Below are 283,014 nucleotides of genomic sequence, written 5' to 3'. Positions count from 1 at the left end.
TATTTACGCACTAAGGTACCAATGCATATTATTATTATATATGTACTTTTATACATATTCTTCACAAATCTTTTCAGAGCTTTATCGTTGTCCTCTTGAGGTGCAGTTCGCAACAGTGTCCACAAGGCGGCATCGTTTCACCGTATACTGTGTTGTTTTGTCGGCTGAAATACTGTGATATTAATTAAAGTTAAAATTTTGAGCAGCTTCCAACTTATTATAGATGCTGTGTTATAAACGTACGAATCTACTTATCCATATTATAGTACTTTTGTTTATACATGATCTGAACAAACAAAGCAACAAATCATTGTCGCATTACGTTGCAGTTCACAGGAGTGTACACAAGGCGGCATCGTTTCCCTGTATACTGTGTTGTACTGTAGACAGCAACGCTTAAAACAATTAAAGTCCCAACGTTTTGAACAGGTTTCAACCCATACAGCTGCTTAATGTAGTACAAATGACCAACGCATAGTGTGTATTAGTACAATCGTACTTTAAACACATAATCTGCAAAAAAAGAAAAGCATTAAAAACCATTGTCGCCTTACGTTGTAGTTTGCAGCAGTGTCCACAAGGTGGCATTGTTTCACCGTATACTGTTGTATTGTAGACTGGAATACACTGAAATCAACTTCCCAAAGAAATCGAGCAGGCTTCAAAGTGCGGGTTTATACTATGTATCAGAACATTCATATTTACTACACGAATTTCTAAAATAAAATAAATTAAAACAAAATTGTCAGAGCTTGACATCATTGTCCTCATGCGTTGCAGTTCACAACAGTCTCCAGCAGGTGGCAGCACTTTCTGGTTTCCTCGTGATGTGGGCCGCATTATAAAATATTAAATGAATTAATTTTTAAATTCTCGAGTTTACAACCATTGCAGTCGCTACATTATGCAAGTACATTCATGATTAAATATATACAGCGTAATAATGATTGTTTTGTAATTGTTAAAATTCTGGAAAGCGCTTTCTTGAAATATCCTCATGTTGCAGTTTCTAGAATTGTCCGCTTGGTGGGAGTATTTCCCGTGCATTTTGAGGTTGTATTGGAGTTTTCAATTATTTATTAAATCGATTGGGCAAATATTACGAGATTATTAAATGGTTAAACATATCGAAAATGTCACAACTGATAAGTATCTCAAGGTTAATTAAAATATAATTAGGTTAATTAAAAAAGATTTAAAATAAAAGGTAAATTATTTAAAAATCATGTCAAATTGCAGTCAAGATGGATTTCTGCTTTTAGTTTCATCAGTTATTAATTTTAATTTCATTAAAGAAATTGGATCTTTACTAGAGGATGATTTTAGCTCTACCCATGTCTGATCATTTTTGTGCAGCAGTGTGCAGCAATGTATTGTGCATTGCAAGTTCATGCACACATGGTTTCTTAAAGGGTTCTTTAATAAATGGATCTATACAGAACCATGTTCAACAGTCCTTTGCCTGATAAAAAGGTTCTTCTCTTCTCATTGGTGGTAAAATAGATGGTTCTATATACCTAAGGGTTCTAGCAGTTGGTGCAACTACACTGAAACAACACAGGCCTCCCCCTCCCAAACCTGGGTTAAATTCCTCAGCCAGGCAGGGGCACCATGCTACAGTAACAGAGTCCTAACTCTATACTCTGGGTAAAAGTCAGTCAAATGCCATACATGTAAATGTATATTGCATCAAAAAGGGTTCCACTATCTTTATGAGTCAAATAGACAGTCAAATTAGAGGGTACCACCAGAATAGTGTTGGCAGACAGTCTACAGTAATACAGTCTTTATTATAACAGGAGGCCACTTCGTCTGAGATCACTTATCCCGTCAGGTTTGGATCTGCATCATAAGGATTAGCCTGAGGAAGACAATCTTTGGTCATTTCCACCAGATCCTGCGAGGCCCACCTCTCTTACCCCACCCGAGTCACTGCAGTACTGAGTGTAAAACACTGAGATCCAGTTGAAGATTGTTTTTATTATTTCACAAATGAAATGGGAGAAGGTTGCTATTCGGAGTGCAGAAAAGAAAAACTGTAACAACCATTAGAAAAGGCATAGTTGGTGCCGAGTGAGGACACAGACACATCCACAAGCATTCAGACACTCACACTCATACACACACTGTGTCTGTCATTGTCACGGTGGCTGATTGGGGAAGTTTAGGATTACGCATGGAAAAAAATTGACCGCAGCGAACACGAGACCAACGCGCGAACAGCTTTACAAGAGACAAACACGCGTGAATAACGATGCATATATTTCAGATTGTCTCCAGAATTTCATTCTTGTTGTCAGTGAATCATACCCTCTTTAATCAGGGAGCAGTGCTTAAGGCACGTTTTAGCATTGAATACTTTAATTAGGCTTAACCAAGGTTTATACTGTTGGTGTCACACAAAAACCTTGTATCTCCAAAATGGAAATTTTACAGGAGAAGGAAAAACCTTCATAACTTTTAATGGAAGTCAATGTAAAAGGATTTTATACCAGGTCATTTTGGAGCATTTCTATTGGCCCAGTCATTATAAAATTCTGAACCAGCTGTCAGATTCACATAATGCCAGAAAGTGAAAAACTGATAAAAGAAGATACAAGGTTTCTGTATGACAGTGACTTTACAACAGTGACTTTATAACTTGGGTCCTAAAAAGTACCCAAGCATAGCGTTAGATCTGAGATTGTTACAAAGCTGAAACAGTGATTTATAGAGGTAAACATTACATTTCGTCACTGCCTGTAGTGGCTGAACCCAGACACCTACTGATCAAGCAGGCTGATCCTCCACCAATAGCTTACTCAGATTCAATAGCATGCGGATTAAAACCTTAACATAAAAAAAAGGACAACAAAAGCAAACGCTGGGAAATACCAGAACAAATGGACGAGCAGGTATCTCTACGTTTGCCATACAGTGTACAACCTGCACATAACCTATCCAGCTGTTCATAGACTGACCTGCTGTAAATGACATCATCTAAGCTGCCGTTTGCAGTTCAACTGACTAGATGTCATCACTCCAAAAATACTGTGCTGAAGTACCACAGAAATGGCCTGTATTTACAGAGGTAGTAATGTAGTGCTAAAGGCCAGGCTGCTGTTTGGGTCAATTTAACCACTGAGGAGTACATTCTTTTTACCACCTTAAGATCATCTTTGCACCAGGACTCTTTCAGAAGCAAGGGCGGAAATGTCAGTAGGGCAAAGACCCTCAGCACAAAGACACAGCTCCAGAGAATAGAGCCTACTATGAAAAGTAATATCCTTGCACAGCCCATCCAGCCTGCCTGACAAAACTGAAAAGGACGTTTGTGGCCTTGTTAGCTCATTTATATCAAAACTTCTTATGTAAACAAACATTTCTGTCTATACAGGATCTAAGATATCACTAAAGACAGCAGATACAATCGTATAACAAAGTAATTAGTAATGAGCAATGCTTTTATCATTTATTTAATTTATACCATTTGTGAGAATCCTGCTCAATCACAGACATTACATTTGATTCTTTGGATAAATTTTTAAGATATATATAATAATAATAATAATAATAATAATAATAATGCAGACCCATCTTAAATTGTTGGCTGGGCCGAATAAGTACTTAAGTATTAGTTTATGTTCTTATTAATTTTTCTACATAGTATTTAGCTGCTTCAACAATACAACCATAGCCTTAACTAAATAGCTAGAGCAATTATTGTTGAATATATGAATAAAATGCTTACAAATAAACGATCACTTCATGCCATTCATTTGAGCCATCACCAATGTACACTCGCGTCCACTAGACACTATCTATACTGCAGTGACTATAATTATGGTCAGTTATAAAATGTAAATGTAAAGGCTTTTTTGAGAGCAAATAATCAGGCACAAATTCGGAAACATTAACCAGTATATAATGCCTGTTAAATTCTGTACGGCCCAGATCATCGTGCCATAAGTGCGCCCCAATGCGCTGTAATATGTTGCATATGGCACATAGCTAACGTGTTGAAACGTGACCTCTCACAATAGGATAGTTTTGTCCATATCATGTAGCCCTATGATGATGATGGAATATCTATAGACACACTTTCCAGATCACAGAGCTGAACCAATGAGCCAGCTTAGACAGACGATGGACATTGTTAATTCAGAAGAACAAGAGTAGCTGCCCAATCAGGAACTTTGGTCAAGATTGCACATCAAGATTCTAGACAAATTAAAGGGCCCATATGCATATCCATTTCCCTAAGGTCCCCTCATGAGGTTTGTGTGAGACCATGTATCAGAAACAACTGTAATTCTTTTTTATATGACCATTTGAATTAAAAGACAGTTTTTGTTCCTGTGCCCATAAACTTAACAGGCGAATATTTATGTATTGCCTTGGCTTCGGTGTATGGGCTGGCCAGTGAACAGTTGCAATGCATTTAGGAAGTTCCCACTTTTTGTTTCAGACTTCTCTTAAAAGGGATTAAATTTTTTTCTCATTAATCTACACACAATGCTCCACAAAAACAGGTTTTATCGTTTTTAAATAAATGTATTCAAAATAACAGACAGAAATATCCTACATATTAGTTCATAGTTTTCCCAAAGCCACTCCTATGTTTTCCTGGCGGTATGCTTTAGGTTGGTGTTGTTCACCCCAGTTTAAGACCGTGAGCATGCTGAAAGATACTCACTGATTTGCTCTATATTTTTCTGCATCCATTTTACTTCTCACGGTCTGAGAGTTGTTTAGGTGCCTTCTGGCCTACTCCCAGCAGACGGCCATGTGCCTTTTAGTCAGAAATGGCTTCTGTCTGGCCACTTAACCACATTGAGGAGAACTTACAGAAGGACAACTGGCAGCACCACACCAAAGAAACTCTGAATCCCTTTCATAGTGACCGTTAACCCTTGATCAGGGATCTGGGCAGCCAGATCTATGAAGACTGTCGGTGGGTGCTCTTGGGCACTTTCAATGTGTAATCCTATCTTGTAGGTCAACAGACAGCTCTTTCAACCTCATGGCTTGTCATGTACACCATAAACAGAGAGTCTTTATGGAGTCAGTTAGACTTGAATAAAGTTAAAAGGGTCTGAATACTTATGTAAATAGGATGTTTCAGTCTTTTATTTGAATAAACTTTCCAAAAAAATAAGAAAAAATGTTTCTGCGTGTGTAGATTGATGAATAAAATGTATTGAAGTAATTCTAAGAGTCTGAAACATAAAATGTAGCATTTATACATTTTATTCAGTATATGGGCCCTTTAATTACTGTTTAAGCGCCGCCACCACCACAGTACACACTCTGAGACACGGCACACACGCTTGCGGACAGACAAGGAGTGTTAGAAGTATGAATGTAAATTATACCATAAAACACTGTATGTGTGCATGTTGACATGTTTTGTAGGGTTTTGAGTCTCTGTGTGCTAACCTGTACCTGAGGGAAACTGGGAGAAAAGAGTGACTGATGAAAATACGGTGTGACGGTGTGAACAAGCAGACAGACACATGCGTTCACACACACACACACACACACACACACACACACACACACACACACACACACACACACACACACACACACACACACACACACACAGAGAGACAGACAGAGACAGACAGAGACAGAGAGAGGCGCAAACAAAGAACATAGAAAACTCATTCACACACCAGCCACCTCCATTAATGCCTGTGTCCTGAACTCAAGCTCAATAAATAAACCTACAGTAGATGGGAATAAATAACCTCTATGTGGTAAAACAGTTCGGAGACCGTAGTCCTTCAGTTCTGCTCCTTCGGCCGTGATGTCACTTTCTTCAGTTGTGAGGTCACCTCTTCCTCTTCTTCTCTCTCCTCCTCCTCCTCCTTATCTACCTCATCCTCTTCCGAGTCACCGTAGGTGCTTTCCTGTAGCTGTGTAAAGGTGTGAGAGCGAGCAGCTACCTGGGCAGCGAGGGCGGAGCCAAAACTAAGTGCTTCTGAGCCATGCAGTTCCGTCAGCCTGTCTATCACTGAGAGGGTGGGGACTTTGGGAGAAAGGGTGTGAATCCCATCTAGCCCTGCCCCCTCCTCATCAATCAGTCCATCTGACTGGAAGAGCTGCGTTTCCTCCGTCACACTCTGCCCACCTCCTTTGTCTTCCGCTTCCCTGGTGACGTCAGCGATGCCACAGGAAAATTCCGTCGTCACGTCTTTCTCTCGGTCCTCTGTGTTATCTTTCTCAGTCTCTCCTTCTTCCCTTCTCTCCTCTTCCTCTCCTCCCGGGGGCTGCTGGGAGACATGGTTTCCCGTAGCCACCAAGAGCTGTACACAGTCAGGAACTGCTTCTGGTTCCAAGATACCGGGATGCTCGGAGGCCTCTGCGGTGGCCTGGGCTAATGCGGCTAGAATGTGGGAACAGAAAGAAAGAATTAGTGATGCTGAAGAAGTGCACTAGTACAGTCAAGAGTCAAGAACTGATGCTTATTGACGTGTGAAAGAAGTGATTTTGCCCATCAATAGCGCCCAATGGGGTAAATTTGACAATGCTCAATGCTTCTGGATAAGAACACTGTCAGTAGCTGTTTGATTTGTAATGAGAAAACACAGGAGAGGCAGTTCACAGTTCACAGTCCCAGTTCACAGTCTGTGCACAGTCAATTATATAGTTTGAAATATATTGACTAGGATGTTATCACTCTCTGCTGCAGTAATATGAATCAATGGGAACTCCAGATAACAGCATCAGCAGAGAGTGTAGATGCAGCCTACCAATAGCTTCTCACACACATAATAAATTAAGTCCAATGAATAATTTAGTGGAACAAAACTGTATTTTATTAATGCAAAAGAAATACTCAATACAAAACCAATTTCAGATTCTTGTGTCCTGCCACTTTTCATGCAATACCACCTGAATTAGGGCACAAGGCACTGCACAATCTCAGCCTGAAATCATGCTCAATGTGTTCTAAGCCATTTTTCAATGCTGTATTTATTCCTGAAAGAATTTTCTGATTTCCCCTGGGCCCCCTGCTGTGCCGTTCGTTTATAAAAAAAAAAAAAAAAAAAATCCTGGAATCGCCCCTGCATATTGCAGTTACGTAACACATGAAAGCCTGACCAGATTTATTCAGAGGAAAATAATATCCTGTGTAAATATTTGTGGCAGTATTAGTAAGAGTGCTACATTTGGGACTAATTCCAAAGACCAGACATTTTATCCCCCTGCTGTGATGTCAGCACTCAAATCTTTCATTTAACCAACTCAGTGGCAAGAGAGATTCAATATGTGCATGTGAAACATGCAAGAAAACCATAAAATTGTTTGTAAAATGATAGGACAGACAGCACAGATAGGAAAATCAGCCAACAATCGTAGTATGTAGTTCTAAATGCGCTGCCACTTCGAATACTGAGTTGTGCCCCTATGCCATCAGCAGCAGTAGTTCATGCGCTCTCCGGGTGGGTAGATGGCGCTCTCTCCTCTCATCTCTCTTAAGCTGTGAACTCTTAAGATGTTGGCCGGCACAGCCGTTTATATGCTGATGTGGTGGAGCTGAGGGACCCGGCGCTTTCCTTCACATGTATCTGGGAGATATAAGGAGATATGTTCTTACCCTCCTAGTGTCTGGAGCATTGCTAGTGCTAGGAGGAGCAATGAACGGGTGGGTTAATTGGCAGTACCAAAAAGGGAAAAAAAGGGAAAATTTGACTAGCAAAAGACTTTTGAAGTTCAACATAATAGCACCTTTAATATGGAAGCAAGGCTAAAAAGGTTAAAAGCTAATGCTAAGCTGATCAGGTTTAGAGACATTATAAATAAACAGACTTGTCACTGGTTGAAACATGAATAAGGTGTTGTCAAAATGTTCAACATGGCTTTTGTTTATGGACAAAGTCCCGTCCTTAAATATAAAGAACCAATCAGCATACGGATTACGGATAAAGTCCCGTCCTTCAACAAAAAGAAGCAGGTGAAGTACGGTTGCTGGGTTAAAAGATAACCCTACCAGACCCAACAACTCTACTATCTCTTAAGCTAGATAACCACAGAGCATGCAGAGAGGACAGCAACAATACCCAGTAAGACTCATGAATAATTACAAAAAGTATAATTACAAAAGGCTCTTGTTACGGGGTTGACAGTTAGGCTATGCTAGGCTGGGCTATGCAATGCAGCTGTGGGCCAGCACAGTGAACCAGCCAATGAAAGCAGAGTTTATATATTTTCTCCCCCTGAGCCCACCAAAAAAGCTAAATTGTTTTTATTATCATTAATGTATTATTATCACAACAAAATAACAGGGTGGTAAATAGGCCAATAAAACTGCATCTAAGTATTTTTCACCCCAAACCAAGTCAAATACTATTTATATACAAAATAATAAATATGCAATAAATGCATTCTATGGTACCTTAGATAATAAACGGTCCAAAACCAGATCAGGGAATACAGTTTCATTAACATGAAGCTCAGCTAAAGATGTCCAAATGTATGGGTTTTCATGTATGTGTGTGTATGTGTGTATAGTACCTTGGTCACTAAACAGAAGCAGTTTGCGTTTGTCTCTTTCTCCATCGGATGTCCGGATGCCCAGGACAGATTTGAGCTCCAGTAAAACTCTCCGCGATTCATCCCTCTCAGACTTCTGACGCTCACGTTCCCATGGCGACAGCATGTCCCCAACCCCACCCCACCCAGTGTCCGAGTCAGAGTCTGAGACATACGCCTCCAGCTCCTGCTCAACAACACACACACACACACACACACACACACACAAATCTTGTTTATCTCAACTAAAATTACCAGCATCATAAAATGCACTTTCTGTTGCCTCAGCACGGCACCCAAGTTTAGCATAACCTTATTCAGCAAGAATGAACTTCGCTGAATTATGGAATTCTCTCTTATGTTTAGCAGTTGAAGTTGGTTTGCTGAGTCGGAATAGGACTGCTGCGCTCTGTTCTGCATGCTATTAAATGCTATTTAAAAGTTTGAAATTACTTGTCATATTTGTCATTACAAATTACACTATATGTCAAAATGTTTGTGGCAAACACAGCTTGTCCAGCTAATTCCAGTACAGAGATATTGCCAATAGAATAGGACACTATACATGTGAACCTACTGGCACCACCCCTCAATGACAGGCCTGGGATAGAGTGATACAGTGGTACACTGAAAGGATGCTCCAATACTTTTGCGATAGGTTGGGGAGTTGGGGATAAGGTGGGGTGGTGATCATCCAACATACTGACCTCACTAATGCTCTTGTCGCTGAAAGTAAACAATTTTTTTACAACAATGCTCCAAAATCAAGTAGAAAGCCTTCTTCTCTGGACCATAGAGACAGTTACTCCAACAAAAGCAAAACAAACTTTAACATTTCTTAAATTCTAAGTTTCCTTGATTTCAGGATAAACAATGAATGAGGTGTCACAATATAGTGTATCGAAAGTGCTCCAAGAAAGGACAACTGCTAACCAGTTGACAGGGTTCATTGATGTGATTCACAGAGGACCCCATCTCACAACTTACAGGACTTAAAGGACCTGCTGCTAATGTCTTGGGGCCATAGAAGTCATGTGTAGTTCTTGCCAGCAGGAGGGCCTACACAATATTAATGTTATGGCTGATCAGTGTAAATTGCCCATTTGTTGGGTTTTGTCAAATCTAAAGGTCACAGAGAGGCTAGAAGGAGAGACGAGGACAGTGTCAGTGCTTGAAGTTAGTCTGTACATAAAAGTTCAGTTTTTATGTCTTAAGGAAGTCGTTTGTATTCTTTCTCCCTCACTCGTTTCCACCCACGTACACAGACGCACTCATTACCTGTTCCTCTGGGACGGGGTCTCTGTCCTGTATGTGTTTGATGGGGGCAGGAGGAGGTGGGGCAGGACCAGCTGCTTCCTCTGGACTTTCTTCATTTCCTGAGGAACACACACAAACACCATCACATATCCAGCGAGTTTCAGGTCAGAGAATATGTGTGGTAGGCAATTTTACACTTCAACCATGAACTATTTCCAGGTGATCCAATCAGAGGACTGCACACAACACTCAAGTTAACTTAACTTGCACTCTGCTGAACTGGTGTTCCTACTTGCCATATGTTACCATTTGCTGGATGTTGGTAACATTTGTACAGCTCATGCTGTATTAGTAATCTACAGGTAAAGTACTGTGCAGATAATCCCCCACACTGGAATTTTATACAGAAATTGCAAATTAATTCCATAATATTTCCTGCAGGCAGGGTCTAAACAAAAGACTGTACACTGGCCAATATATTTTCCTTATCCAAAGGTCCAAATTAAATGTATCAATCAGCTAAAAGGCAGATAATCATTTACACACAAATCTACAACTGACCTATGAGCTGTATCAAAGTACGTACTTGTATCAAAGTTACACACTTGATTCCCGTTAGATGACTTCATCTGTCCTTGATGAAAGTAGGACACATCCCACAGTATGAAGACATAAACACAAAGACGTGTACACACACACACACAAACCCCCTTTTCCTCTATGCATCTTAGAATAACTACTGGGTGGGAACTAGGCCGAATAAGGAACTCTAAAAATACTCCCACCAAACAGCCTGTTACTATAGAAACCCACAGAAAGACATTCCTGAGGCACCTCTGTGTACGCCGTGGGAATGCGCTAAGAAGCAAGCACACACACAGAGATTCTCCAAAATCATATGACAATATGAGGTCACTTTTGTCATTTTGTTCTTAAAAAAAGAATTGCTGATACCACATGGAATGACTATTAAACTGAGTCAGTGAAAATTAGACAGAACAAGCAGCGCTGAATTAATATAGTAACAAAAAGGAAGTCCAATATTGAGTCATGTCTTAATTTAACCCTTAGAAGTTTAAATATGTAGTTATATTATAAATAGTCATGCAAAATGTTTGTTTCATGCAAAACAAGAGTGCAAATACCATCATAAAATTTAAAATCACTGAGCTACTACATAGAAATAATTAATGTAATTAATTTAGAGCAAATACAATTAACTTTAATTAACTGGTGTGATCTGCCTAAAATCAAAGATTCCTGTGACTCATTGAGATTCCTGGAGCAAAACGTCTTCTACAGTAGACTGGAAACAACTTATAGTCACTGACTACCTTGTAATAAACTTCCTTAATGCTGAATTCATTCATACACTGCTCTGCTCTGCCTCATATGTGGCTTCTAAATGCTCTCAAATTCAGCTTACATCATGATATGTAGATAAATAAATAGAATTATAACAAATGTAGTTCGTCTGGATGAGTGTTTGGCCTCTGACCTGGACAGCTGGTGACCCTGCGCAGCATGCGCTCCACCTGTGCGGTCATGTCATCCCAGCAGCAGGAGCTGGCCTGCATGTGGGGCTGCAGAAGGTGCAGTCGCTCCCGTAGCTCCTGATACCCTGCACACGTCACCTCCTCCGTTTCCTTAGCAACCATCAGCTTCTCCAACTCATCTTCCAAGATGATCACCCTGGATTAAGGGAGGGAAAGGGCAAGAGAGGGAAACAATTTTTTTTGCTGTAATAGAATGATCGTAGATTATAATCATAATATATTGTCTGTTTTCTAAGCAACATCTCATATACGAGCATTACTTACAATAACTCTACACTTATTTTTCAGAGCAGGAGTCACTAATGTTAATCACAAGCTGATCTGGCTGCAGGTTTTCATTGTAACCTATGAGGAGCACACCTCTTATAGGTAAATCACTAAAAAATGTTTTAAAAGGTCAAAAGCACAAAAGCACTTAATTGTAACATCTTTGAGTCCTGACATCAAAACAAGATGACAGATAAAGACCTAAATATGGTAAAGGTGCCCTAGAATATCTGGTCATTGTTGGGTAATGGGAGTTCAGCACATGGAAGTGATATATGAACCTCAAACACGATTGTCCCAGCTAAACCAAAACAGAGCTGTAAAACAGGCCAATTCCAGACACCCAGCGCACTAGCAAAAGCATTTCAAGGCTAAACACAACGGCTACTTTGGGAGAATATAGAAGCAATGTTAAAAAGGCTAAAAGCTACAGCTAGGCTGACTGGAGAAAGAAGAAGGGATCGGCCTGAAGGAAGTGCTGAGGCGATTATCCTGTGGAAGCCTTGGAAATACTTCAAGACTGGGAATGCATTGAGGCACACTGCATGCAGAAGCCGGGAGAGTGTCAAAAAAGACTAAAAGGCTAGGAGCTAAGCCCTTGCCGTCTGGAGAAGGCAGAAGGGCCAACAAGAGGAAGCAGGGGAAGCATGCAGGTGCTAGACTAAACACCATCTACAAAACTAAAAGCTGCAATCTCTTCAGTTAGCTAACTACACACCATACCAAGAGTTCACTGAGAGGGCAGCAGCACTATCAGGGAAAGACTTGGAACCCAGACTAGGCTAGTTCAGGCTCCTGTGGGTTGTTGTGTCGATGTAGATCAGCCAATAAAAGCAGAACCTGTTATCTACGTTTCATGAGCCCACAATAAAAGGAAAACAGCATGTTTTCTTCTGACATAAACCAATAGGGTTGTAAATAGGGTTGTAAAAAACATAACTGGGCATTTTTTTCTGCCTTATCAAAGTCACATGCATACTATTTATCTTCAAATGTACAGACCAAATACTGATTAATTGCATTCTATGGCACCTTTAAGTGTAAATGCACTACAGCTTAGATGTACCACTACATCATACATAGAATTTATGGACAAAAGTATTAGGACACACCTCCTAATCACTGAATTCAGGCGTTTCATTCAGTTCCTTTGCCACAGGTGTACAAAACCAAGCCCCTAGCCATGTAGCCTTTCTCACAGAGCTCACTGATTTCCAGCATGGTGCTCAGACCATGTGGCAGGCCATGCAAAGTTGAGTTCAGCTCATGAAGCATTAGATCCCCAAGAGGGACCGACTCCATATTAATGTCTATGGATTTAGACTGGAATGTCATAAAAGCTCCTGTAGATGTCCCATTACTTTTGTCCATATAGCATACATACTTGTTAAAACAATGAATTTTCAGATTATCAGTGGGGAATAAACAGCAGCAAAGCCATGTGATGATATTCATACTCGCTGAGCAGGGCTTTGAGGTGCAGCTGCAGGCTCCGGACGGACGTGTGCAGCGAGTTGAGCTCTCTGCATTTCTGCCTGGCACGTCCTGTCCGACTTGAGGCCTGTGCCTGGTGCTGTGTCTCAAAGTAACGATGGAAGTCGTAGCTGCGCTGCAGGTCGCCTAAGCAGCCAGCCAGGGTGGGATGGAGGGAGCTGGTAATGGCAGCCACACTGTGGTATGCTAGCGGAAAGGACTTGGGCTCTGGGTCCTCCCTACCCGAGGACAGAAGCAGAGCCAGTCGGCGGAAAAACTCGGAACTCTGGCCCACCCACAACTGAAACAACAGCTGGACAAGAAAAAGTGCACAATCATTGGGTTTGCATTAGCTGTCAGGGTTGCATGTGTGTACATGTGTTGCTAGACTATCTGTGACAGAAGATTTCTGACGGTTTGCTGGTCAGTCCTGCGCACCTCCATGTTTCACCCTTTAAAGCATAAAGGCCCGTATTTAAATTCCTCGCCCTCAAATTGCTTTGTTTCATGGCAGCTAATCTTTCATAGCAGTAGTAATTAGTAGTTATGGAATAAAAGGTCTTAGCTTTTAAGGGGTTAAATAAAGTAGATTTTCTGCAACAATATGTTACTTTAGATTTTCAGCAAGGAGCTTTGTTGCTAATGTAGATAAAATCACCTTAGACATTGCTCATGTTGTCCAATTATTTTAGATAACAGTTGTCATTCAGTGTTTGAAATGACAAATAAGGTTATTAGAGATAGCAACTCAACACTGATATAAAACAACTGTTAATTTTACACTGTTAATTAGTGTATATATGTCCATGAGCTACATTAGCCTCATAGCTCCAGTGCAAAACTACAGACTCAAATCTAAAACATGTGTTGGCTGATAGAGTACAATTGGTGCAGGGGGAATCTGTGTACATTTAATGTCACAAAGTGTTTTGCTGACCTTCAGAGCAGGCAGACTGTAGTCATTTGTTAGCTCCTGCGCCTGTTCGTCAGAGAGATGCTCTGCCCCCAGGCCGAGGCCCAGCTCTCGGATTGGCACGGTGGAGACGTAGTTAGTCACGTTGTCGATCTCTGAGTTCAGTGGAAAAGTGCAGCTACTGTTAAGGACCCAACAGCTTCAGCACAACGATTAAACCATACACTACAGGCACAAACCTCTATTCGTTCAGAAGTTTGCAATCAGTGTTTTCTTTAGTATTGCTGCAAATATTGTACATACTGTAAATTCGGTTATGATACTGACTGAAGCTAAAAATTAGCTAATAAAAAAATAAAATGATGAACAAAGCATTGGGTGATACTGATATTGGGTGAAATGACTAAATAAGTTAATTCTCAGTTCCACACAGCATTTTCAAAGGGCACATATTATAAAAAACTAACTTTTTTAGTGCTTGTGCACAGGTATCTGGAGTGTCAACCAACCCACAAACTATAAAATAATACAACCCTGTCAGGTTTTTGTGGTCTGTCTAGAAAAGAAAAACGGTGTATTTATCATGCCGTTTAGATTTGGTTCGACTTCTTATGTGACAACCCATCTTATATCGGGAACTGTCTTTGCAATGGGAGATTTTCAGCTCTGAGAAAGAACGTGTGAGGCAGAGGCAAGCAAGGAAAAGAGAGAGAAAGAGAAAAAGAGATGAACTCAAGGTGAAGTAAATGTTAGTGAAAACAGTGAGAAATAAGACTAAACTAATGAGTAAAAGTCTGGACCAAAGTTTGTACCAAGGTTTGTGATTTTGTTGCATTGTATACATTTGATCTGGTTAGTTGTGATTACACACTGCAGTTTAGTAAGTGCAATAGAGAACTTTCCTACGTTCTGTGATCATTGCCTACATGGGCAAGCAAAGGAAAGAGAAATTTGGGCACAAAGCCGGTTTCTTTTTCTTGTTCTATTGTTTAATGAGTGATGATAACCTGTCTCAACTTTCTGTAATTGTTTCTGTAACAAAAAAACAAACAAACTGAGACCTCTTTTGTTGATTCGCAGCACTCTCCACACCTGCTTTTTTTGTTTCAGACTGAACTAAATGTTTTGAAGGTCCAGACCAAACAAGGTAGGTATGAAAGCACCCTTAGAATCATATATACAACATTTGATCAGTACTGTGTATAAAGTACAGAAAAATATAAATTCAATTCAATTCAAATTCAAAATGTATTTATAAAGCGCCTTTCACTACAAAGGTTGTGCTTTACAGAGATACAGGTCCACGCCTCTTATGAGCAAGCACCACAATGGAGGTGGTAGCGACAGTGGCAAAGAAAAACTCCCTCATACTAAGAGGAAGAAACCTTGGGAGAAACAGAGTCCGAGGAACCCATCTGCCTTAAGTCGACCCGCACAGCACAAACAAACAAATAGTAATGAATGTTATCCCAAACTTCCCATATATTACCACAAGAAATAAGACAAGAGATATATAATGTAAGCGAAGGATATGATTTAAGCATAATGCAGGTGGCGAGGCGCGAGGCTCTGAAGGCGCAGCGTAGACTCTGATAGGCCGCTTTCCTCAGACCAATCAGCTGCTGACTGCGCAGTTGCCCCGCCCTGTTGAAGGGACAGGCCGCACTCACCCTGTCGAGTAAACTTGACAAGTGAAACGTGATCCAACTGTGCAGACGTCCGAGAACCATCAGGGCAGACACATTACACACTACACATTTAACACGCCATACACACGCAACAGTTAAATGCACACTGATCATACACGCAAACATTCATTCACAAACATACTATGATTTATACACACAGCAATCACACACACACAAAATGACAAACAAACATGTAATGTGTCTACTTCATTCAGTTCACCAACATACAACAAATTACACACACACACACACACACACACACACACACACACACACACACACACACACACACACAAGAAATCACACTTAACTCACACACACTTACAACACATACAACAAACATACATACTTACAAAATGTAAACACTGTGCAAAAGTTAAATAGCTCTTTATCTGGGCAGTAAGTGCTGATTTCCTCAATAAAACACTAATATTAGAATAAACACTAAGTCATGGTTTTACAGCACTGTGTTCATTAGAACATCTCCAAAGTTCTCCTTATGGCAGGCTAGTATTATTTAGAGTTCTCCTCCAACACCTGGTTTGGTTAGTCAGTGCTTAATAATGGTACATCAAGTGAGCTGCTGATGGAATTTATTAAAAACTAGACATTTCTTTCCTTTTCACTGTTTTTTCTTTACCTGCATCTGTTTCTAATGTATTTAGGTGCCTAAAACCTCTGAATAGTACACTACATTCTAGACACAAATAATATGCTGTCAATTTATAAATCCAACACGCAACAGTTATTGACTCAAACATTAATCAGAACACACCATAAACACAGAAAAACACAACAAATACACTGACCAACATGCACTGCAAGAGTAAATGAACAACACACAGCATGCAAACATATGGACAACACATGCCACAAATGACACCACAGGACAAAGCAACAGTTACATTAGCCTGCTGTCTTGAGTGTGAGAGTCTGTGTGTGTATACATAAGATTGGCTTGGAGAGAAGTTGATTAGCCACATCTGTATTCAGTTAATAATAACATGAGCCATTGAACATGAGATTGAAAAAAAAAGCCAGGATGTATTAAGTGGTTTAAGCTGCTTGTTTACGTCAACTTTCCGGTATACAGCTGCCCCTGAGGCAGATTTCACAACCCTTATGGTAATAAATTGATATGTAGGTTGCACATAGTCAAATCACACGCACACAAGTGAGGCTGCCGCCACATTACGACAAACAATCCTCTAACATCAACAGCGGGAAAGAAACTAGCCACCAGCAACAAACAGTGAATTATGAGACTAAAGCATACAAATGTCCAGTAACAGAGCTGCACAATACAGACAGAATATAACTGCAGCATATTAAATCACTAATTTATACAATATAACATATACACTATATGGTCAAAAGTATTAGGACACCTGCTTTACATTAATTGTTTCTTCTGAAACCAAGGGAATTACAAATGTGTTTATTCTGTAACTCTCTACTGTCCAGGGATGAAGGCTTTCTATTCGATTTTGGAGGAACATTGCTGTGAGGATTTGACTAAATTCAGTGACAACATCATTAGTAAAGTCAGGATGTTGGATGGTCCCCACATCTAATTTTCATCACAAAATTCAGCAATTTTTTAATAATCTGCAAGTCATTACACATATTTCTGCCATACTAACTAGTTAGCCAAACTAACTTCCCATTTTTAAAGAAGGTAGTGAGAACAGTCTCATTTAAAAATTGTTAGTGAAGTCAAGGTATTGTTATTGGTTTTATTACGAAACATCTAAACATTATTGGTATTGTTACTAATGATTGAAAAGTCTTGTAATTATATAAATCAAATAAGTGATTTCCACTTTTAAAAAGCCTTGATATTTAAAGCCAATTAAAAGATCCTTAGTGTTTAAATGGCAAAACACAAACAGCAAACTCAGACAACAGACAGGCCTTTTTTAAGAGAACCGGTTCTAAAACAGCATACACTTACAGGGTGAATCCACGGGAGATGACCTCAGTCTCCTGGATGAGTCGTAGTGATTTACGGGCTAGGCTGGTCAGCGCTCGACTGTTCATCACCAGACTCTCCAACTGGACGGCCTGAGACTGAACACACTGCTGCAGCCCGGCCTTACGCCACAAAGACACACCACGACACACACACAGCACGCACACCACGGACAAACTCAGCCACAGCAGGACTTGACTGTCCTCAGGACAGGAACACCAGACTCCAAGCAGGACGGCCACCAGTCCGACCAATACAGAAATGTCCCTGTGAACAAACATGGTATGGTGAATTTAAATTAAACAATATATACAAAATATATTACAGAGTCAGAAACTACACTTGGTCACTGTTGCACAAAAAACACCTCCATTTGGAAATCCAATTAGCTAATCCCTGTTCATGTGAACTCCCCTGATCACTAGCAATGCCCCCAACACTAAGAGGGTGGAAAGTAGCACATGGCTACTCAGACACATGTAAAGCCAGCCAGTGCATCTCTTCGAACTGCCGTTGATGTAGCATCGCAAGGTAGCCAGCGCACTCAGTGAAAAGCACGGCTCCAGTAGCTCACCAGCTCTGATTCAACAGCTAAAAGATGTGGGAGTGAAGTCTCATGGACTCTGGATGAGACAGGATTCAAACCAGCGTTCCTTAGATCCTAGTGGCAGCATTAGTCCCCTGGATGTATCTCCATTTTTGCCGGTTCTTACCTTTTGGTCTAATTTGAATTAGCATCAGCAGTTCTTTACATTGTGTCAACATTTCATGACGAAAAGACCAATAGAAATCACTTGAAATAAAATCCTTCTACACTGACGTCCATTATTTGTTTGTTTTTATTTTCCTGTAAACTTGCCATTTTGGAGATACAAGGTTTTGAGCAGATACCAAAGATATGCATATCTAAGGCATGCACGTATGTAGTGTGTTCAAGTGTGTATATACCATATAGATGGTGGCGAGAGGTAGCGAGGTGCAGGCAGAGCTGTGGTGGCCCTGGGGCAGACAGTACTGTTTGATCCCAGAGACAAAGCACTGGGGTCTAAAAGCTCGATTAGCTCCACATCTTCCTGCAACATCACATCCTGAGACAACACACAGCGCAGAGTGTACTGACGAAATGCAGCATCCTATCGGAAAAACACACACACCATTAGAACACATCAATTTTCTCAAAATTTGTCCGAGCCTGCAAATCAATACTTTAATTATCTATCCAACCATTACAGTCTGCTAGAGCCCAGTTTTTTTGGAATGGAAGCGCACCACAAACTAAAGCACTGCTCAAAGCAAGGTTATTTTTAGACATTTCTGTTTGGTGTTATTTTAGAAAATCACTTGTAAATTGTTAATTGTCAATTCAATTCATTGACAATTACCAGATGCTGTAATATAATGGAAATGACAGTCAGAAATTATAGCAATCAATGGTCTCATGTCTCATTTGCTCATTTTGTTCAGAACATTGTTACATATTAGTAAGAAAGATGCAGATCATTGTTTTCTTGTTGTTTCAATAGCTAATAAAACGTTTTAATAACAGTAGCAATAATAATGACGACTGTCAGAAAAAAGCTGTGTGTGTGTGTATTTGCACATCTGTGTCAGGAATAGATGAAATTTCAAGTATCTGAATGCATTCATTAGAAGGGGTGTCCCCAAACATTTGGACATATAGTGTCTAGTGTATCACTGAGCAAAAACATAACGCATCAGCTCCTGACTACACATAAAAACTGTATGTTGTAATTCCTGGTGTGAATGTGTCCCGTCCTCCAGTGCAGGAGTGCCAGAGATGTTGCAGAAAGCGAGTAGAGCACCCATGGTTGACTTCCTGCTCATTTCCGAACAACCCCTTTTCACAATCCAATTAAATCCCAATCAGTAAAATCTTGTTACATCCACATCCACCCAAATACCCCATTTTACACAGTAAGAAAAGTATATCCATACTGAGTATCTGGTTACTTGTATTTACTGTAATGTTTGTGTTTTTTTAACATAGGCGTACTGTCTATTTTTTTTCAGATGCCCAACACATCTGCACAGTACTGTATATGAAAAGCAGACTTCACACATTAATACAGGGTCAGAAGGACTGCTCAAGTGTTACAGCAGGAAACAACTAAAGAACCTTTTTCATCCAGATGGTAATGGGTGCGCATTTGTTGCAGAGTACTTTATTCAGGTTTTCTTACCAGCTGATGTTCCTGCCGCAGGGGGGCACTGCCCTGATGGAAGGGACTTAGACTGCACAGAGCCTCAGCCAACCTCCAAATACCACCCTTCTGCAAAGAACACACACACAAGGAAAAACTGCACTCAATAAATACAATTTAAAATGACAGAAAAGCAACAGAGTGGAAGCAATTTCAACCAGAGAAAAATGCAAACGAAACATAAAACATGTTAAAGAAAAGGAGCAGCGACATTAAGCAGGACAGGATGGCTTTCATCAGATAGCGAAGAGCAGACAGCTCATCAAATACATCAAATGGGCCAAATGGTCTTTATTCCAACATTAACTGAAATGTGCAGTAGTGCTGCCAAAGGAGCACATAAGAGTAAAGTCATTTCAACATTACATGAGGAAAAAAAAATATAATTAGGGGAAAATGGGGAATACGTCTCCTCGGAACTACGTCAATATGGCATGTGAAGTCTTTTCTTTTTTTCTTTCTCAATGCCACTTCTGATCTCTAAACCAAGCTGAATACTAATTCAATATCAGAGCTCTGTTTAAGATCACATTACCAAAGAAACCTACATAAACATAAATATACAGCTATACAGATTACAGTACCACAGTGGGGATTATACAACAACCGTTGTACAACAGTGTACTTTTAGTACAGTGCATAATTCAAAGATATTTTTCTTCAAATGTTATAAGTTACAACAGTACTGAATGTGGATATGACTGTTTGGAAAAACAAGCAACAGCATTTAATGAAAAGAACCGATCATGCTTTGGGGTTGTGTTGCAGCCAGTGGCACTGGCAATATTTCACTGATGGAATTAAGCTTTGTAGATTCCACATAATCAGCAAATCCTGGATGCACATATCAAACCACCTGTTAAAGGCTGAAACGATGTTGGCTGGAACGGCATATGTTTGTAAATTATATTTTCTTGAAGGCTTATAAAATTGCAGTATTACGACAGTATTGAAGATGGATCATACAAGTCTACATTGATTTTAGATCTGTATAATAAGGGTAGTATTGGTGCTAATATCAACCCCATATATTGGATTGGTGACTCAAAGATATATAAAAGTTGCTCACTGTAGTTACATAGAGTAGCTAGCATTATTGTACATTATTGTACATTATACACTGATCAACGGTATGGAGACACACACACACAGATACACACACACCTGAATTAGTTTTGAATTAGTCCCACAGCTAGGCATAATCATAGTCTTAATATGATCGGTCATATGCATTAATTTACATTTAGCAATTAAGTGTTGCATGTTATTACTTTGTTTATATTATTTAGGGCTGACATGATTCTTTTAATTTAATCTAATTAGTTAGTTAGTTAAACAATAATTTAATTTACCAAATTAATCAATAATCAGTAATTAGCAGGCAGGGCCAGAAAATGCTTTCTCTTACAGTAAGAAACAGATTCACACCTATTTGTATGCATTTATGTCACATACTGTATTTGTGTGTTAAAACGAGGTCACTTAACCTCCACATTTTCTGTTATTTAGGAAAATCTAGCCAATTTGCATTTTACTCAATGACATTGCTGTATAATAAGCCTTATGGACTAATAAATCTGGGATTGTTCAGGAGTTAAAGTTTATTGTCTTTTTGGTTTATCTGTTCTTTGAAAGGTATTGCTTGGTCCTGTCCTTTTCAATCATTTTGTACATTCTGACTGCTCAATCAATCCTCAAAATAAACCTGATAACTCCGTCACTAATACAATCAGCACTATCTTAAATGTTGAAACTGACAACCTAGTGAGGCGCAATGACCCATGACTGCTTGAACAAGAGCAAAATTGGCTGAGGTTCCCATCCATTTCCCCACCGTGTGTGCTGGGTTAATCATCATCCTGTACATGTTTGACTCGTACGCAGATACTTTCAATTTGACAGTAAATGGACATTGTTCCCAAGTGGGAGGGGCATCTTCTCCTACATATGAGTAACTACGGTAGGGAAGAATACATCCTGTATCATAGCACACACACACATACACACACATACACACACACACATACACACATACACACACATACACACACATACACACACATACACACACATACACACACATACACACACATACACACACATACACACACATACACACACAAACAAAATACAGTTCAAGGCCAGATTAGATTATAACAGCAGGGGTAAATCCGGGTAGACCCTGAGGCAGGTTACACACACAGAATGATCATTGATTCCAGTCTGGGCAACAACGTCCACCGAATTATTAAACACCACACCGTCCACAGGACTGGGTTACTGTATTGGTTAGCTTTAAACTGCCCAGTTTCAGAGCTTAGTGTTCCTGCAAGTCTGAAAAAGCAACTTTCAAAAGCAAATTCAAACTAACTCACATCTACGTTGCCTGTTGCCCACATTCTTCATACGTTTGTGTTGTAATCCGTGAGCTTTGCTCACTTTTCATCTGTGTGAATGCGAAAGACTGAATAAAGGGAGTGAACTCTTTTTTTTTTGTTCTACAAACTTTTGAGGTAAAGCCAGAGTGTGTTCAGTATTCTGCTAGCGTTGCTCTGGGACATTCAGCGTGCTTTGTGTGGTCAAGACAGCAAGTAAAGAATAAAGAGATGGGATGTGTGTGTGTGTGTGTGTGTGTGTGTGTGTGTGTGTGTGTGTGTGTGTGTGTGTGTGTGTATGTTTGTATATGTGTGCGTGTGTGTGTGTATGTATATAAAAAGCACACCATATACACTGGCTTAGCGCAGGAGAAACCCGGAACAGTATGGTATACAGGTCTATGCAAAAACAGATGTATAAAGTAAAACAGGAAACAACAAAACTGACCTAGTTGGCTCTGAACTACTGTAACTGTGAGACTACACACTTTTCAAAACAGACCTTTACACTTTGTTGTGTAAAACAGGCAACATAAATGTCATAATAATATGTGTATTATAAATATAGTCACTGTCATGTAAAAAAAACTTTTATCTCAAAATGGCAACTTCACAGGAGAAGAAAAAAAACCTTCTTAACCTTTTGGAGTATATCTATTGGTCCATTCATCAAGACATTCTGGCAATGTAAATAACAACAGCCTCATTCAAATTAGGTAAAAGGTGAGTTTTTAAATAATTTGACCTTTCTGTAATATACATTTAAGGAGAACTATAATAATATGTGCCCATCTTGACAGATGAAGTAAATAACACTGATTATCTTATTAAAATAGCACAGTTCAAGGGGTCAAGCTGTCAATGGATGCTGAGCATACACTATTTTTTGGAAAAAAGTATTGGGACGCCTGCTCATTTATTTTTTTTCTTCTGAAATCAAGGATATTAGAAGTTGAGTTTATTTTACTTTGGTTGCAGTAACTGTCTCTACTGTCCAGGGAGTTTGGAGCATTGTTGAGCGGATCTGATTGCATTCAGCACCAAAAGCTAGGGAGCTTTATACATCCCTCTAGTCCACGCCTGGCATTAGGCATGGTGCCAATAGGTTCATGCATATCAGTTCCAGAGTGTCTTATTATATTGGCAATGCTTCTGTTAATGTCCTACTTTAAAGCAGCTGAATGCGTTCATTAGAAAGGGTGTCCACAAACATTTGGACATGGCGTGTGTGTGTGAATATAAAACATATAAAACATTCACGGCAACCATACACACGTGTGCACATACACAATAACATACACACTAACATATAGATCAGAACATAAGCAATGTTTCCCAACTGGGGAATCTTTTCAACATTCATCACTTCCTGTCACACCAATGACCAATAGTCCAGCACCAGCTCCAAGTGCGTCACTTTGAACCACATGCCTGACTGCATTTGGAAATATCAGATTAGGCTGAGGCAACAACATCTATCTGCTTATGCTTTAAAACAATAGGGACCCGTAACTGCATTAGTACACATGGATCTGTTCATGTGTGTACTTTAAGAGCCTTAAAGCTGCTTAAGTTCAACATACAAAGCTGCAGTACAGACATTCCTTACTCAAAGCAGCTTCTGGCTAATTAACATAGCACTCCCAGTCCTCCACAATGGCGTCTTACAAAGGCTCTACAAGTTCTTACACTACATTTCTATTATATTTCATCACAACTGTACAAATATTTTATGTAAACACAAAACTTTTTATATACAGAAAAAAGGTTTTACTCAACATTACCTTAACCCTATAAACCCATGGTGTATTGTTCACTTATTAACATTAATCAAGATTATTCTATTATTCAGTAACTACAGTGCATCATTCTGGGACTACTATGAATGTAATAATTATGGAGGATGCATGGAAGACAAGCTTCCAGACATTTTTCTGTCCTGGCACCTAAGTGGTGGAGTAAACTTCCCCTGGTTGCTTGTTGTCTTCAAACACTCACTGAAAAGCCAAGTCTTTCAAGAGTACCTAAATCAGATTTTTAATAAACAAACCTTGCATTTATTAAGGCTTACGATTGGCTTACTTAATCTGTTTCACATCAGGTGAAGTGTAGTATGTTGAGTATTGTGTGTCTAGGTATCCATACTGACTTTTGTATTTGGCTGAATCTAGAGTAAACAGTAAACAGTTAACACCTAAAATGTGAATGTAAGTCATCTAGTTGTGAGAGGAACTGAAGTATAATGTCTATAAAAGGACAATATGTGTGGAAATTGTCTATTGGTTCAAAAATCTTCAAACAATTGTAGGTAACGTTTTTGGAGTTACACATACCTTGTTGTACATAGACATGTGCATGCTGTGACATTGCTTAAATAAAAAAAATCTGTTTAGACCATATAGTCCTATTGGTTGAAAAGCATTACAGCACTGTGTGGTCTAAACTGATTTTTTTATATAAGCAATGTCACAGCACACACGTCTATGTACAACAAGGTATGTGTAAAAACTTTTACCTATATACTTTTTATAATAATAATAATAATAATAATAATAATAATAATATTGGTAACAATCCACTGTATCCTTAAATACTTGGGGTTACTCTGATTTACATTTTTTTCTTTCGTTTGCAAAACAAGTATTGGGACACCTGCTTATACATAGTTTCTTCTTCAAGGGTATTAAAAAGGCACAACTGTCTCTGGTTTAATACCCCTACAGGTCTACTCATGGTGCCGATACGTTCATGTTTATCTGCTCCAGAGAGTTCAATTCTATTGGCAGTACTTCTCTACAGGGACGAGACAAACTGTGTGTGTGTGTGTGTTTGTGTGTGTGTGTGTGTGTGTGTGTGTGTGTGTGTGTGTAAACCTTCTGCACATCTGTATCAGCAATGGGTGCAACTTAAAGTAGCTGAATGCATTCATTTGGACAGGTAGTGTCTCATTGCAAATAATATCATGATTGTTTATTTACAAGCCGTGAGAACACCCTCCCTCTCATGTGCTACTGGTTATAGGGATGAACGATGGGACCAGGATGAGATTACTTCTTAAGGCAGACAACTTAGCAAAAGAATAAATGTATTAATTATTCATTAGTATGTTAATTTATATGCTATTATTTTTAAGTAATTACATAAATAAATGTAATTACACTTGAATGTATTATAAACTAAACTTTATATTATATATTATTATATATAATATATATATAATATATAATATAATATATAATATATATTATATATATATATATATATTAAATTTATATTTAAGGTTATTGTATTAATATTTATTATATATGAAAATATATATATTTTTTAACTTTTTTCACAATTTATACAGACACTGGCATCAACAGATGTGTAAAAAAAAACATCCCATAGCTCCCATATCAGTGCATCCCTCATTTTTAACACATATCAGTGGATGTGCAGGTTGGTGATGGTATAATAATAAATGGAGAATGGCTACATCATTATAAACAAATGCTGTCACTCACTCTGGAAGGGGGCAGGATGTCCTGGGGAAGAAGCCTCTCCTGGGGATTCAGCTCCTCCTCCTGAGCCTGAGAGATGGGTGCACATGCCTCAAAGTCTGTGTGTCCTAGATCCTGCAAATACTGGAACAGCGGAGAGTTCTGTATAAAGGGGAAGGGAGGGAGAAAGAGAGAGAGAAAGATGTCAAGTTGAGCAAGCACAAGAGAGTGAATGAAAAAGAGAGTGCGCAAGAGAGAGTGTGAGAGAGAGGGGTCATGATTCAGATGTTCCTCTCAGGAAGCTGGAGTCTATGCGCTTGGCAAAAGGAAAAGCCCCAGCATCCCTTCCTCTCTTCCTCTTCCTCCACCGCCGCCTCCCTTACCTCTCCATCATCCCTCACTTCTCTTCCAGCCCTTCCACACGTCTCCATCATTCCGCACAGGATATCAGTCACAGCTTCTAGTCTGCGGCCGGAGAGCCAGGATTCAGGCCCGTTATCGGCGTTCAGGCTCCAAACGCTCCGACCCACATTTCCATTCCAGCTGGATTTGAGTGGCTAAAGAAGCTTTATCGCTTTTATACCCCAGCGCCAATCAAATCAATCATACTAATCTCACCCAGTAAAAGCCCTTTTTTCTGAGGCTACGAGCCTCAAGCTATGAACTTTGAAACTCTCATTGTGCAGCTAATTTCCACAGCAGGGAAAGAGACTCAGTTAGCTTTTGTATCTGAACGAGGCAGAGCAGCTGAAGCGGCCTGCGGGTAAAGACCTCATTTTCGCCGCACGGTTTATTAGAATGAGAGCGGACAGAATTTGACAGAGGTGGTCTGTGCCGACATCTGGGTCGGCCGTACATAAATTCACATAAGACGCAGGCTGAAAACACAAAGGACCTGTACAATACACCTACCACATACAGTATGTACACAAACATATGTACATCTAACTGGGGTCCACGGAAGGTGGATGTGCTTCTGTGACCAAAAACTATGATTTTCTGGATTTATTAAAAAACACTTTTGAAACCACCAACATTTATTAAAGAAATTCTCTGAATCTCCTTATTTATTAAAGAATAACAGTTCTTTAATTCTCAATCACTCTAAAAGTTAAACAGACAGATTTCTTACTGCCCAATTATTTAAACAAGACCAACTTTATTCTTTACTCATATAACAATCCAATACTATATCAAACTACAAACAGATTCACGAACAGATTAAAAATAAATAAAGCCTCTTTCCAAAAGTCAAAGATTCTTCATTTTATTTTTTCGCATTTCATTAATTTATCTCACTCCTAAATTAAGCTTCTAATCACTCAAATAAATATTAATAATATTAATAATAAATATTTATTTATTCTTCAGAACATACAACATTTTAAGCCACTACTATGCCGTGTAACTGACATGTTAACATGGGTTGGCATTAAGTCTATTTTTTCTGCTATATATAGTGTGATATTTAAAAATACAGATTTCACAATAATTATCAAAATGATATGCTATTAATAACAGTAAAATAAAGGATACAGGTAGATATGTAATGCAATTTTCCTTTTGCTGCAAAAAAAAAGTTGCAGCATGATCTTGCGATGTGACTATTGCACATACACACATTGTAATGACATCCCTTTTATTAAAAAAGTTTAGAACCTCTAAGTGAACGTAAATGGAAAAAAAAATCCATAGGCTTCCGCTGGATGTTAATAGTGTTTCGTGCTCTCTGTGCAACATTTAGTTATCATTCTGAATTACAGAGTATTATTAGAAGCTAAATTGGTCATTACAGTGTAATTATATTACCATCAGGGACAAAAAGGTAGCTATAGTGTAAATCACTGTGCTGTGATAGAGGAGAGCAGAGCACAACTTAGGCCTGAAGTAAGCTGAGCTCTGTAACAGATAAAGGGGCTAGTTTATTTTATACATATACAAATATTTAGAATATCTATATAATATTTTTATATAGATTAAAAAATGTCACCCTATTCCAACCATTTCTGAGTTTATATGGAGAGATCTGGACTTCACTCATTGATTCTCTGGGGAGGCCCAGTTGTAACAGTTAGCTAAACTAACCCCCCCGTGTGGAGGCTGCACTTTAACCTGGTCAGCGGAGTTTTTAGGTACATTTGGTCAAGTGTAAAAACTTTTAATACGGACTGTTGTTCATGAAAACAATCACTGGTCTTCCTGAAATTGATGATCTTAAGTTTGCTTCCAGTGAACTCTGCTGTGGTCCACTACGAGTGTGGAAGCTAACCTTTCCATTCATGAATGGCTCCTTATTCACAGGTGCTCCTGCACTGCGACATGCCATGTAAACAAAAAGTGCTGTTCTTCCATGTTTGAGTTTTCCAATTCAAAGAAAAAAGCAGCAAATGGATGAAGGTAGCGTAGCCATTTTGCAATCCTGCGAGCATGAACGTGTAGTATGGTGGTGTAGCGTAGTGGGTAACACCACCTCCTTCCTACATGGCAGACCAGGCTGCCCAGCTGGACATGCAAACCACACTACACTAATAAAGGCCTGTAGAATTGACCCCGAACACTACACTCATGTACCTGTGTAACATGATCCAAATTTAAGTCCCTATTCAAATCATTCTGGAGAAGAGCATGAGACAAATCATCAGTAATACATGGAGTACTCTAGGCAAAGGTAAAGGTGCACGTATTTGTCACTGTACAGTGTACACCGTACAGCGAAATGTGTCCTCCGCATTTAACCCATCTGGTAGTGAACACACACTCACATACACACGTGTTAGGGGCAGTGAGTACACACACACACACCCAGAGCGGTGGGCAGCCAACTCCAGCGCCCGGGGAGCAGAGAGGGCCCAACAGTGGCACCTTGCCGAGCCCGGGAATCGAACCCACAACCCTGTTATCAATATCCCGGCGCTCTTACCGCTGAGCCACCACTGCCCAGGCAGTGGTGGGCTCGCTGTAGTTAAGTGAGAAAGTTTAGTGTAATGGTGTAATAATCAACACCGGATGATTTTCAGAGTTTACAGGTGAGAACATTCAGCTGTTGAAAGCTCATTAGCCTGGGTCTGTATACAGAGACCACCCCAACAGGAGGCGTGCTTCTGATCCAGAATCAGTTTCTAACACCCTGACCATCACCAGCTACCTCAGAGGAATCTGGTCTGAGATCTGTCCTGTAGTGACTAGTGAGAGCCTTGTGCATACCAGCCCTGGTCTCTTAGCATATTTATGACCGTCATACGTCATTTCGCAGCAAGTGTTGCAGCACTTCAACTGGGGCTAATCTGATCTGGCTGCACTGAGAAGAAAGGGCTAAGCACATGTTGCCACTGAGGACGACTTGGACGTAGCTAGCTACGTAATCGACAGCTATCATAGAGAAAACTACGTAAACAGGCACCTGAATGCAGATGCAACATACCCCACATACGAACACCCATCCCCTCCCCTCCTATCCTTCACACACGCCTGCTGTCACTAACTAATGACCCATGCGCAATGAATGTATGCTATCTAGCACTAGTGGTCATTACACCAAATGTAATGAGATTTCGCTGCTTTTTGGAGACGTGGCTGCTCAGTTAGCAGTCAGCTATCGTTTGCTCCCAGTATATTGATCAGCAGTTGTTGGCCGAAAGGGAGCACCGCCCGATTCAGATCGCCTTCAATGTGAGTGCCTCCCCAAAAAACTACCGAAACCCAAACACTCACCTCGAACACAACCTCTTCATCCAAGTCCTCAGTCATAGCTCTCCGCCATATGCGCCCAAACAATCGCGCATGCCGGGATTGTAGTCGATACGCTTTAACAACTGCGGCTGCATGAGCCCTTCGTTTGCGCAAAGCAAGCCGGCGTCCGAAACTACACTTCCCATGATGCGTCGGTCGAGTGTGACGTGGCGAGCCAAGCAACCCGACAGCGCCCCTAGCGACGGGTCGAGAAACCTGGGATGCGAAACCCCAAGTGGCGAAACCGAGAACGAAATGCTGGAGAAAGACTGAATGAAAGCGACGTGACTGTTTTGTTTTTTTGTTTTTGTCTGATCACTTGTTGGTTAAAACTATAGCTAACGTCCGAATGGCTTTTATTGGAGATGGTTGGCGTTTTCCGTGTTTTTGGACTTATTATGGGATATCCCGGAGCTGAACTGCTGCATCTGAAGGAATTCCCCTGAAAGCGGCTCATTCATGGAGTAAAGAGGACTGGAAGAAGGGAGACGTTTGGGGATCATGAGTACAGGTTAGTTTCCTGTAGGAATAACACGAGCAAGCAAAGCGTTATAACGCAGGTATGTTTTGATTTGTTCGATTTTAAGACACATTTCGGGTTTAATTAGCTAACTAACTTTCCTTTAGAGCAAGATACTCATATTAACTCACTTTAAACAGTAAGCCAAACAAAGCCATGATGTTTCTCAAGCTAGTTAGTTAGTTAGTTAGTTAAGTTATTTTAGACAAACAGCTCAGCTCAGCTCAGCTCAGCCCGGGTTCGTGGTTTGTGTTGTCCTTAAGGAATGACCTGTCGGGCTTATTCTTTGTCTCAGTTTTGGAGTGGATCATCTCGCCTTTTCACTGCACACTAACCAAGCACATGCGTTCAAACCCACCCTTTGGAAAGGTTTACATGCTGAACGTGCATCAGTAACAGTTATGACTGCTGGAGTGCTAAATAAGCCGATCAGAGGCAGTAAGTAAGTAAGCAAGCAAGAAGTCTCATGATTTTTTTTTTCCATGGCCCACAGCAGCGAGCTGGGAACTTGGCTATCTCAGCACATCCGCTCGATGACTCGGTCTTTAGTATGCACTCAAAAGTGTGAACATGAGTTTCCCCCCTTCGAGCTCGTTTGGGCCATGTTTAACACTCTTTGCCATTCACAGAAAGGGCACATGCACTGTATGCCCAAATGTTTGTGGACACCCCTTCTAAGGAATGCGTTCAGCTACTTTAAATTGCACCCATTGCTGATACAGATGTGCAAATTCGCACACACACACACACACACACACACACACACATAGCTTGTCTAGTGGATAAACATGAACCCATTGGCACCATGCTGCCCAATGCCAGCTGTGGGCTAGTAGGGTATAAAGCCCCCCTCAATGCTGGAGCTGAGGAGCAGTGGAACTGTGCTCTCTGGAGTGATGGTGGTGCTACATCCAATACTTTGGGGATGAGGTAGGGTGGTGACTTAAGCTCTTGTTGCTGAATGCAATCAAATCCTTACAGTAATGGTCCAAACTCTAGAAGGAAGCCTCCCCTGGCCGGTAGTGATAGTTCCTTTAACGACAGTTGGATAAACGTTTTTAATACCCTTGATTTCATTGTTTTGTCTCTTATTTTTCTTACTATTTTCTTAGGAAGTCCAGTTGAAATGTTGTGTGTTTAGATACTAAAGATAGCTTTTTATTAGACAATACTTGTGTTATTGTATGTTTTGAATGGCTGTACTGTGTTTGCCTTTAAACTAGCCAGATATACAGTATGTAAATGTGTTGTTGTTTTGTGACAAATTCAAAACGGGCTATTTTTGCCATTCACATCCCAAATGTGGCCCATGTGGGTTGGGGAAAAAGTTTTGAAACTTTTAACTATGTTCAAACACCACCACAAACTCTCTGGTTTGTTTAATGATATGGGCTCTTTAATGTTTTTGTTCATGCTCAGTCAGTCTTGAGAATCCCTTTCAGAGAGAAAGGGCAATCATGTTTTTTTTCTAAACCAACGAGAGAGGCATCCTAGGCCGAGTTGCTCTCCCTCATTTGTCTTGGACCGCTTCCCTCATAGCATAAACAAGCGAGGCAGAGTAAACTGGAGAAATGAACCAAGCATATGTATTTCAAATGCCGTCGTCACTCTGGCTCCTGCTCAGGAACACACAGTGTTTCTTCATGCATGTTCAGGTTATTGTCTGCCCTTTGTGGCAATCCTAACAGCCTCTGTTATGCCATCTGCCATGTACAGCCATCCCCAAATGCTCCTCATTCTACAGTGGACACCAGTGCTCTTCCTGGAGATTAGCCATGCTAGATCCAGTTCTGAAAGACATTTAACACCCTTAAGCACATCAGGCTTTTCTAAAGATGGTGATTAGTTAGATCAGCGATGTTAGAGCTCGTAAGCACTGGAGGGAAGTCTTGATCTACTGGAGGAGGTTGGAGGAATTGGAGTTAGGAATGGCTTGCTGTGACATTAAGGATGGGTAGGTCAGTACAAAATATTGTTTCCCACAGTGTGGAAATAACCACAGGCAAAAGTTGGAGTGAGACAGAGTGTGCTTTTCTTGGTGTACAAAGGTCTTAGAAATCTGGGCAGTAAAAGCATTCCCGTTTCCCGTCCAACACCTAGTTGATCATTCAAGTAAATCAGGTGAGCTACTGGTGAAATTGAAAACATACAAACAGTGTCTGAAATACAGAGAGGAGATCAGCACCCAACATCTCAGTAGCTTTATTGACCAGCAGAACAGTCTGACCATTGACCACTGACGTTATGTTTATTTGGGTTTATTCTAATGTTATATAAAGTTATACAGGTAGACACACTCACGTGCTACTGACTTTTGCACAGTACTGTACATGCATATACTTTATGTCTCAGGGAAAAACCTGATAATATTCAGTTGGGCCCTTGAGCAAGGCCCTTTACCCTCTCTGCTCCCCGGGCGCTGGAGTTGGCTGCCCACCGCTCTGGGTGTGTGTGTACTCACTGCCCCTAGTTCACTAGTGTGTGTTCACTACCACAGATGGGTTAAATGTGGAGGACACATTTCGCTGTACACTGTACAGTGACAAATACGTGCACCTTTACCTTTTGATGATAGCAGTTTACATTGTTGAAATTAGCGTTGGTATCACAATACTGGATTTAGTACTACCTGGTGTCAGATTAAAAGAAACTCTTAGGTATTATCCATTCCTATTTGGCATGTTTACGACAGTAACTCCACTTGGACAAAATATTTGAGTTCTGTTGCATGGATATTATAATAAAAATAGATAAGAATATATATAAGTATGTCTTAAGGAATGTAATCTGTTGGTGTAGCATGATGGATAACAGCACTATGCTAGGGGTTGGAAATTGTAATGTAAAAATTAATTATGTCATAAGAGAGATCTCAGAGGAATAAATAAAACACAGTAATGTGCCACCACTGTTTTGCTGGTGCATGGTGTCCGTTCCATCTAATCAAATTCCAGAAAAACGAAATACCATTTAAATACTGCATCAGTTATCAGAGAGGGAAGACATGAACAAATCTGATCCAGTCATGTAAGAAATCTCTCCTGAAAGAGCACGCACTCACTCAAGTGTTTCCTCCTGTAAGGTAGGAGAGTGTTTGAGTAGTTTAGGCATGGTGGCCTATGTTTAGATGCTCATCTTAAAAGGTGTACTTCATTGAACAACAGCTCATTTTAAAGATATTTTGAGAAGTGCAGACCATGCTTGACTGAGGCAAGAAATTTGTGCTGGAGTTCTGGGGGGCTTCGAGTTGATGGGACCCGAAGCCAGACCCCCCTTGCCAGGCAGAGGATGGATAAAATTGGACCATCAGGAGGAGCAGGGGCGGCGGACGGGTGCGAATCTGCTTCACGAGAAGGAGAGGGGAGAAGAGCAGCTATATAGTGCGTAGTAATGAAGAGGAGGAGTTGGGGAGTGGTCCTTCTCCCAGACTTTTAGTTATTACAGAACTCCATTTTAAATTATGTTGTTACCACATCAGCCGATACTTCCACATTGCTGTCACTTTATTATGGCCCTAGAGTTTTGTCAATCTTGTGAATGTGTGTGTTTGTGTTAAGTTTGAAATGTTCCCTTTCCTGTGTGTGTGTGTATAGGTATGAAGAAGCCACCGGTTGCTCCCAAACCCAGGCTGCTTCCTGCTCAAAAGCCATCTCCTCCTCCAATTGCGCCTAAACCTGAAATCACACTACCTGCTCCATCTCCTTCTGCAGGAAAACGAGGCAAACCTGCTGTAGCCCCTAAACCATGTTTGCTAAAGGTAAGCCCCAAAGCACCTCAGAAACCTCCACCGTGCATATCTCAAAGCCCAAGCCAGGCCAGACAAAACAAAACACAATGCCCTGTCTCAAAAAATGGGGGTCCTTCCATACCTTCTTCACGGCTCTCGCGTTACATCATACCACCCTGCTCTGAAAGTCATCATATAGGCAATGGCAAATCAGGTTGTCCTGAGGAAAGAAAAGAGCCAGAAGAAAACAATACACTGAAAGATGAAGAAAGCCCACCAGAGGAGGTCCGCTGCAACAGCACAAAGGACCAAGTATCATCCCAACATCAAGAAGTACAAACACACTCCACCAACACGCCTCCAGATGTACATGAGGAGACACACACACCCATTCTCATTAAGGATCACACACAAGAGCAACCACACTTTCCCATTTCAGCTTGTGTTCAGTTAAGCCCTCCAGCAGAAGAATCCCACCAGAAACAAGACCAACCTGTTGAGCAGAGTCAGTCTGTGGCTTCACACTTGCAGAGCTCCAGCACTAACAATATGCATGGTGAGGTTAGTGTACCTGCAGCCCCAAGTAAGCCCCTTCCTGTTCCCCAGCCACGGCGATCTCGAAGAGCCCTGCTTTTCCGTCAGAACGTGGTGGAGAGTTCTCCACCAGAAACACCAACACAAACACTCCAAGACTTCCAGCTCAACACGATACGCAGGAGTCCTGAAGATACATCGCCAGAAATACCCAAGTGTACCCTTTCAGACACTACTCCAAACTCATCACACAGCAAGGAAAACGAGGAAAACCCATCCCAATGCAAAGGCCTTGTCCACTACACTGGCCCCACCCACAGCACAGACTCCACCCACAGCACAGACTCCACTTGCAGCATACATAATGGAAACAATGTTCCCTACCGAGAACCCACCCACCCTTCTGATCCCATTGTTACAGAAGCCTCAGTTTCCATTAGTGCAACAGCAGAAGAGGGGGAGGAGGAGGAGGAGCTACAACCACCAGCCCCGCCCCCTCGCCAAAAGTCCCTCCCTCAAAAAGGTCATTTCACTTCATGTTCCCTGGATAATCTTATTCTGTCCGATCATGCTGACCCTTCTGCTGCTGAAGATAAGCTCAGCAATGACCAGGAAGATGATGATGATGATGATGATGATGATGATGATGATGATGAAAGGGATGGTGCTTATGGCAATTTTGCTCGATACCCAATCACCAGGAGTTTACCCAAACAAATCCGACTTGGTTGTGGAGCTCGGGTCACTGCAATAACAAAGGCGTCCTCAGAAGAGGAAAAGTCCCCAAAGGTTGTTCCTAAAAAGCCCCAGAGACACAGTCTGCCTGCATCTGCACTGTTGAGGAAACAAAACACACCTCCTCAAACACAAACACATCCGCAAACTCCCACCCCTCCTCCTGAGCCTGGTCCAGCCGTTTTCGGAGAGTTACCTGCAGCTCCTAACGAGAAACCGTCACTGTGGCGCATCACCCTTCCCGGAATACCTCTTTTCAGCAAACCACAGCCAAGTCGCAGTAGTAGCCAGCCACAGGCCACTGGGACCAGGCCATTCTTGGTCAAGCAGAGAGCAAAATCTTTTTCCTCTGCTGACCTTCTGCGAGTGGGCTCCGCTGCAAGTCCTGAAGCTTCTGAGCAACTGGTGCGCTCAGAGCAAAAGCGACGCAGTCTGAGGAAGCTTCTAGAGCTGCGGGCTTGCGTGCGGCTGCTTCCAAAGCTTCTGCGGAGCGGCCAGTCTCTGGACTGCACCAGCGTTGAGTCTGACGATTGCACGAACTCTTCAGCCATCAGCAGCAAGTTTACCTCAGCTGATGATGGGGTTTCACAGGATGATGGTGAAGGTGACTGTGGGGTAGAGTATGAGAACGTTCCGCTCTATGAGGAGATCCCGGAATATATGAACCTGCCCTGGGTCTACTCCAACCAGAATGAAGACACTGGGGTATACGAAGTGCAGGAACCGTATGAATCACACAGGTAAGTGTCATGTTTTGTAGATGCATGTATGTATGTACATACAGAACAAGTCAAAAGATTGGACACATGGTTAAATGTGTGCTGGTCATAATCTTAAAACATTTGATCCAAATGCTAGGGTGACCGTTTTGTTCTCTTCAAAAAAAAAAAAAAAGGAGTACACTGGGAAGACACAGGTATTCACCCATGGTTGTGGCTGGAGGGGTTTCAAGTAGACCTAAGTTGTAGGACCTTGGAAATGTGTATGTGTGAAGGTGAAAATACCTCTCAAACCATGCAGCTACAGTATGTTAATGTACATGAATACATACACTTTCACTCATTTAGCAAGGCCAATAAATAGAACACCCTCTATGCATCATTGTGTTTGTTTTACCATTTCCAAACCTCTCGTTAGGGAAACCCAGTATTATTTGATTAAGTTCAGAAGTGCTGCTGGTGAACTAAGTAGGGCCTAAAAATCTGTTCAGTGGCCAAGACGTGGAGCGTTTTTACCTTGGTTTGGTTTATTTCCACACAAGAAAATCAGACACACACCAGAATGCGTCACAACAACCATGTGAGAACGCTCCAGCCACTTATTGGTCAGACATACAGAAAGTAAATACAGGAAAAAGGTCCTGTTTTCTGGATTAGTGCATATTTCTGTGTTGTTTAACATGGAGCAACAGCAGAGATGGCATCTGTTCATAGCTGTAGTAATTATCTGGGCATCATACCAGGTTATACTGGCTTTGGGTTATACTGGCTATTTAGCTCAAACTTGTGGAATACACCTGATAGGTGTGTAGAATCGAGGTCAGATCATGTTCTCAGCACTAATGAACCGCTCCAGAGTTTGTTAGGGACCGGCCACTCAAAGTCAGGGGTTGTTTTGTTCCACATCCAAGTGTGATTTTTGTGTTCACACCTGCCCAAAGTAATCGCAAACCAGGATCCGATTTGACTGTACCTAAAATGCAGGTGTGAAAACACCTTTACTGCCTGTCTAATTAGTTTTGTTCAGGTGCTGAAGACTTTTTCACAGTACTGTATACTTCAATACTCAGCTTTATGCTCATCAAAATATCTTTCTTCGTACTAAGAACATGTTAATGCCCAAATAATGTCTAAATAATAATATGACGGTTCTCTTTTTCAAACTTTTGTTACAAACACATATTGAAACAATTTTAAAGATCTGAAAGGTCAGAGTGCTGATTAGTGCTGACGTCAGATCCAGAAGATAAAATGTGTGTTTTGATATTATTCCCAGGATAGCACTAACACACTAATACTGAAACAAATATTTGTTTGTTCTAGTTTTTCTTGAAATAATCAAATATTGGTGTGAACACACATTTTATCTTCTAGATTCTGATTCTGATTGTATAGAAGAGCAGAAGAGTTGGGTGATGTTAGATTGCTGCGCTAAAATATCTGCATTTTGTTTAAATGAGCTATTTTAACCCTTTACAAAAAAGCCTATATTGCTTACCATAATGCTAATTCAGGTAGACCTAAGCCCAGTGGGTATTGACTTGGGCCAACATTTAAATTTTAGATATCATTTTTAGTAAGTTATTGTCCTGGTCTTTTAAAGCACCTCTGACTAAAATATCAGCTTCGCTTCTCTATAAAATCAAAGCTTCACAAGATTACATTAAAGACTGTGGGATTGTTATTAGAAGCAGCACAGTTAATCAGCTGATAAGAAAGTGTTGCTCTCTGAAGTTCAGCATGTTTTAAGGTTGATTCATCGCCATGTATTATAGTGCTTCCTTAGGTGAGTGGCAGATGCAGCACAGTAAGCTGTGAGTCAGCATTACACATTGCAGAAATCACAACGTTTTATAAAAGAACACACTACAGTGCTTCTCTGCAGGAAGGGTGGTCTAAAACCCAACTAGTTATTACTGTGCTTTTACAGTAATCCTGGGAAGATTTATGAATAGAGGTTTTATAGAATTTAGTTAAGCTTTTCTCATCATAGCCCTGTCTAGTACACCCTTATGCTTTATATACTTTACATTACATACATGTACATTATCACAAATGTTCAGTTCAAAGAACATAGTGGAATTCTTTTCACCCCTTATTTGAGTATCAAGGTTAAAGATATTTCTTTGTAGAAGTTAATCTGGCTCCTCAGGGCCCCCAGTGTAAACGTACAAAGTGTGCCTTTAGTGTCTTAAGTGTATTCCAAAGTAGTTTAATAAATGATGTGTTTGACCAGTGTTGCTCCCCTTTCGATGTGGAATGGGCGGTCCTAAAAGTGGGTCATGTTTACATCCACATACCCCTGACCAATCACAAAGCAAACATGGCTCTGCCCTCTCTTCGAGTTTGAGCAACCTGGAGAGCTAAAGCTAAATCTGGCTCAAGTTCTTCACTTGACAGCGGAATTTAGCGGCTGGCTGTTTTTAAGGAGTGTTTCATCATGTTTCTGCTTTGTGTTTTCTAGTTAAACTTCACTGAACACCCAAGTTTAGTATTATACAAAATTGATTGGACAAAAAAAGACATAATTACATATCAAAACATCTTAAAATGTGTTCCCAGGGGCTTTAATAGCATGGGGACGCTTGAGCCTTTCTAATAACACTGCATGTCGCACCTAATACGCATGTCTACCTGTAGGAGCATTTGTAGTATGTCAGTGAAGCTGCATTTGAGTAAATTGTGTGGCTTTCTAATATTTGCAGAGCTCCTAAAACAACAAACACCAGAAGGAACCTTTGATTTGCTTTAATGAACAAGAGAGCAAATCGAAACAGTGACTGTAATGGTCCACTCTTTAAGTCCAGGCCGGTTTGCTTTCCTGTGGGTTATTTTCAGTGACCAGAGCAGGAAATGTCTGGAGAGGACAGAGGGCCGAGCCTCTGGAAAATAACCTCTCTCTCTCTCTCACTCTCTCTCGCTCTCTCTAACTCACTCTGTTACTTTATCTATTTATCTCGCTCTCTCTCACTCGCTATTTTTTTCTTTCACCCACACACTTTCTTTATCTTATACCCAAGAGACTATTGTCAAAACAATAATAGTCGAGTCATGACTTGAAGATCATGTGATTTCATTCTGATTTTAGTAGCGTTGACTGGAGTTTTTTCCTGCATTAACTCTCCTGCTGTGCAGCGTATTATTTGTTAATAGTTATTACAATGTTGGCTTTGCAATTTTGTTCTTGACCTTTATTGATCCTTGACCTTGACTTAGTATCTAGGAAATAATATACTTTTCCAACGCCAAGAGTTAGTATCTCTCAGTATATCAGACTTTTGAGAAAATAAAAGTCTAGTAACAATAGTAACAATCCAACAAGTAAGTAACAATCCAAGTCAAAAATTGGTCATACTGGCCCCAAAACAGAAAAGCAAGGGGAAATGTATAGTGGGTACACACATGGTGTTACATCAGAATATTCCAAATTAGTTTTTGATAAATGATATATTTTTTATTCTATTAATGTGATTAATTTGCATCATATCACACAAGTGTGCACTTTACATTGACATTATGATGAAAAATGATGATGCTTTGAACAAAGTCATCCACAACCAAAATCAAAATCATTCTTAGCACATTAATATCTTGCTATTAGCAGATGTACCACTGTTTTCCTTTCATCTCTCTCTCTCTCTCTCTCTCTCTCTCTCTCCCCCTCTTTCCCTCTCTTTCTCTTTTCCTCTCTTTCTCTCTCTCTCTCTCTCTCTCTTTCTCTCACTCTCTCACTCTCACACACACACACACACACATTATTTCATTAGCTGGTCACTCTGTTCTGGTTAATGCAAGTCAGGCATGAATATTTTTAGTGTAATTTCATTTACTGTCAGGTGTGTGTGTGTGTGTGTGTCTGTGTGTGTGTCTGTGTGTGTGTCTGTGTGTGTGTCTGTGTGTGTGTCTGTGTGTGTCTGTGTGTGTCTGTGTGTGTCTGTGTGTGTCTGTGTGTGTGTGTGTGTGTGTGTGTGTGTGTGTGAAAGCCCAGAGAAAAACAAGACTAACCTCCAGGACCACCAAATTATCATGTCTTTATAAGGTCATTTTGTTGTTTATTGTTGTGGTTTGGGGGGGCCTTGAGGTTTAAGGTGTTATTACATAAACATTTATCGATTATAATACATATTACGTAGTCCCTACATATAGATAACAAATATATCTATATCGATGCCGCCACCCAACTTTTAACTTTTTGGTATACTTTTACACCTGCAGGTATTCTTTACATTGTTCATTAAAATAGAAATAGTTTTTACATTGACTTCCATTGAAGGTTAAGAAGGTATTTTCCTTCTTCTGTAAATTTGCCATTTTTGGAGATACAAGGTCTTTGGGTGATATTGATGATGTGTAATAAGTGAAAAATAATATTACATATTGGGATTTACTAGGGGTGTTAAAATACACACAACACTTGATTTTGGTTTCACAATTTAATAGCCTCAAAATATGTTAACCAAATTGTAAATAGAAATTTATGACTGTATCTTGTTATTGCATAATCTAATAATGACACCAGACCTAGGTGACCGGGAAGGGGGGGGGGTGTGTGGGTAATGACAGTGTTTGAGTGGGTTGTCATATCTGTATGTATTGGCACTTTATAAAATATTGACAGGATTTCTGTGCCATGCAGCATCTTTTGGCCTTTTCCATGGCATGTTTTAATTGTGTTACATTTACAACTTTAACATTGACTATTTCAGATCATTAAAGTAAGTTTGTGTGGGTGTTCTCTCTGTCTCTCTGGCATCCCTTTACAGAGTGAGTTTATATAAGCTGCCTGAGGCAGTAAACAAGAGGTCCTCTGTCTGCCTGCAGGAGAGAGAGAGAGAGAGAGAGCGTGAGAGAGTGAGAGAGTGAGAGAGAGAGTGACTGGAAGAAAGGGAGCAAAAAGGAGTAAAAAGAGAGCAAGGAATGGTGTGTGTGTGTGTGTGTGTATGAGAAAGTTGAGATTTTGTGTGAGTGTGAGAAATTAGTGCTTCATACTTTTCAATTGACTAATCCAATAACAGTCACACACACAGGGATGTTTCTCACACACAGGTAATGGTAGAATTTTATATGTACGCGTCTCTTACAGCATCCAAGGACACTGTACAGTAAAAGACTAAATAAAATAAAACATTTAACAGGATGTTAAAATGACATCCTCAAATCAAATCAAAAGCTACATGCCTGAAATGTTGAAGCATTTCTGTTTACTCTAGGAGACGGGAGGGGAAGCATAATCATTTCAGCATAATCATTGTAATGTGAGCAGGCACAATAGTCATATTGCAGGACATGCAGTGTTACGTAGGGCAAATGATATCCAACACGCCAAGCTTTGTTTTGCTGTTATATAGAAAATTCCTACTGTTCTCCTGTTCTCATCCACCAGCGGCAGATTATCTGCCCAATATAATTTAGTTTTCTCCAATCGTGGATACAGAGCGTGCATTATCAAGATCATTACATGTTAAATCTTAATAATCTGGCAAACAATCCTGTATTTTTTTATATTGCAATTTATTATTGTGTGTGTGTGTGTGTGTGTGTTTAGATAGATAGATAGATAGATAGATAGATAGATAGATAGATACATGCACACATTTCATGTTTCCTTACCCTCAGGAGTCAGTGGAATTGGCAGTACCAATTTGGAAGGCAGACAACATTTAGAAGAAAATATATATATTTGTCAGTGCTACAACAAATTCAGAAACAGATGAAACTTTCAATGAAATAAATGTAACAAAATTTAATTCAGGTCCTTTTTTCTGTATGATTGTCATGAATTTGTAAAACTCTAAAAAAGGTATTTCTTCCAAAAAATAACTTATAAATACAAAGTTTTGTTTGGACAGTGATGATCTACATTATGGTATGTCATGCAAAAAGTCTCAATTTTTTGCCATTTGTTTTCACAAAAAAGTTAATATATGGCAGTTATTTACATTATATTAAAATTTCATGATGATTGGACAAATATAAATGCTCCAAAATTACCTGGAATAAAATCTTTACATTGAAAGTTGCCATTGTGGAGATATAAGGTTTTTGCATGACATTATATACTGTATATATACACACCAAATTATTATACAAAAAGTGACTGAAGCTTTGACCCTGACTACTGTTAGTTCCACTGCTCTAATTCTATATGTGAACTGTTTTTGCAGGGAGCCTGTGCAGTGATTTGTGAGCTGTGTGCATGTGTGTATGAGTATGTCTGTGCATGTGAGATCCATCTGGTTTCCGTAGGGATGTCATAGGCTCAATGTGACTTCCTGCTTTACTGACAGGGCTCAGATGGGTGGCGACCTGTCCGAGGAAGAGCAGGGCCTGAGCTCGAATGAGGAGGATGATAACAGCTCCACCTCCAGCAAGGAAGAGATGGACCAGGCCAGAAACAAAGAGGTAACAACAGTGGAATAGGGTGTAAGGGTGTAAAAACACATTCTGATTCATTTACAGTACTGGGTTTAAAGTCTAGTGTGATATTTTTAACAATATGTGAATGTTTTAGTGTGTAAACAACATCGTTGCACACTAAGTTAGTTAATTTGCACAGTGCATTTCTACTGTACCTGTTCTCCATGATTCATATAGTCATATATTTGCATTGAGAGATCATTATTACACTTGTAAAAACCCTCTTGCCTGGTAAAATCACTGTTACAATGAGTGTCTTGCTGCCTGTATACAGCTCTGACAAAATAATAATCATAATACACAATTCTTATGCCACATTATACAGGTTGATTGCTAGGCATCAAGTTATATTTATAGTCATAGTTTTAATATGTACAGTCATACATATATGGGTATATTGAACAATTTACAAAGGTTTTCAGATTTTCATATCATGTTTTCAGACATCAGATTTTAGAACTGGAACAAGTGTTTTCAAAGTGAATTCATAGACATTACAGTTGCCAGTTACTTTTTATAATATGTGAAAATGTCAATCAATGACTTGAAATTAAATCTTGCTTACAACTACTAGAGCAACTACTTGAAACAGCATATCAACTGCTTAATCACCCCAGACACTGACACCTAGCAAAACCCTTTTTCTAGTTCTTTATGTTTATCATAGATTTAATGACTATTTTCCAGTAATTTAGAGAAACAGTACATACGCTGTAAAAACCCTTCATAAGCATAAGCTCTAAAAGTTACTGTAGTATATTTTGCAGGGCAGTGATTGAGTTAGCAAGAGGGAGCGTTTCTGTACTTTGACTAATCCCTCTAAGGCAGTGGTTCTCTGTCCTGAGAGCTCTGTTTACTTCTTGCACAACTTTGTCTTTTCCTTGCCTGAACACACCTGGTCCATGAAGCACTTGATAATTAGCGGATCAGTTCAGTCAGATTTTTACGAAGCAGGAGAATTACAAAAAGGTGCAGGATGGTGACTGGTACTCAGTAGTGTATGAGTTTACTAGTAGTGGAAAAAAAACTCACTAATTGTAGCCTTATCTTTTACATGCTTTAATTTGAACTATAATGGTGTTTTATGTTCAACTCTTTATGGTCAGTTTGGCCTATGCTGCTATGATGTTCTGTTGAATTAAAATTGGGGTTGTTCCGATTTAGTGGCTGGGGGTCGGGGCAGATTCAGGCATATTTCAGTGGATCATGTATCGACTATTTTAATTCCAAACAGTTTGAATTCTTTGTTTTAACCACGATTTTCAGAACATTATCTGGTTGTACATTATTCTCAGCCGGCTGCAGCAGTGCGGACGTTCTCAGAAGGTAAATAAAGAGTTTAGAGTGGAGTAGTGTGGAGCTATTTTACAGTGGAACATGAAAACAGACCATAATATCTGACCATGATATCACTGAAACAATCTGTTTTACCAGCCGGAGAACCGGAGAACCACCTGCCTTTCTCTGTTTTGAAACCAGCACTGTAGAACCCATTCAGAACCGAGTGGAGGCTAACACACACACACACACACACACACACACACACACACACACACACACACACATACACACACACACTATAGAAAGCCACATCACACATAGCACATTCACCCACTATAAACCAGTTATTACACACCAGTAGTCCCACAACCACAGATCAGTCCAGAGTGTGTATCATTACACACACACACACACACACACACACACACACACACACACACACACACACAGTGATTAGATTAAAGTGATTAGACTGCAGTATGTAAAGGAGCTGGGAGCTGATTGGTCAGGGAGGAGATCAGACTGGATTATAAGATAATAAACACTATAAAACATAATTTTAAGAAAAGTCTCGACTAAACTAAATCAGTCAGTTCAGAAAGTCTGATTATAGAAACTGAGACTGAAAATAAAGGGATTGAATAGACTAATCAGCAGCTCATCTGATCTTAACTGTGGGGCTGGATCATTTATACAAAGATGGTTAATGTGAAAATTTTGAAGATGAGTGACCGCATTGGTGCTTCTTCACCTTGATTGTTGCTAATAGAATCAGCTGATTTTATTGGCCTACCGGTAAACACTATATGTCTATCTAACTGTTTGTGGACATCCCTTTTAATGAATGCATTCAGCATACTTTAAGTTGCACCCATTGCTGACACAGATATGCAAATGAACACACACACACAGCTTGTCTAGTCCCTGTAGAAAGGTATTGACAATAGAATAGGACTGTCTGGAGCAGATATACATGAACTTATTGGCAGACTATATAATTTATGGGCTAAAGGGGTAAAATGTGTTAAATGCCATTAAATCCTCACAGCAATGCTCCACCAAAATCTAGTAGAAAGTCTTTCCTGGACAGCAGAGACTATCATTACAATGAATGAGCAGGTGTCTCAATACTTTTGTCCATATGGTGTATACTCTATATACAACCCATAGAATAGCAGGAGGTCCTCTCAGTCAAACCACACCCTTTAGTTGATCCAAATAAAGACTGAAAGACTCTGCCCAAAACTACTCCCCCTCACCACAGTCACACACACACACACACATGCACACAGCACATACACACAGAGGGAGCAAGAAGTCAGTGAGCTTGTACTGATATGAAGCCGTGTGTTTGCACTTGCCAGAAATGGTTGGATGCAATGAGTGTGTAAGTTTGATGTACTCTTAGGTCTTTGTATCTGCTGAGAACTGTTAGTACACTGCTCAGTTTCTGTGTCCGTTTCTTTGACTAGGAGGTAGAGAAGGCGAAAAGGAATAAGGTGGTTCATATCGCCATGGAGATCATGAGCTCAGAGAAAGTGTAAGTATAAAGAAAATATCAGCATTATCATATTAAAACCTTGTAACCTATATATAAATATGTTAATATAATATGCCAATATATCGACTGGATGTAATGCCTATAAATTCTTGTGTTTCACAGATTTGTGGATGTTCTGAAGTTGCTGCACATCGTAAGTCCTTATAAATGTTATATATATGTTCATATACAGTACTGTGCAAACGGTTCAGTCCCCTGTGAATATTAGAATAAAAAAAGCTGCTTATCTGGGCAGTAAGTGTTGATTTGCTTAGTAAAACACTAATAACACTCCTACAGAAAGTTGTGGTTTCTATGTTCATTAAAACATCTCCAAAGTTCTCCTCTTGGAGTCTAGTATTATTTAGAGTTTTCCTCTAACATCTTAATAAATGGTAAATCAGGTGAGCTGGGGATGAAATTGGCTGGGGGCGTCCAGGAGACACCTGAAACCAAGCTTTGTTCTTCAGACTAGCTCACAAGATCTCAGCTACTGTCTTCAGAATGAGAAGCTCTTGTTTCTGTTTACTGTATTTATGTTCTGCATCTGTTCTCACCGGATCTGGTGTTTCTAAAGTGGAAGCTCTCTTATTGCTGAGAGACATGCTTTTAAATAATGTGATTAGGTGCCTAAAACATCTGCACAGTACTGTATAAACAGCCTTATGAAAAATGCACTTACTTAGAAAAGAACACATATTTTCATACATATTTAACAAATATTTATTTATGTTTATATTGCAAGAGTTCTGAGTTTGTAGGAGTTTTTGCTTTGGATGACATTTTTCCCTGTCTGATCACTTTCAGTCACCTGAAAGGCTCAAGCATTGTGTAAACACTGAAACACATACTTGTGCACATGCATACACACACACACCTGTCTCTATATTTCAGTCTGGAGTGTAATGAGTTAGGACGAGTGGAGCCGGCACAAGGCTTAAAGAGGATCAGAGACAGAAGGATGGGGGGATGAATGAAAGGAGAGAAGGAGAGAGAGATATGCAGAATGAAAGAGCGTGTGTAGCGCAGTGAGAAAGCCGAGACCAAAATAGAGAGAAAGGAACAGGAGGCAAGACGTAGCGAGACAAAGGAAGAGAGAGAGAGATTTTTAGGAAAGAGGTCACACCCACCCTTTCTGCTGCCCACGCAGTTGGCTGTGACCCCTAACAGCTGCCCATAAGTGTGTGTGTGTGTGTGTGTGTGTGTGTGTGTGTGTGTGTGTGTGTGTGTGTGTGTGTGTGTGTGTGTGTGAATGAGTGAGAGATTATCCTCATACCAGAACTCTTAAATAGATTCTCCTGGGCTCTTCATATGAAAACTGATCTAAATAATAACTTGGGGAATGAAGAACTTGTGGTTGTATAAACTGTGTACTGCTATGCAGGTTTCTGTAGTTGTTTAGCTTGTTCAGTAATCTGGTTGTGTGTTTGGTTGATTTAGTGTGTTGAACTGTGCTTTTTAGGACATCCTATTAGAACACCCCATGAAAGCCGTGTCTTTTTGGACAGATAAATTAAGCATATAGAGAGCTTCATGTAATCAATACTGGGAGATGGAGGTAATCTAACTAAACACATACAACTGGAGAAATACTATTAGAAATGCAATTTTATTTTCTTGTAAAGTTAGGACACCCCCACATTAATTACTCCTTCAAATGTGTCAAATTAGAATCAGGTGCTGCAAATGATCAGGACATGGTTAAAGAGCATTTTGGTGGAGCCTTGGAGTCTTGTTTAAACCTCAGATATTTAGTTTGGTTTGCTCCTGATTGTTGAAGTGAGTGGCAATGATCACTGTGGCCAAATCCAAAAAGTTCTCTGAGGCCTTCAGAAAGAGTCTAGGAAGGGTTTTTAAAAATCTCAGCTGTTCCACTGTCCGCTAAATCATTTACAAGCGAAGAACATTTAAAACAACTGCCAACAGGGCCAGGTCAGGACGTCCTAGCACGTTCAGCCCAAGAGCAGACCTCAAGATGTGTAAAGAAGTCTCCAATGTCATAACCTACAAGAAGCTCCTATTATAGTTGATGTCAAAGTACAACATCCAACATCAGAAAGAAGAAAAACTGCACAAATTTGACTTTCATGGGAGTTGTGCAAAAGGGGAAACCCTTGCTGATAAAACAGCAGCAGCACATGCTCTCAATGTTCTTCTAGAGGCATGTGACATCAAATTTTACTGGGTTGGAATACTATTCTGAATGTTTTCACTGACTTCTGCATTCCTGTGTGGATGGAGAGACTTTTGAAAACACTGTTGGTGTGTAATTCTGCACTTCTCTGTACCACAGTCTAAGCTGCTGACACTATGACCTGAGGATCGCAAGTTTCTCTGCTTCAGCATCAGTAGCCAGAGCCTGAGAGGGAACAATAGGCCATGCTCGCTCTGGGTGGGTAGATGGCTGTCTCTCCCTTCATCACTCCCATTGTGATGCTGGGCGACACAGACGTCTGTTGGCCGATATCAGAGCTAGGGATTCAGAACTTCCCTTCAAGTGTGTTGGCCGACTAGTGATGTTGCATTGGCAGCAGTTTGATAAGAGACAGTGGCATGTACTTGTCCTCACCCTCCTAGTTCACTCTTCAGTCAGGCTCTTTAAAATCTTTCATTATAGATTACAAAACTTTGATCATTCCTAGTGTAGATACCTTGGCTGTAGCATCTCTGTATTTGCCCTAGGACTTTCGGGATGCGGTTGCCAAGGCGACACGCACCAGCGTTAAGCCAGTGGTGGAGGAACGGGTGCTGAATCAGATACTGTACTACCTGCCCCAGCTCTACGAGCTCAACAAAGACCTACTCAGAGAACTGGAGGAGAGAGTGGCACACTGGTAAACACATCCTCTCTTATACACATGCATATTAATTCCTACTTAGCACATTAAGACATAATCTTTCATCACAACTTTATTTAAATGGTAAATACAGTACCAACCCTGCGGACGTCACATGAAAACAACGTTAACATTAACATTTCTTAGTAATCAAACTCTGTGTCCTCTCTAACAAACAGGTCAGATCACCAGAGGCTAGCTGACATCTTCGTACAGAAGGGGCCATATCTGAAGATGTATTCCACCTATATTCGAGAGTTTGACCGCAATGTGGCTCTCTTGGATGAGCAGTGTCGCAAAAACCCCTCATTCGCTTCAGTGGTGCGGCAGTTTGAGGTAAGGCTATATGTGTAAAAGTGTGTCTGTTTTTGCTTATGTGTATCTGACAGTTTGTGGATATTCGTTTTTTCACACCTATAAGTTTTATAAGTTTGCTTTAGTCCGAATCGGTTTGTGAACCTAGGCATTTTTTCCCTTGGTTTGGTTTGTTTTCACACAGAGAACAAATTACAAGTGCACCAAAATACGTCAACAACAAACCACATGAGACCATTTTCTCCATTTATTGATCAGATCCTGTCTGGGGCGGGATCAAGAAAGTAAATACAGGAAGAAGGTCCTGTGTTCTGGACTAGTTCATATTTCTGTGCAATTGAACATAGAGCAATGGTAGAGATAGCATCTGTTTATAGCTGTAGTAATTATCTGGGCATTAAACTAAGGTAAACTAGCTACAGGAGCCGTTGAGCTTAAACTTGTGGTCCGCATCCGACTTACTCCGACTACTGTATTTACACCTGCCCCTCACAACTAATCGCACCTAGGATGAATACGAAGCAGAGTCCAATTTAATCTGACTAATAGGTGCCAGTGAAACATTTCCTTTGTGTGTAAATCTCATTTAGAGTTGTTATTATTGCCACTGTTTATAATAAAAAGTTATATGATTCCGTGAATGAGCAGGTGTCCCAATACATTTGTCCATTACTATAGCTTATATATACACATTTTTGTTTCCACAAATAATGACTACAATTTCTGAATTTACGTAATTTATTTATTTATCCAGAGCAACTCACAATTTAGTCATGCTAAAGAGATGTAGCCTGTTATTTGTATATAATTATTTCTATAGAACGCAGTTCACTACATGGAAGACAGTGTTTTTATGCACTATGCGAAGCTTCTTAGGGTTATTTATAGCCATGAATTCATTAATTAGTTTATTTATTATTTAGCCTTATGCCATAGACTGTAGCTCATCAATGTGCAGTCAGTATTTTAGGTTGTATTTCAGGTATATTTAGGTTAAAAAATCAAATGTTTCTCTAATGCAGTACCAGCTTCTAAACTTCCCAAATGAGTGTCCACTAAATGTGTCCACTGGACTGGATTTAACTGTCACTGACCCAATAAAAGACATTTATGAGCTCATACTGTGTGTGTTTCTCTTTTTCTCTGTGCGGTGGCAGACGAGTCCTCGGTGCGCCAGTCTGGCTCTGAAGCATTACCTACTGAAACCAGTGCAGCGCATTCCACAGTATCAGCTCCTCCTGACAGGTAGAGGGCACCATTCTGCTCCCAGTCAGAAAAAGAATATAGTTGCTGTCATAAGAAAACTCTGTATTTCAGAAATGCTAACTTAATATGAGCAAGCAGAAATGTTATTCAGCAGTCAGTTACCCTAAATGTGTAAAACATTTTTGAACACTTGTTTTCTTTCCTTTGTGAATTTCTGAAACGCTGCTTTTTATAAAGGATTAAACAGGGGTATTGCCTCTGGCAACTTCATTATATTGATCATCAATTAATAATATCATAAAATCAATGTTTCTTAAAAATAATAGTTTATAAAACATTGAATGGTTTGCTTTTCAAAATTTCTGTTAGTCTTTTGGATACCAGCCAGACTGTGTTCAGACTCCAATATGATTTAAGGCTTTCACAAATTAAAGTTCCCAGACTCTTCCTCAACAAAGTGTGAAGGGCAAGTGTGGGGCAGCATGTGATGCCGGGTTGTGTTTTCACCTGGAACACAGCCAGTGTTCACCCTTATTTTGCCTCAAAGATCCACTTCCATTGTTTTGCATGTTGTAATTTGCATCATGCAGGTTACATGCTTATTTGATATGATATATGACCTATAGTTAGGTTGACCTGATTTGTTAAAAATTACAAATATGAATATAAATAAATAAATACATTGTAATATTTTCCCACCATCTTTTTCAGATTATTTGAAAAACCTTCCTGAAGACTCCTCAGACTACAAAGATACACAAAGTAATGACCCAGCATACACACAAGCTCACGCATTATCATTGCCATTGGTTGCTGTTAGAATAAGTCATGTTAGCGATTTGATTTTTGAGTTTTAAAAACCTTTTTATGTTTTTGAATAGTATCTCTATACTCAATACTGTAGAAGTTCTGTTACATGTTAGAGTAGTTTAACATGCCTGATCCAGCCCATAATGGTCTTCAGAAACATCGAAGGAGCCATATTTGGTTTGGAAGTAAAGGCCAACAGATTTTTAGGGACAAAATCAGGCACCTGGTTTTATAAGCAGCACAGATTCAATAGATTACAACTTTCATGAGGTGTAGGGGCTGGATTTGAAGCGTAATGTGAGGACATGGTTTGGCAGTAGATCATTTGAGGTGAAATATTAACAAAGTTAATAAAGATCAGCGTGGCTCTGCAGCTGCGTCCCTAGACTGTCAGAGCACTGTAATAATATATAGGTAAAAAAAAATCTGATTTTGATTAAATCTGAAATTTGAATAAATTTAGGTCATTGATTTGCTGTATTGTCCTTGTAAACTCAATCCAATTTCAGAATGTTTAAATTCTATTTGAACTGTGGTGTCCAGACCAGTGCAAACCCCTTTCAGTTTAGTACGTTTTAGTACTGGGGGGGCTCAGAGTGGGGCGTAGATGAATATACTGATACATGGCATATATGGGACTATCCCCTCATCATTAAGTGCCGCATCTGCAGTGACTGGCTTCACATGTATTGGCAGAGACGTATTAAGTATTAATAAGTGGTGGGTTATTGGGCAGTCTCAAATTGGTAGAAAAAGGGAAAAATTCAACAAATAAAATTTTAAATCATACACCATTAAAACTGGCATAATTTATTTGGTTTAACCTTTTAGTATGTAGGTTATTTAAAGCAGATCAGAACTTCTTTTTCTTTTCCTTATGTTTATCCAGCTGCCCTTGGTGTGGTGAAGGAAGTTGCAAACCATGCCAATGACATAATGAAACAAGGGGTATGACATAAAACACAACGACATACACATTGCGACAGCACTGTATACAAACTGCAAACTGATTTAGTGTAATTTAGTGTAATTGCTCTGTGGAAGTCTCATAAAGTCAGATTTGCCTTATATCTGAGATAATGAGCTTAAACTGAGATTTATTGTCCATGAGTGTGTGTGTGTGTAGGGGGGGTGGATGCAATCTGTCTGATCTTAAATCCCATCCCTCTCATTTCCAGTGTTTTCCTCAATATTTCCTTTAACAGCCTTTTAACATATTACTGTTTTTAATGCTTAAGGCTTTTACAATTAAAATAAATTCTAGTCACACAACTGGTCCTTCATGTTTAGTATTATTCATTTTTAGGCCAGTAAAACATCAGACTTCTTTTACTTTTCTCCTTTTTAACATTCCTGTTAACTATGCTTTTTTCAATCTTCTTTCAGGATAACTTTCAGAAGTTAATGCAGGTTCAGTACAGTTTGAATGGCCACCATGAAATTGTACAGCCCGGAAGGGTAAGTGTTGAAAACTACTGCGCCTATAAAAAAAAAAAAATTCACCCCCTTGGATGTTTTCCTATTTTGTTGTATTCATAAATGGAATCATGGTCAGTGTACTTTGGCTTTTTTTTTTTACAGGAATTAAAAAAAAACTTTAAAAAAAACTAATTTAATTGTTAAAACAGATTTCTACAAAGTAACATCTATTAAGTAAAAAAAATCTAATATAAAATAAGCAATTGCATATATATTTATCCCCTTTAAAGTGACTGACCTAATTCAACAAAGGTCCAGCAGACAATCAGTGCTTGTAGTCTCACAGTTAGTGAAATGTATCACCTGAGTGCAGTGAATGTGTTTCAAGTGATTGTAGTATAAAGACGAAATGTCTAGAAGGTCCAGTCACTGGTTAATCAGTATTCCTGGCTACAAAAACACCATAAAGACAAAAGGACACTCCACACAACTCAGAGAAAAGGTTATTGAAGAGTATAAGTCAGTATATGAATACAAAAAAATCCCAGTCATGAGCATCCCCTGAATATGGATGGAATAGAGCAGACCATGTTTCTCACAGACTGAGTAACCATGCAAGAAACTAATGAGGGAGGCCGCCAAGACACCCATGACTACTGGACCTCTGTTGGTCTGTTAGGTCAGCCAAATGGGGTGAATAATTTTGCAATCAATTATTTTAGGTTAGATATTTTTATTTAATTTAATTTAATTTACTTTACTTCATAGAATAAAAGCCCAGTTACATTCAATATGATTCGATGTATAAAAGCAATAAAAGGGAAACACCTGAGGTGGTGAAAGTGTTTTATAAACACTGTACTCTATCCACACCCTACCCACCCTCTGTCTTTCACAGTAAAGAAAAGTCATAGTAGATTTTGTTGCATCTTTTTGTGTAGGTGTTCCTTAAGGAGGGTACTCTTATGAAACTGTCCAGGAAGGTCATGCAGCCTAGAATGTTCTTTCTGGTAAGAGGAAAACAAATGTGTGTTTATACATGTGTGTGTTTGTGTGCAGTAATTTGGGCATACATGTGCATCTGTACAAATCAAGCTTATGTGTTTTTGTCACACAGATGTCCCTGACTTTGAGGGATCTATGGTTTCTTTGTTGTAGACATATGGACTGTGTGGCACACAGCTGCTAGTGATTTGTACTGCAACTTTAGCCGTAAAGCGTGACTGTACAGCAAATCTAGAAGCATATAAGAGTCTAGACAAATATATGTTGGAGTTATTTATAATAAAACAAATTACTGATGTGATTTATCTCTCTTTTGCTTTCTATGTCTGTCTCTCTCTTGCTTTCTCTCCTCTGTTGTGCATGCTTTCTCGTTCTCTCCACAGTTTAATGACATTCTGTTGTACACCACTCCAGTCCAGTCTGGCCAGTATAAAGTCAACAGCATGCTCTCCCTGGCTGGAATGAAGGTCAGTTATCACACATTATATGCTTGTGTACAAAACCTTGCATCTCCAAAATAGCAACATTTTGAGGACAAAAAAAATCATTTAGTCCTAAATGTAAGTTTAAATAAGAATGTAAATAGTGTAACATCAGAGCAAGAACCACCTGATCCAAGAACAGTTTTTCCTGTGTGTTGTTAAACTGGTCTCACCTGCAACACCAACCACAACCTAAACACACGCATACAGATTGCTACCAATCACTCCGCTCCACTCCACCAGCTCAGGGAACTCCCTCTGCTGTACCTAAGCTGTGTACTGTGTCTCATCTGAACATTAGCTGCTGTACTCATTACTGCTATTTGTGATGCTGTTTACATCCCCAGATTGGTCTGCCTCAGCATGCACACCTGAACTTCCTGTACTCTCCCATTTACACACACAAAACATCACTGCTCTACATAATTATTCATATTTTACTATGATTATAGTAACTCAGTCTGGACCTTAATGACTTCCTGTGCTGTGTTTTGTCTATTGCCCTTGCACTATTAAACTACATCCTTACCTATTACTGCACTGGAGACTTAGCTTTACAGTGTAACGGTCCCTGTATTGGTATAATGACAATAAAGTTGAATAGAAATGAATGGAATTTGTGTTGATTTGACTTCAATGATATATAAAATGTGCCTTTTTTCCAGGTCAGCAAGCCCAGCCTGGAGGCATATCAAAATGAACTGAACATTGAGAGTGTGGAACGCTCTTTCATTCTGTCAGCCAGGTGAGATACACACACACACACACACACACAAACACATATATACAGTGTGTATATAAGCTCATTTCCAAGCTGGTTTCAACTTGTAAAATGTGTGTGCAGCTCGGCCACAGAGAGAGATGAATGGCTAGAAGCCATCGCCACAGCAATAGAAGATTACACCAGGAAGAAGATCTCTTTCATCTCCAGCCGAAGCCAAGAGGTGTGTTTGTGTGGGTGTGTAGTGGCTGCTGTATGTGTGTACAGTCGATTGCAAAAAGAATTGTGCAGCTGCTCATCTGATGTTGTTGATGTCCTCAGTGTAATTAACATTAATAATTTTGTCTGTTGCTTGAAGTCTGAAGGTTTGTCTGTTGATGGTCCTCCACTGGGTTCTAAAGCTCCTATCTGGATTCCAGACCTTCGTACCACAATGTGTATGATCTGCACATGTGAATTCACACTCACCTGGAGACGGCATCACTGCCGCGCCTGTGGCAAGGTCAGTCATACTGACACAGAAATATTCCTTAAGCTCTTTGTTGTTGCATTTGAGCGATGGTTTGGCCTCAATCCAGATTGACACACTTTTCTTTCTTACCCAACCGTGCTTTCTTTGTTGTCTGAAGTTTGCTTTTGTAGTTTTAGAACTGCACTGTAACTACAAGGCTAATGTAGCTAACAAGTAATTGAAACTGATACCCTACCAATTAGTGGGGGCCAAATCATAACACACCCACCTTCAACTGTTTTAAGAATTTTGTCCATGTTTATGTGGTCAACGGTTTGACATTAAACATGTCTGTGTTACATAAATTAACAACACAATACTGTTAGAGGCAAACCTTTGGTGACTTGCATTATATGTCCAAACGTTTGTGTACACCCCTTCTAATGAATGCAAATGCACACCCACAGCTTGTCTAGTCCCTGTAGAGAAGTACTGCTAATAGAATTGGACTGGAGCAGTTTAAAATTAACCTATTGGCACCATGCTGCTACCTAATGCCAGATGTGGGGCCTAGAATGATATAAAGGTGTAAATACCCCCAGCATTGAGCTATGGAACAGTGGAACTGTGTTCTCTGGAATGATGAATGATGGATGGGATGAGTTGGGGAATTGGGGATTAGGTAGGGTGGTAAGCATCCAAAATCCTGACCTCGCTAATGCTCCTGTTGCTGAATGCAATCAAATCCTCACAGCAGTGCTGCAAAATCTAGTATAAAGCATTTCCTGGACAGTAGAGACACTTACTGCAGTGCATTTACTACATTGACTAAATTGATTTTACATGAAAATGTATTTGTGTTTTTCACAGGTTGTGTGCCAGGCGTGTTCATCAAATAAATATTACCTGGAGTACCTGAAGAATCAGCTGGCAAGAGTGTGTGACCAGTGCTATGCCAAACTCCAGCAGAAAGATAAAGGTTTCACCATTATCACCTTTTCCCCACTGACAGATTGTCAGCTCTTACTGTAAATTCTTATCCTGTTTCTCACACCCTCTCCTCAGGGGACCAGTCTGGAGTGTGTGTTTCACCCAGTGGGCGAAGCTCAAGCTCAGCGTTCTCCTTCTCTAGGAAACAGAAGAAGATTCCTTCAGCACTGAAAGAGGTAACTTGTAACACTGTTTTTACAACATTATGGCAACACTGTTCTAACATTTAGAAGTCAGTGTTCTGGAATTGTGAAATTTTATAGCTTTTAAGTACTTTCTAGAAGCTGTAAGAGAGTAAAAAGATTAGATGTGTTCTATATGATGCCATGGTCGGTCCTGTGGAAGTAGTATAACATCAAAACAATATACAATAGTAATAATAATAATAATAAATATAATATTTAGAACTTATAAATATTTAACTAATTTGAAAAGTCACGATCAAATCTAAATTTATAACAAAATATAAATAAAGTGTAAATACAGTGGCATGCAAATATTTGGGCACCCCTGGGTAATAGTTTTATTAGTGATGTCAACCTCAAAACTCAGATTTTGAAACTGAATTGATTCATTTCAAGCCGTTTAAAGTGTTTCGACACGTTGTTTCAAGGTCTGTCTCAGAATGGAAAAACTCTTGGTAAGTATGAGGTAAGTGCAAATCTCTTTCCCAAGAACTGTGATTGTCAACATGACCCAAGACAGCATTGCCACACCCTCACAAACTTTAAAGAGATGCAAAGCAATGTACAAGGTTGCTCATTATTTTGCAAATCATAAATATAATGTAATGCCATGAAATAAATATGAAAAAAAACATCCTGCTCTTTGCGCAATTATGTCTGTTTTACATGACTGTATTTATTTAAATGAGACCTAAAAAGTAAATTGTACTTCAAATTTGCTGTTTGTCAAACTTTTTCTTGATTATCTGTCAAGAATGCCCACTATCTTAAGGGGGGATGTTTCATACCACTATCATGAAAAAAATCTTTTCGTTGTCTATAAAACAGAGGTTGTTGTTTTGACCACTGACTGGCCACCAGATGTCTCAGTGGTGTAGGGCCGCACAATACTGTATATTGCTTCAGCATTAGGGATGTCACTATCAAGGTTTTTTACCACCCGATCTGATCCACTTAATGCCAACTATTGGCCGATACAGCCCCACAATTCATGTAAGCTGTGCTAATCCACCCTAACGAACAGCAGTAACAATTTTAGTAGCAGTTTCTGTAATCAGACTAAATTCTAATCTGATCTATTTTGTTTGAAGCAAGTTTTTAAACGACTGTTTTAAACTCTATAGTGTTTAATATCTTACAGTCCAGTCTGACTGACCCAGTCATTTCCCCCATATAATATAGTCCCACTTATGCCATCACTGATTTCTGTTACTGTGAATAGTACAGTGAGTAGAAGATGAACCAAACTCCAAAGTTTACATCAACATTTTAGTATTTTTATGTTGTACAATTTTAGAGTGGAGTAAAAAAAAAAAAAAGTTCAAAAATATTTGAGCTCACAAATGACCTTAGCCAAGGTCTAATTTAATCGGCTTTTTAGGGATTTTACTGCCCAAAGTTTTGCATGCTACTGTAGATCTTATATTAACTACCACACTGCAGCTTTAGTGTAAATCCTAGGGCTCTCAAATATCACAATACTGCCTGAATCCACTACACATTTACTGTGTGGATGTTTAGTGGAATGAAATTGGGTCTGACTAGCAGTGAAAACTGAAAGTATCTTCAGTTCAACAGTTTAAACATATTCATCATCCTCTTAGAAGATTAGAAGACATGTTATTAAAATATTTCAAACATGTTTTGAGAGATTCCAGATCTCTTGGTCATGCTGAGTTATAAAAGTCATTTGTATTTGTACCTGAAACCTGTTGTGTTCTCTCTTCTTCTAGGTTTCTGCTAACACTGAGAATTCCTCCATGAGTGGCTACCTGCAGAGATCTAAAGGAAACAAGAAACCATGGAAGAGGCTGTGGTTTGTCATCAAGAATAAAGTCCTCTACACGTACGCTGCTAGTGAGGTATGCTACTCAAGCTTTGAAATCACTGTATTGTGTCAGTTGTTCGTTCACGTGAACATGGGATGGATGCGATGGATGTTGTTGATGACAAGGCCAGATGTTATCTGATGTGGATGTGACTGTGTGTGTTGCGTGTGTTGTAGGATGTTGCGGCTTTGGAGAGCCAGCCATTACTGGGATTTTTCTTGCGAGAAGAGAAATCTGGGCCGGCACAGAAGCTGCAGTTTAAACTGTATCACAAAAACACACTCTACTATATCTTCAGAGCAGATGATATCCCTACAGCTCAGAGGTACAGAAATACACATGCCCACATGCACAAACACAGGTTACAAAATACACTACCATTCAGAAGCTTGAAATCACCATATTCAGTCATATTTCTAGTAATATTGTTGTGGATAAATGTATAAAATGGTCCTAATCGAGTTGTAGATGCTTACTGAGAAAATTGTAGAACACCAGGAATGGTGTTAATAAATAATAATAATAATATTCCAATAATATTCAGAATAAATTTGTGTTATAAAAGTGGCAGTTGAGGTAGACAAGGTAGACATTTTTTTTTGTCAGCCAACATCATAGCAACTACCTATTATCCTCATATCAACCACCTGGTATTCTACAGTGACTACCTAACCAAAACCCTAGGTAGTTTGAAAGTGGTAACCAGGAAATGCACATTTCTAAATACTGTATCATTTATATATGTTTTATATAATATTTTGATAAGTTGGATTGAACTTAACCTCTGCTGTAACTTACAGTGAAGAAACCTGCATTTGTTTTTCAGATGGATTGAGGCGTTTCAGGAGGCCATGATTCTTTGACCTATCTGGACCAAGTTCAAAATAGCATTCATTTTACTAGATCCTTTTTTTCTGGCCTGCTACAGTGGAAGAGCGAATGGTGACTGGCGAATGAGCTCAGAAGACACCGAATAAAGAGAAGATGCTGGTGGATACAGTTTCCATCCTAATGTGAAAACTCAGTGTCCCCTCTTGAATGTCAAGTTTCGTCAAACTGAATTACAAATGAACCAGCAGTGTTAATGTTACTGTAGCCTCTTCCACCTTCCTGTCCTCCTTTGTGATACTCTCCTCCCCTCCAAACAATTGTCTTTCATTTGAGACTAATCTTCTTTTCTTCTTGGATCGGGATTCCAAGTGATTTGAATGGGATTCAAAGGGGATTTCTCATTAGAAGTCTGAAATCCTAAGCACAAAAAAGCCTCCAGAACGCTGGATGTTCTTGAGCTTACCAGTAACATCCAGTGTGATGTTCTTGATATGTGAGGATGGGTGTAAGTAGTAAGGAGCAAGTGACAGGAGAGGTCCAGTTAAAGCTGTTTTAGGTTGCCTGGTAACCTAAGCTTATATGAACAGGTCACAGGTGTGATCAAGGGTCAGGTGTGGACGTGCACGAGCAAGTGTGAGAGGAGGAATGTTTGGTGCCTCTATATGCTGTCTGTGGCAGAACTGGTGTAAGCGACGCCTGCTGCGGTCATTGTGGGAGATGTGGGATGCTGCTGTGAAAGCCAGTAGTTTTTCGTTTAAAAGGACTAGTTTAGCCAAAAATGCTAATGTTGCTAACAATGAATGAAAGCGAATAGTAAAAGCTAATGGAGTCGTGCTAATTAAGGTCAACTAGCTTCCATGCGTTGTTGGCCATGTTGGCATGTTTGGTCGCTCTAAGCCTTTAAACTGAAAGATGCCACGTTTTTATAGTACGTTTAGTATTTTAAAACATCTTTTTTTATCTTCTCTTTTGTACAAAGTAGGACTCACAGTAAAAAAAAAAATATTGATCTATTTTACTGGGAATAACTGGATATAAGTGTAAATATGCTGTACATGGTAATATAATGCAGGTGTATTTAAAAACGATGTTTAGTCTCCTGGAATGAATTGAATGATTTTATAATTTAACAAAGTATTACAGTTTTCAGCTGACTAAGCACTATATAATGTAATACACATCATAGCATTCTAAGCTGTGAATAAACACCCAGCTCAGTGAAAACTGTTAGCTCTGTTATCAGGGAAATTAACACATTAGTTTCTTTACAGGTTAAATTGACTTGTGCACCTTGTTTTTTGGGATTACAGTAAAACCATGTTGTGTTTTTGAGTTAAACAAATTGTGTCCAACTAAATTTCAGACGTTTTGTTCATACTTCCACAGTATTACCCATTCATAGTTTCATATGTTCAGGTTTGTGTTTGTGTGTGTACTCCATACTGCACTCATTGTAATGTAGGATAATGTGCTGTGTCATGGCGTTACGTTGGGAAGATTATGTTTGGTTTAATGGGACAAAATGCCCAAGTGCACTGCACACTGAATTGCCACAAAGACTTGGGGATTTTATCTGCTGTTTAGTCACTTGTCATATTTCCAACTGGTTGGGGTCATAAGTCAAAAACACTCCAATGTATTTCCCTTTGTATGACAGATGTAGATGTAAAGTGCCAGCTGTAATAAATAATTTTAAGTACATTTGCTGTTCCTGCCTGTTTATGTATTTATGTTTCTACAGACGTAAAAACACCAAATCACACTTTGTTACATGATTAATTACACAATGTGGACAAAAGTATTGGGACGCCTGCCCATTCTGCCGTTTTCTTTCAAAACCAAGGGTATTAAAAAAGAGTTTATCCTGCTTTTGTATGACTACTGGTTTTCTGTTTTGGAGCATTGCTGTGAGGATTTGATTACAAATATTGGATGTTGGATGATGACCACATCATCCCTAAAAGTATTGGATGGCGCACCATCATTCCAGAGAACATGGTACCACTGCTCCACATCAGCCCCTATATTAGTGCCTATGGTAGCAGTTTGGATTTCATTATCATTGATTCTCTTATTTCCAATGATTGTAGTTCAATTAATAAAACTTTACCTTGTAAGATCCCTGCTCTGCTCTGGGAAGCTCAAATGTGCATTGGGTTCACTGTCACAGATGTTAACACTACTCTGCACTGGCTGATTAGACCAGCTCTTGTTTCAAAAAAGAACAATTCGGTGAGAACAAAAAAAGTGAAAAGAACCAAGAAAATTAGTTATAGACATGGCTAAATTGTTATTTGTATTGTATATTATTAATTTACCATTATATTTGTTTTATCCATCAGCTTTTCCTGTTTTTATATTTTTACTATTATTTGAAGTGTCTGTGATTTATTTTGTGATCTTTTGTGGCAGAGATGTCTCAATAATTAGGTCACTACATTATTTATCACATGGTTGTGGGTTCGATACCCAGGCCTGCTAAGCTGGCAGGATTGGGCCCTTGAAGGCGACCCTTAACGCTATCTGCTTCAGGGGTGCCATAGCTTGGCTAAACCTGTGCTTTGACCTCAGCTTTCCAAGCTGGCATACATACAATACAAGATTTCCACTGTACTGTGCAAGTGTAGAAGAATAGTGACAATAAAAGCACTTGAAATCTGCTCTAAAAAATAAAGCTGACTTCAGTTCTGCAATTGTTACCATCGTGGTGTACTTGGAAGATATCAGGAAGCTCATTTTGACCACCAGCACTACCTGCCTACGGACAGAGAAGTAAAAAAATTATATTCTGTCGTGTCATTTCATCACAACTCTTATACTACCCCATTCCTCCAAGCTGCTTCTGCGCATGATCGCTCCCCAGCGTGTTGGGCAGATCCAGGTCGCGAACTCTGACCTGAGCCGAACTGAAATCAGTTTTATAAAACACTAAAAACACTTCTGTTAAGGGGATAAACCATCGTGACACGGTAAGGATTTATTTTTACTATGCACTGCCTATTCACTGGCGGACGTGGCGTTTCCAGCGGCTCACAATTTACAGCTGAACGCACTGAAAACAGCCGGCCTCTTATAGGTACCTTCCAGGGTTGGCTAAGCTAACGATAGCACGTACTGGGGTTTACTGGTTAGTTACTGGGTTAGACCGTGCTGATTACGCGATCAGCCAGCATTGAGTTACAGTTTTTAATATTTTAATAAGTTCCAGATATAGTGGTCAGCTATTAAAGATAAATGACACAGTCGCGATAGGCTGCCTAAGCTAACGGGAGTTAGCTAGCTAATAGCTAGTGCTAACGTCGCTGTCAGTTGTCTTGTTACCTGGTAGCTAGGATAGCTAGGTAGCTCAGCTCAGTTATATTAGAAAGACAACTTAATTTTAATAGTTTATAAGTCAGACATTGCATTAGCTACATTAAATCTTGGTTAGCAGCATTAGTTTTGTACCTGCGACCTCAAATACACCCATAGCGCGTTAGTGTGGGCTATCTTAGCTAGCTTAGCTGACAGTTAGCCAGATCGCTAGCTAGCTAGCTAGCTACCACATTTTTGTCAGTTGTGCTGAGTAAATGATCCAAGCTAAGCCTGCAGATTTGTGGACGGCTCGTTTATAAGAAATTCCGCTACTGTTTTAAAGTGCAACCATACCGATGAGCTTTATATAGCTAATATTAAACGCATGGTGCATCTCCGCTAAGCTAGCACTACTAGCTAACCAGCTAACTGCTGGCTAATGGATCCTTGCTGATCTTCGCGTCCCAGCGGTAACCGCAGCGTTATGGTACTTTTGTCTTATAAAACAAAAACTAGGCACCTAAAACAGCTTCGTGTCGTGTAGGTAAGTATCTTAGGTAGCTGTTCGAGTAAGTCAGTAGGAGGAAATCTGCGAATTATTTGTGTGGTTGTTGATTGGGAGCTTGCTATGTTTAATCCCGTGTGGAAGCGCTGCTTTAACCCTTCAATGTTGACCTTTCACCCAACCCTGGGTGAAGACAAGCTCGGTCTATTTTCCGTATCAAAGTAATCATTTCCACAGGCTTTTATTTCTCTGTGTGCCATATTGTATTCTGTTTGGATAAACAGGAGAAAATGCTGAGAGTTATTTAGCTAAATTAAATCGTCAGCCAAGTGCTAGGCTAGCTAGCCAGCCAGCGTATGCTAAGCTAACCCAGCCTGAAACAGAGACCGGGAGTGGAGCTTGGCTGTCAGCTGTCTTGTGTCTGTTTTACTCAGATCTGTATTGTTACACACATTGACAGCATGTAATATACACTGATCAGCCACTTCATTAAAACCACCTCTCTTTGTTTCTACACTCACTGTCTATTTTATCAGCTCTTTTTGCCATATAGGAGCACAGTGTAGTTCTACAACTCCAGACTGTGTCCATCTGCTTCACTGCGTACTTTGTTTTTAGCCTCCTTTCACCCTGTTCTTCAATGCTCAGGACTCCACAGGACCTTCTTTTTGGGTGGTGGGTCATTCCCAGCTCTGCAGTGACACTGACATGGTGGTGGTGTGTTAGTAGTGTGTGTATTGCTGGTACGAGTGGATCAGACACAGCAGTGCTGCTGGAGTTTTTTAACACCACAGCTTCGCTGCTGGACTGAGAATAGTCCACCAACCAGACATTTCTAGCCAACATCGTCCTGTGAGCACTGATGACGGGCTAGAGGATGACCTACACAAACTGTGCAGCAACATAAGAGCTGCTGTCTCTGACTTTACATCTGGACCAACTAGGTAGGCGTGCCTAATAGAGTGGACAGTGAGTGGACTGAATCTCCAGCAGCGCTGCACAGCTGATCCACTCATAACAGCACAACACACACTAACATTAACACCAACATGGTCAGTGTCACTGCAGTGCTGAGAATGATCCACCACCCAAATAATACCTGCTGTAGGAGGTCCTGACCTATATACTGTATCTAAACTTGGATGCACCAATATGGGAATTGAGGCTTATACACACTGTTTTGTATATATGCTTTTTCATATGTGGATAATCTTTCAGATATTTCGAAAATGCATTACAGCACATTTAAGGGAAGATAATAGAAATTTCATTTATTTATATAAAGTTACAAATGCAGTAAAATCTGAAAAAATCAGGAATTCCAGTAGCCATGCATAACCATAGAATTATGTCTGTTAGGAGTGCAACCAATGTCAGCAAATATAGGGTTAAAATATCAGTCAGAACTAAACATCTGTCCAGTGTAGATTTGCAAATTATCCCTGAGGTAAGGTAATTTCAAGTGCTAGGGGGGTACAAACTCACCGTAGCATCATCCAACATCAGTACCTGACCTCGCTGATGCTCTCATGGCTGAATATAATCATATCCTGTATCCAGAAGAGTACAGGCTGTTGCTACAGCAAAAGGGGCCAACACCCTATTAATACTCTTGATTGCAGAAGAAATGTTTGTGGAGCAGGTGTCTACAAATGTTGGATATATAGTTGTTGGGTCTGGGCAACAGGCCTATGATGTGTATATATAAATATTTAGTTCTGTAATGGTATATGCATTGTATGTCCATATGTTTGTGGACACCCCTTCTAATGAATTCATTCAACCGCCTCAAGTTGCACCCTTTCCTGGCACAGATGTGCAAATGCACACAGACAGCTTGTCTAGTCCCTGTAGAGTTGTATTGCAGATAGAATAGCACTAAACATGAACCTATTGGCACCATGCCTAATGCCAGGTGGGGGCTGGAGGGATATAAAGCCCCCCAGCTTTGAGCTGCAGAGCTGTGGAATGAAGGTGCTCCATCCAGTACTGTTGGGGTGTTGTGGATGAGGTGGGGTGGGGATCATCCAGCATCCTTGTCTCACTAATGCTCTTGTCACTAAATGCGGTGCTCCAGAATCTAATAGAAAGGCCCCTGTCCAGTAGAGACAGTTACTCCAACAAAAGCAGGATAAATTTTTTTAATAATACCCATGATTTAGAAAGAAACAATGAACATAGATCGATTTTTCCTGAAGCATAACATAGTAGTACACTATAGGAACAGGTACTGACAGGGCACTGCCTGCTCAATAAGTGGCAGGTGACCCAATACTTTTGTCCATATGGTGTATGCTATAATGGTATGCAGCAATATAATAATAATGTTTATGGACGTAGATCCAGTGTTACAGTCATTGTGAATCTGATGTCTGTATTTGTGTTGTCTGTGTTAGGCGTGTGGACGTGTGTACATGCATGTATCTCATGGGGAGTGGTATTTGAGCCAAAAAAGGTACCATGGCGGGAGAAAGTCCCAGAATTCAGTTGGTGTCAGCAGATGGAGGCCTACAGGTAATATTTAATAATATGATATTTAACTTATTCATTATTTCTTCAGCAATTGTGATTCCTTAAGTACTAATGTGAATATGTGTGTATGTGTGTGTGTATGTTAGATTGTGACAGATCAGCAGTTGGGCCAAAAGGTACAGATAGTAACAGCATATGACCAGGCGGGCACCGGCAAGCAGCAGTTTATATTAGCCAACGTAGATTACCCCAGCCAAGATAAACTGCTCCTGAAGCACGAGTCCTCACCAGGAAAAGTCATTCTCACATCTGCTGATGGCTCAGCTGTCAATCAACTGCTTTTCACATCACCAGAACTGGCTGGTCAGCAGATACAGGTAAGATACGTTCACCAGTACACTTCATGTGTGAAAGGGCAACTTTATATATATGAAAAACGGCTGAGGAATACAACAATATTTTTATTTTTTAACAATAATTTTTATTAATGAAATGTACATTCATTATAGCATTTGTTATGGCAGCCGTGTTTTGCACCCAAACTGGTATTTCAGACTGATATTTAAAGATGTATTTATTGAGCAGAATAGTAAGGTGATGCTGCGCTGTTGAGCTAAAATATAGTATTTATCCCATTATCAAAGGGACATTATCTAAAGCCAAATACTTTAAATATTATTATGTGTAGGCTATATAAGAAATATCAGATACTTCTTAACTTAAATATGAAATAAACTGATATTTACATTTTTAATATTCCTTTTTTAATATATATATATATATATATATATATATATATATATATATATATATATATATATATATATATATATATATATATATATAATTTGTGTGTGTATAAATGAGTGTTTTTTAGTTGTTTTTGTTTTTTAATTTTGTGTGACTGTATGGGTTCTGAGTAGTGCAGTAGTATAATTATGATTGTCCCAGTGCTAAACTGTAGCCATTGTCATCAATATTCTTATTCTAATAATCTCATAAAACCAATACCAATGTTGATATTTTTGTCCTCATTGATGTGTGCACTACAAAATGCTGATTCCGTTGGAAAACGAATCCTCTTAAGGCAAATCCAGTAGAACATATGTTTGGGAGATTTGTTTTGGTGACCACCTGGCACAGCCTTTATTGTAGTAAGTAGAGAACCACATGAAGAGTTGCGTAGATAAATTACCATGTATAACCTATAATTTAATATCTCTACTTTTGTGTTTATTCCCCCCAGTTTGTCACAGAGAGCCCAGAACAAAGTCCCCTTAAACCTATTGTAGAGTATTGTGTTGTGTGCGGAGACAAGGCCTCTGGTAAGCGAGTATTACACACACCTTGACTAGTTGACATTAATAAGTATGTTTGTCCCCTGTGTGTATATCTGAAGCCATATTCAAAGGGGAAAAGGGAACAGAAGCAGAGACGCAGGTTGTCTTTTCTAAAAAGTTTTTATGTAACTGTTTTTTCAAAGCAATTTAAAGTACTCCGAAAAAGATCTGCACTGTAGGATATCAGTCAGTCCACTATCTACCAATACTGCTAAAAGGAAAAATCACTATTGCTGTGCGACACAAATACCGGTTACATAAACAGGTACATATACACATGCTGTATTACCAAGCAATTATTTAAGCTAAAAAAAAACAACAACTCCTAGCTGGTTCAGTTCAGGCCCACACAATGTGGATACATATGATTCTCATTGCAGTTAATAATATAATATAATGAGTTGTTCATTTATTTCTCTCTCTCTCTCTCTCTATCTCTTGCAGGTCGTCACTATGGGGCAGTTAGCTGCGAGGGATGTAAAGGCTTCTTCAAGAGGAGTATTCGGAAGAATCTTGTGTACACGTGCCGTGGCTCAGGAGAGTGTGTGATCAATAAGCATCATCGTAACCGCTGCCAGTACTGCAGACTGCAGCGCTGCATGGCCCTCGGCATGAAACAGGACTGTAAGTCTATCACATATCCACCCTTTTGGGAGGTATCACATCAGTTAATACATCAACGGCTGTTTAATGAATCAGCTAATCAAGCCATCATGGCTTCAACATTTTTTCTCACTTTGGGCCTATCACAGTGCTACCATGATTAATAAGCCTGTCCATAGTTGCAGTTTGTACTTGTCCATACAAAAATACACAAAGCTTGTTAAGATCGGTATCCATTTTTGGGACAGGTAGTTGCTGGCATTCCTGCAATTTATAGCACTGATCCAAGTGTTGGATATGCAGTACTGTTCAAATATCTGCCACTTATATTTATATATATATATATATATATATATATATATATATATATATATATATATATATATATATATATATATATATATGGACAGTACTACATACTAAAACAATAAAGCTTTTGATGCAGTATTTGGCAAAGGATTAATTTTGTGACTCTTACCGGAAAATCACAAGTGTACACACACGCACACACACATCACATTCATTTTCTATGGGCAAAAAAAACAATTAAACAATAAAAGCCATACAATCTTAGTGCTTCTTCTTGTATATATCAATATTTTAATAATATAATAATACATTATAATGTAACATGAACCTTTCCCCCCCCAATATGAGCATCATCAATGTCTATAAATGTATACAGACCCTTTCTGCACTTTTTCTCTCTCGCTCTTGGGTTTCCAGCTCAGCAGATCATTTACTCAAACACACACTCCAATCTCTACTACTTTGATACAATCACGTCTCACTCCTTTTATATGTTTAGAAGTGTGCTGCACGTTTATTGTTTATTCTTATAATCCTGTTTTGAAGGCTTAGCATGTCTGTGTATCTTTTAGCTGTGCAGTGTGAGAGGAAGCCAGTGGAGGTGTCCAGGGAGAAGCCAGCTAACTGTGCCCCCTCCATTGAGAAAATCTACATCCGGAAAAACCTCTGCAGCCCTCTAGCAGCCATGCCTACCTTTGTCAATGACAAAGAGACAGCCAGGTGTGTGTGCAGGTGAAGATCTGTTCACATGTGTTTGAAGAAATGCTTCAGGTATCTTAATGTTTTCCTGCTGTTGTCCACAGGTCTGCCAGTCTGCTAGACACCAACATGCTCCTGAACATTCAGCAATCTCTCTCCAAACTAGACAACACAATCTTCATCCCTTCCTCACCAGACCAGGTAAAACCGACCCTTGTTTGGTGCTAAAATGAACATTACAAAGTGTGTGATATATGGTCAAGTGTATAATAGGTGTAGTGACATTAGACACAGTAAACAGACAGGACAGTGCCATGCCGACACAGTACCTAATGTGTGTGGTGGGAATACGGTGCATAGGTATGTAATGTGCTATGACATAGCTATACACAGTCAGCTTATAACATATGTGAACACAACAGCTTCTGAGACAGAAGAGAACAGCTCTTTTGAATACAGTATTTAGCAGCAAGTATCCAGATAGGTGTGCAAGTAGGCATCAATAGAGATGTGTGTGTACGGGCATAAGAAGAAGGATGTGTGTGTGCGAGTGTGCATGAGGTGAGCAGGGATCTCAGCTCAGTCCTTTAGTGTTTAGAAGTCTGATGGCTTGGGGATAGAAGCTGTAAATTAGGTTTATGAATTTATAATGTTTGGCCTGATGCTATACAACCTTATAGGAAGACTGATGTTAAGGTTCCACAGCATAATAGCAAACTTACTAGAACTGATAATTTTATGTTTATTATATATTTTAAGTATTTTAATGTTTATATATGTTTGTACATGTTTCTGCTGTATACATGTGCAGAAGAAATGTGGTGGTGAGAACTGGAAAATGTTTTACAGCTGACACTCATATCAGTCAATCAAACAATGGACCCCAGGAAGAATAGTGGCTTTTGAGATGGCAGCTAATGGGAATCCTACTAATAAACACTGTTTATCTACAATGACTGGAGTCTGTTTCAGTTTTTGACCAGAATATATTATAATGGATAAAATGGTCTGTTGTCAATTTTTAGAATAAAAATAGTATCATAATTTTCATATTCTCCAGTGTTCTTCTTTGCAGCATAAGTAACGTTATCTGTGTCCTTTGCCAGAATGATGCCTGTCAGGGTGATCTGAGCACTCTGGCCAATGTGGTCACGTCTCTTGCCCAAATAAACAAGAACCGTGAGGTGACAGACAGCAGCACTGACCTATCAGGAATGGACACCATGAGCAATGAAGACAGCTCCATGACCGATGTCCAACCAGACGAGCAGAATTCCAGTGAGATCACTCAGTAAGTGCAGAGATGGGCCCTGCTCTAATATTATTATTGTTACTATAACAACATACATTTTCAATAATAAACAGTTGAAAGTGCTTTACCATGTTGTCAAATGAAACTGTGTATGTTAAAGAGTAAAATGAACCTTTTAATAGAAGTAAAAAAAGGTAGTGAGGATTGTCTCTAAAACGGGTAAATAAAATGTCATTGCCGATCTGTCCATGCAGGGCTTTTGATACACTAACCAAGGTTCTGCAGCCAGAGGAGGCTGGTGGAGAGACTGTGGAGGGCAATGTTGCTGAGGAGCAGAGTGCTGCTCTTCTGGAGCTGGATGGGCCACTGCTGTCTGAGATGCATGTTCCCTTTAAGGTCAGCGGTCGCATGTTTTGTGAATCCTCCACACATAAACAAAGCAAACGCTATGTATACCGATCAGCCATAACATTAACACTACTTTGTAGTTCTATAATTACACACTGTAGTCCATTTGTTTCTATGCATACTTCAGAGAAACAGATGGACAATGGTTTTTAAACATGTTGCTGCAAAGTTTGTTGGTCATCCCCTAGTCCTGCATCAGTGCTCACAGGACACTGCGCACAGGACACTGTATCCACTGAGGGGTTTAAAAACTCCTGCAGCACTGCTGTGTCTGATCCACTTGTACCAGCGTAACACAGGCTACTAACACACCACCACCATGTCAGTGTCACTGCAGTGCTGAGAATGACCCAACACCCAAATAGTACCTGCTTTGTGGTGGTCCTGTGGGGTCCTGACCATTGAAGAACAAGGTGAAAGGAGGCTCACAAAAGAGACAGCTGGACCTTAACATATGGTCATATAGCTGTGAAGTGTGTTTAATGGAATCTGTGCACGTGCTTGTATTTGTAGCTGATGATGCCCTTGCCCATGCCGGAGTTTCTGAATCTGAACTACATCTGTGAGTCAGCTTCTCGTCTGCTGTTTCTCTCCATGCACTGGGCACGCTCCATACCTGCCTTCCAGGCCCTTGGGTGAGCTTACTGGAGTGTTTTTGGGTACTTGTACATATTTTTCCATTTCCTGGTCTTCTGCTCCATCTACTGAAATTTCCCCTCCTTGCCACCTGACTTTCTCTAGGCCAGACAATGGGATCACATTAATAAAGGCTTGCTGGAATGAGCTGTTTGCTTTAGGCCTGGCTCAGTGTGCTCAAATCATGAACGTGGAGACCATCCTCACAGCCATCGTCAGCCACCTCCAGAGCAGTTTGGAGGAAGGTAGGAATGTTTCAGTGCAATACACTTTTCCAGCTCACACTGCAATATGGGATTTTCAAGTGTGTGTGTGTGTGTGTGTGTGTGTGTGTGTGTGTGTGTGTGTGTGTGTGTGTGTGTGTGTGTGTGTGTGTGTGTGTGTGTGTGTTAGAAAAACTCTCTGCAGAGCGAGTAAAACAAGTGATGGAGCACATTTGGCGAATGCAGGAGTTTTGCAACAGCATGAGTCGTGTGAGCCCTGATGCCTATGAGTATGCCTACCTCAAAGCCACTGTCCTCTTTAGCCCAGGTAAATGGCAATATTATATATATATATATATATATAAAAATCAAGGAGAAGACAAAAGGTGGATGCAGTTCTGTGATATTGTGTTTGTGTTAGATTATGCTGGGGTGGACAGTAGTCTTCAGATTGAGCGGTTTCAAGAGAAAGCTTACATGGAACTACAGGACTATGTCAGCAGGGTGTATCCAGAGGACACTTATCGGTAAGATACTACAGCCGATCCTATTCATGTGATTTTTCTACCACTTCTTTCTGCAAAAATAAAACCTATCCTAAAATCAGAGATGTGTTCAAACCTGGTGTAAAATACACAATATACGCATACCTGTGACAACCTCACAGCATCTGAATTCCATATTAAAGCGTCACTGTTTGAGGTAAACGGTATTGAACTGTATTTCCTGTTAGCCTGCTTAGCTTGCAGAGTTTACACTGACTGGTGTAGGAACAGTTATAGTGAATATTATTCACATATGTAATTTTAGTTGAATACTGAAGTCTCACATTTTTGGCACTGTTTAATTCAGTTCTCCCTGAACAGCTTGATATCAGGAGAAATGCTACTCAGTCAGCTTCTTGAGCCTAAGGAAGGTTAATAGATTAATTTTTACTCAACTAAAAAAGCTTCAATACACACACATATTTTGTTTTGAGGAGAAGCTATGCCACATTATTGTAGCTAAAATTAAACTTGAGGTAGCTGAATGTGTTTATTGGATGGAGTGTCTGCAAACATTTGGACATTAAAAAGCCTCAGTAAAAATCAGTATTCCTCTCTCTCTCTGTCTCTCTCTCAGTCTGTCAAAGCTGCTGCTACGCTTGCCTGCGCTGCGTCTGATGAGCGCAGCCATAACTGAGGAGCTGTTCTTCGCTGGGTTGATTGGGAACGTCCAAATCGACAGCATTATTCCCTACATCCTAAAAATGGACTCCACCGACTACAACAGCCAATCTGTCAGCGTCACAGAGTGACCCTAGCCCCAGCCTCAGTCACACACTCCATCAGCAGCAGCAGTGCCCAAGCTACAGGACAAGACATCATTGCCCTAAATGTGACAGATTGACCCTCAGAGTCAAAAAACAAGCAGCAGCCCGTGGGGACTTGGCTGTTTGAGTAAGCATGCTGTAAAGGGCAAAGGAACATTGTAGTTAGGACTGCTTTTTATTTTTGCATTGATCTTGGTCACGACTGCTCTTCCTGTTGGATGATGGATATTGTGAACCACAGTGTGCTCTTGACTTGGACTCTTTCCGTTTTTTCAGCATTCCGCTGCTCATGGGTTTAAGAAAAGAATCTGTAAAGGCACGAGTGTGAAAGGACTTCTTTGATGACTTCTTTGAAGAGCAATGGCATGAGTGCTGACTCCTTGATGTATGTACAGGAATTGTGTATATAAGTATAATAAATGTCAACTCTCCTAGAGAGAAGCTTTAGGATGTTTGTTACTTTCTTTCTTGTACTAATTGGATTATCTTAACCCACCCTTTTTATAATGTAGCAAACATAATTTACAAAAAAAGTAAACAAATCACTGCTCGTTTCAGCAGCATTTCACATACGTAGTCATACGCTATATTGACAAAAGTATTGGGACACCTGTCATTCATTGTTTCTTCTGAAATCAAGGGTATTTAAAAAAAGAGAGGATCCTGTTTTTGTTGGAGTAACAGTGTCTACTGTCCAGGGAAGAAGACTTCTACTAGAGTTTAGGAGGAGCATTGCTGTGAGAATTAGATGGCATTCATCTTATCCTAAAAGTATTAACTGGCCATCATTGCAGAGAATACAGTTGCACTGCTCCACAGCTCAAGCCCACATGCCTAGCTTCTCTCTAGGCATGGTGGCAGTAGGTTCATGGTTCATGCTTCAGCTTGTCCTATTACATTAGCAGTACTTCTCTACAGGGACTGGAGAAGCTATATGTGCGTGCATTTGCACATCTGTGTTAGAAATGTTCTTACATATTATGGTAGCAATAAAATGCTTCAATAACTGTCTGGTCAAATGCAGTAATAAGAATAGAATGTATATAATATAAAGATTAAAAGACATATATAAATAAAATATATACAAAGATAATAAACTATATTTTGCTTATTTCAGAAAGTTTCACTGATCCTGAATAAAATCAATAGGCCCCATATTTTCTTTTTATTAAACCGTTTAACATGACAAAACACTCAATATAAAACTGTCAACGTAGTGTAAAAATATATCTGTTCAGTAGTGAAACCCTGGTGTTAACCTGAATGCTGTTCTGTGATTTTCTAATAACCGCTTTGGCACTGTTACTGTACATCCTGTACAATTTTGGCAAACCTTCATTCTGCAGCAGGTACAGATGTAAGCCAGTTGTGTATGCTAATAGGGAAAAGCCCTTTTCCTCTGCAGAACCACGCTACATCACTCATCCTTGGAGAAAGAGGATAAAATATGTATCGCTGTTAGAAAAAAAAAAACTGTCCTTGACATATTTGGTGTCTAAAGTTTGACTTTTTTTCTCACTGGAGCTACAAGTCTAACACTGCTAACAAGTAATAGAAATTATGTAGCATATCTTAGCACTCCATGTTAAGAGTAAGAGGTTAAAAAAATGCCACAGTGACTGTGAGCACATGTGCCTGGAGCGGTGGCCAGCCATTACTGTGGCACCCGGGGAAAGAGGGTAGCAGCCTGCCAAGCCAGGGTATCGAACCCACAACCATCAATAGCCTGGAGCTCTGAACACTGAGCCACCACATAATGCCATCGACTTGCCCGGGTCACAGAACATTCATTAATTTATTAATTCATTAATTTATTTGCACACTCACATTTCAGCAACTGAAATGGTCTATTATACACACAGATCAAACCGTACATCAGTAGACTATCAACAAAGTAAAAAGGAGATAAAATAGATTTAAAAAAAGAAAAATCAGCAAATTACAGCACTGCCTTTGTATTGCAGCAAGTATTGAAAAACAAACATAATCTTTGATTTAAAAAAAGGCTAAATAGCAGTCTGCACTATAGAAAAGTACACTCACCAGATGTGCAGTACTCTTCCTTCCTTAATCCCCAGAGGGAAACTAGTGTTCCAGCATGCCTAATGGCTGGCATTAGACAAGGAGCCAACAGGTTTGTGAGTATCTGCTTTAAGGAGGCCTATAATACTATTGGCAGTACTTCTCTACAGAGACTAGACAATCTGTAAGTCAGCACTGGGTGCAACTTCAAGTAGGTGAATGCATTTATCAGAAGGGGTGTCATTGCATTTGGACAAAAATAATAATAATAATAATAATAATAATAATAATAAAACATTAATAAAGTGCTCAGTGCAGATGATCACTTCTTTTTTTTTATGAAAGATATCTGTTTTCCATTACCTGACCTGGCTCTCCACTACCCTGCTGCCCACTGTCCTGCTCTGAGGCCTTGCATTGACTCATCCTCCCCTCACTGCAGGACCATGCCTCTGACTGTTGACCTGCATGGACTTTATCATCTCACTCACGTTTTCATCTTGAATGGCTTGACGCCTCATTTACCATAATTCTCTTAATTCAGGCTCTGGTTTCTGTAAAGCTGCTTTGTGACAACGTTTGTTGTAAAAAGAGCCATATAAATAAAACTGAACTGAACTGTCTTCTGGTGACGGAACTAAACACAGCCTTAAATTGAGCCCAGCCGGAATTCTATTTCTGCGCGACGGTCCGTCCTCGTTTACAGTCCGTCTGCGATGGGGGAGTATTTGAACGTAGTCCGAAGGGCTTTTGGTCAGATCACCGGTCACGGTGGAGTCCGAGGCCTTTTCTTTCAGTTCTTCAGGTGGTTATTGTCAAAAGCTTGTGGAAACTCAGAAGCAGAGGAAATTGTGTGATTTCAGTGTGAGACAAATCGACAATAGCGCAGCTCTGTGTAATGACCTCTCCGTGTTAGCTTAGCATGGCTGCTAATGAGGGTCTGGAAACGGGGGAACTTGCTAAGGAGGGTGTTTCTGGAGTTAAATATGAAACAGTCTGATTAAAAATCTCCCTAACACTTTAACAGGGTGAATGATGTGAAGACAGGAGCGCTGATCGGGGTCGATAAATACGGCAACAAGTATTTTGAGGACAACCGGTATTTCTTTGGTAAGTAATTCATTAAAATTAAAATAATTCGGAGTAATCGAGGCCTTAAGGTGTCAGTGGACGCCTGCAGAGGTGATAGCTACAAAAACTAAGATTTCTATACAGGGCTCTGTAAATACAACCAGGTGGTCACAATGTTTACAACTGAAATAGCTATAGCCATTTTAATTTCTATGCAAGTCCAGCAGTAAACTTGCATGTCTGTTTAGCACACTAAACATATATCTCTCCTCAAAATAACAGCTTTGAAGTCATGTTGATGATTCACTGACTGTATCATGAAGAATGGCGTCTCTGTCATTGCCACTCCAGGCCAGGACGCTGCTGCTGCTGCTGCTGCTGCTGCACTGTATAACTTTGGTGGAGCTGCTCGTGCTCTCTTGCAATTATTCTGTAATGCTGTAATATGTGCATGCATTTGCACATCTGTGTTAGAAATGTTATTACATATTATGATAGCAATACAATGCTTCAATAACTGTCTGATCAAATGCAATAATAAGATAATAAGTATAGAAAAGGTAAAGGTGCACGTATTTGTCACTGTACACTGTACAGCGAAATGTGTCCTCTGCATTTAACCCATCTGGTAGTGAACACACACTCACACACACACATGTGTTAGGGGTAGTGAGTACACACACACACCCAGAGCGGTGGGCAGCCAACTTCAGCGCCCGGGGAGCAGAGAGGGTAAAGGGCCTTGCTCAAGGGCCAAACAGTGGCAGCTTGCCGAGCCCGGGAATCGAACCCACAACCCTGTTATCGATATCCCGGCACTCTAACCGCTGAGCCACCACTGCCCCTGTTTTGGATGTATAAAATAAAGTAAAAAAAATAGAAATAAAATATATACAAAGATGATAAACTATATTTTGCTTATTTCAGAAAGTTTCACTGATCCTGAATAAAATCAATACCCCATATTTTCTTTTTATTAAACCGTTTAACATGACAAATCACTCAATATAAAACTGTCAACGTAGTGTAAAAATATATCTGTTCAGTAGTGAAACCCTGGTGTTAACCTGAATGCTGTTCTGTGATTTTCTAATAACCGCTTTGGCACTGTTACTGTACATCCTGTACAATTTTGGCAAACCTTCATTCTGCAGCAGGTACAGATGTAAGCCAGCTGTGTATACTAATAGGGAAAAGCCCTTTTCCTCTGCATAATCACGCTACGTCACTCATCCTTGGAGGAAGAGGATAAAATATGTATCGCTGTTAGAAAAAAAAAAAACAACTGTCCTAGACATATTTGGTGCATATTTTTTTTCCTACACTGATACTTAATCTATATTGTCTTTCTACCACTTACCAATTATCACTACCAATAATTATGGATGTGAAGCACCTCTACACTTGGCCCTTCAGTCATAACCGTTTTCACATATGAACTCCTGTTGTTTCACTTGGTTTAAGAAAGGGGCAGCACCCATGTAGTCATGGCCCACTGTGAATTTCCAGGTAATGTCGTATATAAATTATGTATGTTTACACATACAGCTCCTTCAGGTAATGTCCAGAAAAGTCAGGTTACTGTGCAGTGGACACATATACTCACATTTAGCATGCGTCTCCAGAGGGGGGTGCTATTAGCATTCAAATAGTACTATGTTGCATCAATGTTACTGTGTGTACGCAAAGCACTGTGACCTGGCCTGTAACTTACTCACTCTTTCAGGTTTAGCAGGATGAAGATTCTTCCGTGCTGTCTGCTTTCGGTGCTTAACATTGATTACCCTTTGTTCTTGATGCAATTATAAACCTCCAAGTTTTAAGATGAGCGTCTGGCTGTCATGCCCAGCCTCATACTGCTGCTAATACTACACAAAGAAATGCACAGCTTACACCACCACATCACAGTTTGAGTAAGTGAGCAAAGGCTAGACTTAAAGCAGTATTTTCTTCTTCCTATATTTCCTATTCCGTATCTTAACTACACCAATATCTATTGGTAACAATATACTGTTAATATAATACAATTGATATGAATTATTAAATTTTATCTTAATAGCGTGCTGTGATGTAGCAAATCTGTGTCAAAAATAGGTGCAACTTAAAGTAACTGAAATCAATCATTAAAAGCAGTGTCCACAAACATTTGGACATGTAGTGTATTTACTGATGTGGTTTGTATAACAAGTGATCCAGGCCTTTTCTGAAAGAGTTTTCTGCCTGTAGTGTGGCTGTTTTTATCAGCGTCAGGAAACTGAAAACATTTCCCTTTATCTGCATCACACATTTCTGACCAGGTTAGGTAGGATGTAGAAACAGGTGGAATGATTATTCCTGTAATAATATCATAGTAGAATCTGCCCAGAGGGTGAATGTCTCAGATTGTCCTGTGATTTTCGATGTGAGATGTTTTAGTACAACATTAATTTGAGAGAGCAGTAAATAGGTGTCTTGGTTCTGCTTGGTTGTCCCCTTCAGGTCGTCATCGATGGGTCGTCTACACCACAGAGATGAATGGCAAAAGGACCTTGTGGGACGTTGATGGCAGCATGGTGCCTGCTGAATGGTAAAATACTGCCAGTCATCTTACACCTTAGTCTTACATCTTAGTGCCTGTGTGTATGTTCTTCTATCATTCTGCAATGAAGCATGTCCCACCTAACCTTTTTGGGGGGTTTTTTTGTGGGGTTTTTGCAGCTCATTAACTAAACCAAATCCTTTACAAAGTAATAAGGTTTTATGTGCACTTGGTGTCACCATCCTTGCTTGTGCCTTAAGGTCGACTGCACTATATCTTTTAACCCAGCCAAATAACTTGTTTATTGAGTATTTTAAGCTTTTAGTTATTTGATGTATAAGTATTGAGAATGTGGCCTTGGTTGGGGTGAAAAAAGGCCCAGATGTGATTTAACTGGCCTATTTACAACTCTCTAATTTTGCTTTAGAATATAACACACTGATTTCCGTTTAACAGAGGACTTGGATGGATTATGGCACCGGCTGTGGCTCTAATTAATAAAACCACTGTCCATTTTCCTAGTTATAGTGTTAGGATCCATGTTTGCTTCTTCAGCACCATATTCTACATCTAGCTTTCTTTAGTGTGTGTGGTTTATCCATCTAACCGACTAACTATGTGTCTATCTACCTACTTACCTACCTGTCTAGCAGGTTCTAATGGTGATGAGTTTCAACAACACCATAATCTCCTTAAGGCACTGTCATGTTTTTGCCAGATTTGACAATGGCTTTCTCTAGCGGGTGGGGTTTGTTTAAATTTGTGGGTGTAGTATTTGTGATGTTTATGTAAATATGTGGGTATAATAGTCTGACTGTTGTGTAATATTTTGGGGGGTTGGATTTTGATTTTTCCCAGCTTTTGAGTCTGATGGCTATTCTTTCAATGAAGACAACAGTGTTTGAGGGGTTCAGGGTTTATCATAGGGTTTATCGTAACTCTTATTATTCAACTATGTCAAGATAAATACAGTTTCACATTGTGGAGTATTTCTGGTCCAATTCAGCCACTTTATAATTATTTTCCTTTAAACCTGCATTGTTTCAGGCATCGCTGGCTGCACTGCATGACTGATGACCCTCCCACCACACATCCTCCTGAGCCCAAGAAGTTCCTGGCGAAGGTTCATCAGATCAATGTGAGCGGAACCCCTGAGTGTTACGTCCCATATTCCACCACACCCAAGAAGATTCACGAGTGGGTTCCTCCGAAGGTTGGGCAGCAGTGATCCTCTTCCCCTCTCGCCCTAGGAAGCTCGAAACCTGATCCGTGTTCAGTCTGGCTGAGAATTCTGTACATTATAGCTGTAAATGAATTAAACTTTAAAACTTAACTGTGTGCCTGTCTGTTTATGTTGTCAGGGGGAACTTTGTCTTGTGTAGAGCCTTCTCTAGAACGATTTCTGGTTCTACACTGGAAGCTGTCATAGAATGTCTAAGGAGGTCTTAATAGCTTTTGAGGCGTAGCTTTTTTACAAGACTCGAGTTGGCCTTGGCTACAAAAAAATGTAGGTTTGAGATGCTAGGGAACTCTCTTTTATGTGAGGTCGGGGTCATACTTTATGTCCAAATGTTTGTGGACACCACTTGTAATCAGTGCATTCAGCTCCTTGACGTTGCACCCATTGCTGACACAGGTGTGCAAGCTTGTCTAGTCCCTGTAGAGAAGTACCTACAATAGAATAGGTGAAGTAGATAAATGTGAACCTATTGGCAGGTGTGGACTAGAGGGGTATAAAGCCCCCCAGCATCGAGCTGTGGAACAGTGGAGGAACTGTTTTCTCTGGAATGATGGTGCTCCTTTCAATATTTTTGGGATGAGGTGGGGTGGTGATCATCCATCATCCTGACCTCACTAACTACCTTTGTTACTAAATACAATCAAATCCTCACATCCTCCAAAGTCTAGTAGAAAGCTTTCTTTTCTGGACAGTAGAGGCAGTTACTCCAGCAGAAGCAGGACTATTTGAACACCCTTGATTCCAGAGGAACAATGAATGAGCAGATCCCCCAATACTTTTGTCCATATAGTGCATGTAGAGTAGATTAGTTAGACAAGATTTGCAGAATTTCACAAGAAGGTGGGCGGTGCAAGTTATGTGGGTGACGGTGTGTCAGCTGACTGTGTGTGTGTGTGTGTGTGTGTGTGTGTGTGTCAGTAAGGCCAGTGAGGATATCCTGGTGTATCATTTCTTCTGAAACAATAGTCAGCCAGCTAAGCTTCTATCATGATTGGGGAGGTTCTGCCTCCACAACCCTGATCTGGTAAGTCACTGTTGGAGATGCATGCATATATGGCATACTTTTACCACAAGCTTGTGAGACCACCCTTTGCCTAGGATATAGTTTTGTAGTACTTACTGAACCAGTCACTCATGTAGGTCAGTGGATGGAGCTGAATGTACTTGCTAAGATAACAACCGTAGCAAATATGTCAGTGTGTCAAACTCATGCTAGTCTAGTCCTACTGTTATTTTAGGGGGCAATGGCTTTGTCCGAAGGTTCCCTAGCAGCTTGTTTTCTCCCAGAGAAGGGGTGAGTGCGAAAGCCAGTAGGCGGCAGTGGTCACTAGGCATTTCCTTTATGGAGGAAACACATGCATATACAGTATATACTGGCAGGTGGTAATGATCTAACATGCATCAAACAGTCTAATGGAAAAAGATGCCTAAGAGTGACTGTTATTAGTATTATTTTTTATTAATTGATATTTTATATGTCCCCTTGTGGGATGCTTTCTCATGTCAGAATATTATGACCACCTACCTAATAGTGGGGATAATCACCCATGGCTCGGCTGGCACTAGCAGGACGTTGTGGCATGAACTGTATTGGGTGACTGAAGGTGTTGCTGATTGCTCTGTGCCACTTGCAGGAGTTGTTGTTCCCCTCTGGCATCAGTGGCCTGTGGGGCACCACTGTTTTGCTGTTGGGAGGCACTCAACATGCGAGAAGTTCATTCTCTGTACACCTTCACTAAGGCAGATCTAGCACACAAAGTTAGTGCTCTCAGAGATGCTACCACCCTTCACCCACTATGAATAAGATACCGGGTAAAGGGTGGTAGCATCTCGGAGACCTCTAACTTGTATGAGTATCTCCCTACATTCATCTATATTTGCTAATATAAATACAAAATTTTAAGACAATTAAGAAATGAATCAAGAATTCGAATGGATAAATATCATACATATCTCTCATTGCATAAGAGGGTGGTGTAAGGATAACCTATGGCAGAATAAAATGTCCTCATGGGCCAATTTTGTCCAGCCTTGGTCTAAATTCACAGCTGTCCACGCACATACATTCTCACCTGAATGACCTGAACTTCCACAGTCCATCACTACATAAGCGGAGTGGAGATATTTCCATCTAAGCCTTCCATATGTACAAGATATGTTACATACATGTATTACATATCTTCATTCCAAATATGATATGGAAGAAAAACATTTTCTCATATGGACAAAAGTATTGGGACCCTTGCTTGTTCATTGTTTCTTCTAGGATCAGGGGAGTTGATCCTGCTTTTGTTGAAGGGACTGCCTCTGCTGTCCAGGGAAGAAGGCTTTCTACTAGATTTTGGAGGTTTACATCAATAGCATTAGTGAGGTCAGGATGTTGGATGACCACCACCTCACCTCATTCACAACTCCCAACTCTTCCCAAAGGTGTTGGATGAAGCACCATCCATCATTCCAGAGAACAGTTCCCCTGCTCCACAGTTTAATGCTGGGGTGGGGGGTAATTCCTCTAACTCACACCTGGTCAATAGGTTCATGTTTATCTGCTCCAGAGAGTCCTAATGTATTGCCAATAGCTCTCTACAACTAGACAGTGTGTCAACTAGCTGTGTGTCAGCAATGGGTGCAAGTTCAAGTAGCTGAATGCAGTCATTAAAATAGATGTCCAAAACATTTGGACATGTGTTTAATAAATAGTACATGTCAATAAATGAGATCCCATTATCCCATATGGATGAAATTCTATGCACATATAGTATTATATGATATTTTATATTTGAAAAAGTGATGTCTTCTCTTGTCTTTTCTGACTCAGATCTTGAAGTTAAGGTGGCCTGTTTATAATAGATAAGCCAGGTGAAAAAAAGGATAAGCAGTTTCCCCAGAAATGTACTGTATATTCCAAATGAAGGATTTATAGTAGAGACCAGAATAGCTGAAAACTGCCAGCAGCCTTATGGTCTATTCGGGTGAACGGACCAAAGCTTATCTAATATCCTGAGTGGAGATTTGGCTTCATTCTCTTTGGCTCCGTCTTAATTTGATTAGTAGGTTTGTGTATGTGTGTGTGTGTGTGTCTGTCTGTCTCGCTCTGTCTCTCTCCTCCTCTCACACACTGTGTGAAATGGCCGTCTGAGGCCATTAATAATGGATAGACGCCACAGTGTGGTAGTCACACACAGAGAAGGGGGTTTAAAATTTGATGCCCCTTCAACAAACACCTGTTTGCCACTGGGCCAGCTCACCATACTTTGGTCAGTGGAACTGAACTGTCTGTGCTCTGCCACAATATGGATATGGTCACTTTTCAGTTGGGTTTGCAGGCGTCTTTTCAGTGCTAGAAGATAACTGATAGAATTCTTGCTTGTGTAACACCTGGGTCACAGTTTGATGATGCAGTTGGGTAAGCCGAAGCTCATTACCGCCATTACTGAGCTGAGATGCTGATTTTATAGTAACATTAATCTGGTTAATAGTGCGGTGGTGCAGAAGAGTCATATGTCCTCATTTCCAGGCACCTAATGGAGTATATATAGCAATGTCCCAGTTAGGTCTCTCTCTCTCTCTTTCAGTCTGTCTTCCTGTCTGCCTGTCTGTCTCTCACACAGACACAAATACAGAGTCAGCTATCAGGTCACACAGCACTTTTTGCTGTGGCTGAACACTGGTAAGGCAGTGTGTGTGGTCTTTGCTGTTGTGCTAGGCTAAGAAAAATAATTTCCCACCTCAAAAATAAAATCCATATTCATTTTATCCTATTTACTCAGACATGGGAGCCAAATTTACAATACAGCAGTATGTGACGAGGTGGTCAAGCTCATGCATAAGTTGCCTTACTTTTACCTGTACACATGCACCAATTAATTTGGCATATTTTCATTTTTCATTGCATTCATGAAAAACCTCTTTCCATATCTATTTTGTGTGACGGGGTGGTTGGGTTGAGCTTGACGGACCACATCTAAAATGTAAAAGCAACAAATAAACCATGTGAAAGAACTGCCTTTTTTGTTCCTTGCTGCTTCAGAGGCTCAAATGATATCACTTCCTCTTTGCAGAGGTACATTATGGGTGCATCCCAATTGCATATCAATTACTGCACTACACTAAATAATACTAACTAGTATGAAATATGTATTATAGATAAAAGTTTCCCAAGTTGAGGATACTTAAATACCCATGAAGCGGTCAGTGTGGTTTGGATGGACTCTATTATACAATTATTGACATGTTGTCATGGCAACGCTTCATCATGTCCTGTTATTACAAACCGGGTTAGTACATAAATATTTTGGGTACTAATTTGCCTAACTCTTAAGATTAGCATACCCCTGAAAGCAAGAGTATAGTGGACCACTGTTGGCCCAATAAGCTGGTGATCTACTGGCATTTTGCCCAGTGTTTTCTGGGTGGCCAGCAGGGTGTAAATTAGTTTCATAAATCATTTTCAGTTTCAGCAAAGTTTTTAGTTTTCTAACTAAATTATTTTATATCAGTTGTAGTCATAATTATTCTCTCTGTTTTTTCTAATATGTCTTTTGTCTCTATGTTTATTTTCTAAAATAAAAGTCTCTGTGCTTTAAAACTCTGTTTGAGAAGATTAAAAACTAATTAGATGTTGTTCACAGAACAGTTATCTGGGAGGTCCAAGTGTGGACCACCAGTGGCAAGCAATCAGTGGTGTGTTGACCTTATCCAGCCAGCGGACCAATATACGCTGGACAGTGTGTACAGTGTGTAGTGCGCAATTGGGACTCAGACTATTTATTGTCAAAACAGGTTAGTGTGACGGGGTGTCAAACTGAGGGATGCACACAAGTCACTTTTATGTTTTTTATGATGTAAACAGGGACACACATTTAATCCTGAGAATAATAAATGTTTGGTAAATAAATAAATTAATTAATTAATTGTAGTACATGACCGTGCTCTTTTTGTAATAGTATTTTGTCATATATCCCGTTAATAAGAACACTTGATTTAATAGCTTTGAGCTTTGGAAACACACTTAATGAATCTTATCAAACGACGCAGACATGGTTCAGAGGTCCTTTGGTTTAATTAGTGGGTAATTGCAATGAAACAAGGGAGGCCTTTGCTTCTGTATCTGTGTTTTATTGTATTAATAAATTAGCTCATTATAGACACTATATGACATTGTTTGCCACACTATACAATGGCTGAATGGCTATTGCATTGCTATGAAGCATCTATCTTATAGCCTTAATCCTGTCATTACTGTGTCATACAGTGTCAGAAATCACAGAAAGTCTATTAGAGATTACTGATCAACACCACACAGTCTGAGGCGAGTGTGTGAATTAGGCAACTTTAATGCTAACTGCCAGTTTCACACAACAAACATCTTCGCGGATCAACTACATTTCGGGAAAGTGTGTGTATTGTAAAATCTTTTTTTTTGTCATTTTGAATATAGAATTAAAGTAGACCTACAGTACAAGTGTGTGTGTGTGTGTGTGTGTGTGTGTGTTTGTGTGTATGCTAAACCTTTAAATGAGCACACACATGCATACACTCTTGTTCTGATTTTGAGGATAAAGTTGTTCCAGCCTTGCAGGGAATTTCCTGTTGGGGCTTTGGCATTGGCAGTGATGTCATCAGAGAGTAATGATAGGAATGCTTGGTGTGAGTTAAGACATTTTACCAACCTGGCAGGTCTGACTTCATGTGAAAATCCATATGCACACACAGGCACACACAGACACCCCCCCCCCCCCCCCACACACACACACACACACTGCGTGTTCATCCATAATTTATCCGAGTGTCAGCGACAGGAACCTGAATCATTAATAAAGTAGCAGCATGACACCAAATCAAATCATCACGTGTGTTTGTGGGTGTGAGTGTCTTTATTGTTTTGCATTTTCAAGAAAACAATTGTTGTTACTTTGTAGTAAAATTATAGAAAATAAGGACTAACCTACAACAAAACAAAATGCTCCTTTTTGACAATTCTTTTCAAGGCCTTTTTTGTTTATTTTATTTAAAAACAAAAAAGAAAACACATTTAAGCCCCTCATCACATCATTTAAACCCATCTCTCTCAGCAGTGAGAGAGCTTTTACTGTAGAAGCTCCAGATCTCATCAGAACTGATAAAGCAGGAGAACATAAATCCAGTAAAGAGGAGAAACAAGAGCTTCTCATTCTGAAGAAAGAAAGTAGTGAGATCTTGTCTGTGAGCTAGTCTGAAGAACAGAGCTCGGCTCCTCCAGGTTTCTCCTGGACGCCCCCCAGTCCAGCCAGCACAGCGTGGACGATGTGTTCAACTCCATCAGCAGCAGCAGCAGCAGCTCACCTGATTTACCATCATTAAGCCCTGATTTACCACCAAACCAGGTGTTGATATGAGGAGAACTCTAAATAATACTAGACTCCATGAGGAGAACTTTGGAGATGTTCTAATGAAAGGAGAACCATGACTTCCTGAAGGAATGTTATTAGTGTTTATGCTAGTATTAGTGTTTTACTGAGGAAATAAAGACTTACTACCCAGATAAGCAGCTTTTTGTATATCCAGAATGGCATCTTTAAAGAGGAAGGAAAAAAAACTGCTTAACTTTCAGTGTGAGTTAATGTTAAATGTTTTATTCCAAGTCATTTAGGAGCATTTCTATTGGTCGATTCATCATAAGGAGATTCAAATTAGGTGAAAGGTTAAAACAACAAAAATAGAGATACAAGTACGATCAGTCATCAGTCCAGATCTGTGTGTGTGCATGTCTGTGTGTGTGTGTGTGTGTGCTTGTGTACATGTTCAACTCTTTTATCCCTTTCATCTGAAGTTCTAAACACTGACATCACATTCTGCAGGAGGGCTTCAGTTGGCCACAGGGCAAAGGTCATGCCGCCTGAATTCTCCTTTTATCCTTTCTCTGTCTCTCTCTCTTTCTCTCTTGTGTCACTCTCACTCACTCCCTCATTCACTCATTCTCTCCTTTGTTGTGTTTCTATTGCTCTGGGTTTGGTGCCACTAGCTCACTGAATAACCCCCACAGGGAAAGCGATAAAAGGAAGAAGTCCGTAAGGGTGCAGGCTTCTGTGTGCGCAGCATTGTGGGCTATTCCAGCAGAATGAATGTAAGTAATAAAGTGAAGGAGAAAAAAAAAGAGTGTGAGTAAAAGTGCTGGAAATGCTTACACAATATGTCCAAATGTATGTGGACACCCCTTCTAATGAATGCACAGATGCACATACACACAGCTTGTCTAGTCCCTGTGGAGAAGTAATTCAGGATACAATAGAAAAGTCACCGTGCTGCCCAGTGCCAGTCGCGGGCTGGAGGGGTGTAAAGCCACCCATCAATGAGCTGTGGAGAAGAGTAACTGTTTTGTCTCATTTTGTATCAAAAATGTACGCAAATAAAAACTGCCTCGTTTTATATAACTCTACATGCTCTTTACATAACACCACTGTCTCTGTAATCCAGAGTGTAGGACCTTTTCACCTTAAGCCTTAAAGCCAGCAAACTCTGTGTTTATAATGTGTTTGGAAAGTTTCGCTGTTTGGTCTGCCCGGGATTTTGTGTCAGACACATTTTTCTGCGTGAATAGTTCATTAGGGGGCGTTTGGGCTGTTTAAAGGTTGATGGGCTTTAAATGGCAGTGGAAATGTCCTCTAATGGTGACAAACAGCCGGGAGGCCTTCTCTCACATTAGAGTTGTACTAATTGGCCAAAAGAGCATGTTATAGCCCTTGAAACACCACTGAACCATGTGTTTGTGTGTGTGTGCGTGTGTGTGGACATAAAAAAATGTGGTCAGAAATATTTTTCAGCAGTTTGCATCTTGGGTTCCCTAACAAGACCATGTGACCAAGGAACAGAGGCTGGAAGTGTGTCAGGAAATATGAGGGAACAGAACATTCAGAAATACTGTGTGTGTGTGTGTGTGTGTGTGGACTGTCTTGTATCTCTGAAACATCTTGTATCTCTGATGACAGTAACTCTCAGTACTGTTGTACAGTAATTTGCACTGGTACTAATGGTGGGGGTTTTATGACGTTGTACTGTGTACTGCTTTTTTGATCAGCTGGTTTCACTCTACAGGAGGTACACTGCGAGTCCACCGCGGTTTACATGTGGGTGTTCTTTTATTGGTCATTAGTCATATTGGTTATTAATTTGATTGGGAGGCTGGGGCCCTATTACTTTCCTGTTCGCCTCCATTAATGCCAACAAAACAACAATTAAACTGTCAAGAAAAGACTGACAGACATTTTTGGTCTCGCGGCAGCAGCAGCAATGTGATTGGTTAAATTCCAATGAACAAGCCAATCAGTTATAAAGAAGTAGAGATCAATTAAGGTCAGTTGCAGTCTTCTCTATTTCCATGCAACTCAAAAAGTAGGTTTTATACTAACAACACAAAGGGTCTTATTAGGGGTTTTATTTGCCACCACAAGCTGCCAGAACAGCTTCACTACGTCTTGGCTTCGTGGCTTTGTTTGTCCAGTTTTATACCTTAATAAAATGTATATATCTGGATGGGTGTGGTCTTTTTCAGATTGACAGTGTCTCCATCCACAGAGCAGGATGTAAGTATTCTTACTGTAAACTAAAATTCAGTAACTTATGTATACTTAGTAAACATTAGTATACTTAAGTGTACATGACTTGGACTGTCAAGTATAAAGAAACATGTAAACATATTTAGCCTATACTTGAACTTGTATAGCTCTTATTTTACACTGACTTCTAATCAAAGTTAGGAGCATTTTGCCTTCCTGTAAAGTTACAGTTTTGTGACTAAATACATGTTTTTCATTGGACAGTGACGATATACAAATTGTGGCGTGAGGAAGATGGAGTCACAGATGCGCCGAGCAGGTCCCCAGCTCTGCCGCACCAGCTAACAGATGCTTGTGCCAGCCAACATAGTTTCAAGAGTGATCCACCCTCCCGGAGAGAGCCTGGCTCTTTCAGACCCGTATTTGTGCTCTCTCAGACTGCAGCTGTTAATGGCAAAGCGACATGGCTCAGGATTTGAGCTTGCAAGCCCTGGACAGGGATAGTCGTCTTAAGCAAAACATAAACCATTGGCTACAGAACTGGACTTGTGATCTGACTCATGACTGCTCTTTTAGTCCTGTTCATATTGATTTGGAAAAGGTGTAGTGTGCACTTTGCCCGCTGTTTCAACAGCAACACACTATTACCATAACTGGCCAGGTAGCAATGATACTTCCAACGTAAAATCTAAGTGGTATAAGTGGTAACTATAAGCATGATATCAGGTTTACTTAAAGAAAAGTGGTATACTTGCAGAATTAAGACTTAAATTAGTAGGATATAATGGGTTTACTTATGTATTCTTAAAAGCATAGTAAGCTAAAATGGCATACAGTGTTTAGTATAGTTGCAGGACAAACTCAAACTTAATGTAAACTAGCACACTTAAAAAGTATACTTAAATATACTTTAGTATACAAAATATACTTAAACTTTACTCAAGTTTACTTAATTGAATGAGATTTAGGTATATTCAAACACAACTGAACACCTGTGGGAGATTTTACTCTGTTAAACTATTGGACAGTCCTCAAAACACCAGTTGAGGGATTATGAGGCTGACCAGTTAAAAGAAAAACCAGCACAAAGTATGTTAGTAAATCAATTTTACAGTAGTACAGATTCTACAAGCCTCTATAACTGTACTGGAGGAAAGGACCACAGTTTTGAGGGTTGTGTTAAAGAGCACCATCTCACACGTCCTTCTAAACTCTCCCAAATGAATTAAGTTCTGTTGCTTGGGAAGGCCATAGCATTTCATTTACATCACTTTTACACTCATCCAGCCATTCATTGACCCCTCATGCTCTGTGGATGAGGACAGTCTTATCCTGGAAGAGATCACTCCCAGTCAAAAATATCTCATCCAAGGGTAATAACTTTGTATGGATTTGCTGACAGCTTGTGGTGTTGAAACACCTTATTAAGACACTTTATGTTGTTCTTTCCTTTAGTTTATCAGTATATAACCTGTATATAACAGTATCTAAGTCTGTATATAACCTACCACTATATGGCCAATAGTATTGGGATACCTACATATTACACTTACCTTTATGACATCCAATTCTAAACTCAATAGCATTACTATTGAGTTGAGTCAGCAGAGCGTTGGAGACTTTTCTGCACTATGCTCTGAGCTCAGCACTCTGCCCTGACCCTGTGGCTTGGTTCCTAATCGCTTCCACTCACAGTTAATGGTGGAAGATCTAGGAGGAAATGGAAAACTGACTGACTGTTGTTGCAGCGGTGGCTGGTATCACAGAACCACGCTGGAATTCATTGAGAGCTCTTTAGAACCATCCATTCTTTCAGTAGGGTTTGTATAGCTAAGTGCTTGATCTTATACACATGTAGTAATGACACTCAATGAAACACCTGATTTCAGTGACTAAGAGGTGTGTCCCAATACTTTTGTCCATATATTATATGTTTTCTGTTCTTAATAAAGGCAATGTTTCCATGTTTCAGTGTTTTGATACGCAGTTAAATAATTAGCTTTGCGTTTTCCGCCTGGACACCCACATGTATTCTTTCCTAGCGAAGGCCTGCTCTAATTACATTCTAGAAAACATGCAAATTAGTTTCACTTTTAAGCGACTGGTGTTTTCCACATTAGAACAGTGGAAAATGCTGCAGACGTTAAGAGAGCGTTGCCTGTAGGCTGCTATTAGGGACAAACGGCATGCCCATGCCCCTGCAACAGACACACAGAATCAGATTTATCAGCTGTGTGTGCAGTGTGATGGAGTAAGAAGTTCTGCAGTGTAGAAAGGACTGTGTTACTGGCAAAGGGTGGAGCATGCTGAGATGCTCATCAGTGCATTAATAAAGAAGACGTGAAGGCTGTCCCACTTTCAAACACAGAAATAATTCATACAGCTGATCAAGCAGAAAGTGGAACCATCAGATACTCGGTTCTAAAATGTCCTTTGGGCAGTGTGTGTGTGTGTGTGTGTGTGTCAGTGTTTTGTAGCCAGCATATTTGGTAGGGTGCTTTAAATGGTTCTTTGAGAAGAACCACTTTACATCATAGAGATGTTCTTTAGAAATTTAGGAGGTTCTCCACACTCACACATCTCTATTACAAACACACACACTACCCAACACACACACACACACATACACCAGTGAAACAGTGACCACATATGCCCAGAGCATGCCATTACTGGGGAAAGGGGCCCAACAGTGCCAGCTTGCCAAAACCAGGTCCTGTCATCAATAGCCCGGAGCTCTAACCGCTGAGCCAACTATTTGAAGCACCTGAGGTGTTGTTGGGTGTATGTGTGTGTGTGTGTGTCAGTGTGTTTGGTAGTGTAGTTGTGTTTGTGTATTTGTAAGTGGCCCTGTCCCAACTCTAAACCCTAAGACCCTCATTTTCATGATGCTGTTGAAGGGTAAACAAATGAGCTGTAAGCTTTCAAGGATGTCGGAGGGTTGATAGCAGAATTGGGACACTTGTCTCTTCGACTGTATACATCACTGTTGCTGGAATGTGATTTACTGTGTTTTGCCACCATGTTGGGTTCAACAGTCGCTGTTTTCATGAAAATAGGCCAGAAACACCAGTCAGCAGGGTGTCATCTATTTACATTAAACAAAGCTGTGAACGGTGTTACCTAGGTGAGATAGTCAATAACGTTTGGGTGTTTTTGTAGGGATGTAGTGTTGATATACTATTGAGGATGCATTTTCTTATGCTTCGAGCACTGACTCACTTTACCTGAAAAAAAATCATGTAAAACGTTATGTAATTGTGTTCCAGACGCTATAATGTCCATATATAACCTATTATAACTCGTTTACATTATAGAGGTTTGTAGCGACTCAAAATATCTCAAAATATATAAATATGTAGCCTTTATGAAGGTCTCCTCGGGCATTTATCTGCCCAGCTCTGTGTATCTGCCCAGCTCTGCCCAGCTCTGTGTATCTGCCCAGCTCTACCCAACTCTGCTCATCTGCCCAGCTCTGCCCAGCTCTGCTTATCGGTTCAGCTCTGAGTATCTGCCCAGCTCTGCCCAGCTCTGCCCAACTCTACCCAACTCTGCTCATCTGCCCAGCTCTGCCCAGCTCTGCCCAGCTCTGCTCATCTGCCCAGCTCTGCGTATCGGTTCAGCTCTGAGTATCTGCCCAGCTCTGCCCAGCTCTGTGTATCTGCCCAGCTCTGACTATCTGCCCAGCTCTGCCCAGCTCTGTGTATCTGCCCAGCTCTGCCCAGCTCTGTGTATCTGCCCAGCTCTGCACAGCTCTGTGTATCTGCCCAGCTCTGCCCAGCTCTGTGTATCTGCCCAGCTCTGCCCAGCTCTGTGTATCTGCCCAGCTCTTCCCAGCTCTGTGTATCTGCCCAGCTCTGTGTATCTGCCCAGCTCTGCCTAGCTCTGCTTATCGGTTCAGCTCTGAGTATCTGCCCAGCTCTGCCCAGCTCTACCCAGCTCTGCGTATCTGCCCAGCTCTGCCCAGCTCTACCTAGCTCTGCGTATCTGCCCAGCTCTGCCCAGCTCTGCCCAGCTCTACCCAACTCTGCTCATCTGCCCAGCTCTGCCCAGCTCTGCATATCGGTTCAGCTCTGAGTATCTGCCCAGCTCTGCATATCGGCCCAGCTCTGACTATCTGCCCAGCTCTGCCCAGCTCTGTCCAGCTCTGCCCAGCTCTGTGTATCCCCCCAGCTCTGGTGGAGTAGTGTTGGGTAATGGGTCTGTGCAGGTTTTAGGATCTCATTAAGAGCGGAGACACAGTAGTGAACTCTCTTTACACCGTTTGCTTTTCAATCAGCTCCAATTTGTGAGACGCTTGATCTCATACATTGAGATAAGATGTCTGGGATGTCTTTCTCGGCTCAGTGATAGCAGTGAGTAAGGATTCAGTGTGTGTGTGTATTTGTGTGTGTATGAGCTGTGTGTGGGGTGAGTGGGCTGAGTAAGCAGTGCAGGCACCTGATTGGATAATGAAATCTGGTCTGCTGTCAAACATCTGATTAAAATGTCCACCTGTCAGCCTGTCGGTACACACACAATCTGTCTCCTCAGACTGGCTTAACAAGTTGTGTGTGTGTGTGTGTGGGGGGGGGGGGGCAGGGGTTTAAATCAGATTGAGTCAGAATGCAAGCTCATTACTCATTTCCCTATCCTGTTCAGAGCTCACTGCCATTCTGCTTATTCTTATTCCTATGAATAAGTGTTGCCATCTCATTCTATTACAACCTGAGGAGAGAATAAAATAAACAGCACATTAACAGAACTAAGAATATACTGCTACTAGAAAAGAGTGTTTCCTGAAGGAAACTCAGAATAGTCATGCTGATTAAGTGGTTCACACTTCCAGGCAGTTGGTCTGTGATCAAGAGGTGGAACACTTGCCACTTACAAACACAACTACACTACCAAACACACTGACACACACTCAACCAACTACACTCGTACAAGTTCCTTCAAATGGTTCTTTGAGTGATGCCATAGAAGAACCACCTTTGGTCCCATGTTTGGCTTCTTTGGCTTGGCAGTGGTGGCTCAGCGGTTAGAGCACCAGGCTATTAATAACAGGGTTGTGGGTTCGATTCCTGGGCTCAGCAAGTTGCCACTGTTGGGCCCTTGAGCAAGACCCTTTACCCTTTCTGCTCCCTGGGCGCTGGAGTTGGCTGCCCACCGCTCTGGGTGTGTGTGTACTCACTGCCCCCTAGTTCACTAGTGTATGTGTGCGTGTGTGTGTTCACTACCACAGATGGGTTAAATGCGGAGGACACATTTCGCTGTACAGTGACAAATACGTGGACATTTACCTTTTTTTGTAAGGTTGTTAGGTGGCTGCTATGGTATCTCTGGGGTCATTTCCAGGTGGTTAGTATGATATTGCATCTTGCAAGTGGATGATATGGTACCTTAGGTAGGTATGGTGTTGCTAAGTGGTGGCCAGGTGGTTTCTATGGGGTTGCTAGGTGCTTGCTATAGTATCCCAGGTGGTTGCTCTAGTGTTGCTAGGTGATTTTTATGAGGTTGATAGGTGATTGCCAAAGCTGGGGACTGCTATGGTGCTGCTAGTTGGTGCTAAGGAGTTGCTACAGTATCCCAGCTGGTTGCTATGATGTTGCTTGATAACATTTAGCTACTAAAACCTTGTTCATGAGTTTATTTAGCAGTTTACTGTGTTCTTACACACTTATGTTGATAAATTATGGAGGTTTCATGTTTGTAGGTGGCAATTATTTATGTCTACTGAAGTTGTTTATCTGAAACATACATTCTGATTTATTAGATGCATTATTTGCTCAAAGTTACTCTGCTTTGCTTGAGTAATAGTTTAGGTCTCATATTTTATTCCTGATGAGTGTTATTAGGCCGTGTCCTGGGACGGTTTGATTTCTTGTCCTTTCCTCACCTCTCCCCCCAGAGACCTGCTCTCAGATGGGATTAATACTGCAGCCGTTCAGGTTGAAGGATTTGTGCATTGAGATTAGACTGCCGGCCCAAAGGGGGCACAGTAACAAGCACAGCAAAATCCCCATCTGAACCAGTTCACATGCAAGAGATGAGTATTCACCAAAAGAATAGGGAACATTAAAAATTAATATTACTGACCATGACTTTTTTGTTTGATTTATGATCTTTGACCCAATTCCTGATCAGAGACCAGCAGTACTGCACTCATAAATGTAAAGAATTCTACAGAATTAGGGAATCTACATTATTGCAGCTGAAAAATGTAAATAATGTATGCCTGAATACAAGATGAATACAAACAAGATTTTATTAATAATTAATTTAAAAAAGTTTTTGTTAATGGTCTTTTGGACATTATGCATTCTGCGTTATAAGCATAATTCAGCACTGGACAGAGGAGCTTGGCGCATTTGTAAACCCCTTCAGTTCTTAAGCCTGTTAAAAATTCACCAGCATCATGAGCGACTTTCCACTAAAACATTCATGCACGGAACCATTGTGGCCTGTTTGTGGCGTGAAGGGAACTATCCGATTACTACTTCTTCTTCCTACTGGTCTGACACACAGGAGCTACTGTACACAGAAGCTGTTGAGCAGACAGAGAGACAGCGCATGGTTTAAGAGGTTTAGGGTAAACAGTGTGAGCTCACTGATAGAAGACTACTAGCAGGCTGATTTTAGGCTGTCCGTCAGTTGGTTCAGGGTTTTAGGTGGTTGGTGCGTTGGTTCTGTTTTTTTTCCTTCATGTGGATTGGACTGCAGATGTGCGCTCCAGCTGTGGATAATAACTGTGGGTTGTACTGTAGTTGTAGGACTATATCAGTGGGTTGTAATTGAGGATTGGACTTCAGATGTGGATTGAACTATAGCTGTGCATTAGACTGAGACTGTAGATTTGGATTGGACTGTAACTAGACTGTTGCAGTGGAATGTACTGTAGCTGTATCGTTGGGACTGTAGCTGTGGATTGGACTGTAACAGCGGATTGGACTGTTGATGTGGATTGAAATGTAACTACATTGGACTGTGACAGTGGACTGTAGCTGTAGTTGTGTACTGGACTGTAGCTGTGAATTGGACTGTAGACTTGGATTGGACTGTAGTGTACTGGACTGTAGCTGTGAATTGGACTGTAAATGTGAATTGGACTGTAACTGTGAATTGGACTGTAAATGTGGATTGGACTGTAACTGTGAATTGGACTGTAAATGTGGATTGGACTGTAACTGTGAATTGGACTGTAGTGTACTGGACTGTAGCTGTGAATTGGACTGTAACTGTGAATTGGACTGTAGTGTACTGGACTGTAGCTGTGAATTGGACTGTAGTGTACTGGACTGTAGCTGTGAATTGGACTGTAACTGTGAATTGGACTGTAAATGTGGATTGGACTGTAAATGTGGATTGCAGAAGTTGTCGGCCCCATTATAAAAGTCAACCATAAGCAAGAATCCAGCAGCATGCCCACTGGCTACCTCAAGCACCTACACTGACAGGTAAGAGCTGTAAGAGGGTAGTGGTGTGTGTGTATGTGTGTGTGTGTGTGTGTGTGCGCATGTGTGTGCATGTGCTTAGGGGGTGGAGTGTGTGTCGCGTGTTCTGGATTATCACACGGAGCCAGCCTCCCTAAATAATCCAGAGTAGTAAAGGTATCCGATTCTTTTGGACTCTCAATTGCAATGAACTGAATTCAATGATTCGTCGATTCACAAGTGATATCAAGTTTTTTTTAATGCTTCCCTTCATTAAAACCAATTCAAGCAAATATAAAGTCATTTATACGCACAAATAAATATTATACTGCAGACGTTTCGTATAAACATATAATATTAATATAATAATAATTCGTTTAAAAGTTGTATCATATGTATAAATATCATATGTCAAATATAATAGAATATATATTTAATGATAATTAATGAACAATTGTTTAATGCGTTTGGGAAGGTTATAATTTGAACTGTATTTGTTTTTTATTAGTTTTATCAAATTATCATTTTTATTTTATGATATATTATTAATTGTTTTTTTTTATGTTTTTATGTACAATTATTTAAGATTACGTTTCGATTAGAACGATATTAATAATAATTATTCGGGTATTATTATTATTATATTATTATAGTTGTAATGTGATAATAATAATAATAATAATAATAATAATAATAATAATAACGCAAACAGTGTTTAGACGATACAAATAAATTTGATTACCGTGAATCGGAACGTGAATCGGCTCTGATTCGGGGAGGAGGATTGATTCACTGAAAAGAACCGATTCATTCAAATTCATTCAAAAGAAGGGCTGGCTCACGAGACGGGGTTGGTCGCTCGACAAACAGATCGCGAGAAGAAGGAAGAAAGGAGGACAGACAGCAGCTGCTGCTTCACTGGGACAGCGGCGATGCCCTGCGCCACAGCGCCGGACAAAACTTTCCCCGAAGTGGTCAGAAACTCGTGCGGAGAAACGGTAACACACCGAGCCGGTGTCTGTGCTTCGCTTTGCTAACGCAGCTGTTAGTGGAGAACACGGTGCCTGCACGCGCTTTCTGTGCTCACCGCCGTGTCTCGCGCTGTGTTTGTACACACTGGGGGCTAGTAGCAGACTGCTTGCAGTTCAGGCGTTAGTAACAGTAATCTAAACACTGAGAATTAGCTTGTGTGTGTGTGTGTGTGTGTGTGTGTGTGTGTGTGTGTGTGTGTGTGTGTGTGTGTGTGTGTTCTTGTATTGAGTCCTCATAATGACAGGAAAGCATGCACAGTGTGTACAGGAGCTTGTGAGCTGGACATCACAATAATGATGCTGTTTTCACCACAACGCTTTTATGAAGACCCCAGATAGCCAGCAAATTGCATTTTATTGCTAAGGTAAACGTGTGTGTGTGTGTGTGTGTGTGTGTGTGTGTGTGTGTGTGTGTGTTCAGCTGTAGGCTGTTTGGCTTTTTGTGGGGACCAGATGTTCCAAGGAAGATGAGGACAGGACTATTTTGACGTTGTGGGGACATTTGGCTACAATGAACTATTGCATTAAATGCATTAATACATTTTGGAAACAAGCTTTTAATAGAAAAAATAAACAAGCCTAATAATGATCTGTTTCTGGAGCTTTGACAGTGGTTGAATTGTCAACATGTAAAAAAATATAGGATATGCACTGCAGTAGCAATGCTAGAAGAACCACTTTGGTGCTATAAAGGGCCGATTTTGTAAAAGACTTGGACTCATAACTCTCATCAAAAGTGACTCTGCTGTAGCATCGTCCAAAGGACCCTTCATTGCTCCTTAATTCTAGATTGAATGGAATATCCAGCCTTAGTGTGGGTGGGTATCGGTCGGGAGGAATAAATGCCAAAAAAAACCAGGATAGTTGATTTATTAAAAGAAGTAGAAGAGGCTAGAGGTTCGACTTTTTGTTGTTTGTTTTGTTTTTTGAGGTTGGGGTTAGGTTAGGTTAGGTGGAACACAGCAGCATTCACATATGCTAATGCAGAAGCGCCTATCAGCAACCCACAAAGTCAGAAATAAAATGTGTGTGTGTGTGTGTGTGAGCTTTAACATGTGAGCCAGGCTGCAAGTGAGAATATCTAAAAACATTCACCAGAAGTTTGACACAATAGCTTTCATAGCATATTTGGTGTTTTGTAGTTTTGCACTGGAGCTATGAGCAGTGGTTGAGTAATAATAATTTATAATAATAAAAATAGAAAAAAAGAAATATTTGTAAAATATTTTTTTTTAGTTTTTTTTTAGTGTTTTTAGGAATATTTTAGTATCTTCTTCAAATTATGCCCAAATGCAAAGCTACTGTAAACCTTTTTAATGTAAAAAGACCTTTTTAATTGACTAACAAAAGAAGCGACACCACTCTTAACACTATTATCATCATTGGTTCTATGAAAATTAACCCAAAAAAGGACCAGTTTAAGCCTTTAAATGGTTATTTGACTTCTCGTGGTTATATATAGAACCATTAAATAGAACCCGTAGAAAAAAATATTATTTGACTCAGTACAACAATGAAACAGGCCCCAAGCCACATCCTGAGGTGGTCAGAGACGCATCTGACCACATTAATCTAGTAGTGTGAACACCAACACTTCTTGATGCATTCCTGACAGCAAAGCCCCGCCCACGTCAACCGTGTCACTGTCCCAGCCGGAAAATACGCAAAAACTGCGAAACCACGCCGTCCCCCATCTGCACAACTAACGAACTAATGGATAAGGGCGACACTCGTGGCTGGTGCACAAGCGAAAACAGGTTATTAATGTGCACCATGCCCCTCCTTTAGGGGAAATGATGCACAATATCCAATCACAAGTGCTCACAGGAGATGCATTTAAATGCTGTGTGTGTATCGGCAGTCATTTGTGATCGGATCACCTGAGATGCACTCCAAGGCTTATTACACTCTAAGGTGTATTACTCAGTAACTACAGGGACGTCTGTACTAGAGGCTTGTAATAACACTTTTGGCCGCCGGCGGACCCTAGGCTGTTTAGGGGATGAAGCCAGGTGTGAACGGGGCCTTAGTAGTGGGCTCGTAAAAGTAGTGGAAGCCTTTTTTATTATAATGTAATGTTAGTGGTTGTGTATAAGCTAGGGTTGGACGATATGTTAACAGCATTATATCACAGTATTTGAAGAGATTTTCACAATACACAATATTTATTGCAGTATTTTGATTAATCTCATATAAATGCACCAGTAGCAGCAGATTTTACAAACTGCTATCCGAATACAGTCGTATACTTGCACTATACAGTGATTTTCCTTTTCAAAATTTGCTGCATTACAACCAGTTGGTCAGTGATATCTAAGATTTATTATAGGTGCCCTCAAATATTGTCATATTGCTAATCTCTAATATAAGCTTCTATTACTTGTTGGCTATATTAGCCTCACAGTTCCAGTAGAGCTAGAGGATATGGAAAAAATGGATATCAAGATATTTAAAGAAATTTTTTACGATATACAATATGTAGCACAATATTTTGTCATGTAGACAAAATGAACCAACAGCGTAAGATTTTTTAATTGCTATCCATATACTCTCCTATACTGAGGACCGTGATTTTGCACTCTATTGAATGAATGAAGACTGATTACACTCTTTGTAATTAAACATGCAGTTAATCAGTGTCCTTTAAGCACTGACGATATTCACAATACTCTCATAAAAGCATATTGGTACTTTATCACAACAACAGTGATAAAATATTGTCATATTGCCCAGCTCTAAGTTCCAGGGTTAAAATAACGAAGCAAGCTTCATACCTTCAGACCGCACCCATGTCTTGGTGGATGAAGTGTGTTTGGACTGATGTGGAAACGCGTGTGTGATTTTCAGATTTTCCAGTGAACTATTGCTTTAACTTGCTGCTAATTAAAACAGCAGCCGCCCCACACAGAACGATGCCTTCAGGCTCGTGTGTGTACAGTTCAACGGCGCTCTTTCTTTCAAGCATTGGGCAGCGGGCCATGCAGTCCGAGTTTAGCAAGCCAAACAGGTTTTTTTCCCTAACACTTGATCCGTCTCTGATGGCGAAACCAAGCAAAATCCTTTTTCTTTCTTGCCCCACGTGCGGGTCGTTCCGGCCTGCCTTGACAGCAGGACATTACACACACAAATTCATAAGATAACTGTAAGCCAGGGTGCAGCAGGGTTGCTAGACCAAGTGCATGTGTGTGTGTGTGTTTGTGTGTGTGTGTGTGTGTGGACAGGAACAACATTGTCCATTCTAGGAATGTCTGCTAAGGAGGCTTTTGGTACTAGAAGCGTGCCAGGCATGGTAGGCTGGAATTCTTATGCTAATAGTCTTCTTGATAGTGTGATTCCCAGTCATGTGGGAGATATTTGGTGGAGCGTGAAATAGCGTCCTTCTTACAAGTGTGTGTGTGTGTGTTTTAAAAGTTTCTCTTTATGCTTGCTTTTTATATTTACACTGTCAATCGTAACATAGTAAGAAATGGCATATGGGGCAATGGTGGAAAAGGTTGTACTGGTTTTAAGAGGGAGAAAGAAGGAGATGTTCAATTCAGTCTTGTAACAAAGCTATCCTGAAACATCAGACTTTTACCTTTTACACTGTGTGATGTGATGTTGCTAGCGGGGTGTTTATTCCTGTGAGGCAGACGAGCGTTTGAGCTGTCTGAGCAGCCTTCTTTTATAGCCTTGCTTTTATCTTACAGTTGTTCTTTTCATTGTGTCAGAATTTCAGTATGAAATGACTCAAATCTTTCTTCATGGACTTTCATTGATAGTTACAATATTATTCCTTCTCCTTTAAAGTTACCTTTTGGAGATATGAGGTTTTTGCATGACTGTGACGATATGCATTCATGTAGTCAAGTGCTTCAGTTAAACACAGCCAGTTTTAAAGCTCAGTAGTTTTTAAAGAAAAAAATGTATCAACTGATACTCAAGATTTTAACATCATATAAAAAAAGGTATTGTGGCCACCATTTAATTTTCCTAGTATGATAACGGTCTCAGAAAATATCACGGTTTTACAGTGTCATGGTATACAGCATTTAACAATTGTTAAATTATTTACATTTACATTTACATTTATGGCATTCAGCAGACGCTCTTATCCAGAGCGACTTACAAAGTGCTTTGCTATTTACCCAAGAAAACCTCAAGAAAAATTATTATTATCAGTGACCCTTAAAAGGATTAAAAGGACCCTTAAAAGGATTAAAAGCAGGATTGTTTTGGTTGAACAAAAGCTTTTTTTTAGTTAAAACATGAACATTTTAATGGAAGTATGTGTAAAAGGTCTCTCTCTTGAAAATAAAATAAATAAATAAAAAGCTGTTCATAAGGTGGAGCTGTTTTGAATGATTTTGTATCCAGTTAATTATTTTTTATTATTGATCATTCTGCTGATTATTTTCTCTGTTTGTTTAAAACTATGAAAGCAAGTAAGAAATTAAGATTCTTTGTTTGGTTGCATTATACCTGTATTAAGCAAATGTATATGGTATGATGAGCACCAGTTTTATATTTCATACTGTTAAAAATACTAAATAGAATAAACTTTTTACTGCAGCTGAACTCATTTACTAAGAGTGGCTGATATGGCTTAAATATAATATCATGACGCTTTTCAAAGCACGCGATAGAGCTGGATAATATGAATAGTTCATTTGAACGTTATTGTGAGATTTTGTTGTGATGAGGGTATGCTTTTCTAAGTGCGGATTGTGAATATAAAAAACAGTGACCAACTCTATGTTTAATAACATAAAATGTCTTTTAAGTATTGTGAAATAATAATGTTATATCGCCCGTCCTTGCTATTATATGAATAGCATTGAGCTGTGGAGCAGTGGAAGAATTGTGTTCTCTGGAATGATGGATGGTGCTTTAGGACCTTAGTACTTTTGGGATGAGTTGGGGAGTTGGGGATGAGGTGGGGTGGTGATCATCCAATATCCAAAACCTCACAGCAATAAAGAATGGGCCTTACTTATGTCAATATAGTGTATATATAAATAGTATTTTCAGTGCTATATTGAACCATTTGCATGATGTTTTCCTTAACATGTAAATGAAGAACATTTTAAACAAATGGATAAGAACCATTTAAGCGCTCAAAGAGTTCTTTTACTTGTCATGGTTCTAGGTATTATCATTGTATTTACTGAAGAACCCTTGAAGAACCACTTCAGGAGTTTCTGTTTTGTAATTTAATGTTAAAACATTTAATTGAAAATGACTTTGGCAACAAACTTCTGTATTGGAAAAGTCTCCTGTCGCGTTGGAGTGTTTGGCTCATTACAAGCAGATGTTCTGAAATGCGAGTCTTATGCGTTCATGGTTCACTTAGTTGCGCAGTAATGAGCTGAAGATAGGGAAGCTCTTCCTATTAGACACTTGGTAATTGAATCGCTTTACAATCACAGCTTGACGTGCACTAATGAAATGTCAGGGATGAACAGAATGGAGACGTAAAGTGTGTGTTTTTTATTCTGACTGGTCGACACGAATTACCTCTAACATTTGCTTAGCAACGAGTCGCTCAGATCACACGGTGAAGGACCTTTCCGTTTGGACTGACAGAGCTATGAGTGTGCAGTCTTGCCCAGCTCCTGTTCTTGTAGGGACACTGTGGTAGACATAGGTTTTCTTTATTGTAGCCGACTGCATTCCCAGTGTTGCCAGGGCAACCCAATGATTTCCCCAGCCTTTGAAATCTTCTGTGCTATTGGCCAGAATGAACTCTGATGGTCAGTCTGTTGCCCTACCGGATCAGAGCTGATCTGTTTTACAAAGCATGCTGTCTGTCAAACTTTAGAGCTGACTAGATTTAATATTTTTGTTCATTAGTTTCCTTTTTATATTTTAATTCAAATTAGATTTTTTGTTTGTATTTTTGTATTTGTTTAGATTTGAAAAAAGTCTAGTATAATTTTGTTTTTCTCAAAGTTAGTATAGAGAAACTTAATGACTTACTGAGGTGATTACCAGGACTTACCAGGGATTGCAATATCTACTATGCAAATGTTTTAAATGTAATGTTAATAAAGGTAAAATACTGGCAATTCTGAGTGAGATCATTTTAGGTACTGTTTTTTCCTGCATGGACAAATGAATGGATTTTAAGCTCTCAAATCATTAAACAGCTTTTTTTCACCAGTATTAGTGACCTCGTTGGCTTGGGAGTAATTTTCTCCCCTTGTAGTGATCCGAGTGCTTATGGTTAAACCAGCTTTGGGCCAGAAGCTCTTGTGCACAGCGAATAAGCAAACTGAGATGCCCTGAGGAGGCCAGTTTTGCTCTTGGTCTGAACTCTGGTGTGGTTTCTTTAAAGTAAGAGTGTAATATGGACCAAAAGCGTTGTGGCTGACCAATCCGAATGAATGCTGTGCTCTCTCTGCAGCAGTGCTTTTTTACCCGACAATAGACAAGCTTGCTTGGATGCGTTTAATCACATTAAAATTACTGTTCAAAAAACTGTCAAACCTCTCGCACACTGTCAAACCTCTCGCACACTGTCAAACCTCTCGCACACTGTCAAACCTCTCGCACACTGTCAAACCTCTCACACACTGTCAAACCTCTCGCACACTGTCAAACCTCTCGCACACTGTCAAACCTCTCACACACTGTCAAACCTCTCACACACTGTCAAACCTTTCACTCACTATCAAACCTTTCACTCACTATCAAACCTTTCACTCACTATCAAACCTTTCACTCACTATCAAACCTCTCACACACTGTCAAACCTCTCACACACTGTCAAACCTCTCGCACACTGTCAAACCTCACGCACACTGTCAAACCTCTCGCACACTGTCAAACCTCTCGCACACTGTCAAACCTCTCATGCTTACTGTAAAACCTCTCACACACTGTCAAACCTCTCGCACACTGTCAAACCTCACGCACACTGTCAAACCTCACGCACACTGTCAAACCTCTCGCACACTGTCAAACCTCTCGCACACTGTCAAACCTCTCATGCTTACTGTAAAACCTCGCGCACACTGTCAAACCTCTCATGCTTACTGTAAAACCTCTCGCACACTGTCAAACCTTTCGCACACTGTCAAACCTCTCATGCTTACTGTAAAACCTTGCGCACACACACCATCAAAACTCTTACACAGACTGTTAAACGTCACACATCAAACTTCTCACTCACTGTCAAACCACTCACTGTCAAACCTCTCACTCACTGTCAAACCTCTCATGCTCACCTCACACACACACACCATCAAACCTCTTACACAGACTGTTAAACATCACACATCAAACTTCTCGCTCACTGTCAAACCTTTCATGCTCACTGTCAGACCTTTTTCCTCACTGTCAAACCTCCCACACTGTCAAACCTCCCACACGGTCAGACCTCTCACTCACCGTCAAATGTCCCGCTCAGTCAGACCGAACACACTATACAAACCTCTCCTTTACTGTCAAACCTCACTGCCAGACTCTCACACATAATAAAATCTCTCATGCTCACTGTTAAACCTCTTACACTCACTGTAAGACCTCTCACACACTGTCAAACCTCTCTCACACACTGTCAAACCTCTCTCTCACTCACTGTCAAACCTCTCTCTCACTCACTGTCAAACCTCTCTCTCACTCACTGTCAAACCTCTCTCTCACTCACTGTCAAACCTCTCTCTCACTCACTGTCAAACCTCTCTCTCTCTCACTGTCAAACCTCTCTCTCACTGTCAAACCTCTCACACAATGAAACCCCTCACACACTATGAAACCTTTCACACACTGTCAAACTCCTCACTGACTGTCAAATCTTTGTTACAGTGAAACCTCTTTCACACTTTCTCACAGCTCAGACTTCACACACACACACACACACACACACACACACACACACAAACATTATTAAACCTCAGAAAGACAAATAATTTGATAAGGGTTTGATAGTGTTTGTGTATGTGTGAGGTTTTGACAGTATGTGTGTATACAGCTTCACAGTGTGTATGGGGGTCTAGTTTGAATATTGGCCTGCAGGGTCTGTCATAATGAAGCACAGTGTATGATGTTGTATGAGCTTTGTAATTATTATAGAATAACTCAGTAATTAGTTAGCCAACTTTGAACATGGCCCATGAGATCTGAAGGCATGAATGCTATATATGTCATAAATATGAAATATGAATATAAAAATGGATAGAAATTGTGGACGTTATGGTCACATTATTGCTTTTGCACAAACAAGAGATATGAGTTATATTTTTTTATGTTATGAGCTGCAGTACTGTGTCTGTTCGTCCCTGTTCTGAGGTTGACTCTTAGCTCATGGGTATAATGACTGTTTTCATTATTGTACCCTCACCACCCATCAGAGTGAAAAACAAGTTTCAGTCTTTGGCAAATTAAACACACATTAAACCTAAATTTCACAACATGTCCAAATGTTTGTGGACACCGCTTATAATTAATGCATTCAGCTACTTTAAGTACTTTAAGTGCATTTAAGTACTTTAATTGCTGACACAGATGTGCAAATGCATACACACACACAGCTACTCTGGTCCCTGTAGAGGAGTACTGTCAATAGAATAGGACTGCCTAGTGTTGGGTGTGGTCTAGAGAGGTATAAAGCTCCCAGCATTGAGCTGTGGAGCAGTGGAAGAACTGTGTTCTCTGGAATGATGGTGGGTGGTCCATCCAATAATTTTGGGATGAGTTTGGGAGTTGGGGGATGAGGTGGGGAGGTGATCATCCAACATCTGGTACAGAGGTTATGATTCAATATACTGTAATATTTTAAGCAAGACGATATTTAGCGATTTAGCTATTGGAGTATAAAAAGGCACCATCATTGGATATAATAAGATAAAAGGTAACTTTTTATGCAGTCAGATCAGTGGGGTCTGCAAACAGGTTACAACAGTGCCCCCTAGTGTTTGGGGGTTTAGACGCAGCACTAAATAAACCACTGTCTGACTCCAGTGTTTACATTTAAACTATTTATTAAGAATCAGTACTGTGTTTTTTAGGAAACAATACAGTCATGCACAACATAATAGCACGATAATTCACTATATCAGTATTTTCATACAGCACCCAGTGACTTAGATCTCACACTCAGCTGCGGATGTGCACAGAATGCTGCCTCTTCAAATGCTGCTGTCTGTCTCGCTGTCTCTCTCTCTCTCTCTCTCGCTCTCTCTCTCTTGCTCTCGATCTCTCTTTTTCTCTCTCTCTCTCTCTCTCTCTCTGAATTATTACTGCTTATGTCCTTGCAGTGACTGTGCTCTTCTCTGAGGCCATAACTTACAGCTTTTCTTATATATTGTGTGTGTGTGTGTGTGTGTGTGTGTGTGTGTGTGTGTGTGTGTGTGTGTGTGTTGTCAGATGAAGCACTGGTACTGGCAGTACCCCAGAGTCATCTCTGTGAAGTTAGATTTGTGGGTGTCTGGGGGAAGAGGGTACATTGTGATCTGTGGTCAACTCATCTATTCTCTTCCTGTTCACTTGCTCTTGCCCAGTCTTTCTCTCTCTCTCTCTCTCTCTCTCTCTCTCTCTCTCTCTCTGCCTTGTTTTCTCTGTGCAGTAGGTTTAATTTATATTTAATAAATAACAACTCGAGCACAAACTCGCACTGAGGACTCGTGGCGCCACAGACTGACCCAGAAGTTTACATTCACATTGATGACATTTGATTGACTCTCTTATCCAGAGTGCCTTGCTTTCTCCTATAGAGCTGCAGTTTTGAACATACAAGTAAATTGTAACTTATTGCGTAGCCTTAATTAACACACACAGCACAGAGTATGGAAGTAGAAACGGTTTAAAGTCCAAACCTTTGCAGTGTAATTTAGTAATACAAAAATGAATAAAATGTATCAGATCACAACAGTTACTGCCCAAAGCGAGCAAACTGAAAGACCGAGCCGTTCTGAATGGATTCCCTTCATATAAGAGGGATGCAGACATTTCAGTCAGTTTATATTTAGTGCATCTGATTTTTTTTCAGAGTGTGATTGGATGGAAAATTTGCGTGGTTTCGATTGTCATTATTGCTTTGTTGCCCAAACCAGCTGCCACTCCTTTAGAGGTTTCCTGTTTCAGTGGACTCAGCTCTATCTGCAGCCTTGAGTCTCTGTGTCTCTTTGATGTCTGTGCAGTAGAACTGGTTTTGTGTGTGTGTGTGTGTGTGTGTGTGTGTGTGTGTGTGTGTGTGTGTGTGTGTGTGTGTGTGTGTGTCTGAATGTGTGTCAGTGTGAGAGCGGAAGGATTACGGTAAGATGCAGTACAGTTCTGACAGAAGATTTGCCTAAACCCCTCAAACGTGTTCTCTCTCACACACACACACACACACACACACACACACACACACACACACACATTCACACACCTAAATGCACGGCCACAGACAAGCAAACACCAAGAAAACGAGCAAACCACTCTTCCTTTCACCATAATTTGGGGTTTTGTGCAAATGTAGTCACCCCATTTTGTGTGTGTGTGTGTGTGCGCGTGTGTGTGAGGCAAAGAGATAACTGTGTTTGTTCTGCTGCTTGCTGACCGGCCCCAGAAGATGAAAGTGTGTGTCTTGTGTCTGTGTGTGACCTTCATAAATTTCAAAGCAGATATATCAAAAATGTGTTGAAAGGGGCTTTCAAGTGGTGCAGCTGTCTAAGCGCTAGCACTATCACCAGGACATCACTGTCACTCTCCCTGGGTAGGTAGGATGGCCTCCTCCCTCTCCCCAATCACTCCTTCTCCTCTAAGTGTGTTTAGGAGCATAAAGACATGGTGGAGACTCATGTGGATAGAGGGAGTCATACACTATATAGCCAAAAGTATTGGGACACCTGCTCATTCATTGATTGTTCCGAAATCAATGATATTGAAATCAGTTAAGTTTATTTTGCTTTTGAGTAACTGTCTCTACTGTCCAGGAAAGAAGAAAGCTTTCTACTGGATTTTGGAGAAGAATTGCTGTGTGGATTTGACTGAATTCAGCGCCAAAAGCATTAGTAAGGTCAAGACTATGGGGGATGATCACTGAGAATTGCTGTGTGGAGTTGACTAAATTCAGCAGCAAAAGTGTTAGTAAGGTCATGACTCATCCTGAAAGTATTGGATAAAGCACCATCCATCTTTCCAGGAAATGCAGTTCTTCCACAGATTTATACCCCTCTAGCCCACATCTGTCATTAGGCAGCATGCTGCCAACAGGTTCAGGTTCATCCAGAGAGTCTTATTCTATTAGCAGGACTTCTCTACAGGGACTAGACAAGCTGTATGTGTGTGCATTTGCACATCGGTGTCATCAGTGGGTGCAGCTTAAAGTAGCTGAATGCATTCATTAAAAAGGGTGTCTACAAACATTTGGACATGGTGTTTCTGCCATTTATTGTAATCTTTTCCATTTCTGTGTACAAAATTGCTACACCTTCTATTATTATTCTAATTATGCCAGTAATTAATCCTAACAACCGCTTACGGATGTCATGACTCACCCACCTGAATGTGTGTGTGTGTTTGTTTATGTTGGGACATTTCTGCCCTTTTTATACAAAAATCTTGTGCATTTAAAAATGGCAACTTTACGGGAGAAGGTAAAAAAAAAAAGATTCTTAACTTTCAGTGAAAATCAGTGTAAAAAGATTAAATTCCAAGTCATTTTGGAGCATTTCTATTGGCCCATTCATCATGAAATTTTGACACAGTGTAAAGCTGGCAGATTCACGTTATGTCAAACAGTGAAAGTGATTTTGTACGATATGTAGACATATTGCTTATTACATAAATAACAACCGTGCCTCCTTCAGATGAACACCTGCTTAAAGCTTTCTTTAAATCTTTCAGAGGAAGAACTAACCAAAGCTCCACACTCGCTTCAGATCAGAGAACATCTACAGGTGTTGGTATCCACCCTTCCACTGTGAGAAGACACCTCAATGCTGTGGGTCTGAAAGGATAGGGAGCTCATGATGGAGCTAATACTGACAACGGTTCTTGCAGAGAAATCAAAGAAAAGAATATGCTGACATTCAGCTGATTTCTGCAGAAACACTGAAAGTGAGTCTCCTGAAAAGAATGGAAGCTGTTGGGAAAAGGTGGAGCTCTAAACACGGACACTTGTCATTTTCTGTGGGCTATTACTTCCTCCAAACACTGGGAAATCAGCTGTTTTGACAGAAAATTACATGCAAGTAGGGTGGTCTGGGCCTTTTCCCTGTGCACTCTATGACCTCACGTCCTGACACAGTATAATAACAAACATTTGTGTGTGTTTGTTTAACCTGAGGGCAGCCCTTGATTTGCCCTCGTTTCTGAAACATAGGTTTACTGTTTAACCTCAGTTCTGCCTGTAATGGCTTAGCAGCTCTGAGTCACCCCTGACCCTCTCCAATTAACACAGCAGTTCACCATCATTATCTTCAGGCAGTAAGAGTGTGTGTGGCGAGGAGTTTCAGCAGAACTCAGCAGCATTTAGGCCCATTTAATGTGTATAGTTTCTTATTTTGGTTGATTTTGGTTTACAGCCTGGTTTGTGGCCTTTGGACATTGTGTTGCAGTGTGGTTTCCATACAGTTGACATGTCTCATATTTGTGATGTGCAGGACTTCCTCAGTGTTTCCTGAAGACGGTTCCAGGCCATTAGATATAGAAGGTCTTAGAAGTTTTAGTCTCACTCATCCACTGATATAGATGGTAAACATACAAAACGAGTATTCCAAGATTCCAGATTCAAGAGTTTATTGTCATATGCACAGCAGAAACAAGCAGTTACACTGTGCAGTGAAATTCTCACTTTGCAGTTCCTCCATTTACTGACATAATCTTATAAATATCAATATAAAATGAGAGAAACCGAATATACAATATATATATTGTATATATATATATATATGTATATGTGTGTGTGTGTGAAGTGCATTGTGCAAGCACAAAAGTAAACAGTATGGATATATGTAGTGGGCTTATATTAATGGGTGCATGTCAGAGTTCAGCCAGTTCAGAGTGAAAGGGGGGAGGAGGTGTTCACAAGCCTGATGACTCGTGGATAGAAACTGTTCGTCAGCATCGTATAATATGCTCAGGTCGAGGGTGTCACAATAGAGGGTGTGCATTGATGCCACGTTCCCGCTGGAACACACCCCCGTTGTTGGACTGACTGGCAAAACATTACGCAGCAGGGCTGTGGCATTTATTAGGCCAAACAGTTAAACCAGCAATGAAATAAGTGATTATCTGCTCAAGTTAAAGGCAGTTGGACTACAGCGATCCATCTAAATTACCAAATAACTGATGGTCCATGTGTATAGGACGTGTAGCCAGGAACGTCCAGGTAACTGAGGCTCAAATCACACACATTTAGAGACTCATTTCTGAAAGCACAAGGTCGAAGAATGGTCTTAGGAGTGTTTTCCACTGACCTTTGGGCTTTTCATCAAACTCCACTAGTCGTTTAGCTTACAACTGCGGTGAGCATGAGTTTATTTCCACCTGTTTTCAGACTGTGACGTAACTCCATCCACCCAAACCTCCATTCATCTGCTCTTACCTCTTACATCAGAGCATCCTTACACAAAAAAATGGCTCGGTCATGATGCTCCAGTGAAGCGGACATGTCGAGTTCCTGTGAAGCTCATAGGTAGGTTAGTGCTTAGGCTAACGTCTTACCTAATGGCCTCACCCAATGTCTGTTTGTACTTTAATAATAAAAGGTGGTCTCTGACTTTTCCTTAGTATTGTATGTGTATATAACCGTAAAGGCCTCATACTCTCATGATTTACCCTAGTTTAATAGTAGTTAATAATTCATCCATTTATTGTAACGGCTGAAAAAGAAGCCTTATAATGAATGATTTAATAAGACAGGGGCTTCAATGGGTTGACACATGCTGTAGTGTTTCTCTTTGTGCAGTCATGACGTAGGTCCCTACTTCAAAACAATCATGGCGTAGTTAACATATTACACAAAGGCCAACGAAACCCATTGAACTGTCCGCTTCTTGACAATCAGACAATCCATGGAAGTAATAAAGCAATAAGTCAAGAGTCATGTAGGTACTTGTATCTTCTTCCAAGGAGGAAAATTGCCAGGTTCAGATCTGCTGCAGGATGGCTAAATCAAGGGTGTTTTGTTCTCCTCTGCCTTTCCACCGCTTTTCCATTCAAGCACTGTTTAGCATTTTCCCTGAATCCGACACTTCAGCACATTAAATTAAAGCCATTAGTTAATCATCAGACCATTTTCATGAGCTGAAGTGGCTGCATTAAGCTATAACAGCCTAATTTGAAGCTGACCTTCATAGATGCTCTGAAATCTGACTGTATGGATGAAAGCTGTGAGTGGTAAACCCTCAAACTCTAGGCTTAACCAATAGGTATTAGTTTTAACAGTTATCATGTCATTGCTGTCAAAAATGGTATTTCCAGAATGTAATTTTGGAGCATTTCTATTGGTCCAGTCATCATGAAATGGAAAGAACTTCATTCAAATTCTGTCAAAAAGTGAAGAACGGTAAAAATGTAGATACAAGGTTTTTGCTTGACAGCAACAACAACCATATAAGAGCTATTATTATTGATACAGTTAGTACTGTTAAACGTAAGTGTAACTTATGTAGTTTAGCTGTAATCTATGCATCACAATAGTTTCCATTAATGTATCTGCATGTGTTGAGTCATTGGCCTTCACGCTAAACCCATTCCTGATTAACAGCAGATTCCAGGGTAAAAGTATATGCAAATGATTTAGTCACTGCTGTTCTGTGATGACTAATAAAATATTAGGTAATCATAACCAGTCCTATAATCCACTTATAGTAATAATGAAATTTGCAACATATCTGTATGCTAAATTCTACATTACATAGAAGCATTGTGCCTCTGAGGAGCCCTTTGGCTCATCTTCTAGATTTGAGTGCTGTATGTCGACCAGCATCTAAGGTTTGCCATAGACTTGAGAAACTCTGATAATAAGTACATTACCCCACCTTCCCATGTAAAAACAATCCCATCCAAATAGGACATTAAATATCTGTCCGATATTCTACCTTTTTTGTGACCATTTCCCAACTTCTCATTATTCCTTAGGGTGCCTCCCTGGAAAAGCAGTCCAGGCTGTTGCACTCCTTACTACTCCTACTTTGGCATGAATAGGTAGGGCTGAACTGCAGTGGGCCTCAACAAAACGGTGAAAGTGTCTTAGTGCTCGATTTAAGCCTGCTCTCCATGAATACAGCTGCCCAGCGGGGTGTCTTTAGGCATGATGGTGACTCTCTTGGTGTGGATGATGCACAAGTTAGTGTCTTCCAACAGACCCACCAAGCATGCCTCGCTAGCCTCCTGCAGGGCCATGATGGTGGAACTTTGGAAGTGGTCTTAAAGTGGTCTTAAAGTCCTGAGTTGTCTCGCACATTAGGTGCGGGAAGAGGGCTTACAGATCAGCAGCTTAGTGGATTTATCGTAGTGGCGGACCTCCTTTAGAGACACAGTGCCAGACCTGTAACAGTGAGGCTTCTTCATGCTGCCGGGGTGTTCATGTGGCTGGGGTGCTCTTACGAACAGCCTTGGTGGTCAGCTGCTTCCTTGGGGCCTTGCCATGGGTGGACTTATGGGCTGCTTGGTTCTTGCCATGGCCTCGAAGTCTCTGGAAAAGACTTGGTCAGAAGGGTCTTGCAGTTGTTCAGTGTTTGCAGATGTACTGACAACGCGTATCGTCTACTCAGAAAATCAATTAATGATATGATTTATCAGGATGATGATGACATATTGGCCGTGTCCGACAGTGTGTTACTTTTACTAATGCAATGCCACTTTAGCTGTGTGTGAGTGTACTAAATACAGGCTGACTGCTCATATCGGTTTCATCACATTACCCCTAAAGCAGGACTTCTCTGACAGGATTACAGTGCACACACACTCACACAGACCTACTACGCTACAAACCCAGCTTGTGTCTACTTCATCCCTCCCCCTCCCCCCTGCTCTTCCCAGCTGGGCTGTGGAGGGGAGACTGTTAATCTGTGTTCTAGAAAGAAGGGATTAATAATGAGAGAGAGAGAGAGAGAGAGATGAGTGAAAGGGTGAGGAAGAATATGTCTATATACATTGCAACATTGGTCCCTTTGAAGAACCCTACCACCTGGTCTGAAAAAGACTAAGAATTCTAGGGGACACACTCTGTCCACTGCGTGTAGACTAAATTTACAGGGTATTTCGTGCAGATATGCCAATATGCAAAGTGAGGCAAGTTCATTTGCATACACTATCAGGCTCACTGTTCTGGCCCAGCATTGCATTATACACTAACCAAGCACTTGTACACCTACACATTTATGCAATTATCTAAATAATCCCTTCAGCCAATCATGTGGCAGACGTGCAGAACATAAACCCATGCAGATACAGACCAGTATCTTCAGGTAAGGTTCACATCAACCATTAGAATTAGTGATTTTTAGGATGGCCTGATTTTTGGAGTGTTTCTATGACTGTGGATTTTCTGGAATCTTCAGCGCAGCAGTCTCTAGAGTTACTCAGAATGGTGTAATAAGGAAAGCATGTCCAGTGAGCAGGTTGAGGAGGGAGGAGAGAGGTCAGCAGAGAATGGTCAAACTGGTTGGATAGGCTACAACAACAGAGTACCGTGTTAGGTTCCACCTCTGTCTGGCAAGAATAAGAGCTGAGGCTGCAGTGGTTCAGCACAGGCTCACCTAAACTGGACAGTTGAAGGCTAGGAAAAAAGTAGCCTGGTCCAATGAATCTGGATTTCTGCTGAGGCTTACAGATGGTAGCCTGTCAGGTGGGTCCAGGTGGTGTAATGGTGTGGGGAATGTTTTCTTTGCACACTTTGGGCTCATTAATACCAGTTCTAATCATCTTTTGAAGGCCATAGTCTGTTTGAGTATTGTTGCTGGCTATGTGCATCCAATTATGACCATAGTTTACCATCTCCTAATGGCTACTTCCAGCGTGATGATGCACCAGGTCACAAAGCAAACTGGTTTCTTGAACATGACGATGTGTCCAGCCTGCTTCAGGGGCCTTCTCAGTCATTGGAACTTAAAATCTGGTAGATCTGGAACATTCAGAACATGGAAGTGCTCCTAAAAAAGATCTGCACAAACTGCATCATGCAGTCACATCAAAATGGACCAGAATCTCAATCTTCTGGAATCTATACCATGAAGAACTGGAGTTGAGAGCAAAAGGAGGACCCACCCAGTATTAATATTGTGTTCTTATTAAGGTACTTGGTGAGTGCATGCCATTATATGAGTTCCACAGTTGTCTGGTTGCCATTGTGTTTTGTGACTGATTGTATCAGGTGGGATGAGCTGTGAGTAAAACGCTGCTGGATTGCACAGTGTTTTCATTATAGACTGAAGCCTGGGCCTTATCTAACCCTCAACGCAGATGTGTGCCAGTGTGTGAGTGAGATAGTGAATGGTGTGTGGAGAGAATACCTCAGAGACATTTAAAATGCTGCTGCTGTTGCACATTCTGTTGCAGAACGTTGAATCATTCATCAAGGATTTTGTACGCTGCTCTGGATAAGATCGCCTTTCAAATGTTTAAAAGTGAATGGAAATATATATGTGTGTGTGTGTGTGTTGTTCAGCAGAGGTCAAGCCTTGTACTTTGACCATGTCATAGTCAGTGTAATGTGAGACCAAACATTTTTGAAAAACCTCATAGATAAGAACATTCAGTTGAAATCTGGCTGTGTGTACTCTAAATCGGGCCATAACATTAGCACCACCTGCCTAATACTGAGTAGGTTCCTAACGGATCTGACCCAGCAAGGCGTGGACTCCACAAGACCTCAGAAGGTGTCCGGTGGTATTTGGCACCAAGAGATGCTTTTAAGTCCTGTAAGTTGGGAGGTGGGGCCTCCATGGATCTCCATGGACCACTGGTTGTCCTTTCTTGGACCACTTTTGATAGGTACCAACCACTGTATACCAAAAAACAACAACTCCACAAGACCTGTCTGATGTTTTGGGGATGTTCTGACCCAGTCATCAGTTTGGTTCTTGATTCTTATGTTTGCCCATTTTTCCCGCTTCCAGCACATCACCTTCAAGACTGACTGTTCCCATGCTGCCTAATACAAACACCCCTTGACAGATGCCACTGCAGATGTAGGTGATTAGTGTTTTTCCCTTAATGTTGTGGCTGTTCACTGTAAATGTGGTACGGATTAAAGATTGAGAAGCTTTTGGACAGAATTGATCCTCTGGTTTTAATGAGTTACAAGTAGCAGATGTGAAAACGGAGCCCCAGAGGAGAATAATTATTAAAAAGACATAAAGTGGAGAAGCTTTAACGGTCAGTAACATCAAGAAACACAGCTGCAGTAGCTGACCAGTGGCAGTAATGATGAATGGACCATGCCAAGGCCATATTAGTATTGATGTCTGCTCTTACAAATTCTGCTGGTATTTCTATTTATACTTTGTTCAACAGACAGCTGGTGCTAATAACATACTTGTAAACTACATTACAGAGCAAATGTGCTAATTAGCACCTGATTCTGGTAAAACTGACTCCTGAAATTTGGGTTTGAATTACATAATTCTTTCCACTTCGAGGTAATGACGTAATTTGGCATGTTAAGTTCTTACTAGACTAAGGCCAATGTGTTTAACTGAATGATGATGAATCAGGGATGTTTCAGTCATATTTTACTGGAAAAGTGAAAATGTCCCTCACAAGTTTGTTGTTAAGGTGTCACAGAATGCATTTATTGAGTATTTAAGATGTTATTTGATGTATAAATAATAAGTATGTGCCTTACGACCCTGTTATTGTACCTTCCCTAGCTACTTCTGCGATGCTGCTACCTCCCTCAGTAAGCTACATCACACAGTGCTGCCCAGGTGTTTAGGCCTGGTCCTTACAACAAGCCATGGGACTCTTTAGCTCTTATGCTAAAGAGCTATTCGTTACAGTCTTATGCTAAAGTTACAGTTACAGTATTATGCTGAAGTTTGTAAAGTTTTGGTAGCAGACTCACGCTGAAGTTACAGTTACAGTCTTGCTAGTACAGTTGCTAAAATGTTGGTTACAGTCTTATGCAAAAGTTAAAAAAACTTACATTTAATAAATGCACATTTAAAAATGCACAATAATTCCTATATATCATTAATATTTATTAAATATACATTATATATATATACATATTACATAGTAACAGAATAAAAAGTCTTAAGACTAGTAATTAAATAATAATCCTGCAGTTTAGGGGTTGAACCACAAACTACAATACTTTAAAGGGTTTTAAGTATTTACCTCATCACCTCAGTAATATGATTAACTTTAGTCAATTGTCACTTCAGTCCATAGAAGTCAGAACAAGGTCATTCTCCTCTTTAAACACAGTGTAATTCAGAAGAAGCTATGAAGAACTGATCATTGTTAGACATTTTGTTTGCGTGGATTTAATTATTAGTATTATTAAAGTACAGCTGTGACATCCAGCAGTGGTTCTCTCTTAAAGGACATGTACTTCAGAGAAGCATGGCTTTAAGTCTTTAAGCCAGGAGAGTTGGCCTATTCTGTGCCAGCAGGTTTGTGTGTGTGTGAAGCTAACAGAAATAGAAGAGGAACTCGAGTGAAACCAAATCCCGTTATGTGTATTAATGTGTGTACACCTGTTGATGGATTTTTTTCTCTGTCTCCCTGCCGTCTGTTGAATTATGTATTATGCAATCTGTGTGTAAAAATGAGATCAGATATCCGACCCTGCCCTCATTCACTCACTCTTTTTTCCCTGCAGGCCGTGACAGTGCAAGTTCAGAATGTTCATATAGTTACAGGGGTGGTTGTGACGCAGCCAGTGGTCTAACTCAAATGTGGTCAAACATGAGCGTGCTTGATCTCTGTACAGATTATGCCAGACAAGTATGGCTACGCTGTTAATTGACCATTTCTTTGTTTTATTTACATTTACATTTACATTTAAGGCATTTAGCAGACGCTCTTCTCCAGAGCGACTTACAAAAGTGCTTTGCTATTTATCCAAAGAAAAACCTCAGCTAGTTTAAATAGAGTAATAGTTTAGACTCTACTAAACACAAGTCAGTAAGGTGACCATAGTACTCTGATATTCGTCCAAGTACTCTCAGAAGAGGAGGGTCTTCAGTCTGGGTTTGAAGACAGCGAGCGACTCGGCCGTTCAGACACCCAGGGGAAGTTCGTTCCACCACTTCGGTGCAGGACAGAAAAAAGCCTGGACGCTCGTCTTCCGTGGATTTTGAGGAACAGCGTGTCGAGCCGAGCCATACTTGAAGCTCGAAGGGCTCTTGGTGCAGATCGGCTTTTGTCCATTGCCATTTACATTTAAGGCATTTAGCAGATGCTCTTCTCCAGAGCGAGAAAAGTTTACTCAGATAATATCCTTAGCTAGTTTGTATAGACTAGGATCCAAAAGAGACCTCTGAGCTTGAATATTAGTAAATACAGTCAGTATGGAGACCACCATACTCGGCACTGCACTACATTCTGCCTAAGTACTCTTTAAAGAGCTGGGCCTTCAGTCTGTGTTTGATGACAGTGAGCGACTTTGCTGTTTAGACACTTATGAGGGGGAAGCTCATTCCTGGATCTAAAAGGATGGTGGGTCCAGCTGAGCTCTAATGACTAATGAGAATAGGCTGCATATTTTATACATATGGCATCTTTCACCCACTGTGAACTGGCTGTTTTCGAGCTGAAAGACATGAGTGGTACAGGGCTAGGATAGTGACATAGGTCAGTATATATTGTCTATATAGGCCTATGGAATTAATGTTTTGTATGTATGTATAAACCTGTAAAATTAATAAATACATATTAATTGACACACACACACACACATCAATCAGCCATAATATTAATACCAACTGCCTAAAATTGAGGGTTGGGGATGAGGTGGGGTGGTAATCATCCAATATCCAGTCATCCAATGCTCTCAGTCAATGAATGCAATCCAATCCTCACAGCAATGTTCCAAAATGTAGTAGAACGCCTTCTTCCCTGGACAGTAGAGACAGTTACTCCAACAAAAGCAACAAAAAAAACTTTAATACCCTTGATTACAGATAAAACCGCGAATGAGCAGATGTCCCAATACTTTTGCCCATTCAGTGTAGTTGAGCATCCTCAGCTGCACTTTGCGCTTTGTTGCTCACTGTTCCTCCTGCACACTCATGAACACACACCTCTGAAGCACATTTTTTCCCAGTGGGGTGAACCCTAAGCCTCAGGAGAGCCACCATGTTCTCTGAATTAACACACGCACACTGAGCATTACTGCAGAAACTCTGCTGTCCTCCTCTGACCTGTGCTCTGTCTCAGATGTTCTGAGGCCTGTAAGCTGAGATGGTCCTTTTAGAGACTGCAGGAGATCCTCACAGGTGTCTATTAGATGGTCCTTTTAGAGACTGCAGGAGTTCCTCACAGGTGTTCACAAAAGCTCTCTTAGGTTCTATAAGTGGAGTTAGGAAATTAATATGTTTTTGGAGGCGGAGCATGCCTGAATCCTTCTATTTTATAATCTCTACCTCATTCCTGTGTCTACAACAAGTCTACACACCCCTCCGCCGCCCCATCACCCTTAACCCTGTCATCTATCATTCCTGGCTCCAGTTTTCAGAAGGGGGACTGGCTTCTTACCACCCAAAGCTACCCAACCCCCAGGAACCCTTTTTAGGAACCGTTGCAACTATTCAGTTATTATGTAATGTTTGCTGTCTGATCAAGTAGCACAGCTAAACTATTCATAAATACACTGTATGGACAAAAGTATTGGGACACCTGCTCTTTCATTGTAATCAAGGGTATTAGAATGAAGTAACTGTCTCTCTACTGTCCAAGGAAAAAGGCTTTTTACTAGATTTTGGAGGATCATTGCTATGAGGACTTTAGCGCTTTAGTGAGGCCAGGATGTTGGATAATCACCAGCTCTCTTCATCCCCAACTCACACCTCATCCCAAAAGTATTGGATGGAGCACCATCCATCATTCCAGAGAACACAGTTCTTTCACTGCTCCACAGCCTGTTGCTGGGGGGCTTTTAAGGAGTGAGAAATAATTCATATGAAATGATAACATGCTTATTATTAGCACTTGTGAAAATCCAGCATTAGCATGTAGATTACGTGCCAGTCAGGCTTGTGGAGTGTCAGTATTAACGAGATCTCCTCCTCTGTCCTCATGTCTTCCCTTTCTTTATTCCAATCTCTCCCTCTGTTAGCCTGTTTGACTGCCAGAACACATACACTTCACACACACTCTCGTGCTCCCCTGCCTGCTGTCTCTTGCTCTCTCTTGCCCAAGAAGGAGATGCATGTGTGTGAGCAAAATAGCAAGTTATTGCATATGTGGTGACAGTGACCTACTTCTCTAAAGTGAGCTTTTTCCCTGACGACATTGAGATCCATCTGCTTGGAGTCCAAAGATGTGTTTTTTTACACACTCACTCACACACACACACACACACACACACACACACACACACACACACTCCATCAGTCCATTAACAAAAGGCTACATCCCTGTTCTGTGGGATCAGATTGATGTATTTTGTTGCTTGCTGCCATGGCAACTTAAACTTGATTTCAGAGTAAAAATCTGAAGGTCTCTCTCAGTGCAGCATTTTATAATCGTCCACAGATAATACAAGTCCAGCCAAGGGGAATAAGCTGTGCACTGTGTCACAAAGAGCTTTGCTAAAGCCTTGGGAATGGTTGAGCACTTACACAGATGGAATAATGGTGTGTGTGTGTGTTTGTGTGTGTGTGGCTTTACTGAAGCTGCCTTTTCTACCAGATCTATTGTGTGCAAAAGTGCCTCTACATGGTACTACTTTATGTGTGTGTTCGCCTGTATTGTACATACTAGCTTAGTATTTTCAGTCAAAGATGGGTGGAGTGGTGGGAGCACCACCCATAGGTGCATGGTGACCTCATCAAACGCCATAAAAAGGCAAAAGTCATGGCATTTTAATGTACACTTGTATGACACAGGAATGATGTCTTTTAAATGGTATGTCACACTGTATGTCCAAATGTTTGTGGACAGCCCTTCTAATGAATGCATTCATCTATTTGAAGTTGCACCCACTGCTGACACACACACTGCTTGTCCAGTCCCTGCACTGCCAATAGAGTAGGACTGTCTAGAGCATGACCCTTTTGGCTTGAGGGTTATAAAGCCCTCCAGCATTGAGCTGTGGAGCAGTGGAAGAACTGTGGAATGATGAATTCTCTCTGGAATGATGGATGGTGCTCCATCCAGTACTTTGGGAGTGTTGTTGCTGATTGCAATCAAATCCTCACAACAATTCTCCAGGCTTTCCACTACACAACTGTAGTGGAAAGCCTCCTTTCTTTCGTGGACAGTAGAAACAGTTACACCAACAAAAGCAGGATAAACTCTCTTAAATACCCTTGATTTTAGAAGAAACAATGCATGAATGAACAGGTGTCCAAATACTTTTGTCCAAAGTGACAAGATGACTATGAAGTCTATGAGGGCTGTCATAGTGTGTGGATAGAACGCTCTGTCTGTGCTCCATTGTGTTGTATATTTGGAGGCAGTGTTGGCGCTCTGAGAGCAGTGTGTCCTGAAGAAGAAGTGAATGAGTATGTTGGCCGTGGCGCTGAGGATGCCCTGACACTCAGGGCTAATTTATGACCCGATGTATTTAATACACACTCTCCCTGGCTCACACTGCAGAGCCTCAGGCTTGTTCTCCAACCTGCCATATCTAGTGTGTGTATCTGCCTTACACACAGGTACAGCTGCCCTCTGCGCATAAACTACAATTTGGTTTTCTGGTTTTGTAACGTTTTCCAAGCTGTGGTCACACTTGCCCTCTGGTTATCTACTGAAATGTGCACCACTAAGTGGGTCACTCTGTGTCCAATTGCTGGAGCTGGAGATGACAAGTCGCACTGCTTGGAGCTGCTGCAGAATAAGTGATGACTGGAGTTTAAAGAAAACATCTGGATTTAAGGAGCTATACATTTCAGGCAGCAGTCGGATTTCAGGCTGACTAACCGGAGATGCAAAAAGTCACATTGTACATACTGTCCTTCTATACTCTATCTAGAACACCATGGGTTCTACCATTTAGTCATAAAAAGAAAACAGGGAAAGACTTAAGACATGGTGCTCATTAGAATTTCCATAACTTATTCAATAACTGCGCCAAAGCTAATCTCTTCTTTTTGGTTATTTTCTCTCCAGGCGGCTGACGGGAGCAGTCTGGCTGTCCCCGGCACTATGCAGCGGGGCGGCTCTGAGACGTGTCTGGAGGTGGATGGTGAGGGGTCCGTTCGGGACGGGAGCCGCGGCCGCCTGGGGCTGGACGGGCTGCAGCAGAAGGTGCTGAAGGTGACTGAGCAGTTGCGGATCGAGCAGGCCCTGCGGGACGAGAACGTGGCCGAGTACCTCAAGCTAATCAACAGCGCCGACAAGCAGCAGAGCGGACGCATCAAGCAGGTCTTTGAGAAGAAGAACCAGAAATCGGCTCAGACCATCGCCCAGCTGCAGCGCAAGCTTGAGCAGTACCACCGCAAGATGAAAGAGTGTGATGTCACTTCCTCCTCCAATGGGTCCAAACACACACACGCTCACAGCAAAGATTCAAAGGAGGCGTCCAAGGACAGCTTGAAAGAGAGCAAGGAAGCCATGGTCAAGGGCAGCGGACGACACCCACAGCTAGACAAGGTAAGTTATGTTCACCAGTCGCAAACCATAATATTAACGTTCTGCTCCCAGTGGCTCCTGGTAAGCAGCAGGTACTTGACGTTGATGTGTTGGAAGCAGGAGAAATGGACAAGCCACTGGTCAGAAAGTCTCCAAAACATCAGGTCAGCACGTCTTATAGGGTGTTCCTGGTATGCAGGGGTCAGTACATACCAATAGAGCTAAAATGAAGATCATGTGATCATTCCACAGAAGAACTACTCTAGTGCTAAAAAGTGCTGAATTGTGGTGGCTGTGTTGTGGAATCCATGCTTTGAAGGGTTAGAGCTGTTTGGGTGGCATGAGGGGGTCCTGAATATTAAATTTTTCTTTACAGTGAAAACATAATTAAACAATATCATAAGTGCAATAAAGGAAAAACAACAAGCTTTATAAACTAGTGGACCTGCTCACAGAAAAGAAATGGTAGGCTCTGAGAATTCCCCTTTGATATTCATATTCATATTTACAATGTCTTACATTACAATAAACAAACAGCATATTTAACATCTAAAATATCATCTAACATGGGGGCGGGAAAAAGAAGCCATTAATAAGCAGGCATGGTAGAAGGCATGCGACAACAGTGGAACAACAAAGGCAAGATCTGAATTTAGCAATGTTACAAAGGTGAACGTCAGATGTTTTTGGACCCGAGTTAACCTGAAAGAGGCAAGGTTACAAACACTGCAAGAGGAGGAAATGCCTGAGGCATTTATGGGAGCAGGTTTTTTGAGCTGGGTTTTAGCCAAGGAAAGTAACAGGTTATCCACAGTTAAACACATAGGCAATACCCAAAGCGCTTAAATATGTAACATGTCATATTTGTCTTCAGTCTTACATAGAAAAAATATATATTTGCATATACATTGCATATATTTGTGTATAAAAATACATCCTTAAGTGCATATTTCTGCTTGGATCTAGCATTTAGAGCATTAGTAAGGTCAAGAACTTGAATAATCACCACCCCACCTCACCTTATCTCCCTAACTACTCCCAAAAGTACTAGATGGAGCTCCGTCCATCATGCCAAAGGAAACAGTATTTCCACTGCTCCACAGCTCAATGCTGGGGGGCTTTATACCCCTCTAGCCCACGCCTGACATTAAGCAGCATGGTGCCAGTAGGTTGATTTTTATCTGCTCCAGAGAGTCTTCTCTATTCTATTGCAGTACTTCTCTATAGAGACTAGACAAGCTGTATGTCTGTGTGCATTTGCACATTTGTGTCAGCAATGGGTGCAGCTTACAGTAGCTGAATGCATTCATTAGAAGGGGTGTCCACAAATGTAATCTTCCATTTATATCTACAAAATTGCAACACCATCATGACTCACCTTCTAGATGTGTGTGTACATCACATCCAATAATAAAGGCAGCATGCCTTTACATGGTATTAGAACACACAGTAGAACACAAAGCTATGATCAGTGTGGACATGCACACACCTATTACTCTGGGGCCAGATTTGATTCTTTGGTTTAATTAGTCTAAATCTGTAGACACCCTGTAATAAGTCCTGTCTTCTCACCTGTCCAGGTGAAGACCATTGGCCCGGGCGTCTCTCTCTCGCCACCTTTCTTCTTCAACAAGTCCCGTGGCTTCGCCAGCCTCATCCGCAACAAGTTCGGTAGTGCTGACAACATTGCCCACCTGAAGAGCTCTATGGAGACAGGAGGCGGGCTCCAGGCAGAGGGGGCGGGGCGAGCGCTGAGCGGCAGCGCCACGCTGACCAGCAAACCCAAATACCCAAGTGACGACGAGTGTTCCACTGGCACGTCAGTGTCTGTGGACAGCAATGGACACACATCAGCCCTGGGGGCTGTTCAGAATGAGGCGGGACCGGGGGAAAGCTCCAGCAGGCTGGTGTTCGCTCTGGAGGAGGTGAGGGAGGTGAAGGAGGCACAGATTCACCTGGCAGACGACATTGAGATCCTGAGAGCCCAGTTGAAACGCAACTACGGATTCATTGCACAGATGCTGCAGGAGGAAAAATACAGGTACAGTTGAACACAGTCATACATGTACAAGATCTCACTGTCCTGCAGAAATCTTGTATTTCGACTTTGGCTGTTTTTTTACTTTTTGACATCCACTATTTTGACAAAAGTATTGGGACTCACCTCATCTCAATCATTGAATTTAAATGTCCACACATTAGTGAAAGAATGGGGGTTTCTATAAAGCTCACTGAACTCCAGCGTGGTTCTGTATGTAATAGGAGCCACTGCTGCAACAACAACAACAAGTCAGCTGGTGAAATTTCCACCCTCCTAGATCTTTCACCATCAGCTGTGAGTGGTGTTATTATTGAAGCGTTTAGAGGAACCACAGAGAGCAGCTCAGCCACAGAGTGTCTGTCAGACCACGTAAAGTTACAGAGCGGGGTCAGGGCCAAGTGCTGAGCTCAGAGCAGAGTGCCGAAAAGTCTCCAACTGACTCAATAACTGCAGAGCTCCAAACCTACAGCTGTTAGAGCTGCAAAGCAAAGGGGGGCGACTACATATTAATGCCTATGGAGTTAGAAAGGGACTTTTTTGGGTGAGATTATTTTAATTTAAGACTAGGTACAGTGATGTTACTACAATAGTAGTAGCAGACTATTATTACTACAACAGTAGTAGTAGTAGTAGTAGTAGCAAATTATTATTATTAATATTAATAATAGTAATAGTAGTAGTACTATCATTTGACAACTACACATTTACATATACAAGCTTTACATATGAATCTGTACTGTCATACACAAGTACACACACACACACACACACGCTAACATACCAACACATGTTCACTGTGTGCTTGTCTCTGGCAGGTGTGAGCGTCTGGAGGATCAGCTGAATGACCTGACCGAGTTGCATCAGAATGAGACAGCCAACCTAAAACAGGAGCTGGCCAGCATTGAGGAGAAAGTAGCTTACCAGGCCTATGAACGAGCCCGGGACATACAGGTACACACACACACACACACGTAGTGGTTTGTCGAAATATTTAACTGTATTTAGATGTGTTAACTTAGTAACGCTGTAATGGGTTTAAAGTGTGTGTGTGTGTGTGTGTGTGTGTGTGTGTGTGTTAGGAGTACAAGCGGCTTAAAATTCTTCTCGTGCTGTAAGTCGTTAGTTGTGAAACGTGTTTTAGGTCATGCAGATGTTCCAGCTTGTACTGTTTCAGTTTGAGCAGCAGCTCACCTCACTGCTCACTGAGACTGTGGCTATGTTGACGTTACCAGGTTGAAGTGCCACCAATCTGATTACTTTTTTGGAGCAATGTGAATGGGGATGAGGTGGGGTGGCAATCACCCAACATCCTGACCTAATTGCTGAATGCAATCAAATCTCACAGCAGTGCTTCAACATCTAGTAGAAAGCCTTCCATAGACAGTAGAGACAGTTACTCCAACAAAAACAGGATAACCTTTTTTTTAATGCCTTTGAAACGATGAATAAGCAGGTGTCCCAATACTTTTGTCCATACAGAGGTCATATCAGAATTCATGTGTTTTATTTTCAGCTGTGCTGCTCCATCATTCAGTGTTGCCGTGGCAGCAGGGCCTAACTTGGGAGCAAATGCCAGTAATTGCTGCAAAAGCAACACGTGTGACCTTTCTTCTCTTTCGCCTCAAATAATGAACAGCTTAGAGCAAATTATCTTGTGCTGCTGGTTCGTTCTTTTGATGCTGTTCACGATGGCACATGGACAATCCACGTGGTATTACTGGGCAAATTGATCTTGTAATGTGAACTCATTTACTAATGGCTTTTCGAATACGCCTGACTGTGCGGCAGAGAAATGCAGAAAAAGTCAAGACACAAGCATCTGTGTGCGGTCTCCCATTAGCGGTGGCATTGATTGCATTTGTTAAGTACTTCAAGTTGCTTTTTGATGGATAAATACTAAGTATATGAATTTATTTGGTGCATAAAAACTCATATATTGCTTAACTTTTTATTTTCACAATAAAACGCAAAAAAAAAAAACATTAACAAAAACCCTTTCCTGAGCCTTACTGGAGAGTGTTGCTGTCCTCTCCTGGTGTCCTCAGCGACAGCGATGTGCTGTCAGTAAGCTGAAGAGATTGTAGCCAGTTAGCTCTTAGACTTGTCCCTACTTGCTACCCCAGGTTTGGCTTTCTCAGTTAAAACACTAACCCAGTTCTGTTTAAGTCAAGTCAAGTTTGGTTCAACTGTGGTCGTCCAGTTTGTTTTCGAGGGAGCAGATGATGGAGAGAAGAGATGGTGAAAGGCTAGTGTCTTTCAGCTTTAAGCAGCACAGATCCCTGTTTGCTCCCCATGACATCACTTTTTTGCATGCCAAGTTTGAGCTTTCCTTCTGTGCACATCTATGATCTCAACACCCCCATGTTTTCTTACAAAGTCAGCATCACGTTTTATGTGTCATCAGCTTTCACTAGAGCTTTCTCTAGTAGGTTATGTACATTTTGGGGGGTGAAAATAGAGCGAGCCAAGATTGTAATGTAACAGTTTTGAGGTTTTTGAATTGGCCTGTTTTTAGCTTTGTTTTGGTTCTGCTGGATTTTCCTTTGATGTTCTCGGTTGTGTCACTTCCATGTACCAAACTCTCATATTAGTATGCCAAGATAAATACACTGACATTCTAGGCCTCCTCAAATTATGTTGGATGTGTTGGATGATAACTATAAATAATACTAGACTCCTGTGAGGAGAGCTGTGGAGATGTTTTAGTGAGCACAGTGGTGTAAAACCACGACTTTCTGTAGGAATGTTATTTTTATTTTTTTACAGGTGTCATTTGCACAGTACTGAATGTTAATACTCATATATGTTAACTATTATAATTATTAATATAATAATCTAATTATTATTATGTATATAAAAATTTAGTCAATTAAAACTAAATATTTTCAGCAAAAATGAGTAAAACTTCATCCGGAATTTGAACCTTGTCCTCCTCTCCTGTAGGAGGCGCTGGAGGTGTGTCAGACACGGATCAGTAAGCTGGAGTTGCAGCAGCAGCAGCAGCAGTTGGTGCAGCTGGAAAGCGCCGATGCCAAAGTGCTGCTGGGAAAGTGCATCAACATCATGCTGGCCATAGCCACGGTGATCCTGGTGTGCGTCTCCACGGCAGCCAAGTTCACAGCCCCGTTGTTGCGGAGCCGACTGCACGTGCTTGGGACCTTTGTGTGCGTTTGTGTGCTTGCGCTGGGCTGGAGCCACTGGGAACACGTACAGTGTGCAGCTGAAAGGATGTTCCTGCCCAGCTGAGGGACAAGACAAGTGTGTATGTGTGCGTTCACACCAGAGAAGTTTCATTCCGGAAAGAACAAACACTGAATTTACTTGATTCAGATGTGCACAGCAATTCCAGTAGAATTTGGAGCAGTTTGGGGCTGCAGGTGAATCCAGTTAATGGAAGAGTGGCTTAAATGAAGGCAGGTATTATCCTTACCTTTCAGATTAAGGTACACAAGAGTCACAGTTCTGGTTTGGACTTTACGATTTGGTATGCGTTCGGCCCCACAAATGTCTAAGTATCGTAAAGTGCCCCCCTGAGCTTGGTAAAACAGCCTGTTGTGTGTAAACATTATCATGTTCTATGTGATTTCACACCCATATCCTATGGGTCCAAGAGCGCCGACACCCCATCCCCATCCTATCCACCATGATTTCTTGATTTAAAATAAGATAGAAAAGGCCAGAATATTGGAAACGCTTGCTTATTGTCAGTTGTTTCACTGTAAACAGAACAGTGAGAGATAATAAATAAAGGAAGCAGGGATGTTAGCCCTTCTCTCGACCTCATTGCAGCAACAGCACAGAGAGCGACAGAAGGAGGAGGGCCAGGGAAGAGCCAACAAAACTACAGTTACTATAGAAATCTTTCTAAATTCACTACAGTTCCCACATTTCCAAACTGTACTTGCTAACCGCTCTGTGGCTCCTAAATTTACAAAACATGCGGAAAAGAGCAAACCGACTTTTACCTGCCGTGTCAACGTAGCCTACGTTCGCGTACATTTAGCAGTTTTGATATATGGAGTTATCTAATAGCTGAAAGTTTAGGAGAAGGACCACACCCAAACACCTCCCCTTCATTTCTACACACTATAAAATCGTTCCTCTCCCTTCTCGTTCTCGTGACGAAAACTTGCACCCCACCACTGCCCCTGCTCCTCCTGATGATCCAGTTATACTCAACCTCTACCTGGAAAGGGGGGGTCTGGCTTTGGGTCCCATCCCATCAAAACCACCCAGAACTCCAGCCCAAATTTCTCGAGTTTTCCTTTCTTGCCTCAGCTACCGTGGTCTGCACTTCACAGATGATATTGTATTCATGTGGACGTGCTGAACACATTTGTACGAAGTAAATTCAGTGCTGCACTTTTTTTTCAGTGTATTACAAAAACTGGAACTCCCCATCTGTCCTGGGCTCATCACTACAGTCGGGCATTTGCAACAATGAACTGTTCTCCGAACAACAGCTTTAAAGAAACTCTTTTATGTGTGTGTATGTGTGTGTGTGTGTGTGTGTGTGTGTGTGTGTGTGTGTGTGTGTGTGTGTGTGTGTGTGTGTGTGTGTGCTCAGACCATTAACGGCTATACTACTGACACTTTCAACCTTTCAGTTGGTCATCACGGGAGTCATCACTACAGTGGGACATTTGCTGCAATGAACTGTTCTCTGAACTACGGCTTTAAAGGAAATTCATTTCTGTGTGTTTGAGTGTTGATCTGCTTCTCTACTCCAGCAGTAACGGGTCCATTCCTCTTTACGTACTGTATTAGTTGTCTTCACCTGATCCGCTTTACTGGATTTACTAGGGATGCACCAAATATTGAGTGAAAAATTTATTTACCGTAGGTCTGATATTGGAATTACATGTTGAGCTTGTACAGATGCACTGATCCACATATAGATTTATATTCACAGCCTTCTTACAAGGTTACTTAAATTGCAGAGGTGGGTCAATGTAGTGTTATGAGTCTTGCCCAAGGACACTCATCCAGACTGAGAATGCTGAAAAGATTTTACAAATGGAAAACTGTGAGTTCAGTTCCTCGTCTAATGCCATTGCAGTAGCAAAAAGATAGATAGGATTAACACTCCTGTTTTGCAGATTGTGTTACGCCACAATATTTTTACCCTGATATGAGCCCTGAGTCTCAGTCTGAGCAGATTGGCTCTAGTCTGCAGATTTTTCCTCAGTTTTAGTTGACAGTTGGAGAGAGAATCAAGAAGTGTGTAAAAGGGTAAAAACCAGTCCGAGTAAATCAATTATGTTTGATCTGTTTGAGACGACTAATCTAGTAGTGTATGCTGCTTAGCAACTCAATCTGGACGGGTCAATAGCCAGTGAAAATCGAGCACGTAAACAGGAAACGCAGGAAGTAGATAAAGATAAACAGCCATGTCTTCATGTGTGCAATGCACCTGTACAAAAGGGCACAAGCAGTTTCTTATTCCAGTTTTACGTCCCACCTTAAATGATGCAGCAGCTACATTCTGGCACTAGTACATGTGCTATACTGCAGCACCGTTTAAGGTGGAACTGAAGCCAACTGCTGCCTGGTACGGCACAAGTGCTGGCGTGAATCTGCAAGTCCTAGGTGGTGCAAGGCACTCATGTTTTGGGGCGTGGTCGGTTCATTTCAGTAGCAGGTTGTAGTCATGTAGTCATGTATGAGTTAGAGCACGATCAGCAAAAATATGGGAAAGTGTGAGTCTGTTTCTAACCTGCCACAGCTTTAAGTCCTGTAGTGTACCCACGGCTTCAGCTGTATCAATGATTAATCCTCAGAATTTCAGCATGTCTCAAGGTTTTTAGGCCATTGAACATCAAATGTTGCGTAAATGCACGACATAAAAATATCAAATATTCCAAAAAGACATGGTGACATTGGATAGGTAGGCTACAGTGGTTTTGGAAAGCTCCTCATTTAGAAGCTTAAGCCCCCCAGCTGTGCTGAACATCTCTTGGAAGCTGGTGGTAAACAAAGTTCTCAGCCATGGGGAAGGTTTTCGTGCCAGCATTTCATTTAAAAGATAAAATGTCCCGCAAACACTTTGCCATGTTACTTTAAGGGCTTTTGCTAGATGTTCTGACTGAAAGGGCAGGGTCCTCTAAGTGTTTAGATCACAGTGCGTCTCTGAGACCAATATAACACTGATTACACTTGTACTGTGGTGCTGACCAGAGGTGGCAAATCCAGGTCCAGAAAGTCCAAAATAATGGATTGTTACTTTCTGGGCCTGGATTTGCCATAATTGGTGCTGAGCACTTGTAACTGAGGCCTTTTAGGGCGTTTTTAGGGTGCTTTAGGGCATTTTTAGGGCGCATATAGCTGAGATGTCTAAAACTCCACAAGTTGGGAGTTGAAGCAACATACATAACAAACCAGAGGTTTTCACCATGCCAGATATCTAGTAAACATTTATTTATGCCTGAGAAAATGACTTCTTTATATGGGAAATGGCATTAACTATCAGAAATCCTGTACTGGTGCATCCCTAGTATCTCCAGAGTGTAACCAAAATATGTACTTACCTTGTGCTGTGTGTGGCTGGGCAGAGTAAACGCAACATTTGGCTGTTCCACGCTGACTCGAGGCATGCCAGAAATGTTTGTGTTATTATGGCCTACTTTTCCTCTCGAGTGGGAGTGGTGTGAAGCTCAACACACACAGCTTAACATATGCGCACACTGAAGCAGTGTTTGTGGAGTCAACGCCTCTGAAACATGAAATTGTTATATTGTTATATATTAGCAGTATATTCCAGAATACAAAAAAGTGATATGTTGTAATGTACACTATATGGTCAAAAGTTTGTGGACACCTCTTTAAATGAATGCATTCAGCTACTTTAAGTTGCACCCGTTGCTGACACAGATGTGCAAATGCACACATACAACTTGTCTAGCCCCTGTAGAGAAATACTGCCAATAGAATAAGATAAACATGAACCTATTGGCACCATGCCTAATGGCAGGCTTGGGTGGAACTGTGCTCTCTGGAACTGTGCTTCTTAGAAAGCCTTCCCTGGACAGTAGACAGTTACTCCAACTAAAGGATAAAGTTTTTTTAATACTCTTGATTTTGGAAGAAACAATCACTGGTTAGGTGTCCCAATACTTTTGACGATATAGTGTGATTTCAGTATATTCATTTGTTTTGGATATGGAGGTTTTGAGTGAAGTGATGCACAGAAAAAAGCACACCTGCTTTTCGTTATTGTTTGTTATAGTTTGTGACGGGGTTGCCTTTCTTTAATAACATGTGAAGTAAGCTAAGCTAAGCTCTGTAATGAACTTTTAAATGAAGGCTGAAAGTTATTTTTGTACCTTTTTAAATCTCCTCTATTCAGAAACTCTGTTTTAAGGATTCAATGCAAATACAGTGATCTCTACTGACTTACGTGGTGCTTTTCTTATTTTTTTTTCACCATAAATGAATCTTTGCCTGGTAAAATGTGTCTATATTTCTGCATTAATTTGACCCTGAGCTTCATCTGATTTTCACACGTCCTAAATGTATGAAAGGAGAACCAAATCAACGAGACACAAATATTAGACTCTGTTGTCTATTATCCAATATTAGAGATCTGTGAGTAGCAAAAGTATCTGAACCTTTAGGATTAGCAGATCATTTGAAGGTGAGATCAGAGTCAGGTGTTCATTCCATTTAATTAATGGTATGACAATGGGGTCTGAGCAGACGCCCTGTAACAGGGATCCATCAAAATCTGATCTTCTCAACACATGTTAATGGAAGTGTATTATGGCACAAGTGAAACAGTTATTTGAGGACCTCAGAAGAAAAGTTGTTGATGCTCATGATGCTAGAAAAATCTAAAGGGTTCACAAACCTTTAAGCACCGTAAGCCGCACTGCTGTCTTTTCAGCATTTGAAGGTGGTTGTTATTAGGCAGAGATGAGAGAATGCTGTTACCTTGGTAATATTTTACTCTATATTTGGGGCTTTTCTTTCTTTTTCCAAAAACAGAATATCTGAATGTCACACACATAAAGAATGACCCCTGATTGAATCAAACTAAACCTGCAACAAACTTGTACTTGAACTGCTTCTGGTGTATTTAATTATATTATATTAGCGATGCACTAATCTCCTCACATATCTCTGTAAATATCCAGACACCCCATCTAATTAGTTAATTAGGCTACTTTAATGTGCCCCCTTTTGCTGAAGGGTGTTTGATCTCAATTGAAAAGCATTGCCAATATAATGCAATGCTCTCTGGGGCAGTCACACATGAGCCTGGGGTCACCAGGCCCAATGGCAGGCTTTGTTGAGGAACACACATCCCTACAGTGATGATGCTGTGGAGCAGTGGAACTGTGTTCTCTGGAGTGGTGGAGCTCCATAATGTTAGAAGAAGCTACGGATGAGCCTGAGATCATCATGCCCTATGCCAAACATTGTAGGAGGGTATAACTCTCCACAGAGTTGGTGCTGTGGAGCAGTGGAACTGTCTTGTCTGAAGTAATGGAGCTCCAGGAAGCCTTGGATTAGCCTGGTCACCATGCCCAATGCCAAGCGTTGTAGACGGGTCTAAATTCTTAAAGGTTGGTGCTGTGGTGCAGTGGAACTATAATGCCATGGGTAAAGATTAAGCCAGCATTACTTTTCAGCAAAATTATTTTGTGTTTGGTGGATCATGTCAAGTACTGGACCACTCCTTTCAGAGTATTTCTGTCGACCACAAGGAGACTCACCCCCCCTCTCTCACACATGTAATCAGAGCTCATTCTTTCTTCAGGCTTTCAGACATGAGCGTTTCTAGTTACTCATTCATTTGTGCTCCAGTGGTTCATTGTGTGTTGAGTCTCAAACAGAATTTCATGGTTTCTAAGGTAGATGCTTTTCCTCACTCCCTCTGAAGACCCCTGTTACTGGTCCAGAGTGTGTTTCATCTGTGAAATCTGGAGTGGCAGCTGTAGGAAACTTTATCAGTAGTCAGGATTTATCAGGAGTTGTTTTGGAGGGGGCGAGTGGTCGTTTAAAATGGGTGAGAAGTGGCAAGTGTAGCGTGAAACTGGAGCCAACTGCGGACGCCTCATGGTCAGTGAAGTCCTGCTTTAAACAATTGGTGTGTGTGATGATATGAGAAACACTCTGCTGCCATCTTGTGTCTGTTGAAGGAAATGTGTCCACTAACAATAAGAAACACTTTACCCCTTGAACCCTAGGTTTTTTACTCCTTAATTAATCCTTACACAAAACTATTTACAATTATTTGGTTTAGCATACCTAAATGGTTCTATTTTAGGGCCTATTAAATGTATGTTAATTACAACTAATGTAGTTATGAGAGTGAAGAACTGAGGTGTGTGCTTACAATACAGGGTCTACAGACTTAGATCATCTTTACACATCAAAACAAGAGTGTAAATTGAAGGGAAAAGGCTGGAAGAGAAGGGATGCGTTCAGGGTTTCAGTTTGTAAAACAGGATCATCTTTCTTTTTGTCTTGCACAAATCTACTAAATGCACAAATCTACTAAATCTAATTGTTTACAGTACTGACAACTGATGAAAACATTACTTTATGATTAATTTTGAGGTTGTTAGTGGTCCACATTTTCACATTGGTCATATGTGAGTGAGCAGCCAATGGTGACAGTGGCAAAGAAGAACTCTCTCAGAGCTGGAGGAAGAAACCTTAGGAGGAACCAAGACTCATATGGGGGACCCGACCCGTCCTCCTCTGATCAGAACTATTTAGAAATGATTGATAAAAGTCACGAAACCACCTAAACTGTAATCATAATATAATAATCAGGGTGTAGTGGAACTTAATATAGTCATGGTAGAGGAACATTGGATGAACTAGTTTGGGACACATAGTAAATATTGGTGTGGTTGACCGTTCACCCCACCTTAATTTGTGGGGAAGTGGAGTGGTTATTGCTGTCTATAGGCTATACTTAAGACATATTTCACATGCAGGACCATGTCTATGTATCTATACTTTAAGAAATCTCTATGCTTTATGTTTGCACTGGCAACCCACCACCACCAGAGGGCAGGCAGTCACTGCTCAACCAGTTTCACCCACATGGTCAAAGTCAAAGACTTTTGCACACTCCCATATATATATATATATATATATATATATATATATATATATATATATATATATATATATATATAGTTGGGACCACTCCAATTATTTCAAAAAGCTACTTTAAATTGAAGCATTTTGTTTATCAATTGTTTCTAATGTCTCAGTATGAGAAAAAAACACCAAGGGTGCATCCCAGCTGTGTACCACATGGTCAAGATCATTAAGTAAATTATATGACTATAGCCCAGGATGGACCATAAATACAGTAAATGAGAGTGATTCCAACTCACTGTATTATAGGCCTCAATCTGAAGCCTACAGGAAATTTAATATTTCAACTGAAATCTCATCTACCACAATGTCTTATTTAATGTAACAGATCTTAATGCAGAATATGTTAATGACTGTGTTCGGAATTGACTGTATGTTACAGGTGGGGTAATACGGTAACCATTTCTCTAAATGAAGTTCTTTGTAGTCTAAAATGCTTTGAATAGTATTATGGGGTATCTAAAGCTGTGTCTGAAAGCTGCCCTATTCACCATCCCCTACATGGGAAAATCCAGAGCATTATACAGAGCACTGTTATAGGAAACTATATAGAATTCCACAATATAGTGACTGTGGGACAACAGATAACACCACTGTGAGCAACCACACCGTGTAGGAGACTGGGGTTCGATTCCTGGTCTGGGTGTCTTTGCTGCACTACACCAATAAGAGTCCTTGGGCAAGACTCTTGGGCCCACCTTGAGTAACCTGGTAAGTCGGCTAAATGCTGTGGCTGTGTTCTGTATTCCATGTCCGCTAGTGTATTTTGTGGTTTGTAGGCTACTTGTTGTGGTGCATTGTGGGATTGTATAGTGCACTGAATTTTCAGACATCACTGCAATATGGCAGAACCCAAATATATATGTTATTGATTCCTATTCTTAATTCCTTTTATAAAATTCTCTTCAAATATAATTGACGTGAACTCAGGCGCTGCCACTATGACCCAAGGATCGCTGGTTCGAATCCTGGGTCATGCCGCTTGCCATCACCAGGCAGAGTCAGAGAGAGCACAACAGACTTGTCTCTCAGGGGTGGGTTGATGCCACTTCCTCCCCACATCACTCTTTGTGTGATGTTGGTCAGCACAGGTGTCTGTTAGTAGTTTTATCGGAGCCAAGAATCCGGCACTTACTTCCAAGCACGCTGGCTGCCTAGCGATGATGGCGGCGGTTGGAAAAGAGGTTGTGGACAGATATGGACAGAATTGGGTAACTGTATGAACTGTATGACAATATGAATTGGGTAGAAATTGGGGTAAAATCAGAAAAAAATATTAAAAATGTGATTTACAAATGCAGTGTTTGTAGTTGAACTAAAACGCATTAAAGCATTTTGACAGAAAAACACAGGCGAGCCATTTTGCAATAAAAAAATACATTGAACGAATTATTCATTTCGCTATTACATTTTGCGGATAACCTAACTTTGGAGGAATGGGTACAATGTAAAGGGTTATGAAATAAAACTCTTAATATGTCCAAATGTTTGTGGACACCCCTTCTAATTAATGCATTCAGCTACATTCAACTCATTGTTGACACAGATGTTCCAATACACACACACACACACACACACAGAATTAGTGTGTAGAATAGGACTCTGGAGCAGATAAACATACTTCTATTGGCACCATGTCTAATGCCAGGCGTGGGCTAGAGGAATGTAAAGCCCCTCCCCAGCACTGAGCTGTGGAGCAGTGGACCTCTGTGTTGTCTGGAATGATGGTACTCCTGGACAGTAGAGACAGTTACTCTGACAAAAGCAGGATAAACTCTTCCTTTAATACTCATGATTTCAGAAGAAACAATAAATGAGCAGGTGTCCCAATATTTTTGTCCATAAAGTGTATACTGTTTTATGCATTTCTTTAGTACATAAAACCTTTGGCTTCAGAGTTGATTAACAAGTTAAAGGGTGGGCAGTTGGTGGCTTGACAAAATCCCAGCATATGGTCAGGAATGGCCCATACACACTGAGTGTATCTTGTTTGTAAGAGTCTGTTTGCTTTGGTAAATTAAGTCTTAAGCTGGCTTGTAAATCTACAAATTAAAAAATACATCATTCAAAAAATTATGTTTTGATGATGTATTTTACTCTTTAATGCTGCCTAGTTTTTATTAATATATATTATAAGTAATAGTCTAAATACTTAGTAGTTATTACTTGCCTAATCAAGAGTACTAATGCACTAAAAGGCCTGTAGTCTGAGGTGTTAATGTAATAACGCTCCTGTTAGTATGTTGATAGGTCTTAGTAGGATGACTCTGAGAGCTGGGAAATCACTAAGGCGTGCAGAGCAGCTGCACAGAAAAAAACAGGGCTGGAAAACAAGTGCAAATAGCTTGGAAACTGTTACTAATGCACTTTCTGGCCCATTGGCTTTATGTCAGGGGAGGCTTCATCCAGAATCTTAGTTAAACTGGAGAGAAAAACAGAGCTTGTCATGGTGCAGTTAAAGGCAGGTGCTGTAGACTGTGACCCTCTGACTGAGCTCCTGCAGGACTTCCTCAGCTGCCTTCTCCAAACCCTCCAGGTCCTCTGCTCGCTCTGCCAGAGTCTGCTGGTTTTCTGAGAACTCTCTCTCCAGCTCTGAGAGAATGAATGAAAGAAAGTTCAGCAATTTTATGCAACTCAGTAGGCCAGAGGTTCCTAACCCTGGTCCTGAATCCCAATCCCTGCCCTACACACCTACTGTAACACACTCCCTTAAACTCAGAAAGAGCTTTTGTAATTAGAAGATTATCTGGATCGGGTGTGTTGGGAGAAGGGGAAACACTAACATGTAGAGCCGGGTTGGGAACCAGCAGGCAGTAGGCAGTGCAAACATCTAACCATTGCATGACCAGTAGACCAGTTAAAGGTCTTTAGTTTTCTGATGAAAAGTGTGTGTGTGTGTGTGTGTGTGTGTGTGTGAGAGAGAGAGAGAGTTTGGGTTTTGTCTTCACCTCCTAATCTCTGTAATTTGTTGGTGGCATCATCCAGAAGGATCTTCGCCTCCTGGCGCAGTTGCTCTACCCTCTCAATTGCATTGGACACGCCCACAGCTTTTTGTCCCATCAGTCCGCTGACTAACTGGAACTGAGGCTCCACCTCCAGTTCTAACATCTGAATAATTATACACACATGCACACAGAGCTCTGAGTTTAGACCTTCTTAGGATGTGGGCTTATATATTATTATGACCACCCCTGGTTAGGAATGAACTCTGCCCATTATATCAGCTCCACTTCCTACAGAGGAGCACTGTGTAGTTCAACAACTCCAGACTGTATCCATCTGCTTCTCTGCATTCTTTATTATTAGCCTCCTTTCACCCTGTTCTTCAATGCTCAGGACCCCACAGGACTGACCACCACAGAGCAGGTAGGTGTTATTTGGGTGGTGGGTCATTCTCAGCACTGCAGTGACACACACTGACATGGTGGTGGTGTGTTAGTAGTGTGTGTATTGCTGGTACGAGTGGATCAGACACAGCAGTGCTGCTGGAGTGTTTAAACCCCTCAGCTTCTCTGCTGGACTAAAAATAGCCCCCCAACCAGAAATATCCAGCCAATAGCAGCGTCCTGTACTAATAATGTGGACATTGAGTGGACACAGCAGCACTACTGTGTCTGATCCACTCGTACCAGCAGGACAATACATCACTGTGCCACCACCATCTCAGTCTCACTGCAGTGCTGAGAATGACCCACCACCCAAATGAAACCTACCTGCTCTGTGGTGGACAGTCCTATGGGGTCCTGCCCATTGATGAACAGGGTGAAAGGAGGCTACTAACAAAGTCTGCAGATAAATAAATGGACACAGTCTGGAATTATAGAACTACACAGTGCTCCTATATGGGAGGGGTGGTCATAATATCCTGATGACTGTGTATATAGATGACATTGTTTTGGATGATATACATGCATATATCCATTTGGAACATTCTCCTTAGGTGTGCTGCCTTTTTTTTTACCCGTTTGGTTTGTTGGGTGTCCTCAGAGATGTAGTCCGTCTTTCTCTGAGTGACATCTGCACTGTTAAAAGTTTCCAGAGTTTTCTCTCTGACCGCACGGACCTCACTGTCCAGATCCAGCAGGCGCTGAGTGCTATTACTTAACTTAAACTCAGATGCAGCTGTCTCTGACTCCACCTGTAACACACACACACACACACACACACACACACAAAATGTTCTACATCTAATTGCATAAGGACTGTGTAGAATCGTGGCAATAATAACACATGCACTTAAACATGCAAGATATGGTCTCGCATATACATAGGCAATCCCTCACAGAGGTCATTTGCTGTTTAGTGAAGTCGAGGTCACTGTTGGCCAGTTCCAGACTCTTATTTGCTGCAGTCTGAGCATTCTCAGCTTCATTTAATGCTGCCTTCACTTCTTCAGCTTCCTCCTTAAGCTGGACAGCCTTTCCACTACAAGACATGTGAGACACACCAGACACACATACACACATAAAACCTTTTACTATGTACATTACTGTTCAAAAGCTGGGAAGTTCTTGACACAAATAAATAAATAAATAAATAAATAAATAAATAAAAACTTCAGGCTCCTGCATATGGCGTTGCACAAGGATGTTTGGGCTAAAAATACCTGCATGACCAGATGCATTTCTCGTGTAAGCTGTTAATGATTAGATAAAAGTAGTGACTGCATTTAGGTTGTGCCAAAGGCCACAGTGTAAGAAGTCAACGCAGGCCCTTCACCACCAATTCCTGAAAGAACCCTCCGCAGGGAACTGTGTACCATGTATATCAACTTGTCGTATGACCGTACGCTTCCATACACCTGCAGATTCAGCTACTTCCTTCACTCTGTGGTCTTTGATACACCCGAATACAGTCCCTCCTTTTAGCCAATCATTACCTGTATCTGCTTTACGACCCATTTTCCAGCTACCTAACAAGTCCCTCACTGTACTGTACCACCTCTCAATTCAATTGAGAAAAGAATGTGTCAATTCTTCACACATTGTCACATAATCCTCTCAGACATTTCTGTAGTGCCATACAGTAAAAAAAAAGAGAGTACCGTTAGAGTATAAAGCCTTTCCTGGACAGTAGAGACAGTTACTCCAACAAAAGCAGGATAAAGTCTTTTTTAACAGTGCATTAGCAGGTGTCCCAATACTTTTTTTCTGAAGTAAAAGGTTTGATTCCAGATTTCACACCAGATGTTGAACTAGATACCAGAATCATGTTATACAGTATATGTCTGTTTATATGTACAGTATATAAATGTTTGTGGACACCCCTTCTAATAAACCCTTTCAGCCACTGACACAAATGTGCGCACACAGCTTATCTAGTCCCTGTAGAGAGGTACTGCCAATAGAACAGGACTCTCTGGAGCAGAAGATAACAAAGAATGAGCAGGTGTCCCAATACTTTAGTCCATTAAGCATATGTGCCTCTAACACTAAACTGGTTATATATTCGAAAACAGACACTGTAAATGTTTGGCCTATAGTGTGTATGGTATATCTAGTGTCTGTCCAGAGAATTTTTACTACTAACTACTGTGGTAATGGTGTGTTCACACCTTATTGTGCGTGCCTCATGCAGTAAACTCTCAGCAATGTGAGCCTGCTCAGCGCTTTCAGCAAGAATGACGTCCACGTTTGTTAGACTGGCCACATGCTGCCGAATCTCCATGGTTATGTTCTTCAGCTCTCCGGCTGCCATCGGCATCTTCAAGTTCAACACCTCATCAGACAGAGTCTCAATACGCTCTAGATCTGCTCCATCTATACACACAAACACACACACACACACACACACACACATACAGTCAGACAGTCGTGTTCCCTGCCCTAAGAACCCGAAGTTTCTGGAGCATCGTATGCTCAGCTTATGATTATATGAATGAATTTACATGTTGTATAGGTTGTGCTTACTTGTGAGAAAGTCTCGGATTTCCTGAATTAGCTCTCGTAGCTCCTGATTGGTCTGCTCAACTCTAGCTTTGCTCTGATTGGTCTTCAGCAAGACATCCTGTGCACTGAGTTTAGCCTCGTCCGCACGGCCACGAGCATCAGACACCTGCATCACACACACATCATACTAGGCAGTGCGTAAACAGAAAGATGTGCACAGATACTGTGACCAACACTAGCTGATAGGCTTATACTTCAGTACTTTACAGCAACCCATATGAGTATAAATAAGCACCATTACTGCAAAAGCTGGTATTACGATAACAAGTGAAGTGATAGACTGTGCAGGCACCACCGAACACGCACCATCCGGTGAAGCTTTTCCACTTCCTTCAGTGCGTTCAGGATGTCCCGGTCCAGGTCTTTGGCTTTGTTCTCTACTTCCCTGCTTTGAGTCAGCAGACCTTTACAATTCTCTCCACCACAGTGAGGCACTCCGTCATCACTTACACACCCCAGACCTCCACAGTCTCCACAGCCATCCGGGCCGGACGCCCCACCACACACCTACGAGGGAGACAGAGATTTACAGATATAGTTACAGATTAGTAATCCTTAGGGTGTAATAAAAGTCACGTAGCATAAAGGGTTAAACATAGGCCTTACCTGATGACTGATTTTTGACAGGTCATCCTGCCCCAGTTCCTTGTTCAGTTTGTCCAGTCTCTCGCCCTGCAGCCGCTGCTTTAGCTCAAACTCCTCCTGGATGGCATTCAGTGTGGTCTCTGTGACCTGGCGTAGGTCTGCAGACTTCTTCACTGGGCTGAGGGGGTCAGTGGTGGCCCGATTAGCTCGGCCTTCTGCATCCAGTGACTGCTGGTAATAATCTCTAATGCTGTCGGCTGCACCTGTTGGTTGGATGCAAATGTTACAGATGAGCGGGAGATATTAGAGATGTGTGGTAGAGAGAGAGAGAGAGAGAGAGAGTATGTGCATAATAGTGGTTATTGCATAATTAGTACTTGCTACGCCATTAAAAAGGGTTCTTCAAGAATTGAGTTGGTTAGGTAGTATTACCATATAAACCATGACTTAAAAGAACTGACAGCATGTTGTTTTTAAATGGATAAATAGTTCCTCATATTAGGGGTACGACAACAATTTACAGTCACGCAGGTTTCTCATGCGAACTAGAAACCATTCTGGACGTACGTGAACCGTGGATTAATCGCCAAGTTTAACCATAACAGTGTGGAATACAGTTTTACTGCCGCTGTTATTTACAAAAAATAAATAATAATAATAATAATAATAATAATAATGATAATAAAAATAATTCCCTCAATCTGGACACTGCAGTGTCTGGACTGCTGCAGTGAAAACACACAGACTGAGCTGCTGTCAGTCTTGTGAACGGAGCCTATGGATGAAACCGATACAGAGCCATAAGGAAACAGTCATACATCTGCAGCTCCCTCACTTTGGTGTGTGAGAGGAGAGCAGAGTTCTATTAGTGTGAGGAGTGGGAGTCCCATATAGACTTGAGTGTAAAAAGGAGAAGTCCTCAAGTAAGTCAATCCAGAGACGTTATAAATGACAAGACGGTCACTGCTTAAATTATGAACTGGAGTTCTCACAACGTTCAACGTAGCGTCTGTTGACAGATAAGGTCCCATACTTTAAAAATAGTAGCCAATCAGCTTGCTAGTTACAAGCAGGCTCAGGCCAGGCCGTGTCAAAGTAAAAGTTACTTATACAAAGCACGAAGCAAAAAGCACAAAATACTTTTTGAATACTTTTTGTCCCCCTTTTTTTCTTTCTGGCTGATCCAAATAAATTATGGGAAAACTGATTACATTTTGTTCAATTTTATTGCTGCTATTTTATTCACCTTTAATGAACTTTCCTACTAATATAAAACAGTAAATTTCTTTATCTTTTTTTTTTTTTATCTTTATTGTTACCAATGTTAGCAAATGCATAAAACAAGCACAAGCCTAACTGAAAAGCTAATTAAGAGTCACTTAAGAGTCATCTGGTAATTTAGCGATTTATAATCCAAATTATCGAGGATTCATTGCAATAACTGACAAATTATTATTGTTAAAATAGTTGTCTGTTGCAGCCCAGAACTGTAAAAAACTGTAACACTGGCGAAACCGTAAAATTTTCTATATAGCACCCAAAAGGACCCATTTTAAATTTTATAAAACAATAAATAGACAGTACCGTGGAGATTGGAGTGTTTGATGCGCAGCACCTGTGCCTGCTTGTCCTCTGTGCTGTCCTGTAGTTCCTGGGCCTCTTGACTAAGAGTGTTCAGGTCGTCCACAGCTCGGGTGTGATCTGCAGAAACCTGCCCCACCGTCACAGCTGAACGGTTCAGAGAGCGGCCTAAAACCAACTTCAGCTCTCTGTAGATAAAACAAGAATATTTATTATTTACTGGTGGGAAATGTTGCTCATTGGGATGGATTAGGCAGCATGTGAACAGTCAGTTCTTGAAGGTGGACGCAGGTAAAATGGGCAAGCAGAGGACATCTCCAAACCGACAGGCAGGTCTTGTGGGGTGTTTCCGGTGTGCAGTGGTCAGTACCTACCAAATGTGCTCCAAGAAAAGGCAACCAGTGAACCAGTGAAAGGGTCATGGGCAGATAAGGCTTACTGATGCGATCCATGGAGGCCCCACCTCACAATTTACAGGACTTAAGGGACCTGTTGCTAATGTCTTGGTGCTACAGGACACCTTCCTCAGTCATTGTAATGGAAGTCAATGTAAAGATATTTTATTAAAGTCATACTGGAGCATTTCTATTGGTCCATTCATCATGAAATTCCGAAAGGATGTAAAGGCTAACTGCCAGATTCACATTATGCCAAAAAGTGAAAACCGTACCTGGCTTGCTGCAGCAGGTTCTCTGAGTATGTGAGGGTCTGTTGAGCTTTGTTATCCTCTATTATCTGCGTAAGCTGCTTGACTCCACTCTCCAGACTGGATACTGTGTCCTGATAGGCTGTGACCACTCCAGACACTTTCAGCTCCTCCACATTGTCCACCAAGCGCTGTGTCTGATTGGTCAGCTCACCCACCGTCACATCCCAGTCACTGAAGCACTGATGACATTGCTGGCAGTCTGGGAATGTCCCAACGTAGCCACGCCCACAGGAGTCACAGCGCTGGCCAGCCACGCCCTCCACACACACACACTTGCCCGTCATCTTGTTACACTGTGGAGTAGCGATGCCCCGAGGGTCGCAGTCACATGCTGGAACACAGATCCACACAGGTATAAAGATGGACACATCTCGTCAAAGACCTTGAACTCCACCTCCATCTCATGAATGGCCTATGACTCCACCCCATCACCTCAACACCCCATTACTTCACCTCTATCTCAACGTCTCAATACTCCACCTACATTTCCTCAACATACATCTCCTCAACAGACTATTACTCCACCTTATCTCAACACCCCACCCCATCTCCTCGACGCCCCATTACTTCACCTCCATCTCCACATCTCATTGCTCCACCTACATCTCCTCAACACCAAATTACTCCACCTCATCTCCTCAACGCCCCAACACTCCACCCCATCTCCTCAACACCCCATTACTTCACCTCCATTTACACATCTCATTACTCCACCTACATCTCCTCAACACTAAATTACTCCACCTCATCTCCTCAACGCCTCAACACTCCACCCCATCTCCTCAACGCCCCATTACTTCACCTCCATCTCAATGTCTCATTACTCCCCCTACATCTCCTCAACAGACTATTACTCCACTTCATCTTCTCAATGCCCCAACACTCAACCCCATCTCCTCAACGCCCCATTACTTCACCTCCATCTCCATATCTCATTACTCCACCTACATCTCCTCAACACTAAATTACTCCACCTCATCTCCTCAACGCCCCATTACTTCACCTCCATCTCAACGTCTCATTACTCCCCCTACATCTCCTCAACAGACTATTACTCCACTTCACCTTCTCAACGCCCCAACACTCAACCCCATCTCCTCAACGGCCCATTACTTCATCTCCATCTCAACGTCTCATTACTTCCTCTACATTTCCTTAACACCAAATTACTCCACCTCATGTCCTTAACGCCCCAACACTCCACCCCATCTCTCTCAACGTCTCCTTATTCCACCTAAATTTCCTCAACAGACTATTACTACACCACATCTCCTCAGCACTCCACAAACATTTCGCTGTACAGTGTACAGTGACAAATACAAATACATGCACATCTCCTCAACACCAAATTACTCCATCTCATCTCCTCAACACCCCAACACTCCACCCCATCTTCTCAATGCCCCATTATTTCACCTACATCATAAAATCTCATTACTCCACCTACATGTCCTCAACAAACTATTCCTCCACCTCATCTTCTCAACGGCCCAACACTCCACCCCATCTCCTCAACGCCCCATTACTTCACCTCCATCTCAACGTCTCATTATTCCCTTACATTTCCTCAACAGACTATTACTCCACCTTATCTCCTCATTACTCTACATACATCTCCTTAACACCAAATTACTCCACCTCCATTTCTTTAACAGCTCCAAGTCATCTCTTCAATGCCCACTTAATCCACCACATCTTCTTAAAGCCCTATTGCTCCGTCCCATCTCCTCAACACCCCATTTCTCCACCCATTCTCCTCAATGTCCCATTACTTTGTGTCATCTCCTTTACACCCCATTTCTCCACCCAATCTCCTCAATGACCCATTACTTTGCCTCATCTCTTTAACACTCCATTACTCCACCCTATCTCCTCAACATCCCATTACTCCACCTCATCTCCTCAAAACACCTGTTTCCTCGACATCCTATTACTTCACCTTCGTCTCTTAAACACCCCATTACTCCACCCTATCTTACCAACCCATTATTTCATCCCATCTCAACACCTCATTATTCTACCCTATCTCAACACCCCATTACTCCACCTCATCTCCTCAAAACACACCATTACTTCACCCTATCTTAACAACCTATTATTCCATCCCATCTCAACACCTCATTATTCCACCCTATCTCCTCAACATCCCATTACTCCACCTCATCTCCTCAAAACACCTGTTTCCTCGACATCCTATTACTTCACCTTCGTCTCTTAAACACCCCGTTATTCCATCCTATCTCTTTAACACCCCATTACTCCACCTTATCTCCTCAAAACACACCATTACTTCACCCTATCTTACCAACACATTATTACATCCCATCTCAACATCTCATTACTCCACCCATCTCCTTAACATCACATTACTTCACCCTCATCTGCTCAACACCCCTTTACTCCTCCCCTTCTTTTCAACACCCTATTGTTCCACACCACCGCTATAGCCAGAAAAGATTGTAAAGTTAGTGTGTATTAGAGATCTCAGAGGTGGATCACAAGGGGGGAAATGGTTCCTGTGTATTTTTGTTCACCCATTTAACCACTAGAGGGCACTGTTTCTTGAATCCTGACTAATTCCCTTTTAAGTACAGTACAGGGAACTTTCTCCTGACCTGCCAAATTCAAGCAGAGGTAGTATGAAATAACCCACACGCAATATCACAGACACTGTAAGTGGACTGGCCAGACCATGAGATGAGGGTGTGTGTTTGTGTGGGTGGGTGTGCTATAAAACACACTGAGTCAGTCTAGAAGGATCCAGGAAAGACAACTTCAGCTTCTGCTTATATCACAACATGATGTACGAGGTAAGACAGCAGAAATGTGTGTGTGTGTGTGTGTGTTTGTTCAGATGCAGCTGTGTTAAGGGAATTCCTCAGCATTTATGGTGGGAACATGTGAGCTGAGTTTGAATTCTTATGGTTTTCAGCTGGAGCATGACCAGATCTTGTATATCTCTCCACTCTGGAATGTTTTCTCCTGACTGTGTGTGTGTATGTGTGTGTGTTTATGTGTGTAAAGAAAGACAGAAACAAGCACATTTGATGAGAGAGTAGCAGTGGGAAAGTTACTGCTTTACATAAACTCTCCCATGAATGAAGTCCTATTTTACTTCGGTCTGTGAAAGAGAAGTGGACACAGAATGGACAAACACTAACTGGCATCAACAGTTAGGCCTGACCGCTAACAATTACACTGTATATATGCTTGTGTTTATGTACACACTGACTAGCCATAACATTAGCACCATCTGCCTAACCACCAGGTATAGACTCTGAAGACCTCTGGCAGCAGGACGTTACCAGCAGATCCTTTAAGTCCTGTAAGTTGTGGGTCCTGTAAGTCAATGAGCCTTAGGTGTCCATTACCCTGTTGCTGATTCACGGGTTGTCCCTTCTTTTGGTAGTTTTGGTAGGTACTGACTGCATACCAGAAAAAAACCCCAAAAGACCTGTCTGATGTTCTGATGCTCTGATGGTCTAGCCATCACTACTTGGTCCTTGTCAGTGTCTCAGACTCTTACGCTCTGCCATTTTTCCTTCATTACCACATCACCATCAAGAACCTACTGTTCACTTGCTGCTTATTATATCCACCCTTTGAGAGATGCTAGTGTAGAGGTGGTGCTATCACATGTCAATATGTTCTAATATTGTGGCAGATCAGTGTATATGTGTGTGAGAAATCACAATTTTAACTTAATTTAGTCTAAGGTTCTCCTACCTGGCATTTCTAACTTCTGCATTTCAGTTTGATCAACAGTTGAAACAACTTAAATATTGTCTAAGATGTTTAGTCTGTGGCTCCGCCCTCTTCATTTGTTTACTGTTTATTTCCATCTGCATGTTACAACTCCTCCCCCATCACGTTATGTCCTCAGACCAGAAGGCTTTTGAGAATGTCCTTGCTAGAATTTCTACTTAATGAGCAGCAGTTAGACCGTATGGCCGGTCTAACTACTGTGAAATTACACTAGATAAAAATTCAGTTCTGAGTAAATTCTTGGACACAGAAATGCACATAGCATCAAAGCTCTAGGGTGGTGCAACTGCCTAACTGCCTGCATTGTTAGTTTGAATTCTGACAACACCACAGCCCTGCTGTGTCAAGAGCCAGAACAGGAAAGGCCGGAATTGAAAAGATCTTTCAAAGTGATAGGGGAAGTTCTAACCTGCAAAAAATTGAGGGGGAGGAGCCACAGACTACACATCTTACACAATATTTAATCAGTTTCAGCTGCAGCTCATTTACTGAATTAATAAAAAAAATAGGCAAAAGTGTGAAATATGGTTGTGGTCATTTCTGATGCTGGTGTGTGCTTTTTTGTGATGACTCACCATAACACCTGACTTCTGGATCCCCCCAGAACAGTTCTCTACACTCCTCACACGTCCTGCCACCAAAACCAGGCTTACAGGAGCACTGACCGGACAACTGAAGAACACATGCATGTAATCGGTTAACCGCAACAGATGGACCTCAGTCTACTGTAGGTACTTTACCTACTGGACCTACAGCATATGGTAGGTTTAGCTCATAAAGTGGCAACTAAGTGGACACAAGTTAGGTGTTTCTAATAAAGTGGACAGTGGACGGAAGTAAGGATGTGGGCTCACCAGGTCGCACGAGAGGCCGTAGGAGTGCTTGGGGTGGCACCTGCATGGCTGGCAGCCTTCTCTGCTGTTGATGTTCCAGGTGTTGGGGGCACAGCGGTCACAATGTAGTCCCTCCACCCTGGGCAGACATGCGCACTGGCCACTCACACGGTCACAGTCACACTCACCATCGTTACAGCTCTGAGGAGCAGTGCCCAATGGCAGGCACATACACTCTAAACACACATGCGCACACACACACACAGATGCCATTAGTTTCTATAAGCTTATAGTTTCCTGTCTTCTATTGTTTTATACTATTGGAAAATGCCAGCTGTCCTTAACAGTGTGTGCCCATTTTCAAAGCTACAGTTTTTTATAAACATTCAAATATGCAAATTTCTTATAAATACTGATATTTCTTTCATCTTCTTTCATCCTGTTTACTTTCCCCACACTTTTCTCCCAGTTTAAATCCAGCCTCTACCACAGGGCACCCCCACACTTTTCCCACGATTTCTCTGCTAGTTTGGGAGGTCAAAGGCCAGTATGTGCCTCATTATATGTGTAGGAAGCCACATCCTTCTACACACACTCTCTCAGACTGTAGGCATCATGTTTTACATCTCTGTTATTTTTCCCATCCAGAGAAGTATTTTGGTCCTTGGTAGGCACATGTGGCACAGATGGAGCACAGAACAGCTGGTACTGAATTAATAAGCTCAGAGAGTGGACTCCTTCTGAGTGAACAAAAGTATTGGGATCTTCAATTCCTTCATTCAGGTGTTTTATTCAGTCCTATTGCCACTGCCTGCAACAACAGCAACAAGTCAGCTGGTGAAACTTCCTCCCTCCTAGATCTTCCTCCATCAGCTGTGAGTGGTGTTATTATTGAACAGTGGAAGCGTTTAGAGGAACCACAGAGAGCAACTCAGCCACCGAGTGTCTGTCAGACCACGTAAAGTTACAGAGCGGGGTCAGGGCCGAGTGCTGAGCTCAGAGCAGAGTGCAGAAAAGCCTCCAACTGACTCAATAACTGCAGAGCTCCAAACCTACAGCTGTTAGAGCCGTACGATAGGGGTGGTAAGGGGGCAGAGGGGCAACTCTGTATTAATGCCTAGGGGTTTAGAATGGGATGTCATAAAAGCTCCTGTAGGTGTAATGTGTAAGTGTCCCATTACTTTTGTCCATATAGTGCATATGACAGCACATTTGTATACACTGTCTAATCTTTAAATGTCTAAAACCAAACACACTTACTCTGGCAGCTCTGAGTGTTGGCGTCTCCGTGGTAACCACGGCTGCAGTGCTGACACCTGTGGCCCTCAGTGTGGAAGAGGCACCTGAGGCAGACGCCCGTGTGGGAGTCGCAGGCCCCCGGGTCGTGCATGTCAATGTTTCCGTTACACTGACAGGGATGGCAGCGCCCACCCACCACTTGAGGGTTGCCATAATAACCAGGTGTGCATTCATCACACCTGGGCCCTTCAGAGAAAAAAGAAGATGATGTTTGGTATTGATCCAAAGATTCATTGTAGTATGAGCAACGTGGACATGCAGCTAATTAAAAAAAAGGCCAATTGTGTTCTCCCAGGGCCTCGGCTGTCCATGGCTAACAGCATGACCAGGATTCGAACCATCAATCCTCTGATCATAGTGACAGTGCCTTAGTCCAACATTGCGCCCACATGTGGGCATCGTGTCACACAGTAGGCAGGTGTTCCTTTACCTTTATATCCTGGGCTGCAAACACAGACCAACTGGCGTGAGTTGGGGTTCTGGTAGCAGGTGTCAGCAAACTGCCTGCCGCTCCCCGGGCCATCAGGACACATACATGGCCGACACTGCTCCCCGCTACCTAGCAACGCATTTCCGTGGTAACCGCTTTCACACCTAGGGAGGTTGTGATTAAGGGACTTTAATAAGGTAAAGTGCAGCAAAGTGATTGTTGGTGTCACAATAGCTAAGCTGCAGTCACTTACAGTCACTTATTGCTATTTCACCTGTTAAAGCAATATGACCACAATCAGCAGATGTGAGCAATAAAGATTGCAGTTCAGTAACTAAATATACCCCACATTTAATTTTAGTTTTGCACTGGAGCTGCAATCATGTGAAACAAGTAAGACACCCCATGAAAACCTCTGTCTTACATAACATACAGTATATATACACACATTTTAACAGTAATAAGAGCTGAAGCAGAGGTGGACCATGCAACAGGACAATGATCCAAATGAATGATCCTTATTATGCATGAAATGTGTGGAATGGTGCTGTAGCTTCCAGTTCTGATTTGTCACTGCGTTGTCTAAAAAAAGGAGTACAAAAATTAGGTAGGAAAAAGCTAAATTATCTAAAGACTCAGCCTGCACCTTTTCGCTTTGTATTTTTTTGTGCCACACCTATTAATTTAATTATGACTTAATATTGTGTATTGTGTTTTATTTACTAAAGTTCTTTCCTACATGTGTATACATTTAGCAAAACCAAAATACGTTTCACTTTTTAAAATACAAATCTACATCATTAGTGTCTTACAAAAATCTTGTATCTCCATTTTTGCCACTGTGATGTGAATCTAGCAGTTGTTCTTTGTATATAGTATCTAAACTTAAGGATGAATGGACCAACAGAAATGCTCTATAAAGACTTGGACCAAAAATCGACTTCCACTGAAAGTTAAGAAGTTTGTTTTTCTGCTTCTGTAAAGTTGCAATTTTGGAGATATGAGGTTTTTGTGTGACAGTGGTGATATAAACATTTAGTGTGACAAAGCTCTTCTTTTAATGCATACAGATCAGATTAGAATTCTGAGGTCAGAGCACAAGGCTAGCCATGCTACAGCGACCCTAGAGCAGAGAGGGTTAAGGGCCTTGCTCAAAAACCACCAACAGCAGCTTAGACTTAGGTATCAAACCCACAACCCTGTGATCAACACCATGGAGCAACTGGGCATTGGTTCAATATGCTGATTAATATGAATAATATACCATAATTCAAGGAGTTACATTACATAGAATGACATAAACTTTGAAACCAACTCATCACTACTATTACCCTTTACAGATGCTTGGCTTGGAAGATTGGAAGATCAACTAAACAGAGACACGTCAATTCTCTGCATGTCTAGCACAGCCTAATGCCCCTCTTCTGGTTCTTTAATACTCGTACCTCTCACAATGGTGTCCGGCGGTGTGATCTCTACACTCCAGACACTGTCCTGTCTGTGGGTGGCAGTGCTGGCTGTGGCCATTGCAGAAGCATTCCTGGCAGTGAGGAAAGCCCCAGTGGTTGTGCAGGCAGTGTGCACACTGACGTCCATACACACCTGGCAGGCATGAGCACTGGCCCGTGGTGGTGTGGCAGAAGGCGTTCCGTGAGCCCAGTGGGTCACACTCACAAGCTGAAGGAGAGCACACAGCTGTTTCATTTACAGTACAATAACTTATATATGTGTGTGCTGGCTGTATATGCATATACTCACGTCTGCAACCAGAGGGTCCAAGCTGGAAGGTTCCAGGGGAGCAGGTGTCACACTTCTTACCCACCACGTTTAGACGGCATGGACACTGGCCACCGATAGAGTCACACGTTAAACTCAGGGAGCCTCGTGGGTCACAGTGACACTCTGTGTGTATGAAAAACAGAGACAGAGAGAGAGATATTTAGAGAGAGGTGTTCTGCATATGACTTGTAAACATCAATACTATAAAGAGAATAAGCAATATTAAACCATATAAACATAAACATACTATTAAACCACAAACATGATGTTTCTGACCATGCAAGTCCAACTCTGAGGTGCCTCATCTTGCCTCACACTGTGTATTCATCTTGCTCATCTTGCCTCACACTGTGTATTCGACCATGGGCTGTGTTTACTTCCTGTCTAAGTTTCCTTGGTTGGCTTAGACATTGACTCCTCTCCACTTACACCTCTCTCTTGAGCTACATTATACCTTCTAAATATTTACTACAGCAGTCTAAACACAGTCTTGACAGTATTTACTGTCGTAATGTCAGGGTAATGAAGACAAAAGATAGAAAGGACAAAGTAGAGAGAAAAAAGAAAGATGGTGGTGAATTCAGGGAAAAGGGTTTAACCCCTTCAACCCTGTACGTGGGCCCACACTTCACTTCTCAGCTCTTATTACTGCATTACTGACAATATTTACATCCATTTCATACAACCATTTTAACAGAACCCTGTGGGACTCCTCGGGTTTAAGGTTAAATAGGAGGGGGGGGGGGTCTTTGTGGATATACACTTTGAAACAAATACCATGAAAACCTCTGTCTTACATAACACACAGTATATAAACACACATTTTAACAGTAATAAGAGCTGAAGGTGGACCATGCAACATGACAATGACTCAAAAAAGTAAGATGGTGGTGAATTCAGGGAAGAGGGTTTACCCCTTCAACCCTGTACATGGGCCCACACTTCACTTCTCAGCTCTTATTACTGCATTACTGACATTATTTACATCCATTTCATAGGCCATTTCCATAGAACCCTCTGGGACTCCTCGTGTTTAAGGTTAAATAGGATGGTGGGTCTTTGTGGATATACACTTTCTTTCTATGTGATTTTCAGTGTACAAACCTTGTACTTTGTACTGTAATCCATCCAAGTGCACTTACTCCATTAATTCCAATCTTTTGATTTAATTATTCAATTTATTAAACCTGCAATTATGAAATACTAATATAATGAAGATATAGATATTTATTATCTGGGAAAATGAATGTAATGTATCTTTTAAACCACTAAGTATGCACAACTGGACCTATAGGACCATGCTGTACATCTGACTGGTGTTATGAAATAAAAAAATATTCCTCCCATTCTAAAATTCTAAAAATACAGTCTCTACCTTGTTCCCATGTCCATGACAAGTTTTCGGCAACCCTCAAACACCTCGTCACCTCTCTTTAACTAATGTCTAATCTCTTATTCCTGGCTCCACTTATCAGAGAAGGGGAACTGAGCTCCAGCCCAAAGTTCTCAAAGTTCTCTCCCCTCTCGTCAGTCTCCTCCCAAATCATCATATGCTGACGGCATAGTCGGAACTAGCAAAGCATGCACCACAGCTAGTTACAATGCAGGGCAAAATGACCAGCTGAGAGGTATTCTATGAGTGGGGGTTTTGGGAGGTTTGGGAGGTATATTGACAATACAATGAGGACGATATTTAAAGATGAAGATGTGTCTGATGTGTCCGATTTCTGTTTTGTGTCTATCTAGCACATGGCCAAATAAACTCATTCCTCCATGTGCATTTAAGAGAGCTACAGGGTGGGGGTACTGTGAATGCTCACTGATTGGTGATGTCACCCTCTGAAAACAGGTGGGGAAAAAAAACAAGCCCACCGTAGTTGCAGAGTTTAAGTGAAGGACAGAACTAGGGATCTGGATGAGCCACTCTACTCAATGTGCCTGAAATTGACTCTGTTAGCTGGAACATGTGATGTTTAGCCTACTGGCTAACTTATCTAAGCCTGGATACCTGACTATGAGTCCAAATACAGGCTGCCCACCGCTCCGGGCATGTGTGCTCACAGGTGTATGTGTGTGTTCACTGCATGGATGGGTTAAAGGCAGAGGCCAAATTCCAGCTGTGTCCAACACTAATGGTGAATATGCTTGTCTTGTCTTGTCTTGTCTAACTAATGTAATGCTAACCAGCTTCTCTCTCCTGATTCAGAGCAGAGCATTTGTAACTGTGTGACTGAAATGAATGTATGGTGTGTGTATGTGTCCTGACCCATGGCTCCCTGGTGCAGCAGGGCAGATGCGCTGAAGATGTACTCTCTGCAGATGTCGCTCATGGGAGTTTTCTGGACGCTCTGGCCTTGCTCTAGACAGCGGTACTTCTGAAACATCTCCCAGGCTGCCTGTCTGTCAGACGATCCTGAGAACAGCTCCAAATCCCTGACCACGGGCACCAGCACGATCTACACACAGTACAGCCCAGCTTTCATACCAATGTTCAGATTAGTGTATACAGTATGTGTTTGACCACAGGTAGTTTAGATGGTTAGAATAAGCTATAGACCCTACAACTGTGTACGTGTTGACAGAGGGACACTCACAGAGTCGATGAGCATGTGTGGATACTGATGATGATCCTGTGATGAATAAAGAGCCAGCAACATTTCCACTGTGTATGTCTGTCCCGTTTCCAAACACACTGGTCTGGGCAGAACCACATACCTGCAAAAACAAGCTAATGCTTTATAGGTAGACACTCTCACTGACCACTGACTTTATGTTTATTTGGGTTTATTCTAATGTTATAGAGTTAATTACAGGTAGACACTCTCACTGACCACTGACTTTGTGTTTATTTGGGTTTATTCTAATGTTATAGAGTTAATTACAGGTAGACACTCTCACTGACCACTGACTTTATGATTATTAGGGTTTATTCTAATGTTATATAGGGTTTTACAGGTAGACACTCTCACTGACCACTGACTTTATGTTTATTTGGGTTTATTCTAATGTTATATAGAGTTAATTACAGGTAGACACTCTCACTGACCACTGACTTTATGTTTATTTGGGTCTATTCTAATGTTATATAGAGTTAATTACAGATAGACACTCACTGACCACTGACTTTATGTTTATATGGGTTTATTCTAATGTTATATAGAGTTAATTACAGATAGACACTCACTGACCACTGACTTTATGTTTATATGGCTTTATTATATAGAATTAATTACAGGTAGACACTCTCACTGACCACTGACTTTATGTTTATTTAGATTTTTTCTAATGTTATATAAAGTTAATTGCAGGTAGACACTCTCACTGACCACTGACTTTATGTTTATTTTGGGTTTATTCTAATGTTATATAAAGTTAGTTACAGGTAGACACTCTCACTGACCACTGACTTTATGTTTATATGGGTTAAATACACACACACACATGCATAAATTACCTGTATCCTGGGGGAAGTGAAGCACTTTGCTGGTCAGCATAAGGAGGTGAACAGTGCGCAGATGATGAAGGAAATCCTGTTCGCTGTACATTCACCATCACCTGCTCCCACACATCTGGCAACTACACACACACATACAAAATCAACACACAGACGTATGCAGGTCATACTATGCATTTGAATGTAAGCATGTGTGTGTGTGTGTGTGTCTGTGTTACCTGCGGTTCGTAGCGGATCAGCAGGTTGTACTCCATAGACTGTGGCACATTGTCAATGGTGAATGTGAGGGTTTCTCCTTCAGGCACATTTGCAAAGCCAGAGCCAGTCCAAGTGGGGTGACGATCCACAGGCAGTGGCCTTGGGACCACCTTCACTCCCTGTTACACAATCATTACACACTGAATAAACACATCTATCATTCTGTACTGTGGCTCATTTAGATCAACCACCGGCCTTCAGACATTGAGACACTGTACATCTGAGCACAGAGCAGGCAAACTGGTCTCAGACTCATACTGGAGGTGAGATTAACTCATTTAATTAACTCCACCTAAATGTTTTGTTGAGCTTGTGAAGCTCTAAAAGAGTCAGTGTACACAATAAATAAAAGTACAGGTCTTAATTCCAATCAAAAATGTGTGTGTTGTTAATTGGTCACATGTAATATTACGCTACCACCTCAGCCCACATGCTTCTTCCCCTTTAGATGCGGCCTCTGTAGGTCTCAGCACGTCTACAACTTTTCATGTGGGGGCGCTCAAAGCACACTTTGTAGCAAGGGTGTAAAAGTGCATCACCCTCCCCAACTGTGGGGGTAGCTCCAGAGCAAAAATCCCAATTCTTACCTAATACTACTTTAAATAATTCAGTTTTTTGGTGTAATTTTGTGTAATTGAGGAATTACACATAAATCAATGCAACATTTAACTACATTATATGGACAAAGATATTGGGACACCTGCTTTTTCAACAGTATAAAAAATTGCTCAGGTAAGTCTTTGTACTTGATTTTGGGTATTGCTGTGAGCATTTGATTGCACTTAGTGACAAGTGAAGTGTTAAGTAAAGTCAGGATGTTGGATAATCACCACCCCACCTCTTCCTCAACTACCCACCCCATCCCAAAAGTACTGGATGGAGCACCAAACATCATTCCAGAGAACACAGTTCTTCCACTGCTCCACAGCTCAATGCTAGGGGGCTTAATACCCCTCTAGTCCACACCTGGCATTAGGCAGCATTGTGCCAATAGGTTCATGATTACCTACTCCAGAGAGTCCTATTATATTAGCAGTACTTCTCTACTGAGACTAGACAAGCTGTGTGTGTGCACACCTGTGTCAGCGATGGGTGCAACTTAAAGTAGCTGAATTGGCTGTCCACAAATATTTGGACACATAGTGTAATTAGGTGTCATTTTTTAATAAGAATCATGTAGGTTGTGTTGTGCCTGTACTGATTCAGGTGGAGTTTTAGATTAAATGGGTTCATTAATTTATGAATTTCACACGCAGTTTTCATAAACATAAACATTTATGTGTGGCAGTAGAAGGGAACTGAACTCAGATTATTATAAGTGATGTAAGAAGTGATGCTTAATCAATAAAACAGTACAGTACCGGATTAAGTATGCTTTCAAGACTTAGAAGAAAGACCTAGAAGTAAGAGTAAATCGTGTCTGGGATGGGGCTGACCGGTTGGAATGCGGCATCCTCAGCCTCGTAGATGTAGTGGTCGAGGGCAGCAAAATAATAGCCCGACTCCACCTGGTCACAGCGCCGGCCAAACATGTGCTCTCTACACACGCACTGTCCTGTTACTGGAGAACAACTACAGAAAGTCAAAGGGGAAGAGAGAGAGAGAGAGAGAGAGAGAGAGAGAGAGAGAGAGAGAGAGCAAACTGTAAACTAGTAGCAAATAATGCAAGCTTATGACCCCAAATTAACATTGTACAAATGCCATATTTAAATCTGCACAAATTTTTCTTTTTTTTGTCAAGCTAACTTAAAATGATACAGTAATGGATTACAGAGCATTTTTTAATTTAGCTCAACTTAGTTTAGTCAAATGTCTAACTGTCTGCCTTCAACCCATCCGTGCAGTGAACATACACATACGCGCTAGTGAGCAAAATGTACAGTGGACACACAGTGGACAGTGAGCACACAAGCCCGGAGTGGTGGGCAGTCATAGAGAAGGGACTGACAGGGAAGACAGGGCAGGGCTTTCCTCATGGGCCCAACAGTAGCAGCTTGCTAAGCCCAAGTATCGAACCCACAACCCTATCATGAATAGCCCAGTGCTTTAATTGCAGTCAGCGTTGCCCCTAAAACATATTACATATTGAATTGAGTCTCATTAGTAAGTAATTGATTGATTGATTAATTATTGTGTAAAATGTGTAGCCCGTGTTCCTCCCCGTCTGCAGGTTAGAACTCCCCCCATCACATGGCAGGAGGCCTTTCTGTTCTTAAACTCCTGGCTATTGAGGGCTGTAGTGTAAGTTTCAAACTTACGATCTCCTGTCTTTTGACAGGCAGGCAGTTAGACAGTTGCCATGTACAGCTATGAAGCTATGTACATTTAAGTGTCCAGGAAAGCAAATTTACTCAGAATTGTAATTTCACAGCTCTAGACCAGCCCTACGGTCTAACTGCTGCTCATCAAGTGTGAGGAGATCATGAGGTCAAATCCCTGAAAGGGCTCAGCGCTCCACTGTCATAAGACTTCCAGACTTCCAGCCTGATGACATCATGTGATAGGGAGAGGATTTCTGAAACTGCAGATGGGAATAAACAGTAAACGCATTGAGGGGGCGGAGCCACAGACTAAACATCTTACACAGCATTTAATCCAATCCGTTTCAGCTCAGATCATTTCTGGTGTTTCTGAGGCTCAACCCAATATGTGCTGATGATCCAACTGAGATGCCAAAGTTAGGAATGTAAGTTAGGAGAAGTTGAGTTTACTCAAAAAACAAAAAAAAACAAAAAAAAAACGCTCTGTAATCAGTTACTGTTTCCATTTACGATGGCCTGTCCTGGCATTTTTCACAGACTAATAAACTTGTGTAGGTGGTCTCTGACACCGCGTGACATTCTTTCTTACTCATTATTCATAGCCCCGCCTAAATCGCAGTCACATGGTCGACAGCCGTCCATATCATTACTGAGGCCCCAGAACTGAGGCTAAGAGACACAGAGAGAGAAAGTAATGTTAACATACATTACACACACATGCACATACACACACACACACACACACACACACTTCCTCACCCGACACTGATCACAGTACTGGCCGGTGACAAGACGTTTGCAGAAGCAGCGTCCTGTTTCAGTGTCACAAGGGTTTCCTCCTGGGAGTGTGCCCAGAGGATTACAGCTGCATGCTGAAGACACACACACACACAGTTATATAAACAGGAAGGCTTCCACAGTTAACAACCTCATAAAATAATGATGTAAAACAGGTTTATGATGATATGCATGTTTGGTGCGTTTCACTTATGCACTAGTCTGTAGGAAGCTGTTTGCCTGCACCAATCAGTTAGAATCTCTGGCTTCACATTTACTGTAGGAGACTAGTGTTAAGTACTTACCCTCCTAGTGTTGAGAGCTAGTGCTAGCTCCAAAAGTTACAAATGATGTAAAATAAATAAATAAACAAACAAATAAATAAATAAACACAATACAGTATGAGAGGTTCTGATGCACTGAATTGTTTCCCAAAGAACTGTTATCTATCACATTATTGTAAAGTCAGATATTGATCCCCCTGTGTGCGTGTGTGTGTGTGTGTGTGTTTGTCCTCACGCAGGCAGCCCAGTGGGTTGTTGCTGAGTCCGTAGTGTCCCTGTTTGCAGTGATCACAGCGCTCCCCCTCAACGTTGGGCTTACAGCGACACTGTCCAGCAATCAGTCCCCTCGGGACGTCTGTTACACTGTCACACACACCGTCATTCAAAGAGCCATGTGGGTCACAGTCACATGCTGCAAACACATAAACGTGATGCACATATAAATACATGAACACACACACACGTATGCACTTATTATACACACTATACATTATTATAAAATCTCATAACAAAAATCTTAAAATAAGTTAAAATCTTTACATTTATTTTTTATCATTTAAATAGACGATCTAAACTAACGGAGCAGTCCAAGTTAAAGTATATATATATATATATATATATATATATATATATAGAGAGAGAGAGAGAGAGAGAGAGAGAGTAATTTTACATATTTCTATTATATTGCACTAATTTAACCTTTCGTATTTTCGAACGAAAGGGCAGATTCGAACTGAGAAGCATGCGTATACAAGGGGCTTGAGGGCCAGTATTCTCCCAATATTTAACATTATTACTCCATTTCATTCCATTCCATATCATTCCATATTCATTTTACGATTTTTTTTTATTAGGGTTAGGGTTAGAGTTAGGGTTAGGGTTAGGGTTAGGGTTTAGGGTTAGATTTAAGGTTAGGGTTCGGCTTAGAGTTAGGGCTAGGGTTAGAGTTAGGGTTTAGAGTTAAGGTTTGGGTTAGGTTTAGAGTTAAGGTTGGGATTAGGGTTAGAGTTAAGGTTGGGGTTAGGGTTAGAGTTAGGGGTTAGGGTTAGAGTTAGGGTTAGAGTTAGGGGTTAGGGTTAGAGTTAGGGGTTAGGGTTAGGGTTAGCGTTAGGACTAATATTAGTTTTATTACTAATATTATTGCTTTTTCATATTATCTTTATCCATTATTTAACTGTTTTATTTTATCACCATAACCTGTACTGTATTTGTATTTATATTCATTTTATTTATTTTTTTGTTTGCTTGCACAGTCTACATGTTTTTTCTTTTAAAGCACTTTGTGAAGTACTTTTATATGTGAAATGTGCTATAACAAATAATAATTATTATTATTATTAGTAGTACTAGTAATATTATTATTATATTATTTTACTCATACTAATAGAAAAAAGTAAATTACATAAGTAAGTTTAATCATATAATAATTGCATTTAAATAGTGCATCTCCTTTACAACACACATCTAATAGTGAACACTCCTGTTTATCTCAGTGAAGATCTCAGTGGACACAATACACTTTCACACTGACTGACACAGCTCTCACACAGCTCCATACTGAACACACACACTCACGTTCGCAGATGTGAGGGTCTCGGAGGTGTCTGTTGGCGTGTTGGTAATAGAAGGGCTTACAGTCGTCACAGTGCTGGCCCTGTGTGTTGTGCTGACAATTATCACACACTCCTCCGCTCACGTTCCCAGATGAGAGATACACGGCCATGTCAAAGTGACACTCGTTAGAGTGATAGTTACACTCACACTCTGAGACAGAGAGAGAGAGAGAGAGAGAGAGAGAGAGAGACAGAGACAGAGAGAGAGAGAGAGAGAGAGAGAGAGAGAAAGAGAGAGAGACAGAGACAGAGACAGAGAGAGAGAGAGAGAGAGAGAGAGAGAAAGAGAGAGAGACAGAGACAGAGACAGAGAGAGAGAAAGAGAGAGAGAGAGACAGAGACAGAGAGAGAGAGAGAGAGAGAGAGAGAGAGAGAGAGAGAGAGAGACAGAGACAGAGAGAGAGAGAGAGAGAGAGAGAGAGAGAGAGAGAGTAAAGGAACAAGAACCAAATACTTTAATCACATATATGTTAATAACACATGTCTAAATTTATACTGTAGGTGGGTGTGGTATAATACCATAACATTAACACCACTAATCTGCCTAATATTAAGTAGGTCCTCCTTGTGCCACCACAACAAATCTGACCATTCCAGGCATGGACTCTACAAGACCTCTGGCAGCAAAACATCCCTGTAAGTTGTGAGGTGAGGCCTCCATTAGTATCAATGAGCCTTGGGCACCCATGACCTTGTCGCCGGTTCACCACTTTTGGTAGGAACTGACCACTGCATACCGGAAACACCTCACAAGACCTGCCTAATGTTCTGGAGATGTTCTGACCCAGTCATTATCTAGAACATCAGAGTTAGGTCCTTGTCAAAGTCTCTCAGATTCTTACTTGCCCATTTTTCCTGCTTCAACACCTCCATCACCTTCAAGAACTGACTGTTCACTTGACAGGAGCCACTGTAGATGAACGTAATCAATGTTTTTCAGTTCACCTGTCCATGGTACTAATGTTATGGCTAATCTGTGTATGTCTAGAACGACGAATGGAGCTGTAGATGTCTCAAAAAAACGGAAAAGCTGTAGAACATCAGACAGGACATGATCAGACTTAATAACATGAATGTTCAAATGGCATGTTCTCAAAAACAAAAGTAAACAAATACTTAAGGAAATTTAGGACATTTATATTTTTGGAGTTTATTAGGTAATATTTCATTTTAAAATTACTAATAAATTACTAAAATCACTAATTATAGTATTATTAAGACCCTGGTTATAGTATTGTGTGTTTAAGGTGGTAGTAACTTCAGGCTCTTGCAGTTGGCACTACTCGAGGATGATGGGGCTATAAATAAAATAAAATGTGGGGTGTGCGAGGGGATTCATAGATTGAGAAGAGGTGGAACAGTGCAGTGAGGGTCTCGTTGAATGTGTGGAACATGGGTTACAAAGCAGATACAGGTAATGATTGGCTAAAAGGAGTGATCGCATTTGGGTGTATCCAAGACCACAGTGTGAAGAAGTAGGTGGATCTGCAGGTGTATGGAAGAGTACGGTCATACCGGTCTACCAGCAGTGGCAGAGATCCCAGTTTACAGGAAACTTTGGTCAGAATTGGGGCCAAAAGACAACACTGACAGACAGGTCAGTTAATGTACCTTAATGTAAAGATTTGTTTTGTCTAAAAGTGAAAAATGCAGAGGTCAGAGGGCAGGTTTAGACCTGCTACAGTCTCCCTAAGAAGACAGGATCAGGGCCTTGCTCAAGGGCTCAAGGTGGCAAATACAGTGTTTTTGTGATTATGTGCATGTTAGAATGTGTGTGTGTGTGTGTGTGGGGGGGGGATGTGTGTGTCTCCAGGGCACATACTCTTGCACGCATTGGTGTTCCGGCCTTCCGCGGGTCTCCAGGGCGCATCCTGATAAAACTCCTCACATACCTCACAGTTCAGTCCAGTAGTGTGATGTTTACACATACAGTGGCCGTGAACCTGTGTGAGCAGGTGTACACACAAACACACGCACACAGTATCAGTGTATCAGTGCTGGCTGTGAGGTCGGTCAGTTTTGATGCTGTCTGACGTTCCTCACCATTCCTTCATCTGCCTCCTCGTTTTCTATAACTGGCGCACACTCTGAGGCGTGGCCATAGCAGAAGCAGTTGCCCCGGACAACCATGTCATACAGGGCGTAGTAATACTTCCGCTTCACCTCCTCACGGCCATCCAGCAGGTCATCGCCGAGTGTGTGTAACTTCAGCATTTGCACACGTAGGTTGGTTATTCTCAGCAGGTCTACAAACACACATGGTAACACACTTTCACTGAGAGCTGCTCGCACAGGAGGATCCTGCAGTATAACTGTACTGCTATCAGCAGTGACTGCACTGTCGCGGTTGTGACAGCACTGTTGCGGTTGTGACAGCACTGTTGCGGTTGTGACTGCACTGTCGCGGATGTGACTGCACTGTTGCGGTTGTGACTGCACTGTCGCGGATGTGACTGCACTGTTGCGGATGTGACTGCACTGTTGCGGTTGTGACTGCACTGTCGCGGATGTGACTGCACTGTTGCGGTTGTGACTGCACTGTCGCGGATGTGACTGCACTGTTGCGGTTGTGACTGCACTACTTTTAGAAGTGACTGCACTGTCGCGGTTGTGACTGCACTGTCGCGGATGTGACTGCACTGTTGCGGTTGTGACTGCACTGTTGTGGTTGTGACTGCACTACTTTTAGAAGTGACTGCACTGTCGCGGATGTGACTGCACTGTCGCGGATGTGACTGCACTGTTGCGGTTGTGACTGCACTGTCGCGGATGTGACTGCACTGTTGCGGTTGTGACTGCACTACTTTTAGAAGTGACTGCACTGTCGCGGATGTGACTGCACTGTCGCGGATGTGACTGCACTGTTGCGGTTGTGACTGCACTAATTTTAGAAGTGACTGCACTGTCGCGGATGTGATTGCACTGTTGCGGATGGATGAGACTGCACTGTCGCGGATGTGACTGCACTGTTGCGGATGTGACTGCACTGTCGTGGTTGTGACTGCACTGTTGTGGTTGTGACTGCACTGTCGCAGATGGTTGTGACTGCACTGTCGCGGATGGATGTGACTACACTGTCGCGGATGTGACTGCACTGTTGTGGTTGTGACTGCACTGTTGCGGATGTGAATACACTGTCGTGGTTGTGACTGCACTACTTTTAGAAGTGACTGCACTGTCGCGGATGTGACTGCACTGTCGCGGATGTGACTGCACTGTCGCGGATGTGACTGCACTGTCGCGGATGTGACTGCAATGTCGCGGTTGTGACTGTACTGTTGTGGTTGTGACTGCACTACTTTTAGAAGTGACTGCACTGTCGCGGATGTGACTGCACTGTCCAGATGTGACTGCACTGTCGCGGATGTGACTGCACTGTCGCGGATGTGACTGCACTGTCGCAGATGTGACTGCACTGTCGCGGATGTGACTGCACTACTTTTAGAAGTGACTGCACTGTTTCCCTTTGTTTTGAAGGACAACCATTACTTTTGCATTGTCATGGAAGTAAAGACCACCTTGGTCATATGGTTTATTTATAAAAATGGTGGGAATGTGCAGTTGTCCATTCATATTTAGGATGTCACATCCTGTCCAAACATTCATGGTGAGTGTGAACATGTGCATCCTGGTAAAATGAGCTATACATACAATTTCAATTACAAACATGAAAGAATATAGACCTGTGCTGTTTTTGCTGATTTGTTCCTGATCTCTTATATACACACACACACACAAACACACACTCTCATGGCATACATACACTTCCGCTGATGTGTCTAGAAGTACAAAGATGGCTTCATGCTGGGATAAAAGGAATGCCTTTAAGAATTGTTAGGTACTTACTCTGGATTTTCTGGCTGTAGGGGTCAGGAATCTTAAACACAGGATCAAGAGCTCTGAAAATGACCTGCATGCACACACACACACACACACCAAACAAACACAAAGAATAAGACAAACAAGGAGACAATAATGTGCAAATATCCTACTGGGTAGAATACTAGGCCTTTATAGAGCAGTATAGGGCATTAAACATATAGCACTGTCAGGTCGTGTGGTAGAGGTCACTACATTTAACCATTTTGATTAACTAAATTATTCAATTAATGCATTAACATATTAATATTGAGCAGATAAATAATTATGAATTAAGTATTCTAAGCTAATAAATAATTACTCTGTCCTCTAGGTTAGTTATTGACAGATTTAGGGCATTTGTACCCACCTCAAGACACCTGTTCTACATCCTCCAGCTCGTTAAATCTAGTACAGTGTATAACAGCGGCACTGGGACTGGGTATCTGGACATTTTGTAGGGGCAGATTTTAAATGGGCAGATCCAGGCATAGTTTAATGGATCGAGTACCGGCTATTTTAATTGCAGTCCAATTGTCCAATTTAAATGCAGGCCAATTGAGTCTTTGTTTTAGCCATGGTGTTCAGAGCACCATCTGGTGTCCTCAAGGTGCCATTAACGTACATTACGGCCTTGCGACGTTCTCAGAAGGTAAATAAAGGAGTTGAGGTTCTGCAGTGTGGAGCTATTTTACAGTGGAACCTGAAAACAGATCATAATATCTGACCCTTTATAAAACTCTCACTGAAACGCTCTGTTTTACCAGCGGGAGAACCGCAGAACCATCGCTCGCCTTTCTCTGTTTATAAACCAGCACTGGAGAGCCCGTTTAGAACCGAGTGGAGGTTATTATACGCTAATGCTAATGCACACACACTATAGAAACCCACATCACACACAGCACATTAACCCACTATAAACCAGTTATTACACACCAGCAGACCAACAACAACAAATATCAGTCCAGAGCTGGGAGCTGATTGGTCAGGGAGGAGAGTCAGACTGGATTATAAGATATTACACACTATAAAACATCATTTTAAGAAAAGTCTCGACTAAACTAAATCAATCTACAGGGACTAGACAAGTTGTGTGTGTGCATTTGCACATCTGTCTCAGCAATGGTGAGTAGTTGAATGCATTCATATTTGGACATATAGTGTATATTAAGTAAGTATACAAATGTATGTGTGTGTGGGTTATACACACCTCTCCCTCTGAGGAGGGCTCCATATTGGAGTAACGTGAATCGCAGATAACATCGTCAACATTGATGACCGGACCCTGTGAGATTTGTGGAAAGGAGACAGAGCAGTCGAATGCGAAGTAACGGTACACATTCCAGCTCTGCCCATAATCTGCTGACCGCTCGATAATCATTGCTGCAGGACGAAACGTCTGTAAGCAGAACACATACAATTTTATTATTTTATAGACAGTAAAGAGTCCAAAACAGCAGTAGAGTTCAGTCCATAATTAATATTCCATGTCAAAGGAAGCTTTGTCTCTTCGTTGACAGTACCTACAGAACAGCGATCATCTGCATACACTATGAAGGCAGGTCTGGAGCAGTATTAGAGATCCTGTAACAGACCACTGTTCTGTTGTATTTTATGTTTTTGGCATGTCAAACCCCCTCAGCTGAAACACAGCAATACTTCACAAGCTGCTCAGCCATGCCCACAGACACACACACACTGGTACGCATACACACAAAGTCTGAGCAAAAATGACACTGACCTTCATGACCCCAGCACTCAAAAGTTGAAACACACTCACATGTATCTTCTACATTCCTCAGCAGCAATATATTCCTGCTGGTTTGTGTGTGGTGTGTGTGTTTGGGGTGGGGGTGAGAGGGGGTTACCTTAAAGGTCATGATGAGATGTGTGAAGTGGAATTCTGCCTCCAAGTCCAGCTGAATGGTCACATTCTCCACTCCTGACAGAGACAGAAACAAAGACTTGAGTGTCTCAGTCTTTCTGTATCTGGGTTAGTTTTACACACTTTAAGTGATTACCAATGAGATCCATGATTAGTAAAAGTAAGAATCTGCAGTGTGTAGTTTTTACAGTCTGACATTGATAACTGCAGGGTGATATTAATCTAGTAGGAATCTGCAGTGTGTAGGTTTTATAGTTTGACATAACTGTGGAGCAACTATAATCCAGTATGAATCTGTAGTGTGTAGTTTGTAGAGACTGAGTGGCATTAATAACTGCAGAATGATTTTAATCCAGTATGAATGTGCAGTGTAGTTTTTACACTCTGACATTAATAACTGCAGGGTGATGTTAATCCAGTATGAATCTGCAGATAGCCTAACATAAATGATTTGAGAAGGCTTTTAATCCAGTAAGAATTTGCAGTGTGTAGATTTTTCCAGTGTGGCATGATTGTAGAGCAATTGTAATCCAATATGAATCTGTAGAGTGTGCAGTTTGTAGAGAATGAGTGACTGCAGAATGATTTTAATCCAGCATGAATCTGCAATGTGTCGAGTTTACAAATTGATAGACAGAATTATTAGGCAATTGTAATCCAAGTATGAATCTGCAGAGTGTGTAAATATGTGTAAATATTTACAATCTGACATTAATAACTGAAGGGTGATGTTAATCTAGTATGAATCTGCAGTGAATGTAGTTTTTACACTCTGACATTAATAACTGAAGGGTGATGTTAATCCAGTATGAATCTGCAGTGAATGTAGTTTTTACACTCTGACATTAATAACTGAAGGGTGATGTTAATCCAGTATGAATCTGCAGTGAATGTAGTTTTTACAGTCTGACATTAATAACTGAAGGGTGATGTTAATCTAGTATGAATCTGCAGTGTAGTTTTACAGTCTGACATTAATAACTGCAGGGTGATGTTAATCCAGTATGAATCTGCAGTGTAGTTTTTACAGTCTGACATTAATAACTGCAGGGTGATGTTAATCCAGTATGAATCTGCAGTGTTAGTAATTCCAGACTAAAATGACAAAGATGAGAGGGATTTTAATCCAGTATAAATCTGCATCTTGAAGGTTTTTACAGTTTGACAGTCATAATTATAAAGCAAGTTTTGTCATGTTTTTCAGACTGACAAAGAATTTGACTAATAATAATAATTAAATCACTGATTAATAATCAGTCATTTCACGACACAATAATACCTGTGTAGTAAATGGTCTGAGCTCCCTCAGTAACAGTAGTCCTGTTACAATGCACCTCACGCTAATGAAATAACAAAACCTGCTAATAGACGCAACTGTGAGGGGTTTCATTATCGGTACTGGGTGCGTTCTGTGTAACGTTAACATGATCTGGGCCTTTCGATCTGGGATTTTCGGAAATTACACAGATACTGAATTGCATTTAATGGCCTTTGGGAAACAGTTTATTCAGATTGCCTTACAATTAAAGATTATTTACATAGCTAAAGAAGTAGGAAAGACATTAATGGTGTTTTTGCCTGGATCAGGAATCCACTACGCCACACCAGCTCCACTATTCTAGCTCCAAAAGTGCTTAAATCAGATTTCTCAATGTTTCATACAGGCAGATATGTGCTCAATTACATAGCTGGTAGGAGTGTTTAAGGCTTGACAGCTCTATCCACAAGCAGTGACACAATCAGCAGAGTGGATTTCATCACAGTGATAGAAATGGATTCTCCCAGGAAGTAAAAGATTGGTTTCAAACACAGCACTCACTCATAATTTGCCGAATTAGTGCAGCAGCGTCATGCTCATGAAGCCAATCCATCAGCACGATAGTTGTGGATACGCGGCCGCTAGGGAGGCAATGAAAAAGCTGGTTCCCACACCCAGCTGCAGTGGTCATACTTTCTCATACTCCCTCTCTCTCTCTCTCTCTCTTTCTCTTTTCCCACCATTTCCTCCCTTCTTTTTCTTGGCTGAATTCTCTCCTCTGGCCAGGGTCACTCTCCAGGGGACACTGTGCATTTCCACAGGAAGTGTGTTCGAACATCCTCAGCAGTGTTTACTATCTAGGATTTCTTAGCAGTGATGGCAATATGTATAATATATCAGATACGCTGCAGAATACACGTGGACTCACACTTTACATTACAACAAAATGCTAAGGCAAGTGTGTGTGTGTGATTTAGGTGGGCAGTTTACACAGTGCTAATTAATGGACTAATCTCTCAACTTAGTTGATCCTCTACATTTGGGATAATAGGGAAGATTGTGTAAATGTAAAGCAGCATTATGTATCAATTAATCCATAAAATAGCAACTTCAGACTAATCCTGATGCCCCTGACTGTAATAGGGACAATGGTGTCTCTGTCATTGCCACTCCTGGGCCGGAAAGCTGCCACTCCCCTATGAAACAAGACGAGACCTCTCTCCAGAACGGTGTAACGCTGCTTAACCCGAGTCACACTAGTGTAAAATCCTGTAATATTACTCTACCAACTCAGTCCACATGCTTCTTCACCATCAGATGTCGGTTTTGTATTGCTCAGCTTGTCAACAAATGCACGTGTACAGCTGCCCATGAAGAGGTGCTTAAAGTGTGATTTGTTTTTACTGCTGTGGCATAAAGGCACTCCATAACTGTAGGGGGAGCCAAGGAGTACAAAGTACCAGTTACCTCACATAATACTCTTTTTTCTTTTTTTGGATAACACACCATCGCCAGGTCTGGAACTCACAATCCACCCTTCGCCCAGTATTCTCATGCCTTTCTGGACATCAGTTAAATCTTGTCCTTGCCAAATGTTTTGCACACCTGACTACAACTGACCGGTGTTCTAGCTTATTTAAACGTCCCGCATCTGTGACACGTCCCGGCTGGAGGTCATTCCAAACCAGGAGTGGTCCTAATGTCTCGGAACATCTCGGAAACCTCTAACTTTGTGGGATGTTCTAGAGCTGTCGTAGTGAAGGTGTACCGAGAACAGACTTCTTACACATCTTCTTACTCAGTGCATCCCATTGGCTTACCAGTGGTGCCCCACAGGCGACTGATGCCAGAGGGGAATGGCGACTCAGACGAGTGGTACAGAGCAATCAACACGCCACTGTGGACCAGTTAACCACTATAATGGTTGGAGGTTATAATATTTAGATATAACTGTGTATACAAACATACACACACACACACACACACACACACACACACATCTCACAAAACACAAAACCCACTCTCACCATACTGGGACTGCCACCAAGTTTTGAGCCTGTTGGGAGTGAAGGTGGTGACCACGTTGTCGATGGTGTGGCTGTTGGGATAAGTGTATTCATTGTACCTCTCCCGAGAGTCACACTCCAAACACTTCCCAGCCTGAAGGCAGACAAAGAACATTTATGAATCAGTGGAGAGTCTGCACAACAGATGTGCTGGTCTTGCACCTGCTACGTTCTCTTTCCCGCTCAGTCACATTCTCATACATACCTTCAAAAGTTTGGAAACACTGAGCTGTTCTATAAGCTTTACCACACAATTGCCTTAATCAGTGTCCATTTAGAGGAAACTAATTAAAAGCTGTTCAGATGCTCACCACCAAACCTCAGAACTGAAGGAACAGTTGACAGACACCCAAATCCTGGGAATAAAGCCAAAGTCTAGATTGCATCTAGTTGTTTTGATGGAAGCACTGAAACCGTGACGTGTTTAAATATTTAGGCCAAAATAGTTTAAATCTATGCTTTTATGAAAAACAATAAACTTAAAGTATGGCAGTTAGAGACAACATTTTGGTATGGATACACTACATTTCCAAATGTTTGTGGAAACCCCTTCTAATGCATTCATTCAGCTACATTAAGTTGCACCCATCGCTGACACAGCCATGCAAATACTTGATGTAGAGGAACACTGCCAAAAGAATAGAGACTCTATAGAGTACATAAACATCAACCTATTGGCACCATGCTGTCTAATGCCAGGTGTGGGCTAGAGGGGTATAAAGCCCCCCAGTATTGAGCTGTGGAGCAGTGGAAGAACTGTGTTCTCTGGAATGATACTTATATATAATACTTTTGGAATGAGTTGAAGAGTTGGGGATGAGGTGGGGTGGTGATTATCCAACAATTACACAATGGCCCCACAAATGCTCTTGTGGCTGAATGCAATCAAATCCTCATAGCCGTGGTCCCAAAAAGCTAGTAGAAAGCTAGCAGAAAGCTTTACTCCAACAAAAGCAGGATAAACATTTTTTAACAAAACAATTAACAGATGTCCCAATACTTTTTAAGTGAGACCAGAATGTCGAATGATCACTACCCTAACTCATTCCAGCTCCCCAACTCAAAAGTACTGGATGGAGCACCATCAATCATTCCAGATTATACCCCTCTACCCCCCACACCTGGCATTAGGCAGCAGCATGATGCCAACAGGTTCATGTTAATCTGCTCCAGAGAGTCCTATTCTATTGGCAATACTATTCTACAGGGACTAGACAAACTGTGTGTAGGTATCTGTGAGCAACGGGTAGCTGAATGCATCCATCAGAAAGGGGTGTCCACAAACATTAGGGGTATCCACAAACAAAGGGGTGACCCCAAACAAGGGGTGTCCACAAACATTAGTCGAATTTCAGATGCTCACCTACTCAAGTTCCTTATTTGAAGATAGCTCATTGTAAAGAGCAGTGCTGACAGTAAAAGATGCCTCATAGTTCCCATACACCACATACAGCGAAGAGGACGTGGAATTCACGTCTGTGGATTTATCCCAAATATATAGAAGCAAGTGTGTAAGTGTGTGTACGCTGCATTCCAGCTTAGATCAGAGCACTCGACCCTCTCTCTGATCACAAGCCAATAACGCACAGACATTTATAGCTTAGCCTGAGAGAGAGCTTCTCGATATGCTACCCTGCCCTCTCACCACACACACACATACGCACACATACACACACCCAGTGGAACATTCTGGGCAATGTGGGCAGCACAGACACGCTAAAGATGTCCTGAAGAGGCCTGAGGGGGCTGGGAATATTCTGACAGAAAGATCATCCTCAGAAAGCCTCCCATCACGCACGCTACAAAGGGAGCGATTGTTGGTGAAAAGTGGACTTTACAGTCGACGGAAACACTGAGGTCTATGCACACATGAACACACACACACACACACACGCACACACACACAGTGACGCTTTCTGTTTCATCTTATAGCAGCATATTACAGAAGGGGAATCAAAAACTAGACACAGGAGTAGATGGGAGATGGAAAATGACCCCCTATGTAAGTTCCTTCAAGGTCATGCAAGTCAACATTAAATAGGAAAGCATATACGGACTTGACAGTTTATTACTTACACTTATTGGCCATTTTATCAGAAACACCTACCATTATTGGTGTACTTTCTACATCACAGCTACAAGCTGTAGCCTAACAGTTTAGCATCCCCACCAACCATGTCCATTAATGAAAAGGGATCACCACAGGACCACTCAGCGCAGTGGTAGAACTTATATGAGAGTAACTGTTGGTCAGTCTCTGGCCAACGAACCACTGTCGGTTGGATATTTTGGTTTTGGCTGACTATTCACTATTCCACCAGTGACGCTGACATCCCAACATCACTAGTTCAGCCTCACACACTACCATAGAATGATCCACCACCCAAATAATACAAACCGGATTCCAAAAAAGTTGGGACACTAAACAAATTGTGAATAAAAACTGAATGCAATGATGTGGAGATGGCAAATGTCAATATTTTATTCGTAATAGAACATAGATCAAAAGTTTAATCTGAGTAAATGTAACATTTTAAAGGAGAAATATGTTGATTCAAAATTTCACAGTGTCAACAAATCCCCCAAAAGTTGGGACAAGTAGCAATAAGTGGCTGGAAAAAGGAAATTGAGCATATAACGAACAGCTGGAAGACCAATTTAATTAATCTAATTAGGTCAATTGACAACATGACTGGGTATAAAAAGAGCTTCTCAGAGTGTCAGTGTCTCTCTGAAGCCAAGATGGTAAGAGGATCACCAATTCCACCATTGTTGCGCAGAAAGATAGTGCAGCAATACCAGAATGGTGTTACCCAGTGTAAAATAGCAAAGACTTTTAAGTTATCATCATCAACCGTGCTTAACATCATCAAAAGATTCAGAGAATCTGGAACAATCGCTGTGCGTAAGGGTCAAGGCTGTAAAACTCTACTGGATGCTCGTGATCTCCGGGCCCTTAAACGTCACTGCACCTCAAACAGGAATGCCACTGTCAAGGAAATAACAGAATGGCCTCAGGAATACTGCCAGAAATCATTGTCAGTGAACACAATCCACCGTGCCATCCGCCGTTGCCAGCTGAAACTCCACAGTGCAAAGAGGAAGCCATTTCTAAACAAGCTCCACAAGCTCAGACGTTTGCACTGGGCCAGAGGTCTTTTAAAATGGAGTGTGGCAAAATGGAAGACTGTTCTGTGGTCAGATGAGTCACGATTTGAAGTTCTTTATGGAACACTGGGACGCCATGTCATCTGGACCAGAGAGGACAAGGATAACCCAAGTTGTTATCAACGCTCCGTTCAGAAGCCTGCATCACTGATGGTATGGGGTTGCATGAGTGCTTGTGGCATGGGCAGCTTGCATGTCTGGAAAAGCACCATTAATGCAGAGAACTATGTTCAGGTTCTAGAACAACATATGCTCCCATCTAGACGTCATCTCTTTCAGGGAAGACCCTGCATTTTTCAACAAGATAATGCCAGACCACATTCTGCAGCAATCACAACATCATGGCTACGTAGGAGAAGGATCCGGGTACTGAAATGGCCAGCCTGCAGTCCAGATCTTTCACCTATAGAGAACATTTGGCGCATCATAAAGAGGAAGGTGCGACAAAGAAGGCCCAAGACGATTGAACAGTTAGAGGCCTGTATTAGACATGAATGGGAGAGCATTCCTATTTCTAAACTTGAGAAACTGGTCTCTAGACGTCTGTTGAGTGTTGTAAGAAGAAGGGGGGATGCCACACAGTGGTAAAAATGACCTTGTCCCAACTTTTTTGGGATTTGTTGACCCCATGAAATTTTTATTTTATTTATTATTTTTTATTTTTCCCTTAAAATGATACATTTTCTCAGTATAAACTTTTGATCTGTGATTTGTGTTCTATTCTGAATACAATATTAGATGTTGGCACATCCACATCATTGCATTCAGTTTTTATTCACAATTTGTTTAGTGTCCCAACTTTTTTGGAATCCGGTTTGTATATGGCGTTTCTGATAATATGGCCAGTAAATGTAAGGGTACCTAACAATCTCCTTAGTGTGTGTAGAAGATAAGATAAGATAATCCTTTATTAGTCCCACAGTGGGGAAATTCTCAACCGCTATTGTGGCTGAATGCAATCAAATCCTCATAGCCATGGTCCCAAAAAGCTAGTAGAAAGCTGGTAGAAAGCTTTACTCCAGATAAGTGTATGGGGGTTTTACCTGCAGGCTACTTACGATGCAGTATGTCTCGGGCCCGTCCAGGCCGCAGGTGGATGAGGCTATAAGCCTATGAGCTCTGCCAATCAGCAGGTCTCCGGTGGCTGGGTAACAGCTCCCCTCTGCACACTTATCATTGTGGTCAGGAATATACTGTGCCAGGACACCCAAACCCAGAGCTAAAGGAGATCAAAGAGGCACAATGTTGTCAGAATGCGGGGTCATATGTTGTTATATATGATGACGTAGATATGATAGTGTGTGCTGTGTGTGTAATTATCTCTATATCTTGTGTGTGTATATATATATATATAAGCTCCCTGGACACCTTGCATGTTTAAGGTAGTAGAAACATCAAGGTCCTGCAGATGCTGTTGCACGGTGGGATGATCGGGCTATAAATATCTGCGGGGTGTGTGATGGGATTCATAGATTGAGAAGAGGTGGAAAAGTGCAGTGAATGTTGGATGTGTGGAAAATAGGTCGTAAAGCAGATGGGAATGACTGGCTAAAGGGAGTGATCACTTTTGGGTGTATCAAAGACCCCAGTGTGAAGGAAGTAGCTGAATCTGCAGGTGTATGGAATTGCCCGGTCATACGGCTCTATCAGCAGTGGCAGAATCCCAGTCTACAGAACACACTGTGTGGTGCACTGTAATCCCCCTGTAACCATCAATAAAGGTTTGAACACTGAGTCACTGGATTTTAAATTGTCGCTCCTTGCTGGCTGTCCAGACTGTCCCATAAATCTGGCACATGTCATGATCTGGGAAGTACATAGTCAACTTTTTGAACACAAGAGATTTGACCTAAGTGACTCTGGGTAACTGGGTAACTACAGCTGACCAGGGCCACCACCCAAGCCTTGCTGTTTTGTAGATGTTCTGAATATAACAATGTGGGCCTTGTCAGAATCTTCACAACTGAGCTTATATTTTGCATCCAACAAGTGGACTATGTACATCTCACCTTGACATGTGCCATATTTAGACATAGATTTCTATTTGGTTTTTCCACACACACCTCCAGCAAGATACAGGTGTGCCCTGTTTTACGCTGCTGCTGTTTGTTTCAAAGCAACATTTTTCAGGGTTTTATGATTAAAATTTCATTAATTTCTTTTTTTTCCAGATTTGAGAAATGAAAGGAACGCTGGGTTAAATTAGCACCTACTTTGGAAGCTTGTGAAAAACACAAGAGCAGAGGCCTGAAAACAGGTCTTCAGTGTACAACCCCATTGTAAAAGCCAAATCATCTTGTGAAATGTGCACAAGGAGTTACTCCCATTGCATGTTTTGATTTCCACAAGCACTTTGGGTGCCAAGCAGGAAACCTGCTTTCAATTTCAGAAATGAGCATCACATGGGCCTAATGTGTTTATGACTGGAGGTGCGGTTGGGCAGCCTGAACCTAAATCTTCCAGTAAAAACGTTACTTCAAAGAAATAGTAACTCATGGGGACGTAAAAGTGTCCTCCAAAACATTAGACAGAAACAACTCGAAATACTGAGCTCCTTTTAGAGCTGCAGGGGAACTTCATAGGGCATCCAGCATCTATCAGCACAGGAAGGGTGATGGGCTCTACCCAGCAGACACCAGACTTCAATCTGATGTGTGAAAGACTCTGAACTTTAGTTGAAAATAATAAATGGAGTTGAAGTCATAGGTCAACGTTGTACGGATGTTTCATTTTGGTTGGACAACAAAGTCACATACCCATCAAAACCAGCACTGGACTGACACTAGATAAACTCCAACGTACAACAGATGTTGAACTTTGGTTATCTTACACCATGACACATTGTGCAGACGTTAAGTCTGGGACGTTTAGCAGACGTTGGGTTTTAGTCACCATCTCAAAACTAAGTGCTATTATTTTGCGTCAATATGACGCTGGCACGTGAGTGTAGTCTGGAAGACGTTAGATTTTGGTAAGTTAACATCACAACACTGATTTTTGATAACCCGAGGTCACAACCTACATCTGACCTAGGTGACCAGGTGTGTTTTGTCCTCTTTTCTGGCCCCTTAGGTCTCAAATGAAGCACCAGTGCTATAAAAGTGAGCATCTGATCATCAGAAATGCAGCTTAGAGGCTGAACCAGTAAAACAGCAGAGATTAAGCCCTTAGAAATGCGCTGTATCTGTGCGTAAAGGTCATCTGTGCGTAATTTGCGTTCAGATATGCGTAACTAATAGGAACCACTGCATTCGCACCCTTCAGGTCCACTGGGTTACAGATGTGAAAACACATCCTAGCTCAGTACATCAGAAAAGGGACAATTTAGCACTGATATGAATATCTACACTTTATTCAAATATGGAACTTCAGGCTGTACGCGTATAAACAGTCCAGTTTAGGTAAGAATACAGAGATGAAGACTTACTGAGGAAGGTCGCAGTGTGTAACATCCACATCGTTGTGTCAGTGGTAGCAGTGCCTCACTATGAAGTCTCGCGCTGTGTGTATGAATTTAATAATTAAACTGGAGAAGTGCGCACCTCCAGGCTCGCTGGGAGACAGCAGTCCATCCGTCCAGCCTTCTCAGAATTCCTGCAGTGTTCCTGCAGGTTCCTCCCAAACCCAAAAGCAGCGTTCCTGCTCTCCCTGTGGGTGGGGCTTCATCACTCCCAGAAGAACCTTGGCTTATGACTCATTACTACTACAGCCCTACTAATGAAGATACTAAAGGGGGCTCTCTGGAGGGGGCGCCACTGAATAACCACTTTGCGCTCTGGTTTCAGTGGAAGGTTCAGGGTAAACTAAGCCATGGTTCAGACCATGTGGTCCAGCACAACAGTGATCCCTAGTCAATGAAAGCAAATGCTGAGTGACGAGACTTTTATTGATTTTCATTTTTAAGATGTATTTTATATATATATTTATATATTACTGAAATATCAACTCCAGACTGTTCGGGGTAAGTGGGCTATACATGTTTGTACACCCTTCCCGTGCCAGGATGCTGCAAATAAACTAGTAACACCCAACTAACTACACAGGGTACCACCACAACCTTTTAGCAACATCCTAGCAACCACCTGAGATACCACAGAAACACTCTATCAACCAAGAATAAAAACTCATAACCATTTAGCAGCACTAGCATTACAACAACCTAGCAACAGCATAGCAACTACCTAGCAATGCTATAGTAACCACACAGCAACTTCCTAGCAACACTTTGGCATGCCAACCACATGGCGTACCAGCAACTATTAGCAACTATCTACTAATATCACAACAACAAAAAGACAACACCATAGCAACTACCATAGCAACATCATAGTAACAACCTATCAACTATTCAGCAATCCCCTGCAACAACTTGCTATTCCATAGCAATCCCAAGCAACCATGTGGCGTACCACAGCAACAACTTAGCAACATTCTAGCAACCACCTGAGACACCACAGTAACACTCTATCAACCAAGAAAAAAAAACCTCATAACCATCTGGCAGCACTAGCACTGCAACAACCTAGCCATCACTTAGCAACAGCATAGCCACTACCTAGCAACACGTACTACAGCAACAACTTGGCAACATTTTAGCAACCACCTGAGAGACCACAAAAACTCTCTCAGCAAAGACAAAACTCCATTGCAATCATCTAACAACACCACTGCAAGGTCCTAGCAACCACTTAGCAACACCATAGCAACTATCTACTAATATCACAACAACAAAAAGACAACATCATAGTAACAACCTATCAACTATTTAGCAATCCCCTGCAACAACTTGCTATTCGATAGCAATCCCAAGCTGCCAGCAACCTAGCAACCACTTAGCAACAGCATAGCAACTACCTAGCAATGCTATAGTAACCACCCAGCAACTACCTAGCAACACTCTGGTATGCCAACCATGCCACATGGCGTACCACAGCAACAATTTTGCAACATTCTAGCACTGCAACATCCCAGCAACCACCTGAGATACCACAGTAACAGCAACAACTTGGCAAGATGGTAGCAACCACCTGCGACATCATGGCAACCACCTGAGATACCAATGCAACACGCTTGCAACCAAGAACAAGCAACACCATAGCAACCATGTAGCAATATCAAAGCAACTACCTAACAACCCCATAGCAACTACATGGTATGCTATATGCAACCGTCTAGCAAACGTTGTTTTCTTTCAGGAGATGGACTTTCCTACTTCAGTTAAAGCATTAAAATAGACCCTGATGTCTCATCTGTGCTGAGCTCAGCCTGCAGTGTGAACAACCTACATGTGTAGGAGTCAACAATATCTCCAAAGCAAATAGAGCGTTATTTTATTTACTGTCCTAAACCAGGAGTGGACGTACAGTACATGTCCTTGGAGTTTTATATGTAGTGTTGATGATGGTAAAAGAGTGCTAAATAAAGAAGGACAGTTTTTTCACGATTTTCTATTTATACAATTTTACACATTTGTAATCATTTCAAAAATAATTTGTCAAATAATAACTCTTTGTGAGAGCTTTTCAGAGGCATTACACATTTCTGAAAGGTTTTCCTGGAGCTGCATTTCTCAGCTTTCGTGCTCTACGCTGTTCGAGCAGTCGCGTGGTTTTGTGAGTGAGCAGTGGGACACTAATAAACTGGCTTTTAGGAGTTTTAGGTTTTCATTGTACAGATGTGTGCTCTGGAGAAGAGTGCAGCATGACTGAACAGACTACCAACCAACACTCAACAAAAGAGCGCCATCCAGTGGCTCTGACCGGAAACTGCCACTTACATTAAAAGGTGTTGTGATAATGGTACAGAAGGCTTCCTCAATTCTACATACAAGCTTCATACATGGGTAGTTCTCTGTCATTTGCACAGATACTGCGTTAATCATCAGAGCTTTAAAAAAGAGAAAGAGGCTGAGATAGCAACAGGAAAAGATGGAAGAGCAGCTGTGAAGCCTTCGTATGGAACTTAAGGACAGCTAATTATTGGAAAACAGCTGCTTTAGATAGAGAGAAGAGAAGTGGAGAGACTGAACGAGATGCAGAAGATGATGCTGGAGGCTAGGAAGAAGGAGGAGTTCTTCAAAGAGGTACAGGAGAAGGTCCTGGAGGAGGAAATGAAGATCCCTCAGAAAAGGACACGAATGATGGAGAAGGAAATGATGAAAATTGAGATGGAAAAAGGGAAAGTTGAGGAACAAGGGAACATCCAATAACCCAGGGTTTCAGAGAATGTATGGAAGAGAGGAGAGAAGGAGAAAAGGAAGAAAGCTGAAGACATAAAGGAGCACATAAGAGCAGGGATGGAGAAGGTACTGGGCGGAGGACTGGTGGAGAGAGACTGAGAGAGCGGAAAGCCCTGCAGAGAAGAAACAGAAGAGCAAGAGGAGGAGGTGGAAGCTCAGCAGCTGAGAGGAGCAGGCGACAGAGCCGGCTATACTGATGCAAAAGACAAGTGTGCAGACACGGCCTGGCACATGGAGAAGAAGGTAGAACCACGAGGCCTCAAATTTGGCATGAGTGATAGTGTTAGTGCTACTGCCGAGGCTGAGGAGCACCTGGTCTTGATATTTAAAGGAAGAGAGAGAGCTCTGTAGAGATGAAGCAGAGGAGAACTGAGTTTTTGGGTGGTTCCTCTGGTGGGTCTCACAGTCTCATGTTTTCAGAGTGGTCTAGTAAACGAAGACCTGTGGAATCACCGGTTTGAACCCCGGGTCATGCAGCTGGAGCCCAATTGAATACCATTGGCCTCGCTCTCTCCCCAGCAAAATAAAGGCCAGGGAAAATGAGGAGGAAAATTGGGTAATAAAATTACTTGCACACACAGATAAACATTCATAGATGTTTTATGGCCAGAACAGGGATAGCTTTCTGCGGAAAGAAGAACAGACCACAGCTGCAGACACAGACCTGCAATCTATGTGGGCTAAAGTTCCTTGATCAAGGGTCCAAGCTGAGGACCAGTGGGATTCACAGCAGTTAACACACAGCCTTTCCAAACCAGCCCTAGAGAAGAACCCTTCTGTGCAGGGAGGCTAGCCTGGATGATGGCAACAATGACAAAAATGCAACACAGTAACACAATGCATCAGTTGGATCTACACTATATGTCCAAATGTTTGTGGACACCCCTTGCCTGGTACCTGTAGAGACGTACTATTAAAAGAATAGGACTAGAGGACATAAACATAACCCTTTTGGCACCATGCTGCCTAATGCCAGGCGTGGGCAAGAGGGGTACTGTGTTTTCAGGAATGATGAGGTTGCTCCATCCAATACTTTTGGGACGAGGTAAGGTGGTGATCATCCAACATCCTGACCTCACTAACACACTTGTCACTGAATGCAATCAAATCCACACAGCAATGTTCCTCCAAAATCTATTAGAAAGTATTTTTCCCTGGACAGTAGACAGTTACTCCAACAAAAGCAGGACCAACTTCTTCTTTTTTTTTTTTTTTAAATGCCCTTGATTTCAGAAGGAACAATGAATGAGCAGGTGTCCCAATACTTTTGTCCACACAGCACCCACAGGAAGTGTTGGGGAAGAGGGACGAGGTTGTGTTTTTTAAAAAAGGCAAGATTTAAATGAACACAACTGGACATTTGATAGTGGGGATGAGGAGCTTCAGATGCGCCACCCCTCACAAACCAGAGTCATTTCATAGCCCTAATTTAATTTAGTATAAGATTTAAAAATAATTAAAAACACAACACAGAGGGATATATAATCAACCAGTTTATGGTCTTGTATTAGTAGAAAACACAGTATGCATAGTTTATACAACATGATTCTAATGAAGTCGTTCAGAGATCCTCAACCCTGGTCTTGGGATCCATCATCCTTAAGACTAACCCTAATCAACCCTACATGATCCCCATAGGTCCTGCTTTCCGAAGTGCTTGATAGTTATCTGAGGTGTGTTGGATTTGGGTTTGACGGTGTAACCAGGAGGGTCGATGACCATTTCTGTAAAGGTCTTATTATGTGGATTACTAGGCCTCTTGGCATGATATCAGTGTTGGCACCGTATATTGATTCTACACTCCATTCAAACACTATTAAACTTCCTTCCAAGAACACATGAAAGGCTCTAAAACTTATGAACCCCTTAATGCTAAGGCGAATATTTACATATGGCATTAGACAGGAAGAGCACCAGAGTAAAGAAAGTGAAGTCAGTACTGCAGTACTAATTATTTATATAGATAGATGTGTATACATACACACCTGCCTGTCTGTCGGTCTGTCTGTGATTTTATTTTAATTACACATGTTTCTATGGTCTACAATTCCTGGTCAGACATCTACAGTTTGGCCAGTGGGGCAGCAAAGTAGAGGTGTTGCCGTAAAAAGGCCAGAACTTTCTCCCATGAGTCCTCCTGTGCATCTGCATGTGGTTTGGTCTGTCCACCCCAAAGCATGACCACGGTCAACACACAGAACACAAGCACACCCGTTACAATGTTTGATTTATGTAGCAGCACAATGAAGACAATGAAGAAAAATGAGAAGTACCAAGCTAGAGATTCACTAAGTGCAGTTTTCTTGGCCCATTTTTTGAACACATGACTGTCTGATTCTGATTTTGGCCGATTTCGATTTTCTTTCTTTCTAAGAATTATAAAAGACAACTTTTCATTAAGAATATCAAATATATATTTAATATATACTGCAAAACAGTGTGTTTGTACATGTGTAAGCTTTTGTAAATAAAGCTCAGACATCTGAAGTTTATAAAAGACTTTCTATATATTTCATCTAAAGCATGTAACATTTTTAACAAGGCAACCAATGAAATGAGAGTTAAACTGAACCAGAGTGAACGCAGGGCTGAACAGCGGGACAGATTTAATCAGGTTTGTGATTAAAAAAGCTAAACTTGTTGCTAATGTTTACATGGACTTGGTGGCAATAATTAAACCTGCACAGTGACATCCATGTGTGTGTGTAGGGGTATTTGTGCTGCTGGTGACCGGCACAGAATCGTTTACATGAGACTGATCTGGTCGGTCACGCTGAAAACTGCCCAAATCTGGCCACCGGCCGATTGTTCAGCGCATCTCTAAAGCAAACACTACTTCTATAGATAATCAAACTTAAAACACAATAGACAAATGTGTAAGGTGACATTATATTTGGAAAATTATTGAATTCATATTGAAATTGATCAGTAATACCCAGCACACACCTTTCTCTTTGCTCTGCACCATAAAGTTGCTGGCCCGGTGGTGTGGTGTGTATGGTGGTTCGATCAGGTGACCTGCCCCAGGATAGGAGAGGATTTGCAGCAGGTGGCGATTCCCAGCTTTCTCCATTATTTGCTCCATCTAAGGGTAGAGTGTCGTGTGGGGAAGGCAAAAACTCTGGTCAGACAATGTTATTAACCAGATATGCACACAAGAAATCAGTGCTAAAAAGCCTTACTCAAACAAAAGCACTGTAAAAGCAGCATTACTTCAAAATTGGCATTTCTCCTGGGCCTCCTCTACAATCAGGAAGAGTGATCCAGCTCCACCTCTACACACGCATTTTGGGAACTGTCACTGAAAAGTAAAGAAGCATGTGGACTGACGCGGGAGAGTAATATTACAGGATTTTACACAAAAACGACTTGGATTTCACTGCTCTTGTGAGTGTTGTCCTGTTCGCTTTAACTGCAAAGTTACATTGTGCAGTTTCTAAACCCAGAGTAGCAACCATAGAGACGCTACGCTCCTTATTACAGTCAGTGGAGCATCGCAATCATACTGAAGCTGCAATTGATGTCAAACTTTCTCCCAATTTGGTACTGACAATTACATTTACAGTATTCATCTACAGCGACAAGGTTACTGGTATTACAGAGGAGGGCCAATGTAGCATTCAGAGTCTTGCCCAAGGTGTTGCACAGCATAGTCACCCAGACCTGGAATCGAACCCCAGTCTCCCACATGGTGCGGTAACTCTGGTGGTGTTATCCGTTGTGCCACACCAAACACAACCAATTAACCTACTAATTGTAACTCTCCCCATCAATGCTAGCTCCCCCTAGCAACGCTCCCAGCACTAGGAGGGTACGGACATGACGGTAAAATCAGCCACGCCTCTTTTCGAACTGCCGCTGATGCAGCATAGCTAGGCTGCTGACATGCTCTGAGGTAGGTGCTGGGTCCCCAGCTCCACCACACCAGCTAACATCCATCCGGAGAAAGCACGGCTGCTAAGGGCAAAATGGCATGGCTCAGGATTCGAACCTGAGACTCTCGGGCCATAGTGGCAGTGGCAGCTAAGCCACTCAGAGCCGAAGCTGCTACCTTAAGGTAAAAATGCTACATAAGGTTGCTGTAAGTGAATTAATGGCCTAATCAAGTTAAGGTAATCTAACAAAAACAAGCGGAGTAGGAGTAGTAAAACAAACTGCCCCAATAGCTCATAATGTGCCACGAATTCAGCAGATTTTATGATGTACTACATCTGGTCCAAATGACTGGGATAAAACACACATTGCTGAACCACGCTGCACTCTGGCATGACTGAGTGGGAGTGTGTGGCTTTTTTAATGTCTTGTAAAATCCTAAAGTAATTAACTTTAGTAATTAACCCATACTCTAATTGATATGTGCGGTAAAATGTGTGGATGTCAAGATTTTTTTAATTGTCTGGTAAAAGTGCCTCTGTCACAATTGCATCTCACTAATGGAACCACATGTCAAAACAGTGTCAGGCAAGAAATATGGAGACAGTGAGGGAAAATGAGCCGAAACAACAGAACAAGAAGAGACTCTTTAAACAAAGTTTGTATAAATCAGGACAACAAAGCTGTTGACTTAAATAATTGACAATCAGCACCTCAAATAGAAAACCTTTAGCTTTATGCTGTAGTTTGGCTTGTTTTGGATCGGTTAGCATTGTACATGTAATGAGGGACTTTCAGAAATGCTGCTAGAGATGGAGAGAAAACACACCTCTGCTAAGAAGCAGCACAGCATAGCCACCCAGTAGCACAGCATAGCAAAGCACAGCATAGCAAAGCACAGCATAGCACAGCAAAAGGGGTCAATCTCTTCCCAATTCTGTCATAACAATTTAATCTAATTAATTCAATGCTTTTACAAATGCTATTTGTCCTTACTCACATCCTTAGCAGACTCAGCTGTAGGCCAGTTCTGATCGTCATCACCGTTAACCAGCAGCAATGGACACTTTATCTGACCAACCTGTGTGTCCAAGAAAGTAACATTCTCATTAAATAATAAGTAAATAAAAAGAATAATAAGAGTACTGCTATGTAAAATTGATGTTTTTAATATGTGCTTTATAAATATAAATAGATATAAATAAATATGCACATTAGAGTTATATCTTACATCCACTTTTAGCTTGGGGTCTGTTGGGATGGGCAGGATTATCTCTCTCCAGATCAGCTGATTGTCCTTCATTTGTACTTTCCACATCTTCCTAAATACAATTATTTAATAATTATTTAATAATATAATGGCACAATTTTGTAAGATTTCCAATTCCATCCTTCCATCTGTGAACATCAGCTATTAAACATTAGCTATTAAAGACTGCAAATTGTTCTGGTTGATGAAAGTAAAGCTCTAAAAATGAAGGTGAACAGAAGCCCGTCTACATAAGCAATGTGAAATCTGTAACAATCATACAAGGATTAACCCCTTGTTCACACTAGCGGACAACAAGTCACCCCAAGTTTGTCTCTTGTGGGTGCTGCCGTTGTTGCATGTGGAAAAGGTGCAGCTTTCAAAAATAAAATGTAATGTCCCTGAAAATGTCAAATTCAGAGACTTTGTGTCTAAAACTGGCCCCAATAATTTAGTTGGAGCCAATCGTTTCACCACATCATAGCTCATTTGCATAAGCAAATCTAAAATCTAAACATTGCTCATTTGTCTCCTCGCCGCTTGCGGCTAAATTGCAGCTACAAAGCGTGTAATTTATTTTTTTTATCAGAAATGACTGATCGCTCGGCGCTCTGTTGACTGCTCGTGTGAACACAGGGTAAAAGAGAAGTCCTGAAGACTTACTTGCTTATCTCTTCAAAGACTTCGACTAGAGACCCTTGGACAGGAGTCAAATGACTACCACTGATGCACACACAACATCGGGGCTGCAACAATACAACACACAAGGAGACAAACATTGTCACTGAGGCCTAGTCTTAAGATTTAAGGATTTACATGTTAGACAGCATACAGGCCTATTGTGCTGTTTCAGTGCACAGCAAAATAATCATGATTATCATTCCAGCCCCAGCTAATGTATGTATGCGTGAGAAAAAATATTAATCTAATATCTTAGTAAGTGGATCACAGCATTTCCCCGTTTTTAAAAAAAAGAGAAAAGCATAAAAAAGGCATCTTATTTCTAAAAAAAACAACAATAATAAAAATCTGCATTACTTACCTGCAATATAGAACTATTATATAAATATTTGACAGCAAAATAAGGGGCACACAGAATTACTTAAGAAGTAATTGTTCAGCAAAAAAAAGAAAAAAAAAAGTTATTGCAAAAATCTCAGAACAAGAAATAAAGAGACACTATATGTCCAAATGTTTGTGGACACCCCTTCTAATGAATGCATTGCTGTGCTGCCCATGGCTGACACAGATGACGCAGACGAATACACAGGCACACCTTGTCTAATCCATGTGGAGAAGTACTGCCAATACAATAGGACTATCTGGAGTAGATAAACATGAACCTATAAGCACCATGCCCCTAGTGCCAAGCGTGGGCTAGAAAAGGATGGAGCTGTGGAGCATTGGAAGAACTGTGTTCTCCGGAATGAGGGTGGAGCTTCATCTAATACTTTTGGTATGAGTAGGGGAGTTGGGGATGATGAGGTGGGGTGGTGACCGTCAAACATCCTGACCTCACTAATTGTTGATTAATTGTTGATTAAGGCAAATAAATCTTCTCAGCTATGCTCTTCAAAATCTAGCAGAAAGCCTTCTTCTCTGCACAGTAGAGACAGTTACTCCGACAAAAGCAGGATAAAGTATTTTTGAATATCCTTGATTTCAGAAGGAATAATGAATTAGCTGGTGTCCCAAAACTTTTGTCCATTTGCTAAAATCAATTGTTTGCACGTGCATGTGCCTGTGTCTGTGTGTATGTATTGGCAACTCACCTTAACAATTTTGGAGTATGCAGCCATGGACAGTGAGACAGAAGACCCGAACGAAAGGCCAAACAGAGCCACTCTGTCTCTCTGCACCATGGGATGGTCCTGAAGAATCTCAAATGCAGTCTACAATACACACACACACACACACACACACACACACACACACACGAAATGAAAAGTGAGATCAAGGACATGATGAGGCCAACCAGAATCTCAATTTTTACTCTCTATACTAATAACATACAACAGATACAGTATTTCAATAACAGACGTATTCAGTAGTGAAACCCTGAGTGTGAAACGTCTGGGATGGTCTATTAAAGCCCCTGGGAACACATTTTGATATATGAATGTTTTGTATAATAGTAAACTTAATGAGTGTGTGTGACTGGCAATCCATCACTGTCTAACTACATTTGCTTACATTACCATGGCAAAATACACAGCCTTAAGACAGAGAAGCTATGCGTTTTAGCTTTCTACTCTGAACTGAGATTTCACAGATCTTTAGGTTTTTACTGAGGTTCTGATATCTGGAACCTAGTTACCAGCCCATATATAGAAACAAGCTCGAGCAGCGACTGGGCAGAGTGGCTGCCACATGTCCCAATGTCCCACCTGCCACTCTGCTTCATAGGCCACTGGATGTGAGGGAAGGCGGAACACACGGGGCAGTCACTTACTCACTCAAGGCGTAGCTTAAGCTTTAGCTCCAGCTCTCTAGGTTGTTCAGACGTGCAGAGGGCAGAGCCATGCAAGCCTTGTGATTGGTCAGGGGTATGCTGATGTAAACCTGGCCCACTTTTATGACCACCTATTTTACATGGAAAGGACAGCAATACTGGTTGACATACAGCAGACATTTATGAAACTTTGGGAGGATATTCATAAGGGGTTCCCAGGGGCTTTAACTACAATCATGGGTTTTAAATAAATAAATAAATAAATAAATAAATAAAGGAAACCCATTAAAGTCTTTGTCATTTTAAACATGTGGACATCTCATCTTCATGCAATCGATCCTGAGAGATTGGGGTTAGTAAGTATAAGTAAACACACATAACTGAAGAAGTGTCTTTAAACGTATTAACTAATAGAAAGGCAAACGTTAGGACCCCCTATGCCCCCTCTTTGGCTAAAATAATCGCAATTAGACATTTCCTGGGAGAATGGTTTTCCCACTCCTCCATGCAGAAATCTTTCAGCAGTGTGACGTTTCAGCTTCAATGTTTATACAGAGGTCTTACATTTCCCTCAAGCACCCTCTGATATAGTCAAGAATTCCCAGGGGATTCTGGAATAGGGGAGCTTGCCAGGCCCAAGACACAGAAAGTACATCCTGAAATACATGCTTGTGTCGTAGTGATCCACACCCGAGTAGCAGGATCTCAAACTGAGTAAATGGGTGGCAAAATAATTGGTCAAAGTGCCGGCAGTTGTTGTAAATTTTCTCCACCTGTAAATGCTTTCTAATAGTTCTGAGATCTTCTTAAACCTCCTTTCCAGACTCCTCTGCATCTCCACCATTCTTTTTGAAGGCCTCAGTGAGCTCTTTGGATCTGGCCATGGTGATCTTCACCACTAACTACAACAATTAAGACATTTCTTCAGGTGTGCATGTTTAGTTATTGTACCTCCATCTTTCAATATTTTATATGGTTTTATAGGCAACCAATGCTGCCTATGTTATGAAGGCCAATCAGGTGAAAAAGGCCAGCAGCTGGACTTTACCCAATGATTTCACAACTCATTCACTCAGTTTGAGATAGTGTCTGAGCTCCTGCTACTCACGTGTGGATCACTACAACACAAACACGTATTTCAGGATGTACTTTCTGAAACTTGATTATCACAGCGTATTGTCCAGCAGGGATACAGTGAACACAAACTGGAGGAGAACTGGATTTCTCTCTTCTTATATTACACATGCTCAACACACACCCAGACCCATTTCCTTATTCTCCTCCTAGCAACCTAGAAATCTGCACAGTTTCAAGTAGTAGATCCAGTTTATCAACTGATTATGGAGCCCTTCATCAGCTGGGTGAGGCGTGTTGACTCAAGGAATGCTGGAACCATGCAGCACTTACAGCTGTTTATGTTGGGTAAGGAGAAAAGTCTGTGGGTTGAATTACCTCAAAGTAACCAGCATTTAGCTCTGTTGCATAGGTGTCCTCTGGGGACAGATACTCCAGGGCCAAAGAAACAAAGCCATGCGATGCCAGGAGGGCAGCTCGGTACTCCACCAGACCTCCACCTCCTCCCCACATGTCCAGGACAGCAGGAAATGGCCCAGGGCCTAGAACGCACATGGTTATCTATTTGGCTTGCTAGTTCGACTTTTGCAAAAACAATGAGCAGTTCTTTTATCTTGTTTGGGTTTTTTTCTCCCTCCCTCCAGACAGAATCCAGCATAGGCCCTCCTTCTGTTTTCTTTTGTACTGGCTCATGCTAGTGAGGTTCACAATGCATTTACAAATCACTTTAAGCTGTTCTTTAATGAACAAGAAAAAGGAGGCAAGCCTAGCTTTGCTGGAGAATTATCAGCTGCATAGAATAGTCAATGGCATCTCAACAAAGGGGAGATAGGGGAATATATTCTAGGGACCAAATATATCTTTATTTTGAAAAAAAGGGCTATAGCCTAAAATGACCTTTATGCCCCATTTCATGTGACCCTGCCTGGTTATGGACTCAAGCCTTGTACCACAGTACTGGACAATAAATGCTAAATACATACATTTTAGTAAATACTGTGTCAAAAACGGTCCTTAGAAAAACACTGGAGAATCTATGGGTGTGTGTATGTGTATACCTGGAGGGATAAACAGGGTTCCTCGAACTTCCTTCTCCCGAACACTGAGCCTTTGTACACCTGGAGCCATATACCAGCGCTCTATGACACAGGTTCCCAATGCTGTGAGGAGGTTAAAGCCCTGAGTCACGTGTCCATCATAAACAGAGATGTGGAAAACCATTGGTAAGAGGACATCTTTCTTGCGCAATCTAAATTCCAGAAAGGTTGTGAATGAAAGGGTGGATATGAGAGAGAGAGAGAGAGAGAGAGAGAGAGAGAGAGAGAGAGAGATAAGCACAAAGTTAAGTGCTAGGATTTTCAGTTATCAGCAGCAGTGTGATGTCAGGGGCCTGGTTACTGGTTATATCAGTGACGCATTACTCAATAATCAGTAATCCATTATTTTCACGTCTGTGTGTGTGTGTGTTTTAAGGCCACATCATAAAAATAGACTTTCCTGAATATGCTTTGGAGAGCCATTCAGTCTTACTCTCTCTCTCTTGCATTAGAATCAAATCTAAACAGTGAAGATCAAAAATGCCTGGTGTCTGGTGTTACCTCAGTCCAGTTCGGCTTCCTGGCACCGGCTGCAAACTCCACATCAGCCCCATGCACTCGACACCTTTATACGTTCCGCCGACACTGGCATCCTTAGCCACTGTTGAAAACCACATTTATGAATGCCACAGACACAAAGCCATCTCCAAAAGCAACAATCACTATCACATCAAACATCTGAATTTTAACATGACTTATACCACTCTTATATACACAAACACACACACATACATACATACATACATACATTATATATTATATATACACACACACACACACACACACATATACACACACACACACACACACACACACACACATATCTGCAGATTAGTATGGCAGGATTAGTAAGCCTTTTGATCTTTTATCCCTACTTTTCTTGATATCATGAAATCAATTGACACATGTGAACATTTTTACTAGTAAAAACTGAATTTCTAATAAAATTATTTTTAATAGTAAAAATGTAATTTCCACTAGTAAGCATTTAATTTATACTAGCAAAAATATCTGTACTACTAAAAATTTAATTCTTGAAATCAAAAATAAAACTTACTAGTTAAAACTTCATAATTTAACACTTTAATTTAATCATATCAAAAATAACAATACATTTTTACAAGTAACAATTCAGTTTAATAACAAAATGAAAATAAAAGCACTGCATGGTCCTAAATTTGCTTTTGGTCATGCTGATCAACCAGTATGGTCATGCTAGGTCACACTGGTGGTCCAGCTTCGTCCGGTTGATCATGCTTGTAGACCAGCTAAACCATCAATTTATTATTTTTTTTTTTTTTTACCAAAAGGGCATACTGGTCGACCAGAATGACCAAGTTTGTTGGCCAGCCTGACCAGCCTGACCATGCTGCTTGTCTTGTATGACCAATCTGACTAAACCGGTACAGCGGCCTTACCAAACTGGTCAACCAGTATGACCTGCCTGATGACCTCGCTGGTTAAGCTGGTCATGATGACCGACCAGCTAATCCATCAAGCTCAAATATATAAACCTACACTATGCTGGTCAAGAGCTAGACTGGTTAACAACAGCATAACCATGAGCTTTCTTCCCAGTGCAGGCTTGGATGACCAATTCTTCCAACAACCCTGACCATCCGAAAGCAGCTGACCAGCAACAGCTGGATTTCTCAGCATGGCTATGAAGGTCCATCACGTGTGTTGCGCAATCACTGATGTCCTGAAATACCCCCCTTTGGGGTTAAATCAGGAGTGGATACCAAGCTAGATCTCTGAAAGTGAAGTGAAAGGGAGGGAGGGTACTCACCGGTTACTGTGCCGAGCTCGTCGCTGACATAGTGTCCAAACGCCTCCCAAAAGTCCCTGTCCTCGGACTGATGCACACAGTGGAGAGTCACCCCCTGCCCGGGGTTCAGATTCCTCACGACGATCTGAAACCTTTCGTCTACAAGCCCCCTGGCTGGCTCGACCGAGAGTAAAGGCCAAGCCCCGGCTACGGAGGTCAGGGACCTGCGGAGAGGAGCGGGCTGCATGCTCAGATCCGTCGCAGTAGTGAATGAAGGCTCCTCGTTACTCCTCGTGGCGGCCCGCATGTAAACAAACCGGCGACTACAGGAGCCGCGGAGGGTCAAAACACCCCCAGCTCGCCCAAATTCACACAAAAAGGGGGGAATGGAGGAAACCGGACTCCTACCTGTCTGCGGCCAGCATTGTACTTCATGTGGATGTATATGAGCTGGGGTACAACGTCCTTAACATCGACCTTTGGCTATAGCTACTATACTGTGTGCTATTGCGAGAGAAGGCGCTGAGGGAGCACCCTTAACCCATTAATGCCCACACTTTTCACAGGGGTGGAAAACTACACGAGTAATACGTTTAAAACGAAATTAATGTATAATTTATAAATTAAAAGTCGTCTATTAATATTTGTACATGAGATAAATGACAAAAAGTACGTTCAAGAGGGGTTTATTGACGTTTAACAATATACAAGTATCTAGTGAAGTAAAAAAAAAGAGCAATAACTCAATACTAAAGAACCCATGTGGACACAAAAATATTGCATTTAATTTTTTATAATTAATAACACACACACTAACGTAAGCTCAGCCATCTCTGTTTCAGTGAGCTTCAAGCATGCTCCAGGTGGTAGTAACTTCAGGCTCCTGCAGATGGCGCTGCTCGAGGAGGATCAGGCTATAAATACCTGAGGGTGTGTGATGGGTATCATAGATGGAGAAGAGGTGGTACAGTGCAGTGTGTGGAATATAGGTCTTAAACCAGTATACAGGGGGAAAAAAAGATTGCAGTGGAAAGACAGAACTAATGGACAGGGTCCGCCGGCGTGTTTTTCACAGCTCGCCTTTTTGCAGTTTCTGAAAGAACTTTCCGCAGAAAACTGCACACCATCAACATGTGGAGCAGAGCGGCACGCAAGAGGCCTTGGATAATGTCCTGTAGACTGCAGGGATCTCTGCTGCCACTGCTGGTAGACCCGGATGACCGTATGCTTCCATACACCTGCAGACTGTGGTCCTCGGCACGCTCAAATGCAATCACTCCTTTTAGCCAATCATTAACTGTATCTGCTTTACGACCCATTTCCTACACATCCAACCAGACCCTCGCTGCACTGTACCACCTCTTCTCAATCTGTGAACACCATCACCCGCCCCACACGTGTTTATAGCTCGATCATCCTCGTGCAGCGCCATCTGCAGGAGCCTGAAAGTTACTCAAGTCAAGTCAAGTGGGTTTTATTGTCATTTCAGCTACATACAGAGTACACAGTGAAACGAAACAACGTTCCTCCAGGACCATGGTGCAACATAGACACAGTGCATACAGAACACAAGTGCAACACAATACAAGTGCGGACAGACAACACAACACAGTACAGACAGAGGATAATAAATAATTGGAGGTAGTGTGAAAATTCTGCAGTGTGTAATAAATATTGAGTCCAGTGAGGTAGTAATGTTAGCAAATGCACTAATCTATGCACTAATTTATCTGGGGTAAATGGAGAGAGAGAGAGAGAGAGAGAGAGAGAGAGAGAGAGAGAGAGAGAGAGAGAGAGAGTGCATGTAACAGAAAAGACATCAGTTCAGAAGTTGAGTTGAGAAGTCTGATGGCTTGGGGGAAGAAGCTATTGCAGAGTCTGGTCTTGTTGGACCGGATGCTGCGGTACCTTCTTCCTGATGGCAGGAGGGAGAACTACCACCTTAAACACGCAAGGTGACATTTTTTTGGTCTGAGAAGCTTATTTTCAAAATATTTATTACATTTATTTAAAATTACCTTAATTTGAAAATATACGGGGGATATTAAACACAGATATGTAGCATATGTTAAAGTTAAGTATTAGCAAATACACCTTTTGCATGGCAAAAACAAGCTTCTTAGGTACAGAAACACAGTAAAACACAGTAAAAATGCAGTTGGATCAGAGAACTAAAATGTATTTTAAGATATATTTAATCAATTAGAGTCATTGGGCAATTTCATTTCATGTCATGTTTAAAAAATATTATATTTAATAGATTTCTTTGCCATTTTTGTACATTGCATACATTTTTCATTAATAAATGACGATTTTTCCAGGTGGGAAGAGTGTATTTGTACTTAAACATGGTTAGAATATAATGAAAGGCAGAAATTCAACAGAAAATGATTTTATATAGAAAATTATTACATTACATTGTTACATATAATGTTGTCATAGGTCAGCTAAGGCAGGCCACTGGGCCATGGAGCAGTGGTATTGCCAAGAACTGTGGTCATCTTCTGCTGACTTTGTAAGTATGAATATCACCAACACTGTTTATGTTGTTTATGGTTCCATGGAGATCCACTGTTAAGCCTGGTTCCTTCCTGAGTTGTTCAGCTGGGAAAATATTGAAACCAAGATCCTCCACACTGTGCATGAAGGAAAAACACACTTCTGTTCCGTCTTCATGTCATGATGTTAGATTTTGTTCATATGAAAATCTTGGTGTGACAATAACTGAGACTGTTATTGTTTTCAACAAACTGTTTATTTAACTGTTTTTTACCTCGCTTATAGTTTCTGTGGAAGATCAAGCTGATAAACAGAAAAAAATATACACACACAAATATGTATTGATATATGGACTCCATAAGACCTCCTGGAAGGTGTCCTGTGGTATCTGGCACCGAGACATTTCTCCAGTAAGTCTTTTCACAGGTACAGCATACTATGAACAAGACCTGCCTGATGTTTTTAGATGTTCTGACCCAGTCGTCTAGACATTACAGTTTGGTTCGCTTGCCCATTTTTCTTGCTTCAGCACTTCATCCCCAAAAGGATTTACTTTTTGTATATATATATATATATGTGCAATATGTTGCACTATGTGCAATATCGCACCCCCATGTGCAATTAAGAGTCTTTCACTGTAAATAATATTGTTTATTGCTTTTTTAATTCTTATCTATATTGTGTGTATATAGTGTAAATTATTTATTTATCTAAATTTTTGTAACTGAGTGTCCTGCTATCCCTTTCTGCTGTTACACTGTGAATTTCCCCACTGCGGGACTAATAAAGGACTATCTTATCTTATCTTATCTTATCTTATATATATATATATATTTCACTGTTAAAATTAAGCTACTATGAAATCATAGACTGTTTAATTATTTGTCAGAGTACAAACTTTCAAAATCAGTGGGGAATCAAATACTTATTTCCTCCAGTGTATATATATATATATATATATATATATATATATATATATATATATATATATACACAGTGGAGAAACGGGGCCATGTATCACAAAATCCTGGGTGACAACCTCCTTGCCTCTGCCAGGGCACTGAAAACGGGTCATGGATGGGTCTTCCAGCACGACAACGACCCAAACCATACAGCCAAGGAAAAAAAGGAGTGGCTCCATAACAAGCATATCAAGGTCATGGAATGACCTAGCCAGTCTCCTGCCCTTTATCCTGTAGAAAATCTATGGAGAGAGTTGAAGCTTCACGTTTCTAAATGCACGCCTAAAAATCTTAAGGATTTGGAGATGATCTGCAGAGAGGAGTGGGCCAAAATTACTCCTGAAGTGTGTGCAAACCTTATAAAAAACTAAAAAAAACGTCTGACTGCTGTGCTTGCCAACAGGGGTTTTGCCACATAGAAAATAAATGATGTTTTACTAGGGGGTCAAATACTTATTTCCCTCAATAAAATTTCATGTAATTTTCTCAGTTTTTCTTTTGATATTCTATGTGTCACTGTTAAAATAAAGACGGCCTAAAATTGAGATGTTTCATTTTTTTTTTTTTTTTTAAACTTTTAAAGTCAGTGGTGGGGGGGGGGGGGTCACACACTTATTTCCTCCACTGTATATATATATATATATACACGCTGACATATACACACACATTGCTAAAGAACACATTAAGACTTCACAGAATCAACAGATTATGCCTGCTGGACAACAATTAAGGGGTCTGTTTTGAGATCTTGGGCAGAGTTTTCCATAGAAAGAGGCGTACACTGGACAGAGTCTGGGCAGCTGTTCAGGCTGGTTGCGAGGTTTAACAGGGGCTGATCTGAGCCTGGGGGCGGGTTTGTCCTCTCCACCGTGAAACTGCTCGCGTGAGAGAGAGAAAGTGACAAAGAGAAATAAGAAAGACCAACAGAGAATCAGTTCTGTCTAATCACATTAGAACAGAATAAGCATCACAACTGTACATATATATAATTGTACATAATAGGACCCCACAGGACTGACCCCCACACAGCAGGTACGTATTATTTTGGGTGGTGGGTCATTCTCAGCACTGCAGTGACACTGACTGGCATGGTGGTGGTGGTGTGTTAGTAGCGTGTGTTGACCTGGTACGGGTGGATCAGACACAGCAGTGCTGCTGGAGTGTTTAAACCCCTCAGCTTCACTGCTGGACTGAGAACAGTCCACCAACCAGAAACATTCATTCAACAGTGTCCTGTGGGCAGCAGCAGATCAGAGCTTCTGTCTCTGACTTTACATCTACAAGGTGGACCAACTAGTGCTATGAAGATTTGAGGATCTGCATCCAGGGTAAGTGCATTATTGAGGTCAGGATGTTGAATAATCACCACCCAACCTCATCCCCAACTCCACAAATCCTCCCAAAAGTATTGGATGGAGCACCATCCATCATTCCAGAGAACACCGTTTTCCCACTGCTCCACAGCTCAGTGCTGGGGGGCTTTATACCCATCTAGCCCATGCCTGGCGTTAGGCAGCATGGTGGCAATAAGTAGATGTTTATCTGCTCCAGGAGCCCTATTCCATTGGCAGTACTTCTCTACAGGGACTAGACAAGCTGTGTTTGTGTACATTTGTACATCTGTGTCAGCAATGGGTGCAACCTAAAGCAGCTGAATGCATTCATTAGAAGAGGTGTCCACAAACATTTGGACATATAGTGTAGCTCATGTTTAAAAACCTACCGTCTACACCAGAGGAGAATTCCTGCTGCAGATGCAACGACCACGATGAGCAATAATACTGTTCCTGCAGCTATTGTCCCAGGATCTGAGTTTGGGGGAAACAGGAGAAAGTGTACATGACTGAAACAGTAACACACACGGTTCTATAAGCCATACCACAGACTCACAACTTCTATCTATTATGAGGTTTGTGTATGTAAAGAACCAGAACTTTTTTTAAGGGTCTAAAGTGAGGCCCAAAGCTCTGGGGCCACTAATGAAAATGATTCTCATGAAGAAAGATAACGTTTCTAAAAGTAGAGTCATGCTCCTCATTTCCTCTAATGATAGTGTGCACTCAAGTTGCATGGACTTCACAAGCCTCAGATTATCAGATCAGATAAAGCTGACAGCTGTCCAAGCACAAGCTTCAGTGGATGACATCTGATCTTTCCAGCCCTTCAAAGACCTAAACATGGCTTACATTTTCATCTATTATATTTGATCTTCTTCATCTAATATTTTAATGTTACCCGTGTAAATGCTCGATGTGATTGAAGGGCTATTTCTAGAAATCGTACATTACGTGGAGTTCTTCTCTCTCACACTATCTTACACTTAAAAAATATTGGTGCTATAAATGGTTCCACTGTTGGTTCCATAAAGAAACATGTCTGTAAAAGCCAGCTTTGAGCGTGGAGAACCTTCTGAAGGTTTCAAGAACATCACTTTACCAAATGAAATGTTCTTCACACTTACATTAACATTTACATTACATTACTTCTCCAGAGTGACTTTCAAAAGAGCTTCACTGTTCACTCAAGAATCACCTCAGCTAGTTTGAATAGACTAGAATTTTAAAGACTCAAGTCAATAAGGAGACCATAATACTCTACTCTTCACCCAGGATCTCTCGGAAGAGGAGGATCTTCAGTCTGGGTTTGAAGACAGCGAGTGTAAGAAAAAAGTCTGAACACTCGTCTTCCGGGGATCTTAAGGGATGGCGGGTCGAGCCGAGCCAAGCCAAGCCAAAGGTGCTACAACTACATACAGAGAAAAGTTAATTAATTTTTTTTTATTAGCATCTCTATGTGTTTGGCAGCTGTTTTATTCCAGGCATTTCCTCAAACAAAGCTGAGTTACCTGATATTTGCTGACTATGGCATAAAGTCCCAACAGTAGTGTGAAAGACTAGTGGAGACTAGCAGTGGAGGTTATTTCACCATAGTGATTTCTGAATGCTCTCAAAGTTAAAAAATTTGTACTGTGTTTAAATTTCAATAATATCTTCTTTGCATTATAATTATTATAATCATTTCTTTGCATTATATGAGCAGTTGGTTTTAAGCAGTTGTCATTGCTGCAAATAAATGCTCAGGCAACTTTTTTATTTGGAATTTAAAATTGAAATTTGAAATTTTGTCCATGGTTTATGAAATACAACACAAATGTTTATTACCCTAAACACACTGTCACATAGTAAAACCAGAGAAACTGATCATGTAGGGTGGTCTCTTCATTTTTTCCAGAGCTGTATATATACACACACACATATAGTCCAATTATACCAACACAGTTACTGCCAATATAGACAAACAGACAAAACAGTGTTGCTGTAAAAGAAATAATATAATATAATATAAATATAAATATTTTTATGTGGCAATAACTAGTGCATCTAAAAATATATAAATATCATGAAACAGCTAATTGGTGACATATTTCAAACTTTTTTTAGTTTTACTTTTGATTAGAATGGCTTTTAGCCAATGAAATTCAGAAATCCAGCGTCACAGATTATTAAAATACTTAATTTTATTTTATTCTATTTTTTTTTTTTTAAGTTTAAAAGAATTACTATTAAAAAAGCTATCAACATAAAAAACGTTGTCACGTTTATATACTTTTACACCAAATACATCACCTTAAATCACTTTTTGAATGAACTTACAAACAGAAATGTTTTTTTTTTTTGATGATGTTCTAATTTTCCCAAAAAGCAAAAGATTCATTTTTAAAGCAAACTCTGTAAAATAAAGGTGCTCCTAGGGGCTCTTTGAGCAATGCCATAGAACAACCACTTTACATCAAGTAAAAGGTTCTTCACTCTCACACACTTCTATTACAGACATGCTTCTTTATGGAACCAAAAGTGTCTTTAAGAGTGTAGGGTGGGAGGCATTGGTCATCAGAGTGGACAGAAGCTAATGCACTGCACTGTAACTGCAGACGTAGAGCCACTTGCTTGCATAGGACATTCTTATACTAGTAAGACTGAGTGTTTGTTTTGAGGCTGAATTATGCAGCTGTTGTTGGCATGTTTTCAACATCCTGACACACACACACACACACACTGAACAAATGGTGCTTTTTGTGCAATGTGGTGATGTAACATCTGTTGTTCCCTGTTTTCTCCCCAATTTGGTCATTTCCAATTGCCAGCCAGTAGTTAAGACTCCCCTATTACACAATGCTGCCAGTGCTGGGAGGGTGACAGCTAGCATGTGCTTCACCTCCATCTTTAAAAACTGCTGCTGGACAGCTCACTGTTCTTGAAGGACTAGCTAACAGACACCCACATGCTGAGCGGTGGGGAGAGGGAGGGCCACTTCCAGCCACGGGTGGCTGTGGCACCACTCGGGATCGCTTTGACTGTTGCGCCACCCAGAAGCCCACCGATACAACATGACAAGTGTCAGTCAGGCAAATTTAAAGCAACATTTGTGTCAGTGCAGAGAGGATACTGCATGAGACAGAAGTGTGTGTGTGTGTGTGTGTGTGTGTGTGTATGTATGTAAATTCCCATTTCTTATGCAGATGATGATCAGTCTGTGAGTGAATTAGAGAAGAAAGGAAAGAGAAAGTGAGCGAATGAAAAGACTTTCCCTCCAGCCCATGCAACATGCAACTTTATGGTCAGTCTTCTGCAGTGGACAGCTAATCCTAACCCTTAACTTTCCTGGATTCTTCATGGTCTTCAGTGGTTCTGCTCAGCCACAATGGAGTCTTTCATTTGCTAGCTAGCTTAAACATCTGGAAGCTTAGTTTTTAGCTTTGCAGTAACTTTCTACATTCTACAGTCATGCTCCTACTACTCAACCCTCCCACTGCAAATGAGGTTCATTAGCAAAATGTACAAACCTTTAGCCGTTTGCAATCAACCAATCAAACAAGAGCCATTTCACTCCCAAAACAGCTAATAAAACAAGTGCTTTCTCCATATTCAGCAAATTCATGACGATTGCAGTCTCCGAATTACTCAACCCCTTCTTCACAAGCGCCTTAAGTACTTTCTCAAACCCTTCTGCTGTTCTGACCAGCTAAAAAAGGACGCACAGCCAGACACCAGCTACTGGCAGCGTTCCTGAAGACCCTTAGCCCATTCCTCATGGGCAGTGTCCTCCAGTTAACTTGAAATATTCTTGGGTTTGGGTGCTTCAACTGCCTTTAACCGCCTTCCTTAAATCCCACTAAAGATTTTCTATGGGGTTCAAGTCAGGCGACTGTGACGGCCACTCAAGAATCTTCTAGGACTTCTTCTGAAACCAAGCCTTGGTGGCCTTCAGGAATTGAATGTGTTTCATTTATTTATTTATTTAGGCCAAATTTGGTACTGAAAGTTAACCCACTCAACTCCGTAACTCCACTATAACTCCCCCTAACACTAGCAATGCTCCCAACACTAGAAGGGTAAGAACTTATCATGTCTCCTTTGATACATGTGAATCCAGCTACCACCTCTTTTCGATCCGCTAGACATCGCCAAGCAGCAGACACGCTCAGAGGAAAGCGGCAGGTCCACAGCTCCACCGCTTAAGAGTGATGAGGGGGAAAGGAGGGTTAATTGTGCACTCTCAGTCTCCGGCCACTGATGGCATTACACAGCTGAGTCACTTAGAGCCCTTTATCTTAAGCACACCTGATGCAACTAACGAGGCCATTGATTTGCCACCTAATTTGCAAATGTGTGCACTTATGATTTGTACATTTTGCTAATTGTCATACTTTGCAATGGGGGCTGAATTATTTTGATTGCAACCGTAAAAGCAGCCTCTCTTTATTCTTTAGGCCAGGGGGTTCCAACCTTCTGCACCCCCTTGAGAAACATGAACCAACCCGATCATTCTGAATGCAAACAAAAATAACGGATAAATTACGGTAGCCATTAGTTTTGCTTGATTTAAGATTTTGGGGGCAGCTGTGTCCTTCAGGCTTGCGACTCAGGACACTTGATCCCCAGGAGCAGTGTCTGTGGCCGAGGTGCCCTAGTGTGTGTGTGTGTGTGTGTGTGTGTTCACTGTCACGGATGGGTTAAATGTGGAGGTTCCACTGTACAGCTGTGCAATGGTGATACAGCATGCTGAATTTTGACTTGCTCTAAAAATAGCTAGCGAGCTACTCATCGGGGGACCCTTTATTTGGATGCTCCTTTTTAGAAGGGATAAACTCTCATCAGACTCTCAGTATCATCTCAACACCATCTCAGTGATGGAGCAGTGGTGGATTAACTGGATTAGGCTGAGATTAAGGGGCCAGAGTGAGGGGTAGGATTAGATTTTGGGATGAGGTTATGGTTAGGACTAGGGCCAGGATGAGGGGTAGGACTGGGTTTTGGGATGAGATTAGGGTAAGGATTAGGGTCAGGATGAGGGTTAGAATTAGAGTTTGGATTAAAGTTAGGGTTAGAATTAGGGCCAGGATGAGCGTTAGGATTAAGTTTTGGGTTAAGGTTGGGGTTAGGATTAAGATTAGATTTTAAATTAAGGATAAAAGGATAAAGGATAAAGGTGCACGTATTCGTCACTGTACAGTGTGGACTGTACAGCGAAATGTGTCCTCCGCATTTAACCCATCTGGTAGTGAACACACTCACACACACACACGTGTTAGGGGCAGTGAGTACACACACACACCCAGAGCGGTGGGCAGCCAACTCCAGCGCCCGGGGAGCAGAGAGGGTAAAGGGCCTTGCTCAAGGGCCCAACAGTGGCAGCTTGCCGAGCCCGGGAATCGAACCCACAACCCTGTTATCGATATCCCGGCGCTCTAACCGCTGAGCCACCACTGCCTTGAGGTCCTTGAGGTCAAGGTTAGGATTACGGCCAGGATGATGATTAGGATTAGGTTTTGGGTTGGGTTTAAGATTAGGGCCAAGATTAGGATTAGGATTAAGTTTTGGGTTGATGTTCAGGTTAGGATTAGGGCCAAGATTAGTGTTAAGAATTTGGGTTAAGGTTAAAATTAAGGTTAGGCCCAGGATGAGGGTTAGGATTAGGTTTTGGGTTGAGATTAAGGTTAGGATTAGGGCAGAGATGAGGGTTAGGATTAGGTTTTGGATTGAGATTAAGGGGAGGATTAGGGCCAGGGTTAGGCTTTTGGTGAGGCTGGGTTGAGTTTAGCTTGGAATGGAAGTTTACTTGATGTAACAGATGAACAGTAAATCTACTGAATGTCAGCAAAGGATCAGCAGAACATCTTCAGGCTCTTTACCTCAGTGTATTCAGATGCTTCACTGCTGCTACTGCTGTTGTTGTGTTACTGATACTCTTATAGAGACTAATTCTGCTACTTGATGTGTTACCGATTAAATATGATTTTATTAAAAAAAGAATAGATGAGTTTGTTAAAAATGATCCTCATTGGATCAGTGTTATTCACATTGGTTTTGCCAGACCAATCAACAACCTTAACCTAAATGTGAAATTTGAACATATAAACTGTCCCTAGTGCATCTTGTTAAAATCAGCCCATGAGAAACACCCTTTATAACTTCAGTGTGAGTGGGTGTGGCTAAACCACAGTAGAATATACAGTATTTAAATGTGCTGTTTTTGTAAGATTGTAGCAGATAGTTACTGTTTTACTGTCAATAGCACCTGACCACCTGCAGCCAAACAAAACATGTAAGGCAGTTGCCGCTCTGCCATATGCAAACGCTGCCCTTGCTCATCCAGACTGCAGTGAAAGCTGAAAGTGAAAGTCTGGATGTTGAAACACAAGACGGGTTCATACTGATCTTCCTTTAAACAACGGACGAGTAGGTCAACATACTTGGAATGAATAATGCATGAAATAAATGCCTTCCTGTTTCTAGTAAGACAGTCTTCTCGGAAACCCTCAGACATGAAGCAGACGTGAAGAGACAACTACCATTCTAAAAGTAGACAAAAGTATTGGGACACCTGCTCATTCATTCTTTCTTCTGAAATCAAGGGTATTAAAAATAGTTTATCCTGCTTTTGTTGGAGCAACTGTCCCTACTGTCCAGGGAAGAAGGCTTTCTACTAGGTCTTGGAGGAGCATTGCTGTGAGCATTTGATTGCATTCATTGGCAAAAGGCATTAGTGAGGTCAGGATCCTGTATGACCATCACCCCACCTCATCCCAAAAGTATTGGACGGAGCACCCTCAATCATTCCAGAGAACACAGTTCTCCCACTGCTCCACAGCTCAATGGTGCCAAGAGGCTCCTGCTTCCTGGTCCAGAGAGTCCTATTCTATTGGCAGTACTTCTCTACAGGGACTAGACAAGCTGTGTATGTGTGTGCATTTGTACCTGTGTATCTGTGTCAGTTAAAATTGCTGAAGCTATTCAGTAGAAGGGGTGTCCACAAATATTTGGCCATGTAGTGTATGCCGACCCTCGCTGCCTGTACTGACCATAGCTTACAGAAAAGTCTAGACAGACTCTGCATCTCCACCCCTACGCCCCAGATCTATAGGACAGAAGGAAAAGCCTCTCACGGAAGTCCCACACCCGTGTTTCTCAATGAAAAAGTAAGAGATGGAACGTGAGCTGGAGGCGATGTTCGGCGGGTCACGCAGTGGTTGATTGGTTTAATTGTACTGAAAAATAATTCACAGGATTCAAATGTGATTTCAATCATTTCCACATTAATGAAACACATCCCAGTGTGGCCTTTAATCGACCTACTAGAATGACCCTGCTTCAGCTGCCAGTGGGTAAGTACTGCATGTCCAGTAGGGCAGGGTGCATATTTATGTATGTATGTATTTATTTATTATTCTTTAATTATACTTAACATAAATAAAGGTGCAACAAAGGGTTCTTTGACCGACGCCATGTACAAAAAACAAAAACATGTTAAAACATTTTAAAGGTTTAAGGAACTTAATGTAAAGGTTATACAGGTCATCTCCGTTACAAAAATGGTTCTTCTGTGGCTATCACTCAAAAAATGCTCCGTAGCACCTTTTTATTTTAGTGTATTTAAATATGAATCATATTATTTTTACACAAACAGCATAGACACCTCCGCTATAAATGACTGTGTAGTCTAATATTTTAAATGAAGCAGTTGAGCTGAAAGCGAATGTGAGCAAATGTCACACAATCAATACAACTTACCCCATAGGTGGGGTTAACTGTAACAGACTGGTTGCATACAATTCTATGATACCTATATTTCTAAGCAGATGAGCTTTCCAACCTACGTATTTAAAAATATCTCGTCAAAATAAATATAATTAGTGAAAAGAGGTTGTGTCAAATATGCCATGTTTTTTATGGCCTGAACAAGTAAATCCAGAAAACCAAAATTCACGGTTCAAAAAAAGGGAGACAAATGTGAGACAGTAATTTCACATTTACAGCATCTATCTGACTTACAAGGTTACTCATATTACAGAGGCGTGCCAATGTAGTGTTCAGAGTCTTGCCTTTGGTGTAGTGCACTGGGAATCAAACCCCAGTCTCCCACATGGTGCAGTAGCTCAGTGACAGGTAGTGGTGTTATCTGTTGCACCAGACCAACCATTTGTGTTAGTGCCTTGTTTGTATTAGTGACGTATTTAGACACGGCCTGTCTGCTCGTTTTTATTAGTGTCTTTATTAGTCTATTTTGATAGACTGTCTGTGATCTAGCGGTTGCATGGAGCGATTGCCTCTCTCACGCACACCTGTTTTTGCTAAGTGGTTAGTATTGGTTTGTTGGATGGTTAGTTACAATGAGGTTGCTAGATAGTTGCCATGGTGTTGCTAGGTGGTTGCTAGGGTGTTGCTATGTTTTTTCTGCCTTTCAATGCCCAACCATAATAACTTATGCCATGTAGACTGAAATATTATAAGCTAGACATCAAAGGCATTTTTAGATGGTTTAAAGTTTTCAATCTACTATATCACTCAAACCGCCCTTTGAAGTTCAATGAAGTCACTCTGTCTTTAATGTGCTGCTGTGTGTTTTACTCATGTGGAAATGATCTACACACTTGAACCCAGTTAAATGACTATATTTGTCAGCGTGGATAAGCAGTATTTGAGATAGCTAGTGATTAGTTTGGTTCAGTTCATGCTGTCTGGAGACCAGGCGGGGGCCTACATTCACCTGTCCTGGTGTTGAAGTCGGTGTCAGTGTCGGTGTCGGTGTCGGTGGTGGTGGTGGTGTTGCTTGAACTGGTGGACTGTGAGGACACTGTGGTCAGATTTTCTCTGACTGTCAAAGTAGCGGATGAGGAAAGTGTAATACTATTGGCTGTGGTCATAGACTCCTCCTCCTTTGTTGTGGTCCTCAGAGGTGTGTGATGGGAAGTTCCTGTTGTTGGGGCAGTGGTGTGTGTTGTTGTAAAGGCTGTCTGTCCTGTCATAGGTCAAAAGGAACGCATCAAACATGAAACAAACAGGAACAGACAAACACACACCACGCGGGACACACAGCGCACTTCATATGACTTTTTTTTCTTTTTTCATTTCATTTTCACGTAAAAACCTTGCATCTCCATTGTCCTGTTGTTCCTCATATCCTCATGTCAAAAAAAAACCCTGTATGTCCAAAATGGGGATTTTACAGGAGAAGGCCGAAATGTTCTTAACTTTGAATGGAAGGAAGTTCATGTAAGATAGGAACTTTATGTGTTCAAATGTTTGATTATTTATGCTGAACCCATTGCTGACACAGATGTGCAAATGCACACACGCACACAGCTAGTCCCTGTAGAGAAGTTACTGTTAATAGAATAGGACTCTCTGGAGCAGATAAACATGAACCTATTGGCACCATGCTGCTGCCTAATGCCAGGCGTGGGCTAGAGGGGTATAAAGGCCGCTGGCATTGAGCTGTGGAGCAGTGGAAGAGCTGTGTTCTCTGGAATGATGGATGGTGGAGCTCTATCCAATACTTCTGGGATAAGTTGGGGAGTTGGGGATGATGAGGTGGGGTGGTGATCATCACCCAACATCCTGACCCAGCGACTTCACTTTGTAAGTCGATCTGGATAAGAGCGTCTGCTAAATGCCGTAAATGTAAATGTAAATGTAAATGACCTCTCTAACGCTCTTGTCGCTGAATGCAATCAAATCCTCACAGCGATGCTCCAGCTCCAAAATCTAGTAGAACACCTTCTTTTCTGGACAGTAGAGACTGTTACTCCATCAAAAGCAGGATGAAGGCTTTTTCAATACCTTGATTTCAGAACAATCAATGAATAAACAGGTGTCCCAATACTTTTGTCCATATAGTGTATTTATTTACATATTCTTTCTTCCATTCAAACGTTAGGAAGGTGTTTTCCTTCTCTTGTAAAGTTGACATTTTGGAGGTGCAAGGTTTTTGCCTCACCCAACAGTTTATTGGGGTGGAAAAGTAAATTGAGCGCATCACTTTTTTCAGGGCAGATACACACATCATAAAACCATTCATACCGGATGTCGCAGACGTGCTCTTTGGTTTTTCAGTGGTGGTACAACAATACTTCTCTGTTGTACTGGGAATGGAGGTAATGAGATTTGGGGCAGTTTTGTGAACCAGTGTGTTTGAAACTGTAAAAGAATACACATGTTTGAGACTTCGGTCTAATCTCAGAGCAGCTTTCCAAGAAGTGTAACATTACGAGGGAGTCAGGCAGCTTTATCAGACACCATCAGAAAGGCCTGGACGAGGAAGCAAAAGCCAGCGACAAAGCCAGACTAAAAGAGCTGCGCTGTGTTTAGCTGATTTAAATCTGTGCAGCATTTCTGCATGTTTGAAACATATAGTTGTGTCACGCAAACACCCCGTATCTCCAAAACTGCAACTTTACAAGAGAAGGAAAAAAAACCTTCTTAACCTTCAATGGAAGTCAATGTAAAATATTTTTTATTTCAAATTATTATGACATTTTTGTTCATTTCAATTAGATTTATTCATTTTTGACAAAATGTAAAGAACAACCAGATTTACATCAAGTCAAAAAGTCAAAATTACCAAAAATGGAGATGCAAGGTGTCTGTGTGACAGCGATGATATTCCTGCAATATATATTTTGTGTGTGAAAACAATGTACACATTTAAATGGATATTTAAATACATTTTATGCAGTCCTTGCAGTCTTTCACATTGTGAAGCCAGTCATCTTTTTAAAATGCATAGAATTCGTGGGTCAATGACGTATAAGGTTTTTTCGACAGGCCAATTTTAAAATAGCAAAAATAAGAGTATTTATTGCAGTGGTTCAAACATTAAGAATGTTGTGTAAACATAAATTCCTATTTACATTTTAGATTAAGTGATTTTAGCATATAGAATTTGGCTGTGGCCTTACAAAACGTCATGTGGTGTGACCCTGATTTATCATAAAATTGTTTAATAACATTTTTACCAATTCTCAGTGATATACGTTTAACGATATGATGTTTTTCTGCATTATTTAGAACTTTAGTAAATAATAATCTCATATATATCTTATCTAATATATCACAGTCATCTTCTGAAATGTACTTAACAGTTATTGTTCCTCTAAATCACATAAAACTAATAAAAAATCCACTACCTTAAGCATACTGTCTTAGTGACACTGTTTCAGCTAAAGAAATTATGCTTTTATTTTAGAAGTTGCTATTATTGGTTGTACCACATAATGAGTGGTCACTCCAAATGACATGAAGACCTCCTATTATTAAAAATCTTTCTATCTTATACAAATTGAAATACTAATTTAAATCTCAATACAAATATTTCTATGTGGAGCTCATATGCTCATGGCTTTGTTTATGGTGAGCATTTTATACCTTCACAGTGGCATCAACAGATAAATAAATAACTACAAAAAATAATCAATAAATGGCTTAAAAATGCATAATAACCAAAGCAAAATTGAAGAATTTCTTTTTTGCATTTTTCTCATGATACTGTATAAAGTATGAACATCAATCACTGTTTCCAAAATGTCTGAAAACAAATCAAACATATTGCATTTTAACCTATTACAAAATCAAAAACTAAATATAAAATCCCAAACACGTCTGATTTAGGACATATATCTATTATAGTAAACACTTTGTAATGGTCACACCACATGATATTTTCATGTTCAGTCAGCATTAATAAGCACATCATTCGCTTTCCTCTCTAAACAAAATAAGCTATCTTACCATTAAAAATAACTATAAAAACAGTAGATCAAAATGTATATTTATAGAAATAACATAGTATTCATAATTATTTGGTCATACCACGTGATATCCAGATACGGCATCTTCACTCCATTAAAAAGTTTTTTTTTTTTTTTTTGAAACCACAAAAGTTGGTTTTTATTTCGTTTTTTTTTTACAGAGGACTAAATAATAAAGGGTAAAATAGAGTCATTTAGTTTTTAAAACTGCAGTTATGACTGGATGGTCGCATGATATTTTGACACCTTAAATAACAGAAAAAATACAATTACAACTAATGTTTTGTGTTAAATGTTAAAGTGAGTGCACATGGGAGAGATACCACTTATATTTTTTATACATTGAAATCTTTTTCTGACTGTTATTGATGCAGTCTGACAGAAAATGCAGGTGTCACGTCATTGACCCTCATACAAAACAGGGTTCAGGTCATTTGGTGTAGTGTTTCCCTTGGTGTAGTGTGTGTGTGTGTGTGTGTGTGTGTGTGTGTGTGTGTGTGTGTGTGTGTGTGTGCTTGTTCATTTTGAGCAGGTAGGGTAGCAAGCAGGTTCAGATTCAATTCATTAAGAAATTTACCACGTATGTTCTTTGTATGCAGCCTGCGTATGGACAGCCTGTGCTCTACAGCTCGTACACCTATACACACCTTTTACTGAATATTACCTGTCTACGGTTTGTAGTGTCAGCAAGAGTGAAAAGAAGAGAGAGAGAGCGAGAGAGAAAGAGAGAGAGAGAGAGAGAGACATATACAATCACAGGGGGAAGTACAGATTTCTAGCAAGGCAATTTAGCGAGTGATTGGTCCCACAAATGCCATGTTAAGCCACACTCCATGCTTTTGCAGTGCCAACCCTGGCTACTGCGCCCCCTAGAGGTTTGAAAACAAAAATTCAGTTCTGCTGCGTCTGTAACTCCACCTCAGTTGATGATGAGATAGTGAGGATTTTCCCCTCTATTATGTAGCAGTGGTTGGAGACAAATCTTCCAATTGTTAACACCCCTATTGGTGGCAGTCATGTTGTAGGAAGGAGACAACTCTCTTAACTGGGAGACCAGCAGAAACTGAGAGGGATATAGTCTTTAAATACTCTGGAAACTCGGCCATTTTTCAACCATGTCTCTGTCTGTCCACTTATAGCAGATTGCCACAGACTAATGCAGTAATGTTGCTGCATTAGCAAAGACTAAACCTGCAGACTCGAAACACACTTAGAAAGCCTTAGAATATCAATCGGTATTTTACATCCTGCCAACAGTCGATTTTCACGCCTTCTGCCAGTGTCGTTAAAATAGCAACGCCGCTTGTGAATTTATGGTCTCGCGAAATGAAGGTGTGTTCAAGTCAATTTCTGGTGTTCAGGAGAAGCCCCATTCACTGAAAACAACCTAGTCAGATGCTTGCTGCTTTCTCGGCAGTGAATTGTCAACACAGGCACGTGCAGCCCAACGCGCTACACCCCCGCTTTACACCACTGAAACAGCAACCCCCCAAAGTCAGACCGCACTTGGCTATTAAAGGAAACAACGAGTGACATGCTTATTGGTTAATTGCTCGTTACGCCCAAAACACACCCCTGATTAATTAAGAGACTTAGTACATGAGACGTCAGCCGCGCAGCTTGATTTAGGGGCGTGTCGATGTGTCTTTGCTATTGTAACGGCAGGAAAAGTTCGCCTAAGGCTCTTAAAGGAAACGGTGAGTGACATGCTGATTGGTTAATTGCTCGTTACGCCCGAAACACACCCATGATTAATTAAGAGACTTTAGTACATGAGACTTAGGCCAAAGGCAAACTTTTCCTGCCGTTACGATAGCAAAGACACACCGACACGCCCCTAAATCAAGCTGCACGTCTGACGTCTCGCCAAAAGATCGCTAAATTAGGGCCCAGTACCTATTCAATTCATTCAGTATATGGAAATGACAGACCATAAAACTCAGACTCTAATAATATAATAATATAATATTTACACCCCTAAAATTTACATAAACCACTCAAAGCTGGTGAAATGTGACGGCAACTTCTTATAAATTTCTTATTAGAAAGAATTAGAGCTGTGGGTTCTTCACTTTTGCGAGATGTTGAGCTGTCCAGGCTTCCCACAGTCCTGTTTTTTTTATGGTCAGATTTTCAGTGTTCAGTTTTCAGTGTATTACGCACAAGTATCTCAGTGAAAGGGTGAGAAGCGTGAAAAGGCCTGTTTGAACTTTCTGTTACTTTTCCTACGCTACAGATAGAGATTAGGTTGAAAAATGCTGGAGTGTTCCTTTAAGGGAGCCTGACACATGCGCATGGCCCAGACTGGAGACAGGCAGACTACAAAGAAGGATGGACAACTGTACTTACCTGTGATCGGATTATCTGCAGGATTGAAATATACATTAAAATGTATAAAGTTTAAAGTTTAGCAACATTAGCATTTTTTCAATAACAGAACCTCCACATTAAGGGCATGTTCATAGCCGCACTTTTCAGTCCGGTTAAATCGGACTCGGGTTCGTTTTCACCCTTTGTGCGATTCGTTTGGGCAGAGGTGAATACAGTAATCGCACTCAGATGCTTGAGAATTGGTGGTCTTGGACCGGTCACAAACAAATAGATTCACTATATCAGAGAATGTGATCTGACCTCGATCTGACCACACTATTAGGCAAACTCCACGGGTCTGAGCTAATCCTGGTATAATGGCCAGATCATTACTACAGCGATGACCAGATGGCAGCTCTGCCGTTGCTCCATGTTAAACTGCGCTGAAATCTGCAGCACTAGTCCAGAACACCGGACCTTCTATCTGTATTTACTTTTTTTGCTCTCGTCCCAGACAGGTCCCAGACCAATACGCAGAGAGAACGCTGTCACATGGCTTGTTGTGACCAAGAGGAAAACCCTCCAGGTTTACAAACTGATTAACAGTGCTGCCACTATGACCCAGGGGTCACAAGGTCGAATCCCACTCGAAAGAAGCAAGATTGGCCGTGCTCTCTCTCCAGGTGGGTGGACGGTGCTCTCTCCACTCATCACTTTTAAAGTGACATTGGTGGAACAGGTGTCAGCTGGTGCGGTGGGGCTGTGGAGCCAGCGCTTTCCTCCAGCTGCCTGGGAGTGCATATGAGGTGCTGTCTGGCTGTCTGACATGTGTTAAGTCCTGCTAGGGTCAGGAGCATTGCTAATGCTAGAGGGAGCTACGAATGGGTGGGTTAGTTGCCTCCTGTCCAGTACCAAATTGGAAGAGAAAGGGGAAAATTCAACAACAACAACAACAACAACAACAACAATTATAATAAATAAAAGACAAAAAAGAGGTAGGTTAACAAAGGTTCTACTTGCCTGTGGATATTGGCAGTTTCCTTGGATCTGCTGCAAGAAGGATACATTCAAATATTTACTAAGTGTTGCAGATTTCATGATCCACATGAATGATCAGTCTGTCATAATCACTCTAGCATTAATTATATTAAATTATATTCATTTGCATAATAACGAACACCAATTGAGAAGAATGGTGAATACTGTCCAGTTATCCATATAGCAACATGACCCAAAATATGACACCATTATAAATCAAAATATAATACAAACATTATATCATATCATTAAATTAACACTGTAGGACAAAACAGAAGGAGACAGAATACTAGGACTCTAGAACAAATAGGCTAAATAAGTATCTATTATGAAAATTAGATCGCTTACGTATACATTCCAGACTTGGATCATTCTCCCAAATATAATAGTCTGTGTTTTTATTTTGGCATCTGAAGAGGTTGGACGTCCCAGCCCTCCTTAAATAGCCCTCTATACATGGCATTCTGAATCGTGCGTTTTCTTCATAACTGATGTTGGGCGGTGTATTTCCGTAGTTCTTCTGTCGAGGTATTTCCGAATTTTTACAATCTCCTGAAAGAGTCAAAGAAAAACATGTTTGCCTTAAAATCCACAGATAGACATGGAGCAGAACAGAAATGCCCCAAAAGGACTTTTACTGCACATTTCTCAGCCCTCATCCATCAATACAGGCTTCCTGTAGCTGCTGCCCGCATCAGATTCAAAACCCTGACGCTGGCCTACAAAGCCAAGACTGGACCAGCCCCTCCATACTTGATGGCAATGGTCAAAAGCCAATCCGCACCAAGAGCCCTTCGAGCTTCAAGTACGGCTCGGCTCGACCCACCATCCCTCAAAATCCACGGAAGACAAGCATCCAGGCTCTTTTCTGTCCTGCACCAAAGTCAAGGAACTAGCTTCCCCTGGGTGTCCGAACGGCCGAGTCGCTCGCTGTCTTCAAACGCAGACTGAAGACCCACCTCTTCCGAGAGTACTTGGACGAATAGCAGAGTACTATGGTCACCTTATTGACTTCTGCTTAGTAATGTCTAAAGCTTAAAGGTATCTTTGAACTATTAGTCTATTCAAACTAGCTGAGTTTTTTGGGGGGTAAATAGCAAAGCACTTTTTTAAGTCGCTCTGGATAAGAGTGTCTGCTAAATGCCTTAAATGTAAATGTAATGGAAAGGGACCACCACTGACCAGACACACTATAGAGGGACAAACCTCTTGTGCATTGAATTCAGGGGTATCATTCAGTATAAAATCCAGCCCCTAGCCATGCAGTCTGCCTTTCTTACACACACTAGTGAGAGAATGGGAGTGGGTTCTGAAGAGCTCACTGAACTCCAGCGTGGTTCTGGATGTAACAGGAGACACCGCTGCAACAGCAACAGCCTGAAATGTCCTCCCTCTAGATCTTCCTCCATCAGCTGTGAGTGGTATTAATATTGAACAGTGGTGATGTTCTATTCTCAGCAGTGAGACACATATGGTCTAGAGGGGTATAAAGCCTCCCAGCATTTACAACTAATGCTCTTGTCACTGAATGCAATCAAATTCTCACAGCAATGCACCTCCAAAATCTAGTAGAAAGCCTTCTTCTCTGGACATTAGAGACAGTAACTAACGAATGCAGGATCAATTCTTTTTTTCAATACCCCTGATTTCAAAGAAAACAGTAAATGAGCAGGTGTCCCAATACTTTATTTTTTTCATAAACTTTAATCTAATAGCTAATGCCAACCATCTTGCCAAAGCGTAACAGTATAATATTGTGGTAATGTAAGATTAAGCACTGCAGTATCCAGCCTTTTTTTAAAGACACACCCAGCAGCAGCTGAAGCCAGGCAGGTAATGAAATCACGGAAGGTAGCCCCGGGGAACGCCAACACACTGGCGATTAATGAGGAGTGCCAGGAGCTGGGGGGGGGGGGGGGGGGGTTTATGCAACGTGGTTGTATTGCACAAACATCTGGTAACAGCACGGCTGAAACAGATCTGAGGCTTGCATGGGCCAATCACTATGCAGAACTCCAGCGTGGGTCTGTATGTATGTAATAGGAGCCACCGCTGCAACAACAACAGCCTAAACTTTCCTCCCTCTAGATCTTCCTCCATCAGCTGTGAGTGGTATTATTACTGAACAGTGGTGATGTTCTATTCATAGCCGTGAGACACATTTGGTATGACACTGGTATGAGTGTCTCAGGTACAGCGGTACTGCTGGGGATTTTACATACGTCTCTGTCACTGCTAGGTTGAGAAATACATCAGATGCGGTCAGGCTTATTTCTGCACTGGACAACTCACAAATTGCAGACACCACTTTGTATATACATGCCATTCAAACTCAAAGAAACGAAGCACCTTATAAGTATGATGTTAAGATTAGAGGTCTTCTATTATTGATATTGAGACTTTGCGTGAAAACTTTAAATACACTGTCTGGTCGCATTTCCTGCGAAAGACTGCATGTTGCAAAGGCGTTTATCGATAAAAAAGGTTGTGACATGTTTCCATTTCATCTGTGTCGCAATGTGCTTTCCGTTAGCCTTCTTGGCCTCCACTTAATCTACAGATGGGGACACTTTGTTTATTTATTTTTTTATTTTTTTATTTTTCAATTTGAAACACACACACACACACACACACACAGCTGCCCTTTACATTTTATGATGAATAGACAAATAGCAACAGGAATACCCCTAAATTACCCAGTGTCTAAATATTTTTGAACACCCCTTATAATGCATAACTATATTCAGCTACTTTGAGTTGCACCCATTGCTGACACAGACGTGCGAATGCACACACATACATACACACACACACACACACACACACACACACACACACACACACACACACACACACAGCTTGCCTAGTCCCTGTAAAGAATTAGATTTAGAATAGGACTCTCTGGAGCAGATAAACATGTACCTATTGGTACCATGTGAAGTCGTCCAAATGTGGTCTAGAGGGGTATAAAGGCTCCCATCATTTACAACTAATGCTCTTGTCACTGTATGCAATCAAATTCTCACAGCAAAAGAGTTCTAAGACTTGCATGGGTCAATCACTATCCAGTTGGTCATGGCAACACACTAAACCTACACTATATGGACAAAATTTTTGGGACACACCTCTTGATTATTGAGTGAAAGAATAAGAGGTTCTGAAGAGCTCACTGAGCTCCAGTGTGGTTCTGTATGTAATAGGAGACACCACTGCACCAACAACAACAAGTCAGCTGGTGAAATGTCCTCCCTCCTGGATCTTCCTCCATCAGCTATAAGTGGTGTTATTATTGAACAGTGGAAGCGTTTAGAGGAACCACAGAAAGCAACTCAGCCGCAGAGTGTCAAAAAAGTCTCCAACGCCCTGCTGATTAAATAACTGCAGAGCTCCAGACCTACTGCTGTTAGAGTTACAAGGGTGGGCCAACTCAATATTAATGCCTATGGATGTAGAGGACATATCATAAAAGTTCATGTAGATGTAATGTATAGGTGTCTCAATACTTTTGTCCAAAGAGTGTAATTATAGTATGTATAACAGTATTTTACATGTATATAGACAATGGACAATGGGTTTATACAGAGAAGCCAACCATAAGAAGTCAAAGGACCATTTGAACGTTTACACTTTTTGCCTGGTTAAGTGTCTAGGAAACTTCTATACACTATTTGTCCAGATGTTTGTGGACACCCCTTCCAATGAATGCATTCAGCTACTTAAATTGCCCCCCCTTCGCTGACAAAGATGTGCAAATGCCCACATACAGCTGATCTACTCCCTGTAGAGAAACGCTCCCAGTAGAAGAGGACTCTCCAGAGCAGATAAACATGAACCTTTTGGCACCATGCCTATAGGCGGGAGTGGGCTAGAGGAGTAGTAGTTATCCATCATCCTGACTTCACCAATGCTCTTGTCTCTAAATGGAATGCAATCAGATCCTCACAACTAAGCTCTCCAGAATGTAGCAGAAAGCCTTCCTCCCTGGACAATAGAGACAGTTACTCCAACAAAAGCTGGCTTAACGTTCAACGAATGAGCAGGTGTCCCAATACTTTTGTCCGTATTGTGTTTATGAAAATCACAATTTTCCATATGAGTAATGTGTTACATTTAGACAGGCTTTATGGGCACCTATGCTTCTACCTTCATGCAGAACATGTGCATAACATCCTGTCTTATGCTGTCTGATGCCAGAATAGGCTTTAGGTCAACAAGGTATGTGTTGATCTGCAGACTGCCGAACTGCTGACACAGCTGGTTCAGAACTGGCGGGACTAGTTGTCTAAGAAAGAGCATATTGTACATATTGTACCGTGTACGTAAGTCTAGCTGCCTAACAGAGAGGATCTTGTTCCTATCATACATTCTTTTGTCTTTGCCGTGGGCCTTTTTTGGATACTGTGAGTTGTTCTTGGTGCAGAACTGGCAAGGACACAGTGTATTCCACAGGCTGAGGCACTGGGTCTGCCGATATGTCATCTCCAGGACAAACCACATCTATCACCCCACTGATCTCCTAAATTAGCTTCCTAGTTCTTAACAAAAGAGCAGGAAGCATTAGTGACCATTAACTTTTATGAAACAAAGCCAACAAGAGTCCGTGCTCTTATTTCTTTGTAGATGAAGTAAAGGACGTGTGGTAGGAATGGGCACTGGCTTCAGCCTCTGATCTATGTCCACGACCCCACTGCTTTTATTTATATTTTTCTGTTCCATCTTATCTTACTTCCTTTTACTCCCACTCCCTTTCATTTCCTCTCACACCATCAAAGCTATCTTTCTAATGTGGGGAAATTACACCGTCTGCATGTTACGCATGTCATGTCTTGCTGATAAGGCGGCCGAACCTGATCAAGAAAACATGCGTGCACATGTGCAGTTAAAAAACAACAACAAAAATGATTAATCTCGTTGTTTTTGAAAAAACACCATATACACTATATGGACAAAAGTATTGGGACACCTGCTCACTCATTGCAAGGTATTAAACTCTTTCTTGTCCTGCTTCTGATGGAGTAACTGTCTCTACTGTCCAGGGAAGAAAGGCTTGTCGCTAGGTTTTGGAGGAGCATTGCTGTAAGGATTTGATTGCCCCACCTCATCCCCAACTCTCCAGCTCCCAATCCCAAAAGTATTGGATGGTGCACCATCATTATTCCAGAGAACACAGTTCTTCCACTGCTCCACAGCTCAATGCTGGGGGCATTTTACCTCTCTAGCCCACGCCTGGCATTAGGCAGCATGGTACCAACAGGTCTCATGTTGATCTGCTCCAGAGAGTCCTATTATATGGGCAGTACATCTTTACTGGGACTAAACAAGCAACTTAAAGGGTGCAACAATCACTATGGGTCGTGCTGCCTGTCATCAGCAGCCGGAGTCTGTGGGAGCACAATTGGCCTTGCTCTCTCCGGACGACTAGATGGCTCCCTCTCATCACTTTAATGTGATGGCGGCTAGCAGATGCAACGTCACCAGACAACCAGTGCACTCAGAGAAAGGCGAGGGTACCCAGATCTTTGCTCTGAGTGCATTGGTTACCTGGTTGGTTGCCTGGTTGTCTTGGGTAAACCCATCTAAAAATGGGTTGAAAAAACAACCACTTCTTCATGCATCTCTCAAAGAACCCTTTGTAGGTTTAGGATTAGGCTTTGGGTTAATATTAGGGTTAGAGTGAGGGTCACGTTTAGGGTAAGGGAACATTAAGGTGAATACTGGTACTGTATTTAACTGAAAGGAAGTATATCATATATCTGCAGCTGCGACCCAAAGTGACGTTAGGTTTTCCTGGAACTGTTTATTCAGCGTAATAAACCCTGTCCCAAAGCTGCATAAGAATCATGTGCAGGATATTGTAAAACTTATCTGTTAAAGCATGCCTATGATATGAGCATTAGCGGTCCTGCCCATTGTCAGCAGAGCATTAGAAGACTACAGTCAGGTCTCTACATGAATGGCACAAAAGCTCAGAGACAGAGAGAGTGATAGTTAAGACCCTACAGTCCCTTTGTGGCCTTCCCAACCTCCTTCCGTCCCCCCAGTCGATGTTTGCAAAGCTGGAGCAGATGTTCCCTCCTTGTATTTGAAGAACCAATGATATTACCCTTATCCAGGGTGGCTTGCATGTGAATCATGTTACACAGGTAGGAGAATGTAAGGGTAGAAGTCTTGCCCAAGGATGTAGTGTGGTGTGCTCGACCATCCTGGGAATTAAAAACCCTAGTCTGCCACTAAGGAGGTGCTTCTGCCCACTACACCACACCAATCATTGAGGGTAGAGCTGTTTGGTGATGACTCATTGTACCCCTGTCACCAGTTCACAGATAGGATCTGACCACTGCATACCAGAAAAATGCCACAAGACCTGCCTGATGTTTTGGAGATGTTCTGACCCAGTCGTCTAGCCATCACGGTTTGTGCCACCACAACAGCTCTGAACTGTCAAGACTTCACAAGCCCTCTGAAGGCTTTCTGTGGTAAAGGTGTGGCATTAGCAGCAGATTCTTTGACAGACGCCACGGTAGATCAAGAACATCAACGTTATTCACCTGTCAGTATTAATGTTATGGCTGATTGGTGTAAAATACTAAAAAAGGGTTCTACAATACAATTTCCACTAATGCAAATTGCCATTTAAGCTCACAAACTGCCCTCTGAGTTGTCTTGGCTCTATACTGAATCACTGCTATTAATAAAGAACCCTTGAATATACTATGACTTAAAAAAACCCTTGGTAGCACAAAGCAAAATAGGTTTCGTGACTATTACAGGGTCACAGAACTCTGTGTAGCACACACAGACATGCAGATGTTGTTGTCTTTTCACATTCAGGCACTTTAACTGTGATAATTCGATCAGTCCCGGTCACAAATGTTCCTTTCTTGCCATATCAGGCTGAGTGCAGTTCATTGCAGCTCAATACAAAATGCCATTCTAGAATTGGTGGTACATTTCACATCTCCCAGGCACAATTTCTGCACAAACTATTAGCTAAATAACTATAGGCCATACATTATTACATGCAACGTTGGTTTTTTTTCCCATTACTGTTATTAACAGTTATAAAGTCAACTGCATGGACTATCTATTTTCTGTAGAATATGTCATTTCAGTTATTAAAATACATAGTTTATGTCTGTCCCAATGTTCAGGCCAACTCTGCATAAAATCTACAAAGAGCTCTAATAGAAACATGTGTCCCGAACTAACGTCCTTCTAGGCAAGTCTGTTCACTAGGCGGCTATCTTTGCACTGACACCAGACAGTTATTTCCAGTTATACGAGACGAGGCTTCCATATCTGTCTTGATCTGAGATCAAAATGCTGGAAACTGAAGGTCAGGTTGTCAGGTCTGCCTGCACTCAGTGATGTCACTTCCTCTGGTGGGAAACATGTGGAAAAGCAGCATCATTGGTCGAACTTCGCTTATTATTTTGCTCGATTACACGACCAATAAACAGCAATCGGGGGCTTTTTGGCAAAAGTACACTCATGCTATAAGCATTAAGCATTACACAAGATAAAAAAGTCCCATTCTATTAGCCACCATGCTGCTAAAATAGCATCAGACTGTGACCTGCAGTCATAACAGTCGAGAAACAGCTCAAAATGTTCCAATCATCAGGATCACAAGCATGACCAAAACATTAGGCAATGTTACAGGTTCTATGAATCCTATGGCTACACACACTGCTACACGCACTGCCAACACTGTCGAATATTAAGAACTTCCTTCTGTGTCGGCAGTTGTAAATGATCTAGTGGACAGTGGAGCGGCTGATCTCTAGCTGTTCTTAAACCCCTTCTTTTTAAACCCCATCCCAGATTCCTCTGCATATCCACCCTTCTTTCTGAAGGCCTCAGAGAGCTCTCTGGATCTGGCCATGGAGATCTTCTTCACCCCTCACTTCAACTTCAATCAAGAGCCGACCAGACTAAACGTCTGAGGTTTAGATAAGACAAACTGCTCCAGAATAATCCTCTCTAATGATGGTAGAGATGTTAGCTGTTGGTTACACCCTTATAGGGTTCTTAAGTAAAGGCATGGTTCTATGTAGAGCCAAGACAACGTAACGAACATGAATGTTTAAAAGGTTCTTTATCTGATTTATTTCTTCTTATGGCTCTAAATAGTTCTAAGGCCTTTATAAGTATACTTTAGAGGTGCTCAAGATATATCCTTTCTGAAATCTTTGAAATTCTGTGTGTTTTGTTGTGTTCAGTTAAGTCCTCTAGAAGAAAATCAACAATGCCAGTCCACTGCCTCACTGGAGTCTCACTGGAAAAGCTACATTAACTGATTCTCCTCTGAGCTACTAGAAATATATCCTGAGTTTAAATACATACTGTTGGTTGTAAATAAGCAGGTCATCAGATTCATACCGGATCTGACTGTCTCACACATCTGATTTAAAGAGGGAAAAAAAAGAATGGAAAGCACCACATGCAAAACGGCTAAAATATCACCGTTAGTTTCAATCTGAGAAAGCACAACAGACATCCACTCATTATTTTTTAGCTGCCTTTACATTTACATTTAAGGTATTTAGCAGACGCTCTTCTCCAGAGCGAATTACAAAAGTGCTTTGCTGTTTGCTTGGCTTATTTAAATCAAGGCTTTAAACATTTTTTAAAGGTTTTTTAATGTAATTGTTCATTATTTTTGCTGTAATGCAGCTTGTATGTGTTTGTTTTCATACAGTAGATGACCCACATGTGCTGATACTCAGTAATAAGTTATACTACACAATACTGTTAATGTGGGCACTCAGGAATACTCCCAAATACGAATACAAGCTGCAGTTCACTAGGCCTGTCACGATAACAAAATTTTCTGGACGATTAATCGTCTCCTAAATTATCGCGATAAACGATAATATTGTCAATTTAAAGAGGTACTATAATTTTTTTCTTGCTTCTGGGCTCCCCCTACAGTACAACTTCTGTTTTGAGCACCCACTAAAGAACACATTTTCTAATGAGCTGAAATATACAGAAACAAATATGCTAATCAATTCAGAAAAATATTACAGTTTTTTCACACTAATGACTAATGATTATGCAGCATTACACAGTGTTACACAATAGTGTTGTTTTGTGGCATGTGTCAGAACAATAATATAAAAGCAATACAATAACACCATTTTAACATGAAATAAATATTTAATTTATTTAATTCAAATGTTGAACTCCAAACATTCCAATATAAAATATTTAAATATTTTAAATAAATAAAACAAATAAAATACCACACTCTTAAATAAACTCTTCTGATTAATACTTTTGATTTAACTAATTTTGTAAACAAACGAAAGGCACTTGGAGACATTCTTTCCTGATTTATCTATATGCTATATATCACTGTAATATGAAATTAGCTCCATCAAAGTGTCCATCAAAGTAACAGGTGCTTCGGCAAGCCATATCTCTTCCTACATGTGTATTTTAATTATCGGATAAGTTCCGAGCAAGGAACACCAACATGTTTACCTGGTTTGGCTTGAGACAGGATCTCTCTGAGGTAACAATATTTCCAGCTGTGCTAAACATTCTCTCTGAGCTGGTGCTTGTTGTGCAAATGCACATATATTTTTGTGCCAACTTCGCTATCAGAGGAAATCTTCTGTGATTATCACGCCACCACATCAAGGGATCAGATGATGTATCCAAGACTTCTTCCTGGATGAACTTGGTTAGCTCTGCATCAGCCTGAACTCTTTTTGGCACTGACACAGCCTGGCCCTGAAGACTTGAGTTTATATCTTCTTTTCTGAAGAAGGTCACTTAGCCTTTTCTTCTTGGGTGCTGCAGGTTTAGATCCATCGTCATCGTTTTCAGCACTGGCACTTTCTTCACTTCTTTCTTCCTCTTTCATGTTGAGTAGCTCTTGCACAAGCTGATGTTTGACATCATCTAATACCTCTGCATCCTCCATGCTCCAAAGCCAAAGTGTTCCCACACTGGAGCAGTGCAATGTGGCTTTGAAACCAAGTCCATCTTGAATTACTTCTCCAAACTTTCTTTCTGGATCTGTGTAACTTTTTTTTTGCAAATTCCTATTAGCCTTGAATATGTTCGCCAGCTAACACGCCTCCACCTGCGTCTGCCTCCTCTGTGTGCAACGCACGCGTTTCCTAACCGATAGATGTCGCTGTCTGGCCCAGACATGTCTTCGCCTTAGACAGGGAGCCGGCGAGAGAGCAGCACCGTGCGCCTTGCAGAAATCTTGGACACGTCCATTTATCGTACGATAAGTCGATAACGTAATTATCGCGGCAGGCCTAACAAACACCAACTTACACATGGGATGACAGTGTGACAGCATGGTGGGAGCAGTCCTGGGTTTACAGGCTGCCGCTACGCTGCCTCACTGTGATGCTCTGTGTTATCTGATGCCAGTACAGCTGTTTTAGTGTCGTCCTCGGTCTGAGCAACTTCACAGCTCACAGTTTAGTCCTTGAAGGTCCTTTCTACCGGTCGCAATTAGGGATGCCCCCCTATTGGTCCCGAAATCACTAAATTAGCTGGATCGGGTATTGGATAATTAGGCCGATCCATTCACTGAACCCAGTTCCCTTACTATCAGACTTCATAACTCAGGATCAGAGTAACCTACAGGCACCATAAACATATCACAGCAAACAGCACAGCAAGACACATCCTGTCTGACCAGTGTGAGGTTAGATAGGTAACCAGTACCTTGACCTGTCAACAACTCTCAGCGAGTAATCCAGCACGGAAAAACAGCTAAAGCCCACACACATGGCCTCCAGCAGCCTGCTCTGTTTGCTGAAGAGCAGCGCAGGGAGGAGGAAGGGCGAGCAGGTATCTCTCACACACACAGGCACACGTGCAGGCAGGCAGACATGGCCCAACACTGTTTTGAGTCCCAGAAGAGTTTAAAATCCACAAATTACAGATTTTCCAGATTTAAATCCCAACATCGCTGCTTTTAAAAGCCACAGCTTTACTGTTTCTGCCGTTTTTCAGCGATTTATATATATTTAGAGAGAGACAGAGCTGAGGACAGTCGAGAGCGAGGGGGCAGGGTAATGACGTCACTGCCACAGCTGCTCTACCATATGAGCAGAACCGAGAAGGGAGGAGCTGCTCCATCCTTTTTGGTCTCACAGACTTAGAATTTCAGAATAAAAGTCCTTACATTTACATTTAAGGCATTTAGCAGACGCTCTTCTCCAGAGTGAATTACAAAAGTGCTTTGCTGGTTTGAATAGACTAGAATTCAAAGATAATCTAATCTAATCTTAGACACTACTAAACACAAGTCACTAAGGTGACCACTTTACTATTCACCCAAGTATTTTTGGAACAGGGGGGTCTTCAGACATTAAAGGCCTTATAGGCCTTTGTTAAAAGTCTAGTCCTCGCTAACCCCGTGAAAATGCCTGCAACAGGTTTGTTCAGTGTTAGCCAAAACCACCCACCCAAAACCATGGAGACTGATGGCTTGACAACTGCCACAAGACTAATCATCAACACCCTCTTCAAGAGGGGTAAGCCACAGAAGCTGACAAGTCAGAGTTCTATTTCCACGGTATCTGAAGTCCAGTGTGAAGTTTCCACAGTCTGTGACGGTCTGTGTCATGTCAAAGTATCATGTCATCTGCTGGTGTTGGTCCACTGTGTTTATCAAGTCTCAAGGAGCTTTTATATAGCACTTCATGCTTCTATCTGCTCACAGGCTGTATGGAGATACAGATTTCCTCTCCAGCAAGACTGGAACACCTGCCCACAGTGCCAGTCACAACTACTACCAAATGGTTTGCTGACCATGACATTATTGTGCTTGATTGGCCAGCCAATGAGAGACGATGAGAAACACCTGACCCAGCAGTACGGATGAGGGGAAGGCCCCTATCAAAGCAACCCAGGCTTCAGTAACATCTCAGCAGTGCCACAAGCTGAATGCCTCCATGTCACACCATGGTGCAGTAACTCATGGTAAAAGTATTGAGTGTATAAATGAACATACCTGTCAGAGGCTGGACATTTCTGTATTGTACTTCCTTTACTGTTTGATCTTATGAAATATTCCAATAATCTGAGATACAGGATGCTTTCTGATTGTCATGATCTACAAGCTAGACAGATCAAAAGTATATAAAGAAGATGCACTAGTAGATGTGTTGCCCTGTGATGTCAGGGAACGATGGCCAGACAGCATCAAATGATGAGTTATGATAAGTTATGATAAGTTAGGATGTAAAGTAACCAAAATCCAACGTCTTCCAAACATCACATGCCAACGTTGCATTGACGTACAACACCAACAACATTTATCGGTGAGGTTTGGTGGCCAAAACCCACCGTCTGCTAAAACTCACAATGCTAACGTCCAAACAGCATGAAATTCTAACACTGACAGATGTTGATAAGTTGTTGATTTTAAGTCAGCTGATCTTAAGTTACCAAAATTAAATGTCTGTCTAACGTCGGAGTTTGAGGTCAACCCAATGTTGACTTTTGACAGATATGTCATTTTGATTTCCAACCAAAATTCAACGTCTGTGCAACATTGTTTTTTTTATTTTCAAGTATTATTTATGTCTGTTTGATGTTAGACTCCAACGTCTTTCTGACATTAGATTTGATGTCTGGTAAGGAAGCTGAGGAATCATTAGGTTTCTTATGCTCTCCACCTGTAGTAGAAGAAGCTTCCAGGATATCTGAGGCCTGCAAAACTGCTGGCTTATTTAAGTCAAGGCTTTAAACATTTTTTAAAGGTTTTTTTATGTAATTGTTCATTATTTTTGCTATAATGCAGCTTGTATGTGTTTGTTTTCATACAGTAGATGACCCACATGTGCTGATACTCAGTAATAAGGTAGACCACACAATACTGTTAATGTGGGCACTCAGGAATACTCCCAAATACGAATACTAGCTGCAGTTCTAGACAACTCTACAGACACCAAGTAACACATGGGATGACAGTGTGACAGCATAGTGGGAGCAGTCCTGGGTTTACAGGCTGCCGCTACGCTGTCCTTGGTCTGAACACCTTCACAGCTCACAGTATAGTCCTTAAAAGTCCTTTCGTACTCTGTGTAGAACACCAGTGTTATTTTTCTACCGGGATGCCCCCCTATTGGTCCCGAAATCACTAAATTAGCTGGATCGGGTATTGGATAACTCACTGAACCCAGTTCCCTCACTATCAGACTTCCTAACTCAGGATCAGAGTAACCTACAGACACCATACACATATCACAGCAAACAGCACAGCAAGACACATCCTGTCTGACCAGTGTGAGGTTAGATAGGTAACCAGTACCTTGACCTGTCAACAACTCTCAGCGAGTAATCCAGCACGGAAAAACAGCTAAAGCCCACACACATGGCCTCCAGCAGCCTGCTCTGTTTGCTGAAGAGCAGCGCAGGGAGGAGGAAGGGCGAGCAGGTATCTCTCACACACACAGGCACACGTGCAGGCAGGCAGACATGGCCCAACACTGTTTTGAGTCCCAGAAGAGTTTAAAATCCACAAATTACAGATTTTCCAGATTTAAATCCCAACATCGCTGCTTTTAAAAGCCACAGCTTTACTGTTTCTGCCGTTTTTCAGCGATTTATATATATTTAGAGAGAGACAGAGCTGAGGACAGTCGAGAGCGAGGGGGCAGGGTAATGACGTCACTGCCACAGCTGCTCTACCATATGAGCAGAACCGAGAAGGGAGGAGCTGCTCCATCCTTTTTGGTCTCACAGACTTAGAATTTCAGAATAAAAGTCCTGAGCCCAAACAACACTGTGCCGAGGTCCAGAACAGTTATTCATTTTAGTGAGAAATAAACAGCAGTTCATTTATATCTGTGTTCATTTATTCTAGTTAGTTCTAGTGAGACTCTCTGCATTCGTACTAGAACAAAAGAACTGTCCCAAAATGCTCATGCGAGCATGCCGGCCCAGCAGGAGGTGCTAAATCCTCACAAAGTTTGGCCAAAATAACTGTGAATACAGCAGGTTTCCATAACCTCCCCTCATCTCATTTGCGTCCCTTCTTTTTATCTTCTTCGTGACGGAGAGAAAAGTGAGAAAGGAGTCAGAGGACAGGAGCAGTACCGCAAGTGTCTGGACTCAGCCTGTGACTATGGTGGGCTGAGTCCAGGGCTAATTTTAGTTCCCCATCCAGCCCTGGATGTAAATCACTCCATTACTTGCAATATTAAGGTCAATAAAATTATTGGACCTTATTCACCAACTGTGCTTAAGAAGATATTTCTTCATAAAACCCACATTTTTGCAGTTTCCACAAAGTGCCTAACCTGGTCTGACCCAATGGGGATGGAGGACAACAGGATCCATAATTATAACCGCAGAGCTGTGAGGAATTCTGTGCTTTAAAAACACATCATAAATATGACGTAGATTTTCTGTTAGGACTTTTATTCAAGAAAGAATGAGGAAATTCTTCAGATATTAACCCTCACATTCTTAGTTTAGCACATAAACAAGCAGGAGGAACCGTTATTGTGGTCATGCAGATACGGTGGGTGTTTCTTTAAGAGAACGGGCCTGTTTGCACTTGGCATTAACACGCCTTTTTCGTGATCAGATCATGTTCGGATTGGGCAGGTGTAAACACCACCAAGACTCACTGTGATCGGAATACTTCGGTCGAATCACTTAAACCAGATTCGGAGGTGGCCTGAGGCGGATCTGGTTCACATTTAAGGCAAGTGTAAACAGAATGCGTGTTCTGTGATCAGAAGCAAGAAATAATTACTGTGGATCTTGGATTTTCTCTCTCTCTCTCTCTCTCTCTCTCTCATTGTGTTTAATCGATACATGCCCGCAGTACAAGAGTTCCCTTGTTCCCTTGCGGCTGAAATATTCTGCATTTTCTGATGGAGCCATTTCAGGAACGCGAGAACCATCTACTGTTCCACCGTGTCGTAGAAGTTCCTCTAAACTGTTTACAGTCTCCCGGAGCGGGACCGTTTAGATGAGAAACCGCTGTTTACAGGAAGTCAAACAGGAAATAGTGAACGTGTTGCTGTGCTTTCTTTTTTACGCGGAAAAGTAGAATCCGATCTCATCTAACCAAACTGGGAGCGCGTTTTTAATGCAGAAGCCAGTCAAAGTAGACCCAGATGCTACCCGGACTCAAAACATGTTAATGCCAGGTGTAAACAGGCCCTTGGAGTTCTGCATGACAGCTTGCTGCCTTCAGATCGCACTGTTCTGATTGGATAAAAAGTCAACATCTCTTTTACTTAGGTTTAAGCAGTTTTTTGTTCTATGACAGTTTTTCCTAAAATTTGAGTTAAATAATAGTGACATATTATCACAAAATACTGAATCGTAACTGCTGCATCGTGACACTTAGCGTATCACCAGGTTCTTGCCAACACACAGCCCTAATTTTATGATACTACTTTAAACACTCCACTCCTCTGATTGAAGAACCCATTTTCTGGCCCCATACCTACTATACAAAGAGGTGCAGAGTGCTTGAATGAGTGGTTAAAGCACGGCCTTGGGGTTCACTTTCGTTGATCATTTCGACACCTTCTGACGAAGTCCTAGGTTTTCTGAGAAAGATGGCACTAATCCAAGTCAGCAATGTTATCAGATTACCTTAGAAAATCTCTGCATGCATAACGAGAACACGCATCCAGTCCCAGTAAGTCATGTGGAAGGTTAACATGCTTATTCATGTTGATAACCCCTTTGACGTAGCGGTGGGGTGTCTCCTAATCTATTCATAGCGGTCTGATAGGTACTGTATAAACTCCTCTTTGCTTGGAAAACCTGTTGCCTGATTTGCAAACAGGTTTGTCAGAGTCGTAAATATACACACATCGACTTAGATATCAGTTATGCCACAGCTTAAAGGTATTTGGTCCTTTAGGCACTCCAGAATCATGCAGTAATATGCAGGGTAGTACAGTTTTTCCCATCTGAATACATGCAGTAACTGAATTACATCAAGAAATTGGTTCCTTATGCGCAAAACCCAATCATGCGTTCGGTAGGGGGTTTAAGCTACGTTCACATTAAAAAGTGTTGCTTGGATTGGATTTGGCTATTTTGATGGTTCACATTTGTAAATGGAAGTGACGACAGCACTAAGCGCATGCCCATGAATCAAATACATATCCGATCTAGAACCATATATGAAAGTGCCTCAAATCTGATTGGAAAGATCAAATTTTGGGCTCTGAATAGCTTAGAGGTCTAATGCAGGGTAGAAAACTGACCATGCTCTCACCGGGTGGGTAGATGGCGCTATCTCCCCTCATCACTTTTGCAGCAATGTTAGCTGGTTAGCTTATACGGCGAAGCTTTCCTCAGAGCATGTTGGCTGCCTGGGAACTTTCATAAAATCAGTTGCTGGCTTTGTGTTCATGTGTTAAGTCTGAGTTAAGTTACTCTTGGGAGCAACTGTCCTGTTAGGATGATCTATGAACAGGTGGGTAAATCGGCTGTGCCAAATTAGGGCTGATTGCGTCCACTCAGCCCTAAAAAAACTCAGATTTGAGTCATTTCAGCCTGGTAATGTGAACGCAGCCATAAACTAATACACTGATTCAGACAAAGCAAAGGAAAACAAAAATGGAGCAAAAAAGACCACAGAGAGGAAGAGGCAGGACATCCAAAAGATCCCTCTTTTTAAGGTTAGATACTTCTAAATACAAAAGGCAGTATGGAGACCATAATACTCAGCACTACACTTCGCCCAAGTACTCTTGGACGAGATGGGTTTTCAGTCTTGTTGAAGACAGTGAGCGACTCAAACGCCAGAGGACATTCCACCACTTTGGTGCCAGGACAGGAAACAGTCAAACTCAACCCCAGCAAGACGGAGCTGCTCACTGGTCACTCCTTCTACTGAAGCCCGAAGCCTTGGTATAGTGATGGATGATCAGTTATCGTTCTCAAGTCATGTTGCAAATGTAACTCGGTCCTGCAGATTTCTTCTGTACAACATCCGGAGAATTCGACCCTTCCTCTCTAGAGAGGCCACCCAGGTGCTTGTTCAGTCTCTCGTCACTTCCAGACTTGACTACTGCAACTCTCTTCTGGCTGGTCTCCCTCTGCGCACCATCAAGCCCCTGCAACTCATCCAGAATGCAGCGGCACGGGTCGTCTTCAATGTCCCAAAATTTAGCCATGTCACTCCACTGCTGCGTTCTCTCCACTGGCTTCCTGTAGCTGCCCGCATCAGATTTAAAACCCTGACGCTGGCCTACAAAGCCAAGAACGTACCAGCCCCTCCGTATCTGATGGCAATGGTCAAAAGCCGATCCGCACCAAAGTGGTGGAACGAGCTGCCCCTGGGTGTCCGAACGGCCGAGTCACTCGCTGTCTTCAAACGCAGACTGAAGACCCACCTCTTCAGAGAGTACTTGGACGAATAGTTCTATGGTCGCCTTATTGTATTGTGTTTAGCAATGTCTAAGCTTAGAGGTATCTTTTGAATTATTAGCCTATTCTAACTAGCTAAAGCTTTTCTTGGGTAAATAGCAAAGCACTTTGTAAGTCGCTCTGGATAAGAGCGTCTGCTAAATGCCGTAAATGTAAATGTAAATGTAAATGTAGTATTGAAGCTTCTGATGGAAGCTGTTGGATTTAGGAGGATGGGACATATTTTTAGATCCTAAAAAGATGACCTTTCCAGTGGTCACACTATTGTAGTTATCATGGTAGTCACCAGACATTAGCCCCTTGAACTATAGGTTTATTAGGGATTATGATTCAGCTAGTAAACTGAGTATGAGCACTTTGTAAGTCGCTCTGGATAAGAGCGTCTGCTAAATGCTGTAAATGTAAATGTAAATGTAAATGTCTGCATGCCTGTCTTCCGTTGATCTTAAAGAATGGCGGGTCGAGCCAAGCTGTACTTGAAACTCGAAGGGCTCTTGGTACAGATCGGAGTTTGACCATTGCCATCAAGTTCGGAAGGTTTTCAGAACAGTCTGCATGATTAGGAGCTTCTGGTGTCAGATTTTGAGATTAGTCTGCATGATTAGGAGCTTCTGGTGTAAGATTTTGAGATTAGTTAGTGAGGTTAGGAGCTTCTGGTGTCTGGAGACCATAATACTCAGCACTACACTTCGCCCAAGTACTCTTGGACGAGATGGGTTTTCAGTCTTGTTGAAGACAGTGAGCGACTCGAACGCCAGAGGACATTCCACCACTTTGGTGCAGAGACAGAAAAAAGTCTGCATGCCTGTCTTCCGTGGATCTTAAAGAATGGTGGGTCGAGTCGAGCTGTATTTGAAGCTTGAAGGGCTCTTGGTACACATTGGAGTTTGACCATTGCCATCAAGTTCGGAAGGTTTTGAGAATAGTCTGCATGGTCAGGAGCTTCTGATGTAAGATTTTGAGAATAGTCTGCACTGTCAGGAGCTTCTGATGTAAGATTTTGAGATTAGTCTGCATTGTCAGGAGCTTCTGGTGTAAGATTTTGATAATAGTCTGCATGGTTAGAAGCTTCTGGTGTAAGATTTTGATAATAGTCTGCATGGTTAGAAGCTTCTGGTGTAAGATTTTGAGTATAGAATAGTGTGTGTGGTCTGGAGCTTTAAGTGTATATGTGTATAACTAATTAGAAAACTTAACTAACTATAATGATAACTATAATGATGGCTCCAACAATGCAAAAAAATCTGGTATGTCTGGCACGATTCATCTTCCCGACTCTGACGTCTGAGCAGAGTAACAAACATCTTAGAAGCAATTATCTGACACAGTTTATCAAAAAAGCATCTACCAGTCTGCCCCACCTTCTGATCCACCTGTTCTCTGTCCTTTCTGTTCACCTTGACCTACTTTTGCTAGCTTCCCTACAGTCACTGTGCTGTATTTTATCCACGTTGTTCTCAAATCTGAAGTCTACTCCTTATATTCTAGACATTCTTCCTACTAACCCTGTCTTCCGACCTTTTATTAGTTGTTGCAAATTCCTCTCTCACTTCTGACTCTGCCCCTTCTGAATTAAAAACAGCAGCTTTCTTTCTTGTTCCTGTTTCCTGCAGCATATGACAAGAAACTACCCCCAGCTGGTTTCTAATCTTTTCCATCATTGTTGAAGTTCAAGAGAGTGTGGTTTCTGGCCAAGTTCAGGATCATCAACCTCAGCACAAAGTTTGGCTTCGGAGTAGAGAACAGTACTGGAACAGCTTTGGCGAGGGCTGTAAATATTCTCCTTGTGTCAGCTGACTGAAGTTTCCAACATCCTTATTTTGTTGGACCTTAGTGCTGCTTTCAAAATGGTCTGTCCTGCTTTTTATACTAGGCCGGTGTTTCTCAACCCTGGTGCTGGAGGTAGGGGTGGGCGATATGGCAAAAATATTATATCTCGATTAAAAGATAGATTTCATGATATACAATATTTATTGTGACACTATGACATGGAGGCAAAATGCATTGGTAGCGGCAGATTCTTAAAAACTGCTATTCAAATACAGTCCATATACTGGAGGCACCCTGCCCTGCACATTTTAGTGCTATCCCTGCTCCCAACACACCAGATTCAACTAATCAGCTCCTTAACAAGCCCCTTCAGAATTGCAGAGGGTGTCGAGTCTAAAATGTGCAGGACAGGGTGCCTCCAGGACCAGGATTTAGAAATACTGTACTACACTGTCTACCACCAAACTTTACCTGGTTTTTGAGAATTGATGCAGTATTGGCAGTAGTGGTTTTGGCCTAGCTAGGGGGTAGGTCTAGGAGCTAGGTGTGAGAGGGAGCCGGGGTAGCGCTATTGTGCTGTACCTTTCGATGCTAGAGCACAATTGAGCTGAGCTGAAAGATGATAACCGAAGTGGAAGCTCCTCCTGTCACAGCTCAAGTCCAAGCCTGAAGCTCGAAGGTTTGTACATGTTTGGCTGTATAAATTGACTGATTCTCCCTGCCAGCACCATTATGATATGCATCTATAAACAGGCTGGTAACTCGGTTCCAGATATCAGAACCGCAGTAAACCCTATTGGTTGGTGAGTGGTCCAGCAGAATAAGGCCCTGTCACTATGACCAGAGGATCTGCTAGCCATCGGCAGCCGGAGCCCAGAGAGAGCACAATTGGCCTTGCTCTCTCCAGGGTGGGTAGATAGTGCTCTCTCCCCTATAGGAACAAGGTGTGAGTATCGCTCCCTCTCGCAGTACTATTCACACCTAGCTCCTAGAGGCCCCCAGAGCACAAATGGCCTTGCTGTCTCCAGGGTGGGTAGATGGCGCTCTCTCCCCACACCACTGACGTCTGCTGGCCTATGCATTGGAGCTACGTATATGCTACTTCCCTCAAGGCGCGTCGGCTACCTGGTGATGTTGCATCGACAGCAGTTCGAAAAAGAAGAAGCGTTGGTTGGTTGCATGTATGTCTGATTGGGGGAGGGGAGGGGGGTTGGTTGTTGGTCTTGACCCTCACTAGTGTCGGGAGCATTGCATGAGAGTTTGGGTAACTGTAGATCCAAATTGGGAAGAAAATGGGTAAAAAAAGGCTTCCTAAGGGTTCATAAGGGCTTTAAGATATCTGAAGGCATGAATATTGCGATGATATCATAAACCACAATAATTATAAGGTCATTATAGAGCTATTAGTTGACGTTTGCCCATTCCTACTTAGTTTTGGATAAAAGACGCTGCAAAACAAAACCACAGTACTAACATGGCTACGCTCTCTTGGGAGTCTGAACATGTTGATTTTATGTATTTTATGAGCCGTTGTGACATCTAAGATGCACAACAGCTAACCGCATACTTTCTCTTCATTTACATCCTTTGATTCCAGTAAAGGTACAAACAGATAACGCAGAGCAGAAGAACATCAAAGCATCAGAAGACGTGTGGCAGAACCTTCTAACCACACTTGTGCTGAGACAAAAACTCTCACCAGATCTCGTAGTTCTCTGGCTGCTAGAGCTAGACCACATTCATAAACTGTAAACTGCACTGCATCAATAGAAAAGAATTACCAACCAAAGTTAAAACAAATTCACCAGCCCTCATCCCAAGAGAACACAAGCAAAAGCCCCCTAACAAGTTAACAGAGCATGTCCAGTAACGGGTTGCACACGTGATAAGTAAACACAGCTGGGGTTTTAAGCTATTCATCAGCCAGGGTGGTTAATGGTCTGTGGCACCATTAACTGTGTCCATTAAAAAAGGCAATCATACATGGTGTTCTGCAGACAGCCCAACACAACACATGGGCTGGTAACTCAACCAATACAAACTTGCTTGTTCCCTGAGGAACAGAGCCTCACTAAGGTAGCCTTTATCAAGATCCTTAGCAAGTCACGCTATTAAGACCTTTGTGCGACCTAGATGTACAAATAATGTGCTTGATATTATGAGAAGTTTTACTTGTTGAGCCATGGACTCCACAAGACCTGTGAGGTGGGGCCTCCCTGAGCATCAATGAGCCGCAATCACCCATGACCCTGCTGCCAGTTCACCAGTTGTTCTTTCTTGGAGCTCTTTTGGTAGGTACTGACCACTGCATACCGGGAACACCCCACAAAAAGACCTGCCTGATGTTTTGGAGATGTCTTGACCCAGTGGTCTAGCCATCACAGTTTGGTTCTTGTCGCTGCCTAATAGATCCACCACTTTTCAGGAGCCACTGGAAGGCAATCATCAGTGTTATTTACCTGGGCTATAATTATATGGCTGTTCGGGGCATTGTACATTCCTGCGGTCATGTGAAGTTTCCTGTTGAGGTGTTATTTATCTACTGGGGGCAGTTTTGGTGATTTAACAGATCTTGCCCGGTCATGTGAATCATTATTTGTGTTCCGGTTTTGGAAGCTGCTGTTCTTCTCATATTTTCCTTGGGCTCTATCTTTCCTATGTAAGCGGAATAGTGCAGGAAGCCACTCAACTGTTTATACCAAAAGAAGTGAAGTGAAAGACAGCAAAATATTATTTATTTCTGAGGATCCGCTAAGCCGTGTACTTCTTCAGCATAAGGCATGTTTGAGGAGTTGCTTGTGTGAAAAACAGTGTTTTTGTGTCAGCGAACAGTGAGAACTTAATACTGGGTGGACACAGCTGTAGCCCATTACTTCATGTTTGGAAGGGTGGAGGAGTTAAAAGTGGTGCACAAAATGAGGGGAAAAACAGGGGACAAACTAAATATGGATAGATTCAAATTCACGTATAGTGTTAGAGAGCTCAGAGTCATTTACTGTTGAATATAGGTTTGATTTTTCTGAAACTAATAACTAATGAATAGCATAATGGCCATCCTAACCCTAAAAGGGTGGTGTCTGACTTTTTTGGTGCTCGAAGATGTACCGTTTCAAAAGGTAATCTAAAATCCACTTACTTTAGCTGTACTTCCCTATGGGGTTCCTTGAAACCCACTCATCCCCATACTTTTGACAAGGTACTTTATATATATATATATATATATATATATATATATATATATATATATATATAAATATAAATATATATATATATAATGTTGGTTTCAGAGGGGAATTAACCCTGCATGGTCACTGGAGGTGTGGAATGTATACATCATAGTATAAGTATAAGTAATGGCTGGACTTCCCCACTCTGTTTCCCATCAGAAATGTCCTGTTAAGGAAAAATGCCATATGACTAAAAAAGCATTTGCAGTGCTGTGGAATACGTATGTCTACCGCTAAAAAAGAAGGAATTAACACGCTTCACTAAAACGTCACTACTACATCACCACTTCACTCCACTACTGCATTTCTAAGAATGGTGTAATTACAGTGTGTTATATTTAATGTGTTGCGTATTTTTTCCAATATGTTAAACGGAAAAGAAATACAAATTGTGATCTAATATTCTATAAACTGCTGCACTGAACCTTTTTGGGGAAATGAGATATTAGCTGAGATATCTCTGAAGATGCTGGCTTACTGACAATGGCGAACTAAGTAAAAACCCAGCCAATAGGTCAACTGTCAGCATTAACAGCACTAACAGCACCTGAGGAACTACGTAACAGCACCTGAGAAGTTTCAACAGTCAGTTTCACAGCTTTGAGCAGACTTTCCTTCCATAAAAAATATTGTGCTACTTATTATAAGTGAAGCCAATCAGAATATATATGTAAATACTGTATTTTCTGAACTGTTGATGTGTGACTGACAGGATTAGTGAAAGTTAGCTCACTGTGAAGATCTGTTTACACTGTTTTATTGGTGGATGTCTATCAGTTGTAGCTCATTTTATGACGTTTGTCAATTTATAGCTGGATATTAAGTCAATTTTATATGAACACTTCTGTGTATCTGTGTAATGACGTCAATCCAGTAGGCTAACATTAGTCTAAACAGTCAACTTTACAGTCAACTTTATATCACTCCTCCAACCTCGTTTTTTCTGAGTATTGCTAAAAAAATATTTTTATTTCTAATAAAAAAAAACAACATCAGAAGTGACCTGAGAAAAAAAAAGAAAATGTATTGGGTGTCATTGTTGGGGCGTATCTGTTGGTACCCTGTCAAGACTAATAAGTATTTAATGTCATTAAGAAAAAGAAATGACTAATACTGATCATTCAAAAAAAAAAAAAGTTCAAATTGACCCAAGCAACCCAACAAAAGTGTTTAACAACAACCCAGTGCTCGGTCAAAGTACCCAGTAAAGGGTAAAGCATGTTAAAAGGTAAATGTGCATGTATTTGTCACCCATCTGTGGTAGTGAACACACACACGCACACATACACTAGTGAACTAGGGCACACAGGGTACACACACCCACCCAGAGCGGTGAGCAGCCAACTCCAGCGCCCAGGGAGCAAAGAGGGTAAAGGGCCTTGCTTAAGGGCCCAACAGTGGCAGCTTGCCGAGCCCGGGTATCGAACCCACAACCTTGTTATTGATAGCCCGGCGCTCTAACCGCTGAGCACCGGGCTGAGCCACCACTGCCCTGTTATTCCTCTAACCCAACGCGGGCTCTGTAACCCAGTGTTATTTGAGTGGATCACAATACTGGCAGTAAAAGGCAGAAATGCACTGAACCCCAGCTGCAATCTGTGCACATTTACTGCTCGTAACTCTGGAAAAACCTAACCATGGAAGCCACATAATAGGATCTAGGCGAGTTTCACAACTCGATCATACGCTCTGTCACAGAAAGCTCAAAGGAATCTATAAGAGCTTAAGAAAACACTGGTGAGTTCAGCCAGGGGTTCCTTTCCCTCGTACGTTTGGTGTTATAGAACTATTAATTCATATATATTACAAACATATAACTATTTTTAAAGAAAAGGCATGTGCTAGAACTGTTAAAGCATCCAGCTGGTTCTTCTCTTCCCTTAAAAAACTCTTTTCCAGTGAGTTTATTTGAGCCAACATTCACAATTCTGCTGAAACACAATTTTGGCAGAACAGGCAGAAATGCTTGGACCCCTGTCATCGCTGCTATTTATATGCAGGTATTTCTTCACCAATCTGGCAGAAGCTCTAAGAGAAAGCTGCAGATACCCACTCCTGGTGTAATCTCACTTCTGAACCCTTGTGTTTAGCTTGCCTGGTCCAATAAATACGCTGCTCAGCCTCCCTTCATCAGTGGGGGACCGGAGTGTGCGTACAGCAGAGCCACTGGCTGGTGGACTGGCTGGCTTGTCAACCCATGCGCAGCGTGCAGCGTGAAAAGCTCTCAGCTCTCAGAGCTCCTGAAGGGAGAGAAATCGAGCCTGCACCTACCGTTCACCGCAGAGATGTGGAGGGGGTATTCAGCTGCAGTAAAAATGAAGGTTAGCAGAAGAAGTGATGGTGCCCGCATATCCAGTGCAATGAAAGCGTCTGTCTGCCGGTAAATGACACATATTTTAGGGAATAGACAGACTCCACACATGAGAAGCTCTTCCTTCCCCTTAATAACAGAAGCACGACTTTCACTTTCACTTCAAAAAACAGTCCTGCGCGCGGGGGGCGTAAAAGGGTCCTCTACTGCAAGGGCGCACTCGGTGGTTTTGTAGCCAGCTGGGTTCCCCAGGCAGGGTAGGACTCTCCATAAACGTCCCAAAATCCAGAGTGGAGGCTTTTCAACATGTCACCCGCGACAAGAAGGTGAGAGTACAGGGACTGACTCCTCCTACTGGAGCTTCAGCTTCAGCCAGTGTTTCCCATAACGCAGAGCTGACCACGGTCAGAACGCAGCCAGACTGGATTTAGATGTTGCAAACACACTTATTTACATATGCTGAAAGTGCATTATTACTATTATTATTATTTAATTACACTTGAAAGCATAATAATAGAGCATATGTTTATAAACACATTACTATGAAATGAGCTTTAAAATAAAACAAGTCTATTCTGTTTAATAGAATATATTAATAGAATTAATATTAATAGAATATACTTCTTAAATATAAAACAAAATAGTATAGTATTAAAAACAACCTCTGCAGTAATTCACTTAAAGTACATACTATATAACATACTAGTGTTGGACAGTACATTTAAATAGATTTGTCCTGTGCTACAAAGTAGACTGTCCCTAGAAGTGTGTTATTTTGGGAGGAGGAAATAAAAATGGATAATTGTATTGTAATAAATAATTAGTTGTAATAAGTATGTTTTATAAACACATTACCATGAAATGAGCTTTTAAAATAAAACAAGTCTATTTTGTTTAATAGAATTAAAGAATATACTTCTTAAATATAAAACAAAATTCACTTAAAGTACATACTATATAACATACTAGTGTTGGACAGTAGATTCACATAGATTTGTTCTGCGCTACAAAGTAGACTGTCCCTAGAAGTGTGTTATTTTGGGAGGACAGGAATTTTAAAAAGTATAATTGTATTGTAATAAATCATTTTTAAGTATGTTTTTATAAATACATTACTATAAACTATGATTTTAGTTAGAATTAGCTTGGATGTAATTTAAGATACTTCTTAAATACTTTTAAAATACTTTTTTACTGAAACAACTACTTCAGTAATTCACTTAAAACACTTGATATGTCAAATAAAGTTATATAAGTCTGTTTGTAATTTACTAAAAAGTGTAGTACAGTATATTCAAATATATATATGTGTTATGTACTAGAAAGTAGACTGTAGAAGTGTATTATTTTGGAAAGTCAGGAACTAGAAGTATAATTGTACTGTAATGTCAATATTTATTTTGTAAATTACATTAAAATACATGTACTTTTTTGTACTTTGTACTTTTTTGTTTTTATAAATACATTACTATGAAGTACGCTTTCAGTTAGAATTAGCTTGAATGTAATTTAATATAGTTTTAAAAAATACTTGTTCTTAAATACTTTTCATACATTTTCGCAAAGTGTTTCAAAACAACTGCTACAGTAATTCATGTAAAAACACCTGAAATATGAAATAAAGTTATATAAGTCTATTTGTAATTTACTACAAATTGTATTACAGTATATTCAAATGTACTTTTTATGCGCTACAAAGTAGACTGTCCCTAGAAATGTATTATTTTGGAATTAAAGTCAGGAACAATAATTATAACTGTACTGTAATGTAAATATTTATATTGTATATGACATTAACTTACATTATAATATTCTATATTTTAAAATACATTACAATGGAGTATAATTTTAGTTAAAAAATAGTTTAAATGTAAATTAATTTACATGTAATACTTTTATATACAATTTTATTAAAATAAGCACCATTGTAAACACTAATAATATAAGTATTAAAAGGAATATTTGATAAAAGATTACTGTCCACGTGTGTGTTTATATGCCATTGTGTGAATGACTTCAAGCGCTTTGCTAGTTTCACTTTAAAAATTCTTTCACTTTTATTTGCACTGTTTTATAAACACAGCCTGGAGGCTCTCCGCTTCTCAGCAACAACGTGACTTACTGTATTCCGGATATTATGTCAGGCATGACTGAGCTTTACTGTTTATGGTTGATTTTCTCCCACAATCCTCACCTACAAAGTAAGCCAGCATATCTGCTGATACTGTCTTAATTACATTCACATTTAAGGCATTTAGCAAACCCTTATTCAGAGTGACTTACAAAAGTGCTTACCCGCAGGAGCGATACCACGATCATGTGCTGACCCGTGAAATTATGGGCCCCACATGTGGGAATCTGGACTGCATCATTTCTGGTAGTGAGGGACTGCGTTCACCCTATCCTTGGGCAGTGGTGGCTCAGCGGTTAGAGATCCAGGCAGTTGATGACAGGGTTGTGAGTATGAGACCGGGGCATGGCAAGCTGCCACTGTTGGGCCCTTGAGCAAGGCCCTTCACCCTCTCTGCTCCCCGGCCACCACAGCAATGGCTGACCACCACCCCAGGCATGTGTGCGCACAGTCAATTCTCTTTTTTCTGAGGGGTGGATGGATAGTCGGGTTATATAGAGTGAGGTTGGTGATCTCTTTTGTTTCCCACCAAACCGCCCTGGACAACACAATTAGCTGCTAATGCTTATGTGCTGCTAAACAAACTAGTGTTGAGCGTGTCTGAGAGTGTGTGTCCCCCTTAACTAGTCCCCCCTGGCAAATCAATACAGGAAAAGTAAAATATCAAGAATGTATTACTGAACTTTAACAAATTCACTAGGAATACACACCCTCTCCCTCCACATTTTACACTATACCTGACCTATTATTAACCTATATTCCTAGATTACCTAGATTGAATAATAAATGAATTATAGGTATTCTCATCATCTTTCACTCCTACAGAAAGATAAGCTAGGGGCTGCCAAAAAGAAAAGTCAGTGCTGACCCCTAGGTACCAATACTAACACTACACTTCACCTGAATGTCCGACAAACCTAGGATAATAAGTATCAAGTCTCAATAAATGCTTATGAATACAGTTGGCTTTAACATATATGGGCCCTCAGTCTGTGTTTAAGGTCAGCAAAGCAACTCGCCATTCAGACACCAGAGAAAGTTCATTCCAACACTTCGGTGCCAGGACTAAAAAAAGTCTGAATGCCTGTCTTCCAGGATCTTGAAGAATGATGATGGGTCAAGCCAAGCCACACAAGGGCTTGTTCAGTCTTGGCTTTGTAGGCCAGCGTCAGGAGTTTAAATCTGATGTGGGCAGCAGCTACAGGAAGCCAGTGAAGAGAGAACGCAGCAGCAGAGGAGTTCGATGGCCGAAATTAGAAACATTAAAGACAAGTTGTGCCTCCGCATTCTGGACCAGTTGCAAGGGCCTGGTGGTATGCGTAGGAAGACCAGTCAGTAGCAGGCAAGTCTTGAGATGATGAGAGACGGATGGAGAACCTGGGTGGCCTCTCTAGATAGGAAAGAACGTATCTGCTGATACTGTTTTAATTATATTCACATTTAAGGCATTTAGCAGACACCCTTATTCAGAGCGACCCTGCAGGAGCGATACCGTGATCAAGTGTGTGCTGACCTGTGAGATTATGGACCCTACATGTGGGAATCTGGACGGCATCATTTCTGGTAGTGGGGGACTGCGTTCGCTCCAATCCTGGGGCAGTGGTGGCTCAGCGGTTAGAGCTCCAGGCAGTTGATGACAGGATAGTGGGTATGAGACCTGGGCATGGAAAGCTGCCACTGTTGGGCCCTTGAGCAAGGCCCTTCACCCCTTCTGCTCCCCGGCCACCACAGACCAGTCAATAGCAGGCAGGTCTGCCTCACCAAGTCAAGTTTGCAACTTGAGTCGGGAACAATAACTGGTGGCCTACACGCAGAGGCACTGCCAGGGATCTTGGGCCCCATGAAAAGATAAGATATTACCCTGGGCCCCACAGCTCTAACAATTCAGCCAAAATACTCAACTCAGTTAATTCATTTTCAGGCCCCTGCAGATTTAATGACCAGAGAGGTCTCAAAGGAGATGGAAGGACAGTGGTGAAGCCCAGTAGTTCCAGGGATGTCATCATTAAGTTAAATTGCTGAATCCCATAATAATATGTTCATGTAGGGCCTGTATGGGCAGCCCAACTGGGACACCCACATTGCCCCCACATTTCAATTCTCACCAGGGTCAGTGATGGGAACAGAAGGGGTTAAACATGGACCCTATCTGGGTTGTACACTGCATATGGGACCGAGATGGGACCCATGTGAGTTTATGGAGGGCTGTTAAAATAGGGGCCAACTGGGTGCCAGTAAAGACGCATATACAAACCCACTCAGCTTCAAGAACGTTAGTGAGGTCAGGATGTTGGATGCTCACCTGCCCACCTCATCATCCCCAACTGCCCAACTCAACCCAAATGTATTAGATGGAGCACAGTATCACTGGCCCACAGCTCTAGGCTTTTGATTTACATTAAAATTATCATTTTCCATCTGCTGTAAAGTTTGGAGATACAAGTTTTTTTTTGCATCTGATGCGAATCATTACTGGTAACAATTTCACTGTTAAAATACATTGAATTTGGTTCATTACTGAGTCACAGCTTGGAGAATACCCCTGGAGATACTGTTGGCCACAACAGCCTGCCATAGTAATTGGGCCTGTAGTCACTTGTCATGTAGACACTGGCTCCACCTAGTGACCACCTTAAAAAACAAGAGCGTGAGTCTCTGCATATCTGCTCCTCTAAATACAACTGACTTTATGGATGTGTGCTATGTTGATGATACACTATGTGGACAAAAGTATTGGGACACCTGCCCATCCATTTCATTTCAGTTTCTTCTGAAATCAAGGGAATTAAAATCACCATCTCACCTAATCCCAAAACTATTGGATGGAGCTTCAAGAATGCTGGTGGGCTTTATATCCCTCTAGCCCATGCCTGGCATTAGGCAGCAGCATGGTGCCAATAGGTTCATATTTATCTGCTCTAGAGAGTCCTATTCTATTGGCAACACTTCTCTAAGTTAATATTATATATAAATAATATTTTATACTATGCAAGTATTTTAATATTATATATAAATATATAAAATATTATTTTAATATTTTATACTATGCAAGTAAACCTTTAGGATAAGTCTCTGTAGAGGAAGTAGCCTTGTTTACATGTAGAAAATAATAAAAACAACCACAGTACAGTCTTAAAGCAGCTAATACACTCCAAAAACAGTAAAAATGTGGAAATACAAAAGTTGCCATATTTGTGGAGGACAAAAGCATAAAATTTATGATGCATATTTGATTGTATTATGCTGATATATACCCAATATATGCCCAATTAGTGGGTAATTAGTGTTGGACACAGGTGGAATTTGGCCTTGGCCTTTAAGCCATCCGTGCAGTGAACACACACATACACACACACACACACCAGTGATCAAACACACACACACACACAGTGACAGTGAGTACACAATGGGAGCAGAGAGGGTGAAGGGCCTTGCTCAAGGGCCCAACGGTGGCAGCCTGCTCAGCCCGTGTATCAAGCCCACCCAACCCAACCTGTCATCAGCAGCCTGGTGCTCTAACTGCTGAGCCACCACTGCCCCATTTACCCTGCACATGGTGTTCACCTATTATACCCCTGTATAATTACGCCCCATAAAACCACTGGCTAGTGTGTTTGTAATCACTCCATGCCTCATATCATATCTTTGCACAGGTGAAGTGAAAATAGGGGCAAAAACTGAAGAAGAGACGAAATCATCAGCACGTCTCAACACGAGGGGGCAGCGTGTTTCGGCCGTTTCTGATGATGTCATTGGAAGCGACGAACAGACGGCGCCGGGTTAGCATGTTGTGCTAGCAGTAATATTGGAGGAATATCGGCGGCCCTTGCTCTAGGTTGGTGTTTAATCGCAGGTGTTTTGTTTCAGAGGGTCTGGCATGCTTCTCAAACCGCGCACAATGACGATAGCTCATTACGGGTCTGGGTGGTCGGCTATGTTTGCTGTGGTCACCGTTAGCTAGCTAGCTAGCTCTGCTGCTAGCGTGGGGAAGGCAAGGCAGCGCTAGCTAACGAAGAGCAGCCTGTGTTTTGTGTGTTTGGGGCTCCAAAATTGGGCTTTTCTTCTCGATTTTCTTAACGTTTAAAGGATTACACACATTTTATGGACGTTATGCTTTATAGTAGTTACAGTATATATGTGATATTTATGATATTTATGCTCAATGGCGCTCTATCGCATCTCAAACCTGGGCTAAGCTGGGCTGTACTGGGCTGTACTGCCCACCGTTGTGTTCTCTACCCCAGTCCTTCAGGACCATTATTTTGACTTTTAGAGTATTGGTGGGAAAGCTGCAGTGTGTTTAATATGCTGGATGCCTAAACCAGAGACAAAAACCACGTTAGCAGGTTTCTGTCTGGTGTGATGTTCACTTTGGTGTAATGGCTAGCCAAAACAAGCCATTGGTAAGACCCTGAAAGCATAGGGTAACAACCTGTAGTAGTGTAAAACTGATACTGGCACACATCTGGAGCTGCTCTGTGATTGTGGATCTTGTAATCTTCACACTAAATTATTGTTGCATTCAAAGGAAAAAAGAAAAAAAAAATCATATGCAGTGATCCTGCTTTCATGAACCTCAAATCTTTAAGGTGAAAGGTGCACGTATTTGTCACTGTACAGTGTACAGCGAAATGTGTCCTCCGCATTTAACCCATCTGGTAGTGAACACACACTCACACACACACACACATGTGTTAGGGGCAGTGAGTACACACACACCCAGAGTGGTGGGCAGCCAACTCCAGCGCCCGGGGAGCAGATAGGGTAAAGGGCCTTGCTCAAGGGCCCAACAGTGGCAGCTTGCTGAGCCCGGGAATCGAACCCACAACCCTGTTATCGATATCCCGGTGCTCTAACCGCTGAGCCACCACTGCCCCCCCTATTACAGAGGTGGGTCAGTGTAGTGTTAGGAGTCTTGCCCAAGGACTCTTAATAACTGTCTGGACAAGGGATTAGTCCTCATATCAAAAACATCTCCATTTGCATTCATGCCATTTAGCAAAAGGGCTTCACTGTTTACTCAAGAATCGCCTCAAAACTAGAATTCAAAGATATCTAAGTTTAGACTCTACTAAACACAAGTCAATATGAAGACCACAATACTCTACTTTTCACCCAAGTCCTCTCAGAAGATCAGGAGGTTTTCAGTCTGGGTTTGAGGACCACCACTTCGGTGCAGGACAGATAAAAGCCTGGACGCTCGTCTTCTGTGGATTTTAAAGGATGGCGAGCCGAGCCGTACTTGAAGCTCGGAGGGCTCGTGGCACTGATCATCCATGATTACGCCAAGGCTTCGTGCTTCTGTAGATGGAGATGCCAGTAAGTTCTCTCAAAGAAGATGGCAAGATCATTGTGAAGGCCCGCCGTTCCCGGGATGTACAGCAGCTCTGTCTTGCTGGGGTTGATTTGAGGTGGTGAGCCGCCATCCAAGAGGATCCAATTAACTTAAGAACATGCTTGCCTTCTCCTGTATAGTCACCATTTTGGAGATACAGGGTTTTTATTGGACAGGATGATATAGACAGCTATGACTTCTAACATTTTTATTTTTATGTAATGATTATTATTATGGATCACAGTTCACATAATAACCACTTTTATAAATCACTGCTGCCAGAGCAGACTATTGCAGACAAGTGCATCATTAAAGGAGCTCAGGTTAAGAAGTGGTCCATGCTCTTAGGTCTTACACCTCCAGCTCTGTGTGATGGTACAAATAATAATGAGTATGAATGAAAATCAAAGCACAAATGAATCATGTGAATTATGAAAATTCTGCAAGATGTTTCTCACTGATTTAAATCACGGTATTAATTTACAAAGCCCTGCTTATGAATTTGCTGAGTTCAGCTTAAACCCTAATGCTCACACCCAGGAGCTCCACTTTGTGGGATGGTAGATCCATAAGTGGGATGTTTCAGAAGGCAAGAGTTCCCAGTAAGCTTGACGCATGTCTTGACTTGTGCTTAGTAATGTCTGGACTTAGAGGTATCTTTGAACTAGCTGAGGTTTTTCTTGGGTAAATAGCAAAGCACTTTTGTAAGTTCCTCTGGATAAGAGCGTCTGCTAAATGCCGTAAATGTAATGTAAATGTTGACGCAGTCATGAAGATTGTCCAGTGGTGTAATCAGTGGTTTTGTATTAATTTTGTTAATTTTCACGTTGTGTGTCTAGGTGAACAATGTCTCTTTACGATGATTTGGGAGTCGCTACCAGCGACGCCAAGACAGAAGGATGGTCGAAGAACTTCAAGCTGCTTCAGTCGCAGCTCAAAGTGAAAAAAGCTGCTCTGACCCAAGCAAAGGTAAGCGTGCTGTTTTTCAAGCATGGGGGGGTATGTTAGGTGTGTTTCTTACTAGGGCTAATGTGCTGCATATTAGTTGTGGTCTTCACTGTGTTTTAACCACCTTTGTTTATCTTTAGTAGCGTTGCACCGATACCGGTGCCATATCGGTATCAGTGCTGATACTGGCACTTGCACACAGTATCAGTATGGGCAATAGAGAGTACCGATACCATGAAGCTCACTGAGGCCTTCTTTTTTTCATTTTTCCATAAAACATTTTTGTTTGCACACTTTGTTTGCACACAGTTATCATTAAACAGGCTTTAATGGAACTTCTACACTTGCAGCTCTTTCTGATTCCTTGTGGTTTTGTTTTTTTTTAGTCCTGAAACCTGAGGTTGAGTTTCAGCAGCTTGTTTAAAGGCCACACACTGACGTTTAGGAGCTTTTTACACAGAGACGTGGGCCTGAATGTGAAATTGCTGCAGAAGCACTTTCTGTTTCCAAGCTGGTGTTTACTTCTTGGAAATGTGACTTTAAACACCAGTTAAAAGCTGTTTGGTGAAGCTTAGTCTGATTATGCTTCCTTACCTGCACATGTTTCAACATCGTGGCAATTTTTATGTTTTTTTATTATTATAAAAAAGCATAACCTATATAAGGTGGAGCACCTATAATTTTCAGGGTTTGTAGCCATCTATCGAGTATTTAAGTCAGAGTTGGTATCGGTATCTGCAGACACTTGAAAACCTGGTATCGGTAAGGAAGAAGGGGTATCGGTGCATGTCTAATCTTTAGCTGTGTTGCATATCAGTACAGTATTTTGTTGGTATTATGCAGCCCCAGTCTTTACCTAGACCTGGAATTAGATTTTATGTTTTTTTTTTTTTGTGTGTGCGTGTGTGTGCGTGTGTGTGCGTGCGTGTGTGTGTGTTGTTTTTTTGCAGACACAGCGGATGAGACAGTCCACTGTTTTGGCTCCGGTCATTGATCTGAAGAGAGGAAGTGCTATAGACGAGCGCCAGATATCAGACACACCTCCACATGTAGCAGCAGGGCTGAAGGTGAGCGGGGGTGGTGGATGAGTGAGCATCCTGTGAGGGACTGTGCTGGATTGTTATTATGCCCTGCAGGCTTTGGGGTTGTTTTCATGGTTCAGCTTAAACAGAATCACTCATTACTGTGTTTGATGTTTTTAGACTGAGATGGTAAGATTGGTGATGGGAAATATTGTTTAATATATATAAGTATTAATATTGTATAAGTTTTAATATATATTGGCAAATAATTATCTGCTTCAGACCCCGCCCCCCAAAAATTCCTTCTCAGGTGGGCTTCAGTTGACCCTCAAATCTTAGTTGTTCACCTTTAAAATAGTCATAAGTTAAGTAATTACTGTAAATAATGTCCAAATGTTTGTGGAATGCATTCAGCTACTTTAAGTTTCACCCATTGCTGACACATGTGCATGTCAGGCGTGGGCTAGAGGAGTATAAAGCCCCCCAGCATTGAGCTGTAGAGCAGTGGAAGAACTGTGTTTTCTGGAATGATGGATGGTGGTGCCTCATCCAGTACTTTTGGGATGAGGTGGGGTGGTAATCATCTAACATCAATATCTCACTAACGCTCTTGTCACAGAATGCAATCAAGTCCTCACAGCAGTCCTCCTCCGAAGTCTAGTAGAATGCATTTTTCCATGGACAGTAGAGGCAGATACTCCATCAAAAGCAGGACAAACCTTTTAATACCCTTGATTTCGGAAGAATCAACAAAGAAGCTGGTGTCCCAATACTTTTGTCTTTGTTTGCAATGTAGTTAAGCTGAAATTTGACACGAGGGAAATTGTTTAAATGTATTTATTCCAGTCCATAAATGTTTATGTTCTAAGAGACTGGAGAAACTGGAGTCACTGGATTACAGTATGACATTAACTTGCAGGTCTTAAAGCATTATAAGAATTGAGTAGTGGTATTCGAATACACAGAACCTGAGGTACATGGGTGTGTGTTTCTGTTTGTGTTTGTGTGTGACAGGACTCTGTGCCAGGTGGCTTTTCTGCAGGCGATGTCCTAATCCCACTACCGGATGAGTATGACCCCATGTTCCCGAATGACTATGAGAAAGTGGTGAAAAGACACAGAGAGGAACGTCAGAGGCAGAGAGAACAGGAGCGTCAAAAGGAAATCGAGGAGAGAGAGAAGTATGCACATTCCACACGTACACACACACACACATATACACACACACATGATCTGAATTAATCATTAATCATCTGTGTGATTAATTATCTCTCTTGTCTGAATTCTATAGGAAGCGAAAGGAGCGCCATGAAGGAGCAGCTCCCAGCGGTTTCTCGCGGTTCCCTGCAGAGGCGGACTCAGATGAGGATGAGGACTATGAGAAAGAGAAGAGGAAGAGGAGTAGGTGTCTTCTGAAACGACACTACAATTACTTGCTTTTAATTTAATCTTCCCTGTCCCTCCATTTAATTGTCTTTATAATTATATTTATATGGTTGCTGTCACAATAGAACCTTATGTTTCTGAATGGTAACTTGATACGAAGAAAGTAAAAATGATCTTAACTTTATTTCAATCCAGTGACCTGGTTTTACTCTGACAGCGGCAGTATGTTGTTGTAAGTTGTGATCGGATGTCCTGTACATTATTCTGACTCTGTTTGTTTGGCACACAGCTATGGGTGGAGCTGCTATTGCCCCTCCAACATCTTTAGTAGAGCGAGACTGTAAGTAAAATCTGTCTTTTTAATATTATCATTTCTTTATGTCTAGTAAACCTAAAATGGATGCGTTCATTGTGGCGTTATTGCAGATCTGGCAGAATAACAGGTCGTGTAATATAAGGTCGTCTCCACTAGGCTGAGCCGTTGCCCCATGATTTAAACGGTTTCAGACCATCTGAGCCTAACTTTGCTGGGCATGACTGTGAGCAGCGAGAAGGCTCTGTTTGATGTGATTGATCATGTTTGGTGTGTTTTTGTGCCAGCGTCATATTCCTACGAGGACGAAGGTCGTCAGAGATCTAAAGCAGCAATCCCACCCCCTGTCTACGAGGATGCAGAGAGACCCCGCTCTCCTCCAGGGCCCACCAGCTCCTTCCTGGCTAATATGGGGTGAGTGTGAATCCAGAACTGGGTTTTTCAGCTTGATCTACATCAGTTTCACTCAACATCATAACCGGTTTAGTTGGAGGTGCTGGAACAGCTTCTCATAACTGGGGCGGGGCTAAACTGCTGCAGGTGCATAAATATGTGATTTTGTTGGTTTTTGTGATGTCACAAACTCAATATGGGCTGTTTTAGGATGGGAAATCTCAGACTTAACAGAGATGGGAGTGGCTCCTCAGAGAAGTCCATTGGAAAATTGTGAGGTTTTCCAAAATGACCACAGATGTATGACATGTTGGAATTGTCTCCGTCATGACAATTCATTAGGATTGATACTATTACATTTATGGCATTTAGCTGATGCTCTTATCCAGAGTGACTTACAAGGTTACTCTTATTACAGATGTGAGCCAATGTAGTGTTAGGAGTCTTGCCCAAGGACTCTCATTAGTGTAGCGCAGCACAGTCGAACCCTCCATCTCCCACGTGGTGTAATAGCTCACTGGCAGATAGTGGTGTTATCTGTTGCGCCACGCCAACCACATACTATACTATACTATAACCTGGGAATATTTGTACAGGTCATTTTGTAGAACAGGACTGGACTACGATCTTACACCCCTCTCCGTCTCCCCATGTCAGACTAATACGGCCGGAATAGTGCTGTAGTCTCTATGTATGGGCTAGGGAGCGAATGGGAACCTCTTAATGATGAAAACCGAAGAATATTTGTTTTTCATGCCCTTTAAAATGCAAAAGAGGAAACATCCCTTGTTATTTGTATCCATTACAAGGTCTTTTATTATTGACTATCATTATTGAGCCACATATTTCATATCAATGCATCCCTGTTCCTAGTTACAGATTGAGCTTTTCTCAGTGACTCAGATCATGAGCCTCAGATATTTTCCAACAAGGGACACTTGTATGGTTCTTAATAGTTACAGCATTGATATGATGTAAGGAAAAGCAGTTGTAATCACTATGTGTGTGTGTGTGTGTGTTTGTGTCGTAGAGGAACAGTGGCTCATAAGATCATGCAGAAGTATGGGTTTCGTGAGGGCCAGGGTCTGGGGAAGCACGAACAGGGTTTGAGCACGGCTCTGTCAGTGGAGAAGACGAGCAAGCGTGGTGGCAAAATCATCATTGGAGACTCGGCGGAAAAGAGTGAGCTCACATGCTCTCCACATTACACAACACACACTTTCCAGGAAATGGTTTGGTTTCACCACAGTTTTATTAGATTATTTTTATAAAATCCAGAGTTCTTGTAATGCACTGCTTGCACAGATGTGACTGGAGGGACTGTTTATTCTGGGGAATTTTAGGGTGTAGATCCTTACAGCATTCCCCAGAAGTTGCTGCTTATTTTATTTATTTATTTAGTTCTTTTTTTAAATGATGTGTAAAAATCTGTATGTGTCAATCTGTATGTTCATGTGTGTACGTGTGTGTCTATTTCCCAGGTTCAGGATCCAGTCAGAATGCGGCTGATGCATCCGGCTCAAATCCAGGAGCATCAGGTTAGGCCTACATTTGTCTCCCCTGTAGCTTGTTTGTTGTTTTTGTCCCTTTTCATTACCAGTTCACATTTACATTTACCCCATCCTACTACACATCGCACTATCTCTGCAGAACTGTCACTAATGGTTCTGTCACTAATTAAATAAATACTGATTATACAGATTTTTTTTAAAGGCTAAGCAGTGAAAGAAAAGATACTTAAAAAAAGAGGCAGTTGAAAAACAGTATGTCTAAATGTTTGAGTGTATCCCCCAGGCAGCAGTACAATTTAAAATAGGCAAACTCTATATGTCCAAATGTTTGTGGCCACACCTTATAACAAATGCATTCTGCTACTTTAAGTTGCACCTATTGTTGAGACAGATGTGGAAATGCACATGCGCAGCTTGTCTAGTCCCTATAGAGAAGCACGGCCAATAGAATAGGACTCTTTGGAGCAGATAAACATGAACCTATTATCGGCACCATGCTGCTGCCTAATGCCAGGTGTGGGCTAGAGGGGTATGAAGCCCCCAAGCATTAAGCTGTGGAGCAGTGGAAGAGCTGTGCTCTCTGGAATAATGGATGCCGGTGCTCCATCCAATACTTTTAGATTTTGGGCATCTGAGTAATTAAGTGTAATGTAAGAAGGGTAAGTGTAAACAGTGCCAGAGGTGCGTTCGTACAGTTTGGAAGTTTAAAGGTTGATCATGATGTGGCTTTTATTACAGATGAGAGTAATGTCTCTTCCTCTGCAGCCAGACATGATTCAGTTTGACAACTTCACTGGTACTGTAAATGTGACGCACAGGTGATTCAGACTCTGTTAAGGGCAACGTCTAGATCTACTTGTGTACACAGACACATATAGCCATACAGCAGCGACCCTATTAGTCCTGTTTGAGTTATTTTTGTTTTATGATTTGAGCAGTGGAGTTTAAAACCGTGTAAGTTGGACACTAGAATGTGTTTTTAAGATGTTGTATTTCTTGTTTTAAGTTATTACACATAATATCTGTCTAATTTTTAAACCATTATCTGCATAGAGATTATTTATGAAAAAACATTTAATTAACTTTATTCTTGATATTATGCATGTTTGTCCGGTCCTTTGTGGATTATGTACAGCTCTGTTCATTCTGAACATCTAATGCTGCTTAAGTTTTTTGTTAATCTGGAAATGAGTGGAAACGTATCAAATTGGACACATCAAATTATTTTTTTTTGGGGGGGGGGGGTTGTTCTTTTCTTTAATTAGGGATGTCCCAATCAGGTTATTTTGCCCCCTGATCGGATCCCAGTCTATCAGCTGAGCTGAGTATCCAGCCCCCTAGTTTAGAACAGATGAGCTGCTAAACCAATCAGCTCCTTAACAACACTGCAGTCTTGTGTGTGTGTGTGTGTGTGTGTACTACACACTCTGGAATGATATCTGTTGTTGTTGGTCTACTGGTGTAAAAGAACTGGTTTATAGTGGGGGATTGTGCTGTGATTTGGGTTTCTATAGTATGTGTGTATTAGCATTAGCGCTCTTGACCTTCTGAGAACGTACGCACTGCTGTCGGCTGGGCTTTGATGCACGTTAATGGCTGGTAATGAACGCTGTGGTTAAAACAAAGACTCGAAAAAGGATTGGGATTAAAATGGCCCATATCCAATCTCTTAAAATATACCTGGGTCGGTACATCCCTATCTTCAGTGTTTATAATATGAAGTTTACAATAAAGCAGAGTGGATTTGTGTGTGCAGAATTTGGAATCCCCAATTATATAGATCACCTTTATCAAAAATATATGTATAGCTTCATTATCAGCATTTTTCTATGCTTTTCATACTCTTAGCTTTGATTCTTGGTCTGGAATTAAGTCTAATCCTGAACTCCCCATCATTCTGAATGTAGATTTTCTATTGAAAGGAAAATGTATTCCAGGATTTGGCCTTAATCCCTGTGCTGGAAACCTCCCTTTCAGTAAATGTAAAAGCCTCCTAAGACATTAAGGATGTGGACTGCCTTCACTGTGTTCCTTCAAAAGGAACAGAAGGATCAGATGTATGAGTGTTATTACTGGAGGGTATGTTGATTTGGCCTTTGTGTAAAACTTCTCTCTAATTCTGTCTTTAGCAGACGCGTCAAAGAAGAACGAGGTCAACCCTCTGACAGAAATCCTCAAATGTCCTACGAAAGTGGTTCTATTGCGGGTAAGTGGGGTGGGACATTGTGTAGCGGGTGCATGTGAAGACAAGAAGTTCTTGAGGACTGTCTAGAACAAATGAATGTATTGCAAAGTATACCAATCAGCCTTTACATTAGCACCACGGACAGGTGAATAGAAAAATGTTGATTTCTATCTACAGTGGCTTCTGTCTGTTAAGGGGTGGATATATTAAGCAGTAAGTGGAACTTGAAGGTGATGAAGGTGTTAAAACAGAAAACCTGGGCAGGCATAAAAATCTGAGACACTTTGACAAGAACCAAACTGTGATGTTCTAGACGACTGGGTCAGAACATCTTCAGAACATCAGGCATCAGGTCTTGTGGGGTCTTTCCGGTGTGCAGTGGTCAGTACCTACCAAAAGCGCTCCAAGGAAGGACAACCAGTAAACCGGCGACAGGGCCATGGGCACCTAAGGTCCACTGCTCATGGAGGCCGCACCAACCTCACAACTTACAGGACTAGCAGCAGGATCTGCTGCTAACCTCTTAAAGTGTCCAGACAGCACAGGACACCTTCAGAGGTCTTATGGAGTCCATACATCTATGGGCAGTGCTGTTTTGGTGGCACCAGGGAGACCTACTTCGTATTAGGCAGGTGGTGTTAATGTTATGGCTGATCAGTGTAGGAAGTGTCATGCATCTAAATGAAAACGTCTGGATGTTTTTTCACAGAATATGGTGGGAAGAGGAGAGGTGGATGAAGATCTGGAGGCGGAGACAAAAGAGGAGTGTGAGAAATACGGCAAAGTGGTGAAGTGTGTTATCTTTGAGGTGAGGAACGGGGCAGAGTTCGAGCTTTCTGTTTGATACAATTTAGTGTTTTTGGCAGCATTAAGGGTTAAGTTGCCGATATCGGGAGGGGGTGAGGGGGTGGGGGGAACCGCAAAAAACCAAACAAACAGCACATTGTAAACCGCAGTCTTAGCCATAGAAATCTGCCATATAGTGTCCTTCATAATTTTCATAATATGTAACACTCTCTTCGTAGTTACTTACAATGAAACTTAAACTGTTAAAGATGTTTCTTTTCTCAAGTTTCCCTTTTAAGAAAATTCTAAAATGAATTGGTCTGCTTAAAAAATATTTTGTAAATATTTACGTACCCATACAACACACATCTTAGACTGTAAGATAAGGTTGTAAAATGATCAGTTTAAATGGTTGAATTCCTAGAATTAATGTCTAATTAACAACGTTAAAGGTGGAGATTGGGTCATCTTAAAACAACTTCCAAGAAATGTCTTTTTAAAACCCACTTTATGCCATTTCCCCCAAGATTCTCAAATCAATCAGTGTTTTTATAATTGGGATTTGTTCATTTTATGAGCACAACAGGATCCATCATTTAGTAAAAGCAGAACTGTAAACAATTCTGCAGTTTAAAAACGCATCATGAATCTGAAGACTTTTTGTTAGGACTGCAAAATGCAGCAGAAAAGAGCTACATAAAACCATTAAGAGCCCCATACAGACGGGAATAGTTTGGGTGGGGTAATATAAGTATTACCAGAGTTTACAGTGATTTTAGTCCCATCCAAATGCTCCATTTCTTTTTGGCCTGCACCCTCCCACATTAGTAAAGATCCTGGTGCTTTTTGCCTTCTGTAAAATGAGACGTACGAGTAACCTCTGGTTATATCGATCCTGTGCGAGGCAACATGCGGGTAAATATTCCATCAGTCAACTCTAGAAGATGAGCCAGAGTGCTCCTCTGAGGCAAGGCGCTCTTGACCACTTTAGGCAAGTCGTTAGCGTCGCCTATAGCCCACATGAACATGTAGCTGCTAATTTTTCACGCTGAAAATTTGTTATTAAATTGGGTTATAAGTCTGGTTATAATGTTTGTGAGGTGATGGCAGTGCGTAAATAGAGTAGCCACTCCCATCTCAGAGAAGTTCTCAGAGATTTCTCATCCCATGTGAATTGGGATTATCGAACAGTAGACTTTTGATAGACTTTCTAAAAATGAAAGAAGTATTTGAGAACTTTTTGCATTTAGTTGCAGCTAAGAACATTGTAATGAACTTCTTAGGATTTGTCTCGGGCTCCGGATTCTATTCTTTTATAATATTTCATTAGTTGCAATGCATCAGAGCTTAGAGCTTATTCCAGTCTTACTACAAACCTTGCAAATCATTGTTGCCATAGACTTTCAAACATACGCTCTACACACTGAGCTACTTTCCAGTGTTACATAACAGTAGAAGGCTTCTTAAGCCTGATTATTAAGTATGACCACCTTGTGTGTGACTTGTAGATCTCAGATGTGCTGGATGATGAAGCAGTGAGGATATTCCTTGAGTTCGAACGGGTCGAGTCAGCCATCAAAGGTGAGCACAAGGGGGTTTGTCTTGTGTGCCATGTACACTCTATGTCCACATTGTCCACACCTCTTTTAATTGGTGAATTCAGCTCCTTTGAGGGGCACCTATTTCTAACACAGGCATTCAGTTGTGCGCAGCTTGTATAATCTCCATAGAACAGCACTGCCAGTAGAAGCTGCCGTACATAAGCCTAAGGTCACCATGCTCAAGGTCAAGCTTTGGCTAGAGGATATTACACAGCTTGGGCTGTGAAGCAGTGGACTGTGGGATTGTTCTCTAGACTGATGGAGCTTGATCTGATCTGATATTCTCATTGGGATGAGATGGAGTGACGGAACTTATCAGCCAACATGAAGCTCTTGTTGCTGAATGCAATCAAATCCTTACAGCAAAAAACAAAAACAAATATATATGTGTGTGTATAGGCTATATAAATAAATAGGCTTCTTTTAGAAAGCAATTCTGGATGAGCGGGTGTCTGCAAACTTTTGGACATGTATATAGTGTGTGTATATGTCTATAACTGGAGGTGTCTAATTCAGGTGCCCCAGATATCGGCCTTGGTAAGTGAAGCAGGTGAGTGAGCGCTGTCCCTCAGGTGTTACATCACCTGCAGAGTTACATCACATCCTCCAGAGGACTCCCTAACCAAACCAGTTCAGTTCATTCACTGATTTGAACACATTGGTCTGGACTCATTTAGTCTGTAATGATTTTTTTTTTTTTTTTTTTTGTTCAGGACAAGCTGCACTTTCTTGCCCTGCGTTTGTTGCTGTGTTTTAGCCAAGACCTTTCAGCAACTCCACTTCTGATCCCTGATTAGCAGTTACGTTCACATTCGGATCTTTCTTAGGAATTAGGGATACAAAAGAAGCTAAGATCATGACCTTCAGACCAGAACTTTGTGTAACAACAGCTCTACCTGTCCAAACAACTCTGAGAACGAGGTTAGGAAGGCTGATCTGCAGTGTGTTATCATCTGCATCTGTTGTTATTAGTGGCACAATGCACACTCAGTCCACGGTGACTCTTGAACCCGCACTTAACATAGACAGGAAGTGTTGTGTTTGTTGTAAACCTTTAACTTGAGACTGACTTATTAGCTCATGGCTAGAGTGGTAGATCACGTCATTACAGCACAGCTTTAAAATATCCTTTAAATATACACTATGTATATATTTAAGTATTGGGACACCTGCTATCTTATTGTTTCTTCTGGGGGGAAAAAAAAAAGAAGGCTCTCTACTAGATTTTGGAGCTGGAGCATTGCTGCGAGGATGTCATTGCATTCAGCAACAAGAATCCCCAACACGCTCTAAAAGTATTGGATGGAAAACCCACCATTATTCCAGAGAACACCGTTCTTCCAGTGTTCCAAAGCACAATTCTGGGGGGCTTTATACCCCTCTAGCCCACGCCTGGCATTAGGCAGCAGCATGGTGCCAATAGGTTCGTGTTTATCTGCCCCAACAAGTCCTATATTATTGACAGTACTTCTCTACAGGGACCAGACAAGCTGTGTCAGTTTGGTTGCAATTTATAAGCATTAGAAGGTGTGTCCACAAATATTTGGAGATATTCTAATGTTGATTTATTTTAATTCTGTGTGTGTGTGTGTGTGTGTGTGTGTGTGTATATATATATATATATATATATATATATATATATATATATATATATATATATATATATATATATACACATACATACACACACACACACACACACACACACACACAGAGCCAGTAATGTGTGTCCAGTTCATTTCCCTGTTTCTGAATCACTCAGTGACCTCTCCTGTTTACGGGTAAATGTGAGCATGTTGTGAAACGGATAACCTGTATCTGAGCTTGTATATGCTCTTCCTCAGCTGTGGTGGATCTGAACGGAAGGTATTTCGGAGGTCGAGTGGTGAAGGCGTGTTTCTACAACCTGGACAAATTCCGCGTGCTCGACCTCGGGGAGCAGGTGTGAGTCATCTGACCAACGTCTCGCCTCTCACTTTAGCAACGTTAGTGAAAACACCACGGAAACCGGCCTCCCCCTCTCTGTACATAGCATGAATAGTTTTTATATGCCCTTCTCCAAGTGTCTGCTGTCAGAAATGCCTTTTTTGTTTTGTTTTGTTTTTGATCATTTTGTTGATTGATTTCCTACATCGTTTGACTGTGTACTTAACTTCTCTTCTCGTGCCCGTTTGGAAAAGAACCATTAGCATGTTGTACAAACCTGGAAATAAACAGTGTAATTTTGGAAATCTATCCTTGTTCCCGTTTATTTATGAGATCCTTGCATACAGAATTCCCAATCATTCTGCAGCCTTTGCTCATTTGTTTGTTTTTGTGTTGTGGTTTGTTGGTCACGTTGCCTGTGGCTGAAGTAAAAGGTAAATTTAATAAATATATATACATATGATATACTTTAATAAACCAAATATGCAAATATTACCGTTAATGTAAGGCACCTTTTTTAGCTTTTCTTTCATTTTGCTGTATTATGAATTGTGCAGATATCACTGTAACCAGTCCAGTGCTGAACTGCCACTATTAGACTCAGACCTTCAGTTCAGGTCATCAGTGTTAAAACTTAGGCGAGTAAAAAGAAGACGACAACCCCACCTGTATGATGATTTGTGATTTGAGTTCTTAGCACTATACTAATGACCGTGGACTGGAACGTTCTTTGCCCAATCAAGCTTAAACCAGAAAAACATTCAAAGCTTGTATTTCATTTGATCCTCATAACAAACATTCATTTGTTATATCCTGGTATATAGCAGTTAAGCAGCGACTCTAAGGCTACGTTCCCACAGCAGGTAACGTGGCCCAAATCCGATGTTTTTGTAGGCTTTTTAACGTGACCTATATCCGACGTTTATCTGAACAGTTCGCTGTTCACACTGCTAAACTGACCTGCATTAGCAAAGGAGCAGTGCTTCACATGGCCGGCTCGTCCAGAGCTAAGCAATCAAAATAAAGTCAACCGGTTGCGGTCACCGGTCTTCCGTCCTCATCAGTGCATATTTATTTCTTTTATTTATTTATGATTTTATTCATTTTTTAAATATATTAATAAATATGTACCCTTTTCATCTCCAATTTTACATTACAGATAACCACTCCCAAGCCAACAAGCTCATGTAGGGCTCAAGTGGGTCAAACATGGGCTTTGATTGCATTTTTACTGGCCATCATTACACCCTACCCTAATCTTACATGGGTCCCATCTAGGCCCCGTATGCAGTGTTCAACCCAGATGAGGCCCATGTTTAACCCCTCCTGGTTTCATCACTGACCCTGGTGAGCATCCATATGTGGGGCCAATGTGGAACCCGAGGACAAAACTTTCTGTTTCCGAATTGGGCTACCCATACAGGCCCCACATGGACATGTTAGCTGGGTCATTAGTACTCCACCCCGTCATGTTATGCTCCTGACACTGGGAGGGTGAGGACTGACACAGTGATGTGGGGGCAGAGAGAGAGAGACATCTACCCTAATTGTGCTCTCTCAGGCTCCGGCTGCTGATGGCAGGCGGCTTGACCCAGGATTTGAACCAGCGATCCTCTGATCACCTCAGTCTGCTGGACCCCTTGGAGCCCTCTCAGCGTGATTATAAACCAGTCCCGTTGCTGTGTATCAGATATGTATCAGATTTCAGTACCGCATATGAAAATGACCCAGTGCTGCTCACTCTGCTAACCCACAGATAACTGTGATGTGCTTCAATAGACATGCAATAAAGACTGACGGACCCTTTCAAACCCTTCAAACTACCTTTTCGCATCCAGCCCTAAACCACCTCACCTGATCCAAGTGATTACTACTTACAGTAGTCCCTGATTGGCTGAATGAGGCAGGTTAGGGATTGGGTTGGTGTTGAAACCTGCAGGAACACAGTGTTTTCCAGGAGGACGGGTGGGGACCACTGCCCTATACTGTTTGTTCCCTTCCAACAGAACATTTCCACTCCCTGTAGTTTGGAACATCCCGAAAATATCCAGTGGAAGTCCCAACTGATGGGAGAATGTGTGTAGCCGTATGTACATACCCTGATATTACTGTGAAGATCCTGATTGGACAGTTTATGTTTTGTTGCCAATCAATAGTATGAAAATAGTTCGAATCCTGCAATAGGTTCGAATCCTGCGCTATCCTGAGAAGCAATGTTGGCTGGCACATTCGTCTGTTAACTGGTGTAGTGGAGCTGAGAACCCAACACTTTCCTCTGAGCGTGTCGGCTGCCCTGCAATGCAGTGGCTGGTTCGCATGTATCGTAGGAGACATGCTGAGTCCTTAGCCACTCAGTTTTGGGAACATTGCTAGTGCTAGGAGGACGACAGGTACGAACAGGTGGGTTAATCGAAAGTACCAACCTGGAGAAAAGGGGGAAAAATATGTAGTCTTCTTTGAAGGCCTGGAAGGACCAGAGGATTCCCCACTGATATTGTAGTGTTGAATTCTGTGAATTATTACACTGATAAGATCTACATTCTCCAAAAGTATCACTAACTAAATTTGGTCTTTCATTACTGAGGTCAAGTTTCACAGTGAATAAAGGGTGTTAATCCATACCAGCCGTGGCTGCGGGGCAGGGACAGGGTAATGACGCTCACTGAGTCCTGGTTCTTGCTTTATGTAATGACACACACCTGCCCCTCTGTGTATTGATAAAGTAGGGAACCTACATTCAGCCGGTCTGACATAATCACTGTTCCTGCGAGAGCTTCGCATTCTGATCCGTGGACTATTGATAGACCTGAGGCCTGGTTTATATGGGCCTGTCCCAGGTGGCCATGCCTATTATGACGTAAGTCTGTGTAATTGTCCTCAAAAGTGATAGTTCGGCCAGAAGTCAGATTTCTACATTGTCTTTCTTATCCCAAATGCAGTCAATCCAGCAAGCATGTTTGGTGTCTAAAGTTTCCTCCTTAATTTTTCCACTGGTGCTGGACTACATGGTAAGATATATGTGGAGATCCCATTTAATGAAGACATTTAGCTACTTTAAATTGAACCCATTAGTGATACAGATGGGAAAACACACACATACACACTTTTCTAGCCCATCTAGAGAAGTACTACCAATAGATTAGGACTCTTTGGAGCAGATAAACATGAACCTACTGCCACCATGCTGCCTAATGCCAGGCGTGGGCTAGAGGGGTATAAAGCCCTCAATAACTGATCTGCAGAGCAGTGGAAGAACTGTGTTCTCTGGAATAATGGTTGGTGCTCCATCCAAAACTTTTGGGATGGGTGGTGATCCAATGCTCTTGTTGCTGAATGCAATCAAATTCTCATAGCAACTCTCCAGAATCTAGCAGAAAGCCTTGCCTTGCCTGGACAGTTACTCCAACAAATGCAGGACAACTCTTTTTAATAGCCTTGATTTCAGAAGAAACAATGAATGAGCAGGTGTCCCAATACTTTTGTCCACATAGTGCATGTTTAGGGGGATTTTAGTGCTTGAGCACAATCGGAAAATAGGAAATAACTTGGACACTTGCTGAAGAGCACCAGAACACTTTGACAAGAACCAAACCGACATGTCTAGACGACTGGGTCAGAAGATCTCCACGCCATCAGGCAGGTTTTGTGGGGGTGTTTCCAGTATGCAGTGGTCAGTACCTACCCAAAGTGCTCGAAGAAAGGTCAGCTGGTGAACGTGACAGGGCCATGACAGGGCTCACGATCACTGATGTGATCCATGGAGGCCCCACCTCACAACTTACAGGACTTAAAGGATCTGCTGCTAACGTCTAAAGGTGTCCAGATTCCACAGGACACCTTCAGACGTCTTGTCCGTGAGTCCATGCGTCAAATGTTCAGATATGGTGTGGTACCACAAAGGGGACCTACTCAATATTAAGCAGGGGGTGCTAATGTTATGGCTGTTCGGTGTACATTTCCTTTGCTTGGTTGCTTCTTTGGCCCTGAAGCTGAAGTAACAAACCTAAGGAAGCAAATGCTGGGCAGATTGACTGGCACTTACCACCGTATTCTCATCCTTCCCTGCACTTTAACCTTGTGCCCTTTTGATTCTCAAATCTCTATTTCTATATATATGTCTATTCTGGACCATCTAGAGAAGGTCAGCCTGGGTTTCTTTGTCAGCTACATCTTGGCCTGAGCAAGAATTGCCCTCTTTAAAAGGGTGTGTTCCTCTAGAGTAGAGCATTGTCCAACACTCCAAGTGAGACTGTGTTTATCTGAGTGCTTCAACAGTGATCATAGTCATCGGCGGGACTGAGAGTGTGACCCTGTACTAAACTGTGAATTTACTGTATTGGAGAATGTGTTGTTAGAAAGAGGTAAAAAAAAAAATAATAACAGCTCTTACAATCAGCCAAAACAATAGAGTGTGTGTGTGTGTGTGTGTCTGGGTCAGTTATGAATCTGTACTAGGTTATGGAAGAAGAGAGGGGGCACTCTTATGTAAGCTGTAATGAGGAGTGTTGGGGGACCTGCAGCAGAAGATAATGAAATCTACACCTCAGGGATTTCACTAAGAAAAGAGCACACAGGGAAATGTCCTCACCTGATCATCAGGCCAATGACTGACACACAGACAGATCGAAGATCATGAGCATTACTTTTCTGAGATCAACTGATCACATACTGAAAAAGGAGAGTTAAGGCTTGGACCACTTTCTCAAGTCCTGGGTTAATTATTCAGTTATTGATATTGTTAATTTTACTTTAGCGCATTTAATGGAGTCCCACAAGGTTCTATTTTAGGGCCAATCTAACATTACTCAATTATGACAGTGATCTAGTTGTGAGAGGGAAGAAGTTTAGGGTCTATATACAGGATTTACAGAGTTAACTAGGTCATGAGAAAAAATTTAAGTTGCACCTATTGGTGATACAGATGTGCAAACGCACACACATAGCTTGTCTAGCCCATCTAGTGAAGTACTGGTAATAGATGAGGACTCTCTGGAGCAGATAAACATGAACCTACTGCCACCATGCTGCCTAATGCCAGGCGTGGGCTAGAGGGGTATGAAACCCCTAATCATTGATCTGCAGAGCAGTGGAAGAACTGTGTTCTCTGGAATGATGGTTGATGGTGCTCCATCCAGTACTTTTGGGATGGGTTGTGGAATTGGGGGTGAGGTGGGGTCATGAGAAATATGGAAAGTGCTGAGAATTCATTAAATTAATTGTATTTAGAGGACAAAGATTCATGTGAACATTAAGTAAATGTTAACCAGTCTGAACGAGGTGCTGTAGATGACCTGTTGGTTTGTTAATGAGCTGGACCAGAGGTGCATAAACCTTTTAGTCTGGGGATTTTAACATCACTGTGTTATACTTTGTTACTAACAAACTTAAAAATGGCATTTAAACTCACTTATGTATCGTATATAAACTTACCGGTCACTTTCTGGCAGGCCCGATTAGCCATCCTTAGGTATTTTTGCGGCCCTTACACTGGACAACCTTCTACATACAAAATCTGACACTTTGGCCTTCCAAGCTTGTCCGCCTGTTGATTGACATTGGGTCGGTATGAAGCTGCGGTGGCACATTGCATGACACGGGTGAAGCATGTCCTTGTTCACATCATTTTTGATGGTTTGTGTAGCACAACAGATAGCACCATCAGTGAGCTACCACACTGTGTGGGAGACTGGGGTTCGATTCCCGGGCTGGGTGACTATGCTGCGCTACACCAATACAGGACATCAAATCCTTGGGCAAGACTCTCTGCCTGAGACTTAATTTAAAGTCTTAGGCAGAGAAATCTGTGACTTTTAAAACATGGAATGACTTACTTTAGTCCATAAACACAAAAAGTAACGTCCCCACAGAGCTCGATGGAGAGGCTGCCATGGCCTAGTAAACGGAACCCCCTTTTACCTCATCACAGCATGTGGTATCACGCCGCACGCTGACCGTGAAGTAGCACTACAATGCAGGACAGTGCGCTGGTCATAATATAGTTCCAGTTTTAGATCACATGTAAAGCAAATCAGTTTAATACAGAAATGAGAAATCTAGGCCCAGTGTTGTGTTTGTTAGCAACATTATCCTAGCATCTCCACAGTTTTAAACTGAAGATGGTAAGTGGTAGTTATGTATGATTTTAGTTCCTTGAAGAACCATGTTTGACAGGGAGGGTTGTGAGCATCTTCATATATTGGCTGGCTGACTGACTGCATCTGGAGTGAGTGATAATCCTGTTATTTAGATTTGGTTGAGATTAAAAAGCGAGGTGTCCGCAAACTTTTAAAGGACAGTACTGCTTTGGGTTGCAGGTGTTATTTACATCAGGATGGGGGAGGAGGGGGTCCACTCCAGTTCTTGTGTCCTGTTACAGTGCAATCTAAACCGGTGTGGATTCTTCCTGATTGCTTTGGCAAGTGTAAATTCTTTCAGTCTCCTATAATTAGCTGGCTGCGGTACAGCCGAGGGTAAACACCAGCCTCGGCACAGAAACGGGCACAGTGTTTTCATACTCATCCACTGCACTTTCAACCATTCATCTGCACTGTATGTGTGTGTATGTGTGTGTGTGTGATGTTTATAGTGTGTATTACTTTTCTGAGTGGCACCTTGTTGCACAATACATAGCACATTAGGTACAAACAGGAAGAAAGGGTGGTGCTTTCAGGCCTCTGTCCAATAGAACGCTGCCCATGCTTATGCCATGCGCTGCCCATGCAGCCCAAGGTTTTGTGGGCTCATGTTGTCTGTAGCCTGTGTTTCTTGCATTGCACTGCTGTTCATATCTGTGAGGCATGGCGTATATGTGTGTTCTGCGAACATGGTGCTTGTTTTTTAAGGATAAGGTTTCCCGGCTCATGGCAGGCTATGTGCCTGTGCTGCCGGGGTGTACAGAACATGCTGTTGTACAGTGCTTCACTATGGACATCACTGAAAATGACCTTCGACTGGTCACTTCCACCCCTTTTTTACTGCACTCTTGTAAAGAAAGTGGCTGAAAGGGGTTCTTTGAAGCAATGCACTAAAGAACCACAATTGGGTCCCTAAACTGTGAACCTTTCAAACCTCAAAGCTCTTAGAAGCTTAGAGAGTTTTATTACACCTCAGGATTACTGTGCCATAATCACATGGAAAACAATACCTGTGAAAGTGAGAAAGCCTAGAACTACACAGTACCACAAAGGTTTTTATGAAACCATGCGAGAACCACTTTTGGCTCTTTAAAGAGTTTGACCAGGTTTGACAAATGTCAAATCATATAATCTGCAGGCCTACTAATGTACGGCTATCTCTACATCATGTGCAGTAAACGGGGTTCTTTAACCGGGTTCTTCCAAGGCCTTTTAGTAAAGGCAGCTGTTCTGTCTAGAACCCCAGAAACACAAAGAACCCTTCAAATGTCCTAAATGGTAAATTCCTGCCTGGTTAAACGGTTCTTCCCTGGGACAGAAAATCTGGGTGGTAAATAGATTTGTAAAATCACATCTGAGCATTTTGAGCATGTGTCCCAATACTTTTGTCCATGTAATGTAAATGGGTCTCCTACAGTCTTAAATTCATTACTTCTTCCCAAATTAAGGGTATCGAAGAAATCCTGCTTTTGTTAGAGGAACTGTCTCTACTGTCCATGGAAAAAGGCTTTCTACTGGATTTTGGAGAATTGCGCTGAGAATTTGATTGCACTCAGCATCAGGATGTTGGATGATCACCACCCCACCTGATCCCCAACTCCCCATCTTATCCCATGCTTGGCATTAGGCAGGGTACCAATAGGTTCATGTTTATCTGCGGCGTCCTTGCGACGTAGTGAATAGTCACATCTGTGTCACCAACTTAAGGTAGCTGAATGCATTGATTAGAAGGAGTGTCCACAAATATTTGGACATACACTGTACTTGCAATACAAGTGTGAAATTAAAATTGCACCTTATTTTTGGTAGTGATTCACACTGAGCGGGCTCTACACCCTCAAGGCTCAGTGCAGTTCCTCTCTTCAGTAAACATGTTTGTGCTGCTGTCTGCATCGTGTCCTCTGCTGGCAAACAGATGAATTCCTCATCAGTCTGAGGCCTCTTTTCCACTGCAGGGCCAAATGGTTATTAAGGCTGTGCTGTTCCATTTGCTGTGCCTGCTCAAGACCAGGAGGTGCGCACACGGCATCTCCTCATAATTATGCAACAGTTTTGTTCTTTAAACTTACACTACAGCTACAAGCAAGCTAACGCTAGCTAACTTACTGAAGCCATAATTCATCTGTTAGCATTGTGAAATCTGCAATTTATATTTACATTTAAGGCATTTAGCAGATGCTCTTCTCCAGAGCGACGTACAAAAGTGCTTATAAACTCAGCTAATTTAAATAGACTAAAAGTTCAAAGATCCTCTAATCTTAGACTTTACTAAACACAAGTCAGTAAGGAGACCACTCTGCTATTCACCCAAGTACTCTCAGAAGAAGAGGTCTTCAGTCTGGGTTTGAAGACAGTGAGCAACTCTGGGATGGCGGGTCGAGCTGAGCCGTACTTGAAGCTGGAAGGGCTCTTGGTGCGGATCGGCTTTTGACCATCACCATCAAGTACGGAGGGGCTCGCTGGTCCTGTCTTGACTTTGTAGGCCAGAGTCAGGGGTTTTGAATCTGATAACCTGGGCAGCAGCTACAGGGGACATTTAGAAACGATGACCCATGCCGCTGCATTCTGGATGAGTTGCAGGGGCCTGATGGGGTGCAGAGGGAGACCAGCCAGAAGAGAGTTGCAGTAGTCAAGTCTCGAAGTAACGAGAGACTGAACAAGGACCTGGGTGGCCTCTCTAGAGAGGAAGGGTCAAATTCTCCGGATGTTGTACAGGAGATTAGCACTATGCTAATGTACTAATGTACTAATGTGCTAATGTCGCAGTAGCGATTCTGAATGAGCCCGGTATCTGGACTGTGCTAATGTCGCAGTAGCGATTCTGAATGAGCCCGGTATCTGGACTGTGCTAATGTCGCAGTAGCGATGCTGAATGAGCCCGGTATCTGGACTGTGCTAATGTCGCAGTAGCGATGTTGGACGAGGCCGGTAGACGGTGTGCTAACTCATGTATGAGTTGACCACCATGGAGCCACTTGCATGTGCCAGTAACTTTTCAGCCAAGCCAGAAAACCTCACCAGGATGCTCCACTCATCCCTGACAAGATTGATCCCTTACTTTAGCCATCACTAATAATATATGATTATCATTTTTTTATTATTATTGCTGTCACACAAAAACCTAAAACAGCAGATTTACAGGAGAAGATAAAAAACCTCAGAAACTTTGAATGGAAGTCATTTTGGAGCATTTCTGTTGGTCCATTTATCGTTAAATTTGGGCACAATGTAAAAAAACATTGTTGCATTTCACGAATGATATTATTATTAATATGGCAGATTTAGATTTCCAGTGATAACACTTCTAACATTAATCACTGGTCTTAGAGGAATCAGTGGTTGAATCTAAGCACTTCTGTCTAGTTTTAGGCCTACTTCTCTTTCTTTATCGGATACCCAACATGGGATCGGACTCGGAGCCTAATATGAAGGAACTTGACCACAGGATCACCAGCCACTGGTACTTTAACCAACCACCTCAAAGGTTGCAGCTGGACCTCTCAGCAGTTATACTCCATTTGTTCCTTTAGGCCGTCATATAATGCAGTTCACATACAAGTGGTGACCCGTGTGTGTGTGTGTGTCTGTGTGTGTGTGTGTGTGTATAATAAATGCATATGTTAAGATAAATGTGTTGAATGGAGCCACAGCTGCACTGTGTGTATGTGTGTGTGTGTGTGTGTGTAAGGATTCCTCATTATGTGTGTGTGAAAGGCTCATTCGATCAGAACGGGATTCACACAACCCCCTGACCCTTCTCCACCCAGAAAAGCCTCCCAACCCCCTCGTTCAGACATGCAGAAGTGGGTCATCGTTGCGGGCAAAAGGACCTGTGTCTGGACATTAGAAATCGGACATGATCTGAGCTGGATCGGTGTGTACCAGTGTATAATATTAATGTGTTTAAATTTCATCCAGCTGAAAAATATATTATATCTATCTGTCTGTCTATCTATCTATCTATCTATCTATCAGTCTGTCTATCTATCTATCTATCTATCTATCTATCTGTCTGTCTATCTATCTATCTATCTATCTATCTATCTATCTATCTATCTATCTGTCTGTCTATCTATCTATCTATCTATCTATCTATCTACTATCTATCTATCTATCTATCTATCTGTCTGTCTATCTATCTATCTATCTATCTATCTATCTATCTATCTATCTGTCTGTCTATCTATCTATCTATCTATCTATCTATCTACTATCTATCTATCTATCTATCTATCTGTCTGTCTATCTATCTATCTATCTATCTATCTATCTATCTATCTATCTGTCTGTCTATCTATCTATCTATCTATCTATCTATCTACTATCTATCTATCTGTCTATATGTATGTCTCTGTCTGTCTATCTATCTATCTATCTGTCTATCTATCTGTCTGTCTGTATATCTGTCTGTGTCTATTTATCTATCTATCTGTCTGTCTGACGGTCTGTCTGTATCTCTGTCTGTCTATCTATCTATCTATCTATCTATCTATCTGTCTATATGTATGTCTCTGTCTGTCTATCTATCTATCTATCTGTCTATCTATCTGTCTGTCTGTATATGTCTGTGTCTATTTATCTATCTATCTGTCTGTCTGACGGTCTGTCTGTATCTCTGTCTATCTATCTATCTATCTGTCTATCTGTCTATATGTATGTCTGTATATCTGTCTGTGTCTATTTATCTATCTATCTGTCTGTCTGACGGCCTGTCTGTATCTCTATCTAGCTCTCTATCTATCTGTCTATCTGTCTATCTGTATGTCTCTGTCTGTCTGTCTATCTATCTATCTATCTATCTATCTATCTATCTATCTATGTATCTGTCTGTCTGTCTATCTGTCAGTCTGTCTATCTATCTGCCTGCCTGCCTGCCTGCCTGCCTGCCTGCCTGCCTGCCTGTCTGTCTGTCTGTCTGCCTGTCTGTCTGTCTGTCTGCCTGTCTGTCTGTCTGTGTGTCTGTCTATGGAGGGAATGTGAAGATTCCAGTACTTGTTTCAGCATGAACTGACTGTTGCTGGGTCTATTTTTACAAGAGGCTGCAGGAGGGAAACACTTTGAGAAGTTCTTCATGTTCACATCACTCCCCGTCTCTTAGATGTGTTCAGTAGAAGAGGTAGATAATGATAGGTGTGGGCTGCGTGGCTCTGACTCAGTGCTCAGACGATGCAGACAGGGATGGAGTCTCGAACCCACTGAGTCTCTGAATTGGGCTCTACATGTTCTTACAAACGCAACTGCAGCAAATATGTCCTTTCAGACGACACCCAAACTTCATATTTCTCTCATGAACACTTCATTTGATCGATTATTTAGTGCTGATCATCACGCACACCTTACAGCTTGAGCTCCAACATGAGGAGAGCAGTCTCACACAGTCTGACACACTTCACTTCCTATGCAGGTGGATGCTGCACGTCTCTCTGGGTTCTGAGTAACATTTAGCTAGAACTGGTATCTATACCAGTTCTAGCTAAATGTTACTCAGAACCCAAGATACTCTCTCTCTCTCTTTTTTGGGGTATTTTCTCCTGCAGCTGAGTCACTAATCCTCAGCAGGTAATAGCTCTTTTACAGCAGGGTGCGTTTGGCTGTCCTTCAGGGTGACGCCGAGTCATCCGGTGCTACGTGCGGGGTGACACGTGCGGGCGCGAGCTCGTTCATTACATTATTACTATTATTACTAATATCAACATATCATATTATCAGTATTATTAGGAGTTATCCACCATAGTCACTTGACTCATTTAGACAATATTCGCAGTTAATTTCAATTTTTAATATATTTTTTAAATTTTGCTTGTTTTCATATTCATATTCGTGTTGGGATATTTTAATTGCGCACTACTGAATAATTAATAATTCACGGTAGGTGTATTATAATATAAAGGTATAATCAGACGCCATATTTTTTTATAACGTGCACAGAAAACGCTTAGAAAAATTATATATATATTATTTTGTTTATTAATTTATTTTATTTATTAAAATGCGTTTACGTTTTTTTCCCAGATCATTTTTCTAAGCTTTGCTTTGTTGTAAAGGCACGAAAAATCCTCATTTCTTCAGTATTTCTACTTAGATGCTTTAAAAGCAGGGATGTCCATCATACTGATGCTGAATGCCTGAGGAGCCCCCCCCCCCCCCCCCCCCTTGTGGTTTCCCACTGATGCAGTGACCTCCAGCACGTAGGCAGCTTGGATGCCCTCTTGGTGAGCTGGCGAGCATCTCGCTACCAGACTGTGGAGGCTTCACCAGACTGAAGTCTGTAACACTGAAATTAGACATTGCTTCTTTAATGCTGAACCTTTTGATGCATTAATGCACGCAAGCACGCGCCCAGCAGAGTGAGTATTCATCGCTGTAAATGTGGAGAAATGAAAGGTTTAGGTTTGGTGATTTATTTGGTGATTTCTGCTGGGTTTTTAGTCTGGCCGCCAGGTGGCGCTTCGTGCACGGCCGGCGCCTCGCCTGACGTCAGCGGGGAGTCACGTTGCTATCCGGGTTTAAAAACGAGCATGTGGGACCCCGGCAGCGCTCAGTCCGGGGACAGCAGCAGAGACACGCTGTAGCGGCTTTTTGGGAGACGGTTATTTCTAGACTTTCTTACTGAAGCTTTTGTTTCGACTCCGAAACCGAGGAATGACGAGGGAACTCACCCAGAACAAAATCCAAAAGATCTGGATCCCTTCAAAGGATGACAAACCTGCGATGCCACGGAAAGGTGAGTCAGTGTCCTCTGAACGCTGCTGTCCTGCACTGGGCTGCCCTGCACTGGGCTGTCCTGCACTGGGCTGCCCTGCACTGGGCTGTCCTGCACTGGGCTGTCCTGCACTGGGCTGTCCTGCACTGCCCTGGGCTGAGGAGAGGAGATGCTGCTCGGTTTCCCCTCTCATCCAGGTGCTTTTCTTGTGTGAATAAGCTAATCAGTATCTGATGGCTTGCCTGAGCACAAATATCTGAAAATATCTCTTTAAATATGGATTTATGTCTAAAATGAGTTTTAATCCTTAACCACATTTATCATGTCGAATATTTCAGGCTGCAGAACAACAGAAAATCCAAAAATGTAAAATGTGACAATTTCATTTTAATAAATCAATAAAAAAAGAAACAGGTGCTTTAATTCAATGAAATTATATATTCCTGATCATACTAAATGCAAAATATCCTGATAAAATTTCAGATTTGTTGATGCAAAAAGGTGAGGTGTTTTTTTTTTTTTTTTTTTAACTCAACAAAAGTTCTGTGGCATTTTTCTTCATCATACTAATTTTTTTTAATCATTTATCTTTATTTTTTTAAATAAAAAAATTAAGTCACAGATTATGAAATATTTTGATTACAATTTGTGAATAAAATATGGAAATTGCATAAAAATGTGTTAATTTATTTAAGTCATTAATTTAAATCAGTCATTGTTTCCTCCATGGTACTAAATGTTAGTTAAAGGAAAAATCATAATTCTATTGTAGTATTATTATTTTATTATTATTTACAAAACCATAGAAAAACCAACAAGTAACGATTTAGACCAAAGTTTGACTTTTTTATTTTTTGTCTTTGTTTATTTATTTATTTATTTAATTTTATTTTACAAAAATGACAATCAGACTTTTTTGTGAATATAAGAATTGCTGTTGTTTTACATGGTTGGGTTAAATGAGCAATATCAGCAGATATGAGGAAGTGCCTGTGTGCTGGCTCAGTGTGGTGCTTCTTCTAGCTGTGGTCAGCCGGTCAGTACTTATGAAGGTTTACTCATTTTTTTAATTAATTAATTAATTAATTTATTTATTTATTCATTCCACTTCTCAGCTTTCTAAACTTTACATAGTCTAAGACTGAGCTGTCTGTTAGCTCTTTAAATGTCACCCATCGTGTTTTATTTGCTCTAAAGATCCCGGTGTTTGGTCAGGGCTGTCCTCAATCCATTAAACTTAGTTCTTCATCTATTCAGTTGATGTGAGCTGCGTCGTGCTCGGCCTGGGTGACGTGGTCGCCATAGCAACAGGCTTGTGAAAGGTCCTCTTAAAAGCAAAGTAATAGCAAAGTGAATGACCTTTATTTAGCTAAGTAAAAAAAGTTACTTGTGTTTTTTTTTTTTTTTTTTTTTTTTTCCCTTTCTTTCTTATTTATTTATTTATTTATTTATTTATTATTATTATTATTTTCTAAATGTTTAATGAAAAATCAACTGTATCAACAGCCCAGGAGTGGGACTTTTCCTGCTCAAACACACCTGGTTCAGCCTGTTAATTGCCAGGTTTAGTCAGGGTGCTAGAGCAGGGTAGTACACCAACTGTCCTAGACTCTGGCCCTCAGTTCCTCCCCCCTGCCCTACCCAACCCCAAATGGTCATTGTGGCCATCTCATGGGTTTTCCCCCAGTCAGTTCGCTGTATAGCTCCTTGAGAGCTACCTTCCTGCAGGTTTCTATTCCACCCTAAGTCCAACCTGCCCCATTCAGCCAATCAAGGACCTCTGATGTTTGTTTAAAGTCAGTAATCAGTTGGCTCAGGGGGAAAGGTTGCGCTCCAGGAGGTCTGTGACTCTATGAGGTTCCCTTATGTTATCATTTAACAGCCACGCTCCATTATGCCTGCATATGTGCGAGGGGTCAGTGACAGTGGTCTGTCTGAGCCGTGGAGGTTAAGGAGCTCGGCGGCGGCTTCTGCTGACTGAGCAGAGTGTGGGGCTGGACGGCTCCCCTGAGGATGTCCTCGTAAGGAGAGCGGATTACGCCGGCTGTTGGTTGGCGCTCAGGCTTTCCATTCATGTACCCTCGAGTGCTGAATGGAGAGACACACACAGCCTAATGCAGCCTCACACCTGTATGAATGTGTGTGTGTGTGTGTGTGTGTGTGTGTGTGTGTGTGTGTGTGTGTGTGTGTGTGTGTGTGTGTGTGTGTGTGTGTGTGTGTGTAGCTTGCTGTTTGAAGTCTCTCTTATTTACACTGACCCAGTATTAAGCCCGGCTCTCTTCTATGCAGACTGTGGGTCTAATAACCGATATGCGTCAGTCTGACCCACTTAAAGGCCCCGTATCATTGAAAACTGAATGTTGTGATGTCACAACCCTGAACGTATCAACGTAGGACCCCTCATTCTCTCTACAGCAGTATCGCCCCTCCCTTTCACACTGAGCTGCTGAAGTGATATTCCTGCATGTTTCTGTCTGTCTGTCTGTCTGTCTGTCTGTGTGACCCGGTTTCAGCATGGCTGGCTGGTCAGTGATTTGTGGCTGAGGGAACTGCCGACGGCCCGTCTGAGGCACGTGACGCTGGGGCACGTGGATGGGCACTGGAGCGAGGGGACAGGAAAGAGGGAGGGGGGGTGGACAGAGAAAAGCTCCTCTCTTCATTCCTGCAGTGCCCATACTGCCAGTGCCCCACACACACACACACACACACACACACACACACACACACACACACTCTCTCTCTGAGTGAGGGTGACCTAATTCTTCACGGCAGGGGGCTCGGCAGAAAAAAAAGGGGATGAGCAGAGTGGGATGGGCGGGAAAGGTAATGGAGTTTACACACGCGTGCATAAACGCGCCGTCTGAGCCACGTGCAGTGGGAAGTGGGCTGTGTTGCAGCATCTGATTAACAGTTTATGCACAATTGAAGCCGAATTCATCCAAGACTGGGTCTGACTTACTTCTGGCGCTCTTATACTTTATCGCACACTCCAGTTCGGGTTTTCTAACTGCAGAGAGTGACTCGTGAGCTTCACTATGCCATCAGATGTGTTCTTTTCTTAGGAATACAACTAAACATTGAATGTAATCCTAAATCCTAATTTAACCCATCCATGGCTGTAAACACACACCCAGAGCATTGGGCAGCCACCACAACCACGAGGTCAGCTGTGAATGCTGAGGGAGAAGATTTATTTATTGTCCTAATGTATAGCCTTTAGCATCCAGGCCCTGTTGCTGTGCTGACTACTCTCTCTATGTTCTCTTGCAGCTGGTGGTGGCCCACATTTGGCCAACCCTCCTACGGTCATCGTGATGGTCGGCCTTCCTGCAAGAGGCAAAACGTACATTTCAAGGAAGCTTACGCGCTACCTAAACTGGGTTGGCATGCCCACCAAAGGTAAATTTGTATACCACGTCCGATTGTTCATAGAGGATGAGCAGGCGTTCATAGAGACTGAACAATACTGAGATACTGAGTACATTTGTAGTGGATGCTGTATATTCCACAGACGATCATATTTCATACGGGATACTGAATAATGTGTAGTAGGTTCTGATTTAGTTCATACCTGGTAGTGAATATAGTTCATACTGGACACTGAATAACTCCTTGGTTCTTGGTCCAGGGAAATGCCCTGACCTGCCCTGACCTGTTGCACTGACTGCGTTTATTTTTCCAGTCTTCAATGTTGGGGAGTATCGCAGAGAGGCGGTTAAACACTACAGCTCGTATGATTTCTTCAAATCTGACAACAAGGAAGCAGTACAAATTAGAGAGTAAGTCACTTCCACACCCACAGGTTTTTTTTTTTTTTTTTTTTTTTTAGTTCACAGATTATTATTATTATTATTATTATTATTATTATTATTTATTGTCTGACTCTGTCCTTTCCTACAGACAGTGTGCCTTAGCTGCTCTCCGAGATGTCAAGATTTACCTCACAGAGTTGGGCGGTCAAGTTGCAGTAAGTATTTTCTCCCTGATGTGACGCACACACACACACACACACACACACACACACACACACACACACACACACACACACACACACACACACACTGAAACTACATGATTCTAATAACTACAGTATTTTCCATGCCTTCCCACACATCAACACAAAGGCCTGAGTCTTACTCTTGGCTTCACTGTCGGCAGGTTTTTGATGCCACAAACACAACCAGAGACAGAAGAGACATGATCCTGGACTTCGGAGCTGAGAACGGCTTCAAGGTGGGACGTCTCATTAGGCTTTTTTTTTTTTTTTTTTTTTTTTAAGCAAAGCTGGTGACGTGAGCAGCTGCTGTGATTGAGCACCACTGAATCCAAATCTTTCTTCCTTGCAGATATTCTTCATCGAGTCCATATGCGAGGACCCAAACGTGATCGCTACCAACATCATGGTATGTTTACTGACTCGCCGTTTGCAGTCGGGTCTGTGGTACTTTAGTTAAACTTAAAGCCTGATTATTAAACACATTGCAGAGTAAATCAGCTCAGGGCCAGGCTTGTACTGGGGTGTGTTTAGAATGGGAAGTCGGAGTGTGTGTAGTAAAGTAGATACAGAAGAAGATATGGCCTAAAGACGATGCAGCCTAGAGCCTGTTTATTAAATGAATTGCAGAGTAAATCAGCTTGTTCCCGTGCTTTTACTGCGGGCACTTTGAAAGGGGCAGTTGCAGAGTATGTAGCATATATATAATATAGTATAATAATTAGGAAGTCAGATACAACCTAAATACTGTTTATTAAATACATTTCAGAATCAGTCAGTTGATGGCCAAGCTTTTACTGTGGTATGTTTACAACCAACAGCCAAACTTAAAGCGCATTTATTTATTTAATGAATTAATTAAAAGTAATGTTTATATACATGCCTTTTACCGCCGTGTGTTTACAGCAGACATCCACAGCATATACTGTGACGTCTGAAGCTACAACTTAAAGCCTGTTTATCGAATTAATTTCAGGAATGAATTAGGAATGAATCAGTTTATATATACTATGTCCAAATATTTGTGGACACCCCTTCTAATTAAGGCTTTCAGCTGCTCTGAGTTGAAACCGCTGCTAATGCAGATGCGTAAATTCATGCACACATGCACAGCTTGTCTAGTCCCTGTAGAGAAGCACTGCCAATAGAATAGGACTCCCTAGAGCAGATAAACCTTAATGACCCTATTGGCACCATGCTGCTGCCTAATTCTGCTGCCTAATGCCAGCCGTGGGCTACAGGGGTATAAAGCCCTGCCAGCGTTGAGCTGTGGGTGTTCTCTGGAATGATGGTTGGTGCTCCATTTAGTGTAATCTAAACATCTGTTCCTGATTACACATTTACAACTTCCTTTACTAACAGGAAGTGAAGGTGTCCTGTCCTGACTACCAAGACTGCAACAAGACCGACGCCATGGAGGACTTTCAGAAGAGAATTGAGTGTTACAGGGTGAACTATCAGCCCCTCGACCCAGACGATTATGACAGGTACTCCTCCACAGTCCATAATCTTACAAACAGCTTGTTTGAAAAACATTAAATGAGCCCTTTTTTGTTCTATAAAAGAGTGGGAATAACAGCTGTCCTCTCTCCCCCCTCAGGAATCTCTCCTTCATCAAGGTGATTGACGTGGGCCGCAGATTCCTGGTGAACCGCATTCAGGACCACATCCAGAGCCGCATCGTCTACTACCTGATGAACATCCATGTCCAGCCACGCTCCATCTACCTGTGTCGCCATGGTGAGAGCCAGCACAACCTGCAGGGCCGTCTGGGTGGAGACTCGGGCCTCTCTACACGAGGCAGAAAGGTATGGTCTCTTATTGTGTCCGTCCTTGTATCTTCAAAATGCCAACTTTACAGGATGAGGGATAACCTTCATAACTTTCAGTGGAAGTCAATGGAAAAAAAAAAAAATAATCCCAGGTCATTTCGGAGCATTTCTATTGGTCCGTTGAACATGAAATTTGGACCAACTGGCAGATTTGCATTTTGTCAAAGTGAAAATTGGTAAAAACGGACAGTGTTTTTGTAGACCCGTCTGAACCTCTAATTACTAAAGTCTTGATTAAAATTCTTTCTTGGATCTCTCCGTATTGTCTGATACTGAATTTGTTCTGATCCTTTGTGTGGCCTCTCTTTCTGCAGTTCGCCGGCGCTCTGGCCAAGTTTGTGGAGGAGCAGAACCTCAAAGACCTCAAGGTGTGGACAAGCCAGCTGCGGCGAAGCATCCAGACAGCCGAGGCCTTGGACGTGCCCTATGAGCAGTGGAAGGCACTCAATGAGATTGATGCAGTACGTCCAACTGTCCTTCAGCTGTCTTTCTGTCAGTCTGGTTGTAACCTCTGTCTTTCTCTAATAAAAAAATAAACCTGTATATTTTTCAACAGGGTGTGTGTGAGGAGATGACCTATGAAGAAGTAAGGGAGCGCTACCCTGAGGAGTTCTCTCTGAGAGATCAGGACAAGTACTACTACCGCTACCCTACTGGAGAGGTAGGCCTCGTTGCCTTCGCGCAGCATCCACACCCCCCCCCCCCCACCCACCTTCCCCCCCTTTTTAAAAATAAAGGTGCTATAAAGGGTTCTTTGAGTGATGAACCATTTCTGTAAAAGAGATGAATGATATGGACAAAAGTATTAGGACACTTACTTATTCGTTGCTTTTTGTGAAATCAGGTGTTTTTCCTGCTTTTGTTGAAGCTTTCTACTAGATTTTGAAATTGGAGCATTGCTGTGAGGATTTGATTGCATTCAGTGACGAGCATGTTGTTATTGAGGTCAGGATGTTTGATCACCACCCCACCTTGAATGGTGCACCCACCATCATTCCAGATGGCACAGTTCCACTGCTCCACAGCTCAATGCTGGGGGGGCTTTATACCTCTTAAAACCATGCCTTGTACCAATAGGTTCATGTTTATCTGCTTCAGAGAGTCCTATTCTATTGGAAATACTTCTCCACAGGCACCAGACAAGCTGTGTGTATGTGCGCGCATTCTTTAAAAGGAGTGTCCACAAACATTTGGACATATAGTGTGTGTGAGAAGTACCCACAGCTTCATGCCCAGATCTCAACAATGGTTCTTTGTGGAACCAAACTTTGTTCTTCTATGGGATCCCTCAAAGAACCCCTTTTTTGTAGCACCTTATTTTTTTCTCATACGGTGAGAAGGTGGATGTTCTACCAGCTATACAGATAATGGGGAGCCATTCTAGATTCATCCTGCAATGCTTTTAAAGAACCAGGATCCTGGCACATGAAAAAATTGGGCGCATGTCTGACCTCACAACGGTTCTTTTTGTTTTCCCATTCTTCTCCAGTCATACCAAGACCTGGTGCAGCGGGTGGAGCCTGTGATCATGGAGCTGGAGAGGCAGGAAAACGTTCTGGTCATCTGCCACCAAGCTGTCATGCGCTGCCTCCTTGCCTACTTCCTAGATAAGAGTGCTGGTAAGATCTGCATGACCTTCGGACTCTGCCTCACCTAATTTCTGCAAGTGCAGTTCTAATGTGACTGAATCTCTGACCTTCTGGTTGCAGATGAGATGCCCTACCTCAAGTGTCCACTCCACACTGTGCTGAAGCTGACCCCGGTGGCCTATGGTAAGAGACTTGCCCCAAGTAGCATCTGCTTACCTGCAGTAGTCTCAGACATGGAGGTAAGAGGTGCTAACAGTGAGGTGTTGCGCTGATCTTTCAGGGTGCAAAGTGGAGTCCATCTCGCTGAACGTTGAAGCGGTGAACACACACCGGGACAGACCTGAGGTAGGAACACAACTCTCCATACATGGTGTGTTAAATGAACCAATCTGTCCATGTCTCTCTCTCATTTGCACTCACTCTCTCTATCTCTGTGTAGGAGATCAAGAGGGTTCCAGGCACCCTGATCAGGAGGAACAGCGTGACTCCTCTGACGAGCCATGAGCCCACCAAGAAGCCTCGTATCGATGCCCTGGATGACCCTTCCATCCCTGAGCTCACTCCAGCTCCACTGACCTTCTGTGCCAGCACGAACAGCTCGCTCACGCTGACCACACAGGTACACTGCCATGGACTCCCAAATGTGTGTACATGTCCGTGTGTGTCCGTGTGTGTCCGTGTGTGTCCGTGTGTGTCCGTGTGTGTCCGTGTGTGTCCGTGTGTGTCCGTGTGTGTCCGTGTGTGTCCGTGTGCTCCACAGTTCCTCTACTGCTTTAACTCACCATAGCTAATCTGCTCACCACAGCGACATGGAGGCCCTAATTCCACTCTCCTCACTCAATCACCTTCTCCCGTCTCTCTTCCCTCTTCCCTTTCACTCTCACTGTTCCCTCTCATGCTCGTTGTGCTACAGCACTGCCTTGGCCAAGCTTGTATGTAAGTATCTGTGTCCTCTTTCGAGCGTGTCCGTTTATTTATTTGCAACTCCTAGATCGGCTCAGATGGCTTGATCAGTTGACCAAAGAATGAAATCTGTTCTTTAGGGCTAGGTTGGCTTATCCATTAAATTTCCATAATTTCTACCCCAATGCTTGAAGATCGCCATGTTATATTTATGTTTAAAAGTGCTATACAATGCATTTATTGAATAATTTAGATTGTTTTATGCATAAATAGCGAGTGTGGGTCTTGGTTTGGATGAAAAAGTGCTTAAACAAGCGAATTTACCACCCTGCTCTGATTGACTGGTTTACAGCACCAGTTGTAACCACAGTCTGCCCACAGAACCCACATATTATATAGCATGGCACATTTTTACCACTGAGAGTGATGTGCTGTTGGCAAGCTGAAGAGATTGTAGCTGGCTAGCTTTTAGCCTAGCCCCCACTTGCTTTTCTTGGTTTCGTCTTACTCTACTCTCTTAGCTGAGGTAGTCCAGTGTTTTCTTTTTTTTTTTTTTTTTTTTTTTAAGGGGGCGGATGATTGAGACTGGTAAACGCTAGCATCGGCTAGGATTAGCTTATAGCCTAGCATGGAAACCTTGTTTGCTCTCCCTGGCTTTTGCAGAGTTTGAACTCCTGTTCTGCCGACACTGGCGCAGGAAGAGCCGCGGTCACTCTGCCTGGCTCCCATAGTAATGCGTATTCCCGCATAACTAGCAGAGTCTGGAGGTGATGAGCTGCTCTCCAGTTTCAGCACCACCAAAGTCTCCTGAAGGCACTGTTGCGTTTTATGGCTTTGCTAGCTTTGAGTAGTGCTGTCCTGTAGGGCATGTTTTTAGAGAACCGTGATCTTACAGTGTCTGGAACCAAATAAACAAGGCTGTAACACCTGACCTAACAACAGCGCAGCTTCAGGCAGGTGATGCTCATTGGTTGAAAATGATCTTCCATTACTTGTAAGCTGCTTTAGCCTGGTAGCGCCAGTGTAAAACTAAAGAACCACATTTCAGACCCTAAACAGGCCATAGCTGATCTGATTGCATTGGGGGAAGGGGAATTGTGGAACTTTGATTTTCACCGAACTATCACTTTAATTTGACTTCAGGCAGCTAACAATTGCTGTGTAATTTAGGAATTGTGGTTGCACTCGAATAACTTCACCTTCCCACACACTATTGCATCACTTGCTTAACCAGAATTCCTGGAATTCTTGCTTGTCCACATCATCCGTGACTGATAACACGTTACGCAAGACGGCAGTGTGTGTGTTTGTGTGTGTGTGTGTGTGTGTGTGTGTGTGTGGGCTGTGCCAGTTCTTTGCTGTCTTCTTTGCTGTCTAATAATTTTTTTCTGTTCATGTCCTCTTGCCTCTTGTCTCGTCTGTGTTCTGCATGCCTAAAGACGCACTGTGTTCCACTACCTGAAAGTCATGTCGGTGCTGCTGTTTCAGAGGTAATATTGGAGCCTCTGGTTAGGTAGTGTTATACAGTAGGGGTGGGAATCACTATGCAATATTAGGCCCCGCTATACAATATGAGCCACAATGCAATTCTATTAACTGGAGGGAAAACCCTTTTGAATTACAGTATGACTGTAATGGATGCTGGACCATTACTGATTAAACTCTGTGCTACAATGTCTAGATGATTTAAGGGTGTGAGGTTTTTCCTGTTTCAGTTTAAAATCATTTAATTTATTAATAATTGGCACAGATTTGTCTGTAATGCACTGTTTAACGGAGATATCCAGGTGTCAAATTGTATAAAATATTAGTTAAGTTCAGAAATTAATTGTATATAATATAACATTTTATCAGAAACCATTAGAATTCCTTTGCCCATAGTCCTGAACAGAGTCCGACTTCACGTTCTAAAGCATAATTACGGTTTATTAGCGGATTCATTTCACATCACGGTTTTATTTATTCATTTTTATTTATTTATTTAAAATTAGCCTGGGTCAGTAGAGACCATTTTGATTTTCTAAGTTTAAATAAGTTCACTTCCTCTACAGAGACACTCTACTGCACACTCTAAAAGCAGAATTGGTGCATTTCCATTTAGAACGATTACAAATGGTGTGTGCAAAACTAATGTCGCATTTAAACGTTACCTTTTTAAAATGATTTATTTTATTTTTAATTTAAATGTGTATAATTGCACTTAAACATCTAATTTATGCATGTTTTTAAAAGTGCATGGTTCCAGCTGTTTAAAAAGTGAGACAATGAGAACTGCTACAGATGTCATTAAAGCATCGTTTAACTGAATCAAAACTATGTGTATAAAATAATAAAAATTCCCACACTCTATAAATATATCCAAACAATATAGAAAATCCAATTGTCTATTTTTATGAAATCTAATACTGTCTTTATATGCCTCACATTATTGTTAAAATTGAGAGTTTGAGGGGTATACTTTGCCATCCAAAGTAATAATTACAAACTTTTCATATATTTGGTCATTATTCTTGAATATTTTATATTTATATATGTGTGTGTGTGTTTATTAGATGAATTTAACACGTTGCAAAACCAATTAACATTTAAATGTTTTTATATATATATATATGTGTGTATGTGTGTATGTGTGTATATGTGTATATATGTGTGTGTGTGTGTGTGTGTGTGTGTGTGTGTACTATCAATTTTAATAATTATGTAAACCCCAAAATCCTGTGTACTTGTCTCCCACCAAGCTTTAAGTGAGCAGGTTTCTAAGACCGGAGGGAGATCAGTGCTGGCATTTGCTGGCATTTCTGCAGAGTAGGGCATCTGAGACCTGATCTCTGTCCTGAACAGAGCATTCAGCTCAGCACTCAGCTCAAGGTTTTGGTTACACACACAGGGTTTTTTTTTAATCGCTTACCTCACGTCACCTCACACAGGAGATTAAATTTTAGGTTAAAGCGAGGAGGAGGAGGAGGGGTGCGTAATGAAAACCTATGCAGGAGCTAAGTGTTATGCAAGGACAGGAATTCGGCTTGTGCAGAAATGACAGTATATCAGTCTTCTACCGTGGCTCGCGTTGCAGCTCTGAGGAGTAGTTCTCTGCTGAGGAGGAACACTCTGAGCGTCATGATGATTCAGCCTGTGGCCAATTTGTTTAGCAAATAGGGAGTCCTGCCAGCAGAGCTGTGTGCTCTGTTCTCTCTATTGGTTTCCAGTGGCAGAAACGATTAGCCTAGCTAATCCAGTCCTTAAACAAAGATTAGCCCCATTGGATTCAGTTTATTTGGTTTAAATGTGGGTCTAATGTGGGTCAAAAGACGGAGTTGTGTCCGTATACAATCAGTGCAACGGATGTACATACAGCTCTTATTTTCTTCACTCTTCAAAAAAAAAAGGGGGCTTCAAATGGTACTTTGAGGGATGCCATAGAAGAACCATGTTTAGTAAGATACACCACTATATGTCCAAATGTTTGTGGACACCCCTTTAAATGAATGTGTACAGCTACTTTAAGCTGTAACCTGTGTTAAGCTGTCACAGATGTGCAAATGCACACATACTACTTGTCTTGTTTCTCCTTCTCTACAGGAACTACAAGAGCAGCAAGTGTCCCAGTACTTTTGTCCATCTCTATTACATCTTTATAGAACCTTGAGTTGTTCTTCTATGGCATCTCTCATAGACACCATTTGAACACCTTGACTGTTATGAGTGTATGTGTGTCTGATGGCTGCTTAGATCTTTATCAGACGTCTAATCACCCTTCAAATCTCTGTCCTCCTTGTGCAGAACCTGAAAAGATGTGCCTCAGAGAGCCACGACATCCCTCAGCTTTGCCAGTGAGACGGCTTCCCTGCATCTGCTGATTCCTACAGGAGACCTCGCCGCCAAGCTGTTTCTGCGAAGGTTCTCCTTCTGAAGAGTCCAAGACCCTTCAGCTTCTTCTGTTCCCCTGAAAAGGACAGGATGTAGGCACCGAGTGGCTACCTGGGCATTGTGTTTTAGCCAATAATGAATTAAGGAATGAGATTCTATGAGGGGCGGTGTGGTGATCACCGCTGGGTGTGAGAAAGGGGTTCTCCTTATGTAGAGAATGAGGGAGGAATGCCAGGATGAAGGGAAATGAAGCACTGTGGTGGGAATTAATGCTCCGTTCATTACAGGTATGCCTCTGGTTGCCACACACGGGCGCATGGTCTGACCAGGTGAACTCGTGAAATGAGCCACACCAAAGACCGTCAAAGATTGACTCTAGTACACAAGGCACTCTCTGTATGCCTTAAATTGGGCCACATGCTGATATACAGAGTACTAATTACCCTAGTAACTTATGATCCCAATTCCTACCACCCCTATCTTCCCATAATACACTGCTGCTGGCTGTTTGTCACCATATTTATTGTTGTCGGTTGGAGATGCGAGTCATGCACTGAGAGATTATACTGTTTGTGTGTTGCGTAATGAAGGCGTGCTGAGGAGAACGTGATTGGCCGTGATGATGATGAGTGTTTTGTGCGGATGTGTTTTGTAATTGAGGGTGTTTATATTTGTGCAGTACTTATCGATTGTTTATTTGTTTGTTTATTGTGATGATTGAGAGAAAATGAAGGTTTTTTTACCCGATGTATGAATGCATTCCCTGGAGTGCCTAGTGCTTCGGCTTTCCAAGCCAGCAACGCTTTATTTTTCTGTACTCGTCTAAGATTTCACTACGTTCGGCATCTCTTATGTAATCGTCTCTCTTGTTTTACTCCTCCTAACGTCTTAGAATTGAGTGCTAGAAAATTCGGCACATATTAAACCAATCGAGATGATGACGTAAATATAACCAAATGTTTACAGTTGGAATTTGTACTGTTCCTAGGTTCAAAAACAGTAACCCTGCTCTACTCTTAACACAAGTTTAATTGGGATATATAAGTATAAACACACACACCAATCAGCCATAACATTTAGCACCACCTAACTAAAATATTGAGAAGGTCTCCCTGGCTCCGCCACAATAGATCTGACCAGTCAAGGCATGGACTCCACAAGGGTCCTGTGGTATCTGGCACCAGAACTACTATAAGCAGCAGCTCTTTTAAGCCAAGTCCTGTAGGCAAGCACCCATGACCCTGCCGGTGGTTCACTGGTTGTCCTTTCTTGGACCACTTTTTAGTATGTCTGAACCACCGCATACCATTTGGGGACCCTACAAGACCTGTTTGATGGTTTGGAGATGTTCTGACCTAGTTGTCTAGTTTTGGTTCTTGTCAGTGGTTCAGATTCCTGTGCTTGACCAAATCACCTTCAAGAACTGACTGTTCCCTTGCTGCCTAATATATCCAACCCTTTGACCGATGCCACTGTAGATGAAGATAATGTAACCAGTGTTTTCACATGATCTGTGAGTGGTGTTAATGTTATGGCTGGGTGTATATATTTATATTTATATTTATATATTTAACCAGAATGTTATATTACTTTTTAGGAAGCCATGATTTGGCAAAAATGATCAGCTTCTTAAACATGCTGAGGGTTCAGTGTGTACTCTCCTAATTGTAGTAACTAATTATTTTTGCTTATGATACTTGAATTCTGTATTTTGTAATGCTGTATCTATTTATTTATTTTTAATATAGAGTGTGTGTATGAGTTTTGAGTACGAGGCACCTTTTGGGTTCCCATATCGTCAAATCAGCCTGTTCTGCTTCCTTTTAAGAGGAACAGTGCAATAAGAGATGGACACTTTCTTTTTTTGTATTCGCTGGACCAATAAAAAAATATGAAGGAAACCTGAAGACTTTATTTGTTTCTACAGTCAGGACTCATTTCCTCATCTTTCCTTTTCCCATAAATGGTTCAGACAGAGCCAGTAACTTTCCCATCCCACTGAGCCACGCTGCTGCCTCTGGCCCACGAGCTGTTTTTATTTAGCCACACACTGACCATCATTAATTCCAGCTTCACACACACACACACACGCTCTGTCCTTCCAGCTCATTACCAGTCCTCCTCTTTCCTTGTTTCCTTCACAGAAAACACACCCGAAACTGTTAGGCTGCCAGTCTATCGGCCTATCAGCCTCGGTCACATGCCATTCGTCTTATCCCTGGGTACATGCAACAAGCAATAATTAATGCATGCGTCACTCCAAGCATGTGACCTGGGCATAGTTTATTAACTGGAAGGTAAACAGGGAAGTGAGGCGAGGGAATGATCGAGACTAATAAAGAAATGATAAAAGTATTTGCATAAGAGATTCTGTGAGAGCTCTTTTGCATGGCGGTAAAGCCAGGCCCGATTGCAAATTCAGTGTATGAAAGTAGGGGTGAGTGGAACACTGCCTAACCCAGGGTAAAATGGCATGGATTTTTTTTTTTCAGGTACACTCCTCTGGTTTATTGAGGGATGCTGTGGTAGGAGAACCACTTTTGGTTCCGTAAAGAATCATGTCTGTGATGAATCAGACAGATAGATTAGTGTGTGAAGAAACTTCACCTCAACTGAACTAAGGGTCCTTTAGGCCGCTGAAAAGGTTAATCACACTCTATGATTCTATGGCCCAGTTCATCAAATCTGGACCTTGATTCCAGGCTCCAGTCCTGAATTTTGTAATCGCTGGAAATTAAGAAACAGCTGATATAATCAGTGGTCATGTTGTGCCACATCTACCAAGCATCTCAAAGTCCAGGAACTGGAACTGCAAGGTTCAGATTTGAAGAATTCGGTTCTACAGTATCACTCAAAAAACCATTTGCAGCCCCTTTTTTTTTTTTTTTTGAATAATGTAGTTAAAGATCAAGACAGTTCAAGCTGATCCTGCTTTTGGTCTTCTCTGGGAATTGTCCCAGTAATATGACATATTTATGACATATTTCTAAAGATTCTTTCTCTTTTATTTAATTGGGTTTTCACAGGCTTTGTTCACAAACAAGAAAGCCACTGTTCACCAGGTCGAACTCCATAGCGCTCACATCAAAAACAATGAAAGGCACATGAAAGTAAAAGGAATAAATAAAAAAACATGTATATATTATATTTTATGTACAGAGCCATGTTTGGCAAAAACCAATACAGCAAATGTGAGTCAAATATGAGGCCTATCTATCTATTCCACAGCTAAAGCTTGGCTGAAATTGGGTCATGCAACAGGACAATGATCCTGAGCACACCATATATACCATATAAACATATATATACATACAAATTATAAATACACTGTATAAATACATAAGTGAAAATGATTGAGTGACATTTCAAGATCCACGTCCACATACACATCATCATCACTACTAACCCTAATATTTCAGAAGACTGTTTTCATACCATAGAAGTAACGTTTCTCATTTTCTCAGTAACGTTTCTCATGGTAAGTGTGTCTGAAGTATGTCTGTGTGTAAAAGGCACAGAATTCACTCCTATATTGTTTGAATCTCCTCTTGGTGGCGTAATAGAGCACTGTTTTGAAGCAGACCAATGACTCCTATTGATTGAGCTAACCAAGTTAAAGCACGGCCTCCACACCGCGGGGTTAGGTTTAACAGTGTTACTACTCACTTTTCACATATACTAAAAACAGTATATATATAATATATATAGTATGTGCAGTTCTACCTTGAATTAAAAAATGACTACTACACTTGCCACCTATAAGGTAAGTAATAATGTGCGCTAAATTATTCACAAACAATAAATGTTCACCATATGGAAATAGAGAGTGCATTTTTGTTGGTAGCAGAGATATACGAGATGCACATTCCTCTAATTCTTCTAAAATTGTGATAAAGGGGCAGGAGAGGGGGTGGTCTGCAGCTTTAGGTACACTATTTGTGGGCTTGTAGGGCTGGTTTTACTGACTACTTTGATAATAAAATAGAAAATATTGAACAAATCCAACCCTCCTTATTAAATCAAACATGGCCGTCACCTGGGGCTATTATTTACATTATACATGTTACCACTGGGCTCAGTTATAAGCAGACATGGTGTTAATTTCCATTTCTATGCAGATGACACACAGCTCTATATATCAGCCAAACCTGACGATAAATTTAGATCAAAGAAAATGGAGGACTGTGTAAAGGATATAAAACTCTGGATGTCACTTAACCTCCTTTCTTCTTAACAGTGACAAAAGCGAAGTTCTTCTGTTAGGTCTAAAAGACTCTAGAAATAAACTATCAGACTTAATGTTAGACTTGGCTGATTTTTCCATAATTTCTGGTCTAGCAGCTAAAATCTTGGCATCATATTCGACTCAGATTTATCATTTGAGCAACATATAGCCAATATTAGTAGAACAGCCTTTATGCAGCTTAGCAACATCTCCAAACTAAGAAACTCCTTATCACTACAAGACGCAGAAAAGCTAGTACACGCTTTTATTACCTCAAGGCTAGATTACTGTAATGCACTACTGTCAGGTTGTTCCAGCAGGAACCTCAATAAACTTCAGCTGGTGCAAAATGCTGCAGCCAGGGTCCTTACTAAAACTAGAAAATTTGACCACATCAGTCCAGTTCTATCAGCACTTCATTGGCTCCCAGTTCAATTCCGTATTGATTACAAAATTCTTCTATTAACATATAAGGCCCTACATGGCCTCGCTCCTGAGGACCTGCGGGATCTTATTACATATTAATAAGGTATAATATTAATTTGTAAATAATATTTAATAATAATATTAATAATAATATTTTTTAATAATATAAATATTAAAAAGACATAATATTATTATTATTTTTTTTTGCTTCTTATATTTCTATATTTCTATATTTTCATATTTTTATATTTAATTTTTTTTACTTAAATTTAACTTAAATGTAACTTTTATTTTATTTATTCATTTTTTTGCACTTTATTTCATTAAGTTAAGGTTTAGTTTAAATTTAGTTAAATTTATTGAATAGCTTTGATGTGGGCAGACTGTCAAAAAAGCATTTCACTGCAAGTTATACTGTGTATTACTATGTATGTGACAAATAAGATTTGATTTGATTTGATTTGATATTATAAACCATCAAGACTACTTAGATCTCAGGGTGCTGGTTTTTTAGTAGTTCCCAAAATTCAGAAAACCTCAGCAGGGGGAAGAGCCTTTTCTTATGAAGCCCCCCAACTCTGGAATAGCCTTCCAGATAATGTTCGGGACTCAGACACAGTCTCAGTCTTTAAATCTAAGCTGAAAACTGCCCACTAGACTAGCCACTACTAGACTACAGACGTCTGCTGTGAGCTCGCTGGAGAGTGACAGGACGTGTGGAGGTGCGATGGATCGCTTACAAACCAATTGGGAGTCAGAATAGTGTATGTTTATACTTCTCATCCAACCATGATCAGACTCACACTTTCCGGATTGAGAGATTTATCTGGAGAGGGTTTTTTTTTATTATTGTGATGAGAGGTCGGAATGAAAACAAAGGGAAATAAAACAATAAAGGAGTAAGGAGTAGAAAGTTCAGATAATTGGGTGAAAATGTAAGAAGTAGATGTAAAAAGTCAGAAAAATAAGAAATTGCTCCAGTAAAGTTTAGATAACCAACATTTCTACTTAAGTAAAGAAGTATTTGTACTTGATTACTGGACACCTGTTCCCAACCAATTAGCACTGTGTAAACGTCATGCCTGAATCACCTGAATGTACTTTAATCCATGTTTAAGGATAACAGTAAATCATACAGGGTCAGAAAGCACATAAGATAGTCTATTAGAGATCACTGATGATGCAGGCCAAACTATAAGGCTACTGTGAACTGTGTTCTTTAGGCTTTTGTTTATAATAATAATAATAATAATAATAATAAAAGTCAAATTTATTTGTATAGCGCTTTTTACAACTGTTGTCGTCACAAAGCAGCTTTACATAATTAGTACTTAATAAAGAACAGAGACAGAGAAGAAAGAAGGAATAACATGAAGCGTCAAAGACCCCCGTGAGCAAGCCAACGGCGACAGTGGCAAGGAAAAACTCCCTCAGAGCTGGAGGAAGAAACCTTGGGAGGAACCAAGGCTCACAAGGGGGACCCATCCTCCTATGGCCAGACTGTTTTAAACATTAATGATAAAAATTACCAAAGCAGATACAACAGAAAGTTAATAGTTGTGATATTAATAGTGTCAGACAGGCGCGAGTCCATCTAGGTTTCAGCACGGCCACCAAACAGGCAGCAGCAGCTGGCGGGTGAGCCATGGGTGGTGGCGGGTTGGGGGGGGACCCGCTGGCCGGACTGGTAGGTGGCAGCTGGTTAGATGCAGGTAGAGGGGACCTCAGCGGGCAATCTTCCTGCAGATCGGGCTGGGTGGCCATTTACTCGGGGAAGGTAAAGAGAGAGAAGTTAGTTCTAAGAGGAATTTTATGGAGGGCAGAGAATGTTGAGAATCAGCATCTGGGTATGTCTGATGACTCCGGCAGGTCTGATTATCACAGCATAATTAAAAGGAGAGAGCCAGAAGGTAACACGGACACGGGCGTACCCTGAGAACACCAGCATCTATCTGCTCCACCGTCAA

General features: G+C 41.3%; 9 protein-coding genes and 1 long non-coding RNA gene across 27 annotated transcripts; 7 read left to right on the top strand and 3 right to left on the bottom strand.

Moving 5' to 3' along the window:
• Positions 1-1,960: 1,960 nt before the first annotated feature.
• vezt (vezatin, adherens junctions transmembrane protein) lies at positions 1,961-29,572 on the bottom strand. Of its 2 annotated transcripts, none has more exons than XM_072674178.1 (12): positions 29,437-29,572; positions 25,750-25,887; positions 19,848-19,937; positions 18,595-18,779; positions 17,629-17,913; positions 15,521-15,669; positions 14,011-14,159; positions 13,058-13,386; positions 11,276-11,469; positions 9,799-9,896; positions 8,503-8,707; positions 1,961-6,370 (listed from the first exon to the last, which is right to left on the bottom strand). In XM_072674178.1, exons 1-12 carry the CDS (start codon positions 29,470-29,472, stop codon positions 5,769-5,771), a joined length of 2,460 nt encoding a protein of 819 aa, XP_072530279.1. In that variant the 5' UTR covers positions 29,473-29,572; the 3' UTR covers positions 1,961-5,768. The 2 variants fall into 2 exon arrangements, with proteins under 2 accessions (XP_072530279.1, XP_072530280.1); XM_072674179.1 differs by having other exon boundaries at positions 15,521-15,657.
• Positions 29,573-29,685: 113 nt separating this feature from the next.
• fgd6 (FYVE, RhoGEF and PH domain containing 6) lies at positions 29,686-59,709 on the top strand. 2 transcript variants are annotated; one of them, XM_072674176.1, is made up of 21 exons: positions 29,686-29,965; positions 33,568-35,710; positions 41,977-42,091; positions 44,860-44,927; positions 45,051-45,081; positions 47,610-47,761; positions 47,944-48,100; positions 49,237-49,324; positions 49,997-50,047; positions 50,985-51,043; positions 51,482-51,553; positions 52,456-52,524; positions 52,903-52,986; positions 53,667-53,746; positions 53,846-53,945; positions 54,081-54,224; positions 55,044-55,152; positions 55,239-55,339; positions 57,082-57,210; positions 57,354-57,502; positions 58,004-59,709. In XM_072674176.1, the coding sequence occupies exons 1-21, from the start codon at positions 29,956-29,958 to the stop codon at positions 58,038-58,040; spliced, it is 3,948 nt and encodes a 1,315-aa protein (XP_072530277.1). In that variant the 5' UTR covers positions 29,686-29,955; the 3' UTR covers positions 58,041-59,709. The 2 variants fall into 2 exon arrangements, with proteins under 2 accessions (XP_072530277.1, XP_072530278.1); XM_072674177.1 differs by lacking the exon at positions 29,686-29,965 and adding an exon at positions 30,842-30,904.
• A 1,131-nt stretch (positions 59,710-60,840) lies between these two features.
• Positions 60,841-71,488, top strand: nr2c1 (nuclear receptor subfamily 2, group C, member 1). 3 transcript variants are annotated; one of them, XM_072674172.1, is made up of 14 exons: positions 60,841-60,977; positions 64,204-64,321; positions 64,426-64,656; positions 65,526-65,604; positions 66,064-66,243; positions 67,104-67,251; positions 67,335-67,431; positions 68,337-68,521; positions 68,737-68,878; positions 69,404-69,525; positions 69,632-69,771; positions 69,920-70,057; positions 70,151-70,256; positions 70,852-71,488. In XM_072674172.1, exons 2-14 carry the CDS (start codon positions 64,268-64,270, stop codon positions 71,024-71,026), a joined length of 1,797 nt encoding a protein of 598 aa, XP_072530273.1. In that variant the 5' UTR covers positions 60,841-60,977; positions 64,204-64,267; the 3' UTR covers positions 71,027-71,488. The 3 variants fall into 3 exon arrangements, with proteins under 3 accessions (XP_072530273.1, XP_072530276.1, XP_072530275.1); XM_072674175.1 differs by lacking the exon at positions 60,841-60,977 and adding an exon at positions 61,064-61,084; XM_072674174.1 differs by lacking the exon at positions 60,841-60,977 and adding an exon at positions 61,691-61,846.
• A 2,268-nt stretch (positions 71,489-73,756) lies between these two features.
• ndufa12 (NADH:ubiquinone oxidoreductase subunit A12) lies at positions 73,757-77,985 on the top strand. Its single transcript, XM_072673526.1, has 4 exons — positions 73,757-73,868; positions 74,091-74,173; positions 76,613-76,700; positions 77,700-77,985. The coding sequence occupies exons 1-4, from the start codon at positions 73,780-73,782 to the stop codon at positions 77,878-77,880; spliced, it is 441 nt and encodes a 146-aa protein (XP_072529627.1). The 5' UTR covers positions 73,757-73,779; the 3' UTR covers positions 77,881-77,985.
• Positions 77,986-78,832: 847 nt separating this feature from the next.
• On the top strand, positions 78,833-88,390 carry LOC140549773 (uncharacterized). The gene is made up of 3 exons (XR_011979015.1): positions 78,833-78,916; positions 86,423-86,453; positions 86,691-88,390. It is a non-coding gene; the product is annotated as an uncharacterized lncRNA (long non-coding RNA).
• Positions 88,391-94,713: 6,323 nt separating this feature from the next.
• On the top strand, positions 94,714-128,997 carry tmcc3 (transmembrane and coiled-coil domain family 3). Its single transcript, XM_072674171.1, has 5 exons — positions 94,714-94,833; positions 119,062-119,544; positions 121,104-121,564; positions 122,380-122,515; positions 124,508-128,997. The coding sequence occupies exons 1-5, from the start codon at positions 94,768-94,770 to the stop codon at positions 124,808-124,810; spliced, it is 1,449 nt and encodes a 482-aa protein (XP_072530272.1). The 5' UTR covers positions 94,714-94,767; the 3' UTR covers positions 124,811-128,997.
• Positions 128,998-133,445: 4,448 nt separating this feature from the next.
• Positions 133,446-187,730, bottom strand: lamb1b (laminin, beta 1b). Of its 8 annotated transcripts, XM_072674166.1 has the most exons (42): positions 187,651-187,730; positions 187,264-187,466; positions 185,976-186,075; positions 185,436-185,626; positions 184,756-184,919; positions 182,624-182,743; positions 181,515-181,597; positions 180,834-180,924; positions 180,603-180,683; positions 178,676-178,814; positions 170,535-170,710; positions 166,285-166,417; positions 162,983-163,056; positions 162,325-162,513; positions 161,103-161,166; positions 159,300-159,502; positions 159,079-159,199; positions 157,219-157,407; positions 155,879-156,055; positions 155,342-155,454; positions 155,172-155,251; positions 153,758-153,893; positions 152,282-152,440; positions 152,064-152,185; positions 151,204-151,324; positions 150,876-151,065; positions 148,589-148,732; positions 148,276-148,507; positions 146,831-146,994; positions 146,362-146,586; positions 145,123-145,337; positions 144,844-144,940; positions 140,465-140,834; positions 139,798-139,982; positions 138,235-138,476; positions 137,935-138,135; positions 137,590-137,734; positions 137,235-137,439; positions 135,964-136,105; positions 135,642-135,818; positions 134,629-134,788; positions 133,446-134,272 (listed from the first exon to the last, which is right to left on the bottom strand). In XM_072674166.1, the coding sequence occupies exons 1-42, from the start codon at positions 187,665-187,667 to the stop codon at positions 134,136-134,138; spliced, it is 6,477 nt and encodes a 2,158-aa protein (XP_072530267.1). In that variant the 5' UTR covers positions 187,668-187,730; the 3' UTR covers positions 133,446-134,135. The 8 variants fall into 8 exon arrangements, 7 of the variants coding, with proteins under 7 accessions (XP_072530267.1, XP_072530265.1, XP_072530266.1 ...); XM_072674164.1 differs by lacking the exon at positions 187,651-187,730 and having other exon boundaries at positions 187,264-187,646; XM_072674165.1 differs by lacking the exon at positions 187,651-187,730 and having other exon boundaries at positions 170,550-170,710; positions 187,264-187,646.
• Positions 187,731-189,975: 2,245 nt separating this feature from the next.
• il15ra (interleukin 15 receptor subunit alpha) lies at positions 189,976-232,195 on the bottom strand. Of its 3 annotated transcripts, XM_072674161.1 has the most exons (8): positions 231,798-232,193; positions 207,487-207,690; positions 207,121-207,150; positions 206,140-206,154; positions 202,064-202,180; positions 200,751-201,002; positions 192,427-192,511; positions 189,976-191,578 (listed from the first exon to the last, which is right to left on the bottom strand). In XM_072674161.1, the coding sequence occupies exons 1-8, from the start codon at positions 231,946-231,948 to the stop codon at positions 191,410-191,412; spliced, it is 1,023 nt and encodes a 340-aa protein (XP_072530262.1). In that variant the 5' UTR covers positions 231,949-232,193; the 3' UTR covers positions 189,976-191,409. The 3 variants fall into 3 exon arrangements, with proteins under 3 accessions (XP_072530262.1, XP_072530264.1, XP_072530263.1); XM_072674163.1 differs by lacking the exon at positions 200,751-201,002 and having other exon boundaries at positions 231,798-232,195; XM_072674162.1 differs by lacking the exon at positions 202,064-202,180 and having other exon boundaries at positions 231,798-232,195.
• A 5,521-nt stretch (positions 232,196-237,716) lies between these two features.
• Positions 237,717-251,683, top strand: rbm17 (RNA binding motif protein 17). 3 transcript variants are annotated; one of them, XM_072673524.1, is made up of 13 exons: positions 237,717-237,803; positions 240,143-240,272; positions 241,202-241,318; positions 242,288-242,454; positions 242,565-242,674; positions 242,949-242,999; positions 243,260-243,386; positions 244,396-244,547; positions 244,847-244,903; positions 247,009-247,082; positions 247,771-247,869; positions 249,356-249,428; positions 251,293-251,683. In XM_072673524.1, the coding sequence occupies exons 2-13, from the start codon at positions 240,150-240,152 to the stop codon at positions 251,394-251,396; spliced, it is 1,254 nt and encodes a 417-aa protein (XP_072529625.1). In that variant the 5' UTR covers positions 237,717-237,803; positions 240,143-240,149; the 3' UTR covers positions 251,397-251,683. The 3 variants fall into 3 exon arrangements, with proteins under 3 accessions (XP_072529625.1, XP_072529623.1, XP_072529624.1); XM_072673522.1 differs by having other exon boundaries at positions 247,006-247,082; XM_072673523.1 differs by lacking the exon at positions 237,717-237,803 and adding an exon at positions 239,159-239,287 and having other exon boundaries at positions 247,006-247,082.
• A 12,375-nt stretch (positions 251,684-264,058) lies between these two features.
• On the top strand, positions 264,059-278,287 carry pfkfb3 (6-phosphofructo-2-kinase/fructose-2,6-biphosphatase 3). 3 transcript variants are annotated; one of them, XM_072673519.1, is made up of 16 exons: positions 264,059-264,232; positions 267,482-267,610; positions 267,894-267,990; positions 268,112-268,178; positions 268,370-268,444; positions 268,558-268,614; positions 269,568-269,692; positions 269,806-270,013; positions 270,352-270,498; positions 270,594-270,698; positions 271,527-271,656; positions 271,747-271,809; positions 271,907-271,971; positions 272,066-272,245; positions 273,969-274,019; positions 276,310-278,287. In XM_072673519.1, exons 1-16 carry the CDS (start codon positions 264,151-264,153, stop codon positions 276,361-276,363), a joined length of 1,635 nt encoding a protein of 544 aa, XP_072529620.1. In that variant the 5' UTR covers positions 264,059-264,150; the 3' UTR covers positions 276,364-278,287. The 3 variants fall into 3 exon arrangements, with proteins under 3 accessions (XP_072529620.1, XP_072529622.1, XP_072529621.1); XM_072673521.1 differs by lacking the exon at positions 276,310-278,287 and adding an exon at positions 272,540-272,562 and having other exon boundaries at positions 273,969-274,023; XM_072673520.1 differs by lacking the exon at positions 273,969-274,019.
• The last annotated feature ends 4,727 nt before the right edge of the window (positions 278,288-283,014 follow it).

This window comes from Salminus brasiliensis, chromosome 2 (assembly GCF_030463535.1).
Source record: "Salminus brasiliensis chromosome 2, fSalBra1.hap2, whole genome shotgun sequence".
In the NCBI taxonomy this organism is placed as follows: domain Eukaryota; kingdom Metazoa; phylum Chordata; class Actinopteri; order Characiformes; family Bryconidae; genus Salminus; species Salminus brasiliensis.
The sequence above is the reverse complement of the archived record's forward strand: the minus strand, read 5'-3'. Positions and strand labels throughout refer to the sequence as shown.

Coding starts and splice junctions, on each gene's coding strand:
- il15ra (XM_072674161.1), bottom strand. CDS start 231,948: ATGTGTGGAGTCTGTCTATTCCCTAAAATATGTGTCATTTACCGGCAG. Junction 201,003..202,063: donor GAGCACGTCTGCGACATCCG/GTATGAATGGTT, acceptor GACCTATGACAG/GACAGACAGCCTTTACAACA. Junction 192,512..200,750: donor CGACTTCAACACCAGGACAG/GTGAATGTAGGC, acceptor CCCCAAACTCAG/ATCCTGGGACAATAGCTGCA.
- nr2c1 (XM_072674172.1), top strand. CDS start 64,268: ATGGCGGGAGAAAGTCCCAGAATTCAGTTGGTGTCAGCAGATGGAGGC. Junction 68,879..69,403: donor AGATGCATGTTCCCTTTAAG/GTCAGCGGTCGC, acceptor TTGTATTTGTAG/CTGATGATGCCCTTGCCCAT. Junction 69,772..69,919: donor CCAGAGCAGTTTGGAGGAAG/GTAGGAATGTTT, acceptor TGTGTGTGTTAG/AAAAACTCTCTGCAGAGCGA.
- fgd6 (XM_072674176.1), top strand. Junction 44,928..45,050: donor ATCATGAGCTCAGAGAAAGT/GTAAGTATAAAG, acceptor TGTGTTTCACAG/ATTTGTGGATGTTCTGAAGT. Junction 57,503..58,003: donor GATATCCCTACAGCTCAGAG/GTACAGAAATAC, acceptor TTTGTTTTTCAG/ATGGATTGAGGCGTTTCAGG.
- tmcc3 (XM_072674171.1), top strand. CDS start 94,768: ATGCCCTGCGCCACAGCGCCGGACAAAACTTTCCCCGAAGTGGTCAGA. Junction 119,545..121,103: donor GACACCCACAGCTAGACAAG/GTAAGTTATGTT, acceptor TCACCTGTCCAG/GTGAAGACCATTGGCCCGGG. Junction 122,516..124,507: donor AACGAGCCCGGGACATACAG/GTACACACACAC, acceptor CCTCTCCTGTAG/GAGGCGCTGGAGGTGTGTCA.
- lamb1b (XM_072674164.1), bottom strand. CDS start 187,549: ATGCGGGCCGCCACGAGGAGTAACGAGGAGCCTTCATTCACTACTGCG. Junction 186,076..187,263: donor CGAGCTCGGCACAGTAACCG/GTGAGTACCCTC, acceptor GGTTTTCAACAG/TGGCTAAGGATGCCAGTGTC. Junction 138,136..138,234: donor TGTCAAAAATCAGTCATCAG/GTAAGGCCTATG, acceptor TCTCCCTCGTAG/GTGTGTGGTGGGGCGTCCGG.
- pfkfb3 (XM_072673519.1), top strand. CDS start 264,151: ATGACGAGGGAACTCACCCAGAACAAAATCCAAAAGATCTGGATCCCT. Junction 271,972..272,065: donor CACACCGGGACAGACCTGAG/GTAGGAACACAA, acceptor ATCTCTGTGTAG/GAGATCAAGAGGGTTCCAGG. Junction 272,246..273,968: donor CGCTCACGCTGACCACACAG/GTACACTGCCAT, acceptor GCATGCCTAAAG/ACGCACTGTGTTCCACTACC.
- vezt (XM_072674178.1), bottom strand. CDS start 29,472: ATGACTGAGGACTTGGATGAAGAGGTTGTGTTCGAG. Junction 14,160..15,520: donor CACCTGCATTATGCTTAAAT/CATATCCTTCGC, acceptor ACAGTAGCTGCA/CTTTTCCACTGAACTCAGAG. Junction 8,708..9,798: donor ACCCCGTCCCAGAGGAACAG/GTAATGAGTGCG, acceptor GTTGTTGAGCAG/GAGCTGGAGGCGTATGTCTC.
- ndufa12 (XM_072673526.1), top strand. CDS start 73,780: ATGGGGGAGTATTTGAACGTAGTCCGAAGGGCTTTTGGTCAGATCACC. Junction 73,869..74,090: donor CTTTTCTTTCAGTTCTTCAG/GTGGTTATTGTC, acceptor ACACTTTAACAG/GGTGAATGATGTGAAGACAG. Junction 76,701..77,699: donor AGCATGGTGCCTGCTGAATG/GTAAAATACTGC, acceptor GCATTGTTTCAG/GCATCGCTGGCTGCACTGCA.
- rbm17 (XM_072673522.1), top strand. CDS start 240,150: ATGTCTCTTTACGATGATTTGGGAGTCGCTACCAGCGACGCCAAGACA. Junction 242,675..242,948: donor GAAAGAGAAGAGGAAGAGGA/GTAGGTGTCTTC, acceptor TTTGGCACACAG/CTATGGGTGGAGCTGCTATT. Junction 243,387..244,395: donor TCCTTCCTGGCTAATATGGG/GTGAGTGTGAAT, acceptor TTTGTGTCGTAG/AGGAACAGTGGCTCATAAGA.